Here is a 211,229-nt window from a genome sequence, read left to right on the forward strand (position 1 = left end):
AGTGATAAACACGACTGCAAATGACCGTCCCAAATTTCAAAGTGAAGTGACCCAGATTTTTCAGTACATGAGAGAAAACGTTTTAGAACAAAGGACACTAGGAGTCACAAAATGTCCAGTGGGAGCATAATATCACTTGTCATTTTTAAATGGTAAAATTAATGTTATATAGGCAAAATATTTACCTAAAAAAAGTCCTCTTTCAATATTGTGAAATATGACCCTCACATAGAACTTCTAACTTTTTAGAAAAAAATATATTTCATTTGTTGATAGGTGACATTACAGTAAAATGGAATAGCCTCAAAGTGCCAAAAATGTCCCAGACCACCCTAATTTCACCCTGGGTTAAAACCGTTTTATTTATCTACCAAAAGCAAAAAGCCTGTATAACTGTTCAATGGCAATTCGTGTAAGATTTGTTTTAACTAGTGTTCTTAGGAGACAGCTTCCACTTAATTTTGAAGAACATCTATTCTAAAGCATGTTTGTCCGATTGCTCTATTGGGAAAGATTGTGTCTGAATGGCTTATTGTGACAGCACATTATGACATTGATAAAGTATTTACTTATCAAGTTTTTTTTTCATATTGAGGTCAAGAAACCCAGCGGTGCATCCCAGTGCTTAGCCCTTAGTTTTTATCCAATTAACCCAGTCAAGAAAGAGGGACTACAAATAAAGTAGCAAACACAATTCATGTTCATTTACCAGTGTTGAGTCTCAGTGTTAAATTAATAGAGTAGACTTAGCTGATTATGTGATTAGGTGAGATGAACTTCAGTCATCAAACTTTTAATGCTCCATACTTTCTCCTTTTCATTTCAAGCTCGGAGGAGTCCCATCAATAATTAAACATTTTCACAATATATTCACAGGAGGGAGATTTGTAATGCTTCTCTACATACCGAGACATGGCCCGTTCGGTAAATAACACTTAATTATAAATTCATCAATATTTCTGCATCTCAATGTGATACCTATAACTGAGTTTTGCAGGCATCTCCTTATATTTTGTTTTTAATAAACTGCACATCTCCCGGAGGCTTCATACCTTGACAGACAGTGGGAGAAACAAACAAGATTTCAGGTCCGTAAATATTTTATAAAGCTGCGCGTGCAATATAGCGCCCAAGCTCATCTGTTCCAGGAGTAAGATTTATGCATGCATTAGATTTTTGCTACATGTTTTCGGTCTTACAGATCATCCGTCTTTGCTAATAAGAGCCGGAAATCCTCTGCGCACATAATGCAATAAGCACAGAGTACGAAACCCCAAGACTTCAGGCTAAAGGCACATGGAACAAAGAGACAAATTTAGCAGCATGGTGTGTGACGTGCGTCATGATGTGATTTGTCGCTAAAGAAATTTGATGCATATGACATTTGCATCATTGTGTTGCATTTGCCAGTTGTGTTGCCTTTATTTACCTTAGTCGAGGAGTACAGATGGAGGTACAGATGTTTTTGGTCAGCAAAATGCAAACGTGCTTCCCGAAGCTCTTTAAAGACATTTCACGGTTTATGAAGATATATGTGATAACTCGGTGGAGCTGATAATGATCTGCAACAAATTAGCTGTGATAAAAACGGATCAGCAGACAAGATGTTGCTGGTGAGTAAAACCGTAAAAGAAAGTGTCACCTGTCCCATACATTTTCTTGCACCTGATTCCGTCATGGCAGATTCTTCAAATAGAATGATTTTGCTCGGATTAAATCCTCTGACAAGCGATCTCAGAGTGACTTCAAAGAGAAGGTTAAAGTTAATAAATATATTTTCTATCTCCTACATATTTCCTCTAGAATTTCCAAATTACTATGAATACCTCTCATGAAGAACTTTCATGGGCAACTGTCTGTTCAGTATGTTTTTTTGGATGAAGTCACATTGTCCAACTTCTGGATCTGCTGCTTTATGAGTCACTACAACCAGTGTCTTCAGCTTTATTCTATGGTTAGAAGATTAAACACGAAGGAAGGTCATTACTTTTGAACCATCTAATCTTAACATTACTCCGAAAGACCAAAAGAAAGAGCGCATGATAAAAAAATGGCAACCTATTGATTGCTCATGGTTCAAACGAACAAGTTATAGGTCAAAACTCTTTAATCTTTCAGTTTTTGAATCTCAACACAAACATCAGCCAAGAAACCAGTGCAGGCATTTTTTCGTATAGATCCAGCTTAAACATGGGAGAGAAAAAGCCCCGATTACACATATTATATCACAAAAAGCTACTAACTGTTCAATTCAACGTATACAACAGGTCCATAATTGGTTTATAGCTTAGGTTTTGTATATCTAGACATATCTGTACAGAAAGGAAGCCTTAAAGGAGAACTTCACCCAAAAATCAAGTTTGTGTGATTTTTTACTCACCCACATGACGTTAAACATATTAAGAGAACTCCGGGCGTCTGCGGAGCACAAATAAAGATATTAAGGTGACATTCGAGAGATTTCCAGGCCTCCTCAAAGACATCATGGCATCAATTTTTGCCAAGGTCCAGAAAAGTATTAAAGACATCGTTAAATTCGTCCATTCGCACATAGTGGCTTAGTTGAATTTTACTGAAGCGACGAGAATGCTTTATACACACGTTCACGAGAGCACTTTGTCTTCTTCTTGGACGAGAGCACTTTGACGCATTTGTACGCCAAACACAGCATGGGGCTTACCCCTACAGGATGCCAGCACTCTAACTCATAATGTGGAAAAGTGCTCTCGTCCAAGAAGAAGACGAAGAAGAAGTGCTCTCTTGAACGTGCGCCATACACTGACAAGAGGAGAGTATGTCAATTAAAGTCTGTATTTTGTTTAGTTTTTCGCACAAAAAGCATTCTTGTCGCTTCAAAAAATATTAAACTGAGCCAAATGTGCGGATGGGCTAATTTAACGATGTCTTCAGTTCTTTTCTGGACCTTGGCAAAAACTGACACCATGATGTCTACGAGGAGGCCTGGAAATCTCTCGGATGTCACTTAAATATCTTTATTTGTGCTCCGAAGACGCCAGAAGTTCTGCAAACATGTTTAACGTCATGTGATTGAGTTAAAAAAAATCACAAAAAGTTGATTAAACTTCCCCTTTAAGGGTATTACCCAGCAAAGGTAAAAAAAATCTGGACCTGCAATTTGTAGTCTCAGTGTAGTAGTAGTAGATCCATACATCTTTACATTTTATGCCTTCAGCACAAAATGTCCTCAAAGTGTCTACTTTTGAATGAATCCCATTAGGTTGGAATTAATTTTGTGACTTTACCGTACCAAAAGGACAGAAAGGAAGGTGAAGTGCTCGTTTGAGAACTTCTTTCATTGAGATACCTCAGCATGTCCAAACTCAGCATCAGCATATGACAGCGGTTAGATTAAATCCATTCACATTTACAAAGACTCACACTTGAACCAAGCAGAAACTCTAAACCAAATGCTTTCTGACTACTTATACATTTTAGGATAATTTGCTTTCCTGTGCTCGGTCTGAATCCATTATTTTTGCTCGGCATAACTTGACCCGATCTTGTGGTTTTTGAATACAGAAAAATCGGTTCAACGGTACAAATCGGTTCTGTGTTTTTTCAATTTATAGCCGTTTCTGAATTTGTGGCATATTGGAAAAGAAAAAGAAGAGATAAAATAGTTAGAAGTTAGAAATGCTGAATGGGCTGTATTTTAAGCTAGAACATGAGGACAGGAACATACACATTACACCCTATTAAACCTTCTCCTCCTGCCATTTCTAGCTCTTTTTGCATCTCTCTAAAGAGTTCTCTTTCATTCAGCGTATCCTCTATTCAGACATGCAATGACATGCATCTTCTCTCATTTTACCATTTCGTTCTCTCCCCTGAACCCCCTTTACACTTTTCCTGCTTATTTCTCCATCCGCCAGTCTATTTTAGTATCTATCTCTCACCTGGGGTTTATAAAATGACATGCACACGCTTTTTATTCATTTATTTGGAATTTCTTAGAGACTCAAGTAATTCTTTTCACTGGTGTCATGGAGGGGGGCTCGGATTCTAGATGCGTATGATGCACGATTTCATTTTTCAGCCTCGCTCTGCTCTGGGGGGATTCTCGGCCAGACAACATAAAACAAACTACCTTTACATTCTCAGAGAAAATGAAAGAACCGTGGCTATGGGAGGTCAGCCGAGACATGCACGGACCCTTTTAAAAAAAAAGTTAACCTACAAGGTGGATTGCTGTACAGATAAAACCACACACAAAGTCAAAGAAGCCACCATATCAGCAAAAAGCCACATGTGCGTTTACGGTACAATATGAAGGTGAATACAGAAGTGACGCTGTTCTCTGTTTAGCTCTGTTCAGTTTGCTCATCACATGGACAGTCACACTCGGGGTCACGTGCGGCAGACAAACAGGCATTCGGGCCTCGTTTCATCTAGACAAGGAGGACATTTCATAAGCTTGGTAGGTGGAGGCGAAGACGTGAACACCGGGTGCCTGTTTCGCAGGCCAGATGGCACCGCTTGCTTAACCCTCCTTTGCTTGGCAACCCGTCACAAGGTGAAAGGGAGAGAGGAGGTAAAAGCAAAAGGAGAAAATTCCAGTGTCAGGGCTTCACTAGAGACCGAGCAGGCGACTCAAGTGGCTGCAGATGAAAGCTGGAACTGTTTGTGGTGCTTAACTCTCAAACAGATCAGGGTACATTCAGGGTCAGCAGAGGCTTATGGGTAATCTGCATCACATACGGGTGAATGCCATATGTGTGCATTACTGTGCCCTCCTAATTCTGAATGGCATCTGAAATGAGCCATCAAAAGGGTGCTGCCTTTGCAATCTTATATGTGGCCATTTAAAGTACCCAACAGAAAGATAAACAGCACTGCTATTTTTTGGGGATCTATCATTTCGAATAATACTCTACTGTAAGATTGTATTTGTTAACATTAGTTAATGCACATTGAACAAGTGTAACCTGCCTGAAGTTGGCCCCTCAACAAGCCTCAAATATGCTCAATTTCTGCTCCAGATGCACAAAATGTGTTTGTGCTGCTTCAGTTTTTTAAATGTAAGTGAAGAGTTGGCAATATATTTTGTGGTGGTGACGTCATCGCCTTTAAAGCAATGTCTAATGTTTTAAACACCAAAGCAGCACAAATTAAACTTTTAGTGGCACAAATGAAGCACAAACAAACAATATTATTTTATGGTTAATTTGGAGCGTTTGGGGGGGGGGGCTAGAATGACCAATAACTCTTTGTTTAATATTTTAAAAACTGCAGAACCGAAACCTATTTTCCATAGGTTTTGCACTGGGTGGGGGGCTAGCTTCACGCCGGTACAATTGCATTGCTATTAACTAACATTCATCTAAAAAATATTGATAAATGCTAAATAAACACATTCCTTATTGTTTGCTGATGTTGAGTAATGCAACTAATGTTAACAAATATAACCCTATTGTAAATTGTTGCCATTATTAAACTAATTGCTCGGTTTATGTCAAATTGACTTTCCAGGCGGCATTCAGTAAAAACATCAAATACAAATACAAATGTAAACATAAAATGTTTGAAGAATTGTTTTCAACTGATAATGCCCTTGGCCTTCTTTAGTTAATTAAATCCATAATAAAAAATCATGCATGCATACTTCTCTAACAACGCTTTTAGAGAGCATTTCATAAAGGCATTTATTTGCCCACTTTGGTTTAGCAACCCCTCCCTACAGAGCCCTTCGATAGCACTCGATAGGTGTTTGGCCTTTGCCCATACACATACGGCCTTGAAATGCTATTTCATGCAATATGGCTTTTATTTTGTTTCTATGTGAGGCAGAGAGCGAGCCAGAGAGGTTAGATTTGTTTACGAGTAACAGAGTGCAGAGTGGCCTGCTACAGTATGTGATGTCATTCTAGTAACTGATGCAATTGGGCTTACAGGATAAATGACTGGTTAGTTGCAGGAAAGGAAAGCGATAGAGAGAACGAGAAAGAGAGAGAGAGCCTGAAGGGCTTTGTAATTGCAATGGTTTGCAATGAATAAGGCCATTACTGTTAATGTCTTTAGGGTCCGTACGTACCATTTGTCACACCTCTTATCCAGTCAAGCAACGGAGAACCTTTAATACTGTGTGTTCATAATCTAAACCGCTTCTATATTGATAAAATAAACTGCACGTTTAGTCAATCCCTCATTTTGACGCAACTCTGACAGCTGTTACACAAATCACTCCAGGATGAATAATCAATAATCTCTCGGTCAAACCACACAGATGCGATTATTTAAAGAAATGTTTGACTTTGTGGGATCAGTGTTGAATCAGATGCAGAGCTTTATTAAAATACACAATGGGTAAACATGGTAATGTGACAGATAAGGTTAGTCCAACCCTGTAGTCTGTAAATCACCCCATATATTATTATAATTTTAACATTTAAAAAAATTTGTTCTGTACCATGATTCACTTACCCTGTTGTCTACACCGGACGTGATAGGCGCAACGCGACATGAAAAAATACATTAGAAACGCATTAGAACCCATTAATTTTTTTTATTTTGTCCACACCGGATGCGACTAAGGTGTAGACACGGTGTAAATGTAATCCTGTGATATAAATACAACAGGTACTGAATCCCACCGACAATATCATGATTCTACGCCTGTAAATCTACGTAGCCAACCATATTGGAATAAAAACCCTAAGAAAAACTCTTTTATCATCTGATTTGTTTTATCTATTCATTCACACCATCAGATCTGGCTGATAACCTGAACCTCAGGGAAACCTTCTGAGGTCTCTGACTGAACTGGTGACCCAAATAGAATTGCCCCCTTCTGTAGCCTGGAGCTCAGAGGCGTGCCCAGCAACACCCAGCTCATGACTTGGCTAGGGGATATGGCTTGGGTCTTCGGAGCCATATGTCCGGTGACAGACCTTTCAGCATTGGGAGGCAAGCTCTGTGTCCTGTCATGACTCTCTGAAACAGGCAGGTGAGTGTAGAGCTGAGGGTGGCGCCACGGTCAGAAGAGCATTTGGGCGTGTATCGTTAGATTCCCCAGCGAACTTCAACATGTTCAAATCTGGTCTGAAAAATCGGAAAGACATCAAAAAACTATTTTGTTTTACTTTGGTTACAGGAAAAAATGATGAGCCTTACATTATAAATGCTGGAGTGTCAAACACCCTGCTTGTGAATATAGACAAACAAACTGCTATAAATATAAACAGAAGAAAAACATGTCTTATATCCTTATGGTTTATTTATAAAATACTAGTTCAGCTTCTGCATGACATATAACTTAATAAGCAAACTTTATAATGAGTTCACTTAATCATTATTTCTAAAAGCCTCTGGCAACGAAGTTCACAAAATAAATATGAATTAAAGCAGTATAAAGATTATTATTTATTAAATGACCCAGAAATGTGTGTTGTAGATGTTTTAATCAAAGTTTAACAAATTAAAAAGGGGTTAAAGGAGTAGTTCAACTTCAAAATAAAAAGTCCGTCATCAATTACTAAGCCTTTTGTCATTTCAAAACTGTGTGACTTTCTTTCTTCCGCAGAAAAAAAGATGACAATTTTAAGAATGTTGTAAACAGCCCCCCATTCACTTTTATTGGTTACAATAGATGTGAATGGGGACAGTGCTGTTCTGTTACCAACATTTTTCAAAATATCGACTTTTGTGTTCTGCAGAAGAAAGTAAGTCATACAGGTTTGAAATGAAAAGAGGGCATGTGAAAAAGGTGAACTACTCTTTCAGGAAAATGTCACAGCACAAAAAAACAAACATAACCCCTGTCTCAATAAAGCCAATGAATGCATGTCATATTGGACAGATTCATTCATGCATCAGTCTCCATTCTCCTTCACATACTCCAATCTGCAATATAATACAACAGAGGCAATCTGTCAGCTAATATGAATAAGGATGACTATGGAGTTTTCATAACCAGCATTCTATTTGAAGAGAACTGCCTTAATGTTCTCATCAAACAGCAGAATTTCTCGACAGCCCTCAAAAAGGAGTGTGAATCACTAAGCCAACACCAAACCGTCCCCACAACTCATACTCCTTTGATGATCCACAACCACCCTGTGGCAGATTTCATATGCTCCATGGGAAATGTCAGTGGGTGGAAAGCTCTTCCCAGAGAGAGCTATTAGCACACCTAAACTCTCTATCTCCTCTCTCACACTTCTGTGTAATTGTGAAGCTCTTTTGTTGAAAATAACGCACAGCTTTTAGCAGCATAAAGAGAGTCCCACCCTTCTGGAGTCGAATGTGTAAATAATTATTTCAGTTCTGAGCTTCTCTTTTACCTCAGACTGTATCCAAGGTGTTTTTTAATGTGAAATAAAAGTCCTCCGCCCCCACTAACTGTCTAACTTCCTGTTTCCCAAAACAAGTTCTCTATCCCCTCATTTCTGGCCCTGCTCTCTTATTCTGTTTCTCAAGGAAATCGCTCCATCATTTACCAACGCCCCGCTCGCGCCCACCTGGCTCCGTCTCTTTCCCCTTCCTCTATGGCCGGTTCGCTCCATCGTTTGTTATCCACCTCCGTCCTTTTTTTGCGCAGGGGAGCGCAGCCAGCCCTCTCGGCTTTGTGTTTGTCCCGAGGCCAAGGGAGAGCGGTTCTGATCAATTGCGGCCTGTTATTTCACAGTGGAAACCACAGCCCTTCCTCTCAGCTCTCATTAGTCATTACGAACGCACAGACAGGCCCGCAAGATCATGATGAAGAGATGCTCCAATACACAACAGAAGATCTGGAAACTGCAGCTGGGAATACGAGCCACGGGAGGAGCTTATCTGTGGGTGTTTGTGAATTTTGAAGCAGACACAAAAACAATCAAGCCACGATGTAAAAAAACATGCAAAAATGCTCATCTGCTCGCTGGGCTTCTGTTGAAAGATAACCGCACACTACGGCTCTCGGTGCTGGCAGTCTGGCACGGTTACTGTGGATCTCTAAAGAGGGAAACTGATGTTTGGATGGAGAACAATCAAAATGTTGTTTATTGATTTTGGCTTGTTTATAATTGCTGCCTCTTATCTGCATGACACATGTGTACAAGTGGTGCTATAGAAATTATTTATTACCTCTTATCTACCTTGTGCACGTAATGAACTTTCAAATAATAATGAATGCTGTTGGACGTGCTTTACTTCATCGATCATCCATGAGAGGGCTTGTTAACATGCCATTATGATGGTACGGGACAGCGGCTGGTTATCAGCCTTGATCAATAGCCTACAAGAAAATCACATAAATTTGTCAACTAGCCGTTTATGTTCAGAGCGAAGCCACGAAATTTGAATCATTGAATATCAGATCGAACGTGTCAATCAAACGCACTGCTTTTCATACAGATCATGGGGTTATTATAGTTCAAAAACTGAAACTAAAACTATTTTTATAAATCAAATCAATCAATTTGACTTCAGGCTAAACAAAACCTTGTTTTCAAACTGAGGCCCGGGGACCCCAAGGGGTCTAAGAGGTCCCCAAAACATTTTGGAGAAACTGCTATATAAAAAATAACAGAAAGATAAAAGCACAAAACAAAATTGGAGAAGATAAATATAAATAAATAATTAAATCTGATTATCCGAACTTACTTTGATATCTTCAGGACATTTTGAAAAATTGCCTACATTTAAAAAATGCTATAGAGATATTATTCACTATTCATGTTGTCTAAAGCAGGTGTTTTCAAACTGAGGCCCAGGGACCCCTAGGGGGCCTCCAGAATGTTCTAAGTGGTCCCCAGAACATTTTTGAGAAACACCTATAAAAAATAACAAATCTAATAACAAAAAGATAAAAGCACAAAACAAAAATGAGGTAGAAGATATAGAATTATAATGGCAGATTATAGATTGTTATCGTGAAATATATCGTTACCGTGAAATTAAATTACTCAGTCCGTGCATTGGTTTTCTGGTCATTCCGCCCAGCCGCATTTCGTATAGAAGTATTATTTAGAAAAATATAGAAATCAAACCAGTTCAAAATATTAACAAAACATAAAAAATGACATGGTCTGCTAAACAAACTAGCTAGATCAGCTAAAGCCTGACAGAACAATGACCCCAGAGTAGCAAGTGACAAAATAATCTTGGGAAATGTAGACATCAGGGAGAAAAGTTAAGCAAAAGTATTCAGAAGAGTTTGATAAAGAGATTGTGGTCAGCGGCTCAGGTGGTCAGTATAGGGGTCCCCGGAGGTGCTATAAATGCTGATGATTTAGAGGGAATGATAAAGGTGGTTCTCTGAGCATTTACTACGACGGCTCCAATAAGTCCAGGAATTCCTTTAAAACAGGAAAGATCTGCTACACAACCCGATGTGCTGTCTACTTGAACGGCAGTGAACTCAATAGTTTCCTACACCATAAATATTTTTTGCAGGTGATTTTTAGGTGGTCAAGCTGGTCGCAAAGCCCTGCCCACTGTAAACCATCTTGGTGAGATGCTTAGCAACATGCTAAGATATAAATATTGTAATTAACTCAAAGTCAAGGCTCCAGGGCTTTTTGACTAAGGAGTTATTTGTTTGGCGAGAAGAGTGTCTGCCTACAAATAGCTTTGCAAATTAGTGACTTATGAGCTTCCATTTCAGTTAGGTTTCTGCCTTACAAGGAGGCATTAGACAGCAAGGCTGTTTACTCAATTTTAGAACAAAGTAACTGTGTTGGATGTAGCAAAATAACGCAACAATAAAAACGACTACCTCAAAAGAAGGGAGACCGACATCGAAGAACATTCTCGAAAAACAACTCTCAAAGCTTTTCTTTCTCTTCTCGCAGTAATGTGTTTCCACTGTTTGTCAACATTAATCTAAGGGTTTAGTGTGAGCAAATTTAGGAATAGTAATACAGAAAGGGGGCGTCTGCGAGCACAGTTCAAATATTCCAGGCGTTTTTTTTATTTGGTATGTTCAGCATTTCAAAGGAAAGACATAAACCTGTTATTATTAGGCTGGCTGAGGGCAGGGACAGGGCAATTCCCTCTGTGGAGATCTGTTTAAAATGCAGCACGTGCAGAGGTGTGAGCACAGATGTGCAGAGCGCAAACACACAGGTGAGATAGGAGACAGCCTTCAAAGGCCCGTTGTCACATCATTTAGCTTTGTAGGGAACGCATATGTTTAAAGATGCATTCAGCAAAGGACTGTAGTCTTTTAACTTCCCTCTTAATGAAAAAAAGATACAAGAGAGATAACATAATGGAGAAAAATAGTAGAGCAAAGCAAAAAGAAAATGAAAGTAGTCTGTTAGATGATTTAATTATTTTGATAGGATATTAGCTTTAATTCCCTTAACAAATATTGCATTCAATATCACAGCTTTGGATAGATACATGGCATTGAAGAGCAGGTACAGGTGTGAGTGTGTGTAAACATTTGACTATCCTTTGGGATGTTCCCAGCAGTGAGCTTATTCTGACAAAATATACCTATGGGGATGTCTTCATTTGCAAAAATAATATACAAATAAGCAGTTAATGTAACAAAACGCAAAAATGCTAAAGCGGTTTATATTAAAGGTAGCTTGTGGGTTTTTGTTACATTAGTAACTATAATAGTCTGCATTTAAAAAATGGTCTACCTTCTAATTGTGCAACTTGAAATGCACACGGAGCGATGATGTCCTTCTGCTAAAATCTCTGCCCGCTCGGTTACATCCAGTGCAATAGGGAACAATGGCATTTGCCTGCCTTTACACTACTCCGGAGTTTTCGACCCCCGAAAACAGAGACTATTGGAAACGCTGCAGACCTCGTTTTAGAAGAAAACTCTGGGGTTGCGTTTCTGTGTAAACGGACGGAAACTGGGAGTTTAGAATACTGTAAACACCACCTAAAGCTGGTTCGCAACCCACCACAAAACCCAAGGAAGTGTGGCAAGAATGATGCTTATGTAAAAATTGTCCCCATGAATCGGAAGTTGCGATCGTTTTTACTTCGGTATTCTGACGCATTTCCGAGTGCAACGGAATATGGACTGAGAAACATTGTAGTCGTCGGCTTCTGTTTCCATTACGATTCGATTGGATGTATAAAAACAGGCATTGCATTTTGAAATGTAACTAGCAGCAGACGTTTGAAGGGAAGGAATTTACGGTTCTGCTCTGCCCAAGCCGTCTATCTGACATCATCTGAGACAGATAGTAACTAGAGGCCAGAGGCCAGTTCCTAAAACATAGCCGCTAAATTAAGACTATTCTCACAGACTAGTATCTACAGTAGTTAGGACTAATCAGTCTTTTTATATTTCAATTAGACCAATCTAATTGAAATATTATACAGTAATGTACAGTGTAAAAGTCATCACTGTATGTCTAAGGTACTGTTTGTCCCGACAATGTAGAGAAACCTAATGTGTGTGTCTGTGCAAGTTTGTGTATTGCTGTGTTCTATTGGGATTCAGAGTTGTCAGTTTCAGTAACAGGTCAGCAGTATTTCCCTCTGATTGCAGAGCAATGTTAGACCAAAGATTAATCAACGTGCAGCAGGACCAATAACCAAACAAAGAAAACACAATAAAATAGTCCACGTGCTTCTACTCCACCACTCTTTATAGCTTGTGTGTCACCTTAAAAAATAAGGCAATATTTGTGCCTCAAGAAAATATGAACACGCTGCAACGGTATTCATTTCCCCCCACACGTTCTGCTCTAAAGCACCAAAGCTACAAAAATCACTCTGAGAAGAGCACAGAGCAGAAACTCTCCAACATGGACTTACAGCAAGTGGGTTTAGTGGCTTTGAACAGAGCAATAAGACAGGAAGTGATGCATAAACAGGGCAACTGAGAGGAAATGCAGTGCTGAGACCTCTTGGCATATTCAGGCTCTTCTTGGAGTCAAAAGATTGAATAGAATCAGGACCGTGCAGTCACATCTGTAGTCGAGTCCTTCCATGCGGGGTGTTAGTACAAAACAGGATGAAATTGGGGTTAATCAGTGCATGTGTGTTTATATATATTAAGATGTTTATTTAGATCAAATTATGTGGGTCCACATCTCCTAGAATGTTTTATGGCGCATTTAGCCTTGTTCTCCACAGATACACCCACAGATATCTTGGAGTTGCTTGCCACGGCCATATGACAGTTCCCGGTGACAGCAGCCTTTATGCCAGATCTCCAAATCTGCACGCACAGTGTGGTGCCTGCGCGCCGCGGACAGCAGAACAGCATTTGTGGGAAACCAAAGGGGGTAAACTTGGATTCCTAAAATGACCCTGAGATGATATACAGGGTAGGCAAAAGTAAGGGTGTGTGAGCTTAAAGAGACAGTTCAACCAAAAATTTTTATTCTGTCATCATTTACTGACTCTCGAGTTGTTCCAAATCAAATGTTCAGATTTTTTGTTTCTGGCTGAATTGTTCCTTTAAGCCGGGTGCTAATGAAATTCATGTTTGCATACATTTTCCTCCATGAGGGTGCAATCCAGATTAACTGAAGATCCTCAGCTTTGTCAAATGAGAGCACTTAAATCAGATCAACTGTTGTTATGGTAATATTAGTTTGTATGCATAGATAATTAAGATAACAGCGATGTAAAAGGTCTCAATCCGATTATGTGCGTGGTTGTGCTCTTTTAAACTTCAAGCTCTCTCTGCATTTTACCATAATCAATTTTCTGCTCTTCCAGACATGGAGTAAAATTAGTCAGAGATGAAACGTCCTTATCGAAGGCAAATCTAATGCGGAAAATCACATTCAGCACAGAACTGGGCTTATTGGTAAGTTAATTTAAATGAATGGCTTTTTTTTTGGTTTTCGCTCACTTTGAAATATTTATTTTGTTCCTCTCTAAATGATACTGTTTCTCTAAGGATGTTTTCTGCGGGATACTTTTAGACCGGGGCAGAGGCTGTCCTCCAAATATCTCACGGTATAGGGTCAGCTTCTAGCTCCACTACTAATCTCAATTAGCATAAACATAAAACTGGATTTGAAATAGGTTTTTATTCTCCTCCCTCTCTAAGATATAGTGGTAACAATTCCCGGTCCGAAGCAGCATATGCCGACCGTATAAATCTCACAGACACTGAGAGTCGTAAAGGTAATGACTGTAACGTGGGGTCGCTCTCTAATGAATCGCCCACGGGGGGGTAGTTAGTGTGGTTAAAAGTCTCATGTCCCTGAAGCAGCTATGACAAAATAAACTACAGTCAAATATGGAAGGTCAAATATCCAATTCTTCCCCATCAACATAAGGGTGGAGCCTGACCATATGTTCCACCGACTGCACAGTTTAAAGAAGAGCTGTAGAAGCCGAAACAAGTGCAATGGGGATTAAAGGAATTCTTCACCCAAAAATGAAAATTATTTTAATCATTTACAGAATACCATCAGGACCACCAAGGAACACCCTAGCAACCACACGACAATATGATAGGACAGCAACCTCCTAGCAACGCCCTGGAAACAACCAACCTTATTTTCTACAGAAATGCAAATGTAGACTTATTTATAGATGGAAATGACATTCATCTGCATATCTTCACATCATGTGGGTGGTGTGATGTTTGCTGTGGTCGTGTGAGCTTTCAAACCATTTAATCTTCATTTTTAAAAGCCATCCGTTCATTCATCACCAGCTGAAATGCGCAGCTCCGTTTATAGTGGAGTTTTCTTGTGATCTGCGTTTCGCCTCAGGCTTTGAGCACATCATCTTTGAGTGTCATGTCACTTTTTCCTGCAGTCGAGAACAGACAAATGCATGCAGAGGGTCACTGCGGTTCAGTTAATGTTTTAACCCTAACAGCCCCAAATAATCACTGAAATCGTTCTGTTAGTGAATGTTTGGAAAATACTCGCAGTTTCAAGCCCACACATTATGTATAAGCATGTGGACTACAGAGGAGGTCATGAACTATTGAAACATGGGCTGAGCTGAAACAGCATCCGTTTAACAAATAAAAACTAGCTAGAGGGGTTAAATAACTATTGTTCATGACCATCACTCTTCTGAGGAGACAAAAAACACTACACAACTCAATTGCAACAAAGTACAACCAACAGAAGATGCAGAACCTAATCAAAATATAAATGCACATCTTTAATACTAATTATGGATGTGAAATAAAAAGATAAATAATAATAAGTGATTCTGTTCCAGTGTTTATTACCTCTTGCGAAATGGTCTATATGTAAAAATAATCAATAACATCCCTTTTTTTTTCTAATTTCATACACATTTTTATAAAATGTATTAAATAAATATTTGCAATAATTGACTTATTTTAATATAGGTAGACTATTAAATTTTTTCCCAGGTCTTTTTATAAAATGATCTATTACTTCAACAACCTACTTCACCTACTGTTTTAGTACATCCTGGTGGTGAAGTAAATTTTTACAGCATTCTTTAAGTTCACCCAAAAATTTGAATTCTGTCATTATTTACTCACCCTCTTGTCTTTTTAAACCAGTTTCTTCTGCAGAACACAAAAGAAAGATATTTTTAAGAACATTGGTAGCGGAACAATGGTGATACCCATTGAATTTTATTATATGGACACAAAACCAATGCAAGTGAATGGATGCCACAATTATTCCAAATATCTTTTTTTGTGTTCTGCAGAAGAAAGAAAGTCTTACAGGTTTGAAATGACAAGAGGGTGAGTAAATAATGACAGAATTCAAGTTTTTGGGTGAACTATCCCTTTCATACTCAATCCATTAAAGTGGCAATAAGTAGGATTGGCCTCTTTGTCGCCATCTCAGTTTGTAATTGCTACTGCAGGTGATGTACGGAGGTATTTTCTTTACGTGGGTTGTGATTCGGCACTGCTCAACTGCGCGGATGAGTCTGATGTTTTGAGTCGTGGCCTGTGACAGGTAGTCGTGGCCTATTTCGGGTGCTGGGTCATTTCCATACCTGGCGTTTTGGTCAGGAGTATCCACATTGTTATCTCTCATGGAAACTCCCGTAATGCTAACCGGACAAAAGATCCCTGAACACGGGTCTTAAATGATGACAAGTACGGTCATAAATCATTGTACATGATACAACTATATATACTATATGAAAAGCCTTGCCATCATATCCGAGATATGAGTCCGTAAATTTGAGTAAAATCACATGCTTCACTTATCCGTGCTAATTCGCGCCATATGAAATACAGATGTGGGGAAGTAATTTCTAAATTCTCACTCGCAGCATCCACGGTCTGGCTAGCAGCCAGGTCCTCTTCGTTCTGTGTACGAATGTGACGAAATGATGCATAGACGAAAGACACTGAATAATATAAAATTATAAAACATCAATACAAGCTTTCCGTGTCGAATCCCACAATGGTAGTGACACAGTTTTAAATGTACTTGCTCAAAAATTGCTATTAGCTAATTGTTACTCAAAATAACTGACGGACTGACACTTTAACACAAACTGGAAACTGGAAAAAATACGATTTGTCCTTCACTAGTAACAGTAAGTAGAAATAGAAACCACTTTAAATTGTAGCATATTACAGTATATACTGTATAAATAAACCTTTGAAAAACAACAGATTGAACTATTTTGCCTTTTCGGCCTGTGGACGATCTAAATAAGTCAATCACATACTGTATAAAATACCAAGTGTGTTGTAACCAATGAACTCCGCATAGGTTAATGAAGAGCATCTGACGTCAAAGAGACAAACACATGCAATAGAAACCAGCAGAGCACAACACAAGATAATTAGACAGAAGAGAGACGGATTTTTTTGTTTTTTACATTTCTCCTCTTGCCCTTTGCTCATAATTATACTCTGGATCTGGCACGAAAGGTCATAAATGAGACCTGACTAGAGTTTCCACACCTGTCACGCACCTGACAGCCAAGCAGAATACGAACACGCTGAACATTTACGATCATGTCGATTTACCAGTTGATGCTCTTTATGTGGCTCCGTTTGTGATTTATTCCCTATGTCTGACTGCACCCATGATCTTCCAGCCTTATGGAATATGATCATCCTCATCTAAATGCAGGAGAACGTCTCCTCAGTGAGGAGGCAAGACACCAGAAGGAGTTGCAAAATTAAACATGTATGAAGCACTTCACATCCCCTGATGTGGGATGATAAGCACGCTTCCGTATTCTCCATCAAATTCTTCTCATAGCGCGTTTGCAGCATGAGCTGAAAGCCAAGCATATGCAGACCTTCTACAGATTCACATGTATGAACTGCAAAAAGGAATCTGCTTCACGTTAACCAGACGGCGAATACCCAGCATGCAACGGGGCCTTTGTTTTCCAGAGCAGCTTTGAGGATAGTGCACCTGGTTTTGGAAAGCTTAACACTAATTGCTTGTTTGGTACTGCTTGAACATTCTCTCCCTAAAGTCTGCGCAACAAAATATAACAAATGTGAAAACAATGCAATAAAAAAGACAGAATATTCTCACTGTCTTTTCAGAGCTAATGAAATCAGGCACTTGAATTATTCAGTTCTCTCTAATGTGAATCACTGAACACATAAGGATAGAAGTGCTTATTTGGTCAATGTCTCTCAGAAGTTGGAATATGCGCAGCACACAAATTAGACAGGAAAGGTATAATTAAACAGTTGGCACTTGGCATACAATGGTTTCGCTGGTCTTAGATGGTCTGCTTAACCAGGAGAGATTCTAGATGGGTGAGAGCAGCTAGACCAGGCAACCCTGCTAAAAACAATAGAAAAATGTATGGATTTAATAGTTATAATGGGAATTTTATGGGTTTCAATGAAAATTATTATGGTCTCCACTGGTATGTGATGAATTATATTGGTGGGTTGTTATCTGGCAGATGGGAACCAATAGAACAGCATTAAAGGTCCAGTGTATGAAAGTGCAGCCATCTCCCTTTCCAATCACTACAGTGGCTGACACAGAACTTAAACTTTTCACTCCTTTGCCAAAGGAGATAACATATTCATGAAACACGCTCTGTAGAGCAGTTTGTCCATTTAAGGCTACTGTAGAAACATGGCAATTTTTTTGTGATTTTGGAACTTGGTTTTGGTGTTTAATTTCACTATATGTGTGCGATTAATCGCAGTTAATCATCTTAAAGGGTGCGATTAATCGTGATTAAAATAGTTTTATCTATCGATAGCCCTTGTTTATTATATTGCATTTCTGTCAATAGATCCACCAAAAACATTACATACAGCACCTTTACATCCTACTGAAATAATGCCTAAAACACACTTGCAGAAACACTATTTTGTAATGGCTAATGGTTCATAATGATATTTTAATAAAAACCATTAGAACTCTGTGATGGATTCTACTGTTTTTTTCAGTAGGGTAGTTTCTAGTTTATCAGTGTTTGTTTGCTTTCAATGGCCTAGAAATAAAAGGACTTATGTAAAGAAAGAGGTGAACGTCTATGTAATGACAAAGACTGAACGTTTGAGGGCATGAGAACAGACAGGAAGTGTCTATGATGTGATGTCTCAAAAGGAATTCAATCTGGAGGTAAACTAGGGGCAAAGCAGCAGATTGTAATGGAAATCCATAATCGCAATTGACAGCAGACAAATTCAATGCCTAGAACAAAATAAAGGCATGATTACTGCGGCTGTAGAAGAAAAATGACTAAGAAATGAAGTATCAGAGCGATCCACACAGAGCCACGCGCTCCCAAACAGTTAATTTATCACTAGTGCGCTATGCTCAATGATGCAAAGGCACAGCTCGCGTTGTTATCATTGTTGTCCAGAAACGCAATGAAAAACCTCTCGCACAGAACACAACAAACTACAACAAAACCCTGAATGCACAAGTGGAAAAACTTCAACAGTACTTTTCCTGTAATTTAAGAGGCATCATAAACAAAAAGATTTAAAATCTTGGTTCGTCCAGCTCTAGGCCATTTTTCAAATTCTCAAAACTTGCACTGTTTGGAGAGGATGGATATTGGATTCAAGAAAGGTTTCACGAACAAGCTCATTATTAAAAAGGCAAGAAACCAAGTACAAACAAGCGCTAGCACAAACGTGATTAGCAACTAACAGCAGTACATTTTTGATATCGCAATTAACAGACGCCAAATTAAACTTGCCTCAGCCAACTCTTAATCTATTCAGATCATGTATTTAGGCCGAGATATCAAGGACTGCATCCGATCGAATCACTTCACAAGTAGAAGAAAAAATTTCTGTGAGGAGTGTGAGACATCCTTTACACTTCACTGAGAGTGTTCATGATAAATCTTGTTAACCTCTTCCCCCTCTCTCTCTGTGCGTCAAGTGTAGGGGCCGTCGGGCCCCTGGAGCCCTTGTTCTGTTTAATTGATGATAGAAGAGCCTTGCGCATATGGACAAATTGGACAACATCTGTGTGGCTTGTGTGTTTTTGTGCGTGTCATTGCAGACGCATTAAAATCCCCCTACATGGGGACATCTGGACACTTCTGTTCATAATGAGTTCTGGTGCTGTTGGCAGACACAGTTTGTATCAGTTTCATATGTTAACATGTTGAAACAAGGCAAATTTTAGCAGTATTGGTTTTGTTGGTGACAGTCCATCTGGTAAATTAGTTTCTGTGTAGATATTTTACTGAAATTAACACAATGCTAACTAGCCTGATTATTGGATGGCTGCTCTAACGTTTGTATTCGGTTTTAGTGTTAATTTGAGGAGTCTGTGAAACAGATTTAAACATGATACAATGTGTTAAATGGACCTTAATGTACTATCCTTAAAATAAAAAATATTATTATAGTTTAATCAAAATTAGCTAAAGCATTTAATCAAACGTGTAGACAAACAAATGTGGCACAAATAATTGTACAGCAATTCTTCAATGTTTGCTCCAAAATCTGCATTTCATAACTTTGTTCTATCTATGTTTGAAACCTAAAATTGCACTTTACTCTTATTTTCCACAAAATCCCACCAGACATATAAATCATTTTAAAAAGCTTACCATTGTGAATCAGGATAAGTATACTGTAAACAATTCTGGCTTGAAACTTTAGTTCTGTAAATATAATACCCTACTGTAAATATTCAAGGTAAATCAAATTGGCTTTAAATTATACTAAACTAACATATGAAATTAAGTTGAAATTGGATAATCTACACTAGAAGAAATATACAACATAAAATAATTTTTTTTGTGAATTTTACTTGTGAAACAAAAAATTGGAAGGTTCTCTGATATTTTAAGTTTATTTATAAGTTTATTATAATTAAAATAATCTTTTTATAAAATATATTTTTTTTCAGTTTAACTGTAGTTCAAAGGCTGCCTTCAAGTTTTAAGTTGAAATAGGTTAAACTGTTTACCATTTAAACAGACAGTTTGCAACACTTCGATTTATGTACTTAAAGGTGAGGTGCAGTTTGTAATAATTTTGCAGTAAAATATACAAAAATCACAACGCCAGTGTTATATATTTTGTTCAGATGAGTACTTAAAATATCTAAAATGTTTCCAACTACTTGTAAAATAATGAGATAATCGTCATTCTAAACAGTGATATTTACGCAACATTTATAAAACTTTATTACTTTACCTTGTTCCCTAACATGATTTCTCGTTCCCGTCTGATTGATGGCCATCAGCGGTGGAGTCGAAGACAAGAGGTCCCATCATTCAATGCTCATTCACAGCGTCATCAAGAGACTCCATTGTTGTTTTGATCGTGCCCCCTCAAGCGGAATATTTTTATAAACTGTAGCTTTAACAAATTTTTGTTCATTTTTAACCAAACAAAAGGCACATATCGCCATTTTAAGTCCAAAGGCTTCAGATTCTGTGTGGTCTTGCAAGTAGTGTGTTTACAGAGCTACACTAAGCGGACAATAACTGCATTTTGCAGCTGTTTCTATATTCACAGCGTGAATTTCCTGTCAAGGACAGGTCAACAGATTTCACATTTGCATAAATATGCCTCTCCTTAGGTAAAATTATCACTTTTCGTGTAGATATTCATGACTTCAAACATCTCAATTTCAGCCACAATATTGTGCCATTTTTCCGTGAGAGGGCCAATCATTTTGAAGAGAGACAGAATGGTCACTCAGTTTGATATATTCAGTCCCACAGTCTGCCTTCACAATCTGATGATGTATGTATATATTCAGTGCTGACGAGCACAATAAAACACAGCTCTATTTTTGACATCTATATAAACACGATGTGAGATTTTTCCCAGTCCCCAGAGTGAAAGAAAGGGACCTTGAGACAGCTGCTGCTCAGCTACTGTACAGTAAAAGCGATTTGACATCAAGCATGTCTTTTCCACAAACGCCGCAATGCACATTTTAATTTAGGAAGCCAAAGTTTGCCATTTCCTCAATTCCTCAGCCATTCCGAAAATAACCCTCGGATAAACCGATGACATCACGGGCGAACGACGAGGCCTGAGATAAAGGTTTAATTTCCTATTAGAGTGGCATTTACACATGAGCCCACAGGGACACTCGGGGTGTCTAATAACCTGGTCAAACAACACAATAGGGCTTTACAATGAGACATCAGCCTTGAGCTGCTTCTACAAAACCCACTGTGTGGTCGAAATAACTGTAACATAACATTATAAACGCACACTTGATGTAAAAAATGATGTACTTGTTCAATTTAGCCTGCACAAATATAGAGTAGAATTCATTGCATTACACAGGCATCTCAAAACCCATGCCATTTAAGAGGGGTACAGTGTTTGTCAGGCTTTTTTTTACTGATTCACAGATTAGAAACATTTTCCATCTCTGGTGCGTTTCGTGCTCCTGCGTTGCAGTCTGCCATTGGGGATGTGGGATTCACAGTCAAGTGTCTGCCTGCTGTACAGCTCTGAGCTGATGCTAAGCACTGAAATCCTGAGGATTTGGCCCATGATTTACACCTTTCATGCCAATCCTTTTCGTTACGTTATAGACCTTTGAGCTCCTCCAGGTGATGGAACCCAGCCGACGATAATTAAGCTACAAATCCAGTTCAGATGAGATCCACTGGACTTCAAGGCATATCTGATCATGAATGAGACTTAAGATCTAAAATACAGAGATGGTACAGAGCTGGTATTGTTAAGCTAAAACTGAATTATTATCATATCATATTACTATTTTATTATGATATGTATTATAATCATTTTGACATTAATCTAGAGCCACGGAAAAAAGTAATAAACCGGATACGCAGAAAACCACGTTTACATGGAAGTTTAAGACTTTCCATGTTTCTCGCGTATAGTGAGAATACATCACTATCAATAGTCTGTTTAGTAGTTCAAATTGCAGCGGGAAAGCGGACAAAAGTTTTTTTTTAAATCTCTTCTTATGTATATAGTTTTGCGTAATAGTTTTTCATTTTGACATTTTTACATCAACTGCATGATTCGAGAGCAGACTTTTATGCCTTATTTTACTGTTACTTCCGTTTGGGACTGTCAGACATGCACACATAAACAAAACTGAGAGAAAACCATTAAAAGATTTTAAATCCACGGCAAAATCTGAGTTATGGTCAAAAAACTTACCTCTGCCGAACTGTTTTTGCTTACGCCGTTTATGAGCTTTCCTCAAAAAAATGTAAAAACGTTTTATGCGTTTACATGACCTTACTTGTTATCAGCTTACAAAGCATAATCGGAGTAAGAGTAAGTAAGTTATCACTTCACTATGAAATGTTTGACCTTTTCCTCAATACATTTACGAATATTACTGTTATATTGCTTAAAAGTGATAAATATAAAAATTAGGGAAAACTGAGTTTGAAAACAGATTTTTCTGGATTCCATGTGTACTTCATTCAGACATCATTCAGATAATGCCTAACCCCGAATACCATCGAGGGAATCACCATTACCAACACGGAAATACTTCAAAATTTTAATTTGGATAGAATTAGCATTGCAACCCATCTAAAGGGTATATGATACTTCAAACAAATCAGATAAAAAATGAAAGAAGACATTTTCTCCATATATTTTAAATTAGACTATAGAGAGACCATCAACCTTGTCAATTTTGCTGCAGGAGCCAACCACAGAAGAAAAGCAAAGGGAAAACAATCTCCGTAAGACTAGAGAAACTGAAAGATTCTTACTTTTGAATGGCATCGATTACCTTCACAAAACAGAGCTACAGGCTGATATATATAATGGCACCCTGTTGGAAAACACCAGCATCTGTGGGACCCGCTCTATTTCCAAACTAATGTTGAAGACGATGACTGTGGGGATACTGTTGAGATTCAGCACAGACTTTCTGCGACTAAATGATAAAATGACAGCAAGCCAATAGATTGAATTTTTGGCCCTCCTTGGATTCACTATGGCAAAACCTTTGGTTCTCAATATCCACTGAACGAGTTTAGGCTCAACACTATGATTTGGGCCAACTACTTTTGACTTTAATTGGATTTTGTAGTGATGAATATTGGGAGGAAAAATTACTTTGGATAAACAGAGTTGGTCAGAATATTTCCCACTGCTTGAGGACATTTGGCAAGGATCAGTGGCCTGAAAGAGAGATGTTTCTCAGAGAACGTACAGTACATTGCGTGGGCAAGTCATGGACACTCGTGTTCTTCCCCCCACACACTCATAACACATCATTACGCCAGCTATACAGCGATCCTTAAACCAGAGGAGGAGAATTTTGAATCCGACCGTTTATCATACAGCAAGTAGGACGAATGTTAAACAGAACCTCAATCCTGGAATCTGTGTTTCTGCTTAAACAGATAACATGAACACACAGCACCGCCCAACACACACTCATTGTGGTTCATAGCACCTTCCAATGATATGGGATCAATGTAGCATATCAGGCATACCGCAGTCAGGTGGCGAGTGAATCCGAAGCTCTAGTGTATTTTTTATTTTTTAGGAGGCCTACACTATTATGTTATGTCCTGCAGCTGCTGGAACACGGAGGGCAAGCCTTTTGATTTATTGATTCAGTTAAGTATGGATCAGACGTTCAGACGTTAAAACAGCAGGACATCGCATATACATGTCTAAATCAAGCAAGCTGGTGACCCGACAACTTTCTGTAATCTAATTCAATGACAAACCTTCGGCGTAAAGGTCAAAAGGTTACGTTAAAATATCACGCTCGAGAGCAAGCGAACAGAAGCGTCATTATTGTTTGTTGGCTCCCATGTAGCCTCTTTGTGACGGGTGTAATAAAACGAAAAATCCATGAAGCGTTTGGATGGATTTCTTATTCATTACCTTGAAGATAAAATGACATCCACACCACAACAGTGAAAGGTCATGATCAATACTTGAGAAATGCCTGGTAAATCTGCTGACGATCTGAGCGTGTTGCTGTCTCAGCATGCATTTCTCAACAGACGAATGGAGAAAAAGTCCAAGGTCATACGAAATTGCGCCATTAGCGCGAACGTTTCATTCTGATATGCCACCATCACAGAGCATAAATACCGCAGACCAACACGCATTCATTTTCCCCAGCCTTTGAACAGAGGGAGAGGTGAAAATAAGAGATACTGTCATACGTAGAGAATGAGACAGGCGGTGGATCTACATCTAACGTTCTGTCATCCTGTGAGGTCTTAATGTCCCCCAGACCGAAAGAAAACGTGTGTGTCAGAGTTCTGCATAGACGTATAAAAATGATCCAGGAATTAAATGCCTGATTCTTTATGGGAATTTTCTTCCTGTGTTCCGTGGTAAAACTAACAAAGAGATGGGTTTTTACACAGTATAGGTGAGTAAATAATAACAGAATTCATCTTTGGGTGAATTATTCCTTTAATAACCTCTCTTCGCCTGCAGCTGCTTTCTTTTCTTAACCGTCCTGATTTGTCATCTCTGTGATGTTTTCTTTGCTGTGTAGAATAAACCTGTAGCCATCACTGTTTGTGTTTTCTGCCCCTGATAGAGCTGGGCTTATCTGATGCATCACATTTACTCCGTAGTTATGTATTAACACTGCTATCACTGTAATGACCATATTCATTTCAAACTATTTCAATTACTGACCCGTCAGACCTCTCTCTCTCCCCCGAGCGCTGAATGTGTTCTCTTGAAACATCATTAATGAAGTGTCAGTTTTTCTGAGATCTCCATATAATTAGGGTTACTTTCACAGAGCAGTGATTATAACAATCAACGATTATTTAGCTCGATGTATACATACAGTCAAAGATTGTGCCTTCTATGTCAACAAAAAGTATTATTTTTGCAATGATTACTTTATCCCGAATACAAGCAACACAGACAGCATATACTATATCTGACACTGTCTCACCCTTGTTTTAAATCTGTATAAATATATATTTGTTCTGATGAACAGAGAGAAAGATATTTGGAGAAATGCTAGCAACCAAACAATTGACTTCGGTTATGGAATGAATTTTTCGCTCCCAAAACTAACTGAATTGCTTATGAAGCGTATTAAGGACTCAAATACAAGAACGACAACTGTATTCTGCTGCTGTGTGAATTTGGCCTACATGTTTATTTCCATTAAAACCTTCCAAGGTATAGCTTGTCGATACCTGTAAGCATTTATCAGAGTGTGTGGATCTGTCCCTGTATATTAACCAGCAGTGCGGTGGGGGCTGGGCCTGTAGGAGCTCATTGTTTTGTGATGTAGTATATCATTCTGTACCTTATTAAGTTAAGATGCACCAGCGTCCCAGCGAGACCGGGAACAGCTCCAACTACGTCTAATCAATGTCATGCCATCCCCAGGACTTAAAGCATGTAGTCAATATGCTTTCATAATGACCAAGCGTGCTGCTACTGCATCCATAACTGTAGTGTTAATATAGCCCACTGTGCTGTTGTTATAGATTAACCCCCGAATACAATTAATACCAAATATCTAAACAGGGTGAAGGGTGCAAAACCAGGAAACATGCAATCAATTATTTGGTTATAAACACAAGAAGCTCCTAAAGACTCTCAACAACAATCACAACACTTACTACAAGGTCCGCGAAATTACAATTCCCCCAAAATCAATATTTTCTGTGATTGTACAAGAGCACTGTTAAGAAATTCTCAATTAAAGTTCCAGCCTTAAAACTTGATATATGATGTATATCAAGTTTTTGTTATTTTCTAATGGTTTCTGAGATGATGCAATATAAACTGCTGATTTACACAGACTGGCAGAGAAATGAGACAAAGGCAATTGACGCATCACAAATTATGTATAGTACATTAAACGCTGCTTGTCTAACTAGTGCCAACCCACTGCACCAAATCAGGTGCGTGATTGTAGGGCTCCCAGCTGACAGAGAGAACACTCAACCTTTAAAAGCAAGTGTGGTAGAAAAAACAGCTGTTTCCCAGCAGCTCCATAATATGACGGTTAAATGTGAGCTGTGATCTGCTTTAACAGCCACAAGTGAAAAGTCAAAAGAGAGGAATTTGGAGTTCCCCAAAAACCTCAAATGAGCTCCTTAAAGAAACAGTTTACCCACAAATGAAAATTCTGTCTGCATTTACCTCACCATCAAGTTATTTTAAATCTGTATAAATGTATTTGTTCTGATGAACACAGAGAAAGATGTTTGGAGGAATGCTTGTAACCGAACGGTTCTTGGCCACCATTGACTATAAATGTCTTTTAAGATATTTTGAGGAATGTAGGAAAGCAAACTGTTCTGGGGCACTTTTGGCTACCATTGTCACTTTTCCTTCTATGGTAGTCAATTGACCCTTCACACGCAGTTTGATGGACAGGCGATCTGACCAATCATAACATCGATATTATGTGCCCTGTGTCATTTTGTCCAACAAACAAACCAGTCCGACAAGCCTGGTGTAGCAGAGCTTTGGTGAATAATATGAAACTATTGCTTTTTAATTATTGAAAAACCAAACAGAGAGATACATAACCAGCTTTAATGACCGTTCACACTATAATGATAAAAGATAAATGATAACTAAGTAACTTTAAAAAAATCATTCTAAATGAATGAGAAGCGGATTTCACATCACAACTAAATACAATACAGATACCAGACATAATATTGTTGGAATCATTAATGTATGAATTACAGACGGAAGCATTCGGGAAGTGTGTTTTAAGGCGGAATATAATACTTATTGATATATTACTTACATATTACATGCCTGAGCAAGCTGGCAAGATATGCTTTGCGTCCCTGTGATGTCATGAGCGCACCTTCAGCCTTCAGAGAGCAGCATTTGTGTTTCCAGCAATGAGGTCGTAAACCAACAGCAGTCCTGTGTTTGTTTGTATTTAACATGGCTGATATCGAAATCTTGTCGGACAGAGCAACAGGAACGAAGGGGGGCAGGGTTTTGCGAAGGGTCAATTTAGCCGAGAACCGGTTGGTTACAAATTCTTATTTGTGGGTAAATTGTTCCTTTAACATAACAATTGTTTTTCCCAGACAACACTGAGATTGACCAAAAGACTAAATTTGTAAAGGAATAGTTCACCAAACAAATGCATTTTAATACCTAATTTACTTAACCTCATGCCATCCTTGGTGTTTTTGTGACTTTTAGAAAAATATCCTAGACTCTTCCTAGATTTGTAATTTTCATGACAGATGTCTGTAATACAATTTCAATATATTTTCTAATGAAAAGAAACTTTATGTGTTGGCACAAAGAGACATGAGAAATCATCTCTGGAGGGTTTGGCCAATAGCGCAGGTGTGAGTAAATAAATACTTTTCAAATGTCTAAAGCCTAATTATGAGTTTGTTCAGTATTCCTTAAGGGGTGCTCGATTATGCCTCCAAACAAAACAGCCCAGAGGAAGAGATCGATACGAGGGCAACATCAGATAGCCACGGGATCATGCAGATTTTTAGGCTTTAGGCGACTTAAATATTGGGGGATGGGTTATAATAATCAATGGGGGGTGAGAGGGGTCTCTGGATCTGGAATAGGCCTGCTGGGTAATTACATGGAAAAGGTCAAACAACGAGCTAATGGGCGTCACAGGGTACTAATAGGGCAGTGGACGCAACCACACACACACACACACACACACACACACACACATACTGAACACTTACACACACGCACACGTATGATATATCATCAAATGTCTGTGTACAACTGAGATGAATTCTGGTCCATAACAATTTGCATTAATAAAAGTAAGAAAAGCACATAAGGCACATCCCCGCAGGCTATGTGCAAAACACACAGTGAGCTGTCAATAAACCTGCCTAGAAATACAAGCTCACACATACGCACACACACCTCCTCAGAGTCAATAACCCTGCATAGTTTTGCTATAACCCTGCATAGTGCTGCTTGTGTGCATGTCAATTTTAGGAGGTAGAGGGAGAGAGAGAGAGAGAGAGAGAGAGAGAGAGAGAGAGAGAGAGAGAGAGAGAGAGAGAGAGAGAGAGAGAGAGAGAGAGAGGGGAAACCAAACCACTTCCAACTCCTAAAAAAGTCATCAGTCTTGATTATTAGTCATAAAATCAGAATCATTGGTGCTCACAATGTCTACAAATACCAATTGCAATATCAAGTGTTTTTTTTTATAATTTACATTTATATGAAAGTATAAGGACAATTGTAGGGTGAAGTGAACCATGGCTTTAAAAATAAATGCTGGGAATAATATGTAAAAGATATCTTCACTACACACACATGTGACACAGTTACTAATGTAAGCATTTATCATAAGTTATGTGAATAACAAAGAGAGTGATTAGAAAGAAAATCAGACTTCCTTCTGTATGTGTGTGCGTGCATCCTCTTTCCTAGCGGTCTGTCACTAGCCTACCAACAGTTAGTATGCTAATCCTTCATAGACAAGTTTGTCCTTTCTAACTGTTTGTCATTTTGATGACAAAAGAAAATTGGACAAAAAAGAAAACATCCTTCGGGATTCCCGAAGCATAAATGTACACACTTCCCTGACAGCATTTACTGAAAAACATTACAAGAATACACATCCAACGCTAGCCTCATCAACTCAACAGAATTGAGAAATGTTGCAAGCTAGATTCAAACTTGCATCACCTGAACTAGCATCACAGTAAGAGCATGTATACCACTGTGACTCTGACCTAAATCATTATCTTTTTCAGAGCAACACAAAACATAATGCTAGACCAAACATGGACAGAGAGCGAGGCGTTTCTGTACGGTACTGTGAAAAGGGCCGTGTAACATGACAACAAATGTAACAAACATCCCTGAAAAAAATGCATTAGTGGCTAAGAGATGGAAAAACAGACCATTCATAGACTAAGAAACGCATCACCTCAAAACCTAAAAACACATTGCAGCACAGGTGCCTAGGAAATAATTTAAAGCCCTACCACAGAGACACAGACCGCAGAGATACAGCAAAACCACAACAGCACCACAGCGTGGGAGACAGGAGAGAGAGCCAGCAAAAAAGCAAGGAGCCAGAACGGAAGAGAGAAGGCAGTAAAGAGAGAATAGGGAATAAACACACTCTCTCATTAAAGAGATCGTTCACACAAACATGAAAATTGCATCATTCCTTGTTCACCCTAATGTCATCTTAATATTTTTCTTCAAGGAACAAAATTTGGTCACCGGAGAAACATTAGTGAACTGAACTTTCAGTTCTTTGTGTTCCATCCAAGAAAAAATAACATGGGCTTGGAAAGACATAAGGGTGAGTAAAAAAATGTATAATATATTTTTTAAGGTGAACAGTCATTTTAATGATGTGAAAGTAACAGAACATTATTAGAAATTGTTTTGTTGAATTAAACAGTCTTTTAGTGTATTTCAGACTGCAACACACAAATACAGGACAACTCTCAAGTTTAGACACTTAAGTGTGCATGCCAACATAATCTGCTTAAAAGTACGAGAACATACGTGTCTGGAGTTTTACACGTTCAGGGCGAGGAGAATCAGACTGCCCTGTTCCACGGGCGTCTACCTCAATGAAAACACAATGACTTGCAAACGCAGGGGGTTGAGGTCTTTGATGGAACCCATTTTAATCTAACCAGCACAACCACTTTGAGTATAATCAGTTCCAGTGCTGGTCTCAGGGTGATCACTGTAAACTGCAGCACACTGACATCTGTCCATCCATCAACCAGCCATTTTACTGTGTATTTAATGCAGTTAGCATCGACCTCATCCAACGCTCTGCGGGTCAGATCAGAACGTGTGGTTTTATCTATGACACTGCTCTCACAGACACACAGAATGTTGTCTTTAATCAGACAAGTGTAACTGCATTTTATCTCTCTTAGACAGGATTTCTTATGCTGTTGTGGGTGCGAGACATTGCAGTGCATTCTGGGATGTCGGGTTGTGATATCCTGGAAAGAGGCATTTTAGGAATGAAGTTACATTCTAAAAGCAGAATTTGATTCCCAAATAAATGTATTCCTTTGAACCGCTCCACTAACCAAACCATATGCAGAAGATAGGGATATCAAAGATATGGACTTGAACTATGTTACCTTCCAAATCTGACCCGGTGGAGGCCCTTTGGTAGGCAGAATGTGATGCAAAAACATTATATCTGAGCATGCTTTTTCTGTTTTGGCTTCGAATCTAGCATTTTTAAGCTTTTGGGCACAGCAATTATTGTGCGTCCAAAACACTGCATCCAATCACATAACCCCAAACCTCTCATTCAATCACATTCTCCAGCTTTCTCATCCAATCACATCACCCCCAAACATCTCATCCAATCACTTTCACCAGCGAATTCATCTAATCAGTTCCCGAATCAATGATATCAACCAGACAGAGAAAAATAGAGCAGTAAGGCGGAGAGAGAGTGAGAGTGAGAGGAATAATGGTATTTTCTCAGAGGACCGAAGAAGGTCCAGTCAGGAAGATGAATTGTTGATTGACACATTCCCATGTGTCTGTGTCAGTGTGTGGGAAATGAGAGCAGCGACATCGTGCAGCATCGACAAAGCTCTGATCAATACTGCTCAGCCCTATCTAGAGAAGATGGCATTAATGATAATGAAGTGTGAGAGAGAGAGAGAGAGAGAGAGAGAGAGAGAGAGAGAGAGAGAGAAATAGCGTCTACATACTCAACATATGGTACATAGATTTATAAAGCCTTATATCTACATTATTCTGTAATGTGCATGTTGAAGGGACTATCCACACCACTTCAGTCCCTAAGAAGCTCTTTTTATTTGCTTTAATAGGAACAGCCGGAAGTATACTGCAACAGGAGAACATTGCTCAAGTTCATAACTCCACAAGTCCTCAAGTAACACCCGTGGCTTCTCCAGTGCCGCAAAGCTTCAGGGGAAATGAAAAGCTTCTCACAACTTGCAGAAATCAATTAAGTGTAGAAGTTCGGAAGTGTGATGCTGAGCGAGAAGTCCAACGTCACAATGAGATGGCTTTATTTGCATTTAATGCTTCCGAAGGCTTCAATCCCGCTGCATCAATAACATGACTTGACATTTTAAGCTAATTAAAGGGCTGTGAAAGGGGGTCATTGTGTTGCATGGCAGGTGTTTGCTATCCGTGGGAGACAGAAGGAGAGAGAGAACATTTTCACACTATTGAACATGCCAGTGTTACGTAGATTGAACTGCCATGACATACTGTCACAGGGAGAGAGAGAGAGAGAGAGAGAGAGAGAGAGAGAGAGAGAGAGAGAGTGAGAGCAAGAGAGCAAGAGAGAGAGGGAGTTTTATGATTTCTTGGCCAAGGAACAGTGACATGCATGAAGAATAAATACTAGATATAGCCTGTGAACTATTAATGAGCTGTGTCATATGCTTATGAAAACTTTACTGCTTATAATGTGTGCAGCCTTATTTGTAGCATTTGCATCCTTGGCAGACGCAAAATGTACAAATCAATACAAGATCAGTTCTGGGCCACCACTGACTACCATAGTAGGACAAATTACTGTATACATTTAATTGTTCTGCTGAACACAAATTAAAGATATTTTGAAGAATGTAGGAAAGCAAACAGTTCCGGGGCACTCTTGACTACTATTGTAATTTCTTTCTACTATGGTAGTCATTTGTGCCCCAGATCTGTCTGGTTACAAACATTCTACCAAACGTCTTGGTTTGTGTTCAGCAGATCAAATCAATTCATTCAGATTTGGAACAATTTTGAGGGTGAGTAAATGATGACATCATTTTCATTTTTGGGTGAACTGTCCCTTTAAGAGAGCGCAATGCTCAAAGCCAGCTTGCTATATTGTTAGCCTCTCTGAAATCGCCTATGCTTCTTTTAATAATATCTGTAAGGTTTGAAACTTAAATATTCAGGTTACTTTAAGTGCTTGGTTTATGTGAATTTAAGACAGAGTGACAACTTTCTCATGTCTTTTTGTAAATGTAAATGTAAACAGTCATGTAACATTTTTTCACGTAACAAACAAACAATGTTTAAGAACTGATGAAGGCACCCCGGGGAAACTGCGAGTCTGGAGCTCTAAAGATCTGCAGAGCTGATCTATGAGTCTATAAAAGTGACACACGTAACGATAGGAGAAACTACTGAAACTCTTCTGAATGAGATGAAAATTGCTAAATGTAAATGTCTCTTAACACTCTGAGCCGCTCTGATCTTCCGATGACCTGAATCTGAACAGATTTTTAACCAAAATGTTAAGAATTTCAGTTTTGAGGTCCTGAAGTGTACATTCTAGTACATCATGAGGTTTAAATTCAAGCACATTTTGGATTTCTGAATTCCAGATTATTCTAAATTGTTTCAGAGCAAAACCACGTCTATCCACGGCTAAAGAGATCCATGCAATTCAGCCGATTACACACACACTCATAAAAATGACATGCAGGATTATATTAAACTAATAGTCACTTAATGCAGATTATCAGATCGCGGTGAGTAGAAAAATCACCATATGAATAAAACCCGGGATTATCTTTAATCTGATGTGGAATGACTGTTCCATTTAACAACATGCTTTTTGTTGTCCACAAACTGAGAGCGCATTTGCTTAGTATAAATATTTAGTACAAGTCCTGAATTTAGTGTATCAGACAAAAAGCCAGCAGTTCTCAATTCTGAAACTAATCAGCATGTAATCCGAAAAACCAGACTCTGGCTTTTACTGCCCACAGGTTTTCCAAGTCACACCATCCGTAACATTAATCCCAAAACGACCCCGTTATATCCTCCTTCCCAATTTTACACAGAACTTCATTAACAGCAACTAAATGCGCCACTGCGCTAATGAGATTACAAAGTCTGTTTTAGAAACTCTTTAGGCCTATAGACAGAAAGAAAGAGGAGGGCAGGACGGGGCATTAACAAAGTGTGCTATAACAAGTGTTTGTGACATTAAGAAAAAGATTACAGACTTACATGACACCAAATACGCCCAGATGAAAAATTACATATAGAGATAAAGACAGAGAGGATGAATTTACTCGCAGGGGTAGGATCAGAGGAGTGACAGCGTGGATGTAATATGGCGATATGAACAGATAAACAATGTTTAAGAACTGATGAAGGCACCCCGGGGAAACTGCGAGTCTGGAGCTCTAAAGATCTGCAGAGCTGATCTATGAGTCTATAAAAGTGACACACGTAACGATAGGAGAAACTACTGAAACTCTTCTGAATGAGATGAAAATTGCTCCAATCCCACCCCATCATTACCACCGCAACCAATCGCATATGCAATTATGAAGGAAATCGACCTCATATTCAACACAAACTCAGCCAGGAGGACATTTGGCCATCGGAAAGGTGAGTCTGGGTTCATGTCAAACTTGAGAACGAAAATCCAGATCACTTCTCAGCTCTATGATTTGGTTTGGACAAATCAAGCGTGAAAAGCCACTCCACTAAATGTCAAAACAAAAACAGTGTGTTCTGTGAAATCATTAAAAAACACTTTACAGAAGGATTCTGAAAACATACCAAGAGATTTTCTCCTCTGAGACATGACATTTTCATTTGCAATCGGAGTTTTATCAGCTATCGTTGTCCATAGTGTTAAAAAGGACTTGGGTGATGAAGTGGTCTAGTTAAAGTGCATGAATGGGAAGAGAGTCAGTTTGCCTTGAGAATAAAAATAGTTCATCGTTAATAATTAAAGGAATATTCAAGCTACCACACCGGAGATCTGATCCTGTAACATGCTAATCTAAAAACACAACTTTACTAGAGATATTGGTCACAAGGTCATTTATAGTGTTTTAGTAACTATTCAGTGGCATACCTATGTTTTGACAAGTATTGTGGACAGAGATGACAAAAACAATACTTTTATAAATTGTTTCTGTAATAACTTGTTGGGAATATTGATCATATATAGTGATATATATAATCATTAAATGCCATAGCCGATTGGTCACATGTACTGTATACTGTATGTTGTCTGTCTTACTACCAAACGTTAATTGTACTTGCTTTGATACTTTTTTTATTATTCAAGACATTTTTAAGAGCCTGTTTACACCTGGTATTAAGATGTTTACACCTGGTGTTTTGTCGTTCGGATCACAAGTGGCCGACGCTAAACACTGGTGTGAACAGGGTGTAGAAGGTTTTTGGCTTGTCCACTTTCGACCACTTCCAGAGGTAGTCGAAAATGCATTCGACTGGATTGTGTTCGTAGTGTAGACGCGTGTGGTTGAATGCGTTCGAACAGCCACAAGAGACTACGTCTACGGACATAATAAGTAAAAATTCTAAAACTCGCATAAGCCAGACAGGATTTAAACTTGGCTGGCTGAACACCTAAAAGTTTGGTTTAAAGATGACACAATTTTTTCTCACCATTCAAGCTTTCTAACACACACAATGTTTGACGTGGTCTTGCGGCTGTCAGAGCAGAAACATAAACCGCTCCTTTTCTGTTACCATCTTTGGTCACGTTCATGTACATTACAAGCGCTTATTGAGTCCAATCGATCGAAATATCTGAAAAGCCCTAAAAAGGAAATCAGGACAGAAGGGGTTGAAAGACACAAGGGACGGATTAAAACACCAGGTGTAAACAGGTATGTGTCTCTTTCGTCCACTTGTTTCCACATTGAGAGTGATTGACTCAGTGCCTCCATTTATTAAAAATGTTAAAGAGTAACATGCAAATGCAATAACGAAATAAGAAAAAAAGAAGACATCTGTCAGAAGATATTCAGTCAATGAAGCAAAGCTCCATTCCCATCTGTTTCATGTATAACTGGTGATAATTCATTTATTAATTCAAACAAATCAGTGATGCTAAAACGAAACCTTCCTGTAAGTTAGCGGTAGGGCGGAACGGTTTTTAATGTGTTAAATAGGACAGAGAGTATGGAAATCGAAACCTTTACAAAAAAATTCCAAACATCACTTCCAATTTTTTCTTTAGAATTTACAGTATGAAATTAGATATTTTATGCTAAAAGATATTTTAGTTAGTTTCTTTTGATAAGAACTTGAACTGCAGCTTATTCTCCATTATTTAGGCTACTCCATTCCTTATAGCTCCATTACTTCACCCCATTCTATTACACTTTACCCTAAATAAAGTCCCATGAACTTATATCCCCATGAAATGCAGTTAAGATCACAGCAGATTTGGTTCTGTTCATGTATTATAATGTAAATAAATATAAATTAAAATAAAACTTAACAAAAGCATTCGCTCTTGTGAATGAATTTGAAATAATCCAGCGCTGTCTCAGGTAATCGACGGATAAATTAAGTTTCCTGCCCTTCCGATTAGTTTCATTGACATCTCAAATAACTGATCGTTCCTCCTTCCACTTTTTTCTGCAAGAGAAAACAGCGCATCCTACTAATGTTACTGCTCACAAATCACACTCGTGCGGTGTATGATAACTTGTCAAGGAAGAGTGCTAAAATACACTTTGAAATACAACAGTTTTCTGTAGATGGGGGCTAACACAGGTGTGGATTTCTCTGTAGATGTCCACTTATGCCCACCTCTGACAAGACGCAAGATTTAGTCTCAGCCTTGGTGGTGCACCAGCCAGGTATCAATTCTACGCAGGCCTTAAGCCGCATTTATGCCCAGACTAGTGTTACGACCAGGTGTACGTCCAGCTGGTGCAACCGGACCCATGAACCAATAAACAGGGGGTATAATTTTGGTAAGCTTTTGCTAATTACTATATTCAGATTTTTAAGACACATACAGTTTAAATCAGATAAATATTATTTCCCTATTTAATCTCCAAATAACAGGGTAAACTGATCCATGGCCAGATCTAAATAAAGAGGAAATGGAAATTACTAAGCACTAATTCTCCACTTCTATTGTGGTCATTTGACACATACACACACATTCTGTAATCGCGTATCATATCTGCCTGAAATCTTTCAGAGCAAAGCCACCTCTTCTATTGAAGAAAAAGCCCCAATCGATTTATCTGTCAGATGCTGAAGAAAGCATTCATGATGCTGCCAGGACACTGTCCTTCACTATTGATTTAGACATTCTGAAATGACAAGGCCCTCATGAATGTAAATTTGAAGATTAACATTACTGTTAAATACATGCATGTATCACCAGTTCAATCAAAATATACAAGACTGAATTTTTTTAGTTTCATTACTCTACAAACTTTCATCTTTAAGATGGTTTTGTACATAAAGCATTAAATTAGTTTCTCTCTCATGTCAGAATGAGGAAACAGGTAGATATTTTATCTGATGTACAGTATTTACCAACACCTATCTACATGTGCTGTATAGATGTATACAGGAACCCAGCAGTTGAAGCACTGCACAAACCATAAGAATGAATGGGCAAAAGATGCAGTGTAACCCAGAGAGAAGAATAAAGGGGAACAAGAAAGCAAAGGTTTAGGCAATTTAATTCTCCTTTTTACTAATACAACACTGGCACAGGTATTACATTTTATATTTAGTTTGAGCTTAAAAAGACATGTTTCAATGTCTGGAAAAACACAGTGGACTTTAATCCTCTTCTGCTATGAATTCTCCCTCCCTTATTTCTTTCTCCCTCACACCCACATTATGTCCAAGTATTTTATTGGCACAATTGTTTTCCCACACTTTTTGATAATTAGATATTTCATTTTAAGAGTTTTGCCCCTGTAGCTGGCAGCAAAAAAAGCCTTTTCCAACCAAAACAAAAGAAATGTGTAAAGAGTAAACAAAAAACCTTTGCATTTATACCACGTAAATAATATTCATAAGCCAAGCTGGTATAATATGAAATCCCCCCAGATCATTCGTTCACTGATAACAGACACACTTTAGTCTCTTTTCGGTATAAGCATTTCACACTTTTTAATTATTATTGTTTACTTTTTTCTTGCTATTCATAGGATTGTGCACATTAGCTCTCAAACAGATGGGAAAGGTTGTATTTATTCTTTTAGGATTCACACGGATTTAAGAGCTAGCGTGCTACTGATAACATACAGTAGACACAACACATATAGTTTATACTGTGTGTGCAATGCATTTAAAGTGTCTATTTCTGTAAGGTTGCCACGATAACTTTTATCTATAATTCAAAAGGCATGTTGGTGTTGTCAATGGTTATTGTGATGTCAGTGAGGGGTATGTCATAATTGCCAATGCTATAAATATTTTGCTTTATTATATTCTATTTTACACTGTTGTTATCTGTAAAAACGTTAAAAAAACATTGTTCCAAAACATTTTTAAACAGCATTTCTTTAGTTTGCACTATTCTCATCACAGGCCTCCCATTATCCTTTTCATCAAAAACACTCAATATAAAACCTAGACTGGTCAATGAAATTAAATAATTTTCACAACTCCAAACTCTTGAGTTTCCTTTTAAATTATGCATTTTACCACTAATCACAACATAATTGTGTTCTTTGCCCCTGCCTGACGGTGAGAACAGGGTAGAAACATTTTCAGCCTCATTTCCAGTAATATCGAGCGATTTATTTGTTAAAAAAAATCCCTCAAAGCAGATGTAACATGCCTACTTTTAATATAAACTGTATACTGTATTCAGCTATATTGTCATATTCCTTTAATTCAATGATGCACATGTGGATATGCATTCAGCAAAATTTGAATTAAGCCCCTAAAATTCACAAAACAGGTACCACCCCGTGTAAAGACACACAGTGAGGTAGCCGTGTCTTATTTCCAGCAATGGTTGTTTTATTCATGTGCTTATGCATAATGCAGTAAGGGAAATGTGCATTAGACACAGTCTCTGTTATTTGGGTGGAGTTTCCTTTATTAAATAATATTGGGGAAGACTGAGGTAGGGCTCAGAATGTGCTCAGAGGAGTCATTGTAAATCGTTTACAAATTACATTACAAAAATGGCCGGGATATTTAAAATGTATGTTATCCAACAAAAAAATTCCATCATTTGCTTTGAGAAATGCGTGTACAAAAGTACCCCTAAAATGAGAATTTAAAATGTCTTCATCATTTAACCACCCTCATATCATTCCAATCATGTATGACTTTCTTTCTTTTACTGCAGAACATAAAAGAAGATCATTTGAACAGAAGAAAAAGTCACGGGTTGGAACGACATGAGGGTGAGAAAAATATGAAAGAATTTTCCTTTTTCTTCCACTAGAATGCTGTAAAAACTCTGTTATGATCCTGAGAGGGAAAACATTAAATCATTTACATGGACTCTCAACAACACATGGATTGCTTGAGGAGTAGTCACATTCTGCCTCTCTCCCAAACACGCACACACAAACGCACACACACACACACACACACACACACACACACACACACACACACACACACACAAACACATACTACTGCACACTTTGACGTTCCTTAGGACTTCTATAAATCATTGTCTTTGTTAAGTAAAAATCTTTGTCGCCTCCTGCATCCTCTGTTGGTTTCTGAGGAGCATGAGAACGTTAGTACAAAAAACAGGCTTAACAAAACTACTAGGCATGAATCTTTTATCTGAACTTGCTCTCAAACAGTGCAAACACAAACAGCTTGTGACAACCAAGATGTGCATGCACGCAGCCTATTGTTTTAATGAGCACATCTGGCTGACAGCGAGGAGGCGTGGCCACGTCATGCATGCCAGCATGCACATTCAGATGGATGCTGAATCTGAGGGGATCACTACTCCTGGTGAGGTCCGGGTCATGTAGGGAGATCAGGTTTTGAAATCAAATAGTTCATCTTTCACCAGGCTAATTACTAATAATTGGACAATTTAATCTAATGTGACATTCAGTGCACTTACTGTGCTACAAGGACAATCCCCCTGAAGCAACCTGAGGTTGAAGGCCTGTTATGCTTCTGTTTCAAACTTACGCTGGAGGCTCCACACAATGGTCTGCATGCCTCTTTGTATTTATAGCTCTACACTAATGTGTACGTCATTTTGCAATATACAAACAAAATGTGCCCAATGGACATTTTTATCATCCTGTAGAATATGGATGGTATCTCCAAGGTGTCACAATATCTGCTTTTCATTACACAGTTTTCATGGACAAAAGATTTCGCCATAACGCTATTATCACGATATCGAATGAAAATAGATGATAAATAAATTATCTATCATTTTTTGTGTGTGTTTATCTTATATTTGGTCAATGAACCACACTCAAAATACAAACAGAAGGAGACAAAAATAGGGTTTGGGGTCTTATTGTGAGTGTTAAGACAAGTGCTGAAAAGTTTACTATATCCGCAAATTTTAAATAGCACAATTGTCAATACTGGGATGTTGCGACACCCCAAAATATCTCAAAATACCTAAAAATACAATAAATGCGTTACAATTCAATACATATTGTCCAGTCCTTCTGAAACTTAAATAAGTTACTTTGACACTGTGTTGTTAAAATAAACAATCACTTTAAAATTTGTATTAGTTAGATATTTGCAAAACCCAGTGACACACATAAAAGGTGACTAATAATAATGATTTATTGAAAAAAATACAAATCACAAAGTATGGAGACGTGAGGTTTCAGAAGGACAGCAGCGATATTTATCAATAGTATAACTAAGTATGACAGTAAACCGCACCAAATGCATAGACACACAGTCTCCAAATGAGAAAAAAATAGTGTTGCCAAGTGATGTAGAGCAAAAGCTCTTTTGTAAATCAATTCAATGTCAGTTGTCTTATAGATGCATTATATGTAATTGTAAATGTACATCATATGTAATTGTAAATGTACATCATATGTCTAGATAACACGTTTGCTGTAAAATCTCACAAGAATGATTTTGATACTATAATTTTTCCAGAATGAGTATTGCTATTAACACATTATAATACTCTACATTTACATAGAGGGCATTTAGCACACAGCGCTGTTTGAGCTAAAAGTCCTGCCCAAACACATTGAAATCCTTCACAGCCATCACTCAAATTAACTGCCAGGGGGATGAAGAAATTCGATGAGGGGAGGTTGGGGGAGTTTTAATGCTGGAATGTCAGACAGAAAAGCTGATTTACAACACAGGGGTCGAGACGAAGGGGATATTCATAATGAGCCTGCAGATCAAGCATCCAAGAGAGAGAGAGAGCAGATGGCAAGTGTGAGAGGTGTTATGAACAGAGCTGATATGGCTAAAATTTCCTGTCAAGTTGATTGGCAGGTTTTGGCTTTAACCGGCTGCCATTTTCAATCAATGTAATATGTTAACTATCAATACTGCGGTGTGCTGCTTTGACCATCATGAGCTGTAAATATCAATAGCCTATTGGACACCTTTGACATTTTATGATGTTTTGTACGTTGTGGGCCATGATTGATCAGATTTTAGACAGGTTTGGGATTTGATGGGAAAAGAAAGAAAGGAAGAGATAACATATGCTAATACTCTGGTGTGCCGGACAGTCCACTGGCTGCCAGGTAAACCATGACAGCTCTGAGGTTTGAATAATATTGAGTGTGGGGTAAAAATCCCACTTACCAAACAAGCAAAGCTTCAAATTCCCTCACTAGCTACAGCATGTACTGTATGCCTAACAACCTGACGGCCAGATTTAAACCAGTCTGAAGAGCAGCTTGTCGTAGTGTTTCTTACAGGTGTGCACAGTAGATCTGGAGGCTTTCGTAAAACTTAAGGAGACAGGGCCTGAAAATCACAAAAATGTGTCAGTTCACATACTGGACACCAGTGTTGCTAATAACAATTCCACATGTAGCTTAAAACACGAAAAGCAGGTGAGCCTTTGTGTACATATGGCTTAAAGGTGTGTAATTTTTGAAGGATCCATTGACAGAAAGAAAATATAATACACCTAACTATGTTTTTAGAGGTGTTTAAAGACCTTACATAATGAAACATTGTGTTTTCATAGTGAAACATTGTTTAAAAACACAATGTTTCATTATGTAAGGTCTTTAAACACCTCTAAAAACATAGTTAGGTGTATTATATTGTCTTAGAATGAGCCTTTTCTATTTATATACAAAATGGGTCCCCTTACATGGAATTCGCCATGTTGTTTCTACAGTAGCCCTAAACGGACAAACTGCTCTACAGAGCACGTTTCGTAAATACGTTATCGTATAAGATGCGGAAAAGCTACGACATCAAAGTCCTGTGTCAGCCACCATAGTGCTTCGAAAGAGAGGGAGGAGGGGTAGAGTGAGCCATTGGTTGCAATCTGCGACCTCACCACTAGATGCCGCAAACTTTCATACACTGGATTCTTTCTCGAATGAGAAAACTGATTTTCTGCTTCCATTTACAAGGCAATTTCTGCTTCCAAGACAATTTGACTAAGCATCCATACAATTATTTCTAATTAATTATACTATAACAAACATGTTAAGATCAAAAAGCTTGCTCCACAACTCATTACATGCCACCAGAATTGTCTTTCATGATGAACCGAATGTTGAGGCCGGAAGAAGATAACAGGATTAGAGATTGATATCATTTTGCTGCTGGACAGGATTTCCCACGAATCTTGATCACCTTCTTGGTTTTAAACTTCATCTCTGGGACAGTTTCCAATGTAACCATCACCCTCAATCTCAGTAAAGCTGCTTTGTAGCAAGTGCCATTACATAAAGTGCTGCACAAATGAATCGGAATTGAATTGAGTGGAGATTTAGCCGAGGACTGTGACTGCAAAGGTTGATTTTATTCATTTCACACAACAAGTCTGAGTGCAGATGCTGAAGTGTCTCACAGGCAGTAAATGAGAGTGATGTAAGATAACTGTAAGGTTTAACTATGAGTGTTTGACTGACAGGAGAAATTTGGCATAATCTGAAAAATATTTTAGCTTTCAAACTGAATTCCACTGCTGTCACTTTCTGGGGGCTAAAACATTCTCTTTACCCCTTCCTCACTAATAATTCCTTTCAGGGGTCAAGTAAACAAACTGATAATGGTTGTAAGAAGATTAATATGTTAAACCACATAAAGCAAAAACCACATATAATGAGAGGAGACACCAAATGTTGGAGACAGTGTTGGATTCAGGAAGCCAATCATTGGCATATGTTTGGGAATGCCCAGTGATAAAACCCTTTTGGACAGAGATTCATAAAGCGGTGGAAAACATACATAACATAGCCCTTCCCCTGCACTTCTCTACATTTTTCTTATGGAAGGTTGATTTTCAGGAAAGACGGCCTGATGAATATTTATTTGGTATTTTAATAACCGCTGGTAAGAAACGCTCACAGGGTGTTGGTTGCTTCCTGAACCCCCCACAATACAAGAGTGGATGGATATTGTAAATGACATTTATGTTATGGAAAGAATTACCTTTTCCCTTCGCCTTCAGAAAAATGTGTTCATTCAATTCTGGTCAAAGGGGGTAGTATATCTATGACTATTATGACCAGACATTATGGATGCATAGAAAAAATGTCATTTCAATGTAATCTCCTTAAAACCCTGCTTGTCTGATGCAAATAGAAAATTTTCATTTTCTCAAAGAAGAATGTTACTGTCTATATTTGGAAATAAGTGCTGCTTTGCACCAAAATAAAAAAAATTGATAGATCGATAAAAAAGGTTGATATGTTAAGATGCTGAACAGTGTTTTCTTGTCCTGATCCCTAATATTACATTAACTCAGTATTCAACAATCTTACTTACACGCAAGAGTTTTAAATGGGTAATATCATAAAAAAAGTTGTGAGAGATTCTGAGACTTCTGAGAAACATTTTGAAATTCTTGGATTGTGGGTCAGAAATTCAAATACATTACGTATGTGACTGACTAATGGCTGTTCAGAAAACATCATAGTAAAGTTGTTGTTCCTAAACAAGATCTTTTAACTCCAACTTTAAGAGCACAGATTGCTTTGTGAACCTGTGACAGTGTAAACCAGCAATTTAAAGAGATTGCCATTGCAGTGGGAGAGCTACAAGACTATATTTGTTTCCTCAAGTCGCAGAAGCCAAAAAAAACTGTTTATATCTAAGAGTGAGAGAGGAGTAAAATCCCCAAAATTTTGAATGTTACCTGATACAATAAAAGATGATAAAACGCATGAGAACCCATTATAGTTTAAAATGTTGCACCCACACTGGATGTGGCGAAACGCGACAGGACAAACCCACACGTCATGCTAGTCATTATAGCCTACTGTACCTCAAAGAAAGAAATCTGTAACAAAAATTGGATAAGCATGTATCTCATTAAAGTCACGCCAAATAAACACTCTAAATTTCAAGCAAAAAATTGAATTAAGGGGAAAAAATGTTATCATACTTACTGTGATATAAATGTCTGTGTTCAAAATCACTTAGAGCAAGTCATGCTCATCATTCCAGACAGAAGACACAGCATTGTCAAGTTTGAGTAATGTCATGATTCTGCCTGCTCTTGTCTTGATTTTCTGGTCTAGGGGCAGAATCATGACAGACCCACGTGTTTTATGTGGAGAGAAACATATTATTGTCAATCAGGACATAATATGCGTTCTCTCCTGTCTCGTCATTTGGCCCCGCCCCTCTCGTTCCTAGTATAGCTTTCCTCCTGTGTCTCATTACCCACTCCTGCCCATCGTTATCTCCTTTGTTAGTCTCCCTATATAATACCCTCTTGTCTATTGTCTTGTGCTCGTTCGTTGCACTTATACTTGACTTGTATGCTGTTCTGTTCCCGGCACTGTATGTAGAGTTTTGGTCATGTCATGTTCTGGTCTGCTTAATGTTAAATTATCTAGTGAGTCTTGTGTTTGGTTTTGTTTGCCCCCCATGTGGGAAGTCTTTGATTTCAGTTTTGGATTTTAGTTTGTCAGTGTTTTCCCCCATCGCGGGTGTTTGCTTTGTGTTTATTATTTATTAAAACCTGTTAACCCCTTCATCCCCGTGTCTGCCTGCACTTGGGTTCTTCCACCACGTTCTCTGCCCACGATCACGACAGAACGAACCAGCCAGCAACGAACCCAGCAGGCTAAATGGAGGCCAGACGAGCAACCCAGGCTCATCGCCTCCTACGGTTACGCCAGGGGCACTCTGATGTCCTGGAGTTTGCGGACCGTTTTTTTGAGACAGCAGGGGAGATGGTCCACAATGAGCAGGAGCAGATGGTCCTGTTCAATGGCGGCCTCAACCAACCTCTAGCGGGGTGGGAGATGAAGATGCTGAGACCGCTGGGCTTCACTGACCTGATCAGGTATGCCATGAATCGGCCGGAGCCCAGTGTCTCAGCTCAACCCAGCCTTTCCCCCCCGCTGGCCGCCATCCCCGAGGGTCGTACCATGCAAATCGGGGTTGTGGGCCTCTCCTCACCCTCTGTAACCTCCACCTCGTCCACCGCACCACCTCCTACAGTCTCCCCACCCGCAGTCAGCTTTGGTGGCAAGCGTGGGAGACGGGAATCCTGGGGGTCCTCGTCCGAGGCCTCCAATCCCGAGCCGCCCGTGCCCTTCTCATCATTCCTTCAGCCGACCACCAGGCGGGTGGCTCGGCTGAAGAAGAAGAGGCAACGGAGGGCGGTCCTGTCAAGTCCGGTGGTCCCGTCGAGTCCGGTGGTCCCGTCGAGTCCGGTGGTCCCGTCGAGTCCGGTGGTCCCGTCGAGTCCGGTGGTCCCGTCGAGTCCGGTGGTCCCGTCGAGTCCGGTGGTCCCGAGTCCGGTGGTCCCGTGTCCGGTGGTCCCGTCGAGTCCGGTGGTCCCGAGTCCGGTGGTCCCGAGTCCGGTGGTCCCGTCGAGTCCGGTGGTCCCGAGTCCGGTGGTCCCGAGTCCGGTGGTCCCGAGTCCGGTGGTCCCGAGTCCGGTGGTCCCGAGTCCGGTGGTCCCGAGTCCGGTGGTCCCGAGTCCGGTGGTCCCGAGTCCGGTGGTCCCGAGTCCGGTGGTCCCGAGTCCGGTGGTCCCGAGTCCGGTGGTCCCGAGTCCGGTGGTCCCGAGTCCGGTGGTCCCGAGTCCGGTGGTCCCGAGTCCGGTGGTCCCGCCGGCCTCAAGTCCTGTTCCTCAGCCGGCCTCAAGTCCTGTTCCTCAGCCGGCCTCAAGTCCTGTTCCTCAGCCGGCCTCAAGTCCTGTTCCTCAGCCGGCCTTCCAGCCGGCCTCAAGTCCTGTTCCTCAGCCGGCCTTCCAGCCGGCGTCAAGTCCTGTTCCTCAGCCGGCCTTCCAGCCGGCGTCAAGTCCTGTTCCTCAGCCGGCCTTCCAGCCGGCGTCAAGTCCTGTTCCTCAGCCGGCCTTCCAGCCGGCGTCAAGTCCTGTTCCTCAGCCGGCCTTCCAGCCGGCGTCAAGTCCTGTTCCTCAGCCGGCCTTCCAGCCGGCGTCAAGTCCTGTTCCTCAGCCGGCGCCTCCTAGAGCCCCAGGGACAAGAACTGTTCCCCCTTATTCCTCCCCCTTTGGACTTCCCCCCATGGACTCATGTGTTCCCCCCATGAACTTTGTTGTTCCCCCTCCCCCCCCTCCCTTGTTTGTTATTTTTAGTATGTCACCCCAACCCATTAATTATTCTTGCCTGTCTGCCCTTGTTATTTTTTACTATGTTTTGTTGGATGTTGTCTGTTTCCCAGTCGGTCTTGTCTCGTTAGTCTGCTCCCTTGGTGAACGCCAGGGGGCGTTCATTAAGGGGGGGGTTCTGTCATGATTCTGCCTGCTCTTGTCTTGATTTTCTGGTCTGGGGCAGAATCATGACAGACCCACGTGTTTTATGTGGAGAGAAACATATTATTGTCAATCAGGACATAATATGCGTTCTCTCCTGTCTCGTCATTTGGCCCCGCCCCTCTCGTTCCTAGTATAGCTTTCCTCCTGTGTCTCATTACCCACTCCTGCCCATCGTTATCTCCTTTGTTAGTCTCCCTATATAATACCCTCTTGTCTATTGTCTTGTGCTCGTTCGTTGCACTTATACTTGACTTGTATGCTGTTCTGTTCCCGGCACTGTATGTAGAGTTTTGGTCATGTCATGTTCTGGTCTGCTTAATGTTAAATTATCTAGTGAGTCTTGTGTTTGGTTTTGTTTGCCCCCATGTGGGAAGTCTTTGATTTCAGTTTTGGATTTTAGTTTGTCAGTGTTTTCCCCCATCGCGGGTGTTTGCTTTGTGTTTATTATTTATTAAAACCTGTTAACCCCTTCATCCCCGTGTCTGCCTGCACTTGGGTTCTTCCACCACGTTCTCTGCCCACAATCCTGACAAGTAATTTCTTGAGTATTTGCAAGCTACTTCCAGAGGTTCAGGGAGCTCAGGGCTAATGCGCGACACACCAATTAGATGGTTTGGTGGAATTCCAAACTACTCGTGACATTTGGAGAGGAACTCTCACTTCGTTTGAAACAGAAACATTGCTACTTCTGTTCAACATCTGCCAAACAGTCCCAATACGAAAGTTTTTAAAAGGAAAACTTTATTTTTAAATCTGGATATTGCCTAGAGTAAGAGTTGGGAATTGGCGTACCAATCATCAGAACATAGTACAAATGTCAAAAATACCCAAACACAGTGCTTAATATGTCATAGCATTTTTCTCTTTTTTGGATGTGGTCATCATGTTGTTATGAAGAATGTCTATTAGAGACAGAAGGTGTGGAATTTTGAACCTGTGCTTGTTTGCTGAGTGAATTATCTTTTTAGTTGGAAGAATTGGTCAATAGGATTCAAACCTCAGAGCTGTCAGGGTTTACCTGGCAGCCACTGGAGTGTCCAGCACACCCGAGTATTGGCATGTGTTATTTCTCTCTCTTTCACATCCAATCCCATTGCCGTCTGAAAAACAAGTTAGACTTTTTCCTATATATAAACTGTTTCAAATGCAACAAAACACACAAACAAAACAACCCAGAGTCTATTATCTTGTTACCACAGTGTGAAGCAAAATGATGAAATATGATGTATTCATTTTGAGAATCACCCAGACAGCCCATTATTCAATGCACGCTGACAAAAATACCAGAGAGCCTCTCAAACTACAGCGTTGCTATAAAAGATAAAAAGCAAAGCCCATTTAGTTTTAGATTCAAAAATCCCTTAGTTTTTTCCCATTTTGAGTGCATTGTGGGAGTTCTCATATCTCAACTCTACATCATACCTGTGTTGAAAAGTTGTTTTGGATATGATACAACTTCCCTGTGCTTTTTGGGTTGACCATTTAACAGCCCTGACACAAACAGTCGCCCTTTATGTAGGTGCCTACACTTGAACTTCATCCCCAGGAAAATTTCCCATTTTACCATCACTGTGGTTTGTCAAAACAAATAAAACAAACAAAATAGGATATTATGGGAAAACCATAGTAACTAGTAGTAAACTCACGAGCGTGGCAATAGCAAAACATATTTAAACCCATTTTGCAGCAAAGTGGAGTGTTCACACTCTGGTCTAATTGGGAGTCACTCTGATTGATGAAAACAAGCAAGTGTAAAGAACCCCCACATCCAGTTCTCACATAACCTATTTGTACTCTCCTAGTCAAGAGAACCACTGCAAGGCCATTTCAAGGACGATTTCCCTCATCCAACCAAGTGCACGCTCCACCAGGACTACAATGGAAACTCTCTGACCTTTAACTCTCGGTTCTGAAATGACGTATGATGAATCAAACGTGACTCTAACCGCCAGCTTTTTCTCCTCCTCTAACCAGACCACACCAAAAGAGACAATTAAAATCCTTTTAGCTAAATAACCCCTTGCATGGTTATCATTTGCATGGTTGCAAATCCGCTTAATGAAGGCATATCAGAACACTGCACTTGTTAAAGACTGAGACTGAGTGAGAGCAAGGGAGTAAAGGGGTGGAGATAGCTCTTTTTCTCTAGGCAGCTTATTATCTGATGGGTTTTTTGCTGTATGTGAAAGAGCAGTCAACGGCCAGTAACCTGGTCACTCAATAATGAGCAGAGAGGCTGCGGGGCGATGGCTGGATCTCACCCGCCGTTCTGTCTTTGGAGCTTGTGCTAATTAAACAGGGATCCGTCTATATTCATCCTTTAATCAAGCGCGCTGTTTACATAAAGCTCACGGTGCAGAATGCCACGAGAGGCATGAGCTTTGTCCTCACGTCCACAGAGGCTGTGTGATGAGCAGGTGTTTATTACATGGACCTTCACGTGTCTCCATGTGGACCACCTTTAAACTAAGCCCACTGGGTTCATAAGCGTCGAACAAAGACCACAGAAATGAGGCAGAGAGCTTGTTTAAAAGTCTTTGTTTGATTCAGTCATAGCTTTATTTTTGCTACACACAATGATTGCTTCTTTTCTGTCAATGTTGGATAGCTGTTCATATGAAACCTATTCTTACATTTCAATGGATTATATTCTTATTTCATTCTGAAACATTAAAGGTTCAATGTGTAATTTTTGGAGGATCTATTGACAGAAATGCAATATAATATTCATAACAATGTCTTCAGATGTGTATAGAGACCTTACATAATGAATTGTGTTTTATTTCCGTAGAATGAGATACTTCAATCTACATACATGTACAATGAGTCCCCTTACATTGAATTCGCCATGTTGTTTCTACAGTAACCCTAACGGACAGACTGCTCCGAGTTTTGTAAATAAGTTATCTCCTTCTGCAAAAAAGTGAAAACGTGACTTGGCCAATCAAATCAAGGAACCGGAACTAACTGCTGTATAAAACAAAATACAACATTCAAGTGTTATGTTGAAGAGTTTGCAAAAGAGAACATTTCTAATTTACTTTCTTTATTGGCAACTGTGCATTCTCAAAGTCACTAAGCAGAAAACTGGAAAACAATGCTATTGCACAGTTATGCCCACACTCTCATAGAGAGTACAAGTCCCACAATAGGGAGATTAAAACAGGCAAACTTCCAGCTCTGATTCTAAAGTGGCATAATAAGCCCTGTCATTGTTGGCATTGAGGATATATTGTTTCCCCTTTGAGGCGGCACACATCTGAGATCTGATATGAATGAGATGTCCAGTGATTCGAGGCCCAGACTACATTAGGAACGAAAGTGAGATCCTGACAGTAGCCATTTTGGAACTCATTAATATGAGACACTGGCCGTAGCTGCACTGGGGACCCAGAGTAGACTGCCATTTTGAAAGGGCACGTCAGAATGTGATTTGCCAACTAAGACCTCCTGACTCAGCTTTAGATAAGAGAGAAGCTCAAGAACATGAGAGAGAATTAGGGCCTGTGGGAAAGTTATCTCTAACGGTTCTGAAATGGGGAAATCTTGTTGACGTCCTTTGAATTTATCTGTGTGAATGTAAAAGTAATACTGTGCGCGAGATTGTTCTTTACAAAACGTTCAAAAATGTCATCGCAAAAAGAGTGTAAATCTAAAAGGACTAAATACCGTATTCAAATAATGTCTCAAGCCATATTTAAAAAGATACATACTTTTATAAAAATTTTATGTATAAAAGTGTTATTTTAAAGAATAGGGCACAGAGTACACGCACAGACTCTCTTAGACACCGTCATTTATAAAAAACCTCCGTCTCTAAAGACATATTTTAAAAGTGTGTCTGAAGTCAAAAACTGTTCCAGCTAAAAGCTTAGAATTACAGACTTGTATGAAGCTACTCTAAGCATATGTCATGGAAAGTTAGAGCAATTTGCTGTAGAGCATTCTAAAAGCCTGCCTTGATGATAGCTGTAGCTCAACAGAACGGGACACTGCGACCCAAAAGTTAACCCATGACTTTTACTTTATAGCAAAACTTACATTTCTTTACCTTAACTATATACACAAACACAAAACAAAATCCTGCCCTGGTGTGCAAACCATCATCAACTTTTGGAGAACACCTCTCTTTCATAAACTTAAGCTTGACATGGGTAGCTCAATAATCATCCTGAATCCACCTGGAGGAAGAAAGCAGATAAGAGAGGTGACATGACAGAATTAAAGAGGAGAGAGCAATGCCAAATATTAAGAAATCTGTGATCTTGACAAGGTAGGAGTGTTGGAGGAGCAAAGAAGAAAAGATAGATCAGACAGCTTCCGAACGACCGTTTCATCAACGATCAATTTCTGTGATCTACAACCCAAACAGATCAATTTAAGGTGATATTTACAAAGGCTGAAAAGAGGAAAAAAGGAATTGACAGATGCGACAAAATTAAACGAGCAGCTGAAAGGTAAATAAGCGGCCAAGGAGCACCCTCAATGTGACACTAAAAGTTGTTTATACACAGGACGTGATGCCTCAAGTAATTTCCCCTTCAAGTGGCTCTTTTTCCTGAATATGTCAGCGCTTTTGCCCCAAATGCACAGCGGGGCACGATGAGGCCACATTTGCCTCTCGAACATTAGCTTGACTAGTCACAACAGGAATCTGCTGTCTCGAATTATTGTCTCACCAAAAACCTGTGCAGGTTCATTGTTTTGCAGCAGCGTGGCGGCCCATCACAATATCCAGAGGGAAAAAACTCAGCGCAGCTTTTCATTCGCTACAACACTCACACGTCCACCTCAGCATCCACATGCCGACCCGCTGCGTGTGTCCGACATCAAGTGCATGAAAATGCGTAGGTGAATGAGAGGGTGTATGCAGTTCTAAAGTAAAATTAGAAGTAATGCCCACGAGGGTTCAAATGCAGGTGAGAGAACCACACAGCTGGGTTCCCATAGATATAATCTTTGCACACATTTTAAACACTCTCACACCCGAGCCACGACCCCATGTTGTGTGTCATCTCTCCATATACTGGATCTTACGTTGTTTTTATTGACCGGTGGTTGAAAGGTTGGAAATGTGCTATGCTGTTCAGAAGAGGAGCCAACAGTATGTGTGTGTAGATCTGATGGTGAAGGAGATTAAGTGCTTCTGAGTGTGTGCGTGTATATTTGACAGGTGAGAGTTTCTTCTCAGTGGGGTGAATGTGCGCTAAAGAGCAAAGTGAAAGGTCATCCCCCTCTCAGCTGTCAATCAAAACAAGAGAGGTTGATCGATCCCAGAACCCCTGGAAACAAGACAGAGTCACAATGTTCGCACAATGCTTCAGGATGAGCAATCATTCCCATAGTATTCACGAAACCCTTAGAACCGTTTCTGCAACATGGCGTTACTGCAATAACTGCAATTAAATTCAAAAACAAATTCAACAAAATACGATTTGACAGATGATGGCGCTGCATACAGAGTGATATTAGATGTCACCACATTTTTGCTCAACCACATACAGTATGTATATTCTGCCACTGGATTCTGATTTCTTTTAGATACTTCCGCAACCCACTTTTACTCCAAGAACAAAACCTGCTTTCGAATTATGAACTTGCGTTTGTGCTTGAATAGTAAAGAGAAAAATTTGGAAACAAAGACAGAGCGAAAACAGCGATCACACTTTAAAAACCCAGAAGACCCATCCAAAGAAATGAAATTCCACACCTGCTGGTCTTCTATCTGTTTACGTCAACCTCCTATCGAATAACTGCTCGACCAAATAGATCGTACATAAAGACAGAGTAGAAGCACGCGCTTAATCGATTGCCAAAAGACTCGAGTGCCTCACTCACCTTCTTGTACCGCCTGGAAGGGGTTATTGGCCTCGATGAGTTTGATGGAATGGGTAATCCTCTCGCTCTGGAGGATGTCGTCGTTCAAACTCAGATCTGAAATCGCGAGCTGAAAAACCTCATCGTCCCGTATGGCGTTCTGTTCAAAGATAGCACCTGTTGGATCAAACAGAGAATGTAGGCTATAAGTATAGTGTTATTATTGCACGCTTTTATTTAGGTTGAGACCCGTTTATACCAAATACGAACCAAACGCCCACACCAACGGATGATTAGGTTATGTTTTCTAAGATCGCCGGAGTGGGTTCATTTGTTAAATGGGGCAGCATTTTAAACTCCAACTAAGTGGCTGCCAATGTTTTGACGTCAATCAGTACAAAAATCACAATGATAATGATAAGATATCGTTTCATTGTATCGTTATGATGTGGACTTTGCAACTGACTGTTGAAACTTTCAACTTTATAGTGTCTTTATTCTTCAGTAAGTCTTTGGTAAGAATGCGCCTTTGTTGTTATGTGGGTCTTTCGTGATTTTCTAAGCCATTAAAAGCGCATAACCCGTCACAAAAACAACAGTTTACCTTTTGGGGTTATTATGCTATTTCTCGTCTAAGTCTTCAAGGCAACTTCCTATCAATAGCCAGCGGCATTTCAGGAGCAACTGCGCTTCAGCACCACGGAGAGCGCACACATGTGAGAAGCGTTGTAAGTATTCTATACGCATCCCTAATTTGCCAAGGACATTTTTTGCAGCCTGTGGAAAACACAGCAGGTTATAAGCCTAAGGGAAGATCTTTCATGTCAAGAGGAGATGATCCTATACGTGACAAGGTGCATTCGTTGCCAATTTTAGCTGTAGCCTATTTATATGGTGCATGTGTTCACTGCGTCCTTGCAAAGTCGTAAAACGTGGAAACGATCGGGCGGAAATATACTAGACGATGGAGGGAAAATTAAATTAGAATGCCATTTATATTCAGTTTAGATTTTATTCTTTGATATAAAATCGAGAGGGTTTAAACGTTTAACTCGGGTGGCTGAGTAAACCCCCAAAGTGCTGTTTCACTAACAAGTCCTTCACACTTGGATATACAGCCCAGTATTAAATCAGAATGCGTCTGAACTCAATCAATAAAGCTGATTTGTGCGGGACTATAAACAGTGACTCAGCGATGATATTGGGATCAGGGCGACAGTAATAAAATACGCGGCGCTGAGGACGTGAGGTGTCAAAAATTATAGAGAAGTGAATAGGGCTTTATTTATTTACATGCGCGGTCAGCCATCAACAAACTGCCACCGAAGCTCCGAGGCGCGTTACAGGCGCGCACTGAGAGCACAAGAGCGCGCACAATTTTCAACACCCAACACATTCACAACTGGAAAGATCATTATAAGATTAAAACGACATTTAAACAGAAAAATCGAACAGAAAACGGTAAACTGAACTACTCAGACAAAATTAGTCTTGCAATGGGTTATATTAAGAAAACATGAGGTAGCCTAATTGGATAATGCCTTTACAAAGTTAATTCACCGACGGAAAAATGTTATATCGTTCATGCTGCTTTTCATACGAGGTACAATCGTATATTTTGAAAATTATGTTTACATTCACATTTTAATGTTTAATTCCTGTGTGTGTTCGGGTCTGATGAGAACTGTCAGGCGCACCGGATGACTGAGAACGACCAATGCATACAAAAGAGAGGCTCCCCCACAGAGGGACACAAGAGCCACTACATTTGACAGACGTTGTGTTTAAGAAGATTCATTTGGGTTAATAAGACCGCAAAACAATAGGCTACATTTACACGTTTATGAGCATTGAAGTGAGAGCATCTCGGTAAACCAATTCCGTTCCATGCATAAGTTGCCAGAAGAGACGAAATGCAGCATACAGCCACGATGCTGCCAAACTAACCTAAAACGACTTATTCTGAATAACGCGATCACGCGTTGCTCTAGTAAACCAACACGCAACTGATCAAGGACGCTATGAATAAATCCGCTCAAACTTTGGTGAAGACAGACAACGCAGTCACAAGAAAGGTCGCGCGCTCTGTGGCTCACTGGACGGAATTAACATTTCCGTCACGTTCAACAGAAAGTTCAGGCTTAAGGCTGGGGAGGGGAGGGCTAGAGTTAACCCTGAATATGCGTCTCAAATTCACTTCTGAATCGTTATGCGTTTATCTGAATAAATTGGATATTTTGGGAATATCTAAGACCCTATGCGCTGCTGAAACGCGCAAACTTGGCAGACCTGTTTGATAATGTTCCCTGGCAAGTTAGAGCCCAAATGTCGAACAAACTAAGGAGTTCGGATGATCAATATCTGTTCTGTATGAAGTACAATCTGTAAGCCTCCGACTTTTTAATGCTTTAAATGAGGCTCTCGTTTAACGATAAATGGTCTGCGCTATAAGTGAATCAGCGCGTCTGTCCGAGACGTAACTCCGTGCGCCTTACCGATGTGGATGATGGAGTCCGCGCGAGCTAAGCGGCACTGCAGGATCCATAAGGAGAGGCTGATCACGAGCAACTCCATCTCCAATTCTCGCCCAGGTGTATCATCCACGCGTCCACAGCGGTCCAAAAATACAGTTCCAGAGAGAGAGAAAGTGCGCGAGAAAAATCACAATAATGCGGATAAAGAGGCAATGACGGGTGCGTCACTTCTATCTTTCTCCGAGATCTACTAAAATTGAAAGTGAGAAAGGATATTCGCGGGGAAAAGAAGCTCTCGGGGGAAGGAAAGCCGAAAAGGAGGGGTAGGGCGGAATGAGAGAGCGAGGGAAACGACGGGGGTACCACGGTCAGAGGCAAAGCAACGGGTCCGTGCGTTTCAGTTCTCAGTGTGGTTTGGATACTGCTAACTGCAGCGCAGAGAGAGACCCCCCCCCCCCTCTCTCTCTCTCTCTCTCTCTCTCTCTCTCTCTCTCACTCCATACACTCGTACTCTCTCAAAGCTCGCAGTCTTTCTCGCCTCGATCCACCACGTGACTGAAAAATCCTAAGATCTGAACGGTACGGCAAAAACTAAGGAGAAATCAAATTTTGCTCGAGCTGGAGAGAGTCGCCGTAACTATAGCGAAGTGGCGGCGGCAGGTGTAGAGCAGCCTTGAGCGAAGGATGTTCACCCGACCATCGAGGGGAATTTCCAGTCTGACACCGAGTAACAGTTTTTCCCTAATGAGAGACACGGATGCCGGGAAAGAAAAGTTACTACACGGACTGTTTCTCCACAGAAGTTCGCCACACAGGCAGGGACTCCGCAGGAGTAGGAAGGAAAAAAGCAACCGGGAGCGCTTCGTCTATATATCGGGTATTTTGCTCTGAGTGAGCCGGCACGGCAAAGCGAGCACATTGAAGATGGAAGCGGCGGCAATAACGCCAGAAAACCAAATGGGTGACCGCAACAGTCCGCCTGGGTGATTTATCGTTTCTGAACGTCAACTGTATAGTATGGAGCCGAGTGATTGTATTATTTAAATTCATGGTGAGAAGTTGAAAACGAGATTTCGAGACTATTAACGTTAGCTTAAATAAAAATGAATTCTGAATCTCTATGGCAGGAAAACGTACAAAATTACGCAAATAGCGTTGTATGCACGTTTGTTGATTGTTAATCTTGCACAGCCTACTTTTCTCTCGGAGTGTCTGAATGGATCCTGCATATGCAATGAAGAATGATGACCTTCACCTTACAATTAAAGGATATTTCTTGAGATGACAGTAACGGAAATATCTCTTAATTGTTTGGTTAAGGCTATCAGGTCGTCAGCGAGACGTGGACAGCGCCGTAGCGCCCCTACTGGTGGTCGTGAGAGATGCTTCTGCTGAATAACATAATAACATGTCGTCAACTTACCATTAGCAGAAATCATGAGTACGAAAACCCTAAATCTCATCAGACAGATTTCTGAATAATTTCATGTGATCAGATGATAATGATCCCTTTTTGCACTATTTCACCTCCTGCAACATTTCTTCAATCTCATTTATAAATGCAAATATCTCTAAATTCCAATTAGCGTCTCTCTTTCCTAGTTAAACCCCGCAAACGATCCTCGCTCATTGTAATTCAATCAATTCCTAATGCTTTTACAGGTGGGATATCAGCTTGTAATCTGATGTAATGCTAATGAAGAGCTTTCCCGTGCTTGCTGAATCATGTGGTGAGTACCGACTCCGAGTCAGCAATACTGATGGTTAATGTGACCCTCCATCTTTGAGCCTTCAGGTTGCTCATGATCAACGCCATCCGTGTCTTTTAGATTAGTGTGCTCATCTGCTCTTCAGTTTCTGTTGGATACTCTCCAGTTAGATTGACCTAACGAGATAGAACAACATGTGTCACAAATCATTAGGTGACTACGAGACTCAAGCTACTAGGGACTTTAAAGAGGGGATGGATGAAAAAAAAAACGCAGGGGCTTGAATTAACAATTCAACAAAAAGGGTTTTCTTAAAATTCTCTATGATTTGCAGGGTCTAATTTTAAATGGATGATGCAGATAGCTATAAATATTGAGAAAAAGAACAGCGTGTAGACTGCTGGATTGTATCGTGTTTACACCATGGAAACACAAACCACCCCCAACGCATTTCCTCCCAGCCACATTTGTACTTTCTTTAACCCTCTGATGTTTGTGTGAAACCATAGAGAAGGCGCCTTCCTCTCCTTCAAGCTGCTCGGAGTTCATAAGTGAACGATCATCAAACCAAGATGAATAGAGAGCATCAAATATACTATAAGAGGGGACCTTGAAATAACCATGCAAGACACAGAGGATGAGAACAATGCCTCAGACTCAAACCTGATACTAAGAATGTGAGAAAACAAGTGAGCCGTGAGGATGAGAAGAAACTGAGCTGCTGTTTGACCACTTGTAAGAGATCTCACGAGTCGTGACATGTACATAATTAAACCGATCAAAGGGAAAGACATGTTTAGTGCCCACCAGCTCCCCTCCAGCTGTAGCCTCATTAGTTAGACTATTATGTGAAAGAGTATGAAATTATCATGGTGTTTATTACTGTTAGAAAGTGCTTGTCAACTCTGACAACACAGTATGTAATAATTTAAAAAAAGGTTTTCTCCATTTCCTGAAAAACTGTGAATTTGGGCATCTAAGGTTTAAGAAGGACTGCAATGATATGTAAATAAATGGCTTTACAAAAGTTCAGACAATTGTTTTTAATACAATAATCTTACACAGGGTCGAGTAACACTACTTTACATTTTCCACAAAGGTTTCAGGAGATTAAAAGTAAGATAAAGTAGAACAACATATCCAAACTAACATGATACGTTGAGCTGAGATACTATTTTAAAGGTTTCATAAATAGCCATAACTTCCCTTAAATATATAATAAGAATAAGTAACTTTGGATGAAATCAACAGCTCATTGACAAATGCATTAGTAATGGGGAAACCAACTAAGATTGGTTAGATTAAGTAGTTCAGGCTTACTTGACATCTGCGAACCTGTCAACTCTTGTAAGGATACTTACTGCAGCGGTTCAGCGGTTCTGGTGGCGTTTGAAGTCAACAGTGAGCGCAGAATGGAGATCAATGTCACTTCAGCAGAGTACAGCAGCTGTTTAAGGGATGGCACGTAGTTCCGCTTCTCCATCTTTCTTCAGACGATTGTGTGAAGTCTTGATTTAGATGAAGTGGGACCATCACTCTGAGCTCTTTAGGTTTCGAGGAGAACACTAAATAAAACATGGCATTTGGATAAATCAATAAGGCATGAACACCCACCGCCATATACCAGAACCATTTTTCCAAATGACAAGAATTTATTTATTCCAGCAAATGAGAGTTGCCCCGCACAGCCCCAAAGTCTCAAAGCAAGAGAGCTGCAAACAATCATTATTATCATCAAGGTGAACGTTCTATCTAGAGAGAACATAATTGTTTTTCCTTCAACATTAATGTCGAGGTCTGAAACCCTTTTTCTTTCTCATTAGGATAGTACACATGACCTCAGTAACCGCATGTGATTGGCCACTAAATGTTGCACTAAACTACTACAACTACTGACTAACACACTTTAAAAACAGCAGATCAGCACCACGGACAGCTCACTCGAACATTTCTCCTGAAAGTCTGTGGGACGTCAGTATGAAAATCAGTAATGAATAGTACCCGGTTGGTCTACTGCTTCCACCGTGATTTGTGAGTGTGCATTTGATGGACACTACTTTATCCCATGATGCCAAAGGAGCTGAGCAACGCTCAAATTTAAAGGTTAATGGAATAAAAATAGCAGGAAACTTTGGCGGATGTCTGTTTTTGTAATGTACTGATAAAGTAATTTCTCGTGACTAAATAATGTTTTTATACCAACACCTCCATACAGGTTGGTTTTAAAACGTCACAGGTCAAAGAGCATATGGGTCACATGACAATAAAACATGGCAGATGCAGTATGTCTGAAATTCATTGACGTTTCTCCCACTCTTAGGCTACTATATAGAACGTACTGGTTTAATGGTTGATAGGTATGATAGGTATGATAAGTAGGTAATTGTTCAAATTCAGTCACAGCATGGCGTTTTGGACATCTTTTCAATCTGAATATCAGGTGCCAGATTCACTTAACAGGGTAAATTAGTGAGACAGCAGATTTTCAAAAAAGCACAGATTGGACTGGAAATCTCTGCAGGTAATTACAGGTAAAACACAGGCGCAATATTTTGTTTCCATAATGACCAACACAATCTACCAATAGCAGCTCAAATTGGCGCAGGATTTAAGACATGCTTTCTTAATATTAAATGTTGGAAGGTCCACCAATAGAGGCATTTTCGGTGGTGCAAGCTGTTGTTAAATCTAGCCCCACGAACGTATACACACAGACATTCACCAAACGGCATGTTCATATTTTCTACTTCAACATGTAGTTGAATTACAAAATAAACATTCAGTTTCACACACAAAAAATCGATATGTAAAATGCATAATCGCTATCCTTTCTTGCAAAGTCTTGTTTTGACACTCAGTTTGATTTCACTTGGGGAAAGTGTGGATTTGAGAGCATGTAACTTACCGAACCCATTGTTGCCCATCCACATCATTTGGAAGAAGCATCAGCCAACCTTAAAATACTCCTTGTCAGAAATGAAATGTGTCCACGGAGTACAGAGACAGCTCACCTGTACTGTCAGAGCCCGTAACAAAACCTGACAGAGATCAGATTCATGCAAAGCCCAGCAGGGGGATGATTGACGCACATCTGTCCTCATTAGACTAAAGAATATACTTGTATCAGGTCCTTTTTCTTTTTTTAAAGGCATATATATAGTCTCCACAGACAGTGGATAGTCATCGGGGTAATTATCATTTATATTCCGCCAAAACGACAGCGTACTCTCTAATCTAATGAATTAAAATGAACTCCTAATAGCTCACAAAGGCTTTGGGAGTTTCATTGACTAATATCTCATATGTAAGCTCTAATGTTAGAGACTAATTAGTTATCACGGTCTGGGAGAAATTCAGGCATGTAGTTCAATGAAAATACTACATCAGGTCCAAGCTGAATGATGCATCCTAAAGAGTTTAGTAGACAGCCTTGTTTTTTAAAATAAATGTGACCTATTTTTAACTGTGGTGTCTCTTGATAAGCAAATGGCTCCTTATGGCTGTTAATGATTTAGATTACAATGAAGGTTATGCACAGAATGAGTCCCTGATGTTATTGTTCCTGATGTAGAACCTGAGAGACCCTACTGAATTTTTGGAACAGCTTTTGCTCTCCTCACTCCTTTCTAAAATCCTTCCAGCATCTGTTGTTCATCCCTATATTTGTAATAGTTTATGTCCACATGGGCTCTCCGAGTAATGAGTCGTGTCCCCCATTGCGGACAACTCGCACCTGTCTCATTTTTTCCTCATTCTTCTTCCACATTAACACGGACGTGAGGTTTTTGAAACGAGATAAACCCTTCCCTCCAGTTTACACTGGAGGAATGATTTACAATGCAAGATGGCAAGGCGCATCTGGGCGAGAGATCTCACAGGGAAACCTGACCTTGATGTGTGGATGTCAACGTCGGCATGTTTGATGTGAAGCCATCTTTAGTGCCCCCTCTTTCCATTTCTCTCCTGCTGGTTTTCCATTTTATGGTGATAAAGCTCATCATTCTATTCCTAACCCCCACCTCATTAGGCAGGCATGTTTTGCTTTTTCAATGATACAACCAAATAGCTAAAGGCCAAATGGCAGTTTTTTTCTGTACTTCTGCTCCAACTCTCAGCATGCTTATAAATTAAATACCAGTAAGACACATGGGAGCCCAATGTAGGGTTGTGGCGGTGGCAGTGGTTGACAAGCCTCACCTGGTGTTAATAGCACCCTGTCATTGCCGCTACCACGGTATGCAGAGTAATTTGAATTTTGAATACATCTCACTATATTTGTACATGTCTAAGCGTGTCTGGGTGTGACTCTACAGCACAGTAAACATGGCACACAGTTTTTATGACATGCTCTCAATTATAACCCTCAATGAGACCTTTAGACTATATGGCGTGTTACTGGTGCCTAAAGCAGGCCGTACGGCATTTTTGCAGAAAGTCCGAATGAACTCGGTCGTTGAGCGGTTCATCAATTCACCATGGCAACTCTGGCAGCCAAGAAGAAAGGGAAGAGTAAAAAAACATCTTTGTTTACAATGGCAAACTGCTGTTTTGTCTCAGTTAAAACTACTCTGAACTGAACACAAACACAGTACTATTCTAAATTATTGATGAGATTTTTGCTATATCTCATTAAATCCCAATGAAAATAAGAACACAAGTTTCAGCGATCCAAAACTCACTCTTACATTTTGGGAATAAAATGGTTTGACAAAACCTTGGACAAATATCTCTGATGTGTGTGATTCACACCATCACAAGAGGAGTTTTCTTCTCTTCTCAGGAGTGCCAGAGTCTTTGGAAAGCACAGAAAGCGCCTCTGCTACCTTTACAAGCAGGTCATTTTCTGTTTTCTCTTTGAGGCGCCGTGTCGCTCTGTGAGCTGTCTGAGGTTCTGTGTTTTCTTCATCAGGCTTTCATTTGGCTCTCTTATGTGAATCTTCTCCAGGTTAGTGTGAAGCTGCTGTTTGGACGTTTCTTTCCTCACCAGCGGTGCTCTAATGAGTGTGAAATGATAATTACTCTTAATGCCCACAAACATGCGTGCACATGAAAGCACACGGATACATCCCTCTCGAAAACACAATGAATAGATGAATAGCACATTAAAGTAAAAGCACGAGATGGAAATCTTATGAAGCTGTGACAAAGATAAGAAAAATGAAACCACATCACACATACAGAGAGACAGACTCAGAGGGATAGAGTCATTGATTTATTTATGTGTATTTATACCCCATCCTTTTCTTTCTTCCCCAATTCTTCAACTCATTTGCTTTACCTTATTTCACAGTCGACCCAAATAAGTTCATTTAATTTAAGTTAAAATATGATGTTTGTTTAATTGTATTTCCTATTTCATTTCATTGTATTAGAAAATATAAAAAATAAGTTAAGTAAATCATTTTTAAGCACTACAGGCGATTTTATTACAATAACATACAAGGAAAAACACATATTTCACTATTTTTACCTGGGATTCAAACGAAATGTGACCTTGTGTTTTTGCACATATATGAAATTCATGTGGCTTTTTCAAAAGAGAGTGAGAGCAAAAAAGGAAAATATAAAAAACTGCAAACTTTAAAATGCTGACCTTCATAAAGGCAAAATATAAAATGATTACTGAAGTACTCCGTGCAGTTGAAAAACTACATAATAACAGGTAGACATTAAAACTACTGCAATCATATAACCTATTGCTACCCGAAGATACAGAGAAAAATACACAGACAAACAAACAATTATTTATATAGGCTGTTAGTAATAAATACACATATTTGACAAGACACCTACACAGGAAAACCTGACCTTTACTCTTGTCTGCTGGCAAAGAAAATAGAGTACATCTTCCTCTGTAAGTTCCCTGTATATATTCTAAAGGGTTTGGCTGCATCAACACAAAATACGACACAAAAACGCAGAAAGACAGTAACGCACATATGCACATGCTTGCACCATATGGTCTAGAGAACAGATTGCCTACTATACTTTTTTAAATATGACAATGTGTGTTAGCTAGCAGCAAATTATACTCTTTCTGCAAGCATTTAAAATCTGACAAATAAAGATGCAAGTACAAAAGAATCTTCATAATTGCATGATTAAGTTTCTAATGGAGCAATATCACACGAGCAAAAGTACTGTTGTATTGAATATCAGCTCGGCTGTGATTCGAATGTGTAAATTAGACTAAAACACATACTTTGAGTACCTGCTTCTACACGTGAGAAAATACACAGACAAATGGTCTATCTGGCATGACGCAAAAACACAGCCAAGCAGAATATAACAGATTTATACATTTTCTGCACGGCACAACACAATAAATGATAATAGAACGCATTAGAACCATTATAATTTTGAATTTTGTCCACACCGGATGCGACAGTCTTAGACATGGTATAAGACTCTCAAAACAATGCTTTTTATAACAAATTGCACGATACAACATATAGATTCCATAACATTTAGAAGACGCTTTTATGCAAGTATTTATCATTTTGCTTTACATATAAAGTACATAGATCTCACAATCAATTCACGTGAGTACAGAGAAAAATATTTAACAGAATTCACAACTATACTGTCATTCGATATCCTGCTGTTTAAAGTTTAACATTTAGCAGAGCATGGAAAAAAAGAGGCACAATGGTATACACCATTGTCAAACCTTCTGCTAAGTGGGGCGTAAAGATATTCTGAGGCCTTGAGAATATTTGACAGGTTTTCATGCCATCTTTTGTATTTATTCATTTGATGGTCTGACTATGGTTTTATCTTCTCAGAAATATTAAGATAACCAATTAAAAACATCTCTTTCAGGTGCTAAAATAAAGCTAAAGATAAATGTACGTATAATGGCTTCAACAAGTGATTGGACACTGATCCATATGGCTAAGCAGTCATAGTTGTGACCAACTTCCAGAACTGCTTTGTTTTTTCTCTCTCTTGTAAGTTCCTACCCCCCTCTCTCTTTCATTTTCTCTCTCTCTCTCTCTGCATTTCATTTACACTCGGGATTTCTGTCATTAATTTCCTCTGATAGAATTCCCGAATAAGCTAAATGGGAAATATTCCAATCGTCATCTACGCTCAGATATTTACATACCAATTTAGCTTATGTATAATGACTAAATAGATTTCTTGCCTAAATACAAAGACATAATCCTACATGATTTGGCCGTCAAATGCTTTTTGACCTAACAGTTTGGTGATATGCTGAAATATATATACACTCACCTAAAGTATTATTAGGAACACCATACTAATACTGTGGTTGACCCCCTTTGGCCTTCAGAACTGCCTTAATTCTACGTGGCATTGATTCGACAAGGTGCTGAAAGCATTCTTTAGAAATGTTGGCCCATATTGATAGGATAGCATCTTGCAGTTGATGGAGATTTGTGGGATGCACATCCAGGGCACGAAGCTCCCGTTCCACCACATCCCAAAGATGCTCTATTGGGTTGAGATCTGGTGACTGTGGGGGCCATTTTAGTACAGTGAACTCGTTGTCATGTTCAAGAAACCAATTTGAAATGATTCGAGCTTTGTGACATGGTGCATTATCCTGCTGGAAGTAGCCATCAGAGGATGGGTACATGGTGGTCATAAAGGGATGGACATGGTCAGAAACAATGCTCAGGTATGCCGTGGCATTTAAACGATGCCCGATTGGCACTAAGGGGCCTAAGGTGTGCCAAGAAAACATCCCCCACACCATTACATCACCACCACCAGTCTGCACAGTGGTAACAAGGCATGATGGAGCCATGTTCTCATTCTGTTTACACCAAATTCTGACTCTACCATCTGAATGTCTAAACAAAAATCAAGACCAGGCAACATTTTTCCAGTCTTCAACTGTCCAATTTTGGTGAGCTTGTTCAAATTGTAGCCTATTTTTCCTATTTGTAGTGGAGATGAGTGGTACCCGGTGGGGTCTTCTGCGGTTGTAGCCCATCCGCCTCAAGGTTGTGCATGTTGTGGCATCACAAATGCTTTGCTGCATTTCACGGTTGTAACCAGTGGATATTTCAGTCAAAGTTGCTCTTCTAACAGCTTGAATCAGTGTTGGCCCATTCTCCTCTGACCTCTAGCATCAACAAGGCATTTTCGCCCACAGGACTGCCGCATACTGGATGTTTTTCCCTTTTCACACCATTCTTTGTAAACCTTAGAAATGGTTGTGCGTGAAAATCCCAGTAACTCAACAGATTGTGAAATACTCAGACCGGCCCGTCTGGCACAAACAACCATGCCACGCTCAAAATTGCTTAAATCACCTTTCTTTCCTATTATGACCTCAGTTTGGAGTTCAGGAGATTGTCTTGACCAGGACCACACCCCTAAATGCATTGAAGCAACTGCCATGTGATTGGTTGATTAGATAATTGCATTAATGAGAAATTGAACAGGTGTTCCTAATAATCCTTTAGGTGAGGGTATATATATATATCAAAGATATAACAGGCAAATACATGCACATGTGCACATCTGAGATTTGTTTCAGTGCTGAAAAGGAATAGTTTACCCTAAAATGAAAGCAGCAGGCAAATATCCCTTATACAAACAAATCCCATTTCCTGCCAGCATGTCACGCATCAAAACCAAATTTAATTATATTCTTAAAAGGACCTCCGAAAATAATTAGCTGTAAGTGCAAAACTGCCAATTACCTCTCTTAATAAATCCACAGCTAAACGGAGGGTCAGTGTTGTGCTACTCGACTCAGGACAGCACTCGTTCTCAGTGAAACTTGTTACTGAAGTATACGTTTAGAGGAACCGGGCTTGTACCTTCCATGTGTCACCTGTCCTGCTCCTGCGGTCAGCATGCAGATCAATACAGTAAGGCTCGTGAGTACGGTTTAATGTCTGCGTGTCAATTATCTTTGGCTGTACTCCAGAGGCTGAGAGATTTTTGTCACGATAATGAAATAAATTATGCATGATGGGAAGGGAGAAATAAAAGAAGCTACATCTGGTCTCAAATATCAGAGAGAGAAGAACAGAGTAAAAGGAAAGAGTAGAAAGACAGAGAGAGGATGATGGAGAACATTGTAATTCTAATCCGATGTTAATGATGTCTGTGTGACATGAAAAATGCTGATAACGATTGATTATTGATTGACTGGTTGTTTTGAAAAACACGTATTCGCACCATAAGACCCCTTTAAGGTTGAGATTTGCAGGTATTGCCCACATGATTTTCTGATTTTTAACCATTTACATCAACCATATGAAATATTCTCACACCATACATTCAAATGCAGCAAATAACTGTTTCCAAAAGACGTGCCGCATCTACCTCAGGATCATTCCACTTTATCCACTTTCATAGAGCCAAGCTGCACTCCACACCTCACACGACCCTTGTTTAGCCCCAGGACTCGGAATTCTGTGCTGTGGGAAGCCCAAGGCACAGAACAAAATTTGTTTCGTCACGCATTACACAGTAGAATGTATGAAGCCAAAGAATGACATACTATTTTCATTAAATTTATTATGACTCTTCGCGTGTGCGCCTGAGAAAAGTCAAACATTGCAGATACAGCGAGCTCTACCCTATGTTTCTTCCTTTGTTTTTTAATGCTTCTTCGGGCAGTGATATTTATTCATTTTGTTTGTTTTTTGTTATTTTATTTATTTATTCAGGGTTGTTTTTCTTGTGAACGGGGAACAATAGGGGAATGAACTGATGTGCTTCTTATCTGTCCAAGTTAGACACTCCAGGGATAAACTCACCTCACCGAGCACAGAGAGATCCAGCGCATGCAAACACACACTGGCACCACAACACATTACAAACTGGCCCGAGAGAGAGAGAAAGAAAAAAGAAAGCGTAACAGAGGATGAAAGAGAGAATTTAAAATGTAGATTTCCCTCTTTTTGGATTCGGTCAGATATATTGATCTAAACTGCATTACCTGAGCTGAACTACCAAAGAGAGAGCGAGGGAGAGAGAGTGACACTGTAATTAAACCGGCGATCTCCCTGAGGGTTTTGTACCCGCGCACTGTAATATTGCATCAATGTTACCTTTCATGATTGGTGAATGGCTTTTATTACCATTTATTGTCAGGAAAGTTCAGCATTTATTGCCTTACTTGATACATTTTGATCCGGTGCATAAAATAAGCTCAGGGTAACATATGTAATTTTCTGTTCATTTAATTTTAATGCAACCTTTAAAGTGGCTCCCTCCACAATATGAAAAGATTCGCGTTGCGATTTTATGTTTCTCTAATGAAACGCTGTGTTTGGATGACATATTTTTATGGGTGGGGTAATGTTAGTCACTTACGTTCTCATGTTCCATAAAGAGCCAAGTTATCCAATTATATGCAGATGTTTCTGAGGATTAATGATCTTATTCAATCTTATTCGATTTAATGTTTAATTAAATTGAGCATATTGCATTTTTTGCCTTTTAACTCTCCTAAGCGGTTGTATAATTGATAAACCAAGACTGAAAGTTGGTTTAAAGGGCGTGATTAAATGAGTGTGTGTTTTCACATCAGGAAGTGAATGGGTGGGGGAGCGTTGAGAATACCAAAGCCCAGTGACATTACATCTTAAAATACAATCCATTGAGTGATAGTTCACCTAAAAATAAAAAGTCTATCATTAATTACTCACCCTCTTGTCATTTCAAACTCTTTCTTTCACAAAAGAAGATATTCTGAAGAAAGTTGGTAACCGAAAAGCAATGGTCCCCTTTCGCTTCTATTGTATTGACACAAAACCAATACAAGTGAATGGGGGCCAGTAAACAACATTCTTCAAAATATCTTATTTTCCTTTCTGCGGAAGAAAGTCATACAGCTTTGAAATGACAAGGGTGACTACATTTTTGCATGAAGAATCAGTTCAAATTAGGGCTGCGTATTGGCAAGGGCCTTGCGATACAATAGGTATCGCGATACAATAGGTATCACGATAGATGGGTCACGATACAATATATTGCAGTATATTACAATATGATACATATTGATATACATTTAATACCTGTAAATAAAACATTTTAAAAGAAAATGGAGCTGAAAATATAAATTGTTGTGGACCTCCTGGGGTAGTTTTAACATACGATTAATAGAACCCATCACATACAGAACCACACCACTACAAAATTTCCATACCCATTAAAAACCCAAACATTTTCTATTGTGTTTTGGGCAGTGTTCTTAAGTTTAATAGCGTTAATGTCACTTCATGCATACTTTAGATTGCATTTTACGAGACGGACTGTTTAATTACTCGCGGAGCACAAGGATAGTTTCACTTTCGCAACTTTATAGTCTTGTGCCTTATCCCTACCTCATTGTCCATCTATTCAAAAAAGCACTGTGCCTTTCCTCTACATTTCTGCGATATAATGCAGTAAGAAAAAGATGCCTAACAGAAATGACACAGGTTGAAGTTTGCATGTTTTACTCATGCGTAGTACATGGATGTAAGCGTTTTTATGACTTTTCAGTGTGGATGGCCAGCACTTGGAAAACGCTGTTGAAGCAACAGCTATATGTACTGTATATAACTCTTTGTAAGTCGCTTTGGATAAAAGCGTCTGCTAAATGACTAAATGTAAATATGATGTTAAAGCATGATTTAGAAAGTGTATCAATAGTCAAAACCCTACTATCGCTAATATTTTTAAATCACGCTTTACAGGAAAGAAATATTTCGGTAGCTTGATATATTTGTATTTTTGCACAGCCCTACTTAAGATTGGATCCTCTGCAACCACAGAGACATGTATCACACTTATACAGCATTAAGCTTTTGGTGTATTCCCATAAATTAATGCCAAGAGGGGTCTGACCTAACTAGCTAGCCTTCAATTTGGCCCTATTTTACATATACGAGTCCAAGCCGTAAGCATGTCCTGCACTGACAGGCTGTTTATGTGGACTGAAAATTCCCCTGACGCAGCATTCAATCCAACCAACCCTGAAAACATTAATCACACGAAAGAGGGCTTACCCCAACATATGTTTGCTTGTGCTTTGCAAATATAAATATATATTAGTACAGTAGCAGCTGTTTTAGCCGTGTGAATATATGCAGGGTGCCAATCAATTATGATGCCCCCTTCTGACTGCACACCTGTCTGGTGTCAGTCAAGTTGTTCCATCAGAAAATATTTCTCTGATACTGACACCACACACAAGATTAACATATATATATATATATGTTTGTACACATGTCTCATATGCTTGCATATAGTACCATACTGTATGTAGAGAAACAAAAATGCATCAAATAGACAATTTTTTGCAATATGTAAACAACACAGAAGCACTTCCTGTTGTTAACACATTCAAATAGTAGAATAAAATGCAACCAATATAACATTTAGAACTGAATTAAAATGTTAAAAAATTATAAAATTATAAAAGAGAAAGAGTTTACGGTTTAGTGACATAACTATCCGTCAGAAATGTAATAGAACTTAACGTGGTCAAAAGGGTTTTTGAAATATAGTGGCGGTTTATTGTTGGTCTAAAACTGTCTGACACAGTTCGGACCAAGTACCACAAAACCCAACTCCCATCAAAACAGCAGGGGTGCATTATGTGGTACCTGGTCCAAATTGGGTCAGATAGGTTAGGACCCCCATCACATGTATCCATAAAGTGGATTTGATTTCAATTGTGAGTTGAGCCTCCAACTTTATGTAAAGCACTATTGTGCGTTGTTGCCACCAATGTAGTATATACTGTATATGTGTGTAAATAGAAAATAACTAATTCTGAGGTAATAAAAACATAATGCTTCATTATGTAAGGTCTTTATACACCTCTGACGACATATTATGTTGCATTTCTGCCAATAGATTCTCCAAAAAACTACACAGCACCTTTAAACCTGAAATGTACAGAAAGAAACCTTGACTTAAAATGCGGTATATAATCATGAAACGTTCATCAATTCACCGTTATACAAAAAACAATCCGAGAAAGATATAATACAATCCCACACCATTCCCTGTGTCTACTCCGTCTGAAAGGTGTCATTATCCCTTATAGCTCCGCCCCTTCTCCTCCAGAACCAGAAGCATCTGCCGTTGCTTGGAATAAACAGACTGGACAGATGAAAGTGATGTTTTAATCAGCACACCTGCAGCTGTCACATCCGTGTGATTTACAGAGCTGATATGAGGAGCTGGATGAAGCGGGGGAGGAGGCACGGACACTGAACCTGGCTCAGATGGGGATATCCTGAACAGATGCATAGCCTCAATGGATATTGAATCTTGAGCGTCTCGGCTCTGAATAAACGCTGTGAGGTCAGGGGTTAAACGAGTCTTTTGATGTGTGTGACTGCTCACACGCCTAGTGTGACAAAGCTTCAAGGTGGAGTGTGTCATTTCTGCACCATTTGTGTCACTGAATGCAAACATAATTTTTTAACAGGTTTTCTCAAGCACTCATCTGTCTGCTATTGGTCAGAGAAAATATTAAACATCTATGCCAAGCGTTGTTGACAAAGATCTGCTTCAGATTCTGCGCTTCATGTAAAGAACGCCGGGTCCACACATATTCCCTATTTTTTCACAAGCCCATGTTAATGGATTAGATCATTCACACAGCACGTGTATACGGTGCCGTCCGTCCGTTGCAGATTCGGTGCAAGTCTATTTTTGCTGTACAGCACGAACTGTTTTAAAGTGATAGCACACGTATCATGCTCAAAATGAGCACGGATTGACACAGAAATGCAGTAATTTCACCATAAATGCATATAAATGCGTGAGGAAGGTGCTTCTATGCAGACATTGTTAAGCAGGTGGTCCAAAAAGTACAAGACGTGGCACGATGGATATCACGCAACTAATTATTGAGGTAGAGAAATACAAAGTGATTTATGACCCCAGGACTGTTTTTATTAAGACACGAATGCTAAAGAAAAGGCCTGGGAGGCAGTTTCATCAACCACTGGAATGGCTGGTAAGTTATAGTGTTATAGATGGTAATTTTGAACTAATAGACTAGCCTAAGATGTGAGCATCAAGTGTTTTGAAATACCAGCCTAACATCAAAGCTACAGATAAAATATCATTTAAATAGTACATTCTTTTCAGCTTTTGTGTTTAGACCTGAAGAGGTTTATAGCTGTTTTTATGTGTTGTCCTATACTTAATTCAACCCCTTTTTAAAAACGTAAGTTTTGATGAATCATATATCGGATATGACTGAATCACAAAGAAGACGCGGACCGATATCGCCCTGCAAGCATGTGTGGAAGCACAATGGTGTATGCCGGCTCTGTACTGCAAACGTCTTGCTCTATGCACTGCATACGCACTACACACAGAGTATGTGTGGACCCAAGCTCAAAACTACTACATTAACCGCAAATGTGCCACAATCTTCGTGAGACACACATATGTGTTTGGTGCGTAATAACTCTGGTTGGGTCTGTTATTGATTAAATCCGCGGAACACCAACAACACCACATTCTCTTCCCATTGTCTGTGAAATAGTCGTGGCATGTGTGAATTGTTGCATGAATTGTGTATAAGTAAAATATTTATAAGTGCTCAGCTTTATAAATTAATGGACATCAAACAGCAAAATAACGCACCGTTCAATAAAGAAACCTCTGGAGAATTTACCACCTCTCTAATGAATGTTCTTCTTGTTCTCTCACTTTTCATCTTTCTTCCCCGCATACTTTCTTAATTTGTCTCTCTCAGTGTCGTAATCACTTCTAAACCACAACATAACCAAAGCAATATGAATTCTACAGTTGAAAACATATTAGACCATATGAAGAAAAGAGATTGGAAGAAAAAAGAAAGATGACTTTTAATTACGCTCATAAAAATGAAGGGGGCACGTAGTATTTGAAAATAAGTCTTTGACTGTGCATGGCTGGAGCACACGGTCAATGTCTACTCGTATGGCTTTGGCATCATCCAAAATTAAGTTCATATTTTGACATTAAAAATAATATGTTTTTCTGTTTTTTATAGTGTGAGACAAGCGTTGTGCCTTGATCGGGATCACAATTCATTTCTTCAATTCATTAAACAGATAAAAATGTTCTTTTACAGTAAATTGCCAGTGTGGTGGACCTGTATAAATTATAAACACCATTTAAGCCGTTCGGAGGTTGTTTAGAGGTCAGACTGATTGATTACATCACTAATTAAACACCAGGAAGACACAGGAGACGTGACTGTTTTTCAACTTACACATTGAGATCCAAATCTGTTCTGCAGATATTCTGCAGGTATTTCAAGTAACAACATACAATATTTTTGAATGTTTTGATGTCAGAATTAAATCACTGAATTCACATTTAATGGCACTTTTATATTTTTTATATACAGTATCACCAGTTAATTCACATATAGGGCACCATGTAAACTAGCTTTTAACAAGCACTTTGTGTCTTTTTGACTTTGACAATTTTGACAATGACTTTAGTCTTTTTTCCTGAAGATGAAGAAAAATGATGACTCACGTTGCACTCATTAATGTTGTCCAGTCAATTGATCTCCAGCCAAAGCTGATGGCTTTGATTTAAACTAAAAGCTATTAACAAATATTAAAAAACAAACAGGCGTCGCTACATTTAAACTTCATGGGAACTTTAACAGCATACTTTCACAGCTTAACTTAAAGGTATAATTAAGCATAATTCGAAATCAAAGATTCTGTCATCATTTACTCACCCGAATGTCATTTCAAACCTTTATGGTTCTTTTTTGAAGATATTTTGAAGAATGTTGGTAATACCCATTGACTTGCATTGGTTTTGCGTCCGTACAATAGAAGTGAATGGGTACCGCCGTTGTTTGGTTACAACAAACATTCTTCAAAATACCTTCTCTTGGTTCTCCAGAAGAAAGAAAGAAAGTCATACAGGTTTGAAATAACAAGAGGGTGTTTATCATTGGCTGAACTATCCCTTTATTAAAACGGCTAAACCCAGATTCCCATACGTCAAAACAAATATGACAACGGCCAGTGCAATATACTAGTAGCTCTCTAAAACTACCCTTTAGTAGCATTTATTTTACATTCCCTCAGATCTGATCACCGTATCTGGAATACCATAACACCTATCTCGACCATTTTACCTCCCTTCGTTTGTAAACCTGTTTCTCTTTCTCCACACATCCTGCAGTTAGCCGTGTCCGAGTGCGGTCTGCTAAAACAGCATGCCGACTCCTCGGCTCTGCGCGGCTGATACGTGAAGCGCCCGCCGGGCATGTCTGTAGTGTAGAGTGCTGCTGCTGCTGCTGCCTGTGGGAGGTCAGAGGCTGGAGTCCGGCCTCATGCCATCAGAGGCTATTAAAGCACTGACCCCTGCAGGGACAAGAGTCAATGAGCCCAACACTCCACTGTCAGACTCTGCTCATCAGCCTGCTAGGTGGAGAGCCACTGAAGAGATTAACACACAAATAACAAGCACCTGCAGCAGACCGTTTAACACACGCACACGCGCACTTGCAGCAGACCGTTTAATACAAACATGCACTTAAAGCAGACTGTTTAACATACAAACACCCACACACACACCTATAGCAGACAATTTAACACACACACACGTTTATTTGGCTTTCTATATGAAACCATACCTGTTATATTATTTTCAAATAAACTTTATGGTAATAAGACTATTAAATCATACCGTAACCCTAGAAAAAAAGGGTTATAGACCCATATCGAACCGAGCAATTAATACACTTGAGGTCGATAATGTACCGAATATATTGCATAACACAACTTGCCAAGCATAAGTTAGACAGTACATGCTGCTACCGAATATAACACGCTCATATTTCCAGATGATTTAATAAACAAACAAACAAATCATGTTGTCACGGCCACTTTTTAAAATATCTTACAGCTAACTAAAACTAAACTTATTTGAAAATAATATAATATATCTATGAGTGCGAGCCAGCGAGATGTTGCATTTGATAATGTACGCAATGAGGAAACACGTATAGCTTTAAACACACAGACCAAGAATGACAAATGAATCCTGTCCAAGAGGAGATTATATAAACTTTATATGGTCATAACACCAAACCCACAGCAAGCAAACCATGTAAAACAAACATATCCACAGCAATCCATGGAGAGGAGCACTACAATTACAAAAAATCTAAAACTCTACATAAATAACTTACCGTAGTATTTATTACTTTACTGGACAAAGACGCCCACTAAGATTTAAACGATATCTCTCTCTCTCATCTTCTGTTACCTAAACTCCATTTTGACTGCTTCATCTTCCTCTGAGAGCCAGCTGCAGGGCGTACACTGATCCCTAATGAGTATTTAGCATGGCAAATTGATTACGTTTATGGAAATCTGACTTCCAAATGACAAGGCTCACTATGCATGGCTCTGGGCTGTGTATCTAAGAATTACCCATGAGCCTTTGCACATGTGGAGGAAACTTAAATGACCTCAGCGTTAGTCATAGGATGCCATCAAACCAGGGGGTCAGGATTGGAACGGTTGGCATGGTCAAGTTTTGCCCTGCTGGTAGATGCAACTACACAATTAGCGCCATAAAATAAAAAACCATGTAGATCAAAAATGTATGACTTTCTTTTCTGGAACACAAACAAAGTAGTATTTTTGTGTCCATTCAACACTGAAAAAAAATTATTTTGCTGCTCCAATTTACTTAAGTTAAATCAACACATCTTTTGGAAAATTTGGTCACAACATGATTATTTGTTTTTGTCATATAACTTAATCCATTTATGTTGGGACAACATAAAAGAGTTGTGTTACTAGAAAATTTAGTTATTTTCTTAAATAGGTGTTATTTTAATGCATGTTTTAGTCAAAATAAACATTTGTTAGTGTTTAATGTTCATCAAAAATATTTTAAAAACAAACACTTCAAAATCTTAGTTTTGTGGTTACAGAAAAGCATTGCCTTTGGTTAGGTAGTGGGTGGCTACATTTTATAATTTGAATATTTGTTGAGTTCTCTAAACTTTACATCTTCTTATTGAAGTTTTGTTTGTTTATTATTAAAAATGTATTAAATTAAAAATATTCTTGAATGCCAATAAACTAATCAATAAAATCGGGGATATACATTTTAGCATAATTGAACTTTTTTGAGCCGATTCCAATTTCCTTGTTTGGTAATTGAAAGAATCAATTCCAAGAATCGATTCCTAGCTGCTGTTTTCGATTCCTGTTCGATTCCCTGTTTTACTATAGATTTTTATTAATTTATTAAAAAAACATACACATTTTTAAAGTAATACAATTTTCTAAGCTTTCACTTTTTACATTTATTAATTGTTTATAGGTCAAATTGCTATTTTTAAAGTTATTCTGCAGTATACACAAAATATTTGAGGAATATAGATAGAGTCGATAATATGTAAGACAGATCGATAATAAGTAAATTGTATTAAAATATATAAAAATACTAGTGTGCATATTAATATTTAATGGAAATAGTGCATACAGGTGTTGACGCACATATTGAGCTCATCGGTAGAGAGTAAGAGAAGATGGTCTGTTTACGGTCTGTCTGTAAAGCAAGCATACTTATATGCTTTGTTAAATGTGTGGATACATGTAAGTATATCTGCATTGTGTGTGCGAGTAAAGACTTTTCTTTTTATGGATGCAGAATATTTTATGTCATTCCATGCACAGCTCTAGATTTCATCCATTAGTTTTTTCTGTTTTAGACAAGAAACTAGTGTGATTTAGTTGACCAACCTATGGAATCGACTCTCGATTCTCAACACCTTGAAATCGAGGAATCGATTCCCAGCCCTAGTAAATGGAAGTCAATGGGTTCCAGTGTTGTTTGGTGTTGTTACCCACATTCTTCAAAATATATTTATGTTGTGCAGAAAGTCTGAATGGTTCTTGCCAACAACACATGAATTGCTGTGTTTCAAACATTGTAACACCTTTTATATACTATATGTCATATTCCAAAAGTATGTTTGGAACAACAAAACCTTTTACTCTCCCTATCTTTAAACACAGTCACGTTTGAGTGTTTAAGAGCTAGATCTCATGTGTAATCCATGTTAAACAACAGCAGGACATAGAGACACGAAGATGAAAGTAACAGAAAGATCCCTAAGCCCCAAAGGAATATTTAAAATAAACCAGCCTCAGAGAGGACTCGAGAAACCTCACACTCCCTCACACACACAGAGAGAAAGAGAGAGAAAGATTGAACGAGGAACGAAAAACTGAGGAATATAAGTTAAAGAGGAACAGATGCACATGATGATGTACTGTTTAGTCAGTGAGACACTTGAAAGGGGCTCTTGAAAAGCTTTACAGTGGCGTGAATCTACAGAGAATTACCACCTGTTGACTCTACTGAGACTCTAATGGACGATGTTTGATGTACAGTCAAACTGTGCCACTGTAAAACCTTTGGGATTCTTCATCTAAAGCACTTGCACTTTACAGGGACAGTCAGCAAGCGTTAAATGTCATGCTCACAGAATAAAAGTGCACATACAAGACTGTGATACAAGCAATACTTTGTTCTAACCAGACACAAGGTGACATATGAGCGATTTCTTCTGTAGGTCTTCGAAAGGTTTTGTCCAAACGCATGCACAAGTTGCTACATAAGCACTTTAATGTGCTTGCAAACACACACACACGCACACGCACACGCACACGCACACGCACACGCACACGCACACGCACACGCACACGCACACGCACACGCACACGCACACGCACACACACACACACACACACACACACACACACTTACTTTATGAATGAATATCACATTTGAATAATGGCATCATTTAATTTATGTTCAGTGGAGCAACAGGAATATTCATCAAGTATCAACAACCACACAATTTTAAATCAATAACAATAAGAATGTCCAATATAAACTATTCAAATAACGTCTCAGGAAATCCAAAGGGAACTCAATAAGCTTAAATTCAACATCATACAAGTCAACTTTTGTGACTGAACCATCAACCTTTATGTCAGCCACCCAGATCCTTGAGCAGGTGCCGACCATGCTCAGCTGCACATGATGAAAAAAGTCATGAAGTGGTAACCTCAGTCAGACATCACAAACACCTACCTCTGACATGTGCGTGCCTGTGTTTGTGTCAGACCACCGAGCACAAAAGAACTGAACTTGAAAAATGAGACATTGTCCAAGGACAAGAACTCAGCGTGAGCTGCTCATCATTCCTAATCTCATTATTTTCAGCTGAAATTATATTTAAAACAATAATGAAGTGCCGCCATCTGTCAGACCCTGAATGCGATTCGCAGCAAAATCATAAAAAAGGCAGAAGTTATTCATTTGGGCAGTTTATAAAATCTGCATGACTTCATTTGCATCTGTATTTTAATGTGGTTGAAGGTGTGCAGCAAATCGTTTTTACTGGGACAGTTTTGCTAAAAGAGACATAGAAATCAGTGAGACCGCAGTAAAATGGACCACCTTTCTAGGAAACCAGATTTATGTAAATACTTTTTGAATCACACAGCCCAGTGTAAATAGAAATCCCTGCTTTCCCCATGCAGTTCTCTGTGGAAACCACTCGATTAACATTACTCTTATTTCGCTCATATTTTCCTCCATCATACTCTCGCTCTCTTTCTCTTTCAGCCTGCATTAGGGGAGACGGAGGGCTATTGTAGCACAATACATTTTTTCAATTACTTACTCGGCCTAGGCTTTGTAAAATTACCTACTCACCTGATATTGAAAGATTATTGCTATATTTCTGTACTCTTTTCTGTAGTTTGCAAAAATAAATTGAATTACATTACCATCAAAAAGATTATTGAATAAAATGTTAAAGGTTGTTGTTGATTCAATATATTGTGAAGTGTAGTATAAACAGACACACTCTATATACAGCTCAACTAGTAGAGCATTGCATTAGCAGTGCAAAGGTCATGTGGGTAACCTTGAATGCACTGTGATTGCCAATTGCACAAAAAATATAAATGTATGCTACATTATACAATTAAACTAGTTTTAAAAAACAGTACTTGTACTTGAGCTGTTATAAATATGAATTAAAAGCAAAAGCCTTAGTATCAAGTAATATTACAATGTTAAATAGTGATGCACAGAGATTTTGACCCCACCTCACTCTTCACTAATAGCACTCTCGCTCTGCAACCTTCTCTAGCTGTTATCAAAGGGTGATCACGTGCGATAAAGGCTAAAATTAATAAATATAACATGAAAAGATTGAAACAGAAAATGACACGCAAGTTCGTTGGCCACCTTTATGTTTCTTTATTGCAGAGCTTTTAATGCAACAGACTCGGAACAATCAAATTGCTTGATGTAGCTCACGTGGACTGTCATCCGGCATGTGCTGATACCACTGAAGTTCATTTTAAGTGTGTTTACACAAAGCTCTCATTAAAGTGATTGTGCACCATATATAACTTATTGTATTAGCAAGAGCTGCTGAGTTTGACTAACGGTTTAATCTGAACTACACAAACAACCGTCAACCGCTAGATGTCAATGAACCAAACGGTTTGTTTAAATGTAAAAGTGTAATTTACTATGAGACATGATTTTTCAATTTAAATGTTGTGGAAATGAAAAAAAAATGTACTTTTAAAAAAAATGATTAAATATTATGTTGTCAAAGTTGACAAGCACGTTTTAATATTTTATTGGTTAGATATTTGCAAAACCCAGTGACAGACATAAATGGTGACTAATAATAATTTACGACAAAAAATTATACGAACAATGAAATCATGAAATACAAGGTTTTAGAAGGACAGCAGCCATATGCAACCATACAGAACTACCAAAATTGTATCATAAATATAAATAGTAAGAAATCGTACATGTAAAATAAGTTAGCGATATATATTATACATTTAAATATAAAATAATAAATACATGCCTAAGGCTTATGCTTTAAAGTGGTGCATTGAAAATCTCAGAATTTTACAAATGCACATGCTGGCTTTTCCTTGAGGCATCATATGTTCCTAGTTCCATAGTCATTCACTCTTTTAAATATCATTTTCAAATATTTTTAATTAAAAAAATGTTTTAATAATTATGAATTTAATATTTTAACTCTGAAACAGAAATTTGAGTGAGGGAGCATTACAGCGTCAACATTTTTTAAACATAATATTTCTGAATGCACCACGATTCGTATTAAAATAAAATTTGGGAGTTGGTGTTTTATTATTTACCAAAAGATGACATATAGATTGCAGTAGTTCCCTACAATGCGCACTTTGATGATTATTGCTGTAATGCTATATAACCCTGCTAAAGAAGCTTCAAACGTCTTTCTACTTCAAAAGACCCTCTGACACTGCCCCCTCTCTCTCACACACACACTACTGACCACTCTCTCAAAGATGAGATCACACACTCTTTGGGAACTGAGGAGGAGATTCATCTCTTCCTATCTTTCCGTTCCTCTCTTCATTACGGCCTCTGTCTATCGCCAGGGTCCTTGTACAGCACTCATTTTTCCTGCACTTGTCCACCCCATGCTCCTCTCCTCCTCTTTAAGCTTACCACACAATGACCCTGTTGTTCTCCTTCATATAGCTCACTTTTTCTCCCTATGTTGTTTACTTCCTGTTTCTCTCTCTATGCTCCAGGTCTGCCAGTAGTCTCCTCTGGGAACGGGCGACTCGCAGATGAAAGGGGGGCTCCTGGGTAAAGGAAGCAGCGAGGGAGAGCGCAAGACCAGCTGAGGAAATTAATAAAAGAAAAGAACAGCACAAAGAGAAAAACAGAGAGCACGTTTGTGAGTGAAACTATTGTGAGTGATGCTCTGCGATGGAATGAGTGTGGACACACTCCATCAAAAATTCACACCAAGTTCTAAATATAAGGAAAGTTGGGTTAGGCTAACTACTAGAAACTTGAAAGTAATACTTGACTTTAAGAATACCACATTGCTTCTTATGGATCTAACTGATCATATGAAAACATCTGTAAATTGCTTACCTTTGCACAATTGCTTTTTTATTCTGCAGATGTTGTATTTTGTTTTGCATCATCACTACAAGATATATCGCTGCTGTCCTTCTGAAACATTGGCTCTCCATATTTGACTAAATTAATTTGAATAAATCATTATTAGTCACCTTTTATGTTTGTCACAGAGTTTTTCAAATATCTAACCAATAAAAAGTCAACTTTACTCACACATTCTGCCATTTCTCTCTTCCTGCCCATTAAAATGAGGAGCTGAAAATGTTCCTTTCAGCCCATGTAGTTTTTTATCAGATTAAGAACATCATCTCTGCTCTCCTATGGTTGACTTCAATAGTTCCCAGTGGAAATTTTGCTACCAAGCATCAAAAGCCATACAGAGGGTCATATTAAAGGCGAGTTATCAGTCACAGCTAATGCTATTAGATACCTACATGCTCTGACACACCCAAGCATGGAATTAAACACAATGAGGCAAATACGTCAAAATAACCGCTCACAGATATCCATGCAAACTCAATTCCCTCAGACACACAACAGCTTTTTTTATCAATAACTTCATACAATGTCCGTGTGTGGAAACATACATGTGCAGAAGGGCAGCATGACGGACGTCACTGATAACAGTAGGGAAATTAAAATCGAAGCACGTCAAGCTGTATCTCTCCTTAATGAACACGATTATTAACAATATTATCCGCTCTAGAGCATCGAATAAAGGAATGTCTTCACCAAAGCTTTGAATTCAGGACAATGTACGTTTGTGTGGTAGATTCACCCAGGCTGAACAGAAGTTCCCTTTCCCCTTTGTCCAACATTCGTGCCCAGATTAATATTTCACAACATAGCATATGTGTTATGTATTGAATCCTTCGTGACTGTTTTTTCAAATTTGGTAACTTGTGTTTGGAATGTAGTAGTATTATAGTGGAGAGCTCTCAAGACCCCTACTGAGCTGCCTACCCAGCAGATAGAATTAAATTGGATTAGAAAAGGTTGAAAGCAAAATTAAACTAACTCATAAGGTATCAAATAGTACATTTTAAGGGAATGTTGTCCTGCGATCTTAAGGAAAGGAGGTCCTCTGTAGTCTATTTGTTGTCCGCCTGTACAACTTTTTGTGGTGGTCCTGACAAAACTAAATATCTCAAACTAGTGAGGTGTCGGACTAACCTAACATGCTGCCATGCTTTACTTTATCAAAACCACCCTCATTAAAGAGGAAAGAAACAGACAAAGAGAAAGAGGCCAGTCCAAGAAGTGATTAAATGAGGGTGAAAGAACGATGGGTATGATAAAGCCAGACTGAGGGAGTCTGTTTCTGTTTCTTCATTAAAATTTCATCGCCAGACCGCTATGATTTATTCCCTCCTGCAGGACAAACAACAGACAGCTCGGTCCTGCTCTCTCTCGACACACACACACACACTCCCACAGACATCACCTGTTTAGCTGCACCATTCATGTTTTATTCCCCCGGCATTAGTTTGATTCTGTGTTCTTAATGCAAAGCCTCCCTCCTTCATCTCAACTATTATTATAATACATTTTTTTTTTTTTTTTTTTTAGTCGACTGATCGCTGCGCAGGACAGGACTTTGGTCGACTAAGCATTTCTTTGGTTGACTACAGCCCTAAAAATCAGACCAGCCCACAAATCTTTTACATCTGCTCCAAGAGGTTTCAACTTGCTGCTTAGTTTCCTTGTATTGAAATTAAGCAAAGTTGATTCATTTTACAGGCATCAGCTAGGGCTGGGAAATATATCAAATATTAGATAACACTGAGAAAAATGCAGAGGATTTAAATGACAGAACATTGTAAATATTGAATATGGTTGAAAATTTTGATAAATGCCCCAAAGATGGCACAAATGGACAATTTAAGGCCTGATTTATATTTAAAGAGTTATAAAAATAGTGACAGCAAGTTACACTGATAGAAGCACTGGATTTTGATGAATTATTTAGTTCCCATAAGAATGTACAGAAAAACAGTGTATCATTTGAAGGGTGTGCGAAGACTAATACGACAAAGGGCGATAGCACAACCAATGTCTTTCATCACCTCAGTCATTGCCCAGAATTTTTGACACAGTGAAAAAATTTTAAATGTTAATATCAAATAATGCTATTCTTTTAAATTGTTGACAAAGAAAATCGCCTTTTTTAATTATTCATTAAAGCAAAAGAGGGACACACAAAATATTTAGAATCTATGTACTCTGTATTACATGTCAGTGTCTGTATCGCTCAATTTGTCATTAGTAAACGACAAAAAAACGCTTTAAATTAGTCAGAAAGACCGTGCGGTTATGAAACGGCTTGCCTCGTGTTTCAGGAGCAATCTGCACCGTGAACTGAATGATTGACAGCTGTTTAACGGCTTCTGAACACTTGTGTCTGTCTCCACAGAACAATTCATTGATCAGTCTGGTCTTCATTCACCGTGAATCCCCGCCCATAGGCAACTTTAAAATAACCACACCATTACCTCCAATTTAGATCAAAAACTACATTTCTATTTAGAACGACATACACATATCAGACTTGCTTTAAAACCATCTATATGGATGGTTGGAATGTCTCCTGCCTATCAAAAAAGAATGAAACTCATACTTCTAAACTAACACCTTTTCTTCTCAACTTTTCTCTTCAGAAAAAGCAATCACAAAGCTGCAGTCTACTGACACATGTCTTATGAATTAGGCTACTTTAATTTGTGGATCATAATAGAGTATTCTGGAGAGCTGTGTATTCATGCAATGAATTAAACCTGGGACCTGCAGGAATGTCAATACCATGAAATGACCTAGGACGTGTTGCTAGAAGGCAACTGAAGCAGAATGCCAAAGTAAAGACAAATTTGAGAAAAGGTCAAAGATTTGTTTGTAGATGCCAACTGGTTTGATACAGTGTCCTCGAATGTAATAAAAGGCACACATTTTAGTCTGGCTTAAGTGCTCAAATGCTTTCTGGAGCCCTGTATCAGCAAATCTTAAAACCATAAGGTTCTGTCTTTGTGAGACTGCATTTATTGAGAGCCCAAACTTCCCTCATCCTGCAGTCAGTTGTTTCAGCAATGTCCTGGGACATTTTAGTCTGTATTTATCACAGTACAGGATTTAGAATGGAGAGACATGCCACATGCTGCCAGAGCCAGATCAAACAAAGCTTAGAGAAGCTTCACGATATTTGAGTTGCAGGAAAGAAATCTCCAATACAAACAGTTGAAGGTAGATTTTGTCTTGCTCCCTGTGTAAGGTCAGACATGTTTATCCTGGATGTTTATGCAACAGATTCACTTCACCCTTTGTCTGTGACATGTCGGTTTGTGTTGCTGAATAAAAAAAATGCAATACTTGCTTAGATTCTAGTGCACTTATCATGTGCCCTGTGTGTTATTGCTGTTTTCGTTTAACTGAGTATTGTTAATGTGGATGTAGTCTCAGCATCACACCCTCGGACAGTTGGATGAACGTCTGATGTATATGGCACACTTTTTGGGAAACACTTCAGCACGGTCAAAGTCGTCATCTGATTGGTTAAATTTAATAGGATTTCCGGTCGACGTGCGTATCGCGTTTCTTAATTGACCGCCTGGACACAACACGAAGCCGTACATCTGATCTAAGGAGGAAGCTGTCTTGTTTACAACGGTTGCAATAAGAATTCATCACAAACAACTTAACGCTTAATTCGTGGTTAACTCGTGGTTCACGGCATAAACTCATACTCATTTTGTTGCTTTTAACTTTTGACGCGTTCGTGAATTTACACCGGTCTGTTACTGGGTGGACATTTCCATGCCATTAAACATTAACGCGGCTCAAGACGAAACGTAATTGTGGCTTTACCTGTCAGTCATATGGCCTATTGAGCGGGCCTTGGCCAAATGTGGCCATAACATGACACCTAGTAAACCTCCCGGAAGTAGTGGTTGTCAAACGTCACAGTTGGTCCAAATTGTCCAATCAGGAACATGTACAAAGTGAAAAGCTCAACTAAAATCTCTTTATACAAACGGCATATCATTTAAAGTGATAGTTCCCACAAAAATGTAATTTCCGTCATCATTTACTCACCCTCATGTCATTACATATCTGTATAAATGAATTTGTTCTTATGAACACAGAGAAATATATTTGGAAGAATGTTAGTAGTTTTCAATTCTGTGACATCATCCACTACCACAGTAGAAGAAATGTAATGGTAGCCCCAGAACAGTTTGTATTCCTAAATTCTTCACCATATCTCACTTTGTGTTCAACAGAACAACACAATATACAATATGTTTCCTACTATGGTAGTGGATGATGTCACAGAATTGAAAACTGCTAACATTATTCCAAATATATTTCTTTGTGTTTAAAAATAAAGAAATGTATACAGGTTTGAAACGACCTGAGGGTGAGTAAACGATGACAGCATTTTTATTTTGGGGTGAACTATCCCTTTAAGCTACAAGCTGAGAAAACGTATAATTTTGTCAACGTCAGTTAAATGGACAAAGCACTGCCTGCAATGAAGTTACAAACACTAAAACAGAAAAGCAGATGAATTAATCGTCACTCACTGCTGCGTCCTCAACGTGTAGTAGGCTACATTCCTCGCAAAGTCCTTAAACAATCTGAAATTTTTAAATGAAGCAGGTGCAGAGAGTTGGTTTACACCGCACAGTTCCTTCATTTATTTCTTTACCGCCATCCTCCGATTTTATTGTTGGCGAACATCAAAAACAAACTTTATCAAGCGCCATATGTAATCACACGTTTGCTAAAGTAATGCCTAAAATCTCACAGACATTTATAAGTTTAATGAAGCGTGTTTGTTTAGGTGACGTGACGTCAACCAATGGCGCGAGCTCTTGGCGGGAACACCTGTTACAAGCGACGAAGTCATCTGGCGGTTTCAACATTTGCGTGATTGTAACGCTAATTTAATATGTTAAATTTCATAAATTAAAACAGAAATCGAGTCAGAAAAAGCCGTCGAGTCGTATTTACAGATTGCAATGTAGCCTAAAAAGCGTGTGAAAACGATAGTTCCGTTTGATGTAGTAATTACACACATTTTTTCTGTCGACCATTCAGAAAACGAAAGAGTCGGTGTTTGTCAAAACCTCCTCAGCTCACCCTAGATCTCTTCTGAGGATGGGTTCTGCAAAGCACTGGGGAAGAAAAGAAGCTGTAGCCTACCTTAATCAAATTAAAAGCATTCTGCTTATGGACAGGTTTGGCCGCCTTTGGCTACTGCAGCACTGCCAACACAAGAAAGCTTTGATCTGCAGCATCAACGGCGATGATTTGTAACTCCAAATGTCTCAAATAGGATGCAGGGGTTGCGTTAGGTTTTTATTAACCGTCAAACATATGTTAATGTGGAATAATAATTACATAAATCTTCATGAAAAATGTGCGAGTATGCGTGTCTTATAAAGCGTATGGTGACTAGCCCAACATCAGCTGAGAAAAGAGCCCGTAATGAACTTGGGACGTAGCGCCCTCTTTTGGAAACCAGTAGTGATATTCAGATTGATCGAGAAAAACATAAATTACTGGGAATGTAATAAAATGAAACGGACTGCCATTAAGAAGCGGAAATGAGTTTCACAAGGACGTGCGTAAAAGTGGAAACATTTAACATTTGTAAAGGCCTGTCACAGTAGGCTGTGCTGGCTTTCAAGAGGTCACGATTCTTATAAAGAGCCTTTTAGTTCAAATTACGCAGACATTATGCAAAAATGTTGAGCAAAATTCATTTATATCTTAACGGAAATGTCCTCTGTAAAGGGATTATGGTTTTCGGCTGTGAATTGTTTTGCTGTTGTTGTCGTTTTACAGCTCAGCTGACGTTGAGGATTCCCATTATGACATTTGAGCAGATAATAATGGCCACACAGTTTTTCCAAATACCCGTAAACAAAAACCAACCATCTCTAAATTCCCTATAGGTCTCAAAATATAAAAGAGTCAACAAGTAGTCAAAGTAGCAAGTATTTATTCAAGGTAAAATTATTTACATTGTAACCAAAGACAATATCTTGGAAAATGGTACAAATCCTTTAATATAATATTTATATATTCATTTTAATTGTTTCAATTAATCTAAAATAATGCAACCAAGGGGGGGGGGGTATACAAAAAATAAGGTCAAGCAGTCTAACATCAAAAAGCACCTATTTACAGAAATATGTACATTTTCAAAGAAAAAAAGTATTAGATCTGTAAATTAACTTATCGTAAAACTAGCTTCAGTTTTACAAAATAGAACAAGTTTACTCCATATGGCTCTGCTTCAGCAAAGATCTGAAAGAAATATAGGACACTTTTGTTTGATTTAGTTTGGGAAAAGATGCAAGGTTTTTTTCTTTCAGCAGCTGTTCTTTACGCCATAAGTTCAGCTGAATACACACAGAATGGAGTTCACATGTTTGAAACATAACTTTTTTTCCTAATGTCACATCAAAGGTAAAACAATTCATGAAATAAAATAATCTCTTTCTATTATATTAAAATCAGACGTTTAAATTAACAGAAAATGCACGTTTTTGATGGAATCATTCAATAGAGTGATGTTTTAATGTTTGATGAGTGATTTTTTGACATAAAATGAGGTCGCAGCATATACAATGACACAAAATAAATGGATTTAATCAAAAGAAAAGAAAACACCTACATGTAATTGTCCACTCGAAATTTAATGACTGATTCTTCACATAAAAAGGTGTATGATCAGAAAATGAAATGAAAATAACCACAATCCATCAGATGTCTAGGTAGATTATCCTTGTGTTATCAACACATCATTATTTAGGAAATCAAACCTAATAGATAATTTCTTTGTATCTTTACGAGCAATAAACAATGATTTAGACATATTATGAGATCCATTAGTTTCATGAGAATCTATAGAAATTCTAACAGAATGCTGTTCACTTTTGAGATTCTAGACACAATTAAACTAGTCTCTGTGCTTTATATGAAACATCTCATTTGGGCCATCTGACGTAAATGTGTTTTTCTTGTAGAGCTTATACGCCGGTTTCACAGACCATGCTTAAGGTTTGTCCAAAACTAAAATGATAGTCTTAACAGAAAAAAACTTGCAATAACATGTTTTAGAATATATATAAGTGCGATTGTTTTGCCTCAGAAAAGAATAACTGGTGTGCATCGTAAGGCAAGTTACTTAGTTAAATTAGTTTATTTACTGTCTAGTCCTGGCTTAAGTTTACCCCTGTCTGTGAAACCGGACCCTAAAATAACTCATCTTTGACCCAAATAAAATCTGTCAATACACATCTATGAACATCAATACATGTGTTTGGTTGCCTGTCTGCAATGTTTGTCCCTGGTCAGATCTGGGTGCATTTACACCTGGCTTTAAATTTGGGTAAGTGAAATCCAATAAGCACACAAATACAGAGTATTTCACTCAAACATGAAAATTCTCTCAATTTACATCATGCTATCCCAGAGGACACAGATTAGTCTTTTTGGAAATATTCAAATGCTCTCATGTTATATTGTATGGTGCTCAAGATAACAAAAGCTTTTAGAAAAGTTCATACATCAACCTATCAAGTAATCCAAATGACTCCAGTGGGTTAATATACGTCTTCTAAAGCAATACATGTATGAAGAAAATATTTTGAGGTTACTTCGTAATAGATACATTGTTTTTACGTAAAGACACAATCAGTGTGGTAGATTCAAATGGAGGCACATCACAAACTTCGAATCTCAATGGTTCTTGCGTGACATGACAAAACATGCTTAAGACAACTGGTCACCAAACATGAAAATTATTTTACACAACACCGTGTTTTAACACCGTGTCTACAACAGATGCAATGTGTAACATTTATAATTTAACGGTTTCTTATATAGAATGCATTATAGCCCATTGTATATCGTAGTTGCGGCTGCGGTGTGGACATAAACTTGATAAAGTTTAACATGATAAAGATACTTTTTCTAATGTGTTACGACATTGTGTCGCGTATGGTGTAATATATTTTTGTGTGTTTAAACAAAGTGTGTTTGAACAAAGTAAGACATACATATCGCAGTAAATTGAGAGAGTTTTCAGATTTGGGTTTACCCATTTTGATACCAGATGTCTCTGGTTTGTCAGACATCATTTTTTTTAAACCCATGATTTACTAATATATTTTGAGTAAATCGTGCCATCCACTAACATACCCTTGGTAAATGTGAGCAAAGAAGGCTGTTAAAATAAATCTGCATTCTTTCTCCTTTTGATCTTTATTTAAAAAAATCTACAATATTCCAACATTTTATTAAAGTAAAACAATTTGAAGAATGTTTGAAAAACTGTTTTTCTCTAATACACCCTGGTCACAAGTATTGGCACCCTTAGAAATGTATATGAGTAAAATATCTCCTAAAGTATATTCCCATTGTTATTTACATTTTCTTAGCACACCAAGGTGACTAGAAACATGATGTTTTACAGTCATGACTTCTTGTTGCAGAGGAGAATAAATATTAGTTAGACAAAGCCCAAACCCCCTTAATCATTTATCACAATGTTTAAAACCAAAGAATATATTTCTGATGTGCAATATAGTTCTGTTGAGCTACACAAAATGGCTTTAAGAAAATAGTTCTCATCTCATTTCCAACATCAGGGCAAGGATCAAGAAGTTTATAAGGACTGGTGATGCTGAAAATCAGCTTGATACAGGATGTGTGTCTATATAGTCTCAATGCACAGCCAGGAGAATAATTTGAGTGGCAAAGACTTGTCAAAGAGCACAGATGGAAAATTGCAATCACAATTGAATTTTGTGGTCAGAAAGCATTTAATAATAAAGGAATACTGCACCTTTATTGCCATTGTTTGTCAGAAATAACAAGATGTTCGGTGCACACAGGGATATAAAATGCCCCTTGTCCACAGTTAAATATGTCGCCAGAGCTTTATTTTTGTGACCCTACTTTTATACCAGAGGTCCTGGACATCTTGTTCAGATACATGTTTTATATCAAATACCAACAAATAAAATAATAAAAACCTGACTTGCTCTGCTAGAAATATTAAAATGGGTCGTGGTTAGAGCTTTCATCAGCACACTGGTTCAAAATAAACATCTAAATCAACAATAAATGTGTCACTGAAGGCAAATTCAAGATCCTGCCATAGCCATCCCAGTTCCCTGATCTGAACACTATAGAAAATGATTGGGATGAACTGAAGATAAGAGAGCACCAACATTTGAAGGATCTTAAGAGATACGGAATGGACTCGGACGACTTGCCATATATTCTCAAACCTCGTCAGACATAAAAGAAAAGCTATTTTCCATGCAAAGGGAGTTGCAAAAAGTTTTGAATACAAGGGTGCCAATAATTGTGATCAGGGTGTTATAGAGAAATGTGATATTTCCCCCACTTTAAATAGTGTTCCTGGAATGTAATGTTGGAATTTTGCAGATTTGTTTGTATAAAAGATCAAAAGGAGAAACGATGCAGATTTTTTGCTCATATTTACCAAGGGTGCCAATAATAGTGGAGGGCACTGTACTTAAAACAAACAAGTAGATTAAAATCATTATTTTGTCCAAACATTATTTTCTTTCAAAAACAGAGCTCAGTTTGCATTTAAAACAAGGATCAGTTCTTTAAAACCAAATATTATGGAAACACAGGAGAGTGTGTAAGTGAGAGAAAGAGACATCGTTGGAAAAACACACAATGCGAAAATGAGTAAAAGAATAACGCAAGTCTTTGCAGTAAGAGTCACCCAGGTGGCATGACTGTAGCGACACTCAACCACCTTTACCACCGGAGCTGCTGCCTCCTGTCCTGAAGGGCCTAAGGCACGTTGCCAGGTCCAGATTAATCCCACCTCTGCTAACAGCGCTCCAAATAATCAATCACCCGTGAGATAGACTTCTGTCCTGTGGTTCCAACAGAACACTGATAGAAAGAAAGGATTTAAATGTCATTGGAAACAGCAGTGCACCGATCTTGAGCCACAGAGATTACACGTCTTATTCCTCAATATCACTGGCTGCCCTTACCGTCAGATTCATGAAATTAAGGAATTTCTTTAGCATTTCTGTCATGATAGAGAAATCACCCTTAGGAAGGCTGTCCCGCACCGTTTTAAAATTCATCTGAGAAAGAGAGAGAAATTGCAAAACATCGCCAAGTTTACAATGTCACAAGTTTGATGTGGAAGGTGTTTATGAAATATTTGAAAATGACATTTAACACGTACAATCTGAAAATATGCATCACTCTTAATTATTAAAGCTGTGCTCACCGGACTGCCCTGACATAGACACCCAAGCAGAAGAGCTGAATATGATGCGACAATGCTGTCCTCCATGTGTTTCCCAGCATGCTGCAGGGCTGACAGAAAGAAAGACAAAGAAAATATATATAAGAAAGCCAGGGGCGCAACTACTCAGTGTTAGGGGGGTATGCAGAAACAGTTTTGGCGCCCCCCCTAAATAAAAAAGTGTGCCGGACATCATCATGTATGGGCTTGAAATAAAGGTTTATTTTAAAAGTATATCAGACAGCTACTATAAGCCTACCATAATTATATGGTATATGGACACAAATATATAAAAATGTATTCATGGCAATCTCTCTGCCATTTCTTTCTTTTTGCCGTATCTAAAACGTACCGATCCGTACCGAAACGTGACACAAGTGTATCATATCGAACCGAACCCTGAATTTTGTGAACCATTACACCCCTACCTTTTCCATATTAATAATATTAAGAAATTAATCTGTTGGTATCAAGTATCAAGTTGGTATCAAGCTCCCTCTACACTTCCACCTAATGTTAGACCTACCTGTTGCTTTCCCCTGTCTTTCCTGATCCACCATCCTCACACCTGAATAAAATGAACTTTGCTGTTAAATATAGCAGCCTAAATTTTTTTTTAATCAGCCTAGGGATGGCATCAGATAAGACAACTATTATGCAGTAAGGTTGTGCTGGTGTTGAAATTACATTAACATTTGGGATTTTACAAGTACAAATATGACACACACACATACATATAGAAAAGTAATTACAGGGTCACATCTCTCTCTGTTTAAAGGTCTGTGCTGATATATATACATACATACATACATACATACATACATACATACATACACATATAGCACAGATCTTTATGTGGCCCTTGCAGCTTCCATGTCACCCAGCAGATGTAAAGTAGACTGGATGTCTGACAGCACAGCTGAGCTAACATGAAGCTAATGGTAAAATAAAATCCATGATAAACCAGCTTTATTGCATAAGGAATGTTTTCCAGCTTCTAGTCATTTATTGTGCATGCTACCCTATATTTACCGGTTCTTATTTTACTTTAATAAAATTTAGATGTGTCATGCATGGCATTGGTACAATAGGGTTTAACCAAAATATAAATGTAGCTATCAGCAGCAACATTATTTTGCATTAAGTTAGCAAACACTTGCCAGTCAATATTTATATTTGCAAGCCTCCAAGTTTGGTAGCAGATCTATTCATGATTCCACGGTCGGTTGCTCAGCAAGCTCACTAGCTAACGTTAGTCTAACATGAATATTGTTTTTGCAAGAATAGACGTCACATTTTGAATCCTACCTGTTGCCTTTCACCATCCACGTATTTAGCTGCTGTCGCATCCCTTGACAGGACGTCTCCTTTTTCCATCTTTCTTTTTCTATTTTTAGCCCCCGACAGCTTTTTTGGTTTATCCATCTTTTTCAAATTCAAATTTCAACGACAACTCACCAACGTTACTGCGTACTTAACGTAACTCACGGCGCCCCGCCCACTCGCGATATTACCCTTCTATGTCTAAATAAATTATATGATGGAATCTTATGAGGGCACCGGTGCCGCCTAGCCTGTTAGTCCTCTTAAATGTATATAACTTTTTATATACACACTAACTTATATAAATTGTATTAAAATGTATAGGCCTATAACTTTTATTATTTCACATTTTTAAACCATCGCGTTGGCGCCCCCCATGGTGCGGCGCCCCCATGCGCTGCATATAGCGCATACCCACTTTTTGCGCCACTGAAGAAAGCAACACTTGCAAACACTCAGGAAGTCATGACAACCATTTGTGCTACAAAAACCTGCAGTTCTGTGAATAATTGCTACCTTTATTAAGATCAAGCTCTTCCTCTTCTTCCTCTTTCTTGTCATTTGTGTCATTTGTGTCGTTGGTTTCCGAGGCAACCCACTGGATCTCCCCAGATGTCTCTTGCCATTCTCCGCTCTGATCTGCCTGAGGTTTGGGTGCCTCACTGATGAGGTCATCAGTCTGCGCCTCAGCTAACACAGCTGCTCGTTCTCGCTCCAAGAAGAGCTGCAAAAACAGACACATTTGCATCAAGTGAACTTTAAAATATATTAGGCCTGTCAGATCAATATAATTTTTTTAATCATTTTATTAAAAGCCAAGTCACCAAAATATAGCTGCAAATTTGTAATTTTTGCCTCACTAGCGCCATCTCTGTTTGATACATAAGATTGCAGGTAACGTAACAATGCGGGATGAAGTCAAATGCAGTCAAATCTTCCACAAAACTGCACTCAAAAGTACTTGTATAATGATAATCCAAAAGTGTGCAGAAATCTCATTGGCTGCAAGCTGGAGCCCACCTTCACCAGAGCCACCAGGGCGTTGGTCGTCGTCTGTTTCGCAGTTTCCTTCTCGCCCTCTCCCTCTTTACAGTCTTCAGTTTTCTTCTCCTCTCCTTCCATCTTGACATCATTCTCAGTCTTAACGTCTGCCTCAGCGTCCTTCAGGTAGCTTACGTCCACCTCCACCTCCACCAGAAAGTGTTTGTTTCTAGCACTGTACTCAACCAGATTTATCAGAAGACCGAGACCCTGCGCACAGGAAGTAAAAAACGTCACCCAAACACGGCTCATGTCACAGCACACGTCCTGACGATTATACTTTCATGAGCTCTCACCAGCACCCGGATGTCGAATCTCTGCTCTTGAAGCAAATAATGAGGAACCTTGAGAACGCAGTCTAGGGCCGTCAGAATGAGACCATCCTGCTCACCAGTTTTAGTGCTGCCCCACTCTGACAAATCCCACAGAGACAAAACAGTTAACTTTTCAGGCAAATAGTTTATTCTGATTGTATTTCGAAAAAAAAACTGAAGCGGAAAAGCAGATCTGAGAATGTTCAGTTGTGTCTATGTGTGTCTCACCGTTATCGTGAGTGAGGTTGAGCAGAACCCCAATAACAGCTCTCATACAATCCTCCACGGCCTTGCCCACGTTGCTATGGCTACTCTGTGGGAGGGTGGAGTCAGATGATGAAGAGACCTCTCGACTGTAGCGCTGGATCATCTGTTCACAATGGTGCAGAGCCCTAAATACGAAGTACATTGCAATACACAAATCTTAACTCAAAGCAACACGTAAACACACATCCTACAAAACCTATTACTACCAACTAACTACAAATACATATACATATTACACACACACACGTCACCTTGCAGAAGACACTATGAGCTGAGACTCCTTGTATGCGATCAGATAAGCCTGGTTCTCTGGGTTGTGGACAGTAACCTGGATTTTAAACACACATTCAATTCCAAACAGTAATAACATGCATGCATGTATGATTGTGTAGCACGTGTTTACTAGTACTCACACTCTCCAGAACCCGTAAACAGCGCTCTGCTCCCCAGAGAGACGCCACCAGACTCTCCTTATCGTCCTCTTTATTCAAGTTCTCCACACATTCTTTCACTGACGACGAGAGAGATGGAAATTTAGCTATTGTCTTTTAGAAAATATTTTTACAAAGATAAACAAAAAGGTTACCTTTATCTACAATGTGGTCCAATCCACCCAGTAAACGCAGTTCTTCTTTAAACCAATCTCCAGCTCGCTTTGAAGTCAAAGACAGAAGCGTCTCCATCGCTAAATGACCCGTCTGGAAAACAAAATAAATCACTTGTTTCTTTCGATTTTAAAGTCATGAGCTGCACAAGAATAGTTGCTAAATCGTTTAAACTAAATCGTAACATATTACAATGATTTCCAAAAGTGGTTTTGGTTCAGAAACATGCGAGTCACTCACTGTGATGTTTTCCAGGTCCAGATGTTTATTGTGGACCGTTTCACAGAGTTTGCGGATCTTCTCTTTAACTTTGCTCATCTCTTTAGCTGTTAGCTGGTCTGCTACAGAGTCGTCCTGCTCTAGTTCCAGCAGCCTGATCATCAGCTCCAGACAAGACCGGTCTAGATCCATGTTTAACCGGTCTCGACTCAGAATGTACATCAGAGATGCTGTGCAAAGAGCCAGGTTCTACAGGAGCAAGAGGAACAAAGTTAAATTGATCAGCGGCCATATCCGCAAAACCTTAAGGCATTTACTTCAGTCACATGAGACTGAATCTACTTTAGATGTCTTGCTGGTCAACATAAAACATACTTCCAACTTACTTTTAAATCTGAGACTTCTGCACCATCATTAATAGTCTTTGGTCACATTCAAAGACTTTGAAAACTAACAGTATAATGACAAATGTGACCGAAACACCAATTGAATTCCTTTGAAAATCTGGACATAGCTATAAAACACTCAGGTTATAAATTATAGTACTTTGCTTAAAATGGGTTTAATGATAATTTAATGATTAATCAATTTAACTAAATTTAACAATGTACTTGAAAATGTCACTTGACACATTTCCTATAACAATAATAGAAGCCAATAGTGTCAGAGCCATGAATCATTATTTGCAACTTGCTGATTTGTGGAAGGTGGTATAATGAGAGCGAGAAAGCGTGTTTTTTTTAAGTGCATCCAAAGCCATCGTGTATATATAGCTATTTTTATAAGGATCACATGTTTTAAATGAATACATATCCTACAAACTGATTTTTGAAGAGTACACTAATATAAAGGTGACCTCAAAGCTGTGTAAGAAACAAAAAAACATACATTTTGTTATAATGAAGTATAACCGCATCTTATATTACATCACCTTTGCGGATGTTTTGTAAAACATTGTAAAAACAACCTTAACTCTGGCACTGTAACACGTGGCCTCTCGTGGCTTATGGTTTAATGCAAAACATCTGCCTGTACTCATTAAGTGGATTTTTTCACTGTGCATCCTTCAATACGCAAATAATTTCAAGTCAGGCCAAATGAGTCAAGGCAAACATTTTCACGCGCCATCTGTGTAAACCGAACTAACAAGATTTACAGAGTAACGACTCGCCGTCTGTTTGCCTTTCCACGTCGACTGTGAGCGAAGATGATTACATCTCTAATTAATCTTCAATAATGAAGTAAACAAAGTGCTTTACAGAGACTGTTATCATTAGGAACGCAACTACAGCTTCAATAGAATTGTTTAGCAATATAGCTAGCTGGTTCGCTGGTAGATTAAGAATGGCTGGCATTGCGATCAGTTTATTGGTTTTGTATTAGACATCTTGGGACACTCACCGGGTGCTGTTGGGCATCGCTGAGCATCTTAAAGACCTGGGCCACCTTCCCTCTTGCCCTCAGATGCATGCGGAAACTGGGCATGGCACAGCGTGCGGCCAGACTTATTATACTGAAAATGCATAAAAGATAAACAAAAACACCAGTTAATTGATCTGAGCTGGTGCATGGCACATCGAATTCCGATGGGTTGATGGGTTGAAGGGATAGTTCACCCAAAAATAAAAATTCTGTCCTCATTTACTCACCCACAGGTTGTTCCAAACATGTATACATTGTTCTGGTGAACATTTGGAATAATGTTTGTAATTTTAATTGTTGTTAATTTTTGGGTGAACTGTCTCTTTAAAGCCACCTCAAAGACCATTTGATAATGGTGGATGTCACACCTATTCACAGTTTTTGTTGAAATGTCACTATTCTATTTCCAGTCTGTCAAACGTGTGGGTTAAAAATGGAAGTGACAAATTAAGAAACTCCCACTGAAAGTCACATTCCTGTTTCGGATCACAATGTCCCATTTTCACAGAAAATCAACTTCAATATTGACCAAAAAACAAGAACTTTGCATTGTAAATATGTGAAATGTGGATTTGTCCCTTCAGGGCTTGCCATAAAAAGAACACATTCATGTGCATTATCAGTTCAATAACCATTTACTTTTAACAAGACAGTTACTGTATTAGCCCAATAAAATGTATGCAAACACACAAAAAAAGCCATACTTATGCCAACAATATTAGCAAAGACTAATGTCAGATTGTGTGCATCTCACCTAAGGCAGCGTGTGTTAAGGGGTTGTGTGCTCTTCAAACCCGTCTCCAGATACTCAAAGTCATCTGTAAACTCCTGATTCTCCCCAAACTCCACCACATCATTAAAGTGCTTGACATGCTGGACCACTGTGTATAACTGCACTCAAAAACAGAGGGCAACAAAACTGTTCAGAGTGCCCGCGCTCAATAAGAACATTACATCACAAGTCACGCCAAACATTTCAACTGGGTTTTACCAATAAATTATCATTTTGTTTGCAGGGGATGCGTTAAATTGACCAAAACACATGCATGAATCTAAAAACAGCTTGTTCTTTGTCATATAAATGCAGAGTTCGTCTGGTTATGAGAGAATCCTAAAAGGAATAATTTACTTAAAAATAAAAGATTCTATCATCATTTACTCATCCTCTAATTATTTCATACTGTATGACTTTATTCTTCTTCTGCAAAACACAAAAGAAGATATTGTGTATGATGTAAATAATGACAAAATTTTCATTTTTGGGTTAACTATCCCTTTAACATGCAGCACTGACAGCTGTGCAGACACAGTCTTAAGATTCAGGTGAGGTTTTATCTGCAAGGGTTATCGGCTACTTAAAGACCTCATGGTCAAACTTTGAACATTTCTACAAGTCAAGTTTGCCATTTGTTCTGGTTTCTCTTTTTTAAGCAAAAAATTAAACTATTTTGTAACATTTTATTATGCTCCGTATTAGACATGTGCCGATTTTCGGTAATTCAATAAATCACGATAATGAATATACACAATATTGTTATCGTGGGCACTTCAAAATACCGTAAAAAATAATAGATCCGAATTTTTATTTTTAGAACGTGCATTACAGCTTATTTTCCATCAACCGCTTGAGCAAACACTGCGTATATGCTGCGCAGAACACGTGAGCGCACCCGGATGTAAACAGTGTTCACGTCACACGTAGAATCACACTGCACGCAGTGCGCGCCACGGCCACTGACGCCGCAGTCAAATTCTCACATGAAGAAGAAGCATGGCGGAAGGAGGAACGCTGCCGACAATTTATCCCCCTTCTAAAAGGGTAAAGTCAGAGGTTTGGAAATATTTTGGGTTCCAAAAAAATGCAGAGGGATTGCTGATCGAAGACAGTTTCCCTTTGTGTAAGACATGTGGACGGAAAGTGGCTGCAAAACAAGGGAACACGTCTAACATTTTTGCAAATGTTCTTTTGCAGTTTGCACATTATTCATTTTGATATAATTGTTCAGTTTACTTTTATATTTTATATTGTTTTATTTATATTTATTTGTATTTAAATGTTTGAGTTACTTTTAGTTCATTAAAAAGCTATTCAAGTTACTAAAAGGACAAAACTGAAGTTTTTCTTTTTTTAACCTGTTTCTCTTGTAAAATTACAATATCGTGATAATACCGTATACCGTGATAAATGCTCTCTCAATTAATCGCAGCATGAAAAAGTGATACCGGCACATGCCTACTCCGTATACATCTACTCTCTAGTAGACTAGAGTAATAGAAAACATTAGCATTTCAAAATCACAATTATAATTCCAGAAAATGATAAATGCTACATAGGTTAAAGCCACAATATACAAGTTTGGACCGCTCGATGTTGCACGTTCTAAACAACAACAAAAGGCGAAGCTAAATTACGTCATGTAGGAGAGTGGAATTATGGGATATGCAGTTTTATCATGTTCACGCTCGAGGTAATGAATGAATTTTATTTTATGTCACCGTAATGCATTAGCTTGCAAAAAGCGTGGAATGTAATGCTACGTTAGCCCGCGAATGATATCGGACAATTGGTCAATTGATTTGGTAGCGTAATGCTAAACAGTTTTATATGTTTAAAACAGAAAACAGTCGTCGTTTAAAAAGTAAACTACGTTTACATTTTTTGGGGTTTCCTTTACTCGTCAAAGAGTAATTGTGATCCATCATAACAGAACAACAGATGCTGCGTCCCAGATGCTGTATAACCACTTCCGCATTTGAGTGTTGCCGTAGTTTCTACAACCGGAAACTGTGGGTATGCAGAGCACCGGACATTAAGTCACTGATACAAGGGAGACAAGGGACGGGCCATTATTTTAAATAAGATTTTGTTTTGCACATTCTTGGGAACATTTGGGATAATGTACACAAGTACACAACTGCATGAAATACATCACACTGTGCAAGTGATTTTTGGATATTTTATAACAAAATTCCTCCATATTGTGGCTTTAACCGAAAATCCCCTTGTCCTGTCCTTTGAAAGGTAGTCCATGTAATAAAGAGATAATAAAGAGTTAATAAAGAGTTTATTTTACATTTCCCAGCATGCATTGCTCACCTCTTTGTGCTCCTTTCTGCATTTGAGTGCAGTGACAATGTCCTGGTATGGCTCAGTGGGAATAGTGACTGACTTAATGACTTTAGGTGGAGGGGGCGGGGCTTTAAACACTCCATCGTCCTTATGGGAATTTGTATCCTTGTTGCCACCTGACACACTGGGCTTCTGTGGGAAAGACACAATTGGGTTCACGGGGAGTCGGAATTGCATAGCATAAAAGTTATATGCAAATTGGTTTGGTCTCATTTACGTACAGGTGCAACCACAGTTTGAGAGGAAACAGTAGACGGCACTTCCTCTGGTTCGGGCTGATTCCAGTGACGCGCATTGTATACGGCTTTAGCAGGAGACTGTTTTAAACACACAAACACAGGTTTTAGTTAAAAAAAAGGAGTTTATCAGCAACCACAAGCCCTTTTGTATTATAAATAGAGCTCCACAAAACTACATTACTCGTCCAATATTAGAAGTATTCTCAAGTCGTAATGACATTAAAAACAAAAAGCTTTAAAATCCTATAGTAAAGACAACAGCATATAAACTTAAAACCTTCCTCAGTGCTCAGGTCGTGCATTAGGAAACAGTTTGCTAAATGTGCTAAACATTGTTTTCCATTACAGCAATGTATATTGGTTTCATATTACCAATAAACAAATCAGAAACCACCGCCCCGATCAATACTCAGGATAACAACGCAATTCAAAAGCCTTTCTTTGGCTTACTTTCTTTGGGCCGCTGAAGATCTTGCGTCCGATCTCCTTCGACTTGTCGCTCCCCTTTCCCTGTGGTTCCTTCTGAGAGCCCGACTCATCCAACGATTCTTGAGAGTCTGACAACAGAGCAAAAAACAAATACAGTGTATCACAATAACTGAAAACTCAATGGAAAACACATTTATGACTGGAACCATCAGAAATCAGTGAATAGGTTTGTGAACCTGTATTTGTGCTGCTTTGGCTATGTTGACTCTCCTGTGAGTGGTTGCCTTGGGGGCTGTCCGCGCTGATCGACACGGCTGTGACTGCTTTCTTTTCCTTCTTCCTCTCTTTAGCTGCTGAATTGTCCTCATCATCGCTGTCGCTGTCGCTCTCGCTCAGATCATCAAATCCAAAGTATTTGATCTTGTAGCTAGTGCTGCCAGACACAATGGCTTCCCCGTCTGCATCCTGAGCCTCGTTCTCCTCAAAGCCAAAAAACTCCAGTTTCGTCTCCTTTTTGCTCTTACTCTGGGTCGGCCTGAACCTGTGGATTTGGACAGTAGAATAATGTTTATGTGCACTATGTACAGATGTTAGTGATCGTATGTACATTGAAATGCTTTTGTGATGGCATAGACAGTCTACAACCATACAAAAGTAAAAATATTTTACTGATTTAAAAGTTTGGATTTTGTGTGTGTATGTGTTGTGGTCATAACTGAAAATGAATGCATAGTTTCTGACTAAATTTACGCTGGCTAAAACACGACATACTAAATATAATAAATAAATGAACATTAAATATGAATTTATGTTTTGAAAAAAGAAAGAACACTGCGAAGAAAAAAAGAGCAGAGAGTAGAATGAAATTAAAGTGGTTTCCAAAAAAAATGATGAAAAAGTAGCCATTTTACAAATATTTTTGAGCACAGAATTTTGCAACTTGTCAATCAAAATCAACTTAAATGCACTTTTATTCTTCTTCGATCAACAAAACTAAATAAGTTGTTTAAGATTCATATTTCTTAAAAAATATAAACAAACATTTGAATTAATTTGGTGCCGGTGTGCCTACAAGTCCATATCATCGCATACCTTGTAGGCTTGGCAGGCTGTGCATCTGTCTTCCTCCTAAACACTCCTGCCTCTCCAATGTCAGCTTGCACCGGGGTGACAAGATCATCCACGCTCCTTTCAATCGAGTCCTGGATGGTCACGTTACACACAGACACACACGACGGGTGAAGAACCGTATAGTCCCTCACCCTTCCCCGACCAGCAGGCTTCACCTCCGAACTCCCAGAAACCCCCGCAACGCTGCTCTTCACCGGCCCGGACGGCTGCGCTGAACTTGTAGCAGAGCTCGGTAACTCGGATCCTGAAATTTCCGACCCTTTATTCCGACATGGTCGTTTGTACACCCTGTCGCTGGACGGTTTGATAAGCGGAAGCGGCTCAAAGTTAATGGGTTCCACAGGAGGTTCCGGTTCAGGGGGACACGGCTCCGAGCTCTTGAGTCCATCTGAAGAGTTCCCGGGCTGGGCAGAACTTCCCTCCCCAGCTCCAGGAGGAGAGTCCTCCGGAGGAGAGTCCCAAACATCCGAGAAGTTTCTACTGTGGGTTTTAAAGCTGGAGGTCTGTGAGAGTGGTTTGCTTATCGGAACGCTGGGTTTACTCCATGCCCCTCCGGATCCAGAGACGTGCGATGAGGCTGTAAATGTTTTAGCTGTATTGAGTGGAAAAGATAAGTGTAAAAATCCCCACAAGCATTAAACTGGAATGACTGAAGTCCCAACACTGACTTGTCAATCCTCTCAATGAATGTTTCAACAGTCCGATGTAGATATATAATTATTACAATTAGAACTTTGATAATCCTTTAAGGATCCTTTGAGGATCATCACAGCCTGAATTCTTGCTTTTCAGCTTCTCTAATGGTCATAATGAACCTTGCTAAAGAGTCGAGGGAAGGTCCGGAGCTGTGGAGGGCTTAAAATATCCTGCTAAACCCCAGAGCCCACACCAGCGTGCTTACACGAGCAGCTCGTCTACAGACAGACGACTTCAGCACTGCTTCTGCTATTCTCAGCACGGTATAAAACCCTCTGTCAGTGCCCCTCGATCCCGCTGCAGCACAACTTTGTGACTTCATCGACCCTCACAGCACAAAGACGTGAGGTCATAATGACTCAGACGTTATTATATGCGCCTGAGGCAGAACAAAAAGGAATCTTTCAACTTGCAATTCAGACCAACCTAGCACCTTAAATTACGCTAAACCCACAGGCTTGGACTTATTATAACAGTAGCAGAGAACCAAAATTGTCATCATGACATCAATGCACAGTCGATAAAGAAAACAACAAAACCTTAATGGTCAACTGAATGTTTTAATGGCATTACAGATCAAATAAAGCTTGTTTACCTGGGCTATCATGAGCAACAACCCCTCTGCTGACGCTCACCAAAGTGGACGTGCTCTCCCTGGCCACTGCTGTCTGGGGTCTAGACTGCTCATTTTCAGACCCTGCTGCATCCGAGCCCGCCTCAGACTGAGGTGTACCTCTGTAAGTGATGGTTTTGGACTCGTCATCGCTGTCAAAGCCGAACGGGTCTTCTGAGCTGTCGTCATCATCGAATCGAGGCCGTTTGGTCAGCTCTGGAACCTCCGGCTTGAACGAGGGTCGTTTGACCCCCAGTTGGGCTTTATAGGTGGTCTCTCCCCATTTGGTGCTGAGCGTAGCCTTTTTATTGGAGAACACCTCATCGAACTTCGAGCTGGCCTCTCCTCCCTTCCGAGTGTAAGTTTTACTGAATCTGGATGTCATGTTGACACTCGTTACATAGTCTCTAGGAAATCAGAACACGGGACAGGTAGAAAAAAAGCAGCAATGTCAAGATCTCTGAAGAAAAGAGCAATCCTATAATTATGGTTGATACATGTCTTTGTTTATAATTGCAACAATGTAACTTAAAAGGCAATGAAAAGCTTATTAATATCATAATAACCGAAGATACCTAAAAAATAAACAGGGACATATTTCTGAAATACAACTTCCTGTTTTAACACATGATGCTGTAAGAAGGATCCGATTGGACTATTTCTATCAAGAACAGAAGCATTTGTTCACATAAGAGATTTCTGGCTTGCCATGTTAGCCATGAAACTGGTGTCTAATGTGTAATAACTTTACCAGCAAAACCAAAATAGTAAACACTGCTATCTCTTTAATAAAGCTGCTTTAACGCACATTTGCACAGAGTAGATCGCAGCTTCATGCACAACAGATGGGAATCACCGACCCCGGCAGCTTCTCTATGGCTTCAATCGCAGTTCAGACTGTCAAATGAAAGACAGCCTGCAGGTTTAAATGCATTTAACGGTGATCAGGGGTTAAAAGCTCAGGAACTGATCGTGCGTGTGAGGGTCAGAAGCGCTCGTGTTTGCACACTCACCGATCAGCCGTCTTTCCTCTGGGCCTCTGCGCTCCGAGCAGCCGCTAAAAACAAACCCAGCCTATCTGCTCAATGAGCAAACGCGCAAAGTACGACTACGGCACTGCGCGACCTTTGGGTGCAAGAATCGGACACGATCGTAACGGGCTGCTGTTGTTTATTTGTGGCGATCTGGATCAGTCGGGCTGCGATGCGCCATTAGTCGCCCCTCCTTCTCCGGCCCCAACGTCGGCGTAAAATCTGGCGTCACGTCTGAACGCAGGTCAACCAATCAGAGGTGCGCGCACTCATAGGACGTGCAGAAACCGTGTTTCGGATTGGAGGAAACGAAATAGAAGAAGCACTCTAATTGGACGCAAAGGAAGATGGCGGGCGGGACTTGGATAGGTTGAGAATTCGGAGAGGTGTTGATAGTTGGACATGAACAGTTTTGTACAGCAGGGTTCACTGTTCGTAGTTATGCTTTTATACACCTGTAAATGAAACAAAACCCGGTCATGGTAATCGGTGACTTGAACTTCTTTATAATTAATTTGATAATAATATGGTTCTTCCAAAAATGTGAATCGGTCAAAATATGGGCAACGCAAAAAAGTACAAATGTCATTCCGGTTTTTCTATTTGCCTCTAATGTACACAACACATATAATGCGCAAAGCTAATCGTTCGTGTCAAAACTTCACAGAATTATATATAAAAGCAACAAGTGATATTACTATTAGGCATTCACGTAATTATTTTAATAAACACGTGTTTCTCATTCTGTCACCTATCTGTGGTTTTATTGCCCGTTGCTTGTGCAAGACGAACGACGTATTTTGCGTAAATTGCGGATGACGTCATCTTCAAGCACACGTCTACATTGTAGCAAAATAAATCCACTTCAACTTCTAAACCTTGTCAATTAGCTCACAGAAAATGATACAAGGATATTTAAGTGAATAACTTTGGATCAAAGCGTCTGCCAAATGATTAAATGTAAGTGAGCTACCACACTTATGTATTTTCTTTCCACAATGGGACACTGTACAACATTCCCTCTTACCAAGAGATGGCGAAAATGAAGTAAACGTTCACGATTTATTTGGAAACATTTGTAGTAACGCTTAGAACCAGACGAGTTTTTGATTACCATAGTAGAAAAAAATACAATGGTAGTCAGTCCCAGAACTTTTCGCTTACATTCTTCAAAATGTCTTATTTTGTGCTCAACAGAACTATGGTAGTTAATGTGGGGCAAAATAAGCTTTATTCCTGATATCTTTCTCTGTGTTCATCAGAACAAATACATTTATCACAACTCAAAGTCGAGTAGGCCTAAATGATGACAGAATTTTCATTTTTGGGTGAGGTATCCCTTTAAGACTATTCCTAGACTACTATAAATGTTAGAGTTGTCTAAACTGAAACCCACTTCTAATGACACATCTTAAAATACATCAGGGCCATGATGTTTTTTATATTGTTACTTAATTTTACAAAACAAGAAATGAGGCGATGACACAAGAAATTCTTAGATGCTCACTCTCTTTAATCCAGATCGAACTCACATGTACATCTCACATTCTCTCCGGTTCTACACTGATCAAGCGCCCTTCTCTCTCCCTCTAGCGTTCAGTTCTTGTAATAACAGTTTATGTAGACACAACAATGTTGTCTCAAAATGCACAAAGTAATGTTTTTTGTAAGGCACGGTTTTGAAAACTAATGTAACTAAGGCCATGTCCACACTAGTGGACATATTTTTCTCTGTGTTTTGGCCTTCCGTTGACACATAGTCCTGGAAACCACCCCATGAGAACATTTTAAAGCTGCCGGACTACATATTAACTTCTGTTTACCTGGATGTACACTTTAAGGCAACATCTAAGTATATGGCATTAGTGTCTAAGTGATAACACAAAGCAGGATTTATTAAAAGAAAAACATTTTAAATGCTCAAAATAAATGTTTTGTTTCATCTGAAATACTGAATATTAGTAGGAATTTTATTATTTTGGAATTCATTTGATAAAAATTTGATTTATCATAAATTTGAGTTCTGATTGAAAATGAATCACAGTCTTTGACAGTTAACGTAAGAGGCTTACAAGATTCAGACAGTGAATTTGCCAGTAAACATTCAGATTCAGCAGTGTGTAATAAAATCATCTTTCTTACAAAAGCTGATGCTTCAGAGTAAATTTCAAAAGTCACCCCATCTCTTGATACAAGAATAACACTGTGCAAATTTCTTAATGTTTGCAAAGATTGTGTCTGCAAACTGAACAAACCTTTTGTCAGACAAAAGGACCAACACTTACTTCAGATGGTTTCACGTGCAAGTTTTATAGTTTGAACACTTTATGCTACTTAATGACTTAAAAATCTCTCTGATCACAGTTATGTATTCATAGTATTTCACATGACCAGAACGAAATGTCCCAACAGTTCATTTTTCACTTATTAGTTGCATGACTTCTGTAGTGCTTGTGGGCCTCAACAATCTCTGAAACAACTGAAGGGTCGTCCAGCGTTGACACGTCTCCAAGGTTGCTTGAGTCATTCATGGCGATCTTGCGTAAAATTCTCCTCATTATTTTTCCAGACCGTGTTTTAGGTAGACGTTTCACAACCTTAAAGAAGAGCAGAGATGTTTTTGCACAGCTGACAAAACAAATAAATCCCTATATGAGCCATCTGTGTAAGAGATCCACAGACAGTAATAGATAGACAAGTTTGTGTGTTTCTTACACAACCATTGTAAACTGTTGTGTGATCAGTATAAATCCTCTTTTGTAAATGTTTTATATACAAATCTATCAGAATGAATGATCTACTTCAAAAGCAGGAGACATGTTAGCAGCTTGATTTACCAGAAAGTGCTCAGGAACCGCATATTTGGCAATTTTAGTAGCCACAAGGCGTCTCAGCTCATCCACAACAGCCTGTTGGTTCTCAATAGCTGTTTCTTTCAGAACCACAAACGCAAATGGAACTGGTGAATGAAGAAAGAAAATGCAGAAATTGTACTACGTTATATTTAATCAAATCTATGTAAACAGAGAAAAATTACTTTAATTTACATGTATACATTTGGCAGACGCTTTGATCCAAAGCGACTTACATTGTATTATATTATACTATACTATACATTTGTTTCCAAGTATGTGCAATCCCTGGGATCAAACCCACGACCTCTGCGTTGCTAGCGACAATGCTCTTACCACTGACTTAAAAGAAGCGAAATCTTTACGTTGTTTTCGCAAAGGGCCGAAAAGAAAATCGAAGCACGGTGAATCAGGTCAAAGGGTCTCTGCTTCCTAGGGGCATTCCAGATGGCTCATGAATAAAAAAAAAGAGAGATGAACAAATCTTTGGCATGTCAGGGCTCTCACCTTCTCCTTTGATCTCATGAGAAATTCCAATCACTGCAGTCTCAGGAACATCTGGATGTTCATCCTGATACCAGAGACACAAATATATATATTTGCTAAAATCTCTGGACTAAAAATATAACTGAGTTGCACGTCAAAAATACTGAAAGAAGTGTGTGATATAAAAGCACTGAGATTTACCAGCGAGTCCTCTATCTCAGCGGTGCCCAGCCGATGCCCACTGATATTAATGACATCATCCATTCGTCCTGTGATCTGGTAGTAACCATCTTCTGTTCGATAAGCCCCATCACCAGTAAAATAATGACCTACGAATCGACATCCATTAACACTTTCTTAACCCCTTATCACTTCAATGTAAACCTATGATTTTAAACTATGGATAACCAAAACCAAACTGTTTTTTAATTAAGTAAAACTAACCTTTAAAACAACAATAGCCCACTTGGAAGTCTGCACAGGTTATTTTATAACTCTCAGCTCAGACAAAAAAATCCTTTCACACCCTTGGCTTTGAAGGGAAAGTAAGAAAGAACGCTTCAATAATTCAACCAAAAGCCTACTAACTTTTCCCTTCAATGCCAAGAGCCCCAGGGGTTTTACTCACCTGGATATGGTTTAAAATATGCATTCACGAATCTCTGGTGGTCTCCAAATATGGTTCTGGCCATTCCAGGCCATGGTTGGCTAATGCACAGAGCTCCATTGACATCATTTCCTGTTATTATCTGTCCCTGTTAGCAACAGAACATTGATTAAGTTCTGCTACTAAAACCATTTTAATTTACTACTCCAAATCATTATTTAGTTGTCTATGGGCAAGTTGCACAAGATGGCACCGCAGACTAATTGATTAATTGACCCGTGCTAATTTCCGGTCGTGTAACACTATCGAGGTGTTTTGACTTAATGAATTGCTCAGCAATGTAAACAGGATCTGTTATATCGCTTATATACTACCTTCTTCTTTCTTGTCTAAAAAACACCCATATTTGCCGGCCCAAAATCCTCCTTTTCCCATACAGTGTTATACGACCAGAAATTACTTTGGCTTCCCAAAAGCTCACTGGTGCCATCTTGTGCCACTAGTGAATTATCTCTCTCCATACTACAGATATTTGTTACTATAGCAATGAATGTAGATAGATTACATATAATGACAACATGGACAGTCAGTCATAGGACTGATTTGAAATCCAAATCAGATTTATGTTCAGTGTCAACAAAGCCTACACATCCAACACTGTGCCAATGAGCACATGAGTAAACAAGAATACCTTGTCTCCCATCAGTGCCGGTTGAATGCCAAAAAAGGGTCTCATAGCCATGGAAGGCCGGATCTCTGCTCCAGGTTCAGCTGGGAATGGAGCGATACACACACCGCCAGTCTCTGTATAAACACAACTACCCTTAAGACTCCCAGACGAGATCACGGTTTACCAAGAACAGACAGACAGCATTTGCCAGTCACACGCCGACTTGATTTATTTTTACCTGTCTGCCACCATGTGTCCACCAGAGGGCATCGTCCTTCTCCGACCACATTATAGAACCATTCCCATGCCTCGCGATTAATGGGCTCTCCAACTGTGATCACATCAGACATTCACAACATCTTTTATTTGGTCAAATTCATATACAAAATCTGTACATGCGTCGGAGCCTGTGTGGACAGTGCTCCAGACATACAGCACAACTGTGCCCTGGGAGACCAGAGTTCGAGTCCCGGCATCCTTTCCCGATCCTACTCCCCTTTCTCCTCCCAATCACTTCCCGTCTTTCTCCACTATCCTCAAAGAGCCTCAAAAAGGCAAAGAGCCTCAAAATATAACTTGTGCTTGCAAAAATGTTTGTTAATCTCAGTACTTCAAATGGTACTGGGAGGTGTCTCAGCCAACACAACCCAGATGGGATGAACACACAATGTAGTGTCTAATGTTTTGGCACAGAGCTCTGATACACTGGCTGCCTAGACTAATTGAAAATCACTCAGAGTTCCTCAGCAGACAGAACTGTCATCACACAGAGCAGACTCTTTCAGGAGTGTATCTAGTTGGCCCTATAACAATTTCTGTTGGTTATTTATTTATACAAAAATAGAAGGCCAGAGCAGTATACAGTAAGTTACGACCAGGTGGTTAGTACAGGGGTTTGTTATAACTATGAGCTGGTAACTCAAATGACCCATAAACTGTTTAGTTGATGCATTTTCCACCAGTATGGTCAGTTTCCCATTTGGCCTTGCAATGAACTGTCCAACAACGTGTGTGTAAATTGATGACACACACTTATCATACACATTTAATAATCCAGTAAAAGGTTGTATTGTTCAAAGTAGGAAACCAATCCTTACCAGATCCAAGTGTCTTCAGTGATGATCGGTCATACTTCTTCACCCAGCTTTCATCATATTTCAGGAGTAATCTGATGGCAGTAGGAGCTCCATAAAACTGGTTTATTTGTAACCTCTGAACGGTCTCCCAGTAACGACCTGAGAAAATTACATCACAATTTTGACGAGAGATATTCTTTATTTAAACTGTACTTTATTTTTTATTTATTTCCATATAACTAATTCTCTTTAAGTTTGCACAACACTGTACATCCTACTTTCTATATTATTTTTCTATTTGTTAATGCACATGCTTTTGTATTTTATGAGTATTGACACTTAAAGGGATCGTTCACCCAAAAATGAAAATTCTGTCATGAATCACTCACTCTCTTGTTGTTCCAAATCTGTATACATTGATTTGTTTCGCTGAACACAGAAAGTAAATAGGAAAAATCCTTGTAACCAAACAGTTCTTGGCCACCATTGACTACCAAAGTAGGAAACATTACAATGGTTGTCAAAGTGTCCCATAACTGTTTGTACTCCTACATTCTTCAAAATGTCTTCTTTTATGATCAACATAACCACAAAAACGTTATCTTTCCTACTATGGTAGTCAATGGTGGCAAGAACTATTTGGTTATAAGCATTCTTCCAAACATCTTTCTTGGTGTTCTTCAGAACAATACATTCATACGGATTTAGAACAACTAGAATGTGTGTAAATGATGACAGTGAACTATTCCTTTAAATAGAAAGAAAGAAAGAAAGAAAGAACGAAAGTAAGGTAAAATATTTATGAACTCGAAGCTGGTGTTCGTTATGATGTTTGCTTTTGTGTGTGTATAAAGGATCTAATGAAGTCTAATGAAACCTGCCATTACTGACACCCACAAGCAGATAAAAGCAGGTTTAGTGAAAGCAGCAGAGGAATGTTTACGATCTGTAGAGGTCACTTTGTATAGAGTAAACAGCTTTACGGCCGAAAACTGAGAGCTGATTTCCATTCAAATGCATTTAACAGAGGTCATAAGCCAATTCAACACAATAAAGGCAGATAAGAATCAATAAGCAGGTTAATGTGTCAAAAGATGCTATCAGAGTTCACTAAAGAGTATCCTTGAGACCGTTTTCAACCAAAAGCTGAAAACATTTTATGCGGCCTGGCATGAATAATTTTACTCGTTTTTCCAGATCCATGTAAATGCAGATTGTTTTGATAACGCTGCCGTGTGTGTGTATGTGAAACGTCAGAAATGCGAAGGAAAAACTTTTCAGTTTTTCATTGTGTAAACGTACTAGAGAAGGTCACCACTCTCTTAAATCTCATAGACATCATTACGTCATGTTATTTTAACTACTACACAGTGTAGTTTACAGACCATAGCATGAGCTTATTTCTCACGCTCCTAAACAACACAATAACTGACACCAAATAAAGAGATCAAATCATTAGTGTTGTGTCTTCATATCTCACCTGGATCGGGGTACACAGGTGTACTCTCAAACAGTACAGACGTGGCTCCGTTACACAGCGGCCCGTACACTACGTAACTGTGGCCTGTAATCCAACCGATGTCGGCGACACAGCCGAACACATCTCCTGGTGTGTAGTCGAACACATACTACAACAAGAGACGTGTGCAGCTCGGTTACACTACTGGACAAACATGACTCTGTATTACGTTGAATGGAAAAACGACTGATGAAAATGTCCTCGATTTAGGTAGTCTGTCTGTTATTGTAAACAGATGTCAGATAAAAATAAAGGAAACTAAAAAAAAAGCAGATAACAGGCGATTTTTCCGAGGGAATTAAAACAATTAATACGATAATCCTTAAGATTGCACAGGAAGCACATAAAAATATGTTTACTAAACTGTACTTTAATGTGGGCCAAATGAACCTGATAAATATGTTCAGGAAGTTCAACTATGATAAAGCTTCTGCGTTTATTTTCCTTTTATTCAATAATCAGCACTTAAAAAGTACTGTGGACATGGATTGCAGTACCGTATAAATACCATGGTGACCGTTCAGGCTATTATTTTACGTGTAAAACTTCGTTCAGAGTTGTTATTTTAAGGCACGGCAGGAGTATGAGCACATAAACATGGTGATAATGACACACCTGATGCGTGAGGGATGCGTACAGCAGATAACCAGCCTGCGTGTGCACAATGCCCTTCGGTTTACCCGTGCTGCCCGAGGTATAGAGCATGAACAACATCTCCTCACTGTCCATGGGTTCTGGAGCACATACTGATGATTCTCTTGCCATGACCTGCAACAGACAACGGATGAGAGAATTAAGACATAGATTTATGGTGCGTCTGTTTATGCAAGTTTGTTTTATGCCGTAGTCATCCTTATTTTGTTTTCTTGGTCTGTTGTATTTTTCATTTGTAAAGCGACCTTGGGTTTCTGACTGCGTGGATGAAATAAAAGCACGGCTCAACTACTAGAATTATTATTGGTACCCCGTCACTTACTTCCAAAATTCCTTCTGATGTGTCTGTTAAATCACTGGTACTCTTCTCACTCCAGCAGTTACTGTCAAAAACCTTGGCGTAATTTTCCATTCCTCCAGTCTCACATCAACGCCATTACTAAATCAGCATTTTACCATCTACGTCGTATTGCCGAGCTTCAATCATTCATTAGTGTAAAAGATGCAGAAACGGTTAAACATGCTTTTGTTTCCTCTCGCCTTGATAACTGTAATGCTCTTTTCATTGGTTTACCTGCCACCTCCATTGCTAAATTGCAGTACATTCACGAATACTCAACGCACCAAACGTTCTGCCCATATCACCCCAATTTTAGTCGATCTGCACTGGCTACCAGTGGCATATCGTATCAAACTTAAAATTCTTCTGCTAACTTTTAAATGTCTTCATGGTTTGGCTCCTCCCTTATTCATGTTGTTACATCAAATGTCTCCTGCTTTGAGCAGGTATACCCAAATAGCACTGGTATGTCTGTAAAAATGTCTGCTAGAGATCTGGAAAACCTCTGCTGTTTAACATCTGCAAAACATCGTAAAAAGAGCAATTTCTAAATAATAAACATCTAACAGACGACATCTAGATGTCTACATGACATCTGAGAGCAGACATCTCAGAAACGTTTTGCAGAGCAAACAATGCAGACTAGTGCAAATAGATGTCTGCATGGTACAAGGGAAGGTTTTTCCTCACCCTTCGAATTATAATTGTTATGGTTTTTATTTCATCCACACTGTTATGACACAGCACTCTATATAGTCTATAGTCTGCTTGTTTTGCCGTAGTGAATACCAAAGGAGGCAAATACCATTTTTCAACACAGACATGCTAACAAGTATTGCTGGGCGATATTCCTATAAATTAATATAACGGTATATTCCTGATTTATACCGGTTTCTGGTACATGGCGGTATGTTTTCACCACATCACATCACGCTGTCAATCCTCATCATAGAATACAGAGAGACAGTTAAATCTACAAACACATCATGTTATATGCTTATATTGAACACGAGGGCATTTTGAAGATTTTTGCTCGTGAGGGATTTAATTTAACGTAATGCGAACTTGCAATTGCTACACATGTTACAGTCATCTGCTGTTCAGCCGTTCTCCCATTGTGACATGAATATGTAACGTTACCGCTCAACTGCGAAACGCTCAAAAACATCCAAACGAGTCTGTTAAGTTCATATAGAAAAATGATGATGCAGTAGTCCCGCGGCATAGAAAGACCTGTGTGAATGGTTGGTCACAATGCAAAAGTGAAAAGGGACCCCACAGTGAAATAGTGTCACGCTGCGCCGTGTTCCACACATTGCCAGTACTGCGGTATATAAAAACATTAACATAATAATAAAAAAACACACCGGTGTTCGGTATGAACCGGTATACTGCCCAGCACTACTAGCATGATAAAACAAGCTAATGTTACACGCCACTTTAACCAGGTAAAAAACACATTAAAAGGCCCTGGAGCCCATAGCAGCTTTTTGAGTTTACAGAGGCCTCGACAACTGTGGTACCCAGTGATTTCATAACATGTCCCGGAATTGGCTGAATATACCCTGTGACTAATCCTTGACTAGAACAGTCCTGTCTTTGTACAAACTGTGAGATCAACCTCACACATTGAGGCATTGTGTCTTCTTCAATCAATAAAAAAAGAAATCTGTGAAAATTAAGCTGAAACATTTCCCTTTGTACATGAAAATGGTCGGAACCTTTCATGGTGTAATAATTTTAGTTAGAACTGTTCTTAGCACTGTGTTAGGAAGAGCATATGTAAAAAGCTTACAATAATAAAAAATAGATACAAGTGTTCCAACAACTGCTGTGAGTTACCTCATCTAATGGAATGTCTTGTTTGCCCATTGGCACACTATTGTTGGTCCTCTTGGCCACAAACACATGCTGTATAGACGGACAGCTCTTCACTGCTGTATCCACTGTGGACTTGAGATCGAAGAACCGTCCACCCCTCACGCCTTGGTTGCATGTGATCACAAATTTGCACTGGGCTGTGTGTTCGGAAAAGACAGAACAATGGAACAAACACAGTCCTGCCAATAACTTTATACAATAACCTTTTGTTTTACTTTAAAGATATATACATGTGTTTGCTACATCTTCAGCTGAACCTCTGGCCTCTGTTGTAACTGGCTCTTTTTTTCTCTAATATTGCAGCAAATTAGGTCAGACTAAAACATCTGCTATGTTTCTGTTTCATTCAATAAGATAAGAACACGCGGGTCTGTTTGAGAACAAACGCCCTTTTACACTTATCTGTGCCTAGACAAACACACACAGACACATGTGGTGTGTACAAAACAGTCACACGCTGGAAACACACCTTACTTTCCAGTTAGAGCTCAACATTTCTTGGAAAGTATGCACAATAGCTTTACTAGAGGGTGACAATCGGACTTTAACCCGGTTATAAGTCAATAAATATAACTTACTTTTGTCTTTGAACTTGCTTTCTAAAATCATGCGCATAAGAATAAATTAATACATGCATGTTTGGCTGACATAACCTTCGATTTTTCTACCCCTCTCCTATAACACCTGTCATACAGTTGCCAGTTATGGTGATCAATTCCCAATGGGTTAAAAAATTCCAAATGACTTTTGTTAAATGACATTTGTTAAAACAATAACTTCCATACAGAAAATATGTAATCATAGTAATTTTGTTGCGTTTTTATATATATTTACATTGTGTCAGCTGCTGAGACACACAACAAGAACAGCAATATCGGACTCACCATCCCGAATTCTGCTGGCCAGAGCATCTGAGCTGAACCCTGCAAACACCACAGTATGAACGGCACCGATACGGGCACAGGCCAACATGGCCGCCACTGCCATAGGAGACACGGGCATGTAGATGGCCACCCGATCACCTCTCTGTACTCCATGACCCTTTAATGTGTTGGCAAGGCGACAGGTCATTTCTAGAAGCTCCCTGAGATGTAGAGATCAGATTGTAGTAGTTATAAAAGGCAGTTTTATTTTATTAGTACAAAAGACAGGAACAGGATATCTTTCGCAGGAGGTTTCTGTGAGTAAATCTGTGATGATTGAAGTGGTTCAAGTGCTGTAAGCTTAAAGGGATACTTCACCCAAAAAAAGTCACTCACTCTCTAGTTGTTCCAAATCTGAATAAGTTCCCTTGTTTGGTGGAACACACAGAAAGATATTTGGACGAAACAGTTCTTGGACCGCATTGCTACCATAGTAGGAAAAATGACAATGATAGTCAAAAGTGCCTCAAATCTTTTTGCTTTTCCTTTTGTGTTTAACAGAACAAAAGAATATTAAGCAATCTTCCTACTATGGTAGTCAATGGAGTCCAATAACTGTTTGGTTACAAGCATATGTCCAACTATCTTTCTCTGGGTTCATCAGATTGAGAACAAAGACATTTATACAGAATTGGAACAACTCAAAAGTGAGTAAATGACAGAATTTCCGTTTTGGGTGAAGAATCCCTTTAAAATGAACATGCGTGGAAACATAAATAAAGAACATAATATGACTATTATATCTCTAACATCACATGTGTCGTCATTTTACCACGTATAATTAAATTATGAATAGCATTTCTAGCTTGCGGAACGTGTTGTGCTTTCAGAAAGGACTTCATCTGAAAAAAATGAGCGTGCGCAAATCATGATTCAACGGAACGGAACAGAAGAGACACGTTTCCAGAAGAGAACTCCAGAGCACAACGTGTACTTCTCAAATGCTCAAGGCCCCAAAGGCTTTTCACTGGATCACCTCCATACTGTAGTGAGATCAGGGACCAAACACTTTAACCTTCGTAACTAACGCACATCAATGTGATCTAACTTCCCGTTTACCCTCAGAAACAGGAAATAGAGCGGGGTGCGTGTAGTTCTCTGCTGTCTTTACAGTGAACATTATTTTCGAAACCTGCTTCTTTATCAACATTCAGAAATAGGTTGTGCAGAAATACAGACTAGGTTGAATGACTGTTGTGGTTCAACCCGAGAACACGTGAGCAGACGTACAGCAGCAGATTCGGTAAACATTAAACCCACAGTGAACTGCGGTGATCTGAAACGCAGCCAGTATATTGCTGAGCAAGTAAGAGGATGCATTCCAGCACAACCCTCAATACCTGCCTTTGTTCTTGTGCGGTCCTTTCTGTCACAGTCTCGCTCTTCAGAAGTGCATGCTTTTATAAAATATGTTTACTACCCAGTGCCCTTGGTAAAACAGGGGGCAGGGCTGATGATAAGAGTCACATCATGTGATGTTCTCAGGAGCTTCAAACCCACCTGTAGGTGATCCTCACTTCCGTGCCAGGTTCATCTCTTTCCCAGATTAAAGCCACTCTGTTTGGATCTTCTGCCACGTGCACATCCAAACAGTTCACTGTCAATCGATTTTAAAGGAAATGTGTTGGTGCATTTATTGACGTTTGTGAGAAAGATCATCTTTATGAATTAATAAAATAGCATTAATATGTTTTTGTTCTTAAAGCTAGAACTGAGCGTTTATGTTAAGTTTCTGCGATCATCCAAACAAGTGTAAAAACACATTACCAGAAACGTTCAGTTGGCCCCCAGGGAACCAGTTGATTTTCCCGCTCGACAGATCGCAGTCCTTCACTTGGTCGAATTGTTTGGTCCATGTCAGCCTTTCCTTGGCGATAGATCCCCAGAAAGCGTCGGGGTCGTTGACTGACAGCTCGTTTATTTCTGCGTATGTCTTTCCCGTGAGATGCGAGCTGAGGTTCGGCTGAACTGCGGCGCTGGTGGCGCAGGACAGAGATCTCGCGTGGCACCGTGAGATAAACAAAACACTTTTACGCAGACATTTGTTCCTGAAGATGTTTCCCCTGGACAAACGATTCAGCAAACTTCTGCTCACGCGTCCAGCCATTTTTCGCCGAGACTCGCGGTGCTGGAGTGAAGTTTGCTCAGGTTTCTCAGACCGTGACCGTTTCTCTGAAGAGAGAGAGAGAGAGGGAGGAGGGAAGTTCTTGACAAAGAGCTAGAAAACTCGCTCCAGGACACATCGGACAAACCGCCCCTTAAAGTTATACTATTTCAGCATTTATGAACCGAGTCATGAATCACAGATGTCCTGGCTTTCACAATGTAACACTGCAATATCCTTATGAGTGGGAATTTAGGATGTTGCACAATAAAGTACTGTTGTTGTCTTTGAGACAGCCAATAAATCATAGATGGTTTATTTAATCAAACATATACATTTAAGAAGCTTAACCTTATGGAGACGTAAATACTATTTTCTTTAAACTGTGACTAGTTTTTTATAAAAAGAGAAAATGCCTCTACGCCTTTTTCAAGAAATGTCTGTTATTACAGTTACAGCAGGAAACTTGATTTTAACTGTTTCCATCAAACCTGTTTACTCAACTATTTTTGGGGGTACAGCCCCCCCAAACTTCTTCTGCCCCCTAGTGTAGGCTACTGCTAGCTGGGACTTGCTCTGGGAAAGAAAGTGAAATAATTAAATGATGGTAAATCTGAGATATCTCATGACAACATCTAAAGCATCTGTCTAAACGTTCACATTCATCAAACCTAAAGTACAATGGGGCAGTGTGTTCACTACTCTCTGGATGGGTTAAATGCAGAGTTCACATTTCGGGTATGGGTCACCATAACTGACAAATAGGTCACTTTCACTTTCTTGCTGGGCCAGGGCTGATTTCTTCATGTTCATCTAGATACTAGAAGCACATTATGGCTGGATCACACTTTCACAAATATGAACAGATTAAAAACACTTGCAGACATTTCGAAGGTTTACTGTGCAGCACAATACGTAATCAAATCTGCAGACTTTCTGCAACAACTCCAGACTGGGCAAAATCTAAGCAAGTAGTGTGATCCAGCCTTTAGTTGATCTTCACACAAAACCTGACTTCATTTTTCAGCAAAGATGCCCATGAGACATGCGGTGGTTAGCAGTCTTTTGTCATAGCTGAGTGTGGCCACCAGATGGCCCTGTGATCTCACTTCCTGCAGGCAGAGAAAACAATACCAATCTGACACTGCATTGCAGAGGAGGATTTTTTTCTATGGAACACAATATGAGTTGTTTTTTTATGCAGAAAGCCTAAGCTTGTACATTTAATAATATTGACAAGTAAGTGAAATAGATGTCATTAGTGATCACTAGTATTGTTGAATATCTTTGATGGTGTATATGAGTTATATAGTTTTGGGGGATTATGGTAGATTTTAGGGTATAATACCAAAACATTTAATCAATTATATGATAGATTTTAGGGTTTAATATCGAAACATTTAATCATTGTCACACGTTTAGCTTGTGTCAGCCACAAACCTCGTGTTTTGTGACACACATTTACTAATAATTTCACGTTTATTTATCAACATCAGTAACGTTGTTCTCTCTCTCTCTCTCTCTCTCTCTCTCTCTCTCTCTCTCTCTCTCTCTCTCTCTCTCTCTCTCTCTCTCTCTTCATTCAAAAAAAGCTTTATTGGCATGATAAAATTAATTTTATTTATTTTTATAAATTGTATTTATCTCTCTCCCTGCCATTAGCTGACGGGGGCTTATATTTACGTGTGCTCTCATACAGAAAAAATAACCAAACCGCAAGCATCTTATTGTGTTTATCAGTATATTCTCATAATGTATAAAGTTTACGATTACGGTGGATGCTGATGTCTTAAATAGTCTATGATGTAATGCACGTTTACCTTGAACGGACGCTTAGAACGATTGTAAATTATGTTTTACCTGTGAAGTGCAACACTGAATTTCAGAATGTCTTCGATCGGTTGCCCAAGAGTCATTTATGGTACTTATGGGGTTAAAGGTACTCGATATACGTACTCGTTGGTTTAGCCAATCAGGAGCCAGGTCGGCGAGGCTTCATGGTAACGTTTTGCGGAAGTTTTTAGGCTCATGTGTAAGTAGCGCAATGTATTTAGCGAACGTTATACGGTCAAATTATTGTCATATGAACGTTTTCTTAATTTGACGCGAAGTTAAAAGTTGCGGCTGATGGTTTCGTCAAATAAATGCCTTGACTTCTTTGACGCTCTGAGTTTAAATGAACATTGCTATCCAAGAACACAAGGTTCTCATATTTTAGTGTTTTTATGTATGTCTAGTAAAGCATGGTGGTTATAATATATGTAGCACGGAGATTCCCTTATAAGGTTTTGCATTTCAGAATGTTCAAAATAAAAGTTAATGGTTTTGTAACTGCACCGGACTGTTGACAGTAACGTTATATTCATATTATAAATTATATATATATATATGTATAGAATTATCTTCTTTTGTGTTTTGCAGAAAGGCATACAGGATAAAAATGACACGAATGTCATCATTTACAACAATTTTTTTTGTTTTGTGGTGAACTATGCATATAATATATATATATATATATATATATATATATATTATATGCATAGTTCACCACAAAACAAAAAAAATTGTTGTAAATGATGACATTCGTGTCATTTTTATCCTGTATGCCTTTCTGCAAAACACAAAAGAAGATAATTCTTCTTTGCACTGGTTTTGTGCAAAGGAAACCAATGCAAAGAAAATTGGTTGTGCATTCACTTGCATTGGTTTTGTGTCCGTACAATAGAAGCGAAAGGGTACCATTGCTGTTTGTGTTTCATGCTTTTTTGTGTTCTGCAAGAGGAATGATGAAAACAAATTTCTTTTGTGAACTAATGATACAAAGAAATCTGAATTTGGTTGTATAAAAAACATCCTAACAGTTTTCATATGGAACACCCAATGTAGTGATGATTGACCAATCAGAAGTTGGATGGCTTACGTAATGATGACCTATGTTTGTTCATCTTCACTTAACCTGCAGCTTCAGCATTCATGCCTTTTAAGTGGCTGCAAACATCCCTACCTCGGCTGGAGATGATGGCCTACTGGATTCTTTCATTCTTCTCCCATTTTTATGCCTTCTACCAGCTTCACAAGTTCTCCAAAGGTGAGCTGCCTTGTGTCCTAGAAAAAACTGAAACCTGCCACTTGCAAAAGATCATGAGATCCTTGTTCATTAGAACCACTATGCAAACACCTCGCAACTGCAACAGAGCAATATAGAAACCGTATATTCGACCATTTCTAAACATGTCATAAACCTGTTTAATAATGAATTTGTGTACATTTGTTCAGAATAAGTATTCAATGTATTTTCTTTGCACAGATTGGCTTTTTTCATAACACGCCAGTTTGAAAAGGGCTTCTCGAGGGTGTAAAGAGAGCTCATTGTTATTGTTGTGCTGTCATTTTGTGGTGCGACAGGATCTCAGGTCAGCAAAAGGCAACACGCAGAAGCCATTTTATCTCTTTCTACCAAAACATGCCACTCAAAGTAAGTGCAAAAATAAATATGCAAAAGAAGTCCACAGCATCATCAATATATATAGCTTTCGGTATCAAAGGCCAAAGGCCTAAATGCATTTTTTAAACCAATTAAAATTTTGTGTGATGTAGACTTAAATCAAACAGCATTTTGAAGGACCAGTCTATCTTAATATATCTACTCCAAATAGAGATGCTAAAGGGGGTCTGAATACTTTCCGTACCCACTGTATCTAAATATATGTATTTAGTTTTAATCATAGCTACATTTACTGACCCCCTGCATTACAACATTACAGTTCGATTCAATGAGTTTTCGAGAAGCATGCCCTTCTTAAATATCATCAGTTCCCAATGTCTTTTCAATAATGAAAATATCCAGCTCTCCTAAATTAGTTTGGAACAAAATCTGAATGCAATAACACTTGCACTAGAAGGAAAGCTGGTTTTATTCAAAGGCTTTACATTGTGAAATTATAAAATTATGGCAAATCTGAAACAGGCAGAATTTAAAGTGAGAAATAATCTTTTCAGCTAACCTTAAGCCCTTATTCCTGGGCCAGGTTGGATTTTCAGATTTTCAAGCACATTGAATCACATTCGTTGATCTCTACACAAAACTCCATATATCAGACAGCAAAGATGCCAATGACACATGCAGTCCGGTGGTCAGCAGTCTTTGTGTCATAACTTGTTGTGACCACCAGATGGCCCTGTGATCTCACTTCTGCGTCTACTCTTAGAGTTAGAGCGAGTATGACATTGTTGACGAGTGCACCCTGCAGGAAAACCTTCTGTCAGGGTGAGGAGAGGTCCATCCTGAGAAACTGGAGGAAGAAAAGAGTGGGGCGGGCAGAGAATTCAATACTAAACTGACACTGCATTGCAGGGGAGGATGAGTTTTATGATGGTGTCCAGAGAATATGCAAGAGATCTTGTATTCTTGTATTACATCTTAAAGGCCCATTTCCACAAAACAAACCCAAATTCAAGAACCAACGATTTGAGTTGTTTTAAAGCCGAAGTTTAAATAAAACCTCTTCCACCATTAACTCTCACCGATGTATTTGGAAATGTGTATGACTTGCTTTTGGCTATGGTCACAAAGTGAGTTATTCTTAATGTAGAAAGCTGTTCTTGTACATACAATAACATTGAACAGTAAGTGAAATGGATGTCATCAGTTTATAATTCCAAGACGCTGATCACTAAAAATGTTAAAAAGCTGCTGTCTTCTGTGTGTTATTGACAGACCATGAATCCAGTCTGGACAGAGAGGTACAGCTGGAGAGAGGATTCCTTATATGGGGGTTTAAGAAGGTGAGAAAACACATTAGGACACGTTTGACCGATGTATTACCAAGAAGCGATGGTGCTGTTTGTTTTAAAAGCATAATCCATTGGATTATTTGTGTATGTGTGCATGTTTCTCTCAGTGTGATTTTCTTTTTTTAGGACCCCACAGATTTTGAATGGAGTTTTTGGAATGAGTGGGCGTGGCGGTCTCTTCTTTGGTCTCTGATTGGCCATGCTATGGTATCTAGGCTGACAGCTCATTACCTGCCTCAGGTAAGCTTAATTCATGGTGATCAGCCAATTATTAGCATGTGACGGATAATGTAATTGTTTATATCTTCACTCCATGCATTTTTGTTACAGTACAGACTGGTGGTCTATATGATATATGGCGTGCTCTCGGCCGGCTGGCTTCTCGGGGTGCGTGGTGTGGTTCTTTTGATGCTGCATTTAAGCATCTCATTGGCTGTTGCTCAGCTGCGTAGCCCCGCCCTGTCATGGTGTTGTAGCCTCCTGTTGCTCTCCACGCTCAATATTAGTGCCGTCCAGGACCTACAGGTTTGTAAATATGTGTGTGGGTTCAGTAATGCCCGTTTCCCATGTACGTGAGGTACCAAACTCCAGCTGAATATGTGCTGTTTCAAGGACTCTCAGAGTCATCTGCAGAGGTTCGCGGAGAGAATAGAGATGAGACTGAACCTTACCTGCATGATTAAACATCACAGTTGACTTCACACACACAAACGGACCGAACAGGCCATGTATAAACTCTCATACACTCCCGCACAGTCTCACCTGTACAAACAGGGAAACTGACATATGTGTCATACAACTCACCGAATTTACATCACTATGTCTGCGTATATTATCGGCTGCGTTTTGCAAAATAGTCTCTGAACTTATGACTTTCAAACTTACAGAGTTAGAAGGGGATGTGTGTAGTTTTGAAATGTTAAAAATATAAGTAAAAACATTATTGTGTGAGACAACAGAAACAAAACATGACCTAAAACCTCAGTCAGTTATATTATTCTTATCTGCTAAATCACTTGATTGACAGGCAAACTAAAAGATTGATTGACTGCTGTCATAACACATCTGCTTAAAGGGGGAAAAATTTATTGTGAAGACCAAACCTTTATTATTATTTACTGCTCAACAGTCATTATCATGTAATTATCATTTAATCTGTTGTGATTTTTAACCACTTTTAATGCCTCTTTTCGTTAGTATATCCCTGTTTACCTCAGCCACTTACAAAAAGCCTCAAGATTACAGGGAGACTCATGCGGCGACCGTGCATTGGCCAATGACTAATTTCAGAATGCTTTTAGCATTATTTTTCAGAGTGGCTGCTGCTTGGTCTCCCTGCTGGGTAATCTTCTGAGCATGCCCAGTTAATCGTATTAGTTTAGTTCAGACAAAGGCACAGATCGCTACCGGGCTGTTAAACAAAGGTGTTTTTGAAAAAAGGATTCTTTACTCTATTACAGTTTAATGTGGGTCTAAACAATGCTGAGCTGTAGTGCAGTCAGTTCATTAAAATCCGAACCTTTTTTGGTAAACATATCCTTATCACTTAGTGACAATGTACCTCAGCCCTGTGAGAGCGGAAGTGGCTTAGCTGGCTGAGATTGTAGCGGACGTACGTTTAGTCTATTCCTGTTGCAATTCCATTTGATGCCACTAGGGCTGCAAAACGCAGCACACACGTGTACTTTTATTAATAGGATAGTTCACCGAAAAAGGAAAATTCTGTCATCATTTACTCATCCTCTTTGTCAAATGAAACCCTTCAAAGAGCTATTTCACCTGCAAATCAATATGTCCCCTATATGTTTTATTCACCCTCCATGCATCCTAACTGAATATAGTTTTCTTCTTGAAGAATAATGCAGTCAAAGTTATAATACCACATATCATTTTACTTCCAAGCGGTAGAATGGGAGTGAATGGGCATCGATCAAAGACCTGATTGACACGGTTCCTAGCCCCTGGTTCACGCGAAGCCAGAAGCTAGACATCAACGTTAATAGTGCTGTTAATATAGATATTTATCTTAAACAAATGAATCGATTATCTTCAGAAGACCTTTGTTAAGACCACAGAGTCTAGCAGTTCTCTGATGGATGGATGCACTTTTTGGAGCCCATTCACTTCCATTCTTCCGTTTGGAAGCAAAATGATACTTCATATTATAACTTCGACTGCATTATTCATCAAGAAGAAAACCATATTCAGTTGGGATGCCTTGAGGGTGAGTAAAACATGGGTAAAATGTTACTAATTCTGGTTTTAGGTATACCTGTGTGTATTATGTGCTGTATAACACTTTTTATGAGGCACTTTAGTTTAATGTAATATTTAGCATTTTGTGTTAATTTAGTTATTTTAATTTTTCTAGCGTGGCTGGTACGCTTCTGAGGAGCAGTATTTCCTGCTGCTCTTCAGTACTGCCGTTTGTGGTTTGCGCTGCATAAGCTTTAGTCTGGAGCTTTGCTGGAGTCCCCTGGAGGCTGGAGGGCCAAACCACCGCTGCCCCCCACTACAAAATAAAGGACTAAAGCCACTCATTTCACAGTTTTACAAGCTCACAGCCTACTGCTTCTATCACCCTCTGTTCTACAATGGACCCATCATGACCTACAAGGACTTCAGCGAACAGGTGGAGACATTTCAAAACATTTCATATAAAGAGGTGCAGGGACTGTGTCTCAGTCCAGTTGATTTTTCAGTAGGAAGTACACTGCCCAGGGAGTCAGTCATTTCTAAGGCTGTTCGATTGTCGAAACCTTTTAGCAGTGCATTAAAGCGTGTTCCCTAAAAAGACCCAGAATGCACTGCAAAAATCTGTAAACTGATATAGATCTTACTGCCAAATCTCTCGAGTCAGCAGAAAACAAGCCCAAATAAGTTTTCACTATGTAGGATATGAAGAAAAAGATGTAACTTTCTCTCGTTTCCTCTGTCTTTGCAGGTAGGGCGGCCGGTGTGTAAAATATCCATGCCGTATGTGTTAGGTGGAATCCTGCGTTTGTGCATTTGGTGGTGTTTAGCTGAAATGATGATCCACTTCATGTACATGCACGCCATCCAGGGCAACGAAACCTACCTGGAGGTCCTTCCACCCTGGGCGCTGGGTAAGTCTGTGTGAGAGAGTATATATGCCTATTCTAGTTCATTTTAATCAAATGAATGTTTCTTTTGATTCAAGCTGTTAGGGTATAACTGGTGTTATTTAGGGTTTTGCACCCTGGAAGTGCTAATAGCGTTATTATAAGGCACAGATGTTCACATTGAAACACACACAATTTCATCTGTGTTTTTCCATGTGCAGCCCTCATCCAACTCCTTTGCTGTTTATTGATCGGTGGAAGTTGCTGATTTTCGCTGTCTGAACTTTGATTCACAGACTCTGCAAAAGGGAGCAGAGGACTGTATAGCAGCAGCCTGGAACATCGAGTCATTATTGCCGCTTTGTGCCTGTGTTTCATACAGAACAGACTCTCAGCAGAAATGTGTATATTTGAAAGCTTTTAGCTCCGTACCAGTGGGATTATGAGACAAGACAGATACAGTTCTCAGCATCTAACCACAGAGAGGGTGAGAAAGGGAGTGAGAGTTGATTTAAGCTAGAGATGTAACTGAAGTATCGAATTGATTCTAACATCATTCAGAATGCAACAAAATGTTTTGCTAGCCAATTTAAGGACATCACATGTAAATATAATGTGTGAAATTAATGTAGCATCTTAAACCATAATTTGAAAGAAACCATAGACAATTGGGTCATTTATTATAATGGCACAGTTGCTGACACTGTGTTCATGAGACAAAATGCACCTTTCTCAATTGACAACCATTTAAAAGTTTTCATGTATTCGATTTTTGCAAACAACTCAATTCCAAAGTCCTATTGATGTTTCAGCGGCAACAACGTAAACGAACGTTATGTGGCCCAAACACAACTTCCGATAGATCTCGGCAAAGAATCTCTAACTGTTGAGTCGTTTTAATTTGATTTATTAATATACATAAAAATATTCAAATAAATAAATATAGATATTAATTGAATTTAAATTATAACCAAACACAGACCGGAAGTTGACTTAGCGCTTTAACCTTTCACATAACAGCTCAGAATATTCCCTATTAAAGGGCTTGTGTGATGTGATGTCATTTTTTCCTTTCGACTCAGATGATTGGCTCAAAGACTAAGCCCAGATGGCAAAATTGAAATCACATCCAGTATGCTTTCTGTCAGCCGAGCAACTGGCATTGATAAAAACTGTAATACTAACAGACAGATATTTATAGAAAATATCCCAGACACACAATAGGAGATGGTGCTTGTCGTGTAACATCCCATTTATTTCAACGGCAAATGTCTCTGTTAGAGATCATACACAGCTGTTCATTAATATAAAACTGTCATACAGTGCAAGTTATTTCCTGTCTCTCTCTCTCTTTCACCTCCAGGTGGGTTGGCTCTTGCTTTAGTGCAGTTTTTCTTCGTGAAGTATCTGGTCTTGTTTGGCTCTGTGTCTCTGTTTGTCAAGCTGGACGGATTGGACTCGCCCGCATTACCACGCTGTGTCAGTATCATGTACAGCTTCACCGGGATGTGGAGGTACAACAGACACTTCTGTCTCTTACCATAAAAGCACCAACCTTTGACTTCTCTGCCTCAGCCGCCACCTGCAGTGTGTCCGTGTACCAGCAGGGGGCAGAGTAGCGCTGCATTCGCTCTTATTGGTTTAAGCCATAAAGTGACTGGTATCAGTAGGACTCACTTACATCTATATATATATATATATATAAGCACATTAAGACAACATAACAAGATTTAGGCGTTCTCTTGCTCTAAACGCCACAGCTCAAGCGTATGGGGTTGTGTGCTCGGCTTCCTAGCGGTCCGGTGTCCCGGGAGAAGACATTAAACAGGCTCATACATGCAAGCTTCCTCTCGGCTGATTGGATTTTACTGTAAATGCTTTGTGAAGTTAGACAGATTGAAAGTTGAATGCTTTGGAAAGGTCTTTAAGTCAACAGCAGTGTAGATGTGCTGTTGCTTTTGTGTTGTATGTATTTGAAGGAGACTCTTTGAAAATAAGATAATGCGCACATTAATGACATTAAATTAAAATGCTACTAATATCATGGGCTTTTGCACTAACAAGATTCATTTATTACATGAATAAATACTTTAAGTCAGGGCTGTCTGAGTATTAGATTTTCACTACACTCCATGCCATAGAAGAACCATTAAAGAACCGTACCATCTCTTTCTTACCTTTTTATAATCTGAAGAACCTTCACCACAAAGAGCCTTTTGTGAAACAGATATTCTTCAGATGTTAGATGTTCTTAATGAAACCAAAAGGTTCTCCTATGGCATCGAAGAACATTTTGAAACACCTTTTTTAAGAGTGCACATGTTTATTGTTGCCAAATTAAATCACAATAGCATTACTATAGTGACTACTAAATAAGGTCATCAGTCAGATTGGCCATTGAATCACACTCCGAATAAGAATGTAGGGAGCACTGATGTGGTTTTGTCATTACTTACAAAAATATGCCATGGTAGCCATAGTTTCTGCCAGAATGCTATTATTACTACTACTACTACTACTACAATAGTTGTTTACTATAGTTAAAGCTAGTAGTGACAGTTATTATTACTGCAGTAGTATTTTGCCAAAACTTGGTATCCGTCACCAGTACATAAAAGAAATGAAACGACCAAACAAAAGAAATTAAGCAGATTTCCCATTTTAATTTATTATGTATTTTGAAAGATGCAATTGTAATTTGTGACCCTTCCTGTGAAATTCAGGCTAAAGTCTAATCTATGAATCTTATTATGAGATAATTAGCTTCAATGTTACATATCAACCAATGATTTCACTATGATTTCAATCTTGAACATGGCCTTACTCTGTCAGTATTAAATATATCAAGATTATACTTACACAGAATGTTCTTTACATGATGTAGGGTGATTTTATGTAGAAAACAGTAAATCACCCAAAAATGACTTTAGCTGTATTTTCACAGACGGGTCACATTTTTCGCTTCATGATGAAATGATTTCCAGTTAATTGTCCATAGCCAAATAATTAAACCGCACTCGTTGGCACCCACTCTAGTTGTTGGAAAGAGTATCACTTTCCCATATAAAGCTGCATGGTTAGTGTACATCAGCAGAACCAAGCTCTCGACAGCCGCTGAGACTATGAGAGCCAGAAAGGTTAAGCACTAGTGTATGTGAGTGCTGTTAAAGCTGATGGAGTTTGGAGTGTGATAAATGAGAATTGTAAGGAAATAGACGTGTGCTGTAGACTTTAGCGGGACCTTGTCTGGCCTTCATCCCGCACGGAGCAACAGAGCTCAGATGCGCTCGCCCTTCCTTTCTAACAACTCAGCAGAGCCTCAGCACACTCGCGCTGTGTCATATACCTCGAAAAATCCACACACACACACACACACACACACTTCTCTGTGTTTAATGGTTTAGATCTGCCCGGATGCACCACACCAAGCGGAGTTAGCACCCCGTGCTGCGGGATGGCAGGCCAACATGAGTCTCTGATTACAGTACAAATGTCCTACAGAGAGCGAGAAGGCATTGAAGAAAAACAGAGAGAATAAAAGAGAGAGGAGGTCGCCATTGGATCCAATTCAAGAGTTAGTGTGGAGTTCAGACTAGTGATGGGTATATGTGTTTATTGCTGTCTGTGCATGGGTGCGATTTACTGGCATGGCCTGCAGTTGAAAGGTTTATAACTTGTTATAAAACCCTGTTCGTTTAGACAACACACAGTTAGTGTAGTTCTATCTACACCATGTTGCTGACTCCTATCTATAGTTATCTTATCATTCTTACTACACACGCACTGTTTGTCTATTACCATGACAACGTTTCTTTGACTTGTGTTGAGAAACCTTTTAGAAACCATTTCCTTTGTTCATATAAATAACATAATTTGGAACATTTATTTAGCTGTTGTCTTCCTAAAGAAAACAAACGCACACATACAGTACACATGTCTACATGTGTAACTGTGAAAGTCTCTCACGGCCAGGGGTTAAAGTGAAGGGTTTAATAATGAAAATTCTGTCATCATTTACTCACCCTCATGTCATTTCAAACCTGTATTACTTTCTTTATTCCGCAGGACACAAAGAAATTTCAAAGATTATTGTTAACTGGCACCCATAGACTTGCATTGGCAATGTATCCATACAATAGAAGTGAATGGGCACCGCCGTGGTTCAATTACCAACATTCTTAAAATTTTTAATTTGTGTCATGTGGTAAAAAGAAAGACATACAGGTTTGAAATGACAAGAGGATGAATAAATGATGACAATTTTTGGGTGAATTATCACTTTAATTTTTATCACAGCTGTTTCATAAATGGGCAGCTCACCTCTTGTTCAATATGATGATGTGGAGAATCTGTTAACAGACCGTTTCTGACAGGCCTGTTTCAATGATGAGGTGTAAAACAGAAGAGTATTGAGTGAACCTGTTACGATGCGTATCTCGATCTCAGCTTCATGTATCACTGTGTGACTCACAGCTCATGAATGACACCAGACATGAGTGCCTATTTTATCCTCCATGGCTGTTTCAAAAGCTGTATATCTATAAAAAAAAGTCTTGAGTTTGAAAGGTATGCAGGTGAGTAAATCATGGGTTTTTTTATTTTTAGATGAACACCTTGAATCCCACAGCACATTGTCGCTTATTGAGTATGGAAGTTTGTTGCTATGCTTAGGGGATAGTTTACCCAAAATGAAAATTAATTCATTGTTACTCACCTTTATGCCAGTCCTCTATGACTTTTTTTCTTCCACAGAGCACAAAATAAGATATTTTGAAGAATGTATGCATTGTATGAATAGAACACAAAACCGCTGAGACATTTCTCAAAATATCTTCTTTTATGCTCCACGGAAGAAAGAGTCACATACAAAATGAGTTTGAATAAAGGATGACAGAAACTGTCTCCTTGAGTGAGTACAGTACCGCACACTTACGAATTGTATTGGCAAGCAAGAACCATGCTTGCTACTCGAGTAGAGTGCATTTCAGCCTTAAATGGTCGAGTCACGTTGTTTTATTAATGTAGAGTTGAGTGAAATGACTTCTGTATAGTCTGTTCTCCTGGTCTTCCCGGATGACTTTATATCCCTGGAGCCATAGCAGATGACTTTATTTCCCTGGAGCCAAAGCAGATTTCATCAATAGTCGCTAATGAATGCCGAGAAGCGCTGATATGAATCAAACGCTTCTGTACAATCTGATTTAGGACTCATTATTGTGTCGCAGGCCCCAGACCAAACCCGTTCTACTCATAATCGCCCTTCTCTCTTATACGCCCTCTCTATTCGGATGAATGTTTTTGTGAAGCACCATTTCTTGTTTTTAGTTTGTTCACCGTCGGGTTATTGATGAATTACAGAACAGTTTGATTATTGCCAGCCTGTGAGCTCATGAAAACGTAATATCGGAGCTCTCCAGCTTGGTAACATCCATCTGCTGGCACGTCGCAGTTTGTCTCCTGTTTTTAGAAGCAGGCAGCACCAGCTCTTTACGGCTGTGTCTGGGGTCCGTGTGTGTTTGGACTAAATAAGCGACAGAATGAACTGCAGATGAAAGCCCCGTGGCTAGAAAAGTGTCTGTTGTTCTGTTTTGTGATTGCTTTAATTGGATGAGACGATGTTCTCTGTAGAACGGAGCATCATCTCATCCAAGGAGTTTTCAGATAAACATTCCCTTCTTCCTCATCCATTTAAATATTTTGTTTGTTTTGAAAGGTGAAAGCTCATTATTCAGTGACTAACTACATTTTTGACGCTTTATTTTTTTTTATCAGTACATGCATTCCTTGGACTGAGCTACAAAGTCTAGTTGTTTAAAGTTGTTGTAACTTGTAGCAACACGCTGTTGTCCAACAAATAGTGATGTGCTGAAATGGCACATTTCGGTTTATTATATCGTGCTGTCCTTCTAAACAGTCAAATGAACACTCAACGTGGATTGTGAGATTCACTCAAGTGTGGATTGTGAGAGTTCATTTGACCTTTTTTAATAATATTATTATTATGTAAATATCTAACCAATAAAAAGTATTAAAAAGAGCTTGTCAAATTTGACAACACAATCTTTTTCAGATTTTTTTATTTATTTGGACATCCCTACTTTGGAAAGACATTAATATATGACACTGTTTTGCACAGTAATATGCTCAAGAAACGTATATGAGTCAAGATAATGTCTCTTTAAATAGCTTCAGTACAGTTTCTGTTGTTTAGTTGTTCCAGCATCACGGCTCAAAAATGAGGAAAATAATGGAAGTATTTTCATTGTAGCCTAATGTTAGTTATTACTTCAAAACTGTTATTTCGGTGTCATTCTCACTGCAGAATTCAAAATAACAAGGTCAAAATAACAAGATCAAAATATCTGCGGCTAAAACAATGGCCTGTGTTCACTCATTGAAGACACATCTGCTCAGAGAAACTGATGGAGAAAAAGAAAAAGTGAGTCACAAAAGGGTCAGATCAATATTTTGCTGTCATGATGTTTTCATATGAGCTACAGTACTTGTCTGATACCAGGTGTGATCTGAAAAACTGAAAGGAGGTCAGTGTGACTTCGCCTTCTTTCTTCATCTTAGGAGATCATGTCTAGATCAGATTCAGATACTGTTATATTGATGAATCTCATTTTCTGAAGGTATTACATATCTGAGTGTAACTCATTACTAATGGGCATAAATGAAAGCTCATGTTGTGCGAATATTACTTTTCTAAGCAGTTAAATCAAAGCTGATGATAAAATTGCTAACAATAAACACCTTAGCAAGCAAACAACCACTCTAGCATAATGCTGGTGGGCTTTGCAAAGACAAGAAACCCTTTTTCTTTTACAAATTATGGAACAATCTAGTTTTATATGACTGCGAAGATCACTGCTGCCACACTGATCAATATTTGAACGATTATGTGCATCTCACACCACAAAACTCAGTTTCAGGCTTCAGCTCAACCAGACAAAGAGCAAAACTGCTCTGCGATAAGCAGTTTTGGAAAAAGAAATGTTTCCCAGTACTGTAACTGTCACCGGAAATGCCACCGTTTGCACCTAGAGATTCATTAAAACGGGTTTCTCAAGCATCTAGTTTATGCAGATTTTCTTTTTTTGTCAGTTCTGGCTGTAGATGTTGACGTATTAAACACAAATTGTTTGTGTTATCGTGTTCTTCGGAAGTTTGTGTTAGTGCACCATCTGTGTTTAACCCTTGAGTTTCTCATTACTGTCCTTTGCTTTTCAGACACTTTGATGTGGGGCTCTACAAATGGCTCATCAGGTAAGATTTGTCCTGTTTTGTGTGGGTTGTTGTGGGTGTGTTTCTCAGAGAGAATGAGAGATATTTTTTTAGGTTATGGACACGCATTTCTTTTTACAGACTGAAAAGCACATGAATAATAATCATAATCAAAAACCATAATCAGAGAACAATTACATGCCTCGGGTACATAATTCTGGCATAATACGCCGCTGGATTTATAGCCTCCCTTTTCTTTTGTTCTAGCTTGATCTGCGCTCACTTTCAGTTTTTAAACATTAACAGATATAGGAATATTTCAAGATTTAACTGTAACTTGCAACCATCATTGTATGCACCTTTAAAACTTTGGAAACTTTATTTTAGCTAGTTTGGACCCAGTTTTTGTTCCTAAAACTATCAATAACTTCTATTTAAACATCTCAGAAAATGCAGATGCACAACAATGCAGGTTACTTTAGGTACTTATCATACTTTATATATTTGTTATCATCATTTTTCTTGCTGAATATATCAAGACTCCTTTTACCAAACATAACAGAATGGTTTAATGTGATAAAGCCGTCATATTGCAGACATGGAATGGTTTTCCCGAACACCTCTCCTAACGTTTTGAACGCTTCACTGATCCAAAGTGTTTAATACATTTAGGAGCTTGCTTAGAATTTCTGCACATTAAGCTGTGATTTAATTATTACAAACATTATACAAATGATCTTTCTGATGATGGATACAGAAGACACTCTCAGCAGCCGTTGAAATGAATGTTGCTTTAGCTGTCACTTTGACAGATGGACTTTAAACCATTAGGGAACATTTTCGTAATGTATTTGTGATTTTTAAAACGTGATCCACAGATTTGGCACAGTGGGAGAGACACTAGACATTTAATAGCTCTGTAAGAAAATAAACTCACCAAATGGCTCATTTACATCCAAATATAAATGGAAATTAGTTAATTATATATATTTCGCCTCAGTATTATCTAATTTTATGCAAATGAGCTTCATAATGGGGTGTGTTCCACATACCCAGGCCATCACTGTTACTGGGAACTGGCTGCATATAATGAACCATTTTTACTTCAGCAAGACACAATGGATAAATTTGGCACAAGTCATGATTGGTCACACAAGAGTCCAGGGACACAGCTCGGCTTGATCTCTCCTGATGCAGAGATTGTCCCGCAAGTTTTTTAACAAGTCGTCCTCTCGTCTGCTTTTAATGCCGGAGACCATTTGCCCATTGTGCGGTTGGATTTACGGTTGGAGACAGTTGGCAGAAAATGATCATTCTGATCATGCCCTGTCAAAAACGATTTTAGTTTTGTACAAAATGGAAAAATGCTATATGTACTGCTCTCTAGGAAGGTAATGTTTGAATGCACAGCATCGCTAAACAGCAGTTTAACTGTCGAATGTAAATCTTTGATATCATTATGCCAATAATAATGAGTAGCAGCAAATGTTGATTCGCACAATATTTGCAAGATTGCACTGCGTAAAGGTTACACAAACAGCACTGATACATTTCTTATAGTTTGTTTGTGGACAGCTAGCGATGCATGTTTGTCATGTGAGTTCATGCATCAATGTTCACGCAGTTACTCTATAAATATAGTTATCATAAGAACAGCTCCGGAAACATTTCATAATTATTTTAAGTTTTTCTGAAATTTTCTTGTTTTGGTTTTATTCTGTGAACAACTAACTATATTCTCCCAAATTAAAAAAAAAGTGTTTCTATTAGCATTTATTTGCAGAACTGGAGAAACAGTAAAAAAACTCTGTTTTGCTGTGTATTTTCAGATCTAAGATACTGCAAAGAAAACAAGTTCATATTCACTTTTAAACAATGCATCAGTAATATTTGAATTTTATTTAGGAAAAGTTCAAAAATATTTTTATGTGATAACCTGGCTTTTTATCACAGTTGTCTTTTCATGCTGTCAGTCTTACACATTGCTGTTGAATTACTTTGTTTGATTTCTTTGAAATTCAACAGATGCTGGACTGGAATGACCACAGTACATCTAGAAATGCTGATTAAATAATAAAAAGTTGGAATGGTCTCTAAATTTTTGCGGCTGTATACGTATAACACCAAGAGTATAGTTATGACACATTTATTTCTCCACAGTGTAGTTTGCGGGAGGAAGGAAGTCAGGCCTGGGCTGGACAAATGTTTCCAATGTCTCGCAATATTAATATTTCAGTTTTTCTTTTGCGTATAAATACTCTCAGGGCCTGGGATAGGTTTATTGAGTCGTAAGCTCTTCAAAAATAAAAAGCCTCTTCAGGTCCTGGCGTAAGCTCGTCTGCTCAGCTGTAGCATTTCCTGACACTTTATTAATATTCTGATGTCCTCGTGCTGTATGGGAAGATCATTGTTGTGGTTTTGGAGAGTGCCCAGGTTGCGTTTCCTGCTGGGTTTGGTATTGTCACTCTCTGGCAGGGCTGCGATCTCCACAGACAAAAGATGTTTGATCGGGGTTGTATTAGCATGTATTTTGCATGAAAAGCATTTCATTCTATCCCGACACGCTGGAAACTCGCCAGTCTGTGTAAATATGTACATGGGAAATTAATGTTACGCATGATGCTGCTTGTGCCAGTAACGTAGACCAGAGAGTCTGTGGAACTTTGATTTAATATTTTACCATATTTACATGAATATTTTAATATACAGTGCCCTCCACTATTATTGGCACCCTTGGTAAATTAGAGCAAATAAGGCTGTAAAATAAATATGCATTGTTTCTCCTTTTGATCTTTTGTTTAAACCTCTACAATATTCTAACATTTCTTTGGTGTGGGTGGAATATACAGTGTTTTTCTAATACACCATGGTGTATTGGCAACCTTAGAAATTCGTTAGTTAATTATCTCCCAAGTATATTCCCATTGATATTTACATTTTCTTAGCACACCACGGTGACTAGAAACATGATGTTTTCGAGTCATGACTTAAGGAGAATAAATAATAATTTATCACAATGAATAAAATCAAAGAATTTAGTTCTGATGTGCAATTTTATACAAAGGTGCAATGTAGGATAATGCAATGTAAGTCGCTTTGGATAAAAGCGTCTGCCAAATGCGTAAATTTAAATGTATCCAAAATCCGAAAGAGAGTTAGCGTTTTAGCACTTCAGGTTTCATCAACCCATTTTTTATGGGTTTTTGGTTAAATGTCTGGCATAAGGTCTGTGTTTCACAAAAACTCTAAATATTTTCAAATTTTCTGTACAACATGAAACAGTAATACTCCACTCGTGCTTGTTTAAAGGTTATCACAAATGGCAGATTACAAAGGTTGTCTTTAAGGAGTTCCCACCAATCAGAAAGCTAATTGGGTATAGCCGCCACACCCCTTTTCAGAATCCTCTCGCTTAATTTTCTTACTGCGTCTCTAACCTTTCTACCTTTTTAGAAAGAATATCTGGCTTGAGTTTAGTTTCATGCTGAAGCACCACCTTTGCAGGAAGAGAACTAAACCTTTGTCTATCCGCTCCTGACCCGCTTCTCCATCTCTCTTTCTCTTTCTCTCTCTCTCTGTTAAAATGTGTAGTGATTGCAGAGAGCTGATCTGCATAATTGGAGTGTGAATGTGGGCTGTATGTGTGTGTGCGAGAGAGTGTTGTAAAGGGCACTTGGAGAGATCTTAATGTGCTTTTAAATGTTCAGTAATTGTGAAGAGCTGAGTTTTGAAGTGTGGAGATGTAGAAGAGGATCTTCGCTTTCCGTGCATGTGATTCACCATCGATCTTAAAGCATCCACAGACAGACACAGAACACCTCTCCTGTTCAGCTATTGTCTGCTCGAACGCCTCGCTTTCAAACCGTTAAGTGTCATCTTCTATCTTTTGAAATGTGCTCACAACAATCAAATCAGAGATGCGATTCATATGAGCTTATATAAGAGAGAGAGAGAGAGATGGATGAGATATATTGTGGCGGCCACAGAAGCAAGAGATCTTTATTGTGTCTGTGCATATATATTGTTTTCGTTCCTGATGAAAATAGACGCTTAAAGACCATTGCAGACTGGAGAGCGTCTAGTCATGAGCTCTGCAAAAACACTTTAACCAAAGAGACAACGGTTGCACAGTATACAAAATAAAGTACCACGGTACTTACAGCAGTAGTTTCTTTGTGTGATGATCCGAGTGCAGATAACCGGACAAATTTGGCAATTAGACGCATCTTGAAGCACAGAGACCTCACTGCCTACTGCAGTACAGATTCAGGGTGTGAAATTTAGTGTCGATATGTACAGTATACTATATAGATAGTAAGCTAGTATAATAAGGTAAAAACAATCATTTCTTCATAGCTTTTTAGTGGCTATTCAAAGGACTGCTTCACACATAAATGAAAAAGATCTTTCATACAAATATGACTTCCGTTCTTTAATCAAACACAGTTTTTTTGTAATAAAATATCTGTCACTGTACTTATATAGGTCTCAAAATGTTTAGACCGCCAGCAGCCCCCAGCAACAAAGCAAGGTGATGTCATTCATTTCAATAGAAGCCTAGCGACATCCAGCGAAACAAGCGACAGTGACCGTTGGCGACAAGTAACGTATAGCGACTCGAAAAAGGTTGAGATTTGCCATAGTACGTTTAGGGAAGTACAGCCACTAGGTGGCCATGTTTGCAATGCGCCTAGGGGCAGTTAGGGCAGTTATTACGTAATTTAAACAAGGCGTGAATGGGGAATACTGATATTTCTACAATCGCCGGCTAAAAGACTGAAAATAAACAAATGCCAGCAGGCTGTAGCGTCATATGTTTTCCTGTGCGGCATGGATTTATATGTTTTCAGCACGTTTCAGTGTGGATAGGCGGCATTTGGAAAACATGTGAAAGGGGAAATGTATGGATAAGGTCTCCGCTAACTTACAAATTTTGTGGCGGCATGTGACGATGTGGATCCTGGGCATAAGTTGCACGTTAAATACACATGTCTTGTGTTTCACCATAACGAGAGAAAAGTAGTGCTAATATATCCAGTTTGCGAAAGCTACATTTTGAATGGTTTCTCTTGCCATTGCTCTGACTCCAAGGCATTGATTGGTGTAACGTTACTCTGTGCGACTGTGTTTGTGTGTGAACACCCACCCTACTCTGCCTCTTGTTGGCAAAAGATGAAAATTTACCTTACCTGAGCCAATCATCATCAGTTATGTGGTTATCTCCCACCCTACTCGCACACACACACCAATCAAAATCAGTTATGTGTCCCACCCCAACACACACAGCAGAGGAAATAAAAACTTTGTAGGTCCTTTGGATGAGAAAGAGCCTACTCGGATGAAAACTGCTTCAGTCAGCTCCATTATAGTAACGGAGTTAAACTGGGACTTGTTTGAGAAATAATCTTCTTCGAAATGACATTCACAAACAAACACATTTTCCGAACTCTGTTTCTGGCCGGGATTAACAAACTGCATCCACTGCTGTCGAGACACCGAGTCCTTTGGAAAACAAACAAGGCTTTTTCCCCTCACATCCAAAAACACACTTCTTCGGTGCCATTATAAGCTCTTGTTCGAAAACAACTACAATAAACTATCATGCACGGCGCTCACTACAGCGTCTCCTGGAATGACACATGCAGATGGGCGTGCTCTTCCGTTGTCTCTCTGGTTCATGCATGGGCATGCTTTTCCGGGATAGTGGCCAATGAAAGAAGGACCAGTGTTACGAAACAGTACGTTTGAAGAACGTTTTTAATTAATTTAATATTTGTAGAGAGAACCCTTAGGGTCTAAAAATATTTATTGTAGTTTACTAAACATTGCTGATGGTTGATTTAAGGGACATTGTAATAGATTTGTTGTCAATGTGAACAACTTTATTTTGGTGCCGTTAGGGCATCTTAGGGTTCTGTGGAATGGTCTGCAATCTGCAATTGATCTCAAACATATACAAGTATTCTCAGAGAGAGAGAGAGAGAGAGAGAGAGTAGACAGATACCACTTTTCCTAATATGGACTATTTACCTATAGCTAGCATTATAAATAATTGGCAATAGCAAAGATGTTTCCTGTGAATTAGAAAAAATTCTCAATATCTTGCTTTTTTCTAATATAATGCTGATATTTTATAATTATAAAACATATTTACAGTTAATTCTAAAAATAAACCACCAGTTTAATGTATCAATGAAACCACATCAAGATCCACTTCAATCCAAAGGGTACGTTGAGGGGCGCAAACAAGACTGGAATATTTAAAGCGGGCCAAAACAAGGCAGATATATGTTGATCCTGTTTTTCTTGAACTCTTCACACACTGTGGCACACGCTGTCAGCTGGAGCTCTGGTCAGAGGCTAATCTTATCCTCTTCACAATCTCGCTCGCACACAAGTCAAGTCCTCCACTATCCCAACAGCCTCATTAGAACAGATTGCTGATCTCTCAGCCCTGAAATGAAAACTACTACACTGTAGAAAGAAAGAGAGACAGACTGAAAGCGAGAGAACAGGTTTAAGGAAATCTCTCTCTGCTGTCTGTTATCATTGTTGAGGGGGACCGGAGGCAGTTTCACACACAGTATCTCATCTAACAACACGTTCTCTCTTTGCACATTTACAGTATCGTGCAAAATCAGAGAAATTCTGTCCCATACTGTACGATAGAGTCTGAAGTTTACTTGATTCCTCAAAATGTATCTACAATGTGATTTGTTGGTGATCTTAGGTACATATACGTGCCGTTGGGCGGCTCACGTCATGGTGTGTTCCGGAAGCTCGTCTCTGCGGCGCTGCCGTTCGGGTTTGTGTGTTTCTGGCATGGTTGCCATGACTACCTGCAGTGCTGGGCCCTGCTGAACTGGGTCGGAGTGTCGGTTGAGAAGGCGCTCACACTACTGTTCTCATTTCCTCCTCTTCATCATATTATTGTGAGCATAAACACATACACTACTCTTGTTGAATCTCAACTTTAAATTAAAGAGAGTTTTGAGTGAACTGTGTTTTACAGCTAATTTAAAGGTCCTGTGTGTAATTTTTTGGAGGATCTATTGACAGAAATGCAATATAATATACATAACTATGTCTTCAGGTGTATAAAGACCTTACATAATGAAGCGTTGTTTTTATTACCTTAGAATGAGCTATTTGTATCTACATACACCGCGGGTCCCCTTATATGGAATTCGCCATGTTGTTTCTACAGCATCCCTATACGGAAAACTGCTCTACAGAGTGCTTTCATAGATACGTTATCTCCTTCAAGAAAAAAACGAAAATGCGTCAACATCTTAGTCCTGTGTGAGCCACCGTAGTGCTTTGAAAGTGAGGGGTGAGCAGTGGAGTGAGCCATTGGTAACCTTACCACTAGATGCCGCTAAATTGCATACACTTGACCTTTAAATAAACTCTTTGTAGATTTTAACACAGCGTGGATTAAACAAAATTATAGATAAACTAACGTTAATACATTTCTTGTATGTTTCTTTTGCAACAGGTGCGCTGTCTGTCTCCACGGATGCAGAGGCGGGGCATTGCACTCATCTACGCCTTTTCTACCGCTATGCTTATTCTGTCCAATCTGGTGTTTCTGGGTGGAATCCATGTGGGTAAAATCTTCTGGAAAAGGGTGTTTGTCCAAGGTTTGTCATTTAAATCTGAACACCCTTGTGTTTGAGACTCGCATCCATCATTATCGACACCAGTGAGATTTCTTCCCTTTAAAACTGTTTATAATTCAGCTGCAGCCGCTGAGAAAGCTTAGTATTTTCATATTTTGTCGCTTAAATGTTGCAGTGTTTCAAAATGTAAGCTGTGTTCCGAGCATGATGAGCTGAATCACTGTTTTCGTGGCACGTACGAGATGTGCTGTAGATCATAAACATAGAGGTTACTCTTGTAAGATTAGTGATTTTGTGCTTTGAAATGGATATCGACAGGGTTCCTTCTATCATAGAAAAACTGGAATTTTGAAGTTGAGGTCTGGGAACGTAACTTTTTCTGGCTGTCCTTAGCCATGAAATGCGTAGTCATCTAAAAATTACTTTTTGTGAATGCAATCTCTATCCAAAAACAGTTATATTTCTAACACTTTTAAGAAAAAATATTTGATCTATTTAACTCAGGACTCATTAAACAGTAGTTGACTCACCAGAAGGCATCAGGACATTTATCTAAGAAGATTCCCATGATAGAGAGAGGTGTGAATAAAGTCCATGGGTGACATAAAGAAAGGTGATTGTCTCCAGAAGCTTCTGGAAGCTGTTATTCACATTTCCCATTGGGGCACCATTCAAACCGCAGAGTCTTGCCATCGGTCACTATGGCATCATTCATTCTTGACATCTCAGACTGGCGCTCATGCTGATCCAACCCACTGCCCACAGCAGCTGCCAATCAAAATTCAGACAGTGAGGCTTTGTGCTTCTCAGTGTGAGGTGGGAGGAGCTGGTGAATACAGTACTGCAGGAGAGAGAGCTGTCGGAGACAGGGACTCACAATAAGTAATGAGTAGTTTAGTTTTTACTCGCTTTATTATTGCAGTCATATCCTAGACTTTTGTTCACTGATTTGAAATGTAAAATATATGTTTCTTTTTGTTTACATTTATGTGCTTATGATTGTGATTTGAATTCATTTTGAGTTTCTCTGTACGTGTGTCTGCTCTTCACTGGAGGTGGATTTGGTATGACACAGGTTATGGATATCTGATGATGGAGATCTGTGTGTTGAGGGAAAGACCGTGAAAGATTTTATCCCATTAGTTTTGAGTCGGTGTTTAGACTGCAGCATAAAAGCGCAAAGAGATCAATACTTTTACACATACACATGGATGCAACCCGACATAAATGAAACATGAGATCTGAGCTGTTGTTAAAGAAACTATTAACATGAACTATTAACATGATTAATATGAAGCTTAGTGTTTTGTTTCTGTGTCTGCAGTTGATATGACAAAATACATTAAGTACCCAAACTCCAGCAACTAAAGGACAATGAGGTGTAACCGTTTGCACAAGCCCCACTCCCTTTATTCTCTCTGTCATTTCCCTTCTGCTCCATCCTTGTTTCTTCACTTCCTGATGAAACAAGGCAAGTCTTTTTAATGAAGCCACTAGAGACAGCACATACACACACACACACCTGTCCTGTGTGTTTTTTAAGAGCTTGGGGCTCTTAGAAGACCCATAGAGAGGCATCAGTGATTATACAGATATATAACTTAATCACTTTTGAGTGAGGAGTTTGATTTGTTTAAAATAAAGTTGTTGTTGTATATTTTATGTGTTACTTTATACATGCATGCATGATTTTAGGTAAATAAGAGACCATTTCAAATTTTCATTTAATCAGCTTTTCGAGATGTATTGTGTCCAACAGCAATGTAAAAGACGGACAGCATGACAAAACTTTTATCACACAAAACCTAATTTTTAAACTTAACCTAAACACATGTACAAATATTACTGTTGTGTTGCTTAAAGGTTAATATGAACTTGTTTTCTTTGCAGTATTAAAGGTCGGATAAAATAAAGAGCATCTTTTATACAATTTTTACCTGTTTCTCCCGTTTTCATTTGCTGCAAATAAATGTAAATATACATATTTTTTTAAATGTGGGAGAAATAGTGTTGTTAGTTCATAGAATGAAACAAAAATGATAATTGTAAGTATTTCTGTGTATCTCTCTACCCTAAAATAGTCTTTCTCTTTTTCTTCAACAGGCTGGTCCTCTGTGGCCGTTCCAATGCTTGCTTTCCTTTATTGCTTCGCTCAGGTTGGCATCGAGTGGGACATGAGATGATGTCACAACAACTCGGTTTTGATTCGATGCAAGAAAAAAGTTTTTTTACAGAGACAATAGTATTAAAAGTTTTACCATCATTATGACCAGTAAAGATTTGGAGAATTTGCCAGCATGTCAATTTGTGGATCATACAGACTGAAAACAAAGAGGTTCATTCCTGTCAACTGCTGAATTGTGTTTGTTATGTAGTATCTGTGATGTATTTGAATAGTATGTGTGGAAATGAAATGGCAGGGCTGCTCCAGGTGTGTGTTTGATGGCTAATCCTGTCGCTGCTTTATTTATGAGTTTGTCTGAACACTGATGGTGACACATGTCTCTGATCAGCGGCCAGGATACAGGCGACAACCTGATCATTGGCTCTCTCTCTGTGTCCATCCATCTGTGTATATTTCCATCCTCTCATTCGTTTTGCCCCTCTGATCTTTCTTTGCTGATCTCTCCGTCTTGTCTCATTCTTCTATCCATTACACTCATTCATTTTTCTGTGTTTTTCACATCTTATCTCCTTACTAACAGCTCAGGCTGCTGTATGTTTAATTGGATTACTGATCTGAGCCTGTTTTGTACTTCCTTAGAGAGTGTTAAATTTGTGTTATAAAGGGGATTACACTTTAAAGAGATTTGTCACTGCGGCACCTTTATTGGCATCAGATTAATAATTCATAATCCCTTCAGAAAAAGTATCTCTCTCCCTTTCTCGCGCTCTCTTCACAAAACAGTAAAGAAAAGCCTCCGCAACAGAGCAGCAGATCAACTATTGTGCAAATTAATAGTGCAAGAAATATGAATCAATTACTAATAGGGCTGTCAAACGAATAATCGCATTGAGAATAAAAGTTTGTGTTTGCATAATTAATGTCTGTGTATGTGTTTATAAATACAAAATGAATATGCACAGTACACAGACATGTATACATATTTATGAAACATTTACATTAATTTATCTTTACCAATAATTTAAATTATATAATTTTTTTTTCCTTTTTATGTAAATTGTTTTCTTAAATATGTGTATGTATTTATGAAAACAAAAGTACGCAGAAGTATATTGTGTACAAACTTTTATTTTGGATGCGATTAATCACGATTAGTAGTTTGACCGCCCTAATAATTAATGTATTAATAAATATTATAATTAATAAAAAAAATATTTGTGCAAAAAATTATTAAATGAGTATAAATGTATTAAGTATTAAAAGAACAATGAACTAAGTTTTGTTTAGACACTAAATTGCAATTAATAAATTAAACTTGCCATTAAAACCAAAGATGCAGAATCCAGTCAGACGACTCGCTATTTTTCTCTTACAAGGAGATTATTAATGTTCGCTAAATTTCCAGTGTGTGCTATGCGTGTTTATTTAAGTGGTGAAACGTCCCCTTGATTTGTGAGTTTTATGTATTCTGTCAGAAAGTACAGCTCTGCCTTGATCTCTCATTCGCGCTCTCTCTGTGTATGATTTTATTTTTGTAGAGGTCAGGTGTGACCTGCTCTTTCCACGAGTCACATTGAAATGGCTCGCTGACGCCACACACTACACAAGGCCCTTGATGTGTTTGTATGTGTCAGTGTGTTTTCAACACGGGTCACACCGCTCTTAATGAACGCTGAATAATTATGCAACATTATACACTCTTCAAAGTGAAAATAATATAATAATTTCCCTGCACTTAACGCTGATGTGCTGTCATTTACATGTTCCTTCCCTTCAGCATTTAGAAAAATATAAATTCACACCAAACAAGTCAGAGCAAAAATGTATATAAAATATTTTATTATCATAAATAATATTTTACAGCAATTTTACAAATCTCGTCTTTGTGCTTTACAGTAGTCCATGTGAAGAAATGCTGTTTCAGTATATAAGGACCATGCTGTCTTCAGAATACTGCAAAGTTTTTAATGAGGGTTGTTCTTAAAGAGCGACCCGTAGAGCAGGGGTTCCCAAACTGTTCAGCCCGCGACCCCCAAAATAACAGTGCCAGGGGTTCAAGACCCTCTGAAAAATAATCTGCATGCACATGGGAAATTTTAATTGAACTAATATTTTTAAGTTTTGTTGCACTAAATACGCTATTCTTAATAATAAAAAATGATTGCTGCGATTTTTGCGCCCCCCTCGGGTGGTCTTTGGGAACCCCTGCCGTAGAGGACCACAGCGACCAAACAGACATGTTCGCACAGACCCTGCAGTGTGATATATAACAGCACAGCTCACTTCGACTTCAGTAGCAGTGTTAAAAATTGCAAAAATAAACTCAGTCGTTCTTCCCCAAAATACTGTACTGTACAAGTTATAAATACACACTGATATGACATGTGTGATAGTGTGTTTAGGCTTCTTTAAAATAAAACTCACTATAGAAAAGTTCCTTTATTGTACTAGGTTGTAATCATGTTGTTTAAGAAATAATTCACCTCAAAAAATACAATTCATAAAATGTCAATTTACTCAATCTTAAATTACTCCAAAGCAGTATGACTTTCTTTCTCCAAATACAGTTTAAATAATACTCACTTGTTGATCTTGACAAGCATATGCTATATAATGTTTTTTTATATCATCTGATGGCGATGTGTGAGTAACAGACAGAACTGAAAGGGGATTGTTCAACCAAAAACAAAAATTCTGTGAGAATCCTGTATCTCTGAGTCTCTATCTTCTGCAGAACACAGATACTTTGAATAATGTTGGTAAACAACTGACTTGCCATTGGCTTTGTATCCATACTATAGAAGTAAATGGGTACCGCATTCTTCAAAATATCTTCTTTTGTGTTCTGCAGAAGAAAGAAAATCACACAGGTTTGACATGACGAGGGTGAGTAAACGATGACAGAACTTTCACTTTAAAAGTTCTTGTGTGCACCTCTTGAACATTTCTCAGTTTGTCTTTAGAGAAATTTTGTCAGATTTGGCGCCACACAATGAGAGTGAATAAAGTATGACAGAATTTTCATTTTTGGAATAACCTTTACGAAATGTCCTTTCATGAGACATACTTTGGCTCTCAAATATGTAGAAACGTTCAGGCACCCCAAGCATAAAATCTGTGTCTAATATCGGCGAGAGTTCATTTTGCCATACTAAATGCAAATTCTGACTCGCCCACCAAGAATCAGACAGGTTTGCTACAAAGAGGGAATCCATTAGCTCTATGGGGTCAGGGGCAAGAGATTATATACTCGTGCAGTAGTGGAGTACTTCCATTTAAATGGTAATTTATTCACTTTTCCTTTTGTTTACCATGCACGTCTTAACCTTATTTTAAGTGCAAATCAAGCCATGCTGTTGTCGTATTTGATCCAATCAATGTCGGTCACGCAGGGATGGTGACAGATGCCTGCAGAGAGTTCAAAAGAGCCCTGGAGTAAAACATGCTAGTATTTAGGGGCTGTATATTTAGGAACTACATAAATACTGTACAATCCTCTTTCGCTGACCTAATCTAAGGGCAAAAGTGCATAACTGGTATTGCTGCAGAGGCATGCGGTGACATAAGGGCTGTGAGTGGCCGTTTGTTTCTTATAATGCTTCGATCACAGCCTATTGTTCAGCTTAAATGTTATATCCTGGTTGGAGAAGTGTAGCGGGAACAATCAGTGAGAAATTCAGCAGTAATGTTTATTGCTTGAGAATCAGCTGAGGCTGATGCTTACATTCCAGTTTACATGAGTGTGCATGGCAGTATTGTTATTGATATCGTAACATTCATATGTCTTATTTAAAATCAAGTCTGGGATGCTCCGGAAAACGATGCTGCTGGGTACAAACGTGGAACATTTTCAAATACTTGCTGCGTACGTGAAGTAAAAGTGTGAGCTAATGACCCGTGATATTAATTGTAATTACACTGATGCAAAAACAACATTAATGGGAATTTGAACCTTTTAACATTGTTTCACCGGCGTTTTGCTGACAGAAGGAGATAATCATCTCTTGAGAGCAAACTAAGGATGTTTTTCTGCCATACAAAACGTAACACTGTCACCAAATTAAATGAATAAATATTTTTTTGAGAATAATATGTGACTCTTGGTACTTTCTGTGTCTCTCTGTGTCTTTATATTTTTACATTTGATTTTGTGATATGATCTTTGATATGACCTTGGTACCTATTTTCATAGTTTTTGACATTCGTATGAGTCGTTTCTTTAGTAATACCCTTCTGCTAGTGTTGTTCTCTCAGGTGGTGGTGAAGCGGGTGACAGTGAGGTGATATAAACCTCAGCACATCTCCTGTGGAGCAGATAATAACCTCTCTAACATCATACAACACAGCTAACATCCCGTTTCTTTCTTTCATACAGCTCATATTTAACATTCACATCAGCAGTTTATAATAGATATTTAAATAACAAATAACCTCACTTTTATATAATGGATGATATACAGCCGTGGAAAAAATGAAGAGTTTTATCAGTTTTTCTGAATTTACTATTTATAGGTATGTGTTTAGGTAAAATGATCAGTTTTGTTAACTTCTAACAATATTTCTCCTAAACTTCAAATAAAAAAAATTCTATGCAGAAAGTGAAAACTGGAAAAACAGGTCAAAATAACAGAAAAGATGCTCTGTATTTTTTCAGATCTCAAAAACTGCAATGAAAACTGCATGTGTTTAGGAAAAGATCAAAAGTCATTTTTAAGGGATTGTAATGCTGTAAATCTTTAACAGTGCTGTTGGATGACTTTGTCACCCCTGAGGTTTCAATTTTTTGAAATCCAACAGACACTGGACTGGCCACAATGCCAATGGATGAAAATTTGGAATTGAATCTCAATTTTTCATCTGCTGCATTTCATTTTGTTGGAGAATGTGATTGTTTTTCCCACAGGAGTGAGATTTCCTCTCTTCGACTATCACTTCCTCCTACCTCCAAAGTTTTGGGCATTCCTGAGATTCTGTGTGTTTAGAGTTTCATATAAAAGTTAAAATACACTGTGATTTTGTTAAACAAATTAAAATCCTGCACCGCTTTTGGGCACATCCAGGATTCGAATTCAGAAAGCAAAGCAACAATTCACTACAGCTCTAAAAATAATAATACGCCTCTGGCAATATGTTTGTGCGCTTTCTGGAAGACCCAATCTTCAACACCATCTGTGAACACCACCCATGAATATTTTCTTTCATTGCTATTAATAAAACTTGGCCCAAAATGTGACTAGTAAACTCTTAAGTGGTACTTATTGTTTGAAGATGCCCATTATAGATCTAATGGCCCGAAGGTAAAGGCATTGCCGTTTAAGTGCATTGCACTTTAAGAACAAAGCTTCAAGCTACAGTGTTTCACACAGCTCAAGCATCATAACAGGACAAGTTTATGAAATGTTGCCCTGGTATGTCATGATACAGGTGTTTAACAGTGGTTAAATATTACACTTCAAACCCCTGTAGATATGATTCATGTTAGCAGAAACATGAGCATTTCAAGTGTACAACTCTTGGGGATGGTATTTCATGTGTCATTGTACAAACACATTTATCTAAAGTGACTGAAGCTGCCTGGGGATTCAGATTTGCTTCTTCAGACTGATCCACCATTCTTTACAGATCCGTGCCCCACAGCTCTGCGAAGTTCTAATAAAGGCTCGAATTAACCAGGATGGTGCACAATGGATCTCAATACCAGAAAGATTGGTCTGCTCAGTCCAAAATAAGCAGAGCACAGGCAGGAGTGTGCATGAAAGCGAGAGAGAGAAAGAGGAAGACTTGCTACATGAGTGGGATCTTGAAGGGCCCGCATTTGCAGTTGGGGACGGCGCATCACCATGACAACCTTCAGTCAGAGTGGGCCCTGAGGCAAGAGCTCTCTGTCTATCAGCCTCTCAGGGCTCAAACAGCGTGTAGTTCCACACAAAGTGTGCCCGCGCGACAACTAACACAGCACCACTTTGGTATCGCAGATGCACAGCCTTGGGATAAGACATCTCCTTTACAGTGTCTCATATCATCCTTCCGGCTTTCTCACACACACATACTCATTCATTTCATGTCTGTCACGCTGGCACAGATGTTGAAAATACATCCGTTTTTTTAATCTCCCTTTTTAACACGCTCCTGGTGCTTTTACAGAGGAAACGCTTACCTAGCTCATGTTGTATATCTCTTTGTGTTTATGGAAAAATGTCCTCCTTGTCCGTGTCTGGTGATGTCGGTCGTGATACCTGGAAGAGCGAGATGGGAGAGGTCGGAGTCTTTCTGCTCCGTAGCAACCTTAACACCTCAGCGACCTGTGTCTCCAAGGCAACCATGCGATTACTGAGCGCTGTCAGCTCCTCTTTCAGTTCACTACGGAGTTCCAGGAGCGAAGCGTGAAGCGTATGTTCAGGAATAATGGGGATTGGGGGGATTGGGGGAGCTTTTCCATCTTGCTGGACCGGGCTGCGGTCCACAGGGGTGCGAGCTCCGCCCTCATCCAGGCGGAGGTCGCTTTTGGTGATGCCGCTGTCACAGGAATCTGTCTTCTTGAGGCCGCTAGAAACAGGAGACTTACTGGAGCTGCTCCGTTCAGGGAGCGTCTCCATAGATTCCGCTTTAGGAACGTTTCCCCAGCCCTCCGGTTTAGCCATGCTATCCCTGAATCTGGCCCATCCCCGGGCGCGAGGTTCTGACGACCGAGGGATATTTGGGACGGGCGCACTGAGCTTTGCCTGGTCAAACGGACCCAGGGTCTGGTTTTTGTTGGGGTGGGAAGGGATGGGCGTGGCTGGACTCTCCGTTACCGTGACGATGCTTGTGGTGGCGACTACATCCTGACTGATGACTTCATTGTGGATGTGACCCTTCTCGAGATCAGGGTCATCTGAAATGGACCGCCCAGCAGCGAGTCTGGCTTCTTTTTGCTGGCGGAATCGCTGGAACAGACGGCGGACGGGATGATCGGGAGGGAGGTTCAGTGGGGCCTCGTTCTTCCTCCTCAGCCTCTCCTCTTCCTCTCGTTTCACATCACTGATCTTTCTGAACACAAGCTGAAAAGACATAAAGGGTTCGTTTAGAGATGTTCTGCAAAACTACAAAAGTTTTTTTTACATCTTTCCTTTTTTATCTTTATTATTTTCTTTCTTTTTATAATTTTATTGTAGACAATGTTGTACAATTATATTTGACATTTTCTTATTGTTGTTTTTTATTTTACGATTTTATTTAAATATTTTTTTCTTTATTTTTACTATTTTGTTTTAGACATATTTATACATTTTTTATTTTACATTTTTTATTTTTCTATTTTTACAACTTAATTTTAGACATATTTTTATAATTGTGTTTTTCACTTATTTGTACAATTTTGTTTTACATTTTTTTCTTTCTTGTTTTCGTTGTTGTTTGGTCTCTATAATATAAAAATGAAGGTGCTAAAAAAGGTTCTTTACAGCAAAGCCAAAGAAGAACTATTTTAGTTCCATATCAAAGGATCTTAAAAGATCCATTTCTCACACTCTTAAGAAAAATGGTCCTAAATAGTACAAAAAATGGTTATTTGGCAACAGTAGCAGAACCCTTTTTGTAAGGTTCTATAAAGAACCGTACCCTGAAAAATGCTATATAGAGCCTCAGTGGTGCTATTAAGAACCCTTTATTATCAGAAGACAGGGGGGGTTATTTTGCTATTTTTATAATGTATTTATTTATTTGTTATCATTGTTATTTATTCTGTTAGATTTGTATCTACTTTTCTTTTTCCAGCATCTTAAGATGTTTTAACGTTTTAAAACAAGGAATGTTAATGTCATTTAAACCAAAAAATACTTTTAATTCCTACTGTTCAGAACATAAAACATCAAATGCATTGCAATATATGGGTACATATTTACATTGTCTTCCATTCACAATTTAGCATTGTTGCAAAGCAGCTTTACAGAAAAAAAAACACATTAGCCCTAAACAGACAAAAGTAAAAGAAATAAGTTATATCACATTTAAGCTCAAAAGCATAGAAATGTGAGGAAAAATGTGCATAAATTATAACTATATAAAAATATAATAATACATTACAATTTGAAGTTACCCGAGCTAAGAGTTTAGCAAGCAATTCAACCAGGTGGTCAGTCGGGCAGTAAAATTATGACATCATGTATTGTTTGTTGTGTTAAGTCGCAGATACATCCATTTTTTGTGTGTGATTATAATGTTACATTTCTGGCTAAATAGAATAGGATCTGGCAGTGTATTGTATCATGGGGCTCAAATCTGCCGGCCATAATCACAGATTCCCACCACTGTTCGGCAATGGCTGTGGTCATCATCATTGAGTATTAGGCCAAACCAGAGCTGTATCTGTCAGTCAGGTGTTTTCAGGAGCCTGAAGATAATAGAGAAAAAACAAGCTTATTTTAGTGTAGATGCCACTCACATCTATAAACATTAAGACCTGACAGAAGTTTGGTCTAGCTGATTTCCCTCGTAAAAACATGTTTATGCAGGTAATAAGGATAATCTTCGGTTTAAGATTCATTCATAGATTTTGTTCACTTACTTGTGAATGTCACTGAATTTGCCTCAACCATTAAGCCAAAGTCAGACATGCAGCTCTCCAGCTGTGAGTTTGGCTTATGATTCACCTAAAACAGAGACATGTGCTATAAGAACACACACAACTTCATTTCCAAAATGATTTCACAGGTAAATTACTATAATGTCTATGTATTTTAGGTATAAACTTTGAAATAAATATGAAAAAATCACCTTTTTGAAAAACCAAGACAGTTGTCAGACTTAGCTGACTGAAGGCTTGGTTAGCACTGTCTCTTCTAAGTTCACAACACAAGATCACAACTCTGAAATATTAATAAATAAACCTAAATATGTTGTACCACATTCTGCTTAGGGAACATAAAGATAATGTGCTTGAAAATATTTTAGAAAAAAGATTTTTTGGACCAGTAGAAGTAAATAATGATTGATACAATTTCACCTGATTTATATAAATGTATACGCTTAACATTTAAAAAAATTATTATCCTAAATAATTGTTAAATTCGATTCCCATAATGTTTCTAGCCATAAAATAAAATGAATAATTGAATAACTATAAAATATATGATTAAAAACAGTCTGAAGCTTACCTGTGCGGTGTGTCAGTCTCTAGTCACCTCAGCATGACTGTTAAATCAGGACTTTGATGCAGGACAAACAACCAATCAAGAGACAGCTTCTAAACAATTTATTTAATTTAAACTGAAAAAGGTGGGAATAAAGAACCCTTTCCCAATCCAGTATTTCATATATTGGGTAATTTTGTAGGCTAACCCAGAAGTTAGCGCTCCGCTGGTTCCCTCGACCGAAAGCCAATGCATTATTCCCATATATGTTCCCTCTGTGATTAACAAAGGTTTATGATGTTGTCATGTTTGGTCTATCAAGATCATCTTTACAAATTAACACCACATTTGTTAGCTATAAACAGACTACACGTAAGGACGCTAAAAATCAACCTTATTAAAAAAAGTTACATCTACGTTTTTAAGTAGAATACATCTACGTTTTAAGAGAATTGTGCCCATGTTGCATTTTTGTGAGCTTTATATGTGCCATTACGTCTAACTTCCCCTCCAAAGGAAGCAGTCGATTTTAGCAACTTGTTAGCAACCGCTGTTTTTAAGACACAATAAGGCTTAAAAAATCACAAGCGGGATATAACTGGTGTGTTTTATGCCATAGAATAAAACATGAAAATATTTAGAGGTTTTGTTTACCACATGGTCCGAAACCTCAGTATGCCAAAAACAGTAGGCGAGAAATACCCGGATGGTCTACTACTTCCGCCGAGCTTCGTGAGTGTGGATCGGATGGACACTTATGTGTCCCATGATGCCACGGGAGATGAGCTGTCAAATTTCAAAGGTTACTCAAATAAATATAGCGGAAAACTTTAAGGCGGTTTTTAATGTAAGTGCCAATAAATTAATTTCTCGTGACAAAATTATGTTTTTATCAATGCTCACGTGTAGGTTGTTGTTAATACATCATAGGTCAAAGAGCATACGGTTCACATGACCATAAAACATGTCGGACGCAGTATGTTCGAAATGTATACATACAGCTGCCACTCATACTATAAAGAACATACTGTTTTAATGGCCGATAGGTAAGTACTTATTCAAATTCAGTACGTACAGTCACAGTAAGCGATTTCAGACATAGCCATAGACTTTGGAGTTATGGAACCGGAACTCCTAAAATGCTAACTCGCTTACGGGTTTTGCATTCAAACATTTAATATTATTATATTATAATAATGTTATAATAACTTTTAGAGTGTACTTTTTAAATTCTAAACCTTTTCTCACTAAAATGACAACTTGCAAAACAGAAAGGCTTAGGGGATGTTAAAGGTTCTTGTTACTAAGAATTCTGGTAAAATAAAAGTCAAATACAATAAATTAAATAAAGCGAATTTTAACTTAACATACAGTACTTCTGTATGGCTGTAAAGGTGGTGCTGCAACTGAGAGGGAACTTTAAAAAAATTTATATAAAAAGTTGACCAGATTGTTGCAGTTCTTCATAAAAACTAAATAATAAGACCGACTAACAAACTGACCCCCAAGCTGCAGTATTTTCTGGCATGCTTTCAAACTATAAACTGCATCCATACGTTATAGTCCATGACAGACACTCTGAAGATGCACAGCTTCTCATTATGCACACAGTTATCATCGATCCATCCAACAAATCCATGAGTCAATGCAGAGTCATCAACTCTACGGTCAACCAACTGAAACCAACTACAGTCTGCAGTCTGCACACAGCAGGCGTGTACACACTATTATAACATCTGCAAGCTTCAGATGTACTGTCAGGTGGATACCAACCTCACTGTTCATTACCTCTGCAAAATATTCTGAGCTTCAGAACACCAAAGGCCATTCACAAACCCGATGATGCGTGGCTGAAACCATCAGTTACAATCTGCCAAATTACCAAAGTGTGTGCAGTTTGTGGCATCAAACTTTGAAAAATATATAAGTACTTCATAGTTCACTAGAACTAGCTTGATCAACATAAATAAATATTCTGATGGGTTTTCTGAGTTCAAAATTCAAATCATGTTTGAGTATTTCATGCATATTTCGTGTTCTCTCCACAACTGTTGGTTCAATTTGGTGCCAGTTTTGCAGCATCCCATTCTTTTAAATTATCATCTTCAATGTTCCTTTGTAACAGATAAAAATGTATAATCTAAAAGAACTGAAAGATAAAAAAAACTGTGGGTAGTCACTTCGGTCAAATGGTAATTTTTAGTCCGCAAGGGCAGGTCTTGGTGACAATAAGAAGCAAAGTGGACCACAGTTGTAACAAACCTCAGCAACCTACAGTACAGACCCACAGGTTGTTTTTTCTACTGAGATCACACACACCTTCCTCTGCATTCAGTTTCGTGATTTAAGTGCCTGACTTATTTATTAAAGCTCATGTATATTTTAGGGTTAAAGGCTTTTATTGAGCAGATTCCCAGAGTCAATGCTCTGATGCATACGCGTTTGCCAGCCTGATGAAACTCCTCCAAACATACTCAAATCTCAATGTGTGTGTGTGTCTGAAGGGAGCAATATTAATCTCCACTTAAGCAAGAGATGTTGAAGGCATGTGCTTCTCCTTTACAAAAACCTGATACACAGAGCCGCTCCATTTCCTTTTCCTGTTTGTATCTCCCTGGCTCCATGCCAACGGTGCACTTTACGTAGACGCAGTCTCGTTGCCATCATTTGCACGTGTCCATACAGTCCACGTGACCGTAGGGTGTCCCATTTCTCATTTCCTTATTCCGAAGACTCACACACACCCTGAAAGCCCTTTTGTGAAGCCTGGCTAATGTCTGATATATCCTCTTAACAAATCACAACTGCGAAACGTGGATCTACTATTGGTTTCCATAAGTGAGTAAAATATGAAGGTCCTGTGTGTGAAATTCAGCAGCATCTAGCGGTGAGGTTTGCGAATTGCAACCAACGGCTCACTCCACCCCTCCCTTTCGAAGCACTTCGGTGTCCGAAACAGGGATAAGATGTCATCTAGTTTTTACTTCTTTGGAGATAAAGTTTTTACGATACGCACTCTGTAGAGCTGTTTGCCGTTCAGGGTTAGTTATGTTTATTATATAGCATTTCTGTTCAAAAAATTAGACACAGAAAACTGGTGCAAGATTGCAATTTATTACAGTTTTTAATAACAACATACTAAGAATTAAAATATTATTGAGCTGTGAACTAGATATCAATGTGATATCTAAAAATGACGGATGATTGATGAACGTGTGTACGTACACACAAATACATCAAGTACACAACCTTGCACACACACACAAACATCTGCATACTAAGACAGTTTGTTCCTGTCACTGGTCAAAGCTGGACAGTGCATTTGATTATGACTCCATCTTTAATATTTGAATATTCATATTGATGTACTGAATATTCATTCCAAGGGGCAGAGTGCCCAAGCATCTGTCCTGAAAATCTGTATGGGAAATTACTGGAAGGAGAACAAAACACAAACACACAGACACATTCTCAGCAGCTTAGTATAATCAGCATGTGTGTGTGTGAATGTATCTAGTGCCCCTAAATCTCATTCTTTCTCATTCTCAAGTTTATCCATTTCAGAACGATCCTTAAACAATGTGCTTACAGAGGGAGACAGAGCGCAGCAGGCATTTATCCGTCATGTCTAACATAAAATTGTTTCATTTGGAGTTTAATATGCTCCGATTTGTCATATTGCCACTTTCCATCTGAATCTGATGTTTCTCTGTAATTGAAAACTCATATTTTTTGGCAGCAGATGGAGAAATATCTCTGAGAACCTAAGGGAAAAAGGGAATATTAGATCGACAGATTCAGTGAATTGCTGTTCTGAATTATGTCAAGGGTCTCGAGTCTTTACAGTGTGTGTGTTTCAGGTATGATGGACAGTAATGACCAAAACTGGTTTGACCTCCCATTATGTTTATGTATACTATATATACTGTACATCCCAGAATAAATGAGGCCTTGCACCTTTGCCAATTAACGGAATATTCAAGCTACGACGCAAGCTCTATAAATGTTCATTTTTAACAGAAAATAATTTCGAGTCATCTCCCAGTTGATAAAATATGTGGATAATACAGTTTTGAATAAAGTATAGAACTATATGGGCTGACCGAAAATTTGAACATTAAAGGGATAGTTCACCCAAAAGAAAAAAACGGTGATCATTTACTCACCTTCTTGCCATTTCAAACCTGTATGACTTTCATTCTTCTGCACAAAAAATATATATTTTGGTAACTGAAGAACGGCGGCACCTATGGACATGCATTGCTTTTGTCTATACAATAGTAGTGAAAATATGTTGCCATTGTTCGGTTTCCTACAATCTTCAAAAAATATTCTTTTGTTTTCTGCAGAAAGTCATATAGGTTTGAAATGACAAGAGTGTGCATAAATGATGACAGAATTTTGACAGAATTATCCCTTTAATTCCAGGACAATACAAAGTATGCTCAACGTGTGATTTAAACTTTACAAATCAATTATTGTCCATTCATATTTAATGTATTTTATAAAACAATCTTTATGTATTTGTTACATTTACTTTTCCACCCTTCCGAAAGATCACCATAGATTTGCCTTGTAAATGCATCACTGGAAGCATCACACATTTAAACCAAATGAGACACAAATCATTTCTTTGGTAACTTACTGCTTTGTGTTTCTCAGTAAAACTCCATTAAAGTAGGAAATCCACATAAACACACAGAAAGGTTAATGGGTTGTGGGATTTGAGGTGATATTGTGCAGACAGCCAGCGCTCAAACCGAAATGTACTGTAAAGAGAACTGTCAACGCTTCTGCTGTTTTGTAAACCGTCACCCTTGAAGGGTATCCGAGACAGAAAAGAACAGACATGCAGAGAGGGATAACATAACAAAAGCATTACACAAAGGTGTGGGTTTGTGTGCATAGGGGGTGACACACAGAGTTTGTTTGTTAGAATCTCTGTTGATACTCATATCTCACATTTATGGACACGCACAGCCCTCCAGTGCATCCTAAGCTTTTTTATTTTCTCTTTGTAAATCTTCCCGCGAATACATCGTCATCAAACAGGGAACCATGAGCGTCACAATCGAGTGGTTCGAAACGTCTGCGTCTTTGCGTGTGTGATGTTGGAGGTGTTCGTCTGACTCTGAGAGGAGGCTGGTGGGTACTGAGAGACATACACTCGCTCCCATCACTCTTTCATAATTCAAACTAAAAGCTGACTGTGTGCACATGGAAATGAGAAAGAAAAAAACACTCCAATACGCTGTGAAATAAAAGCCCGCACACAGAACTCTAGGGTTATCCTCCTGTTTTACTTTCTGCTCTGCTCCAGTAGACCACTAAACTTGGATTTTGTATATACAAAAAATTAAAATGGAACTCCACATAGAAGAGATGTGTGTGTATGTGTGGACCACTTTGGTTTGGTTACACGTAAAATTAATAACATACTCTCCATCTTGCTTTCACATCCCATTATTAATCACGGAGTCACAGGAATTACCCGGAACAATCTAAACACATGTAAACTGAAGGATTTATGAAGTGTCATTAGCCTAAAATGTGTGCGTCAATATTTTAATATTCATAAGCATGTTTTGTAAAATTATTTTGTTTGAAAAATAGTACAAAATGCTGATTTGTGAGCTTTGTGTGAGCATGAACATCATCTGAATGTCTGGATGCTGTGTAGCGAGTACCATGTGCCAGATGCTGACTGACTGATTTTATTTCCCTGATCTCCGATCAGATTTACCGCACTCATCACTTCACAGAACCTGATATGTTAGTGATGACTGATTCACTCCCCAAACACACACCGCAGGGTCAAACAGGGGGAATATTAAGTAAACTGGTGTCACACCACCAATAACCCCCTGATTATTTACCATTGATCATTTTTAAAAGCAGTTAAACTCAAATCCCTGCATTCCTGTGCACACGCATGTTTATGCACCTGTACGGTTGCGTGTGCATGCGGGCATTAGCGTGGAAGTGTTCAAGGGTTATTTAACCACTACAGCTGCATAAACTGTAACCTTAATCAAAGCCAGAAATAACTCACGACTGTTGACACAGCAGCGGTGCGGTGAAGAGGATATTTCAGCGTTACCTTGGCAACCAAAAACACGTATAATCAAAAACAAATTGGACGAGCCATTAAAGCGCTAAAGTAGCTGCGGATGGCAGATGTACAGTAGAATGAATCTTTTAAATAGGAAGACAACACGTCGGTGATTCTTTTGAGTTGTTAAAGGGATAGCACACCCAAAAATGAACAGTCTGTCATCTATTACTCCATCTTGTCATTTCATTCAAACCTGTATGACTTTCATTCTTCTGCAGAAAACAAAAGACAATATTTTGAAGAATGTTGGGAACCGATGGCAGTACCCATTGACTTACTGTATATTGTATAGACACAAAACCAATGCACGTGAATGGGTACCGCTGTTGTTTGGTTACCAACATTCTTCAAAATATCTTCTTTTGTGTTCTGCTAAAGAAAGAGAGTCATAAAGATTTGATAATTGATGACAGAATTTTCATTTTTGGGTGAACTATCTTCTTTAACCCTAAGAATCCAGCATTGTCAGTTTTCCATTTTACCTTAAATAAGACCAGCAGATATCCCTGACTTTATCTCACTTTACAACTCATGCACTGTATTGCAAGTCTTCCAAAGCCAAACAGCTTTCTGTTATGAAAAATGCTGTGGCTCCCAAATCAAATGTAGCGCAGGCTAGATATCAATAACACCAAACATCACCGGCTCTCGGGCGTATCGTCACAATGAATAATGACTTTACATTTCTATTTGTTCATCACACGGGGTTATCATATGTCTTCAGATATTTTAAATATAGAATCCAAGTTGACAACTTATTGTCCTTCTCAGAAGAGAAAATCACAGAATCCGAATCTCAAATGTTTTTTTTGTTAGAAATGAAGACACCGGCATACATTATACAACCAGAAAATAAGCTCATAATTACAAAAGACTGAATATAGTATATTGTTGAATACTTATCCTAGAACATAACACTTCCTGTGACATATTTTCCATATGTAACATTCTATCTGGGTCATAATCAGATGGTAAACATCATGACTAATTCATGAAGACATAAGCTAATTAAAAGACGCTCGCTTGGCAACCAGAGAGTCGTATTAATACAACCAGTTTTTTACAATTCATTGTAGTGTCTATGAGGACAGATCCTTATAGGGTCCGATCATATTGTCGAGGCAAAGGTCTAGTTAATTGACGTCAAACACAACAGTCTATTACATAACATGTGTAGGCGTGAAGAGCATTGCACACAGTACATTTGCATTGTCCTCAAAGCCCTCACATGTACTTTCTAATAGCTTTCCATTATATACTGTTTTTCATCATGTATTGATATAGAAGATAGATTATGCAAATGTCTGTGAATGTGTTTACTGAAGGACACCTTATAGTTAAATTGAAGCCATATAGATAAATTTAACAGTACAGTCTCAGCCTTGCCAAGACCAGACGCTCGCTACGCTATTTTTAGTTTTCTCCTCAGACCCAGTTCCATCACTTCGAAACGGGGGTCGGTCGCACCAGCTGTGCGTAAGTTACAACTTAGCCTAGTTTTGACTTAAACGGGCACTAAGCTACAACTTACGCACTACTCAATATTTTTGAGTTGCCCCATTCAACTTAGTTGAACATAATTTTACGTATAAACTAAATATTAACGAAAGCAGACTCACTAAATAAGCTCTTGTTTCACTCGACATTCTCCAATGATTTACACACATGATAATGCTGACATTTACAGTCATTTACCTTTTAAAATCGATAACTATGTGTTGATATTTCATTTTTGCCTGCTCTAACAAGAACAGTCCTAGTGTGCCTCCGTGTGTAACGTTATATCTGCCTGTGTGTACCTTTCATTTCATTGGCGGTTGGCAGTCAAATTAAATCATCCATATTGCATGTCATTTATTATTGTGTTAATTAGGCTGTATTGTTTTTGTACATTTTCTCTACTGTTATGAGGTCAAATAAATTTAGCACGTTTCACAACATTTCAACGTAACTTTTTCTCACAAATGAAAAAGCGTCTATCGGTCTATTAAAGGTAAACTACGCATTACTTTACAGAGAGTTTACGAACTACTATCTGCGTTCTGCCTGAAGACCAAATGGTGCAATTGAATAACATACAGATTTAGAGACTAGTTAGTAGTAACTCTGGTGTGGACTTTACGTTCCCGTTTAAGAAAGAACTTATGAATAGCTGGTGCAACCCTTCCCTGATCTCACGCAGGGCCCGGATCCAATATGTAGACACACTGAGGCCCAGTTTATCACACTGACAGCTGTTTTACAATGAAATGGGGATGTGTGCATAGACAAATCCCATCCATCAGTTGCACGTTGCATAGCGTACAAAATGTACTTCACCAGATGAAACAGAGCAATGCTTTGACAGCGCCAAAAAGCCATAATGTTCATATTTTGCAAAGAAACTTGAGTCTCGGAATTATCAGCAGGGATAGAAGCTCTCTCTCTCTCTCAGACTGAATACTAAAGCTGTATTGATCTTAATTTCTCGAGTATTTCTCAAACCCTTTTATTTCTTAAATCAGATGGAGGGTACACTGCTCTTTAAGTCAGAAGTGACCCATGTAAGAGCATACACACACAGATACACACAAACACACACGCACAGACTCTTGCTTACATATAAATGATAATTACAGCATTGTCACTCTCATTGAAACACACACAGGCACAAAATGAGAGCTCTCATCTCTTCTTAACATACTGCATTGGCCACAGATCCAGTTCTGAGATAGCAAGAGAGAAAGAGAGAGAGAGAGAGAGAGAGAGAGAGAGAGACATCAGACAGCGGTCACTCACCCGTTTGCGCAGGTTGTATGTAAGCAACAGGTTTCGTGAGAAGTGATTGGAGAAGGCAGTGTAGAACTCCAGAACTTTCTGAAGCTCGTCCCGTTTGATCACGTGCAGGTCACAGTACGTTAGGGCTCTCACGTTAGCGCACGCCTGAGCTAGTGTCACCTCCTTCCAGAACACGTCCCCAAACACATCGCCTTTACCTGCAGTGATACACAAACACCTTTTAATACACACAATGGCCGTGTGGACACACAAAGGACATACACTGCAGACGTGAGTTACATTGAAATTCACGAAAACCCAGAACCGGCTAAATGAACAATAAGTGTGACGATCAGATTATGTTGTAACCTTTTCGTGCAAGAATAACATGACTCTTTCTTCTGTGGAACACCTAAGAAAATATTTCGAGAAATGTCTGAGTGGTCTTGTGTCCATACACTGGAAGTCAATGGGTGGGCCGTTTTTTTTTTGGTGACTAATGTTCTTCAAAATATCTTCTTTTGTGTTCTGCAGAAGAAAGCAAGTCATAGAGGTCTGGAATGACATGAGGGGAAGTAAATAACAAGAATTGTAGTTTTTGGGTAAACTATCAACACTCAACAGTGCACTTTTACTGTGCACAATGTCCGTGTACCTTTGATCCTCAGGTCAGATGCAGCACCCTAAAAAACACTCAGAAAGATGCATTCTGACCTCTGACCTACAGATTCTCACAATCTTCAACTCGAGAGAAAGAAGTGGTTCAATCGATAATCCTTTTATTCTGTTTTCATGGTCTGATCTCTCTCTGTGTGTGAGCAGCTTTTAGAGGCAGAAGGGAACATTTGTGGCCCCTAAGACTGGTCCTAAATCAGCTTCATAGAGAGCTGTGGCGGAGAGCCAAAATTAGCGAAGCATCGTTAGTTTGTCAACAGAGAAAAATACGGCCATTAGATGCTCAGCTAGGAGGATTCGCCATGCGTGGCAGCCTAATCTGGTGCTGCGAGACAGAGACACATTGGAAATGACAGACTCTACATCAAGGGTTTTATACATATATGTGTGATGTAAGGTCAGGGATGTCTTTTATAAACTTTTGGATTTATTTGATTGAATGATAATGTGCAGCCAGCTAAAAAATTACACAAGTTATATCATAATGGCATTGGTTTTCAGTTTTTTAAAGTATTTAGGAGGTGTTTAAAGCTTCCAGTGGAACAAACTCTTCCTCTGTGTTTCTGAGAAAGTGTCTTCAAGCAGAAGGCAAAAACAACTACCACCAACAAGCTGGAGGGCTGCCATCTCAAAATATTAAAAAAACTGAAAGATCTGTTCCAAAAGATCTTAATTATACTGAAAACATCTTGAAAGAACAAAATAGAATTTTCCTTAAGTCGATTTAAAACCTGTACTACGAACAAAAGATGCATAAGCACATTGTGATATTCATAAAGGCCTCGATATACTTCAAGTGAAATTGAAGAATGACCTGGTATGATGAGACATTCAAAATAAAGAAGATTATTTCTGGTACCATTTCAGATTTTTGCCTAAAGGGATGATTTTCAAGCCATGAAAAGAATGAAGGGTGACGATGAGGAGTCGAGGTAAAGACTTTTGAATTTCTAATATGTCTATGTTTTTAAGTTCGACCTTTGGAGTCAGACATTTCTTTAACAGATCAACCTCAATCTAAAACCCGCCTCCAGTGTACCATTACTTTCGTATTTTTCCTAAAAAGTGGTTTTAAATGACTTAGGGTTATGGTATTCTCTATTGAAAGTTTTACCCTGAAGACTGTCTAAAAGCTAAAGCTCAGCACACTATTACAAAGCATCATAGTTAACTGTAAACTGAGCATCTGCTGATTGTATGTTCACAGGTCAAATGTATCCACTTACCCAGAATGGCGACCACCTCGTCATCTTGGATGACCTCCAGTGACCCTGACACCACAAAACAGAGGCTGTCCACACTCTCGCCCGCATGATAAATAAGATCGCCCGGAGCGCAGTGGATGGTCTGGAACTCCATGGCCAGAGCTCGCAAACAGCCGTCACTGGCCAATCGGAAAGCAGGATGTTCTTTAAAAACCTTCCTGTTCAGGTGAACACAGATATCGGCACGCATGTCTTTCGGACAAATCTGCAAAACCTACGAGGAGAAGAAAGAAGAAATGTAACGTTTTACAAATTCATGTAAACACTGTATAGAAAATTAAATGTAACACGGGCGCGCCCATTTTAAACATCATAGACACATACAGTATTGAGGGTTCAGAATCTAGTTACAGAAGTATTCATTTTTTCTTAAACACCAGATGAACAAACAATAATATTTAAAAATGTTTGTAATCCTTTTGCTGTATCTGGCTGCATGAAGCAGCTGCCTCTCTGTGTACTTCTGAAGGATCTGAAGGTGTTGAAAATAAGCGGATGAAGTTTATTTTTAACAAGATCCCTGGACAATTCAGTTGGATTTAAGTTTGAGCGATGCATTTTGTTTGGTTATCCTGTCGAATGTAATCTATCTTTCATTGAAGGATGGGACACTTAAATATGATATTATTCTTTTTTGTACCAGCACTTACTATATAAAATGACTACACTAATCAATATTTAACCTTTTTTTCTACCTTTTCAACTTTTATAACCATCTTATCATACAAAAACAGGCTTATCGTCATAAAACATGGGAATTGAAACACGGCAGAAGAGAGAGAAAAAATGAAAGACAGACAGAGAGATATACAGGAAATTATTGTCTGTACATATGTGTGCATCAGAGTCCATCAGTGTGTGACATGTCCTGAGCTGCCTTTCCCAGCAGCCCCTCACTTAAACAGAGCATCTCCCTTTCTGGATGCGGTTGTCACGGAGACATGGAGACCTGCTCTGGGGAGGACAGTGTGAGTCTGTGTGATGAGATGGTTAAATCACAAGAGAGAGAGAGAGAGAGAGAGAGAGAGAGAGAGAGAGAGAGAGAGAGAGAGAGAGAGAGAGAGAGAGAGAGAGAGAGAGAGAGAGAGAGAGAGAGAGAGAGAGAGAGAGAGAGAGAGAGAGAGAGAAAGAGAGAGAGAGAGAGAGAGAGAGAGAGAGAGAGAGAGAGAGAGAAAGAGAGAAAGAGAGAAAGAGAGAAAGAGAGAAAGAAAGAAAGAAAGAAAGAAAGAAAGAAAGAAAGAAAGAAAAAAGAGAAAAGGAGATAGCTGGAGCATTGTGGCAAAACCGTCCAATGGGGACGTCATATCCACAGAGTCATGCTGTTACCCCAAACCCCTGTGGTTTGAGTGTTCGGGACAGGACGATTCTAAACTCACAGCGGGAGAATGCATCTTGCTTAAGAATCACACTAATAAAATACTTAGCTGAACACAAACATTTTAGAACCTAAGCTAAAATCAAACAAACATATAGAAAGACTGCTACTGAGTAATGACAAGGTGCATTCTGGGTATTACAGTTGGGCATAAAAGGGCTTTTCACACTTGAAATTGTTAAACCTGGGTTATTCTAAGCCCCAGGTAAACAGAATCCTGTCTTCCACGTTTAACACTGCTTATAATTTACCAGGTGTTCAGAGATAATACTGGGTATTCATAATGCACAGAGTGTGTGTAACTGTACACTGCTTGAGAATTGAGGTAAGCGCTGTTCAGTTTTTGATGGAGTGTCCGTTGCTAAGCGTCTGGTCGTATCATTCTACCCCCCCCTCGTTTGACACTGCACACGTTGGCACTGCAATGGGGGGTTTCATAACCCCGGGTAAATTGCGGGGGTAACCCCGCTTCAAAATTACAAGTATGAAAAGTCTGTTTACCCAGGATTAAAAGCGGGTTTATAATTAAGATCACCCGAGGTCAAGTGCAGTGTGAAAAGCCCTATTGAGTGTTCACCTTCTCAGTGTCGATACCGTGGGACATAGACCAGGTGGAGGCGATGTAATCCATAACCCTCTCGCTCAGGCCTTTGGGCACCTGGTAGAGCTTTAGGAAGTCCCGCACACTGTTGATCATCTCATGATATCGGTTCGTGTTGGCGTACATCTGCTGGAAAATAGTAGTCACGTTACCGAAGATGGTGGCGTAGAGGAGTGCTAAGCAAAAGACACAGAGAAGGAGTGATTAACTTTTTGGTCCACATTAAATGATAAAACTGCAATCTGTAACTTTTGCCTCTGTATCGCCATCGCTGCATAAAACATGAAATTGCTATGTTACTTATCTTAAAAAGCATTATTTTAAGCTTACTTTGTTTATTTTTAACCCAAAAAAGTTACAGATTGCAACTTTAAATATAAAGTGAAAATATGCAACATTCAATACTTTCTTACGCGCTGCTCTCCTTCTGAAACCTTGTATCTCCATATTTTTTATATATTTTTACGATATATCATTATTATTATTAGTCACCCTTCATGTTTGTCACTGGGTTTTGCAAATATCTAACCAACAAAAAGTATTAAAAAGAGCTTGTCAACTTTGACAACACAGTATTTAATCATTTAAAAAGTGTTTTTTCCTAAAGAACACGACGTTTAGGGTTTCAGAAGGAGAGCAACGATATAACAAAATTCACTCCTAGGATTAATGCGAGATACGTTTGTATAATTAAAAATGTGCAATTAACTGGATGATGTCACTGGTCTTGTTATGTTCTGGGTTCATTTGTGGTCTTTGTAACTACTGATTAAAGATAAATTGGCTATTGATTAAGAGCTGATGGAGCTTTGATGGAGTGTTTGTGTAGGCCTACACGAGTGCATTTATCTTCTGACAAGCATCTTCTTGTCAACTGGTCACTAGACAGGTTACATGAGAAAAGTATTATTCCATCAGTCACAAGCTCCAGACAAGAGAGAGCGGGAGAGATGATGATGATGAATAACACAGTAAATTGTAAATGAGTGAGAGCACAGCACAGAAGGAAGATAATTCAATAAAGACGAGTGATTTTCCCTTTTAAACTGATTTAGTCGGCCTGTAATGGCTCTGCACACAGAAGGAAATCTAATTATGTATGTAGGAACCCTTTGTGTGTGTGTATATTCCCTCCTAAATGCCTACAGATCAGAAGTGTAAGGAAAAACAACCACAGCTGAGTGCTGCCATTTTTCTGCATTCATTTATGTTACAGGACACCGGAAAAAAACTCAAAACACTATTCAGCATAGTCCTTTTTCCATCCATTACCTTCGACTTTTTTCAACCAAAAACGCTTTCAACGTCATTCAGATCTCAAATGCATCGAGGGGCGATGAACACAGATATGCAATGTGACAATCTTTGCTGACTTGGGACAGATTTGGCTTCAGGGTGACAAGAATGTGGAGCAGAGCTGACAGCTGCTGTCCTACCCACACCAGACAGACTGACATCACACACAAGACACAAACATGGCCAAATGTATAAGACTGTAAGGTCGGAGGGTGAGAGTTTGTTCAACCTGCCACCTCAAAGTTCAACATGATAAATGGCTTTCGGGGTTTATAACACAAACTGTCCCGTCAGACCAAACAAACACCCATTCAAGAGAAATGGATGAATCTTTATTAACAAATGAACAAATAAATAAAGCAGGCAGCTCATTACAGCGCTATGATATTACACAGCACCCTCCCTCTTATATCAATACGGCAGTGTGTGATAGTGTGTGAGCGTGTCAGTCTGTTTATTGATCTAAGACAGCAAAGATTTTCTAGGCTGAGCTGAATGATCAGACCCGAACATTCACAGGGCATGATGTAAGTTTAAATGTACATGTATTTATACAAATGAGTATTAAATGTATTCATTTCTAACAAATAAGCTACATTTCTAAGTTGGAACAGTTATGAGGCCAGTAATATCATAAAACAGAGGGGTTTCAAAGTTAAACGGTTAGGGGTTCAATAAATGTATTCATCAAGTGTACGCAGAAGAGTATGCACAATAATTCAGTTGCTTTTTGAAGTCACCATGAAATGAAAACTGAAATTTCTTCTTATTTTTATATGGAATACTACAAGTTTTATAATAAATGAGTAATCCGTGTAGGTTATGTCAGTGCCGATCCTAGACGTATGGGGGCCCTAAGCAAAGCTTTGTGAGGGGCCCTTGTCATAATAGTTCAAATTAGATAAACATAACTGTAAATAATAAGAAATACAAATAATAGGCCAATATCAATTAACACACTTAAATGAATTAAAACTGAACGACATTCAACATTCAAAACTGACAGTAAGTTTTGATTCACATGTAAATAATCCTTTGCCTAAAGTCACACGTGGCTCTGAAACCATCTAGCTGTAAAAAACATCTTACATCCAAAGGTGTGCATTATAGCTGACACATACACTGTACAGCTGGTTTTGTCACTGTAAGTCATTCCCTTTAAATGCTATTGAAGTTAGAAACGTGTATAATAATGTGTATGTAACTTTGGAGACGGTCCCTAAATTCACAACTATCGAACGTCAAACCAACTATATGCCAGTGGACACAGAGCTGATACTCCCTATACGCAAACCACACAAGTTGCGTAGGGCCCCTGCACCACCAAGGGGCCCCCTTGAGTACCAAATCAAAACCATTATTGTAAACAAGACACTATTTGTATAACTTGCGGATTCAACTTCACAGAAAAAATTTGGAAATTTCCTTTTTAATACTTAATTTAATTACTGTGACATACTTGAACATCATGCAGTGCGCGATGACATTAGCGTAATACGGGAGTTATCTGTCTGGAGTAGAAAAAACGGCAACAACGAGAACCAAAAGAAACAGAAGGCATGTGTTTTTGTACGATTTCAAAGTATCAGCCATCCTCCCAAGATGGCGCAACATTCAACACACGTGACGCAGCTTCACATTCCCTTTACAGCACGAACTGGGCAGTTATAAACTCAGCCGCGTCGTCTTTATACAGCACAAGCTCCACAGTTATAAAGTCAGTCTTGTCTGATCTGTACAGCACAAGCTAATATGCCCAAATAGCCTTGTTCATATTTGTTTACAACGAGATTTGCTGTGTATAAGAATCAGTGGAGATATCAGCTCTATTGTTGTTGATACAATACTCTACAGAAGTTATTCTAATAAGAACACGTTTATGTTTATTGTTCTATTTTCAAATTACGAACTATAGCGATACGCTAAAGTTAAGTTGCTCTAAAAACCATAGGATGAAAAGAATTGTGTTTTTTGTTACAAAAAGAAAAATTCCAGATGTTTCTGTAACATCTACAGACAGTTTTACACAACCAGCTTTTCTCCATTTAAATGAGGGAATATTCAGTGATATTTCAATGGTACAGTGATTGACAGTGACAGATCACTACTAAGGGCACTAAAATAAATGTGGTTTCAAGTTTTGTGGCTGGTAAATTAAAATTCATCCTCCCAAAAAAGAAGACAAACTGTCTCTCTCCTCTCTCACTTTCACACTTTCAATTGCTGTTCGCCTTAGCACAGCTAAAGCTGAGGTTTCATGAATTTAACATCTTTTCTAAAAATAGATACATTTGGGTTATTCGGTTCCTCCTGAAGTACACAACGGCTCAAATGGAAGAACAGCATCTAGAGATGCTGATTTACAGTGGAAACAGAGCTCAGTTTCTTTCATCTACAAGCCTTAAATCTATTTATCTGTGTGCTCTGGGCTATATTAAGAACATACAACTACAATCATGTGAGTTCCAATATCAGGAGACAAAAAACTGCTCACAGAATGCATACATCTGTCAAAACACAGAAAACCAGCTGTGGTAATTCTTTGTCACAGATTTGTTCATTTATTGACAGTTCCTTAATCTTCATTTAAATTTGAGCTTTGAAGAAACATAAAACAACTGCTGGACGGTGAAAGTCTAATATTTGTGGACCCAACGTGCACAAAAAGCTATAATTCTAAATAAGAGAGACTCATGAAATAAAGAGATGCCGAGCCCAGCATCTTGCTCTATCATCAACACTAAAGCCCAGACTGCTCCAAAGGGACCGTACTGTAACACCAGCTTCATTAGCAGAAGCGTATACATTTTTCATGAAGTTTTTGCCTTGATGTTTTTACACCTGCCCTGTTGAGCAGAAAACTGCCGCATTGTTTGTCTCTGCATCTCAGTGGCGCATTCATGACACTGATTCTTAAAAAGACGCATAAATATCGCAGTTGAGATCAGCTGGACCAGTGCCAGATATGGAAAGAGAGGGGCAGTGCTGTAGAGACAACAAACACGGGGTGGAGAAGATAAGTCAGTCTTAGTGTAATTTGATTAGAGCAGATGATTAATTGTACTGCCAGCATTATACCGCACGGTCTTGACTTCACCTCCCTCTCTCCAATTGCTTTGAAAACATATTGCTCTATAAATTCATACTGTGTATACTTCTTACCGACAGTAGCGAACCATAACATTTGTATTCACAACACTCCTAATGGCCGATGTAAATCTTGCTAAAACGGCATATCTACAGTAAAAGTCACATCTCTCTAACTATTCATTTGGAATGCAAAGCCATGTAAAAGATATGCTAATATTAGGATCAGACAAATTAGATTTGATTCAGTATAACGTTTACAAAAGGTTTGCAAAATGTTTAAAATCCAGATGAAAAATGTTTGTTTTAGCTGTGCATTTTAGCTGTGCAATTGACTGCATTTTTATTTTAGTCTTCTTTTCCTTTAAGTTTGAGAATTGTTTAAGTATTGTTAAGTATTGTATATCCTTTTATTGTTTTTAGTGTTTTTCTTCCTTAAATATCTTTTAAATCATTTATCTCCTATTATGTGTTGTTTTTCTCTACGTTAATAATCCATTTGTATAAAGCACTTTGAATGACCTTTGTTTATTAAATACATATTATATATTAATAAATATATACCATAAATAAATAAATACATTTGTCTTGCATTGCTTTGGCTACAAAAGTTAATTTGTATAGATCACTTTGCAAGATGTGAACACTGGTCCCGAAGCACTTCCAATTTCAGTTTTTATTTAGATATTATTAGTATTTTTTTAAATCATACATATTTAAATCTTTAAGATATTTGCTTACTGTGTTAAATCGGTTATAAATATTCTGGTACTGAAACAGGCAGTTCTTCTGAACCGGCGTTTACACAGCGTTGTTTACTCAACTTAACTCATCTTAATTGAAATAGCACCAATAAAAACAACAATTGTTGACCACGGTGCTGGACAATCAAAGAAAATAACAACATTTTTAAACAACATAACATACATCCCAGCACACACCACAGCACACATCAGTCCCCCGTCATCCGAAGAGGTGTATAAGGACACAAAATGCTAAAATACTCAACACTCAACAAAACACTAAGTCTGTACTGTCCCCTTACCAGAAAGTTTAACAAACACAATACACAACAACATACCGGTACTGCACATTCAAACATATTTTAATATTGGCCACTAAAATTTTGCTTTTTCATCTTTTTTAGCTTATTCATCTATTCATCACTTATGCAAAACATACCGTCTTACAGACTAAACCCAAAAAAGCATCCGTGCAATTCAGCCTTAATAGTGACCATGCAGTCTTATCACCCTTCGTCAAGTCATGTGAACAACTGCAAATGATATATAAAACGATAAATGCTTTATGTACTGTATGTTTATTCTTTATGTTACAGTAAGTATATGTACATCTTAAATTACTCTCAAATTGAGGAGAAGCTGTATAGAGCTCAGTATAGACTTTCTTACAGTATATACTAAGCAGCCCAGCAGGTAGAAACCCATAGACGAAGAGCTCCACTGCTATTCTATTTATTGTACATGCATTACAGACATCAGAGAAGATCGAAAGAGAAAAAAGAGGGGACCAGAGAGAGCGAAAGTGTATCAGATCAGATGAAAAGGGTCTATGTCAAAAGCTTCCCCAAGCCTGTGACTCCATTATGCGAACATGTGATGGAATATTTAATATCTTGACATCTCCGCTTCCATTTGAACGTGCATCACTGCCTACAAAGGACCATGTGAGGGAGCCGTTCAGGGCGAGAATGGGCTCACTCCCCGAACACCATAAATCTGTATCAATGTCAATTTGAAAGGTTAGGATGCCTGGGAATTTAGCCAAGGTAAATTGATTGAGCACCAAATGTACTGGAAAACAGGCTTAGAATCACTTACGCAATAAATGAGACTGGCCGGAGCAAGCATGTTTTGAGCATCCTAATTGAGATCAAAACATACTGTTCACACTGATGCTGATTGTGTCAATTATTTTGGCCAGTTAAGCACACATCAGGCTGGATACTCTGTTCAAACAGGAACTCTGAAGCATGTGTCCCTGTGTCCCCACATGTGAGGGATTTCAGCCTTTTGTTCATACTGCACACAAATCCTGTTTGGTTTTCATATCCCATCTTTAGTGTCGACTGTTCACACTGTCATTTTGCAAGTGACGAAATCTGTGATCCGTTTGTTCAGATATCCATATCTGTAATGATGTAAACATCAGTGGGATGCCGAAAGACCTTCTCACACAACGACTGAGAGAAGCTGTCAGTCTGGAAACAGAGGAAATTTCCCCTCTGCTCATTTCTATTATGACGTCTCGCAACTCATAAATTGCATAAAATAAAACGAGCCATTATGCACATTCATGCATAATGCAAAACTTAAAACATCACCCATTTTCTATGTGCTACACAGTATGTGCCCGAATTAACGTGGGCAACTAAATTTGCCGTAGGCCTCCCCCCTTTTTCCAATAGTATATTTTTTTGTGTAAATAATATAGATGCAAAAAACAAAACACTGGCATACAAGACAACCTTAGGCAGAGCTTTGACAACCTGCTGGATGATTCATCCGGCAATGTTTAAATTCAATGCTGCCATAACTCATGCCGCCATACGAAAAATGTACCTGGCAACCCCAAAATGTATTTATTCAAACCACTCTTAATCGTATATGACAAAAACACACTTTAAAATGCCAATGAACTGCAGAGTGTGTTCGCAAGAAAGCATAAAATTCACTTAAAATTAATTCAAACTAAAAAGCCAGGCATTCATGAGTTACACAGAAAACAGATGAGGAACTGAGCGATCAATCACATACGCACAAAACAAAGCAGAAAAAAGTATTTCAGCAACGAGATGAATTTATGTGCGTGTAACTCATATACACGAAGACTATAATATGTATGAAGTCATTCGCTGTCAAAATCACCGGCAGGAGAAAAGATGAAAGCAGCAATGTGTTTGCCTGTGACTCAAAGGATTCTGCCTCTCTCACACAAATCTGCACGCTTGTACACCCGTGAACATATGAACTATACATATGCAGAAAGCATGAAAAAACACACAAACCATGCATGTATACATATGCAGAAAGCTACCTGTCCTGGTCAGATTTGCATTTTTCTATCAGTCATTTAAATAGTGCCCCAAGCTAGCGGTTGCCACGGCAACAGAACAGGCATTCCAGCACCTGCTGCCAGCCCTGTTCCCCAAGCAACCCATGAAATCATGGGCTTTTTTGTTTCAAAGAAACGTCTCTTTCGTTCGCAACTTGGCTAGACTGCGCAACAAAGCCCTTGAGTATGATGCAACCGACTCTTCAATCAAGTGTTTACATTCGCTGCTCATTTAAAGCACCTACGTAAACATGATGAAACATCAGCGTCTTTCAGAAATATGAAATGCTCCTATTAGATAAAATCGTACAAATCACTTTGAAGCAGTTTGGAATAGACTACACTGAATCGCTGCAGGCCAAGGGAACGTTTGGATTACGTTTTGTTAAATGAATGTTTTATGTATTAAACGTTTTGTTTTTATCTTTTTTGTTTTGTACAGAAACACATAACTTTTAATTATATCTAGAGAATAGGAAATATTTAGAACATTGACATTTTTTTAAATTTTAAAGAGCTTTGAGTTGAAATGATTGCTGAATTTCTATAGAGGCTCAATGTGTTGTTTTTTAGTGATAGTTCACCCAAAAATACCAATTGTATCATCATTTACTCACCCTATTGTCATTTCAAACCTTAATGACTTTATTCCTCGGCAGAACACAAAAGAAGATATTTCGAAGGAAGTTAGTAGCCCCCATTTACTTCTATTGTATGGACACAAAACCAAAGTTAACAACATTCTTCAAAATATCTTCTTTTGGATTCTGAAAGTCATAAATGTTTAAATGACAAGAGGGCGTATACAGTAAATAATGACAGAATTTGTATTCACTTTAATTTGCCAGAGAACTGACTTACACCTTTTAGGCAATATTATATAATCTCATACACAGTTTCCAGATAGCACCCTATCCCATGAAACTGACCGTACCGTACAGTATGTTACGTTTACAAATTACTGTTTGCGCTAGAAAAACATTTATAAAGCGAAACACTGCAGCTATACATGTTAACTCTGTAAACAATAAGCATCTCGTGAGGGAGTTTCGCCATATAAATAACCCCGTACTGGCAGCTGGTCATGTTTAATAGCACATATAATGGAAACACTGCCTTTCTCTCTCATCACTGACTCATTTTCCTCTGAGTCACAGCTCAATGACATGTGTGGATGACCCTGCAGCATCATCTCTACAGTCAACACTCCACTAGTTCTCCCAGGTGTCTTTTTGCCCCAAATCACTGTTTGCTACCAAATAAGAGATAACTGTCAGAAACGATCACAAATGCTTAGTGACTTTAATTAGATATATTTTATAAACCATGTGCCATTTGTGTCCATCAAACACAGCAAATACGGTAAAGAATGTTACAAAATGACTTCAATGAAGCAAGATGGTGCCAGCTTCTACTATGTGTCAATGTAAAGGTTTTATATATTTTATTTAGATTTTTAGCATTTTGGGGGGATTCTTGATTTTCTTTCTATATTGTTCTTGTGGTAAAATGTGCATTTTAAATAAAACTGATTATTTGGAAATAAAAGACAACATTTTGTTCCTATTCTATCTATGTTTACTCCATTAAATGAATTAAAAAGATGTGTCTCCGGGTTATGTGTCAAATCTGTTACCATAAAAGTAATGAACTGTTCCATAAATCAAAAAACAAAAACACATAGTGAGATTGTTGTCTATTCAGGACATACACTCTCCAAGGACAAGGACACTTAATTTGTCTGGTGGGAAGTTTAAAATCTATATTTTTAAAACCACCTGTTTTCATAATATGTCCTCAAAACACTTTTCTTGTGGAAAAAACACAGGTGTGCGACCCAGATGTTAATGAGATATGTGATTAAAATCTCAACTTACACCCAATCATCATCATGGCCACCGCAAAAATTTTCTCTCCATCTGTGGTTGGAGCGATGTTTCCAAATCCAATACTGGTCAGGCTGGTCATGGTGAAGTACAGAGATGTGATGTAGACCGAATCTTTCGTGGGTCCGCCTTCCCATCTTCCTGTCCCGCTGGCATTAAAGCGGTAGGGCATCCCGATGGTCTCGCCGAGCATGTAAAGCCAGCTGTCTGTACGTACTGTGTTATGATCCTCATCGATTACCTCATAGTCTCCAATGCTGTACCATATGCAGGCCAGCCAATGGGCGGCCAGGCCGAACACACAAACCAGAAGAACCAGGACAGCCGCACCATATTCAATGTAGTGATCTAGTTTACGAGCCACCCGGCCCAGACGTAACAGCCGGACCACCTTCAGCGAACTAAATAAACTACTGATACCCTGAGGGACAGAGAGAGAGAGGGACAGTTAGACATGTATAGTGCAGTGCACAGCTTTGTTCATAGTAAGACATACATGTGTGTGTTGATATGGTTTTCAAAGTGGTTTAAAGGGATGGTTCACCTAATAAATAAACATTCTGTCATCATTTATTCACCCTCATGTCATTTAAATATATGTGTATATGTGGAAAATATCTCAGTGGTTTAGTGTCCATACATTAGAAGTCAATGGGGTCAATGTTGTTTTGTTACCAACGTTCTTCAAAATGTCTTCCTTTGTCTTCTGCAGACGAACAAGTTATATACAAGTAGTGAATGACATAAAGGTGAGTAAATGATAAAATCATTTTCATTTTTGGGTGAACTGTTTTGGGTGAACCACCTAAAACTATACGCAGAAATAACTATGCAGGCACTTTTTCCTCAGTAAAAGTGTTTTCTTGAGTCTAAATAAATTGCATGGTCTCCCCAAGCGCAGTTTCTCTTTATTTATAAATATTCACTGGCGTCTGCCAAGCCAGCCCTCTGAAATCAACAATAAAGAGCGCTGAAACAGCACCTGAGCAGCCAAAACAAAGAGCTTCCGAACAAACACGCTGGAACGTTGTCAAAAATAACCTAAATTAAAAAAATTGCCCTAAAAGTCCATTTCTGTGTTGTGCTAGCCTATTACAGAAACATGTATGTGGAGACAAGATGATAAAAACAAGAAACAATAATAGCAGCCATGTGACTACTAGAGTGATGTCATACAACGACAAGCAGAGAGTCAGAGCCGTTGAAAAACAGAGTTACCACACTAGTCAACCTAGTATTCAGTGTACACAATGTGCTTATATATTTAGCAAAATGTATGCCAATATAGTTGTTGTTGTCTGTCCATTCATATAGGATGACAGCAGGGAGTTGTTTGAAACTATTGAGTGCTCCATGAATCACGTGACCACACGGCAGCGAGATCGAGTGTTGTAATTCTGTTTTTCAACGGCTGAGCACAGAGTTAAATAAAAGTGCTAAACTTGGAAAACAAATGACACTTTGAACAAATTTAAGGCTATACTACAACAATTTTGTTACCACAGGAAATCAGGGTCGTGTGCATGAATTCTTGCATACCAATCACAACCAATGAATAACACACACAAACGCATACAATACAGTAAAATATACACAAATCAAACATCTAAATGTCGGTGATTCAGTGTAAAATCTCATTTGATACGTGATACAGCAGTACATTCTAATGCTTTATGAGTTATACATCAATGTCTGAATGGTCCCCTGAGGGACCGTATCAATCAAATGGCAGTTTTTGAGAGGAAAGGCCTACTTGAGTGACAGCTCGATGGTTCCAGTTCTTCATTCAGCAACAACAAACACAGGCAGTAGAAGAGACATGCAAAAAGAAAGGGGTGAAGAAGACAAAACAAAAACAAAAGAGGGTGAAATGGTCACAAGAAGAAAACGTGAAGTGATTGCAAATAAAAGCAGAGCCCTAACTGTAGTGGCACCACAGACATCAATAATCAAACTTCTGCTAAGGAGATGTGAAACGATGACAGATGCTTCTGCCAAATCAGAGGAGGGTTATGCAACGCAAGATGATTATGCAAACTAAAGTTTTAAAATGAAACACCTGAGGAAGATTTGGATTATTAAAAACCGCACAGATTTTCCCTTAGGCCACAACAAAAACCACTTCCACAAGCTAATGTAACAGATCAAGGAGTTGTGTGTTATGATGTGTATTGGTTCATGTGTCTAAGAGAAACAAACAGGCTGTTTCAGTTCAGTGCTGTGCTCTGAAAGCATGTAAGACAGTATTGAAATATACTGATCCTGAGTCCTGTAAGATCCTGGTATTTAAAACAGTTTTCAAGGAGTTCTTGAAATTAAAACAAAGTTACGCTGTGCAACGTTCTTTCATTACTTCATATAGACCACTTCGGAAGAGGTAAAAAATGTTGGTCCAGAGCTGGTCCAGAAGAACTTCCTGTTTCAGTGCACAAACGTGAGTATTGAGTGTAAGTTCCACTGATGTAGTGACTTTGTTTTTTGAAACGCCATTGTTTTGGTACCTATAATTCATTGCTTCTCATTATATCCGTATAAATGACAGCATATTCTCTTGTGGGTAAGATTTCATATGTTTGAGCTTCTATGGCAAATAAATCCATTCTCATTTTTTCTCTCACAGTATCAACTTGTTTTTTAATTGTGGTTCGATGGGGAATGATTGTAATATTGACCTCTCTAATAATGGCAAACAATATCCAGAGTTATTTCCCACCGTTCCCTACGGCCCGATTTGAACACTGAACACATATAAATCACCATTAGAAACCTAATGCTGTTCTTTTGCTCCCGTTTGTCTTCCACTAGCTCTACAATAGCTTCCTGTCATGGTCATAAAGCATAAATAGAATAAAAGAAATAAAAGAAGCATCTATTGTGTCTTAAATCGTTTAAATACACTTTTTGCATATCCATACATTTCGTGTGTTTTAGAATAGGCCCACCTTTCCAGCTATGAAACTATGAAACTATGAAACACTCACAGACTGATATTCAACAGATCCCGGTCTCACCTATACAGTCCTATAATTTTTCTCCAATTTTGACTCCATTTCCTAATGTAAAGAATCTAAAGTGTCTGTTTGTCAGGTTCACCTAGCCGTGAACTTAAATTCGTCCCTTTCCTCCAAAGTTTGACACAAATCAAACGGTAAGCAGACACCAGACAGAGCTCATTATTCTCCATCAGAACGGCATCACCTCAGGATCTAATTCACATTGAGTTGCGTAATTCTCAGAGGATGCTGTTATTTATGATAGAGCTCTGCGCTTTGGGCTTTTTCTGCTGAGCTCAAAGCCCGGCAGCGTGCGCAGACGGATCTGATGAGCTTGATGTAGCTGATCATGGTAAACTGGTGCTGACAGGACCACTGAAAAGCCATATGCCCAGGGGTGAGATGAAAGCTGTAATCCTGCAGTGACAAGAGTGCCTAAGAGTGCGCTGGTATCATATCGAGTTGTGTTCGCGTGTGAATCTTTGTGCGTTTCTGTTGCTGCAAAACATCCAGCCAAAATAATTATATTTCACCTATCAAGTAGAAACAATTGATGAAGGCTGTGGAATGCAGATGCGAGATTGTTCTCATCCCATGTACAGTGACGGCAATTGATTGTGAGTTCAATTAAATGCAGACAGACAGCTCACTCTAAATCGCTATACGGTCAGATATTGATCCGGGTCAAAAGCTTTAGCACGCCAGCCCACACCGACTTCAGCTTCACCAGCACAGGGAAGCACGCACCATTGATTCAGTCCCCAATGACACCTCACTATCGCCACAGACACACAGACACAGATAAAGATCTTTTACTTAAAAGCACTTAAATAAAAAGTGTGAATATGATAGCATGGTAGCGAACTCTTAGCCTGGGATCAATGAAAGGGTGCGGATGCGATACGATCTCACGTGCCCCGGTCGATATTAATTAGCACCAAAGATTTGCTCCATTACAAGCACAAACACTATCAGTCACACAAAGCACTCAGACAATTGATGATTTTAACTTGCAGGCCTGTTATACCAGAAAATGTCAAGCTATGTTCAGATTTTTATCTCCTTTATTCTGAAAAGGTGTTTCTGGGTTAGTATGAAAAATATTTTAGTGCCACGATTCATTAAAGATATTACTGTTTATCTCTGGCCGTCATTTAAAAAAAGAACTCATGGTATATTCAACTAAGAAATTGAAGGGAAATTTACAAATGGACTGATAAACATTGAACGACACATCTTGAAAGTCTTGGAAGACTTTAAAGGCCCTGTAAGGTAACCCTATTACAACAGGTAAAATACATCTTAGGAGTCCACAGAATGTGTCTGTGAAGTTTCAGCTCAAAAAACACCACATATCTTTTATTATACTGTGCCCTACAAGTCTATTTTTGCCTGTGAGAAAAAACAGCCTGTTTTTTGTGTCTCTTTACATGCAAATGAGCTGCTGGTCTCCGGCCCCTTTCCAGCAGAAAGCGTGTGAGCGGGTGCGTCCAACAGCAAAACTGAAGAGAATGGCCATGAAGCGTATGAGAAACACTGTCTCATCTTTAAAAACCAATGGATCCATGAAATGTTCACTCACCTTGAAAACCAGCAAACACAATGACATCGGTATGTAATATCTGAGAATGATTCCTTAGACTCACCCTGTCCCATCTAATAACGTCTCAGTGTTTTAACATTGTATGGAACTTTAGCATACTGCAAAAACTGGATCAGAAGCAATTTCATGTTAACAAATTCTGTAGCAATCATACAGACATGTTGACCTTGAACTGAATCATTTTGGCTTATTGATCCCCTGGCTTTATCAGTTTTATTGTATTACTGTGCATCTGAGATGTAATGAATGTGTGCTTCGCACTGACCTCATCCACATTCTCGAAGGCGTTGATGACATCATAAGGCAGACAAGACAACAGGTCAATCACAAACCAGGTTTTCAAGTAATTCATACGAATGAGTTTCGGGTCTGATATCACTTCCCCGGCCGGGCCCACGAAAGTGGTGTGAAAATTCAGCACAATGTCAACTAGAAAGATTACATCCACAATGCTGTCCACAACCAGCCAGGTGACGTTGTTCTGCTTGGTTTTGAATGAGACGTTGTAGGGGACCATGATGGCGGTGTAGAAGGTGAGAATGAGGATGACCCAGTCCCAGGTGGTCTTAAAGGCACAGTAGTGCAGGATGATGTGAGGGGGGGTCTTGGGCGTCTCTTGTTTGTACTGAGGGAGAATATCTGAGCCCAGCTGGAGAACCTGGAGGAGAGAGAGGCATCAGATGGTCGTTTAACTGATCTGATTGATGATAAGAGGAATGATCTCGGCTGTAATGGGATTGCCACAGAGAAAAATTACGGTAACACATTACAGTAAGGTTGTATTTGTTAACAGTAGTAAATGCATTAGCTAACTTGTACCCATCCAATCCCTGCGCTCTGCAATCGAACAACCCATCCCACAAAGGGAAACAATCACTCTCATACACTTTCTCCGGATGTGTTCCACGGCTCTGGAACGATCTCCCTCTTACCACAAGATCAGCGGATTTTGTGGTCGTCTTTGAGAATCGGCTAAAAACATCTCTTCCGTCAATATCGGACCCATTAGTACAGTCTTTAACATATTTTCTAATTCATTTCTACTTTCCTATCCCCCCTCAAAAAGAATGTATTAGCTTTGTTTACTATGGTAGGCTAACCGAGACCAGTGTTACTGCACCTATGCATTGTTGTTCTTTTGTTGCACAAATTGCTTCTATTGTTTTCCACTAATTTGTAAGTCGCTTTGGATAAAAGCGTCTGCTAAATAACTAAATGTAAATGCAACAGTTTTTCAGCATGTATAAATCTTTGTTCATGTTAGTTAACATCACAAAAATTGTTCATGCTAGTTCATATTATCTTACGCATTAGGTGATGTTAACAAATAAAACCTTATTGTAAAGTTTTACCAAAGTCACACACTGTATTTCATACAGATTCTTGATTTAGAAACAGATTCATGTCTCTGACTAATGTATAGAAACTTGACATAACATTGAAGAAGACACCACATGAAATAGGAAAAAACACCAGTGTGTATAGCATGTTTTTTTTACTGTAAAGCTGATTTTCTATAATCTAGTGATTTTCTATGATATAGTGCTACTGCATTAGGTTAATAGACTCTAAAAACTGTTGTGTTAAAGTTCAAGTGTATGACATTTAGCTGCATCTAGTGGTGAGGTTGCAAATTGCAACCAAGGACTCACTCCAGCCCTCCCTTTCAAAGCACTATGAAGGCTGACACAGGCTGTTGTCACGTTTTTGCTTCTCTGCCCAAGGAGATGACGTATTTACGAAACGCGCCCTGTAGAGAATTTTGTCTGTTTAGCGCTACTGTAGAAACAACATGGCATTGTTCCCCGCAGGGGACCCGCAGTGTATGTAGCTAGATAATGTATAACACAATCTAAAGTAAGTAAAACATAACCCTTCATTATTTAAGGTCTTTATACACCATAGTTATGTATATTATATTTAATCTTTGACAATAGATCCTTTAAAGACAACATAATCTGTGTTATTTCTGTGTGTGTGTGTGTGTGTGTGTGTGTGTGTGTGTGTGTGTGTGTGTGCGTGCGTGTGTGTGTGTGTGTGTGTGTGTGTGCGTGCGTGCGTGCGTGCGTGTGTGTGTGTGTGTGTGCGTGCGTGTGTGTGCAGTGGGATCACAGTGTAAGATGATTGCTGTCCTAGTGTTAGTGTAATCTTGACATGAATGGATGCTGACACGCACCGGAGTCACTCACGTGTAGTATGAATTTATCAGCTTAACACACACACAGATGTACCTCTGCAAGGCGCGAGTGTTTGTGCACATTCTCTCCTTTGTGTACCGTGGGCTGCAGTTGCTGTAAGACCCCTCTACTGCTTGTTAGAGCCCTGGTCAAGCGGGCAAACTTCCCCCAGCCTAAATAAAGATAACACACAATTACATTACTTCTGCATGTCTTCTGTTGAACATATTACAGTAAATAGTGGACAAACCATCTTATCATTATAACATTTTAACAACGTTCTTTAATAAAGATTATTTTCTTAAACTCCGCAAATCAAAAACATTCACAAACACACCCCCATAACATACTTCATACATCAACAAATACATGGATTCAAATTTGTGTAGTCCACAATCTACACATGGGTTGTGCGAAAATTAATATCCATGTTTTCATACCTTTTGAAGAGTCGTCCTCAATGGGCTGTTTGAATGCTGTGATGTCACTAAACGTACACAGGAAGAGCACAACCTTCTCCTGTTCGTTCCGAATAGGTGCAATTTTCACAAAAAACCATACCGGTGTTCCTGAGAAAACACACACACATTTAAACACTCTGTATATCTGCAAGTGTCAGTGTGTGAATCTGAGAGATGTCATGACTTCATAGGAAAAAAAGCTCAATGCTGAAGCAAATGTCCTGTCTCTGTTTTACACGTTCATGCATATTCATGAAGATATTATCATAACAAATTTATGCACCAGTGTTGGCGTGTTCCTGCTCACAACACTTGCTGCTCGGTTGTGTGTGCATCTGTTTGTGTGTGCAGCTGTGATGCTTACGGTTTTTCTTGTACATCAAGATTTCAAACGAGTTCATCTCATAGTTCTCGAAAGTCAGCCGAACTTTCTCACATGTGTCTTTATCTGTGAGTTCTCCGTACATAAAGCTGAGAGAGGAAACAAATCCAAACTGAGTCAGACATTTCACCAAAAATAATTGTAATTCAATTTTGAGGATGCTGATGTGACTTCACTATAATTCTTACATCTCTAGAGCAGTTATTCTCAACTTGCATTAAATGGGACTTTCCGAATCCTGTGCCTGTTTGTTTGCTTAAGAAGCCATATCAAATTTACAATTACATTTATTCATTTGGCAGACGCTTTTATCCAAAGCGACTTACAAGTGTTTTTTTTTTTTACTTCTGATCACAAGCCCAACGCTCTAACCACTAGGCCACAGCTGACACAAATATATATCTTCCATTAAAATGTGTGTGGAAAAATGTTTTTTTAGACTTTACTTTTTTAAGTAAATGGTTCTTTGGAAAATAAAACATGGCATTGCTGTTAGAACATTTGTAGCACCTACATTTCTAAAAGTGTGGACCTTTTCCTACAGTTTAAAAGTAACTTTAATCATCTTGATGATATTCCACACAATATCCATGGAATAAAGAAATCTCTGATTTTGTCGATGGAGACATAATTGAGCCTTGTGAGGATACATCAATCCATAAAGCCTGAGAATTACTTTTTATGGGTAGTATCTTTTTGGTTCCACTGGGTAATGACGGGCAGATAAAAGCATTGCACACAAAAGTTTACCGACAACAAATTCAGCTTTAAAGATGAAGAGAGTCAGGACTTAGGAACGGTTATGCTCAAAAGAGGTTTGAAAAATGTGTGGGACTCTAATGAGCTTGTGTTTGGCAAATCAAAGCACTCGCTTTCATCAATCACTATATCAACTATAGTATATCCCTCAGAAGAGGCTTTCACCATTACAACTCTTCCTTACCCTTCAAATACAATGTGCCCATTAAAGAAAAGCACCTGCTAAAAAATTAAAAGTCTGATACCTGCAAGTGCTGCTCTTCTGCATGACCTCTGCCCGATGATAGCCGGACAGCTTACAAAAGCCATCATTGCTGTAAACGATGGGCCAGTCTACGATCTGAGCGTTCCCCAGCACAAAATTTGTGTCTGTAAAGAGAGCACAGAAGGGTGTGGGGGGAAGCAGGTGAGAGGAACCAGGTACAAGATTAACAAAGAAAAGATAGGTCGCTGTGGTAATGTCACATGAGGTGGATGGACACTGTCACGGCAGCCGAACACCACTGATCTGACAAGTTTACGACAAAGTTGGATATTTAGCTTAACTTTTATTGGTCTATAACTGACATGGTTGTGCACAGCAGTGTTGCTATAGCACATAAACCACTCCCACATTATCCTACAGTCCCATTAAAACTGAAAAAAACAAGCTTCTCTCTAAATCTTAACTTTAACAAGCGGTGAGACCCTCCAGTAGGCATACAGTGCCCTGCCTTATAGGGTCTGACACTTGTGGCTAACAGAAACGGCAAAAGCTGTTTTAAATGCCCATTCCTAATACAATTGACCGGCTTTTCAAAGAATTACAGTGCAAAGGTTTCAATTAGTCCACTAGAAACAAGGAAAAACTTCTAGATTAACACAAAGCACTAGCATCAGAACAAGACATTCTGGCACACCTCCATATCGCTGCTGTCCTTCTGAAACCTTGTATGTCCACAAAAAGTATTGAAAAGTGTTTGTCAACTGTTACAGCAGTGTTTAATCATTTTAAAAGTACAGTGTTTCTTTCCATTTCCTGAAAAACGGAATATTTGGACATCAAAGGTTTCGGTAGAATTTTAGATTATTTGTTTCCAATTCACATGTCCGAAAAGGAACCTCACCAAATATAAACATCTCTGGTTGGTCACATAATGTTTCCATCCTGTCTAATCTGGCAGTTCTTAGCCAGCATAAGGTGTAGTGTGGACCAACACAATCTCACGGGAGTTCGTAATTATTTTACAGATGTCCAATTCGTATGAATTTGTATGATCTTATTCGTATATTTTAGTAGGATTTGCTTTCGCGCCAATGATTTTCGGTTTAGGGGTGGGGTTAGGAAGGGGTTTCAGTATTGCTTTTTTAGTTACAAATTCAGGTTCAAATAAGAGCAGGTTGGTTCTCAAAGTATGGGGATGCAGGAGATCAGCAGTAAAAAAATTAAAATACTGCTGTGACAACACATTGGGACAATGCAGTCGAGTTATGTGTGTACCTGCTTCATACATGGCTCCATATCTAGTGCACAATGGAGGAAATCACACACGATTCTTTCCACTGCCACAAATGTTGCGTCTGTTTTGCTTGATGAGGTGAGTGTCATGAAATTAAAGACTACGCCAGTGTCTGAAGAAGGTCACACATGGGACGAGAAGCGTAGCAGAGTTGCTTCCGTGACAATGCACACCGGACACCACACAATGCTGAAAGTCTAATGATCCATGATGGGCCAGTTTTAACTTGTTTTTTCTTGACGTTCATTTCTTCAGTTATACATAACTGTCGCTGCATTTTTCTTTGTGGAGTCGTGACTGTTGGGGGGAGATTTGTTTAAAGGGTTTAGGGGGGGCAAAAAATAATTGGAATGCCAGGAATTGCATATACTTAGAAGCAAATGTATAGTATAATGCAATGTAAGTCGTTTTGGATAAAAGTACAAATGCATAAATGTACAGTAAATGTAAATTGAGATACTTAATAACTTTACAGCCTCCTTTTACAGGATGTAAGAAAATGTCTAAAACCTTACATTTACATTTATGCATTTGGCAGACGCTTTAATCCAAAGTGACTAACATTGCATGATATTATACATTTTGATACTATATTTGATTCCCTAATGCACAAGTAAATATATTCCACTTCTCTTTTAACTCAACCAACAACTTTGAAAAGTCAGCTTTCGTTATTCTGGAGTGTGAGGAATTCACAGTCATTTTCAATAACACTGTCAAATCTCACTTGTGAGTGTAAAGTATGTTGTGTTAAGACCACTCCGTGCCAGGGTCACCCTCCATCTCCCTAAAACACACATTTCCTCTGCTGTAGGCTCCATCCCAGCAACCTTGCTTTAACCTTTCCTATGACATCTCTCAATGTTTGTGTGTTAGCATCTAGCGTGTTAAGCAAACTATCAAGCTGATAAGCTGACTGTAGTGATTTAGCGACTGCTGAGTAAGCCAGAGGCACTTTTAACAAGGTGTATCTCAAAGCTTAAGCAAGCTCACTGTAACACTATACAATCTGTAATCCGATATAAGAGAATTAAACACATCTAGTCTGAGTTGAGAGACAGCTAAGCCCTTTCATCATGTCTTCAAATTCAGCGTGTAACCATTGAATGATGTAGGAAAGAAAAAATTAAATGGCATGCAACTTATCTATAAGAATCAATGCAATAGAGTTATTTTTTGACAATCTATGTCCACCTCATTCAGACATAATAACATTCAGATATCATTTTTAATTTTGACAGAAACACACACACAGGGCCCAAAATTAACTTGCCTATTTTTAGCCAGTCATTAAACCAGTTTTATTTATTTGACTAAAAATAGATATTTTCAGTTATCTTTTATTATTTATATTAAAGAAAACTAACTGTACGCGTCAGTCTGTATTTAACTGCCAAACAACCCCATTCTAAAATTGAATAGTTTGATTTTCCTCCCTTTAAATGTTAATTTTCCTATATAAACTTTTCATCTGAGGAGACAAGTTGTAAGAAAGCGTGCAAGTCTTTTCTAATATTTTCTTTCCTGCCCTCTTCTTACTATATAACCTTGATTTGAATTGCGTTTACATCAATGAAGGCTTAGTTCGTACAATTCAAACCACATACTGTGCTATATTTCTTTTCACTGTCATGAAATGGCGAGTAACCAACTTTCACGCCAACTTTTGTCTCATTTGAGCCTTGATGGGCGTTAATTTTGGACCCCGCACAAACACATCTTTCTATTGCACGTAAAGGGTAAATATGAGATGAATAAATTAAGAATTTGGCTCCAAAATGAGATAATTCCGTTACATTTATTTTTCTAAAATCTTGTTCTTTTAATGTGCAGTTCATTTAATATCAATCAAGCTGCGTTGGTTAGTTTTGATTTAAGATATAATCACTCGAAAAACACAGCTAAAACTAACACAATAAAACAATAAAAACGTGATAATATAATAAGAGAAACATGATTTTTGAAAAATAAAAATCTGTGATATCTCATTTTGGAAACCAAACTCTTCATATGTCCTTACAGATGGAAAATAAAGAGAGTGTTAAACTAGTGAATGATAACTCATACTGTATCAATTATAAACAATTCATTTGAAAATTAGTGGTGGATTTGCCACAAAGCACAGTTCTCCTCTACTGAGCATAAACACAGGAAGTACACTCCACACTTAACACTAAAAAGTGTATTAACACACACACATAGACTCACACGCAGAACTATGGAGGAAAAACGTTCCATGCCAACATTTGTTATTTTACAGCACGTGCTGTCAGCGCTGAGTGAGGATCGGGGAGCAAAAGCTACATGGTTATTGTCACCATATTTGACTAGAGCTTTAACATATCAACAGCGTTCTTACCATTTACAAGACCTAAAGAGTTCAATGAACCTTTTAATTAGAATTCAAACTATTAGTTTGTAAATTAACAGAAATTGGTATAGAACAATCTCCGATGTATAATAGGAATTAGAGAGAGGGAGGGGAAGAGAGGGGGATAAGATAGAAGGTAACAGAGAGAGGAAGAGAGAAATAGAAGGAGAGAGATCATGTAGAAATGGGAGAGTTTAAGCACATGTGTTCTGCTCAGTGAGGTTTATACCTGTGTGTCTATGTGATAATGTCCAAACTGGAAGTTAAAGAAAACAGACAAAGTGTTAAAATAACAAACACACACACCACAGAGGAAAAGCTAGTTTCCATCCTCAGTTAAGGTTTTTAATTTGTCCTCTTGGTCTTTTCCAGAAAACTCTAGTGTGACCATGGAGGTCTTAGACATGCTGTATAAGTCCTACATAAAATGTAAATGTAGAAGTATTCGTAGGAGAGCTAGCATGGATCTAGGGACATAGCTGCTGTCCGTGGTCTCTTATTTCATAGACTTATGATCAGTTCAAGGTGCCTGCATATGTTTTTGCTTAATATAAAAAAACTGTTGGATAAATATCTGTTTCTATTTTAAGGAGCTTGCAGAGGGTTTAAAGCACTGTCTGATCTCTCAGACGGTGATGGTTAAGATGCTCAATCGATGTTTTACCTTTCAGCAGTCATAAATATTCATTATTATTAAATATTCATACAACAGAGTTGTTCCCGCAAAACATACGATGATAGGATGTACAGTACGAGAACAACAGTATAAAGAACCGTATTTGAATATATAATCTCAAAATAATTTCTTTAGAAATAAATCCTAATCCTTTCAAATATATGAATTGACAGTGTTAGATTTTTAACACTATTTAGAAACATTTCGCAATATAAAGCGTCACATTTCTACAATGTAGATAAACCACTGATCATTCCTTACATTGTATTAATAAATGTTGCATTCTAGATAGTTTATGACAAATGTTCAATTATTAGTCGTTTGTAAATTTGTACAAACAAAATAAGCAATTGATTCCAAATTGTATTCCCATCCCACTTTGTTTTTTATTTGTCGAGTGGTTATAGACGCAAAAGTATATTGTCTTAAGGTAAAGGGTAGCCATACGTGCCTTCTATAGACTAAAACTTTTTCCTTCTTTAATGTCTGCGACATAAGCGTTGATCATATAGTGCGCTGCTTTGAACGAGCGTCTTCTGGATGTAGCGCTGCGTCTTACCGTTAGACCGGCGGACAATGTTTTCCAAAAAAGTGTTTTGTGGAGCCACTAGTCCTCTTCGTCCCCCGGCCATCACGGCGGGTCATGCACTCCAGCGAGAGCCCGGACCGGTCAGCATGAAGTACCCGCAAACGTTTCAGGTGTGTCTGTTGTCCACATACCGCTACCGCATCCAGTGATGTGTGGACCCGGGGCTCCCGAATCCCATTCTCCACCCTATTGATCCCTCGCGATCGGGTTGGACTTGAGAAACAGCGCCATCTGTTGACTCACGTCTGAATTTGCAGCGTAAATCCAGAGGTGGCGCTGTTTCCTTATGATACAAGTTTACATGATATGCTTACCAAGATCTAATTCAATATGTTCGCCATCTGCTGGGTCGAGGGTTTAAAACATGTGTTTGCTTCCCATAAACGTTTATTAAACACCTAATTATTTAAAACAATGTCAGTCTGATGTATTCAGGAGTTTGGTTCAGAGTCGATCAAATGCTGAGCTTGTTTGGCTGTTGTGTTCAACACATTGACTGATCTTATAAGGATGCTCCACCCAAGAATGAAATTCTGTTAACATTTACTCACATTTGAGTTGTTCCAAATCTGTGAGAAATCAGAAAGATATTTGGATATTTGGAAGAATGCTTATAAACCAGATGGGACAGACCAGGGGCGCTGCCAGGAATTGTGGGCCCCATGACAAAAAAATCGAATTGGGCCCCTTAGGTGCAGCTGTTGGCACCACATCTCTAGGACCTGACAGTCCAATCAAAAGTTTTAAATAACTCTAATCAAAGGCTTGCAACTGTCTTGCTTCTTGTAGTTCAACACTAGTACTAGCAAAATATTTACCGATGGTGGTCTGCATACTATGCAGTTCACTATTAATGTGAGTTTAAAAGCCATCATACAATGTCCATTCTCAATGTATTTTTATTGTAAAAATATTTACAGATTTAAAAAAAGACAAAACCTAAATATATATTAACTTTTAATAAAAATATATTAACATAATAATTTCAAAACAGTGAAAACAGCTGATTGTTTTACTTAGCTGCACATATATGCCAACAACTAATTTGCACATCAGGGTTATTATAGTGCTACAAAACGGATCAAGTGATCACTAAATCAATAGGTGGAATATGGTCATAACAAAACTAACAGTACCAGTGACATCAAATTAAAAGGTAAGTTAACATGGTACAAATAAGAACAATGGAAATATATACCAATAAATGACACTAACACTACAGAACATTGACCCAAATTACCTATGGTTCTGTATTATCATCACTTGATTACATACATTAGATATGATAGATTTGTGTGTGTGCAAGCTTCTCAAATACACTGCCCTTCATGGTGGGAGTAATAAGGCCTGTATCTATAGATGTCATTTAACGGCCAAAATTCAGTCTAAATGAACGCATCAAACTGGATTATTTGAATATTATCTGTAACTTGCATGCAGGTTGATTGTTTCTAAATGCATCTAATACAGACAAGAGGTTCCTTTTTTATGTCATAATGGTCATTATGTGAGAAAATAATTTGTGTTTGATTTCTGTCATTCATAAATATTCCACTTTCTTTTTTGTTATGGTAAAAAGAGCAAGAGTGAGACAGAGAACCCCACACAGACTCCCTGGAATGATGTTAAGTTATTAACACAATGTTGCTCAACTTCTTCACTGGGACAGGAAGGGGTGCAGTTATGGGGAGACTGGGGTGCTGCTGACTCATCTGTTGTTAAGTCTGCTAAGATGGGCATGGACAATTATTTAATATGAATATATTGCTAAGCGTTTCCCTGCACTGATTAAATGTTATTGAAATGCTGGCTGAGACTAGCGTGCAGCTAGCTAGTTTATTTCACTATGGACAACAGGTTAATACCACTCAGACTGAATGCTACACACCTTTCTTGGTGAAAACTGGGTTACAGATTGACACACTTTCTTTTGTCTCTCCTCTCTCAATTGTCTTTTTCTTTTTCTTTTTTGAAAACCAGATTTTTTACTGCGCAACATAGTGGTCTGACGCGACGCGACTTTCTGCGACTAAATACCTCACTGATGATGAGTGCGCTGAGGCAGGACCGTCACATTTCATGCAGACACAGGGGGGTGCTTGGTCAATATGGATGTTTACTTTTTGGTCAATTGGGGATATTTAACTTTTATTGCCAAAATAAGTAAAATAAAAGATATCATTAATTCATTATTATTTGACATATACTAAATGATGATGATTTATATATAGTGTATATTATAATAAAAAAAAATATTATTTTTTCCCTATTTGTTGGGGCCCCTGTCAGTCAGGGGCTCTTGGAATTGTCCTAACTTTCCCCCTATACGGCGCCCATGGGACAGACTTAACAAGTCATCTGAATTTACCGTTTTATGGACCAGTGCTGAGTTTTTATTGCTCCAAAGATGAGCTGAAAAATTGCTTCACTTATGTAAAGTAAAAGTTGAAGTAAAGTAAAAAGTCTTAGACAACAGTGACTTAAACATTTAAAGGGACAGTTCTCCCCAAATATTAACATTTATTCATTTATTCACCCTCAAATTGTGTAAACTGTGCAGAATGCCGGTAACCAAACAGTTTTTGGCCACCATGCATTGACTAGCATAATAGGAAACATTACAATGTTTGTCATACATTCTTTAAAATATCTTATTTTGTGTTATCTTTCTCTGTGTTCATCAGAACAAAGAGATGTATACAGATTTGGAACAACTTGAGGGTGAGTAAATGATGACAGATATTTCCTTTTTGGATTAACTGTTACTTTAAGGCAACAAATATGTTGTTTAAAACCAATTATAAAAATATTTTTAAATGAATGTATTGTAAATTACCTTGTACATTTTTGCTGTTTTATGAATTATTATTTTTTTCTTTTATTTAGGCCTATTTGATGTTTTACTCAGAATCCTGTTTAAAGCCAAAATTAATGTATAGTGGCATATGTTGCACAAAAGTCCAAGTGTTAAACAAACTGTTTTTTTCCAGGGTAATAAAGTGTTAAAGTGTTGGTAGCTGTAGACATTTGATGTGTCATTTGTAAATGAACTTTTTGAAAAACAAAACTACCTTGAGAAATATCATGAAATGTCAACAAGGCAGTGGATGACAAGGAATTCAAGACCTTCTGTTTTATCAAAATTGACATCCCAATCAGAAACCTGTTATACAATCCATTGTGCGATATGTATATGATGTCTGAACCTGCCCACTAACCAACACTTGTTCAAAGGAACAAACATGTACGTATTAGAGACTTTAACAGGCTGGAAGATTACAACATATACACAATCAAGTAAATCAACTCTTTAACAAGCACTGCTTACAAGCACTGCTTAGCATATAGAGTGAACTTACACATATAGCTGCATAATTGAGCTCCAGATTTAGTTTAGGTACGTTATATAAATAACCAAAATATGATCTTTTATCTGACAGTGCTTGTCGTTTCGTAAGCTCATGGTGAGATGTTTATCTTATCAAATTGAGAAACTGTAAAATCAGCAGAAATCTTATGGCCCTTATTATCAACTGTTGTTATCTAATCAGATTCAAGTCTAACGTGAATATTTTTCACTTGCAAACGATTAAATGCAGCACTATGCTTCTTAAAGGGTTCTTTGCATCGATACAATAGAAGAATCATTTTCTCCAAAGAACCTTTTAAGTCAAAGGTTCCTAAAAGAATCATCTTTTTCTTCCCTTCTTGAAGAATCTTTTTCACCATAAATAACCTTTTGTGCAACCGAAAGATTCTGTGGATGTTTAGCATCTTTGTTTTTAAGAGTGATGGGTGTTTTAAAGACTTAACTTGTCAATTTATTATCTTCTTTTTAGAAGGAAATAATCTGTGTTGATAAACTGTGTCGTGTTGATAACTCTTAGTCCGAAGTGTGTTGTGTGAAAAGACATTAAACCATGACAATAAACTTACTCAACGTCCAGGCCAGTAAACAGTTTGATAAGTCGCAGGAAAGATCTATAAGCTCGTCACTGACCTTGAAACATGCAAACTAACAGGAGGTGTGTCTGAATGATTGAGGTTGTATTAAGGTCGCATATCAGAGCAGGTCTCACTAAAAGAATATAGCTGCAAAACAACTCTGGACTCCTCACAGCTCCTAACAGGTGAAGCAAATTCTTTCCAAAATGGGAATAAAAAGGGAAACGTTCAATTCCCGTGCACAGATTGTGATGCTGACCCTTCTAGCATGCAGTTGCTCAGGTATAAACAAATTTCAGTACTCTTCAATATTCTCTTTCCAGTCAAAATAAATGCATATATGTTCTTGTATTATTTTCCTGATACTTTAATGGATTTTCCATCACTCTCCACAGTTGTACATCCATTACAATACAACTTTGTGTGTCAGTGTATGTTTAAGGTTGTTTTCTATTAACGCACAGTGTCTGCAGGTAAGTCCGGACCCATGTTTTGCACTAAATCCTCCCCTTCACCCAGTACTCCGATCACTGGTAAGAAAAGTAAGAATGGTTAAACATAAAACATCTCTTGGCATAATATAAATCTTTACAGTAAATATTCCCATTATTTTTCTCATAGTTCATGCTCTGAGGCCTGCTGATGTGTCTGTGATATCTGCTCTGGTTTTGTCCGATGCGGTGAGGTAAAGTATGTCCAGATTTATCAGAGACACATTAAACTGTCAATATGATTGATCGGGAGCTTGACAGGAGACTTGACACGGAAAAGCACATGAACTGAACTTGATTTTGAGCCTACTTTTATTGAATTTAGATCATTCTCTGAATTCACTCATTGTTTTGCTACAGTAAACAGTAAAGGTTTAATGGAAAGTAAACTGAAGATTAATGGCACTGTTTGGTCCTGTGTCACAGCATCACAGTCTCTGTGAAGTAGTTACTTTTTTACATATTTAAAAAGACAACATTACGGAGAATTATACAAATAGATACACGCAAATACATTTTCATTGTCTGCTGAAAAGCAAATGCATATTTCTTCAAAATGAAATATATGTATATTTAATGGTTTATTTAATAGTTTATGGAAAAATAATCTACAATATTGTGTCTACCGTATCACAAACTATACCAACTTTGTACCAACAAACCTTTTTATTTTTTATGTACATTAGATCTGATGAAAGTACAACCCTCAACAGACTGTCAGGTAAGACCTTTCTTTTTCTATAGAAATATTGTAGTTGATGATTGGATTTCACATCCAAAAATACAGAATCGAATGCATCAACAGATGAAGCCTTTATCTGCATTACACATCTCTCTTGTATCAGAATGTCACTATTAAACTTTCACTTTCTGCATTTACCGTTTTTGTTACTGAGTAACAAGATGTATTGATTGAGCTCACAAAGGCCTTTCACACTTTCGGTTTGATTGTCAGGTATGATTTTAGAAAAGATGTTGTATAAAGGGTAAGGAGAGATTTAATCGGAGCACTTTGAAGTGAAAAGAAAGGATGGATGAAAGTCAAGGCCACATGATAATTTTAAACCTGAATTTCTCAAAAATGCTTATGAGATAGATATTTCAAACAGATGTTTAAACCTCTGTCGTTTAAAAACTGGGAACCATAATGAGAGTCCTTGAGGCATGTTGTAAAAGCATGTCCCTTATCTCCATTACATTGATAGTGATAATACTTATCTTAGCATGTACTGTACACTTCTGTTCATAGTTTAGCGTTGATCAAGTTTAGTCGGCCTGATACTATTATTCTCTTCACTACCGTTTGTGATACGGTTATCACAGCCGTCTGTGCAGATGATGCTACTGTCCTCTGGAAGGCATCAGAGAGCTGCATCTTCCTTTCTAATATATTTTTACAGTGTGGACTGTTGTATTTGTATTGAGGAGATACATTTGTTTCTTATAAGTGTGAAGTACCAGCGGATCAAAGGTAGAAACAACAATATAGCAGATAGCAGGAACTGTACAGATAACAGTAAATGCAACTTGTGCACCGACCCCTACTAAGCAAAGAGGTGAAGGTTAGGGTTATTTATGAAAATTTTGGAAAAAGCTATTTTTGAAAGTTTTTTTACAGTTTGATTTCGAGGAAACACACATACTGATTAAATGTAAAGACGCTTTGGATAAAAGCGTCTTCCAAAATGCGTACAAATTTACAATAGAAAAGTAAATACATAACAATTTATACTTTTCTTTTAGAAATATTCTTGATCTTTAATCCTGATTTGACAATCGTTGTCCCCGCTCAAAGGTAAACACACAAACACGTTTAAACGTTTCCACAATTAAAGGCACAGTTCAAATTCTGTTATCATTTGCTTCACCTTTTAAATGTATTTTGTTCTGATGAACACAGAAAGATATTTTGAACAATGGAAAGCATACAGTTCTGGGGCACTTTTGAATACCATTGTAATTGTAGTAAATGGTGTCCATGAAATATTTTTCGCTGTGCTAAACAGAACAAAGAAATGTATACAAATTTGGAACAACTCGAGGGTGGGTAAATGATGACAGAATTTTTATTCTTAAGACAATGTGATTGGCCCCCACAATGTGATTTCAGTTTTTAATTTCCATGTGGGGACATTTGAATATCTATGCATGCAGTACGGTATCTTATACTACAGTATACAATAGTATATAGCATAGAAACAGACACACATGAATTACTAAATTGCTAAGACATTGGCTTTTTACAGTAGGCCTATGTTTGTTAAGTGTATGTGACTTTATCCGTGTTTGAGTGACAGGAGCTTCATGGAACAAGCAGAGGGCATTACACAGTCCTTCAGCTCCACTCAGGTAAACACAGTCCTGTATAAACACTCAAACAAACACAAGCACACAAAAGCACTCAAGTCTCTTTACACAAATAGGGCACAAACTGGAGCCTAAAACTCTTAAAAAATGTATTAACCCTGGGGTGTGAGATTTTTGAGACGCTTGGGGGAGGGACAGTGATTCTGTGGAGACAATTTCTATCTTGAAATGATAGTTCACCCAAAAATACAAATTCTGTCCTTATTTACTTATTATTTACTCTTGTCGTTTAAAAGCTGTGTGACTTTCTTTCTGTTTGTCAAGTGTACCGTATTCATAAAATATATCTAACAATATAAAAGTTATTACCAATAACATCTCATATCTTGACCACCATCCCTTTCTTTCTCTCCTCTCAGTGGAAGCTGCTCTTGTTTTTTGTACCAGTTGAAGAGCCCTGTGTGTGTGAAGGCCAGGTAACAGAACATTCATCGCAGATCACGTTCAGACATTTATACACACATTTAGGAATAGTAGCTTTAATTCTGCATCATTTTTTCCTCTTGCCTTAGGACCTCAAAGCAACTCTTAATGAAACAGTGAGAAGAGTGGAGAAAGAACTAGACAGCCTTCACAAGAAGGTGACAGATACTCAGTATCATTCAGACAAAAGTAGTAGCTATAGTAGCCGGTTTTACAAAAAAGGTTCCATTTATTAACCAGTTTGATCACATGAAATCGCTTACATTCAATAATAAAGAACCAAAAATGTAAAGTATTTATAAACTCGTTTTAATTCTAGAATGGTTCAACACATTCACAACTATCATTTGTCTTTTTATCTTATTAGATCTCATTATTAAGTATTACCACTTACTTTTTCATTCACATTGAGGTTTTTAGTAAGAATGTATAATTTGACAGTTTTCTTTCATCTCCAGTTAAAGTACACACTTGTTCATGTTGTTGTCTGGGGTCGACTGCCAACTGCTAAATTTCAAAACCGGTCAGTTGTGTTTGTGAATATTCCCCAAACTCAATCATAATAATATTTTAGGATCCAAACCTTTATTTTACGAGTCTTTGATTGTAGAGTTTGTCAGTGCCAGTGTGAGGAGGAATACGGTATAACAAGAAGAAGGCTGGACACAGTAACGCTCATGGCATCTTTGCAGGTATTAACTACTGTACACAATGTTTGAATGTTTGTACTCATAAGACACACGTAAATACACCTCTGCATAACTTTGTAGTTTTATGTACATAAAGTTTATACCAAAAAATGATTAACCTTTTCAAGATTTTAACAGATTACTTTTCTGAAAACCTTTTTAAACATATGCGTTCTTTTTAAAGGTTTCTTCTTCATCGTGGACATTCCAACTGATTATTGACCTATATGTTAAAAAGTAATGTTTTGAGTTGGTCAACGCTATATGTATGTGCATTGAACAGGAATCTCTCAGTGATGTTCTAGAGAACACAGGCTGGTTCAGTGAAAGGGAAGATTTCAGCGTGATGCTTCAGTCCAGGCCAGTGCACACTGATCTGTCAGCCCCAGTGAGTATGTTACACTCAGAGATCAATGTAAACCTCCTGAAAATATAATCAAATGTAAATCGAATCCTGGTGGATCTTTGAGACAGACATCAGGCTTATTTAGTGTTATTGCTATGGTGAAAACCACACATTGATCTCTGTAACAACTAGAGCACACTGTATCATGTATATACTGAATTATTATTTAAGGGAATTATTATTATTATTATTATTAAACAGTGTTGAATTTCACAGAAGGAAGCAACTACAGCCACACCAGTCCTAAGCAAACTGGCTTTACAACTCTGGACACATTTGGTAAGTTAATATAAATGCAACAACCCTTTGATTATTTTGTGTGAACATTGATCCTATTTTTAAAGGTGAAAAGTTCAGTTATATCAGTTTAGAGTAGTAAAGTTTCCCTCAGATTGATGCAACAGATAGGTGTACATTAGCTCTTGATGATAAACTAATTTATACCCGCATATCTAATCTTACCTGTAAATGAGGAAGAGATCACCTCATAACTTCGTCATTATTTTCACAGCTGCAGCCAATGTCAGCCAAGACTGAAGTGGAGGGGAGGGGCTTAATCGACATCCCATGCCCTACTGAGGTGAGAAAGAGAGATTTTATTTTAAAGGTGCACAAATCGACAAATGTTCTCAGCATTTTTTCTATACTCTCCTGTTTGAATGGGGTTTGTGTTTGCACATGTGGATGTTAATGTCATTTTGCGCAGACATGCAGACAAAGACAGGCTTATACACCTAAACATTTTGGTTTACTAAACGGTTGCTTGTTACACAGGAAAGGCCGTATTTGCGAACACAACATAACATACACTTTGAACCTGAGCAAAAGATCTCACAAAGAGCAGAAATCTCTCCACGTCTAGATCCAGTAAGTCCATCCCCATCAGACCCCATCATACATGTCATGTGACACATGTGGCAGTTGTTTCTAACTTCTTTTCACCAACCAGGTGATGGGAACTGAGCTCACCTGTGAGGACCGAGCTCCATCTCCCACTGTTCCTACCTCAGGTAAATAAAAATGTGACTGTCATCTTAAAACATTTAATAGCTGGGGATTATGGGAAATATTTAAGTTTTATCCTCTATGTCTGTTTTGTAGTTCATGCCCTGAGGCCTGCAGATATCAAAGTGGTGGCAGCGATGGGGGATTCGTTGACGGTAATAGACTTTTCAAATGTATCTACATTCCCAAACTGAAATGTTGTTCTTTAAAGGACTGCGTTTCAATTTTAATACACAGTATATATGTGCTCGCATCTGTACATGTTTTTCACATTTAATGGGTCATGGAGTTTCCTTTGCTCAAAAAACAGGCAGGCAATGGGGTGGGTGCAGCACAAAACAATCTCTTGGGGGTGCTCAGAGAGTATCGCGGTCTGTCATGGTGGTGAGTGTCTGCATTGATATGCCACTGGTTCAGTTTTATCCAAATGATTCATATAAACAAATTCCTAGATGTAAACAATTCTCTCGGAGGACCTTCTCCTTCAAGAATACTGGGTGCACAATATTTCTAGCTGCCTATTTTTATGTTTCAGCATCGGTGGAGACAAGAACCTAACAACTGTGACCACTTTGCCAAGTATGTTAACATTCTAACTTTACCTAACGTTACATTGTCTGTATTAAAAAGAATTCAGATTGATGATCATAAAAGTAATAATCTACTATTTATATAATGTAAAATTAGAATACAACAGCCTTTCCAACTTTCCTCAATTGTTATATTATTACAAATTGCCCAAACAGTTTATCATGAACTCATTCTTAGACGTAAATCATATTCACATTGCTTTTAACACCTTTGGTGCTAAGTTATACAAGATTAATTTCTCCTATAGATATTCTGAAAGAGTTTAACCCTTCACTTGTTGGCTATTCACTGCGAGAGGGAAGTGAGAATTCTGCACAGAGTTTTTTAAACCAAGCAGTACCAGGAGCCAAATCCGAGTGAGTAGTTCCTCTCAACCAATGAACCAGGGGCTGAATGCTTGAAATTCCTAAATTAAATTCTTCAACGTTTACAAAAATCTATATTTTTATGACTGAAATCTAGTTTTGTCATGTTGCAGAGATTTGGTCGTGCAAGCTAATGCTGTTGTTTCAAGAATGAAAAAAAATTCAGTAAGTCATTCTGAAAATGTAAAAACACACTGACACCTTCACGGTTTAAAAAGGAATCATTTGACCCTAATATCCTAAATGAAATAATAAATAATAATAATGAAATAATTTTGTGTTATTTCAGCTTATTGATTTCCAGAACGATTGGAAAGTTATCACAATCTTTATAGGAGGAAATGACATATGTGACTACTGCTCTGATACTGTATGTTTATTATCGTTATCACAATTTATTATCTGAATTATATAATTTAAAAGTTATTAGAGTTTCACTTTCTCTGTATTTCATCCCAGCTGTATCATTCTCCTGATAACATTGTGAAACGTATACGTGATGCTCTGGACATATTACACAGTGAGGTGAGGCTGTTGTTTTAGGTTGATTTTCTGACATATGTTTTCACAAAGTTTCTCTCAAATTTCCTTAGGAGAAATAAATATGAATGCAGTTGAGACAATTATTTACATACACTCCATGAAAAAAGAGAAATATCAAAATATTTTTCATCAATCTTTACCATATACCACTGCTGCCTGTTTCCAGTTCAAACCAGTTCAGTCTTTTTCTGCAGGTACCTCGTGCCCTGGTGAACCTGGTGGAGGTTCTCCATATAGTTCCATTGCGCCGTCTGCATCAGGACCCCAGTATTGGCTGTCCCACCTGGCTGGTCAAGTGAGTTTTCCGCTGTAAAATACGTTTGCCCTTTTTAACTGGGTAAAAATAATTTATTTTTGAAGCTTTTGATATGTTTATATTATAAGCTTGCTTTGCTTTGTTTTTAGTATATTGTGTCCATGCGTTCTTAAACCCAAAGATGGATCTTTGGAATTCCAAAAGTTGCAGGATTACAATAAAGCTAATCAGGTAACATTGTTCATTTTGGGTCAATAAACATTGCTATCATTCTATCTGCCATTTAAGTGGCATTTTTAACTATAAAGTAGTTTATAGTCTATAGTAGTTTATATTTTTATAATAAAACATTTCTCCTGTGCATTTTCTAGCGTTCTGTGAAGCAGCTGGTTGAGTCAGGGCGATATGACACGCATGAAAACTTCACCGTGGTCTTGCAGCCATTCTTGAGAAATGTGTTTCTTCCTCTCCTGGAGGTACAGAACAAACCATAATTTATTAGATACTCTGTTCTTTCTTGATCTCTCACTTTTCCTATGCCACCATCTCTCTCTATATATTTTTAGGATGGAAGGCCTGACCGTTCCTATTTCTCTCCGGACTGTTTTCATCTTGGTCAAAAAGCTCACACTCTAATGGCACGAGGTCTCTGGAACAACATGGTGGGCATATACTATATATTGATGTATATATAACTGTTTCGACGCTGAGGAATAATGCATCATACATATAATTATGTGTATTTTAGCCCTATTTAAATTTGTTCATTTATTGCGATATCAGTCTTGTAATAAAATGTAGGTTATATGTCCAGTTAACAGATTAAATGTATTTATTTTAATCCATCATTAAAATATAATGGAATACATTCTCTCTCTCTCTCTCTCTCTCTCTCTCTCTCTCTCTCTCTCTCTCTCTCTCTCTCTCTCTCTCTCTCTCTTTCTCTCTCTCTCTTTTATAGCTGGAGCCCTTAGGTAATAAGACAGACAGTCAAGATTTTACTGCTGGCATCTCTGTCAAATGTCCTGAAAAGGCGAGTTTACTTATATAGAACACAAATATATATTTACTTTATAATGTTGTCACACACAGTAATAACATTGTTTTCTGTGTTCTTCCTCAGTCTGCCCCATATTTGAAGACCTATCACAACAGCAATTACACATACGAAACAAAGCCTCCCACTCCTTTTCCTCCTGCTGTAAGACACAAAACAAATTGCATTTCATAAACAGCTCTGCCTCAAAACGCTTAAAATTAGTTTTTCCTTTTACTTCAGAACTGGGGAAGTGATTTCTCGTGTGTGGATACAGCACCCTCTGAGAGTGTGCCAACATCAGGTAATAGAAAGTAAATCTCATGGATATTTTTTAATGGGTCATTAAGCCATCAGATGGTTTGTGAGCTATACATTTATTATGTGATGAAGGCACAAACATTTTTATAAGGAAATACAGGTTTGTCTTGAGCTTGTTATGATTCAAATGAAGTACAACTTTCTGTCTCACCTTTTGGTCTTTACAACAATAGACTATCCTGTGATAGTATTTTATCTTTATAGGCACAGATATCGTTGTATTTATACTATACTGTTGTGTTTAGGTTTCTCATGTTTCTTTCTCAGTTCACAGACTGCGTCCAGGTGACATTAAAATAGTTGCATCTGTGGGAGATTCAATCACCGTAAGTGTGTGTCTGTACAGTGTATGTGTACGATTGTGTGTGTTGTGTCCTTCAGCCACTCTTGTTTTACACCCATCAGGCCGGCTTTGGTGCAAAGGCTAAAAACCTTAATCAGCTAGCAGAGGAGGAGAGAGGGGTCTCCTGGAGGTAATCAAATCCCTACACAACCACTGCTCCCTGATCTTGTATTACCTGCTTTCTCAATCTTTATCTACCTTGAAACAATTGCACTTATGTTCTGCATGTTTTCAAAGTGTCTATTTTAAATGTGTTTGACAGCATTGGTGGGGATGATACTTTGGAAACAGTTTCCACAGTGCCAAGTGAGTAATTCCTAGCGCTCATTTTAAATGCTGGATTGAGAGTTAAAGGTCCAGTGTGTGAAATGTGCAGACATCTAGAGGTGATGTTGCACATTGCAACCTATGCCTCACTTCACCCCTCCCTTTCGAAGCACTACGGTGGCTGACACAGGACTAAGATGTCGTCATGTTTTGACTTCTTTGCCGAAAGAAATGTATTAACGACACGCTCTGTAGATAACATTTCATTACGTAAGGTTTTCATACACCTCTGAAGACAAAGTTATGTTATATTATATTGCATTTCTGTCAATAGATCCTCCCAAAAAAATACACATTGGACCTTTAAACTGCAGTTTTTAATGGTTGTTTTTTGCATTAGGGTTTTATTGGTTATGAATTAAGCATTATTGACCCTGATCTGTTCTTTTAATATTCTAATGTGCACATCATTGTGTTGTAACAGATATTCTCAAGAAGTTCAATGCAAATGTTTTCGGGTTTTCACTTGGAAAAAATAAACAAACAAAAGGCTTCAATATGGCAGTGTCAGGAGCCAAAGCAAGGTAAGAACCACACACATAAAAGATGTTCACATACAATTTACAACATGTTCTGATGCTTTCTATCTTTTTTATCAGTAAAATACCAGTGCAAGTGAGGGAGCTCATCGGGGCTTTAACCAGTAGCGATGTATGTTCTTCCCTTCTTCAAATACAGTATATAAACTTATTTCATCCGTTAGCTTGTGCATTTTTAATCTGAACTTTTTTATACATACTGTATGACAATAATCGTAACCTGTCATGTATACATTTCTAGTGGATATTTTAATGTATTTAAAAGCACTACACTGGAAACACTGTCCACAATTTTTGACGATAAAGAATCGAATTCAATCGAATAATCTCTTATTTCATGGCCTTCTCAGAAAGTAAATTTTGAAAATGACTGGAAAATGGTGACACTGTTTATTGGGGGAAATGACCTTTGCCAGTTCTGTCATGACCGGGTGAGTGGATGTTCTTGTGGATGGCCCTCAGCCTGCTCTCATAAATTAAGTTTCTATTTGCGTCAGAGGACACAGAAAACACCAGGATTGACCTTTAAGAACTAAAAATACATTCTGACTGACAAACCAAGCTGCTCTTTTGTTCCATATTAATGTTTTAATTGGACAAAAACTTTTTCTCTCTGATCAGGCTTCTCTGTCCCCTCAAAACTACATTGGTTACATCCGAGATAGTTTAGACATGCTGTATAATGAGGTAAGTCATACATGATATTTATTATGTAAAATGCTGCATACTTTCCTTTGTTTCATCTGAACAGGTGAATTCAACCTCACATAGACATTTTGAAACAAGACATAGGTCTAAATTGATTTTCCTTTTCGTGTGTGTGTGTGTGTGTAGGTTCCTAGAGTGTTGGTGAATTTTGTGGAAATTTTAGAGATCAAGGATCTGCGTCAAGTAAAGAGAGACACTCTGGGCTGCAGCCTTCTGCAAGAGTAAATCAATAAATCTGTGATTGAACGATTAGTGAATTTGTTTGTTCTCTTGTACATCAACAGCATTTTCATGGTTGTATGTATGTATTTGTGACAGGAACATTTGTCCGTGCTTTTTGAAACCTGGTCAAAACTCTCCAGAACTGACTGAAATGAATAAGATCAACAGGGATCTCCAGGTCTGTGGTTGTTACTTAAATTGGTCATGCTTAGCTGAGTGTGACAGGACATGTAAAACTTGCCAAAGTATTTAAAGGTGAAGTTTGCAACTTTTGCACCACTTGTGTCACCTTATTATTGTATTATTGTTAAGAAATGAGCAAGTTTGCCAAATAGTCCTGCCATTGGTGGAACAGATAGCACAACCCCAAACGAATGTCATTGGTTAAGACATGAATCTAAGAGAAAGTAAGACATTGCCTACAGTTTAAGACACATTTCTAATGAACTTCCTCTGTAATCAATATTTTGTTTTCTATTTCAGACAGAGACTGAAAGGCTTGTGTATGGTGGTCGGTATGACGGACGAGAGGACTTTGCAGTGGTGCTACAACCTTTCTTTAAAAACTCAATTCTTCCATTGGTTGGGGTTGGTGTTCCAGGCCTTCGGTCCGCCTAATATATCTTATGCACACACATGTAGACAGAGTTCACTTATGGTTTCAGAGTAAATATATCGGTGTACTATTGTATTGTTTATGAAGAGTGTGCAACCATAATTTACATAAAACTCACATTTGAAGAGCTATCAAACCCTAAAGTGTCAGTTCAGAGGCCAAGCTTTTAAAACTGTGATCTCTCTGCCAGGACGGCACACCAGACCTGAGCTTCTTCTCTGTGGACTGTTTTCATTTCACTGAACGTGGACATGCAGAGATGGCTATCGCTCTATGGAACAACATGGTAAATACATAGACACATACAATGTCACAGCAGTTCTTCTGTACCTAACAACACTTGTTTTTATTGCAGCTGGAGCCTGTGGGGAGTAAACAGACCTTCAATAATTTCACATATGACCGCAGTAAGATTCACTGTCCCACAAAGGTGAGTTGACGGCAGAGTTTCTCAAATGTAAGATTTAAGGTTTTATCCTACATAGAACATCCAGTGTTTTATTGCTGACACAGTCCCCCATGCCCTTTCCGCTTTGTAGGGCAATTTTAGTGTAAATATTCACCTTGCACTATTTATATTACAAAAAAGTTGCAGAATAGTTTTTTTTGTAAATTATGATGCACCACGAGATACATCCAAAATATGATAAAATACACTTTCAGATAATCTATATCTTGATATCTTCCTCCTGCAGGAGCATCCTTTTATCTTTACACTAGTAAACAGTGTGAATGGTGACTCTAACATCTCAACCACTGTCGTACCCACTACGGTTCCACCGGGAACTGCACTCCCTCCAAATTACTCCAGTGATTCCATACCTGCCTGGGGCGCTGCTGTTCTGGCTGTGGGAGGCTTGCTGATTGGTTGGACCATAACCTGGATCTTCTTCTACTACAGAGAACGAAGAAGCCGAAAGATAAGCCAGAAGGATACTGAGAGTGAAATGAAAGGAACTACATTTGAATAGGCTTGTAGAAAGAAGATGTAGATAAAGACGATAAAAAAAATTGTAAATTGTTGTTGTAAATTATTTATATAAGAATAGTAATCATAGATAATGTTAGTACATAACACCTGTAATACTGTCAGTGACTGCCCCTGCTTATATAATACCTGACAATGAGCAATAAAGTTAAATTGATTTTATATTGAACCTTAAACTGACAGACATTATCGACACAAAACAGGGTCACGTAACAGTATTTATGTACTTTAAAAGTGGTCCGAATATAATTCCCTGTAATTTTTTATATATTTTTTATTTATTTGTTTAATAAATAGTTAAAAGCTGATTTTTAAGCGTTTGTTCTCAATTTATTTTATTTATTGTTACCCCAAAATAAAAATTCCTTCATCATTTACTCACTCTCATTCCACACATCATCACTTCAGCAGAACACAAAAGAAGATATTTTGTAGAATGTGGGTAACCAAACAGCATTTAACCTGACTTACGTTGTATGGTCACAAAACCACTGAGACATTTCTCAAAATATTTTTTGAAGGCTCAGTCACATACAGGTTTTGAATCACATGAGGGTGAATAAATGATCACCGAATTTTTTTTCTGTATGAACTACCCCTTGTCCCAAACATTTATGGGCCCCAAGCAGAATTTATTTTGGGGTCCCACTGTGCCCCCAATACAATCGACTATTGTCAATGTTTGATTATTTGCAAGCACATTTTACACATTAAAAATCCAATTCTATTAGTTGTAGCTGTGTTTGGTATGTAGGAATGCCACAAAAACACATAAACCTTGCATTACAAGTGTATTGTGATTTGTGATTGTCAAAACACTTGATATTTTCATTACTTCCAATTAGGTGAACTGTCCCTTTCAATTTTCTACAGACCATACAAAGGTTGTGGAATTTATTATTCAATACATTTACTGTCAGACTTCTATCGTTAAACACTAAACAGTTGTCAAATATTGAATGTTTTTGGTCACTTATAGTATGTCGTGTGTTGCACAGCACTTTCTCAACTTTTAAACTGAAGCGTCTTGCTGAACACCTAAAGACAGAGAGTAGCTCCGTCTTCTTTGATTTGATTGGTCACTGCTCGGCTCTGTAACCAGTAACTCCCTCCTACTTTAATTTGATTGGCCACCTCACTTTTTTGATATTGCAATGTTGCGTTTAGTCAGTAATCTCACAGATTTTGACACCCACACCACCGATAAAATAGTGGTTACGGAAGAAAATGGATGTGTGACTTGAATACATCACAGAAGCACCCTAAGCAGCAACTTAGTAGGGAGGGACGCTTCTGCCTTGTGTGATCAGCTGCAAAACTTAAACTGATGTTGAGTGACAGCTGCCTTTCGGTTTCTGACCAGCAGATGGCGCCTTCACCAGTAGCAAATTTACCCCACCCAACTCAATGCGGAGCAAAAGTATTAAATATTAGAGACATTACGATGTTGCCCTTAAGTTCGCGTCGTTATAAACATGAAACTGAAAAATCACATGCCAAAAAAAGAATTGTAAAGTGTCCCGCTGTGCGTCATTAAAAACAAGACATGCTGTGGAAAAACTTTTTCTATTATGATACGTTTTTAAAATATCGATTTTATTCATTTTAATAAATGAAGTCAATATGAATGAAGCTTAACTGTGTTGCTGGTAAATCGAGAGTACATCCAACTGGAAAGGAAACCAAATACACAAGTAGCCAGACATTGAACAATAGAAATTAGCTTTAAACAAGTAAAAAGTTCACATATACAATAATTAAAATATGCACGAAAAGGTCATTTCTATTGACGTAATTGCTTGTAACTAAGTGAATGACGTCATTCCCAGCGCCCCCTAGCGTCGGTTTCCGGAAGCGCCGCATGCAGAAGTCGGAGCTGAAGATGGCGGAGGGGGAATTAAACGTTGACAGTCTTATTTCTCGGCTTCTTGAAGGTGAGCACCGTAGAGGCGATGACAATATGAGCAGCTACTTTGATCACCGACGCGTCCGGAAAATTGCTGTTTTGTCGTTGTCTGTTCTTTGTCGGTTAAATGGAAAATTGGGCGCGTTTAAAGAGAGCTAGCTAGCTGCGGGTATCGGCGCCCTGTTTACAAACACGGCTGTGGCCGCGGGGTTTGAGCAGCCTTCATATCAACGCTGGGAGTTTCCTCAGATCACATGTAATCTTGATTTGAATTAGCGAAACGAGGATTAAACATTAACGTTATAAGGCAGAAAGCGAGCAAATAAAAGACAGAGGGCTGTGTGGCCGTTGCGGTGTTAGCTGCGTCGTTGACTTCGGTCAAATGTAACCGACATTACGCCTCTTCACAATTCCAGTGTTCAACAGTGTATCATTTTACAGTGTTTTTTCCTCGTAACGTTACAACGTATTGTTTTCATAACGAGAAAACGTATCTTCGTCACGTTACATTATTACACAACAGTTAAAATGATATATGTATGTCTTAACGTTTACGCCGAATCCATCTTACTTTTTAATTTTAATAGAATAATTACGTTCTATTATATGGTATTATTACTTAATAATCCCCTGTCATTAAAATTATACTTGATTTTTGTTATAATCATATGTTGTATTGTCTTTACAACACTGTATTTCAAAGTTATTAAGTTATATTATACATACACTTAGTAGCTATACTCTATAATAAAACGTTTTTCTTGTCACACTTTTTTAAAGCATTACATTAACTATGTTTAGTTCTCATTGACTCATTCTCTTAATAACGGTGAACTTCTTACCCTGTATTAATAAAAAAAGTGTTGTTGTCATTATAACATTACACTTTATTCTTGATACAAAAAGAGGTTAGGTTTATTATGCAGCTCAGATGATGAAGGACATACTGAACCTTAAATTTGTAGCATTGCTTTGTATAATATGTATAATATTCATATTTATCTTTGTTAAATCGAATTATACATCACTTGGCTTTTGTTGTAGGCAGCTTGGGTTTAAAATAATTCCTTCTGTACCTTATGTCTGAACTTACTCACCCTCTTATCATTTCAAACGTGGATGTCTTTCTTTTACCGAACACAAAAGAAGATATTTTGAGGAAAGTTGGCAACCGAACAGCATCGGCACCCATTTACTTCTGTTGTATGGACACAAAATCAACGCAAGTGAATGGGTGCCCTAACAGCATTCTTCAAAATATCTTTCTTTTGTGTTCGGAAGAAAGAAAGTGATACAGGGTTAAAATGACAAGAGGGTGAGTAAATGATGACAGAATTTTCATTTTTGGGTCACGCAACCTTTAAGGCCACCTTACACTGGAATATTGAATTTTGTGTGTGTCATGGCATTCACATTTCTGTTTTAAATGCTAAAGCCATTAACCAGCTTTTCTGTGAGTAAAGCAATTATTTCTATTTTGGGGAACTCTTTCAGGATGAGTGTTGTGTGTTATTGGCGATATTGCCAAGCATTTTCAATGATAATATGGCATTCTGAGATGGGATGTTTTTGTAAGCAACCACATGACTCATTTCACCACCCATGGGCCTTGTGCCCATCCATCTGGCCCAACACCCTCCTGCTGACCCCTCACTCAGCAATGCCATCTGTGATTCTGTGTGACCCTAAAGTCCTGCATTTTCCTTCTCACCCATTTAAATTTTCTAACAGACACATTTTTGTCTGTTTTTCTTATGCTCCAATTTTGTCTTTTTTTGTGATCTGTGGAGCTCAGATAACTTGCTGTTCTACTCACAGCGGTAGATGTACTTTTGTTTGTGTTGTTGTTACATAAATTGTCACACTGACCTAAACAAAGAATCAGATCATGGTTTTGAAATTCAAGTTGCTTTCCTCGAGCTTGTAATCCAGTTTATACTGGTTTGTCCGACACATACGCACACAATCAGATTTTTCTTAGGTTTGTCATGCTGCAATAATACAGAGTCAGACATTTCATCAGCTCACAGACAAGCACACACACTTTAATCTGTACCCATGGCAGCAGTGTTCCATCAAGCCTGTAAACGCAGAAATCGCTCTGCACTTTGCACGCACAGTTTTTGGGGTTACAGCGTTTCTTGCAGAGACTCTTCAACATTTCTAAAGCATGTGGGATTTGTTAGGGTGGATGGCCTGAAGGCTGAAATGGTTAGTGCTATTATGTAACTGTAAATCATGGATGTAAGAATAAAACTACATATACACTACTGTATGGCCTTTGACACTTCTTTCCAATCCGTCACTCTGTACTCTGCTTCTGTACTCTGTCTGGGAGTGATTTACGGCTACAGGTTGTCATCCAGAGAAAGTTCACAGGCAAACAAGAGCTGTGAGACTGTCGTCAGACACACTCCTCTGCTAAATTGCTGTTTAACTGTAAAACATTCCTGCAGAATTCCAACCACTCTCAAAATTCCCACTCACAGAAGCAACGTTTTGTATTTACTATGTCAAACTTTTAAACCGAAATTTGGGGGGAATTTGCATGTCGTAGGACATCGTAGTCATTTAGTAAACGGCATGGGGCGTCAAAATGAAAGATTCAATCGTGTCGTCTCATATATTTCCCCATAGTATAGGAACTATACTGCTCCTGCGAGGTCGAACGACATCTTTTTTTCCCTGGTTGCTCACGACAGCTGTGACGCTGTAGTGACGTTGACCAATAGAAGCACAGCACAGAAGCGCAAAGCTCTTCCTTACACAACATTCAAACATGTAATGTTTATAAAACAGTCTTTTGTAATTGTGGAGGCGAGCTATCTGTTACATTTTCTCATGACTAAACCGTATGAAAACATTGTGTAATATGGGGAGGCCATAAGTGTGTCCCCGTCTTAAGTCTTACACGCCCAAACTTTTGTTATTTAACAAAGTCTGTTTTACTTTGCAGCTTATTCTCACCAAGAGTCGCTCACTTAGATAGATAAATCAGCCACAGTTGTATTTTTATGTGCCGTTTATAGGTGGCATTATCCAAACTAGTGACCACAATAATAAACTAATTTGGGAATTATTGAGATTGCAATGTTGTTCAATTGAGAGATAAGCAGAAATGATCAAATAATAATGTTTTTGTAATATTTGTTCTTGCAGTGCGAGGATGTCGTCCTGGGAAGATCGTTCAGATGACTGAAGCAGAAGTACGAGGACTCTGCATTAAATCTCGGGAGATCTTTCTTAGTCAACCCATCCTGTTGGAGTTGGAGGCTCCACTTAAAATCTGTGGTAGGTTGGATATCCTCCTCTCCAGAGTGGAAAAGATCTTGACCGTTGTCATTACATTCCTTCCCCTCGACTCCCAGAAATGTCAAGGTTTTGGCAATCTCTGTGTGTAAGTAGAACGAGTTATAAATGTAATGAGGATAGGTTTGAGGTCATTTTCCTTCTTTCTGTGGCACACCTGAGACGCTTATGCGCATGTGTGTGTGTTGGAGTCATTAGCCTGAATTTTGCGTTGTGTGTGAATTCTTTAGTTTTCCTATTATTTACGTTGCTTCATTGATTTCTAATGGCACATATGTCTTTCTGTAGGTGACATCCATGGGCAATACACAGATCTGTTGAGGTTGTTTGAATATGGTGGTTTTCCTCCGGAAGCGAACTATCTCTTCCTGGGTGATTATGTGGACCGAGGGAAACAGTCTCTGGAGACCATCTGCCTCCTATTGGCCTATAAGATCAAATACCCCGAGAATTTCTTCCTACTGAGGGGGAACCACGAGTGCGCCTCTATAAACCGTATCTACGGCTTTTATGATGAGTGTAAGGGTCATAGCTCATGCTCCAAACACTCAGCAAAACACACCCACATAAAATAAATCTGATATTATATTATTGATTTTCTCACCCACTCACGCTTTGACACACTAAACAAACTTTCAGGTCACGCACCATGCTGCATTATTATAAATGTCTCAATGTGTTTTGCTGCAGGCAAGCGCAGGTTCAACATCAAACTCTGGAAAACTTTCACAGACTGCTTCAACTGCCTCCCAATTGCTGCCATCATAGACGAGAAGATCTTCTGTTGCCATGGAGGTGAGAACAAGCATGCACGATGGATTGTTTTACAGGACTGACTTTTGGCCAGATGAAATAGGGCAACAGAGTCTAAAAATATTAACACTTGCTCTCTCTGTCTGTCTCTTTTTGTCTTTCTGTGTCCTTTTTTCTAGGTCTTTCTCCTGATCTGCAGTCAATGGAACAGATACGGCGGATTATGCGACCAACCGATGTCCCGGATACAGGTGTGTGTCAGGGCACATGTATATAGTAATGTGGGCTGTTAATTGATAAGACATTTTCATCAAAGTAATTATAAGCCTATCGATTATTGATTCAGCGTATCAATTTAGCTTCTTATTGATTCCCAGTTTCGATTCCACAGTTGATGTTAAACATTTAGATATCAACCTGTTTTGTAATTTAGCCTGCTTATTTACTGGTTTTCAAATATATATATATATATATACATATTTTTGAGCACCATTTTGTGTGTATGTACACATAGCAACCATGTTTTGTCTGATTTATAACAATTTGCATAACCATAGGACTATAATGAAACTATGGTAAATTTGTGGTTCCTTTGCTTTACTGCAAATACTGTGGTTAAACTATGCTCACTTTAGAAATAAACTATGGTTAATTTTCATTAGGGCTGTATTTTGAAAAGAGTTGTAATTGAAAATTACAAATTTTATTTTAGTTGTCCGATTCCTATTCCTTTAGATTCAAATCCAATTCCTAACCTTTCGATTCCTCTAATCATTGGCCTTTAACTTAAAATTCTGTGTGAAGTACATACATTTACATTTATTCAGTTGGCAGACGCTTTTATTATAAATAAGAGAGTAAGTAGAATCAAGTGATGTTCACATGGGGCCAGTTTTTGCATTTCATCCGTGCCAAATTATATACATATACAGATAAATGTATTTGGCTATAGTGCAGTGTCATGCTGTTTTTCAGAATCTCAGACCATGTGCACCAATTAAGCCATGAAAAGTGACCACGTTTTTTCTATACTGCATTTGCATTCTGTTGTGCTCAATTTAGTATTTTTAATCAAATGTGTCAATTTGTACCATGGAGAAAAAACTGTACGTTTTGTAGAAAAAAAATCACAAATCAGGATTATACAATGAAATATGACAGATTAAATATGTCACACATTCTATGTGTCTTGGTCTGCAGGGCTGCTCTGTGATTTGTTGTGGTCAGACCCAGATAAGGATGTTCAGGGGTGGGGGGAGAACGATCGTGGAGTGTCTTTCACTTTCGGTGCCGACGTAGTGAGCAAATTTCTCAACCGGCATGATCTGGACCTCATCTGCAGGGCACACCAGGTACCAATGAACTGTCTAGTTTCTTAGAGTAGTCAGTGTGTTGCAGGTCCATGAGGATGGTTATGGGTTTTATGTCTAGTTTGTGTTGTATTAAATGTTGTTTGTTTTTTAGGTGGTTGAGGATGGATACGAGTTCTTTGCAAAGCGGCAGTTGGTCACTCTGTTCTCAGCACCAAACTACTGTGGGGAGTTTGATAATGCTGGCGGAATGATGAGTGTGGATGAGTCACTCATGTGCTCTTTTCAGGTGGGTTGTCATGAACACAAACACACACACACGTCGGTAACTTTCATACACATACTCAGTGTATTCTCGTATTGCTTTCTCACTGACTTCTTTCTACCATAGATCCTGAAACCATCAGAGAAGAAGGCAAAGTATCAGTACAGTGGGGTCAACTCGGGGCGACCTGTTACCCCGCCCCGTACCGCCCAAGCTCCCAAGAAGAGGTGAACAGCTTGCAACCAAGAGTCACATCCTCCACCCCAGGAAACCACCCCGGATGGGGCATCTTTACCCTTAACTCCCCTCTGGAATCTCTTAACCTGCCCTGCCAACCTTTTCTCTCTTCAAATTTCTTAAAGTTTGTGTACAGAAATTTAGCTGTGACCGGTTGACGATTTCTTGTTTATTTTGCTTTGCTTGTTTGTTTATTGGTATTTTAATAACAATGATAAGGTAATTAATAATAATGCTTTGGGAAGCATCTCTTCTTAAGCAAAACACACACATGATCTCACACAAGGTCTCAGTAGTGTCCTAATATGTTTGCATTTGATTAAACTTTACTTCAGTACTCTTTTATTATTTAAGATTAATGTTGATTCTTAAAGAGAGTGAAGGAGTATTAAAAGTTCTTGCGTATTTCGCTACACACTTCAGCCCTTGATCTCAAGGTTATCTGTTAATTCGGTCAGGTTGCTGGATCACAATTCAGCACACACTTTACATGATAACAAAAGACAGATCCGTCGTCTAAAAACTAGGTCAGTGCAGAAAAGCTGGAGAGGGGATTTTAACACTGATGTTGTAATACACATTTTCAGACAGTTGCATTTACAAACAGCATTGCATGTTCTGTTGTCTTAATAACTCTAGGATTTCCAACAACGCTCTATAGTCAGACCTTAACTGTCTGTTTAACGTGCTGTTTTTATGTCGTTTAATAGTAACAATCAGGAGAAGTGTCAAGACATAACACTTCTTTGCATGACCCATGTTCACACCAGTAATAACCTGTCTGAAACGTTACACCCCCATCAGCCATGTTTTTAGTTGATAATAAGAAACAGCTGACACAAGTGTAGCAGGTAGCATATGGAAATGGCACCTCCCAGTGGAAGACACTGGTTCTTTTTTTAAGGAATTGCACTTGGGTGATGCTGATTCTATTGGATTTATTAAATTACTTTAATACCAAAAGACATAGCACATTTGGCACATGAAGATTAAAAATGCCTTTCAGTGATGGAGCATTTCCTCACATTGATATAATTTTTTTTGTTTTATTTATGTGTGTTGTTGTCTACTTCTTAATTTATTTTCAAATTTTGGGAAAGCTATCAGTGTTCTAAAGCAGTTCATGAGTTTTGCTTAAGTGGGCTTTAAACTTAATAAATGGAAGAAACACTTTGCCTGCCTGCTCTGTGTTTGCGTTCTAACGTAATCAGATAATACAAAGCGGATTCAACTGGTAGAGACTAGTTGCTGAATAGAGATCCACCCAAATGCTTTGTTGAACTGGCAGACCCTGTAACTACGCAAAATCTGGATGAGTGCAATATGCGGCCTGTTGTCATGGCTACTTCAATGGATTGTCATAATCTATTTCAATGTAGCCAAAACCAAACACTATTCGAAATTAAGACCACTCATTACTAACAGGTAAGGTGTTATCGGAAATTAAAAATAAAACATTAATTTAATTATATGAATATTTGTTTGTTGGAGTATCACAGTACTACCACTGCTATGGTATTTTGTGTCTCTAAAGATATGTCTGGTTGTACAGTGACATTATGCCCCGATCTTAGATTTTACCCAAGGATACAGTGTCTATGATTTGCCAAATATAGCACTTTACTAAATCAACATATATAACCCGTCAGATTTCAGAGGGAGTCTTGTATAACACTTTTATCAACCTTATAGATTTAGCACTTTCTTAATGGGATAATTCACTCAAAAATGGAAACTACTTTATCATTTACTCACCCTCATGCCATTCCAAACCTGTCTGAATTTCTTCTGCAGAACACATGAAGATATTTTGATAAATGCTGGTAGCATTGGCCCCTTTTGACTTCCATTGAGACACAAAGCCACTGACACATTTCTCATGTTTTGAACAATATGAAGGTGAATAAATGACAGAATTTTTATTTTTGTGGTGAACTATCCCTTTGACCATTATTTATTTAGCATATGCATCCGGAAAATATTCACAGTGCTTCACTTTTTCCACATTTTGTCATGTCACAGCCTTCCTCATTTTCCTCAAAATTCTATAAACAATACCACATAATTACAATGTGAAAGACGTTTGTTTGAAAACAGCACATGTACATAAGTATTCACAGCCTTTGCTCAATACTTTGTTGAAGCACCTTTTACACCAAATTACAGCCTCAAGTCTTTTTGAGTATGATGCTACAAGCTTGTCACACCTATTTTGGGGCAGTTTCTCCCATTCGTCTTGGCAAGATCTCTCCAGCTCTATCAGGTTGTATGGTGAGCGTTGGTGCAAAGCCATTTTCAGATCTCTCCAGAGATGTTCAATCAGGTTCAAGTGTGGGGTCTGGCTGAACCACTCAAGGACATTCACAGAGTTGTCCTGTAGTCACTCCTTGGTCATCTTGGCTGTGTGCTTAGGGTCATTGTCCGGTTGGAAGATGAACCTTCACCCCACTCTGAGGTCCAGAGCGCTCTGGGGCAGGTTTATCATCAAGGATGTCTCTGTACATTACTGCATTAATCTTTCCCTCGATCCCGACTAGTCTCCCAGTTCCTGCCGCTGAAAAACATCCCAACAGCATGATGCTGCCACCACCATACTTCGGATGTTATTGGCCAGGTGATGAACTCTTCTGCCATTCAGGCCAAAGAGTTCAATCTTTGTTCCATCAGACCAGAGAATTTACTTTCTCATGGTCTGAGAGTCCTTCAGATGCCTTTTGACAAACTCCAGGCGTGCTGTCGTGTGCCTTTTACTGAGGAGTGGCTTCTGTCTGGCCACTCTGCCATACAGGCCTGATTGGTGGAGTGCTGCAGAGATGGTTGTTCTTCTGGATGGTTCTCCTCTCTCCACAGAGACATGCTGGAGCTCTGTCAATTTTTAGTTTCATTTCAAAGGCTGTGAATATTAATGTATAAGTGCTTTTTTCATTTTGTATCTTTAATTAATTTACAA

At 38.5% G+C, this 211,229-nt stretch overlaps 7 protein-coding genes across 13 annotated transcripts in view; 3 read left to right on the forward strand and 4 right to left on the reverse strand.

The window, feature by feature from the left end:
- Positions 1–54,269, reverse strand: part of LOC306895421 (glutamate receptor ionotropic, delta-1-like) — a gene marked incomplete at both ends in the record, with an annotated part of 178,328 nt that extends 124,059 nt beyond the window's left edge. Inside the window, 3 exons of the mRNA XM_079458642.1 lie at positions 51,717–51,872; positions 52,989–53,048; positions 54,191–54,269. Of these exons, the coding sequence (XP_079314768.1) occupies positions 51,717–51,872; positions 52,989–53,048; positions 54,191–54,269 (295 nt within the window). The remainder of the gene's footprint in view (positions 1–51,716; positions 51,873–52,988; positions 53,049–54,190) is intronic.
- Positions 54,270–86,868: 32,599 nt separating this feature from the next.
- Positions 86,869–101,854, reverse strand: wapla (WAPL cohesin release factor a). 2 transcript variants are annotated; one of them, XM_079458107.1, is made up of 20 exons: positions 101,586–101,854; positions 100,555–100,979; positions 99,225–99,855; positions 98,369–98,673; positions 98,154–98,260; positions 97,686–97,781; positions 97,432–97,596; positions 95,089–95,225; positions 94,314–94,425; positions 92,934–93,161; positions 92,675–92,786; positions 92,502–92,599; positions 92,340–92,416; positions 92,050–92,213; positions 91,804–91,919; positions 91,487–91,717; positions 90,983–91,190; positions 89,126–89,214; positions 88,881–88,976; positions 86,869–88,776 (listed from the first exon to the last, which is right to left on the reverse strand). In XM_079458107.1, exons 2-20 carry the CDS (start codon positions 100,955–100,957, stop codon positions 88,711–88,713), a joined length of 3,441 nt encoding a protein of 1,146 aa, XP_079314233.1. In that variant the 5' UTR covers positions 100,958–100,979; positions 101,586–101,854; the 3' UTR covers positions 86,869–88,710. The 2 variants fall into 2 exon arrangements, with proteins under 2 accessions (XP_079314233.1, XP_079314234.1); XM_079458108.1 differs by having other exon boundaries at positions 100,693–100,979; positions 101,586–101,725.
- A 1,245-nt stretch (positions 101,855–103,099) lies between these two features.
- Positions 103,100–114,954, reverse strand: acss1 (acyl-CoA synthetase short chain family member 1). The gene is made up of 14 exons (XM_079458859.1): positions 114,379–114,954; positions 114,112–114,208; positions 112,573–112,772; positions 111,650–111,825; positions 109,429–109,581; positions 108,775–108,922; positions 107,316–107,453; positions 106,457–106,549; positions 106,240–106,352; positions 105,570–105,696; positions 105,143–105,270; positions 104,963–105,026; positions 104,441–104,562; positions 103,100–104,200 (listed from the first exon to the last, which is right to left on the reverse strand). The coding sequence occupies exons 1-14, from the start codon at positions 114,716–114,718 to the stop codon at positions 104,024–104,026; spliced, it is 2,076 nt and encodes a 691-aa protein (XP_079314985.1). The 5' UTR covers positions 114,719–114,954; the 3' UTR covers positions 103,100–104,023.
- Positions 114,955–116,667: 1,713 nt separating this feature from the next.
- Positions 116,668–140,480, forward strand: hhat (hedgehog acyltransferase). Of its 4 annotated transcripts, none has more exons than XM_079458655.1 (12): positions 116,668–116,747; positions 117,678–117,803; positions 119,433–119,500; positions 119,636–119,749; positions 119,840–120,034; positions 121,881–122,141; positions 122,454–122,616; positions 123,956–124,106; positions 129,826–129,861; positions 136,550–136,751; positions 137,318–137,462; positions 139,545–140,480. In XM_079458655.1, exons 1-12 carry the CDS (start codon positions 116,744–116,746, stop codon positions 139,622–139,624), a joined length of 1,545 nt encoding a protein of 514 aa, XP_079314781.1. In that variant the 5' UTR covers positions 116,668–116,743; the 3' UTR covers positions 139,625–140,480. The 4 variants fall into 4 exon arrangements, with proteins under 4 accessions (XP_079314781.1, XP_079314782.1, XP_079314780.1 ...); XM_079458654.1 differs by having other exon boundaries at positions 116,738–116,918; positions 139,545–140,478; XM_079458656.1 differs by lacking the exons at positions 137,318–137,462; positions 139,545–140,480 and adding an exon at positions 137,027–137,175 and having other exon boundaries at positions 116,670–116,747.
- Positions 140,481–145,751: 5,271 nt separating this feature from the next.
- On the reverse strand, positions 145,752–184,361 carry kcnh1a (potassium voltage-gated channel, subfamily H (eag-related), member 1a; the record flags this gene model as incomplete). Its single annotated transcript, XM_079459333.1, has 11 exons — positions 145,752–146,606; positions 157,570–157,766; positions 159,450–159,702; positions 161,441–161,640; positions 170,800–171,229; positions 175,670–176,062; positions 177,636–177,754; positions 178,022–178,150; positions 178,407–178,513; positions 179,429–179,552; positions 184,289–184,361. The coding sequence occupies 11 exons, from the start codon at positions 184,359–184,361 to the stop codon at positions 145,752–145,754; spliced, it is 2,880 nt and encodes a 959-aa protein (XP_079315459.1).
- A 3,951-nt stretch (positions 184,362–188,312) lies between these two features.
- plb1 (phospholipase B1) lies at positions 188,313–201,149 on the forward strand. 3 transcript variants are annotated; one of them, XM_079458316.1, is made up of 42 exons: positions 188,313–188,545; positions 188,737–188,796; positions 188,885–188,948; positions 189,441–189,475; positions 190,498–190,549; positions 191,052–191,103; positions 191,481–191,537; positions 191,634–191,702; positions 192,003–192,067; positions 192,155–192,236; positions 192,517–192,621; positions 192,856–192,918; positions 193,151–193,219; positions 193,414–193,506; positions 193,589–193,649; positions 193,741–193,799; positions 193,955–194,028; positions 194,180–194,223; positions 194,483–194,591; positions 194,714–194,765; positions 194,890–194,970; positions 195,060–195,125; positions 195,338–195,438; positions 195,549–195,630; positions 195,771–195,875; positions 195,966–196,061; positions 196,361–196,432; positions 196,523–196,600; positions 196,679–196,739; positions 197,024–197,082; positions 197,162–197,229; positions 197,362–197,405; positions 197,851–197,950; positions 198,026–198,077; positions 198,316–198,396; positions 198,587–198,652; positions 198,800–198,894; positions 198,992–199,073; positions 199,379–199,483; positions 199,702–199,797; positions 199,867–199,941; positions 200,207–201,149. In XM_079458316.1, exons 1-42 carry the CDS (start codon positions 188,470–188,472, stop codon positions 200,480–200,482), a joined length of 3,282 nt encoding a protein of 1,093 aa, XP_079314442.1. In that variant the 5' UTR covers positions 188,313–188,469; the 3' UTR covers positions 200,483–201,149. The 3 variants fall into 3 exon arrangements, with proteins under 3 accessions (XP_079314442.1, XP_079314441.1, XP_079314443.1); XM_079458315.1 differs by having other exon boundaries at positions 188,360–188,545; positions 188,728–188,796; XM_079458317.1 differs by lacking the exon at positions 198,316–198,396 and having other exon boundaries at positions 188,360–188,545; positions 188,728–188,796.
- A 1,137-nt stretch (positions 201,150–202,286) lies between these two features.
- On the forward strand, positions 202,287–209,452 carry ppp1cb (protein phosphatase 1, catalytic subunit, beta isozyme). The gene is made up of 8 exons (XM_079459462.1): positions 202,287–202,433; positions 205,565–205,696; positions 206,003–206,233; positions 206,405–206,509; positions 206,647–206,718; positions 207,668–207,819; positions 207,932–208,066; positions 208,169–209,452. The coding sequence occupies exons 1-8, from the start codon at positions 202,313–202,315 to the stop codon at positions 208,271–208,273; spliced, it is 1,053 nt and encodes a 350-aa protein (XP_079315588.1). The 5' UTR covers positions 202,287–202,312; the 3' UTR covers positions 208,274–209,452.
- The last annotated feature ends 1,777 nt before the right edge of the window (positions 209,453–211,229 follow it).

This window comes from Barbatula barbatula, assembly GCF_947034865.1.
Source record: "Barbatula barbatula genome assembly, chromosome: 6".
NCBI lineage: Eukaryota > Metazoa > Chordata > Actinopteri > Cypriniformes > Nemacheilidae > Barbatula > Barbatula barbatula.

Excerpts from the sequence above, each read along its gene's own strand:
- acss1 (XM_079458859.1), bottom strand. The coding sequence starts at position 114,718 with ATGGCTGGACGCGTGAGCAGAAGTTTGCTGAATCGTTTGTCCAGGGGA. Across the intron at positions 105,027-105,142 it reads CTGAGATAGAGGACTCGCTG|GATGAACATCCAGATGTTCC; the intron begins GTAAATCTCAGT and ends CTCTGGTATCAG. Across the intron at positions 104,563-104,962 it reads TCATGAGATCAAAGGAGAAG|TTCCATTTGCGTTTGTGGTT; the intron begins GTGAGAGCCCTG and ends TTCATTCACCAG.
- hhat (XM_079458654.1), top strand. The coding sequence starts at position 116,843 with ATGGTTTCGTCAAATAAATGCCTTGACTTCTTTGACGCTCTGAGTTTA. Across the intron at positions 116,919-117,677 it reads TTGCTATCCAAGAACACAAG|CTTCAGCATTCATGCCTTTT; the intron begins GTTCTCATATTT and ends CTTAACCTGCAG. Across the intron at positions 119,750-119,839 it reads CAGCTCATTACCTGCCTCAG|TACAGACTGGTGGTCTATAT; the intron begins GTAAGCTTAATT and ends TTTTTGTTACAG.
- ppp1cb (XM_079459462.1), top strand. The coding sequence starts at position 202,313 with ATGACGTCATTCCCAGCGCCCCCTAGCGTCGGTTTCCGGAAGCGCCGC. Across the intron at positions 205,697-206,002 it reads GGCTCCACTTAAAATCTGTG|GTGACATCCATGGGCAATAC; the intron begins GTAGGTTGGATA and ends GTCTTTCTGTAG. Across the intron at positions 208,067-208,168 it reads CACTCATGTGCTCTTTTCAG|ATCCTGAAACCATCAGAGAA; the intron begins GTGGGTTGTCAT and ends TTTCTACCATAG.
- plb1 (XM_079458315.1), top strand. The coding sequence starts at position 188,470 with ATGGGAATAAAAAGGGAAACGTTCAATTCCCGTGCACAGATTGTGATG. Across the intron at positions 194,029-194,179 it reads TATCGCGGTCTGTCATGGTG|CATCGGTGGAGACAAGAACC; the intron begins GTGAGTGTCTGC and ends TTTATGTTTCAG. Across the intron at positions 194,224-194,482 it reads AACTGTGACCACTTTGCCAA|ATATTCTGAAAGAGTTTAAC; the intron begins GTATGTTAACAT and ends TTTCTCCTATAG.
- wapla (XM_079458107.1), bottom strand. The coding sequence starts at position 100,957 with ATGACATCCAGATTCAGTAAAACTTACACTCGGAAGGGAGGAGAGGCC. Across the intron at positions 98,261-98,368 it reads CCAAAGCAGCACAAATACAG|ACTCTCAAGAATCGTTGGAT; the intron begins GTTCACAAACCT and ends CTCTGTTGTCAG. Across the intron at positions 88,977-89,125 it reads GTCTATGTCAGGGCAGTCCG|ATGAATTTTAAAACGGTGCG; the intron begins GTGAGCACAGCT and ends TCTCTTTCTCAG.